We start from the raw sequence: 288,358 nt of genomic DNA on the forward strand, positions 1-288,358 counted from the left end.
ACAATTCATGAGAGGCTGTTTTCAGGATTAGATGTCATTTTCTGTCTGCGAAATAGCTTTGTAAACCCAAGTACTCTTCAGGTGTTAATTATGTATCTCTGTTAGTAAGCAGGAAATCTAGCTTAGGTCTTTGCAATGTCTAAGGAGGTACTAAATTGCTTTTATTGATCCGGGTTGGGTTCAGTGCCCTCGCCTAGCAGGATAACAGCCTTCCTGACAACGGTACACTTCTAGACTTTTCTTCCTAAGCTGCTGAATAATTTCTGAAGAAAATCACTTAACATGGCGGATTGCTTTCACTTTAACTTCATGATCCTAACCCTCAGATAAGTGTTCATCACGTCCCAGTAATTACTGAACTTTCTAGTAAGACCACTGGTACTTTCCTAGGTTACTTATTCTTATCTTCCCTCCAAGGTTAGTCTGGCTCTGATAGCAAAACAGGGTCTCCACTTCCTGCCACAAAACCCAGAATGCTGGAGGAAATCTATGAAACAGTTGCTTGCAGCCAACAGAAAGCAGATGACACACAATAATACCTGAGAGAATGGAAGTAGGTGAGTTAAACACTGTGGTTGCCCCACCTTAACCCCTGGAGGCAGTTTTGAGGTTCTTGCACAGGAAGGTAAACTCTATATCTGGAGACTGAAAAGCCGAAGCATTTTGGAAAGAATAAAGCTATGCAATAAAAAACTCACAAACAAATTAAAACAAACAACCAAAACACTCCATAAATCTGTTTCCAATAAGCATTTGATTATGCATTCTAGACTGAAAATCCACATAGCCAAGCAAAAAACAACCAACCTAGAGCTAACCAAGGGAGGGTGACATTCAATCTTTGATGAGAGTAGAGAAACGTCAGTTCTGCAAACAACAAAAATGGGGGCCCGATGTGATGGCTCAGTTGGCTAATCCTCTACCTATGAGTGCCAACATCCCATTTGGGCACTGGTGCATGTCCTGGCTGCTCCATTTTCAATCTAGCTCTTTGCTTATGATCTGGGAAAGCAGTAGGGAATGGTCCAAATCCTGGGATATTGCACTCACATGGGAAACTCAGAAAAAGCTCCTGGTTCCTGGCTTTGGACCGGCTCAGTTCCAGCTGTTGTGGCCATTTGAAGACTGAGCCAGTGGATGGAAGATCTTTCTGTCTCTCCTCTCTGTATATACACCTTTTCAATAAAAATACATAAATCTTTAAAAACAAAAACCAAGAAATTCAGTAAAAATTTATGAAGAGTCAATTAGCACTAGGGTCAAAGTTCACCTATGCTTCTTTTTAAATGTCACGTTTTTAAGTTAGAAACAGGAAAAATTAATTCTATAGTGATTGGAAATGAGTTAAATCACAGACATATGAATCTTTTTCATAGTTGATTTCTTATATCACATCAAAAGTTGCAGGGTCTCCCCAACACATTCCTTTAGTAACCCATTGCCGGAGGGGATGAGCCTGCTGCCCGCCACCCAGCCTCCTGGCCTGTGAGAGACAAACAGACGGAGGGGTTCTGTCTAAGCAGTTCCAATTTGTTGGGGAAATTCAGATTCTTATATAGGGTGAGAGATAGCCTCAGGCCGGGAATTTCAGGAATTCCAGGAGGGGAGAAACTAGAAGCCAATTACTAGGAGCATGACTGTTAGAAGCCACCTCCCACAGGCTGGGGCAGGTGAGTGAAATGGCCCTGGCCAATCAGTGTGTCTTTGAAATGACGTGACTCCTGCCCTGGTTCATGCCCAGGGCTCTGTCCTTGGCCACCATCTTGCCCGCCAATGACCTGGACTGTTGGTCGCCATCTTATTGACTTAGTGACCTCTTTGTCCCTGAGCCCCACAAAAAGTGAGAAAAGTAAAAAGATGATTCAAAATAAATTGATTTTGTCTGTTAATTGCTGCACTAAGTTTCTCATGAGGATTACCTCAATTTATTCCTCAACAATTCCATGATGTAGGTGCTTATACTTATCTCTGTTTGAGAAAGGAAAAATTCAGGTCATAAAAACGTTTATAGATGAACTATTATATCATATTTAAAAAGTAAGCCACCCTACACTTCAGTGGTTTGAAACAATACTCATTTGTTATTACACAGCCGCAGGTGGCTGGAGTTCACCTAGGCAGGGCCCATTTGAGCTTTCACTCATCTCACTGAAAAACTGATTCAGGTAACATGGTATTGATGCTGCCTGTTCTCCTCCTGGGACTAAAGTGCTGGTCAGGGCATGAGAAGAGGCCCCAGAAAGAAAGGACAAATGGGAGGTCTTCCAAGGCCTTGGTTCTGAGCTTGCCATGTGGTCACTTCTACCGCCTTCCTTGGCCAACACAAGTTACTTAGTTAACTGGGGACTAAAGGGGCGTGGAAGGATAGCCCTTCTGAGTCTGTGGCAAGGGTGCAGACGCAGAGAGGACTGAGGTATTAGGGAGAGTAATTCAATGCAGCATGAACAGTTAATTAACATTTCCAATGTCCCATTACTGTAGTAGATAGATATTGAGTTGGTTTAATAAAGAAAAAAACACAAATAGCAGTGGCTTTAAAATATCAGCCTCTATTTTCTCTGATGTTTCAGAAGTGTAGAAACTCTATAATATCAATTCAATCATATTAAACATTTTTGTTCCCCTTTTAAAAAAATTTACTTACGGAAACTGAACAACGTTGCTGTATTTGACAATACGGAGCTAGGAGCATGCTGATGCCGGCGCCCCACCCTCCCTCTCGCCTCACACAACTCCTCTGCTACTCCTTTCCTTTTTTCTCTTTTAATTTTTATAATGGCGACTTTTGTTTCACTTTGCAATTTCAGGCTTAACATTTCACAAGGTAAGAATATCAACATTATCAAGTAGAAAACTAAAAGAAAAAAAAATACTTTACGCTTCCTAAGGAATATGGACAAAGGTGTATACAATAATTAAATCCCATGGTGCCAAAATCACTCAGACAGAAAAACACAATATTTGTCTTTTGGGGACTGGCTTATCCCACTAAGAATAATGGTTTCCAATTGGATTCATTTAGTTGCAAATGATAAACGATCATCCTTTTTGTGGCTGACTAATATTCCACGGTTACATATAATCACATTGCCTTTAACCAGTCATCAACTAATGGACATCTGGGTTGATTCTATGCCTTAGCCATTGTGAATTGAGTTGCTATAAACGTGGGGTACAGATAACTCTCTCATACACTGATTTCATTTTGTTTGGATAAAATCCCAGGAGTGGGACAGCTGGGTCACACAGTAGGTCTATGTTCAGCTGTGTGAACAATCTCCATATCTCTTTTTCATAGTGGCTGTACTAGGTTATTTTCCCCCAAACAGTGGATTAGGGTACTTTTCTCCCACATCCTCATCAGCATTTATTCTTTTCTTTTTGTTTTTTAAAGATTTATTTATTTTTATTGCAAAGTCAGATATACAGAGAGAAAGAAAGAAAGAGAGGAAGATCTTCCGGCCAATGATTCACTCCCCAAGTGGCTGCAACAGCCGGTGCTGCTCCAATCTGAAGCCGGGAACCAGGAACTTCTTTCCAGGTCTCCCACACAGGTGTGCAGGGTCCCAATGCTCTGGGCTATCCTTGACTGCTTTCCCAGGCCACAAGCAGGGAGCTGGATGGGAAGTGGAGCTGCCAGGATTAAAACTGGTGCCCATATGGGATCCTGGTGTGTTCAAGACGAGGACTTTAACCGCTACGCTATTGCACCAGGCCCACATTTATTATTTTCTCATTTCTGTATGACAGCCATTCTAACTGGAGTGACAGGACACTTCCCTGTGATGTTTATTTGCATTTGCCTGCTGGTTAGTGAGCCTGAGTATTGAATTCCATCCTCTGAACAATGCCTGTTCTGTTCATGTCCCCTGCCTAGTGCTTCGTTTTGTTGTTGAGTGCCTTGAGCTCTTTAGGATCCTGGATATTAATCCTCTATTGGTGCACAGTTTGTGAATATTTTCTTTCATTCTGTTGGCTGCCTCTTCGCTTTATTGATGATTTCCACTGCAGTGTAGAAGCTGCTTAGCTGGCTCTAATCCCATTGGCTTATTTTTGCTTTAATTATCTGTGCTTTTGGGTGTTTTTTCCCCCAAGAAGTCTTTGCCTATGCCTGTGTCTTAATGTCCCTTCATTCTAAGATGTGCCCACCTCCCCCTGCCCCGCCTCCGCCATCATCATGTTCACGAAAAAAGGCCGCTGGAGCATTAGCTGGGACGTTCAAGTAGAAAGAAAGGAGGGGAGAACAGATACAACAGGGCTTTCCTCACATCCCATTAAATTATTATACATGCACACCTGTGGGTCCTGTGTCAGCTCACTCCTTGCTGAAAAGGGAGTTAAGGAGTCTTTGTTTTTCAAAACAGAAAACTGTCACTCCCAGTAGAGTTGATAAGGAGGAAGAAAATCAACATTAGGCAGGCAATTAGCAACATCAGACATGCCAAGGAAGTGTCTGTGTTTAAAACTATACTTAACTTGATGTTGTTTTTACCATGCTGTCAAACTGATATGCTTAACAAGTACTGCGTCACCCCTCCTAAGACTGTTCTGCACCTCAATTATTGACAAATGCCTTGTTAGAGTTATAAGCCAGTTTAGACTATCCTAAAATCTGCCAAGTTCAGCAAAATTATGCTTCAACACTATAAACTGCTAAATACTAAAATGAATATAGACACGTGACACCTGAGTAGTACCCTCTAGCCACTGTAAGGTGTATAGCAGCCGGTTCTGTGTATAAACTAAAAAATGAAATGTCAATGAAGTAGTCACAGGAGGTGGTTAAGAACTTACATGGTTTTAACATATTGATTATTCAATGCCACGTCAACTAATTCCATAATGTTGTAAATTGTTGTTGATGTTGTGCTGGGGCTTTCAATTGATCAGGATGATATTCTGCCAGCTCTACCTTCAGACCAGAGATGGTCTCCCCAAGAAACTGTTGAATTTATCTGGACAAGAAGATGCCGGATTCTATGCTTGGTATGTGTTTGCAAAGAAAGAATCTGGACTTAATTCGATTTGTAATACTACAACAAGGTGGAGGAATCCACCATGGGGGAGGGCACGGGGAAGGGATGGGGGAATCCCAGAGCCTATGAAACTGTGTCACATAATGCAACGTAATAAAAAAAAAAAAAGGAAATTGATGCAGGACTTTAATAAAATGCAATTTATTTATTTTTTTTTATTGTTGTTAACATTGTATTATGTGATACAGTTTTATAGGCACTGGGGATTCCCCCCACCCCTCCCATACCCCTACCCCCATGGTGGATTCCTCCACCTTGTTGCATAACCACTGTTCAAGTTCAGTTGAGATTCCTTCCTTGCAAACACATACCTAGCATAAAGTCCAGTGTCTTATTGTCCAGATGAGTTCAGTGGCCTCTTGGGGAGACCTTCTCTAGACTGAAGATAGGGCTAACAGAGTAAAGATCCGGTCAGTTAAAAGCCCCAACAAAACCTCAGTATCAATATACAACATTATGGAATTAATTGACATAGTATTGGGTAAACAATATGTTAAAAGTAATGCAAGTTCCATTCTTCGAAACATCTGGGTTGAGACAGTATCAATGACAGGTTCAAAAAATAACCAACAACCAAACAAAAATTACAAGTTAAATCAAGGCAAACATGTGGTATCTAACCTTTTGGGATTCGCTCATTTCCCTTAGCATTATAGTTTCCAGTTGGGCCCATTTAGCCACAAAGAACTGCATTTTGTTTTTTTTAATAGCTGAGTAGTATTCCATGGAGTAGATGAACCAAAGCTTTCTTATCCAATCTTCTGCTGATGGGCATTTCGGTTGCTTCCATGTTTTTGCAATTACTGATTGTGCTGCTATGAACATAGGGATGCATGTTGGTTTGTCGTGCAACAGGTGTTTTGGATATATTCCTAGGAGTGCTATTGCTGGGTCATATGGTATGCAGATTTTGAGTTGTTTGAGTGTTCTCCAGACTGATTTCCATAAAGGCTGTACCAATTTGCAGCTCCACCAGCAGTGGAGTAGGGTTCCCTTTTCCCCACATCCTCGCCAGCAAGCGTCGTTGGTGTTCTTGTTTATGTGGGCCAATCTTACTGGTGTTAGGTGGTACCTCATCGATGTTTTAATTTGGATTTCCCTTATTGCCAGGGAGCTGGAACATTTTTTCATATGTTTGTTTGCCATTTGGACTTGTTCCTTTGTGAAATGCACTTTAAATGAAAAACAAAAAAAAGTAGAGCGTTTGAGAACTTTAACCAGTGAGATGTCGTGAGCAGGACTTCAGTTTCGGACTTAAGTCTTTTTCTTCCCTTGACTTTAGTTACATCAGCTCATCCTTTGGGAAAAGGCTGTTCAGGTAGGGCCTCAGCAGGGCTCCCCGCCAATCCCAGCCACATCTCCACCCTTGGCTCCTCCCTTCCTGGGCGTTCGGTTTCCATGGTTACGCGACCGACGCTTTGCGGCCCAGCTACGGGGAGACCGACCGGGCACTTACTCTCTCCGGTCTCTGGGCTCTTACCCTGGACTCTGCCAGTGTCGGTCCCTGTGAGTCTCAGGTGTACACGCGCGGGGAGCCCGGGCCGTCAGAGGACGCGACCGCTGCTGGGAGGAAGCAAAGGTCAGTCAGTTCCGGCCGCAGGCGCCGGGTCGGCAGGTCAGGCTGGGTCACCCTCAGGGCGCCTGGGCCTTCGGGGTGTGCTGGGCGCTGCCAGGCGGCGGGACGAGGGAGACTAGCAACGGGAGCGTCTGTGAAGTGCTGAGGGGCGTCCTTCGCCACCCTGAAGCGCCAGCCGACTCTGCCAGACCCGCCGGCCAGCCTCCTCAGTCCCAGCTGACCTAAGGCAGCGCTGTGGTCGGTGGTGATGAACGCAGCACTACCCCTCTGAGATCCTGAAGGTAGCTGTAATTTTCAGATTAGAAAACTGCTTCTGCGAGGGGAACCACTCTCCAAAGTCCCTCAATTTAGGGGGCAGCTCGCGGTGGAATCGACGCTCCAGCTGTTCTGGACACTGCGCCCAAGGCTGCCCTACCCACCCACCTGAAGCGTTCTGCGTGTTCCATCTACCGTCTCCTTTGTTAGACTGGACAGATTTTCTCATCACTGAGGAAAATCAGGAAACTCGATAAAGTCTACTAGTTTTCCTGGTTTATAATAAATGGAATTAATAGTCAACCTCCCCCCGCCCCGAGAATACACAACTCTTATAGTGTGTTTTGTTTTGTTTGCTTTTATCCAGAGGTTGAAGTCCCATGTGTAGGACAGGGACTTTAAGTGAACCTAACAGGAATTGTTTCCCAAGAGTTTCTGACAGTTAGGGAAGGTCATTGAGTGAATGTGGTGGAATAGCATTTCTTCTTGCAAGCTGAGTTCTGCTGCCTGTGCAGATGGGGCCCCCGGGGTTCTCACTGCTTCTGTCTCCTCTTGTCCCGATTAGTCTTTGGTTTGATTAAAAATGCCCCAACGTATTCGTAAATGCACCTGTGGTGACCACCAATGCTTGAGTGGAGGGAAATGTCCTCTGAAGCCTCATTGTTGCCTCCTGACATGAGTAGAGCCCTTCATTCTAGAAAAAAAGAAATGAATAAAAAACTAGAGGGCTCCTATGCTGATAATTAAATGTTAATAAATGAATAGATAACTTATGACCTTACAAATATAATAGCGAAGAAATAAAGAGAAAACAGCATGGTAAGTGCAGTTTTTAAAGAAAACACATCATTGTTTCCTTTAGCCAGCATGCCTCCCACTCAAGCCGAAAGTGTCATCAAGAGCATCATCCGAGAAATAGGACAGGAATGTGCAGCTCATGGAGAGGTCGTTTCTGAAACTCTGGTGGCTTTTATGGTAAGCAGGAATATTTTTGTGACTTACTACTTTGCTAAAAGAAATATTTTTAATATGATACCAATTTGCACCACAAAATTCTGTGGAGCTTTTTAGATGTTTCCTGGCAATGAAACGCAGACACTCGGATGTGGGAGGTGTGGGGATCCTGACCCGAAGCTCACGGGGCTAGAGCAAACGTCTGCCCCTTAACAGGTGCTCCGCTGTTGTTTTCTGTCATTAAAATTGCTCATTGGCTGCTTCCTGTTCTTGCTTTTTATTAACTCTAGACAAAACAAAAAAAAAATATGTAGCCATGCCCTAAATTCCCAGTCTGAGATCCAGTCATGGTGTCCAGCTTTGTTCCCATACAGTTTTTCTTTTTGGCTTTTTCTTCTGTTCCCAAAGATTTATTTGTTATTTATCTGAAAAAGTGGCAGGAGGAGGAAGAGACCAGGATCGTTTTGCCTGTTTACTCCCCAAATGATTGCAGAATTTTGAGAGGCTGACATTGCAGGCTGCAGCTTGTCCCACTGGGCCCCACCATGCTGTCCCCTCCCCCCCAGTCCTGGATTACTGTTCCAACATCACATTCAAGTTCGATGTTTCTTGCTTTCTTCAACCTTTAAGCAAGGTAGTGAAGAGTTTCATAATAAAAAAGGTAGATAAACAACCTCCCTGAGAAAGGAAACACAGTGAATTTCATAATTGGAAGTAGAATTGCTTAAGTGAAATTTTTCCTCTTCTCAGGTGAAAGCTGTTGTCCTGGACCCAAGCAATGGCTTTAACATGGATAGAACTCTTACAAAAAGTGATGTGCAGAAACTTGTTAAGGTGATTAGACATCGGTTCTTAATTTGGGAATTGTCCTCAATTCTAAATGCGTGAAGCTATTCTTGCCTTCATCTGCAGGTATACAAAGAGTAGATTTCATTTTTCTCATCTAAGTTTGGAGTTACACAGGCTGTTCCTTCTGTTTCCTGGGCCATCATGGTTGGCATATGACTTTCATTCCATGGTCACATGATTGCTACCTATCATGATAAGCAAGAGACAATATATATATGTACATATGCAAGTTGGGAATGTGATTTTATGTCCGAAAAATAGTAGTTTTCCAAGACCCACTACCATCTCCTTCCATTTGTAGACTGGAATGATACTGTACACGGTCCTGGAACACTGAACACTCTCAATTTAGTTGCTTAATCTGGTTCTCCTAAGAATTCAGCATTTTTCTTCTGGGTTTAGTGAATTTAACCTCATCCTTCACATAAAGAACTTGAAGAAAGCTCTCCCAAACTTGTAGATGGATGTTCTGGGCTCAGGGAAAAGGCAGGAGATCATGTTGTTATCTCACAGCCTGCGGTTCCTGTAATGGGGACAGGTCCATCTGCAGCTGTTACAGAGGACTGAAAGAGATTCAGAAGTCTGAAGCTGGGAATATGTCATCAGGATGATTCTGCAGTGGCGAGTGTATGATCCCACAGGGCAGTCTGGAGCTGGGCATTTGTGTGTTGATTTCAGATGTGATTGCAAAGCCTGTTTTTTTAACAATGTGGACAATGACTGTGATGGTCATCTTATTGGGAAATTATGGAGAATACAGGAAGGGTGGAAAGTAAGTTTTTGTCCATTTCATGACCAATACTTTAATTCTCTCCCCCAACTCAACTAAATTGCAAGGAATCAAGCTCAGTATACTTTAAAAAATATTTTTTTTGAAAGGTAGAGTTACAAAGAGAGAGAAATCTTCTATATGCTGGTTCATTTTCCAGATGATTGCGACAGTCAGGGCTAAGCTGGATCCAAGTACGTAAACTGTCTGTATATGATCATATTCAGTAAAATGACATGATTAGCTGTGTACAGTGGCTGTGCCATATAGACTCTCTCATCATGGTGGGCTGTACTGCCCACTTAGTGTGAGTACACTCTGTTGTATCTGCACAGTGATGAAATCCACTAGCCATGGGTCTCTGAGAACATGGCCTCACCATTAAGTAACACATAACTGTATATGATGATTTAGATGACAAAATTGTTTCCTTTTTCTCTCAAAAATGCCAGGACAGGCATTGTGGTACAGTAGATGAAACTTGGGATTCCTGTTATACAGATAGAGTGCAGGCTCAAATCCTGCCTGTCCCACCTCTGATCTGGCTGCTAACATGATTGGGAAGGCAGTACGTGAATACTCTAGGTTTGGGTTCTTGCCACTCACGTGGGAGACTCAAATGAAATTCCTTGCTCTTGACTTTGGCCTGGCCCAGCCCTGGTTGTTGTGGCCATTTGAAGAATGAACTAGAAGATGAAAGATTCTCTCTTTCTCTTCCTCTCTTTCTCTGTTATTCTAGCTTACAAGTAGCAAAAATGTTGGTCATGTGTAAGAGCTACTCTGTTATTTGTGAAGTCTGCTTTTAGAAAAGCACTTCTGGGCTTGGATGGATCCAGGCATGTAGGCTTTGTACAGTGTCTAGTCCTAGTCTAGAATCCCCTGTCCTTCCTCCCAGGAAAAGAGGGCTGGTCCTGAAGGAGGTTGGTGCTGTGTCCCAGCCAGCTTCAGTATCTGAGACAAAAGGGGAGGAGGAAGACTAGAGGAAGTAGAGAGGAGGTAGGGCAAAAAAGATTCAGATTCATCATCCCCGATTGGAAGACATAAGGCAGGGAGAGTGAACAAGCCATCTTTGTAGGGTAAAATGGGAGGAAACAATCCAAAAAAGAAATATTGAAGCAAAATGGAAAACCAGCAAAGTTTTGTAAGGAAAAAAAGGGGAGCTGGAACAATTTTTTGCAACATCAATGTGGCCTCCCATATCAGCAAAAAAGAATGACAGGTTCATAAACTATCAATGTGTACTGTTCAGGCTCAAAAACAAACAATAGTTATGAACTCTAGGAGAATTCTAGTCTGAAGTGTGAACATGGTGGAGCATTAATGCACATTTAGGTGCTCAGATGAACCAAAACATCAGGTGTTCAAATAAACTGTTAGCTACTCAGGTACTAATTAGCTCCAGGGAAATTAAATGGTAACAACTCTTACTGGTTGGGTAAACTACCAACCCTAATGTCTTTAAGGAGAAAAACTATTGAAAGAGAGTATTGGTGAATAAATATCAGGGGCCATTGCTCTGATGATTTTCTTATTTTTGAGCGTGACTTTGGGGAAAAGATTTAAGTATTTTACTAAATGTAACCATAAGCATTAATGGGCTGTTCTTTGCTAGCTTTGTATGGCTCGGCTATTGGACACTAAGAATCCATCCCTGGACACCATTAAGATGCAAGTCTACTTTGATATAAACTATACAAGTCGAGGTAATCTGTGTTTACCTGATTTTATACTTAAAAATTTCATAATGTGTTTCAACTAAGAAAGGCTTCATTTGGTTGACAACCATTGAAGTTAACAGTATAATATTTTTGTTAAGCTCTTGAAATGTTTTCTACTCTGAAGAACAAAATTTCATGAAAATAGAATTAAAAATATTTATTCTGATTCAAAAACTTTTGAAATTTCTGCAGCCTTTCCATAAAATAAATTTTCGAAACTGAATTGTGTAAATAACATTGGACATGCTATGTCATGTTTATGAATCTCAAAAGTTAACTCAAATTATTATTCTCATAAGAATTATTTTTCAAAGTTTGTTCTGTTTTACTCTTTATAGAACTAATACATACCCATAATAAAATGAAAGCAATTAGTCCGCTGAAGTAGCAGGTCTGTAAGTTTTAGATTTTTTTGCTCTTGATTTATACCTTGTACTTACCTAAATGACATAACTACCTAAAAGTGAAATGAATGATGGCTATGTAAGTGTTGAATGTATTTCATTACATAACCTAACGCATATTACATCAAAGACAAGTTGGAAATGAGAGGAAGGGAAATAAATTGCTCTGCCCCTGCTGTAAATTCAGCCATTATTAACCATTTGGTGATGCTCTTTGTCTTTTCTCTATGTATTAGACTGTCAGGTAAGCTCAATATGAAAAAGTCATACATTTTGCCTTTTTGCTGAATAATAATGAGGTCTTAAAGCAATAATAGCCATTGTTTGCCCGAGTTACATTTTTTAATCTACACAATGTTTTAGTTGCACCTATGCTACCTGCATGTATGTGGCACATACATATGGGTATAAACTATGCATGATTAAAATATCAAATATTGTTTTGTAGGAGTGATAGAGGAGATCTTATTCATTACCTTGCTAGAATGGAACTCCTGGTAAAGATGATCTTCTGACGCTGATAAGCCTTTACCTTGGTATAGTGCTGAGGGGGGAGGAGAGGTACAGTTCTTAACATAATGTATTACCAATGTTACTCTGAGGAAATTTAGCTAGAATTGCAGAAATAGGATCTAAAGCAGTTTATTTTGGTACAAAAATGTTTGAAATCCATGCATGCCATGAAATTTTTGAAGAGTTTGTGTTTGTGTATGTGAATTATAGAGATAATCTGCATCTCTCCTTTAATGGGAAGGCCTTTAGCCTTTCTAATATTTACTGGTTTTTAAAAAACATTTATTTTATTTTTATTGGAAAGGCAGATTTACAGAGAGGAAAAGAAACAGAGAGGAAGATCTTTTTGTCCAGTGGTTCACTCCCCAGGTGTCCACAACAGCCAAAGCTGAGCCCATCCAAAGCCAGGAGCCCAGAGCCTCTTCTGGGTCTCCCATGCAGATGCAGGGTCCCAAGGTTTTGGGCCATCCTTGACTGCTTTCCCAGGGAGCTGGATGGGAAGCAGAGCCACCATGACATGAACAGGCACCCGTGTGGGATCCTGGCGCATGCAAGGCGAGGACTTTAGCCACTAGGCTGCCATGCCGGTCCCACATTTACTGTTTGGATTCTCTGGAATCTTATGTATGTTGAAGTCTCACTCTACTTGATCACAGAAATTAATCTTTCCCATTGAATTTTATCTTGAGGTTACTTGCTTCTCATTATTTTTATTTCATTAAGAAGAAAGTGCTTGTTCTCATATGGCAGAATTGTCATACCCAAGCCAGTTCTCTGCTTGTTATGTGAGAAAAATTCTAAAGATCAAATATGTAAAATGTTGTCACTTTTTATTTTAGAGGAATTTCTGCAAGAACATCACCGAGTCCTCGAGTCTAGATTAAGCTCTGTTTGCAGAGAAATTACAGACAACAGAGCATGTGTTAGGGAAGAATTGGAAAGCCTCTACCGGAAGATTGTCAGTTACGTGTTACTACGCTCTGGGCTCGGATCCCCCACAGACATCAAGATTGTCAGAGAGGTAACAGGTAAAACTTATAAATATTTCTCTGTAGGTGTAAGAGAATTCACACATGCAAATAAACCTGTATGGCAGAGACTATGTTCTTCCCATTCCATTCTGTTCTCTTGGATATACAACTTACATTTTCAAACTTGCCTTATTATGGGAGGGAACATGTAACTGAATTCTGCTTTCATTTACGAATTTTGGAAACTATCAAATATTCAGATCCTAATACAATACCTCTCCAAATGTTTAAACACTGCTATTTCATATGTTAAAATATATGAGTAATTGACTTTATAAAATCTGTTAGCTTAGAAGTGTTAAAGATGGAAGTTTGGAGCAGGTGTTTAGCTTTTTTCTTTCTTTTTTTTTTTTAAAGATTTATTGGAAAGTCAGATATACAGAGAGGAGAAGAGACAGAGAGGAAGGTCTTCCGTCCGATGTTTCACTCCCCAAGTGGCTGCAATGACCAATGCTGTGCCAATCTGAAACCAGGAGCCAGGAGCTTCCTCCAGGTCTCCCACAAAGGTTCAGTGTCCCAAGGCTTTGGGCCATCCTTGACTGCTTTCCCAGGCCACAAGCAGGGAGCTGGATGGGAAGCAGGGCTGTTGAAATTAGAACTGGTGCCCATATGGGATCCTGGTGCATTCAAGGCGAGGACTTCAACCACTACGCTATAGTGCCGGGTGGATTTTTTTTTCTTTTTTAAGTTTTACTTTTATTTGAAAGATAGATTTTTAGAATTTTAAAAGCAAGAATATCTTCTTTCCACTGGCTGACTCCGCAGTGACTATAATAGCCAGAGCTGAGCTGATCCTGAGCTGGGAGCCAAGAGCTTCTTCTGATCTCCCTTGTGAGTGCAGAGTTCCAAGGTTTTGAACCATCCTTCATTGCTTTCCCAGATCACAGGTAGGGAGCTAGATGGGTAGTGGAGCAGCCAGGACTTGAACCGAAAGAGTAGGTTTCTGGGCCACCACACCAGCGCTGTTTAGCATTTTTTAAAAGATTGGCTTATTTATTTTAAAGGCAAGGTTATGGAGAGAAAAGGAGGGGAGAGAAAGCGGAAAAAAAAAAAAAAAAACTTTTACATGTTGATTTTTTCTCACAATGGCCCCAAAGGCAAGGGCTGTGCCAAGCCAAAGTCAGACAACTGCAACTCCATCCAGTTCTCCATGAGGCTGGCAGGGGTCCAAACGTGCCATCCTCTGCTTCTCATCAAGGCTCAGTAACAGGGAACTGCATTGGAAGTGGGAGCAGCCAGGACTTGAACTGGTGCCCATATAGGTTGTTGGCATTACAGACATCAGCTTAAACTACTAAGCTATAATGCCAGCCTCTATGGTAACATTTAAGACACTCTTATCCCACATTGGAATTCTGGATTTGATTTCTGGCCACATGTAATTCTAACTTTGCGTTATTGCATGTCCTGGGAGACAGCTCCAAATTACCAGGTTCCTGCTGCTGTATGAAATACATAGGTTGAGTTTCCAGCATCTGGCTCTGGCCATGTGGCTCAAGTCCTGTAAGCATGTGGGGAGTGAAACAACAGATTGATGCCTGCTCTCTTTCTCTTTTGATCTTAAAAAAAATCAAAAATTAAAGTTTGAATTTCACCCAGATCCCTTTTACACTGTATATTAGTTCAAAACCCACCTGGCACCTAAAGAAAGTGAAATGTTATTGACATAGCTGTTAAATCTCCTTTAGAAACAAGCATAATATGGGCTGGTTGGTTAAATGGGACACCTAGAAAGGGATATTTCTGCTGATTAGAGGAATTGAGGCTGTCAACTAAACTGGTTCATGAAAGAGGTTCCTAATTTATACTCAGAGAACACTTGCCTGGTTTTATTCTTTTGGGGGGATAACCAAGATGTCTAGCCCTCCTTTGACTTGCTTCTATAATTAGTTTAATCTACTGATTTCCTACTTAGAAACTTGGAAAGTCTTTTAAAATGCCCATGGGTGAAAAGTTACTGACGGATACTTAGTTATTAAAAGCAGATGCTAAGACAATGGCATTATTTTCAATGTTCCAGATTTGACATATAACAAATTTTACTACATATTTATAAGTATCAGACATTTAAAGAACCTTATAAGTGACTATAGAGACACAAGTCCCTTAATTTTCTGGTGAGAGGAGGAAATTTGTCATGTAAGTTTGGGAATTTTTGTTAGATCATTTTCCCCCTTTTCTGTGTTTTCTTTTAGCTGCCTTACAAAGTGTTTTTCCTCAGACTGAACTTGGAACTTTTCTAACTCTTTCTAAGAAGGACAAAGAGCGTCAGCTTAAAGAGCTCACCATGATTGTTACTGGAATTCGATTATTTAACAGAGATTGTGGAAAAGGAGGAGAAGGCATTGATGATTGTAAGGATTTCATTAGGTTAATCCTAATTTGCTTTAATGAATTTAAATTTTAATTCTAATTAGAATTTAATGTACCAAGTGAGAACAATAACACGCAACACAGTACTGACATTTGAGATTTAAGATTTGCAATTTTAACTTTCCTAAGAACTGCCCATGGGGCTGGCATTCTGGAGCGATGCTTAAAGCTGCTGCCTATGATGTCCCTTTCATTTGTATGTGTAGGAAGGATGAAATAGGGGCTTGCATCGTGGTAGGGCAGGTTAAATGCTGCTGGCAGCAGTGGTATCATAGTAGGGTACCAGGTTGGAGCCCATCCTGTTCTACCTCTGATCAGAAAGCAGAAGCAGATGACCCTTAGCAGTCGTATGGAAGGCCAGGATGGAGTTTCCGGCTTCAGCCTAGCCCAACCCTGATTTTTGAGGCCTGTTTTTGTTTTGTTTTTAAAAGAAGAAAACATAGAGGCAGAGGGATCGTTGGCTTTTTAAAGAGCATGTGATCAGCAAGTCTACCTATTTGTAGTGGATGTGCTGCCTAAGTGAGAGCAAAGTCTACCTGCTTTTAAATATTTTCCTCAAGTTTAGCGGCATGGCTGATCTGCTGTAACTGCTGCTTATGATCCTGACAGTATCTTTTACTTGAGCATTTTTCATATTATTCATGTTGCAGTACCATGAGACACATGCCTCATTATTGCTTTTTCTAAGATTGATTTATTATTTATTTGAAAGGGAGAGTTACGAAGAGACAGTGCAGGGGTGGGGAAGATGAGGCAGCAGAGAGAGAGAAAGAAGGAGAGAGGGAATCAGTCTTGCATCCACTGGTTCATCTCCCAGTCTCCACAACAGCCAGAAAGGGGGCTGTCTGAAGCCAAGACCCAGGAGGCTCTTCCAGGTCTCCCCGGAAGGTACTGTGTATTTTTTTTTTTAAAGATTTATTTTTTATTATTTTTTATTGGAAAGGCGGATATACAGAGAGGAGATACAGAGAGGAAGATCTTCCGTCCCATGATTCACTCCCCAAGTGAGCCACAACGGCCGATACTATGCCGATCCGAAGCCAGGAGCCTCTTCCGGGTCTCCCACACGGGTGCAGGTTCCCAAAGCTTTGGGCTGTCCTCGACTGCTTTCCCAGGCCACAGGCAGGGAGCTGGATGGGAAGTGGGGCTGCCGGGATTAGAACTGGCACCCATATGGGATCCCAGGCGTGCAAGGCGAGGACTTAACCACTTACGCCACCACGCCGGGCCCGGTACTGTGTATTTTGAAGTAGAGAGGGCAAATCCCTTGGGCCATCCTCCACTCTTTTCCCACATTAGCAGGAAGCAGGCAGCAGCTTTACTTGCTATGCTGTACTGCCAGCCTCCTCATTCTTACTAGTTTGATAAAAAACTGAACTCAATCATATGTTGAAAGATGACTGGTTGTAGCATTTCCCCTCTTGATTCTTGTTAAACTCTGTAATCCCTGACTTCTTGTACCCTGAAAAACAGTGCCAGCTATTCTACATGAAGCAATCCCAGCTACCACTCATCATATTGATTCACAACTTCAGATCGCCCAGAACTGGGCACACCGCTACACAGCTATCCTTGAGAAGGCAACAGATAATCCCCTTGTGGCTATAGACCTTCAGCCATATAAGCTGAAAGAAGCACTATACAATGTGCGACAGTATGAGGTCTTTCTTCAGATCATTTTGGTGAGTTAATTGTATAATCTTCAGCCTTTTCTCTGTATTATAATAGTCTCGTTATTCATTACGAGGTGAAAGCAGGCAGAACCAGGTCAGTAATGACACTTATACTGCATTGCTAGGGCCTGGAATGAAATCAGAAATAGAAAAGTTAGATTTTAATTTTGATTAAAAATATATTGATAGGAATTGATTTTATGATTGTTAATCTTTGGGACTAGGCAATGTGATTGTTAGCATGCCATGGTAAAGCAGAGGCATGTATGCATACAGGGGTAAGGGTGTGTCTGTTTTAATTCGGAGCAAGCGTTTAATGCGTCTTTGATATGTGGTTGCAGTCTGTTTTTGCATAATTATTTGTTTTCCTTGTAAATACTGATAAACATATTTTTGTATCTGATCATTTTGGACCTAATGAGTAAGCAAACTGTATCTCAAAGCAGTTTGAAATATGAGAAAGTGGTGATTATAAATTTTATATAGCAGCAATGTGTTTTCTTTCAGATAGAAACCCTGTATTTTTATATAGGACAGCTATCTCAATGAAGGGATTTGGAGATCCTTTACTAAGGAATATTCCCCATGCCACCCTTGGGTTCTAGGGAAAGCAGTTTGTTAATTACTGTTTACCTGTAGATAGCCTCTAGTTGTCAATAATGGTGGGAATCAGGGTCAGTGGAATTGTCTGTTTCTTGAATGAAAAATGATTTTTTGAAGGAGACTTGATCTTACTTTTGGATGCACCTGGCCTGTCCTTTCTGTTTACCTAGTCATTAAGAATAGAGAGAGACACTTATGACATGATCTTCATTCTGCAAAGTAGGAGTGATCCTGAGGCAGTGGGCCTACTGTGAAACTGCCTTCAGAAGACTAAGTCAGCTATTCAAAAATAATCCCTGCAACATTGATTTGTGGCCATCAGTCTTATGTAGCTAATCAGGTGCTAGAAGAATATAATCTGTTGATCTTGAAGTGCACACAAGTCCATGGGAGCAGAACCTCTGTACCCCTGTTGTCCTCAGAGAGGATTTTACAGGAAAAAAAAGCAAAACAAGAAACAAAGGGAGGGAGGCAGAGTCCTGGAAGGGGAACTCCATGCTGGGACTGGTTCCTTCGCAGCCATTTTCTGTATAACCAGACAGCCGATTGGAGACGGGAGCCAACCAGGGCTGCACTGGGGGTAGGCACTGGGCAGAGACTAGGCACCTTTTGGGGAAGGTATTGGTGAGCAGCACTGGCACCGCAGCTGGCACTAACACTATTTCATGAGAATGGATGGGGACAATTCAACCACAGATGCTTCGCAGCTGGGCATTTCTGCAGACTACATTGGAGGGAGCCACTACTCATACAGCCCCATGATGATCCTGAGGACAGCATGAATGTTCATGAAGACAAAAATGGCTCAAAAGAAAGTTTCCGAGAACAAGATATCTATCTTCCAATTGCAAATGTGGCTAGGATAATGAAGAATGCCATACCTCAAATAGGAAAGGTTGCAAAAGATGCCAAAGAATGTGTTCAAGAGTGTGTGAGTTAATTAGCCTTATAATATCTGAAGCAAGTGAGAGGTGCCATCAGGAGAAATGGAAGACAATCAATGGGGAAGACATTTTCTTTGCCATGTCCACCCTGGGCTTTGACAGTTATGTGGAGCCTCTGAAGCTGTACCTGCAGAAATTCAGGCTATGAGAGGAGAGAAAGGAATTGGTTGAGCAGTCACAGCCACAGACGGACTGAGTGAGGAGCTCAGAGAAGAGGCATTCACTAACCAGTTACCAGCAGGCTTAATAACTGCAGATGATCAACAACAAAATGTCATGGTGTGTACAACATCTATCAACAGATTTCTGGCATTCAGCAAATTCAGTTTTCATGATTTTAGGAAGTGATGGGCTGGGAGCGAAGCGAAGCAAGAGTCTGATTCTGGAGCTGAGATATTGGAAGACAGTGACTGGTGGAAAAAGATGTCTCCTTGTACGTTAAAAAGCTGTAATGTAGCTTCCTGATGCTTGACTAATTGAGGCGTTAATTCTAACTTGAGGATCTTTTTCATGAATGATTTTAAAGGAAAATTTGGATTTTAAAGGTATTAAAATATTTTTGTTTTTATGAGTTTGTTGCGCTGTATGACTCCTGTATGCGTTGTTTATTGCGTTACTGTCAGAGATTTGTAGACAGTTTCTTATTTTCATATTGAATCATGTTACTTTTGTAATTCACGTAAGCAGCTGGGTTGGGTCATGATGTTTGCCCTTTTAATAAAATATAAGGGTAGAGTTCATTTTGAATGCAAGTTGCCTTCATTATAAATTTGAGTTTGTCTTGGCTATAGATATTATCTCGCATGGTAGCCTAGCTAGGTTTTTAGCATTTGCCATATCTATTAAGGTTAGTTTTTTGGGGGGTAAAACATTCAAAGCAGCACCATTTAAAAAATGTAACTGAATAATTTGTGAATTCTGAAGTTATTGTCTGCTCTATTAAACTCGGTGCCCAGCAATAGTTTTTACACTGTTCATTATGCCTGTTAACATAGTTTTACTTATTAGAGCTTTTGTTAAGACTAGATTTTGACTTATTTTGTAGCAAGTATTAGAATTCACTTAAGTTTGACATAGTTCTAGAACCCAACCCTTTCATTTGGTGTATGATTTTACCTTTTTGTTTTTAATTGAGATGTCGTTTCCTGTTGTGATATGGGAACCAGGAAACATTGGACATCATGTGTACAGACCTTTTGCACGGTGAATGAATGAGAATGAAAACAGAGTGAGTGCTAGGGACAGTGTGAAAGAGAAGCCTCGGCCTCGTGTGCTGTCCTGCTCTTGGCAATAAACTAAGAGAGTGTGACTGTGTATGATCTAGTGGTATGTGCTTGGGTTGTTTCTTTTTTAAGATAAGGATTTATATTTTCTCATCTTACTCTTTTGTTGGTTTTTTTTTTTCATTTTTAATATCACAAGTTGCTATTGCATACTTTGCCAAAAGGAGGTTTGAGTGAACGAGGCCGTTGAAGGACACTCAATTAACAAGGCAGAATCGGTCTCTCCCGACTGCCAGGAGCTTTCAGGGCACAATTTGGATGCTCTGGGTAGTAATTCCCTTCCCCTAGGCCCTTGTTTTAAATTAATCTGCATTATAGTAAATTCAGATAGGAATAAAAAATGGGTAGTTAAGTAGAATCAGTTATCATCCTACTGTGTTGAAAAAACCAATGTTGACATTTTGATAAATATCATTTGTCTTTTTACTTTGCAAAATATGTATATTTTTATAAAATGGGCTCATTGTGCATACCGCTTTGTAATCTGCTTTTTCCACTTAACAGTATATTGTGAATGTCTTTGCTGGTCACACGCATAATCTTCAGCATCATTTCTGTTGGTTCATAATTCTATTGTATGATTAAATCGTAATTTATTTACTGGGCATTTTGACTATTTGCATCTTCTCAGTTATAAAGAGCAGTTCACTGAAATAAAAACAAAACAACCCTGAGAAGCTGTTGCATATTCTGTTAGAATGCTAGCAAGGAATGCCATTTACTTTATAGTATCTTCTCATGGCTTTCAAGCATGAATCATGTTGAACCAAATAAAAGTTACAGATTCTCTATTCTGCCTTTGCTAGCCAGGACAGGGAGTGGAGTGCTGAAGTATAAAATGGGCGCTCTCCTCCAGACTTTGCTCCTTACTTGATGCATTTCTTTCTTTTTTAGCGTGGTGTGTAGTGACACTGTTTTCCATTTTTTTTTTCTTTCTTGTAAAGATTTATTTTTATTGCAAAGTCAGATTTATAGAGAGAAGGAGAGACAGAGAGGAAGATCTTCCATCTGCTGGTTCACTCCCCAAGTGGCTGCAATGACCAATGCTGTGCCAATCTGAAACCAGGAGCCAGGAGCTTCTTCTGGGTCTCCCACATGGGTGCAGGGTCCCAAGGCTTTGGTACCATCCTCTACTGCTTTCCCAGGGAACAAACAGGGAGCTGGGTGGGAAGTGGAGCAGCCAGGATACAAGCTGGCACCCACATGGGATCCCAGGGCATGTAAGGTGAGGGCTTTAGCTGCTAGGCTACTGTGTTGGGCCTTATTTGATGTGTTTCTAAGGAAGTTGTCTTACATCCCTGTTCTTTGGTTTCCACACCCATAAAATGAAATGATTAAGAATCATTATAAATAAGAGAGACCAGTGCCTGGCTGGTAGTGGGAGCTCAGCCAGTTGCCGATGATAGCGATGTTTATGATTTCCGTTGTCATTGTTGCTGGAGCTTTGCCAGCACAGCTCCAATTCCACTTTGATAGGAAAACAAGATGAACAGATTTTATTCTCCAGATGATAACTCGTTTTCAAGCTCCTAGCTTCTCATGCTTATGATAAGGTCAATATTCTTACCCTTCATAACTGTTTTGTGGTCAAGGAAGGATTCATTTTTTTAATGTTTTTCTCTTCAGTGAGTCTTTTGTTGTTGCATTTTTAGAAACTATCCTCATTAATCTTAGTAAGAGTTAAGGTTATTACATATCGGATATTGAATTAATCCACTTTATTTGTAGGTTATAATCTTATGTTGAAGTTTATGTATGCTCTTTTAAAAAGTCACATCATGGGGGCGGTACAGTTGGTTCTTCACCTTGCAGTGCCACCATCCCATATTGGCACTGGTTTTAGTCCCACTTGCTCCACTTCTGATCTGGTTCCTTGCTTGTGACCTGGGAAAGCAGTGGAGGATGACTTGAGTCCTTGGGCCCATGTACCTATGTGGGAGAGTCAGAGACAGCTTCTGGCTCCTGGATTCAGATTGTTCAGCTCTGGCCATTGTGGCCATTCTAGGGAGTAAACCAGTGGATAGAAGCCCCCTCGTTCCATCTCTCCTTCTCTCTATAAATTTGCCTTTCAAATTTAAAAAAATCTTTTTTTAAGTCACATCATTTGAACAGATAGTAATAATTTTTTTAAGTACTCATTTTGATTTTACAAAATGGTTTCTTGCCAAAGTTGAGTAAAATTAAAGCAGGCTGCATGTTGATGTTGAAATATAATGATCGTATTTGATGTTTCTTATGAAATAGTTATTTTGGCTATTTAAAAATAGCCTAGTAAAGCACCTTAAACTGTCACATGGCTGAGAACTCAAATGTACTTTTGTCTTTTTAAATGAGCATTATCCTTTTACACTGTACAGCTACTTGTTGGTCGTTCTTCAGGCAATACAAGATGATGGTTGCGAGCTGGGCTCTGAGCAAACAGCTTGGAGAACTGTAATTGTACCCCTTATTAGCTGTGCATATTTGTGCGATTTACTTTCCTTTTCATTTTTGGCTTTCTTGTTTGAGCTTATTCTCATTATAATTGCAACTATTTATTGTAATGCTGAGCACCTAGTAAGAAATTCTTGTAATAATTTAACATTTAGCATATAGGCACTTATAGGCTGCTGTTGTTGTACCAGAAATAGGCTGTTGCTTTCGTCTTTGATATTTTCTGCTTCCTTGAGTGTAATAGCATGAAATCTTGGAATCAATATAGTTCTTAGAGGAACATATCCTTACGTTTTTCATTGAAACATGGGAAAAGAGCTGCCATACTGAAGTTCACAATGGATTCCTACTTCTCAGGAATGAAATAAGATTTAACTTCTAAGCATACCTGTATACATTTGAGAAAATATGCATCTATTGTATCTCAGGACACTCACCCATTTCTCCTGTGTCTTGCCCAGGCCAGTACTGTTAGCTGTTGAGAGAGCATAGCAAATAACCCCTGATGTCACTGAGCTACCCCCCTTCTTGCACGAGGGAAGTGAGAAGCAAGCCTGAAAACAATGTAATTTTTATGGTTAAATGGTAAAGGAATATTAATGCAAATCATGTTATCCTCATAGTCAGATATAATAACTTCTGCTCAAGAAGTGGAAATAATGATAAAGCAGTTGGGAGCCCAGCTGGAACAGTTGAAAATGACTGTAAAATCAAAGGTTGCTGTCCCAACATCACAAGTCTTTGTAAGTATTTCTCATCCTCTTTGAGCTTGTTAGGGGTGAATTTCCTTTGGAATCCTGTAGAATTTGGATTATATTATAATTATATTGAATTACTAAGCATTTAAATAGATTTTATATGTACACTCCCTTTTTTGGGTTATATTGTAGTCACAGTACACTGTAAGCTGAATGAGAGGATTCCCCTTTATAAGGAATTGTTATTAAAGCAAATATGTATATATAGTATGAAAACCAGATTACAAATATTGACTGTGGCATCAGGAATAATCCACCGCAGAGTTTGGAAAGTGCATTTGTAGGAACTGGTTGGAAATTCCTGCAGCACAGAAATGATGTAGCATGCGATCTTTCTGTAAAGATAAGTAGCAATCAGTTTGTTGACTAAGCTTACACCTGTACTGACCTTCTGAGTGTCAGTACTATTTTATGGACATCTCATTCTTTGCATCAGGAGGTATAAAATTTACCTGCAGCCTTTGAAGAACATGAGAGACTCAACTTTCATCTTTCTCACTATTTCATTTAAAAACCTAAGAAACAAAAGGCTAAGTTGATTAACTTAGGATACTGTTTTTTTTTTTATTGTACAGTGATCTTTGATGTGAATTAAAGAGTTTGTATCTCATTGATGTAAAATCTTGAATTCTGATGCTCATATGGGATACTGGCATTGCAAGCCAGGATTTAACTCATTACATCACAATGCTAGCCCCATAAATCTTTTGTAGATCATCAGATGTGTTGGCGTGTTTTTGAATAAACTAAATTTGTAACAACTATACTAAAAAGAAAGTGAATGTAAGTTCATTGTTTCAAAGCATATGAGTTGAATTTGTATCTTGAGTCTGTTATTTCCTAAGACTTTCATTTGAGTTAAGGAAGAATTTCTTTACAAATGATAATTGTATGTATTTCAAAGAGCACTTTGAGTTACACTTCCATTACACAGTGACGTTTTGCCTGTTTTTTACCTTCCGCAGCCTATCTTTGTGGCCCTTGCCAGTCTGTGGAATAGCTTTCAGGATGAGACGGTTTTGATTAGTGTCCTCAGTAACTTAATCACTCATCTGGAACAATTTCTTGGTACTCATGAACTCTTTCCTAAGAAAATACTGCAAGACTTTCTGGATGAAGTAACTGTGAAAACTGATATATGCAGGATTAAAGAACATTTGGGTAATTATCCGTTGTTTACTCTTCTTTTAAAAGTTACCTTTTTTGTTGAATTTTCACGTCATATCATCTGATAAAACATTAAACACCTTTCTTGATTATAAATGGCTTATATCCATTACAGACTATGGGAACTGAAAATACATAAACTAACATCTTATCATCCACCAGTGTCATTATTAGTGTTTTGATGAGCAATGACTTTGTGCATTTCTGTTGCCATTTTAGTGATTTTATTACTGATTTGTAGAAGCAAAGGAAATTAATACTTGCTACGTTGGTTACAAATAAAGCTTCATTTCATTGAAATGTTATTTTCAGATTCAAGTTGAGGCTTTTTTTAACCAGTTCATTTTATTCCTGTAAAATTAACTGAGCTTACTTTAGGCTCAATTCTAATAGAAAAGCTGTCTTTGCTTCCCTGATTTTTTGTTTGCTTTGCTTTTCTTTAAAAAGGTAGAATTAGAGAGGGACAGAGAATGAAAGAACCATCTTGTGGTTCACTCCTATGATAGCCACAAAGGCCAGAGCTGTGCCGGTTCAATGCCAGGAGCCAGGAGATTCTTTGGGGTCTCTCCATGTGAAGGCAGGGCCCAAGGACTTGGGCCATACTTTGCTGCTTTTGAAAGTGCATCAGCATGTAGTTTTCTTGGAAGTAGAACAGCCAGGACTCCAGTCTGTGCCCATATAGAATGCTGGTGTTACAGGCAGGAACTTTACTTGATATGCCACAGTGCTGAAACCAGGACATTTTACCTATTTTACTTTTTGATCTCTTCTTATTTATTTAAAAACTTTAAAGTGTTTATTCATTTAAAGGTAGAATGACAGAGAAGTAGAGATAGCACTCTCCCATCTGTTGGTTCATTCCTGAAATTGCTACACTAGCCAGGGCTGGACAAACCTGAAGCCAGGATCCAAGAACTCCTTCCAGGTCTTCCACATGGATGGCAGGGCCCTAATAACTTGGTCCATCCTGCTCTGCCAAATACCTTAGCAGGAGTATGAATCAGAAGCAGAGCAGCCAGGACCGAACTAACTTTCTGATATGGATGCTGTCACAAATGATGGTCTCACAGTTATTATTGTCATAAATGGCAGCTTACTGCACTGCACCACACTTCTTCTACTTTATGTGAAGAAAATTTTTTTTTGCAGCATATGAAATTGCATCATTTAGTCTATCAGTTTATTTTTTAAAAAATATTTTTGAAGATGAAAATGAACATGTAGTAGTGATTTTTCTTTCTTAGGCTATTAGAATACATAAAGGGCCCAGCACAATAGCTCAGTTGACTAATCCTCCTTTGCAAGTGCCAGGATCCCATATGGATGTCAGTTTGCATTCCAGTTGCTCTTCCTTCCATCTAGCTCCATGCTTGCTGCCTGGGAAAGCACTGGAGGGTTGTCCAAATCCTTGGGATCCTGCTCCCACATGGAAGATCTGGAAGAAGGTTCTGGCACCTGTCTCTGGATTGACTGAGTTCCATCCATTGTGGCCATTTGGGGAGTGAGCCAGAGGATGGAAGATCTTTGTTTCTCCTTCTCTCTATAAAATTTGCCTTTCAAATATAAATAAATAAAGCTTTAAAAAACAGTACACAAAACCATATAAAATGTGAAATGAGGTTAAAAAGCTAAACATCTGTAATGAGTATTAGTAAGATAGTTTATTTGAAACCTCTTAGATTTAGAAGTGTTTCCCAACTTTCATTCATTATAACATTATTTTCCAAGTTACTGATCCAGTAATTTGAGAGCACAAAATTTTTAAAGGCTCTTAAACTTGCTACATCTTGTCATTGTTGGAGGCTGTAGGCATTTCAGGAAAAACAAAGCTTATTTTTTCTGAATATCCATTTACTTCTCAGAGTACCAGTGAGGTCAGTATAGGCTTAATACTTGACTCAAAAGTCTAAGTGGAGTTATAAAAGCAAAGAACCTCAGGGTTCAGCATTGCAAGCAAGAGGAATAAACACAAAGGAAAGCCAAGTGATATCATAACATTGGTGATTAAAAAAAGATCTGGGAGAAGGAAAATAAAGACGCATTAAGCAAAAATAAAAATAACAGCAGACTTTTCATCAGAAGCTTTGAAAATCAGACAAACCAATGGAACAAAATAAACCACCATGTGCAAATCTATATGTTTACCCCAAAACTCAACTTTTTTAAAGTAAAAGATCGTAGTTCAACAGAAAAACTGGCAAGGACTAGAAATAATAATAAAATGAAAAATATCCTGCTTCATGTATACAAACTGAAAAATATAAGATTTATTTGAATGAAGGAGGGGAGAAATAGAGGAGAGAGAGAGAAAATATCTTCCCACTGGGTCACTTCCCAAATGGTTACAATGGCCACTGTTGAGTCTGGCTGAAGCCAGGAGCTTTATCTGGGTCTCCCACATCGTAGAAGGGACGCAAACACTTGGTCCATCTTCCCCTGCTTTTCCAAGGCCCTTAGTAGAGAGCTGGATATTGGAAATGCAGCAACCTAAGCATGAACCGTGCCTGTATGGGATGCTGGCATCGCAGGCAACAGCTTTACCCGCTATTGCCTCAATGCCAGTCAGAAAATCATTAAAACTATGGTAATCTATAATTCCTATCAATTTATTTGACAAAGATTTAAAACAAAGTTTGATTTTAAAAAAAACAATATTTGCTGCAAAACGCACACACGTGTTTTTCTTTGATTTTCTTTTTTAAGGTTTAGCTCCTACATACAGTAGGGAGAACATGAAATATCTGCCTTTAGGTGCCTGGCTTAGTTCACTCAAAATATCCTGCAGTTCCAATTATTTTGCTGTAAGTGATAGAATTTCATTTTGTAATAGCTGAGTGATATTTCATTATACACGTGTATTTGTATACACACACAGTGCCTATTTTCTTTATCTGTTTACCTAATAATGGACACCTTGATTGATTTTGTATTGTAGCTAATGTGAGCAGTGCTGTGGAGCAGATGTCTCTGATATATGCCTAGTAGATACATGAACTGCCAGACTGTGGCAAGCCTGTTTGCAGTATTTAAGCCATTTGCCCAGTGGCTGCAGTAATTTACTTTCCAAACCAAGTGTGAAGGTTCCCCCTTCTCCATCTCTCTTGTATTGGTTTCTTTCTATCTTTTGGATAATTGCTCTTGGGGTTGTGATTTTCATTTCCTGATGGCTAGAGACATTGAATTTTTTCAATATATGTTTTTTTCATTTATATTTCTCCTTTAAGTTCCACCCTCTTGAGTGAAGCTGTTTCGTCTCTTTCAGAGCATTCAGTCTCTTCCTGTTGTTTTCTTGGGCTGTTTACTCTGCAGCAGCATGAAGCATCAGCTGGTCATAGCAGCAAAGCTTGCTTTTCCAAAATGTCCTCTCCCCCACGGACTTCATTCTGCAGCAGGGGTTCTATCTGCTTCAGAAAGTCATTGCACGCTCCTTGAGGCCAGGTGTACTTTTTTGGGGCGAATTTAGTTCTGCAAATATCAGGTTTTTGTCATCAGGGGAAGTATGAAACTGGCATATTTAGAAAATGTAATCCCACTGCATAAATCTTTTCTTGTTCTCTTTCATTTTAGAAGAAAGAGTATATCCAGAGGATTTCCAAAATGTGGAATGGTTTTTCCCAGAAACAACAGCAAATTTTGATAAATTATTAATTCAGTATCAGGGATTTTGTGGCTACACATTTGCTACAACAGACGGTCTTCTTCTTCCAGGTATATCCTTGTAACATCACTCTCCTTTCCCCAGCTTTCTCTTTGTATGGATGCAGTTCATTCACTTACCTTTATGAAATCAGATAATGAAATAGGGAAGGAGTTAAGGTGTGTTTTGGACGTGCTTACAGTCTCACCTGGCCGGTTGACATAAATAAGACATTTTAAGTCATAAGTAATGGAGTGTCTGTAGGTTGCAATTCAAAATCCTTAGGAACAAAAGTGGTTTTGAACTTGAGTTTTTAAAATTTTGGAATACTTGCATACAATGATAACCAAGTGTAAATTAACTAAAAGTAAAACTCATTTGTGTTTTATATATACTTTATAATATAGTCTGAAGGTGATTTTATGCAATATATTTTTTTCTATCTGTGTGTTAACTGTGACTCGTCACTTGAGGCCAGGCATGGAATTTTCTATATATGCGTGGGTTCAAAAAAGTTTCAGATATTGGATCATTTTTAAATTTTGCGTTTGCAGTGTTCAACCTGTCTAATGAAATATGGATGCAAGTATACCACTGAAATGGAGTGACTCAGATGTCCTGGGAAAGATTTCAGAAAAGTTAATGCAACATTACTAAAAATGTATAATCTTTCCAACTGAGAGCACAGAACTTATTAGTTGGATATGTTTATTTAAATATGTTATTTGTCAGTTTGTTACATTTCATTTGGATTCCATGGATAAGGATTTTCTGTGAGTTAGATAACTTATACAATGGCCGATATTTTATCAGGTAGATTTTCTATGTGATGTGTATATTTTAGAGCTTCTCTAAAACAGTAAGTCAGACATTGCAATGAGATAAATTATCCAGAAAGTTATTTGTGAATCGAGAATAGCAAGAAGCCTACTAGGGCTTAGAATTAAAACAGTCTTACAGGATTGTTTATTACCTTATACTACTAACTGTCTTCTTTTCCATCTCTCTTATTTTTTGTATATTATTATGTTTCACTGTTGGAGATTACTCTTTGTCCCCCTGTAAACATTATTGGAATCGTGTGTCCAGGCACCCTGATACTGGATGTGCCAGGCTGAAGTGAAAAAATGAGTGGTCTGCGGGTGTTTCTCCCTCCCCCGCTCCCTCTCCTTCGCTTCCTTCTGCTCTCCTTTTATCTTCAGGCAGATAAGGAGGGAACAGTTTCATGAGGGACAAACACAGAGAAACATGGGTTAAATTGCCTTTTTTCCCCATCTTTCAGCACTGACCACTCTCTGGCTGTGCTTGTTGTTTTTTTTTTTTTTTTTTTTTTGAGAATAGGAACTTTGGTTTCTTCTGTATCCTTAGTATCATGAAAAAAGCCAAGAAATATCTGTTAAATAAATGAAAGAATAAATGAATAAAATGGTATTAGTGTTTCCAGTATACTTTTCACGGATTATATGGATATAGAATAATCTATAGTCTGTGATTTATACTGGGAAATGTTTTATGACATACAACTTTGCATTTTGGAAATCATTTTTGTAGTCTCGGCAGAATTGTTTTTGAAAACAATCCTTTGGCAACTTGTTTACTTTTAATAAATTTAGAAGTTTGTCAAATGTTTAAGATGATTTTCATTTAAAAATTAAGTACCTGGGCCCGGCGGCATGGCCTAGTGGCTAAAGTCCTCGTCTTGAACGCACCAGGATTCCATATGGGCGCTGGTTCTAATCCCAGCAGCTCCACTTCCCATCCAGCTCCCTGCTTGTGGCCTGGGAAAGCAGTCGAGGACAGCCCAAAGCCTTGGGACCCCGCACCCGTGTGGGAGACCCAGAAGAGGTTCCTGGTTCCCGGCTTCAGATCGGCATAGCACTGGCCGTTGCACTCACTTGGGGAGTGAATCATCAGATGGAAGATCTTCCTCTCTGTCTCTTCTCCTGTATATCTGACTTTGTAATAAAATAAATAAATCTTTTAAAAAAAGAAACTATTAAAAATTAAGTACCTTTCATGTGGATAATGAATATTTTTATATTAAATGCATTGTAAGACTATATTTTTACATAAAATGCAATTCATGGAAACTTTAAGTTGTGTAATTTAACATTGCTAATTATATTTCAGCAAAATGAAAACATAAGTAATATACTGAAATTAGAATGAATACAGGGAATAAATTTATGAATGTGTATTATGAATACAGATTCACCTAATATTTAATTTCCAATACAGCTCTTTATCTTAATTTTCAGGAAATCCATCTATTGGAATTTTGAAATACAAAGAAAAATATTTCACATTCAATTGCAGAAATGCTGCGTATTCATTTGCAGAAAATCCAGAAACTTATATTGACATTGTTAAAGAAAAGGCTCAAAAAAATGCTGAGTTAATTCAGCTATTGCAACTTCATCGACATTTTGATACACTCATTCCATATTCACAGGTAAGTAGGGTCAATATTTTGAGATGTACGATGCTTAAACGTACCATTAATTAGGATGTTATATATTGTTGTAGAATAACTACTAAGTCCAGGCAGAAACAAAGTCAGATGAAAACCTTCACAGGTCCTCTGAAAGGAATTTGCATCTGATGATGGGAACTAGTACAATGTATACAGAATACTGAAAGCAACATATAGAATCAAATGATAAATTAACAGAGTGGGATAAATTTGAGATAGGAAGATTTCATTTAGTTCAATAATAGAAGCTACCATATTTCTGTTTGTACGGTTAGTGGAGCTCAAGCAAACAGCAAAGAGAGTTGTGAGACAATTTTAACAAAGATCAAATTTAGCATCTCAAAGGCCACAAAGTAGTATGTCTGAGTCTGTTCTTTCATTCATCCATCAAATACTTAGTAAATCACTTACTGTATGTCAGGATCCAATCATAGCACAAGGGATTTAGCAGTGAAAAAAAACAGAGAACAACCCCTTCCTGCATGGAACTCATGTTCTGATATTGAATGTTCTTGTTTTTCTTCCTATTTGTCTCACATTGTTAGTGTCCACTTTTTAAAATGATTTATTTATTTTATTGGAAAAACAGAACTACTTAGAGAAAGAGACAGAAAGATCTTCCATCTGCTGATTCACTCCCCAAATGGCTGCAACAGCTGGAACTGGGCTGATCTAAAGCCAAGAGCCAGGAACCTCCTCTTGGTCTCCCACATGGGTGTGGGGTCCCAAGGCTTTGGGCTCTCTTTTGCTGCTTTTCCAGGCCACAGCAGGCAACTGGGTGGAAAGTGGAGCAACTGGAACATGAATGAACCCCCATTTGGAATGCCGGTGCTTATAGACTGAGAATTATCCAGTTGAGGCGTTGTGGTATTTTTATCTTTGATTTAGCTCTCTTCTTTTAAACACTAAAAACACTTTTAAATACATGGCTTAAAATGTTTATTGTTTGGTACTTCTATCAGCATCTTAAGCAGTATTTGCTAAGTAGACTATTAGTCTGGTGAAAATGAAGCACAGAGGGCAGTCTGAACACGTGGGCAGATGGGTGAGAAACTGGCAGTGAGGAGGAACTTTGGCGGTCAGGACACTGGACAGCTCTGCAGGCGCAACTCTGAAATTGTGCCCCTAATGTGAAGTGGTTTGTATAGCATTCTTGTGGTGAGACTGATTGCCTATTCCAAGTGTTCTGTGTGTGAGCCAAGTAATAGACCTACAATTCTGGGTTCACCTGAGAGGTTACTCTCAAAACAGTTACACCGGTTTAATGGAAAAAAGCCAATACATATCCATTGTTTTCTGAATACTTTTGCTCTGTGGTTGACTGAATCCATAGTTGTAGAACCTACAGATACAGAGGGCTATCTATATTTTATAATCAGGGCTCCCTGTTTTTGCATTTATTTTTCCAAATTTCTGTGCACATTTTTTAAAGATTTATTTATTTATTGCAAAGTCAGATATACAGAGAGGAGGAGAGACAGAGAGGAAGATCTTCCATCCGATGATTCACTCCCCAAGTGAGCGCAATGGCCGGTGCTATGCCGATCTGAAGCCAGGATCCAGGAACCTCTTCTGGGTCTCTCACACGGGTGCGGGGTCCCAAGGCTTTGGGGCATCTTCGACTGCAGGGAGCTGGATGGGAAGTGGAGCTGCTGGGATTAGAACCGGCGCCCATATGGGATTCTGGTGCGTTCAAGACGAGGACTTTAGCCACTAGGCCACGCTGCTGGGCCCTTGTGTACATTTCTGAAAGAATTTTCAAGTTCCCCCAAAACTTCCAGAATTTATACCTTCATTTGCATGAAACTAATGAGGTAATTGGTTGAGGAGGGTGGTTGCACGTCTGTTTTATAGTTTGTCCCATTCATTTTGTACCATTCGCTTATTGTCTCTTTTTCCTATAGGCATTTGATTAATTATGCTTTAATATAATGTTAATAGATTTGATATTTTATTTTTCTAAAATGATTGAGATAGTCTTTTTAAAACAATTATATCGATTATTAGCAAGTAAAATTAAAAGGCTAAAAAGAAACAAAACTAGCTGTGGAAGAAAACATGTTCCATTCATTGAAAATAAACAACTTGTAAATATTAGTAACTTAGTTGTAAATATTAATACAAGCCAGACACACAAATCAAATCCAAATATATTAAAGATTCTTACATGGAAGTAAATCTGGCTTTAAGGAGACTATCACTGTATTAAAATAACCAAAGCAAGCTATCTGTGTATGCATCACCTCTAACGGGATGAGCACACATTTCAGTGCGCCCTGTGTGCCATTTTTCAGTTTCAGCCATTTTTTCCTCCAGTATTAATTTTATGAACTTCTGTATGATTTATTCTTTGCCTTTGTTGTTTATATCATTCTTGTATGCATTCCAATATAGCAGATTTCTGTGACGTGGCTGTCTTTGCTCCAATTTCCTATTGATTTTTTTCTTAGTAATTGAAAGATGATGTGTTTTCCTTTTTTTTTTTTTTTGATTCATTGATCTCTTGATTAATTTAAAAGACAGAATTATAGGGAGATGTGAAAAGGAAGAGATCTTCCACTTGCTGGTTCACTCTCCAAATAGCCACAGCAGTGATTGGGAGGCGAGGTGGAAGCTGGAGGCCGTGGACACCATCGGGTCTCCCACATATGTGGCAGGAGTCTAAGCCCTCGGGGCGTCTTCTGCTGCTTCCCTAAGCGCACCAGCAGGGAGTTTGGTTGGAAGTGGAGCACTGGGGCCTGGAACCAGTGCCCATATGGATGGATGATGGTGTTGCAGCACGGCTTAACCCACTGTGCCACAATGCCAATCTCTGTAACAGATGTTTTTCCCAAAGAATTTTGTGTTTAAACTCTTTGCTAAATGTGTGCTGTGGATATGTTTTCCTAGTTTGTAACTTATCATTCTATTGTAGTATCTTTTGCTGCAAATCCTTATTTTTTCTTTGTGTATTGAGCTTTTTATGCCTTAAGCAATCCATCTGTATCCCAACATCATAAAAATATTGTCTTATATCTTTAGAGATTTATTTATCTGAAAGGCCAAATCATAGGGAGAGAGGAAAGAGAGGGAAAAATGTGTGTGTGTGTGTGTGTGGGGGGGGTGGGACAAATAGAATGGAATGAAAGATTAGTGTGGGGGAGAGAGAGAGAAAGAGAAAATTGACTTTCGATTTGCTGGTTCACTCTCCAAGCCAAGATCTGGCTTCCAGGTTTCCCGCACGAGTGGCAGGAGCCCACGTATCTAGGCCAATATTTGCTGCCTCCCCGGTGCATTAGCTCAAAGCTAGATAGGAAGAGCTGCATAGGACAGAGGCTGAAACTTGAACTAAGTATTCTAATGTGGGATGTGCTGCAACACCCACCCCCTACTGAAACAGAAGTTTGTGGCAGTTAAGGTGTGCTTGGGATGCCTGTGTCTTGCATCAGAGTGCTGGAGTTCGAGTCCTGGCTTTGGTTCTGATTCCAGCTTCCTACTGATGTGCACCCACCCTGGTAGCCAGGAGACAATGGCTTGAATCCCTGCCACCTACGTAGGTGATTCAGGTTGGGTTCCTGTCCTCAGCCTGGTCAGCCCTGGTTGCTGTGGCATTTAGGAATGAACCAGCAGCTGGGAGGTTTCTGTGTGGCTGTCTCTGTCCATCTCTTGCTATGTCTTTCTGAGTCGCAAATAAGTGAAGATCTTAAAAATGTTAAAATATAGGGGTTGACATAGTGTAGTGCATTAAGCCATTGCTTGTGATGCCTGCATCCCATATGGTGCTTCTTCACGAGCGTGGATACTGCACTTACAATCAGACTTCCTGCTAATGTGCAGGGAAAGCATTGGAAAATGGCCCAACCCGTTGGAACCACATACCCAGGTGAGAGACCCAGAAGCAGCTCTGGGATCCTGGCTTTAACCTTGCCCAGTCCCAGCAGCTGCAGTCATTTTGGCAGTAGACAGCAGACGGAAGTTTCTGTCTCTCTTCCACCACCACTTTAATGTCTCCCTGTTTCTCTACTCAGTCTCTGATATAAACATAAATAAATAGTTAGACAAATAAACCATGCACTTTTCTTTCATATCACAAAGGATTTGATTTTGTGGTTACGAGCATATGGAGATCCAATTATTTCCTTTGTAGTAATATCTTCATTTATTCAATAGTCTTTTTTCACTGATTGGCCTTGTGTTATATTTATTTTTGAGCTCTTTATTCTGTTAAATTCCTTGAGAAGCAATCGTATTTTAGCATTTTACTCATATCTTGCTAACTGGTAGGGAAACTTTTCTACCTTTATTCTCTGTAAAAGGGTTTGGGTGTACTTGACTCTACTTTTGTATAAATTTGTGAAACAGATTGTTGAAGTTCATAAAACACCCAAAGGAATAATGATTGAAATTTCCACGCACATACAGATCACTAAGAGAAAAGCTGAGATTTTTACCACATTTGGTCTCCCTATCTAAAATTTCAATGGAGTTCCATAATTGTTTCTAGAAAGGACTTGTACATCATAGTCTTATTTGTATGGACCTTATATTTTTGGCTGCTACTTTTAAAGCTGTTAACATTTATAATTAATTTTAATTGATTATTACTTATTCTAAGGCAATGCAGTCTACTCCTTCATTTTGATATTTGTATTCGACAACATTAGTGAACTCCATGTTTATTCTAATAATTGATGTTTGTCTATTGATTTTTAGAATAGTTTTCCTTAATATGGGCATTCATAGCACTTGGCAGCGGTAACACTTATTTTCCCCAGACTTCATACTTGATTAAAAAAATGTTTTCTTAGCCATGTATTGCTTCATTTTATGAAGATTGAGGAATTGAGAACATATTATGAAAATAATATCCATTAGAGGTCTACAAACACAAGGAGTAATGTTAAAATAACAGTGTGAATAATTACAGTCTTTAACAAGGTTTCATTTGTGGAAGAAAAAAGAAATAATTGCTGTTGCAGAGAGCATCTGTATGAAATAGAAGTTAATTCCAATAACATTAGTGGAGAAAATGCTCTGGAAAATCGAGGGAGCTGGATGTGAAATCCTGGCCGCAATTTGATATCCCAGAGACCTAGGTGGTGGCCTGAGTGACTAATGCACAAAAAAGCTCTATGAGGAAGTTTGTATGACGCCAGGGAAATATTACACTATGCATATACTTAATGCACTGAGAAGTTGCAAATGGTAAAAGGTTTTTTCCTTACAAGTGCTTCAGTTACGTAGCAAAAAATGGCATAAAGTGTTTAAAATGGAAGAGAGCATTTGTGTATAATATCTAGATCCTTGATGTACTAATTCATACAATTAAAGATGATTACTCTATCAGTTTATCTAGAGCTTTTTGCAATCCTGGTTTGAGGTTTTAAACATGGCTGTGGACTATTTTGCATTTGTTCATTTTGTCTTAATAAATTCTGTTGTTCTTTTTATGAATGATAGAAAAGCAAAGTTATGAGGCCAATATGGTGGCATTACAGGCTAAGCCTCTGCCTGTGGTGCTGGCATCCTATATGGGTGCTGATTCTAGTCCGCTTCCAACCCAGTTCCCTTCTATGGCCTGGAAAAACAACGAGGGATGGCCCAAGTACTGAGGTCCACACACCCACATGGGAGACTTAGCAGAAGCTCCTGGTTCCTGGTTGCCGGCTTTGGACTGGCTCAACTCTGGCCATTGTAGCCATTTGGGGAGTGAAGCAGCAGATGGAAGATCATGTTCTCTCTCTCTATAACTCTGCCTTTCAAGCAAAAATAAATCAGAAAAGGAGGGGAAATGGAAAGAGGAGAGGAGCAAGGAAAGGAATGAGGGAAGGAAAGAAGGAAAAAAGGAAGGAAAGAAAGAAAGAAAAGGGGCCCAGCGTGGTAGCCCAGCGGTTAAACTCCTTGCCAGAATCCCATATGGGTGCTGGTTCTAATGCTGGCAGCCCCACTTCCCACCCAACTCCTTGCTTGTTGCCTGGGAAAGTAGTCAAGGACAGCCCAGAGCCTTAGGACCCTGCACCCATGTGGGAGATCCAGAAGAGGCTTCTGGCTCCTGGCTTCAGATTGGCTCAGCTCCTGCCATTGCGGCCACTTGGGCAATGAATTGAGAGTGAATTCACAGGGTAGTGAATCAGTGGAGGAAAGATCTTCTCTGTCTCTTCTCTCTATATATCTGACTTCAATAAAAATAAAACATCTTTAAAAAAGAAAAAAGAGGAAAAAAAGAAAGAAGGAAAGAAAATAAGAAAGAAAATGAGAAAGAAAAAGAAAATGGTTGTCACTGCACATAGCTCTGTGACAGATAATACATTTAACTCCTTCCACCTTCTGGGGGTGAAGAAATCTGGGCTACAAAGTCTGGATCTTGATTTACAAACAATGTAGTTATGTATTTTCCTGCCTGAAGACTTCTGCAGTTTCTCTGATCAGGTTATCATGGGAGGTTTGACTTAAGTTTGATTCCAAGCTAACAACAAAAGTCTGGCTTTGGTGCCATGGGAATGGACCAGTAAGTTTCATTGAATTTCAGTCCATTCATTGAATAACTATAATGATTGAACAGTGTAGCTTCAGTTGACAGAACCTGGTGTTAGCTTACTAATTCAGCTCTCAAGAATGATGTCTTTGCAACAACAGCATGTTATGTGTAGAGCTGGTTCATGACTCCTGCGTCAAGGTCACTCATCAGAACTTTAGCTAATGACCCAGCTACTGTGGAATTTACTTTTCACTATAATACTTGAGTTATATGTCACATACTTATAAGCATAATAATTATTTTCATCTTTGTCAGTTCTAAGTATTTTCTGATTTCTTCTACAGTTTTTTTCTTTAACATATAGATTATATTTGTGAATTTACTCATGAATGAAAATTTCTATTTGTGATATAAGATGATTTATTATTGACATCTATATTATGGAAGTGCACCTTTCATTTAGCTTACTTTTGAAATATACTTTTTTAAAAGATTTATTTATTTTTATTGCAAAGTCATATATACAGAGAGGAGAAGAGGCAGAGAGGAAGATCTTCTGCCCACTGGTTCTCTCTCTGAAGTGGCTGCAACTGCCAGAGCTAAGCTGATCTGAAGCCAGGAGCCTGGAGCTTCTTCCAGGTCTCCCACATGGGTACAGGATCCAAAGGCTTTGGGCCATTCTCAACTGCTCTCCCAGGCCACAAGCAGGGAGCTGGGAGGGAAGTAGAGCAGCTGGGACACTAACTGGTGCCCATATGGGATTGCAGGGCATGCAAGGCAAGGAGTTTATCAAGTAGGCTGTCACCCTGGGCCCTGAAATATATTTTTTGTTTTTAAACAAATATATGTATCTATTCCCTTGAAAAATAATATTTTCATGTGTATACATAAATTTTTAAAAAGTTATAGAGTCCTTGGAACTCTGGTTTTTTCTTTTTTTTTTTTTGATGAATGTTATTTTGGCTTTTAGATTTATTTTTTACTTACTTGAAAGGCAGAGTGACAGAGAGATGGGGAGAGAAGGGAGACAAAAGCTCTTTCATCCTCTGGTTCTTACTTGAAATGCTTGTTATCAGCCCACAATTCCATCTGGGTATCTTGCACAGATGGCAGGGGCACAAGAACTTGGCCCATCTGCTGCTACTGTCCCTGGTACATTGGCAGAGAACATATTGGAGGACATTCAGCTGGAACTTGAGCTGGTATTCCAGTAAAGGACGCCAGTGGTGGTTAACACACTGTGCCACAACCTCAGCTCTGCTATCGTAAGTTCAGTATACAACATTCTTTAAAAAAAAAAAAAATGCACTGGCCAACTACCTAAAAAAATTTTTGAGAGTACTATTTAAATAATTAATTGTTTTGCAAATTGGAAAAATCTCAATCAACTTTTTATTCTGAAGTCAAAATCCTCAGTGTTTATTGCTAAGATCCAAACCTTTTGGTCCAAAATTCAAAGTTTACATGTATTTTCAATGCTTCTTCTTCTAATTCCATCTATGATCTTTTACAATCAGATAACCAGTGAACTATTTTATCTTAAGCTTATTGGATCTACCATGATCCTCTGGTTGTTAAAAAGTGTTTTTCAGGGGGCCGGTGCTACATAGTAGGTTAAGCCACCTTTAGCACTGGCATCCCACTTGGGTGCTGTTTTGAGTCCCAGTTGCCCCACTGCCAATCTAGTCCTGGCCGTTTTGACCACTAGGGAGTGAAGCATTGGACAGAAGATCTTCCTTTCTGTCTCTCCTCCTCTGTATATCTGACTTTGCAATGAAAAAAAATGTTTTTTAAAAATGTGTGTATGTATATACACATATATTATGTATTCACTAACTATGAGTCTTTCTTTCTCTTCTGGTATTTGTAAGTGTGTGGAATTCAAGAATTCTCATTTTTCTAATCTCCCAATTTTAGAAAAATATTTTCAATTGTGTGTAAATAACTTTATTTTTACAAGTTCTAATTACAAATTTCATTTCTATAGATGAGAGATGTTAACAAACTTTATATAAAACCAATTACAAAGAATGAAAGCAGCACACAGACAGATACACATATCTTGCCGCCAACAATTGTGAGATCGTATGAATGGAATGAGTGGGAATTAAGAAGAAAGGCTATAAAAATGGTTTGTAACAGTGTTTTCTGAAATTTATTTATAGAGACTGTGAATGTTGTTACGAAGTTGAAAAATTATTTATATATAAAATAATGAGCTCTTCAGAGCTTTTAACTAATAAAAATAATTAAAATAGTGTATTATTTCCCAGCTTTAGGATGTAAGATTGTTTTTCCAATTTTAGATAAATATGTAAATATCAACAAAATGAAACTACTCTCAAATTGCATCAGCCAGTCATTGAACAGCGTTAGCTGTTGCATCGTGGCGAATGCCAGCTCTCTGAACGTTACTTCCCAACCTGTTGATAAGACAAAGCTGAAATCACTGCCTAAAAGCCATTTCAGGAAACAGAGCTTGGCAGCGTGTCAAAGGAGGAGTTAGGGAGTTTGAAATTTGATAGGGCTGCTAACCAACTTGCTGCTAGTATTTAAAGAAATTTCCATTTTCTTTGATTAAAGTATGCCCTTTTATTATAAAATTAAAGATGTTATTCCTCTTAATGTCACTGTATTCCTGACACTGGGATTTCTTATTCTTCTGATTCCCAACTGCCTTGAAACTCATCCCTACCTAACTTGATGGAATTTCCTCGATTATCTTTTTTAAAATATAATATCATGTCATTTTTTACATATATCTTATTGGTGTTAAGATAAAAGTCTAAATGTCTGTAGCCTTTTCTTGGCATATTTTAATTTATTTCTTTTACTGGAATCAGGCAATTAAAAATTCTGAGAGACAGAGAGAGGCAGCTTCCCTTTGATGCACTGTCCAAATGCCTGCGTGGGCAGTCAGATCTCTCGCTTCTCATGCAGGTACCCAGTTTCCTCAGCTATCATCACTGCCTCCCAGGGTCCACATTAGCAGGAAGCTAGAAAACAGGAGTGGAGTCAGACATTGAACTCAGGCACTGCTAGAGGCCATAGCAAGGAACTTAGCCTGTGGTCACTTGCATCTGGCCAACTCAAAGCAGGGAGAGGCATCAGGTGTTTTAAAGTGAGAAAGGGGGAACACTTCAGGTGTCCTCTGATGGGAAGTTGTTGACATGAGAAAACTATAGGCAAGCTAACAACAAGCCATCTGTGATTGACTTAGTGAATGTATTTGGCTTTCTTTTGTTGATTTTGAGTTAGGGAAGAGCTGGCCAAATCCTAACCATTCTGAGTTTACTGCTGCCGTTACAAGGGTTGTTATTTTTCTTTATCAGAGTACTAGAGGAGAACATCGGGCCCCTCTGCAAAAACATTGGCATAGGCAGACTTCATAGAAAAATATCCCAAAGTGGGCCTGGCGCGATGGTGTAGTGGTTAAGGTCCTCGCCTTGCACGCCCGGGATCCCATATGGGCGCCGGTTCTAATCCCGGCGGCCCCACTTCCCATCCAGCTCCCTGCCTGTGGCCTGGGAAAGCAGTCAAGGACGGCCCAAAGCTTTGGGACCCTGCACCCATGTGGGAGACCTAATGGAGGCTCCTGGCTTCGGATCGGCATAGCATCGGCCGTTGTGCTCACTTGGGGAGTGAATCATCGGACGGAAGATCTTCCTCTCTGTCTCTCCTCTCTGTATATCTACCTTTCCAATAAAAATAAAATAAATCTTTAAAAAAAAAAAAAAAAGAAAAATATCCCAAAAGCATGGGATTATATCAAGCTAAGAAGCTTCCATACTGCAAAGGGAAAAGTCAGTAAAGTGAAGAAATAGCCAACAAAATGGGAGAAAAAAGTTTGCAAACTACACAACAAAGGACTAATATCCAGGTTTTACAAAGAATTCCAGAAATTCAATGACAGCAGAGCAAACAATCCAATTAAGAAATGAGCAAAGGACACGGACAGCCATTTTTCAAAAGATGACATTCAAATTGATGTTAGACATATGAAAACATGCTCAAATTCTCTAGCAAAGAAATGCAAAAACAAAAATAAAAACCAAACCACTCACATGATGAGGTTCCACCTAACCCCAGGAAGAATGGCTATCATACAGAAATCTGGTATGGATATGGGGCAAAGAAAAGCCTCAATCCAACAATGGTTCGTGGAAGTGTAAACTAAACTGGTTCATGCAAAAGGTGTCAGTTCAATTTCGTACTGGCATGCCCTTTGTTTATACATTCAGTCTCTCACAGCTGTCCCAGTAACTACATAATTTTCTTTGCTCCTCTCGTTGGAGGCAGCTTTCCAGTCTCTTTAATTTCCTGGGATGAGGAAAGACGATGTTTCCGAAATACTGTCCAGATCACTGTTCCATTAGAATCCCTATTTGTTACTCTTCTGTAACTCATGCAACACTCATCTCCTGTGTTGTTTTCTGTTGTTCATTAACTTACAACTTCATAGACATTTATTGGATAACACACCATTATCTTGTTCGTCTGGGGTTAAGAGTCTAGCAAGAGATTCCGATACACTAAAAATATTGTGGTACCTCTTGGTAAATGGTACATTTGGTAAATGGCAAATTGCAGAAGTGAAATAAGAATTGGTCTCGAGATTAAAGAACTGGTGTTAACTGGATAGAGATGAGAGGCAGGGGTAGCAGACAATGGGCATTTAGATGGCTGAATTTCAGACTGACTTGAATCTTCTCTTTCCGTTCCTAAATCTCCACTTAATTCTGATTTCTACTGTTAACATCATTACTCCCTAAAATTGCATCGTGACAAATGCCAGCTTTCTGAGCATCACTTCCTAACCTGTTGATAAGACAAAGCTGAAACCTTCGCCTAAAAGCCACACCAGAAAACAGAGCTTGGCAGTGTGTCAAAGGAGGAGTCAGGAAGTTTAAAGTTCGATAGAGCAGATCTTTCAGTGCCTGAGGTAGACTGGTGCGTGGGTTGGGAGTTTGAATAGGGTTGAGTAAAGATACTAGTGGACATTAGCTATCACCTGATAATACTTTATGTGATTTGTTCCATAGAAAAATGTTAACTTATGTTTTCTCTTTCTACTCAGGCCAATTTGCGTAAGAAAATTACCCACTCAGTACAGACTGATCTTAGTCACATGAGAAGAGAAAATTGCTCACAGGTGTACCCTCCCAAGGACGTTGGCACACAGTCCATGAGAGAAGGCAGCAGCCGAGTGCCCAGGCCCCAGATCTACATAGCTGGTCTTCGTGGGGGGAAGAGTAAAGTCACCCATGGGGTCAAGGTGAACCTAACTAGATCTGTTAATGAAACCTAGTTGGAGACCTCGTGTTTCAAGCAAATGTTACCCAACTGTGAACTTGAACACTTTCTTATTGATGAAAATTAATTTTTCTGGAAGTGGCACATTTACTGTTTGTGTAAATTTTTGCTGGATCTCCTTATTCCATCAAAATACTACAAAAAACTAAAAGTTGTTTTCTGCAACACATTTTTCATCCTATTAAAACTGAAAAGCAAAACGCTTTCCAGTTATCTTTTATTTGCTATAAAATTTTGGCAGCATTATGATTGAAGTGATGTCATGTAAGATTATTATGAAATGATGCCATGTAAGATTATTATGATTGAACTAGGAGGTCATTTATTTCTCAAGTCATGTTGAGTGTTAAACATTAACATTTTAAAACCTAGTCGATATGTGTTAGCTTTAGTAGACGTAACACTTGGCTGCCCGCAGGTAACAGCTTTGTTTTGACAGGGCAAGCAGTTGTGGGACTCCACTGTCTCACCCAGTCACTGCTGCCTTCAAGGCCTCTTCTCTGCATGCCGTGGCTTATGTTTCCAAACTTTGCAAGCAGATGTATTTAGGGTTCGTATGAATCACAGACGGCTGCATTGTCGAGCTATTGTTTTATTATTGCTGCCTTACTTTTTTCTTGTACCAACTCATGGGCAAGAAGCCTGCTTTGATATCTAGCAGGTCATTTATATTTAGAATATTTTCCCTACCTAAAAATTATTTGCCACACACACATACAGATAGATCAACCTTCCATCAACTGGTTCACACTACACACAGTCACAGCGGTTGCGGCTGGGCCAGGCAAAGCCAGGAGCCAGAAGTTCATCTGGGTCTCCCCCATGAGTGGTAGGGACCCGTGCATTTTGGCGGTGTGCTGCTGTTTTCTCAGGCACATTAGCAGCGAGCTGGATCAGAAGCAGAGCAGCTGGGAAAGGAACCAGAGCTCTCATATGGGATGTTGGGGTCCTAAGTTGTTGCAACACAATACTGTCTACATGGTGGCTTGATTATTTATTTATTTATTTATTTATTTATTTTTTATTGGAAAGTCAGAATTATAAAGAGAAGGAGACACAAAGATCCTGAGTTCACTGGTTCACTCCCCAGGCCAAAACAAGTAGCTAAATAGGCAGTGGAGCAGCTAGAACATGAACCAGGTGCTTGCAAGGTGAGGATTTAACCACTGAGCAGTCGTGCTAGGCCCTCCATGATGGCTTTAATTTTTTTTTTAATGTATAATTTGTTTTTTCTATGCGGGCTAAATATTATTTATGAAGTCAATAAAAGTTGAGATTCATTTCCCACAGATATTATCAAAGAGACCTATTTCTAAATGAAGATTCTGCATACAGTTTAAAAGTGATAATAAAGATAAGCTGGTTAGCTTGCTGTTATGGGAAAGCCTGGGGGTACAGTGGGTTGGAATGATTTTAAGGTATCACTAAAGTTTATAAACTCAAGAGTTGATTTTATCTGTTCATTAACCCTCATCTGAGATTCCTAATCACAGAGAAGAATGGCTGTAAATCACAAATGTGGGTCACCAAAATTTGGACAAGAATTAGAATGGCTAAATGAATAAAAATTTGGAAAGCCAGATTTAATTTCAGAAAGTTGACTGGTAAGTATAAAAAAAGAACAAGGGGAACTAGGAGAGACGGTAGTTCGGGGCTTTGTCTTACTGCGCTCATGCCTGCTGCCTGACTAACAGGGGCATCTGAACATGCCCCCTGGGCTCCTCCCCAAAGCTTCACCTTCCCTGCGTGAAATCCCACAGGCTCTTCTCCATTACCTAAAAAAAAAATCCTCTCATATCTTATAGAAGTTTTCAAACTATGACCCCTGTTTGTCTTTCAGTTCCATTGTTTTTCCTCCTCTCTGCCCACACACATACACAACGGATATTAGCCAAATTGAACCCAAACTATTCCAATAGGTCAAGGTCTTTAATACCACCATTCCTGCACTTGCTTTTCACTCTGTCACCTGAAATGTACCCCGTAGGCACTCCCATGAAATTATCCTGGTCCTGAAACAACCTGATCCGTTTTTTCTTTTCTTCCCCTCCCTTCCCTTCCCTTCCCTTCCCCTCCATTCCTTCCTTTTCCCATCCCATCCCTTCCCTTCCTAATATTTATTTTATTGAAAGAGCAGAGTTAGAGGGAAAGGATGGGAAAGTCACAGAATTTCCATCTGTTGGTTCACTTACTAGATGCTGTAATGGCCAGGGCTGGGCCAAGGTGAGGCCAGGGGCCAGACACTTTATTCAGGGTTTTGCCAAGGAATAGCAGAGACCTACACACTCAGGCCACAATCCACTGCTTTTCCCAGGTCATTAGCAGGGATTTGGATAGGACGTGGAGCAACCAGGACTCAAACTGGTGTCTCAGGTGGCAGCTTTACTCAAAATGCCACAACATTGGCTCCCAGATTTTATGTCTTATGTAAGTAATTTTCCTATCAGATGTAATTAATTGATTCTTTTGTATTTTCATAAGATTTTTATGAGGCTTCTAATAGGAATTAAGTAGATACATAGCTAGGTATTTGTTATGGAGTGCAGCCAATGATTGCTCCTTCACCTCTCCTGTATACTCTTCCTTCCCCCCACGTCCTAATTCGGCCGGGATGTTGGACGCAGATGAATCCAGTTAGTCCTTTTAGCTACAATCCCAGTTCCTCTTCCTGCCCATCCCAATGAGTGCCAATTAACTCCTTAACTCACAACACTTAGGTATTCGCTCCTGCCCACCTGTGACTCACCTATCAACTGAGAGGGGATGGTATTGTATTGTTGTGTAACCACTCCCATCACAAGCCCCTTTAAAAGGCCCGTGAAGTGGGGGCTCGCTCTCTTTCTGGTCAGGTGTTCCCGTTACTCTGGCACTTTGACTCTTGGCTGATCCAGGACAGGTAATCCCCTGAGCATGGTCCCTGTGTACTGCTTTGATTGGACTTGTGATCTGTTATTTTAGTATATTCTGTTATCACCAAGCTTGGTTAATAAAGACTCCTTAATCAAACCTTAGACATGTCTGGTGTGATCTCGCTCGCACCCCGTAACAGTATTCATCTGTGTTCTCCCTGCTAAATAGTGAATTTCTTGAGATTTGAACTGTGATTTAGTCTTTTTTTTAAAAAAAGATTTATTTATTTTTATTGGAAAGGCAGATATACATAGGAGGAGGAGAGACAGAGTAGATCTGTCCGATGATTCACTCCCCTAGTGGCTGCAACGGCTGGAGCTGAGCCAATCCAAAGCTAGGAGCCAGGAGCTCTTCCGGGTCTCCCACACGGGTGCAGGGTCCCAAAGCTTTGGGCTGTCCTCGACTGCTTTCCCAGGCCACAAGCAGGGAGCTGGATGGGAAGCGGGGCTTCCGGGATTAGAACTGGCTATCATATGGGATCCTGGTGCGTGCAAGGCTGGAACTTTAACCACTACGCTATTGCACCAGGTCCAGATTGAGTCTTTTTTATATGTATGACACTACTAGTATCTTGTTGGATAAGTGAATTAATTTTTTTAAAAAGAAGGCTGGTATGGTGATTTAATGGGTTAAGCCTCCACTTGTGAGGCTGGATCCTTTGGGTGCTAGATCCTGTCCTGGCTGTTCCTTCCGATTCAGATCCCTTCCAATGATAATGGCTTAGGAAAATCAATGGAAATGACCCAGGAACTGCCACCCCTGTGTAAGACCTGAATGAGGCTCCTGGCTTCGGCCCAGCTCAGCCCTTCCCTCTGGTAAGTAAGTCAGTGAATTGAAGATTCTCATTCTTTCAAATAAATTGGTCATTTTTTAAAAGATTTATTTATTTTTATTGGAAATTGAGATTTACAGAGAGAAGCAGAGACAGAAAGGTCTTCCATCTGCTAGTTCTCTTCCCAAATGGTCACAGCTGCTGAAACTGAGCTAGTATGAAGCCAGTAGCCAGGAGTTTCTTCCCAATCTCCTACATGTGTACAGCGTTCCAAGACTTTGGTCCATCCTCCACTGCTTTCCCAGGCCATAAGCAGGGAGCAGGAGTGTAACAGCCAGAACATGAACAGGCACTGAAATGGGTTACTGGTGCTTGACAGTAGAGAATTAACCTGTTGAGCTATGGCGATAGCCCCAATGTTTTTTAATTTTTTTCTTCTTTCTTTTTTTTTATGGAATGAAGGGAAAGACAAGTTATAAACAGTGTTGTCCAAGTAATAATTTTAATAGACAACATGGGAACTGATAAGGTTTTTAGAGGAAAATAACTTAACAGAAAGAAGGAGCATAGGGAGAAAGGAAAATGGGAAGTTATCTTTGGGGAAGTGGTGGGAAGTAAAGTTACAGTTGCATAGTTGGTATACCTTTTGGAAGTCTAGGAGAGGCAATGACATATTCTGCCTTCTTATGGTGGGAAATTAGAAAATCATTGAAAGTTCTTGAACAAAGATGGATGGTAGCAGAGAGGTCCTGGAGTTGGGACATGGCTAGGAGGCTGTTGCAAGAATGGGGGTGTGTGGTGGATGATGGGAAGGGGCAGGTGTGAGACTGATGGAACATGACATCCCAGGAAAGGGCAGAAAAATCGAAGTATGATGTGACCTCAGGGTTTCTGCTCCAGGAGACCAAAGATAACTGGAAAGAGGGACTGGTAGTAAAAGAAAGAAAAAAAAAAAGAGAAATTGTTTGTCTTTGAGCCTAAAGAATGGTAAGAATCATGAATTAAGTCCTCCCTGTAGGAGTGGCAATGGAATGAAGAGGAGGAAGAGACAAAATTTAGGGTAGAATTGAGCAAAGTAGAAAAAGCTGTAAAGGAATTTTTATGGTCATGCAAGAAAAGTCTGGTCTCACCTCTTGGTTATTGTCACTTAATATTTCTGCTGCAGTTTCATCATCGTAGAATGGGGATAATAATTTTCAGCTGATTGTGTTGTCATGGAGATTGAAGGCCTTAAGCAGACACAAAGCACTTAGCTGGAAAGAGATTTACCTGCGTTGGCTGTGGGCGGAGCCGGATTTTTTTTTTTTTACTGTGCTCCCATTCCTGATTTTTCCATTTCTGTTTTCTGGCTCCCAATTGGTGCCTAGGATAATGCTTGGTACATTATGACTTGCAGCAAATGATGGATAAACAGAAGAGGGTGAGGAATTAGGAAAGATCAGTGGGGTAGCAAGTGCTGAGCTTCTAGTAGATTCAGCTCGAGCGGAAATAAGAGTGCAGCAAGTTGAGCAGCAAATGATGTAAGCAGGTGCAGATTCCCTAGGAGGAACTGACAGGAAAGTGAGATCATGAAACTAAAGAAGGCAGCAGAGGCAAGGCAGCGGCCCCCTCAAGCAAGACACGTGTGCAGACTGCGGGTTAGTGCCATGTTGCAATCTCCTTGTCCATTTGCTGAGTTTTGCAACAGCTCCTTTTATCATTTTATTTTCTTACTTATAAACTGAAAGGCCTCTTTTGACTTTTGTAAAATTAATATTGCACTACTGGAAAGAGTTGTTTGAGGATTAATTAGCCATCAAATTGGCTTGGGAAGTTTTTCTTATTGGCAGAATGTGGATAATAAGCTTAATTGTAATGGAAACAATTGTATTTATGAGTCTGCATTTGTCTCTGTGTTCTTTATGGTTATCTGTTTACCGTAATTACCATCGCTTGTAATCTTGTGTGTAGCTAGCATACTTGAACTTAACAATAACCATTTTAAACTTTAGGTATTTCCTTCTTACACAGTCTTTTTTGTTTGAGTTCATATTTTATTACTAACAGATACAGTGCCGTGCCTCCTTTTATACAATTGATGTAAACTAGAGGAGCTTTCATTACTGGGCAAAGATAGAAGCAATCAGGGGATCAAAGCGGGTACTACAGGTAACAATTGGGAATGACACTGCTGCTTGAAGCACTATAAAGCTACCTTGGCAGGCAATGTGACTTTATGCCCTATATGTTGAAAATTGCTACTTCCTCTGAGCTGGGTTGTGAACAAAGCTGGCACACATTAAAGGACAACATTAAACCAGTAATTTTACCCCCACTAAGATTCTGGGCAATTGACAAGAAAACAAGCTCAGACTAGGGCCCCGCGTGATAGCGTAGTGGTTAAAGTCATCGAACTTGCCATGATCTTCCTCTCTGTTTCTCCTCCTCTCTGTATATCTGCCTTTCCAATAAAAATAATAAACAAATCTTAAAAAAAAAAGAGAAAGAAAACAAGAAAACAAGTTCAGACTAAGTTCCTGATCTGCCAGCTTAGGATCCCGACTCCAACTTCCTGCAGATTGAGACCCTGGGAGGCAGTGGTGAGGACTCAAGTTGTTTGGATTCCTGGTGCCATTCAGGGGGCTTGGACTGAATTCTTCATTCTCAGCTCTGACCAGGGCGGGTGAGTATTTGTAGAGTGCATATCTCTCCATCTCTCAAATAAAAAAAAAACCTTTAAATAATTATTTATCTCAGGCATGGGATACAGGTGGGGCACTGGTGGTATGGTATATGGGGTTAAGCCGCCACCTGCAATGCCAACATTCCATATGCTGATTTGAGTCCCAGCTGCTCCACTTTCTAATCCAGCTCCTTGCAATGGCCTTGGAAAGCAGTGGAGGAGGGGCCTGGCACCCACTAGGAGACCTAGAAGGAGATCAGGGCTCCTGGCTGCAGACTTCTCCAGCCCCTAGAATTGTGGCCATTTGGGGAGTGAACCAGCAGATGGACAATTTTCCTCTCTCATGCTGCCATTCAAATAAATATATAAATCTTAAAAAAAAAGTTCATACTGAGTTTGAGCATCATAAAGAGAATAATTATAATCTAAGTAGATTGATACTATATTCTCAAATGTGAAGAGAAAGGAATTATGCAAAGCTGTAAATCTAAACACAAAAGAGGAATATGATAGATCATTTTAGATTTCTTTATTTTTTTATTAAAAAGTCAGATTTACTGAGAGAAGACTAGACAGAGGAAAATGTCCTCCATTCGCTGTTTCACTCTCCAAGCAGCCACAACAGCCGGAGCTGAGCTGATCTGAAGCCAGGAGCCAGGAGCTTCTCCCTGGTCTCCCATGTGGGTACAGGAGCCCAAGGACTTGGGCTGTCCTCGACTGCTTTCCCAGGCCACAAGCAGGGAGCTGGATGGGAAGTGGAGCAGCTGGGACATGAACCAGCACTCATATGGGATCCCAGGCACATGCAAGGCAAGGAATTAGCCATTGAGCCATTGCTCTGGGTCAATGATAGAATATTTAATTCAAAAATTTCAAGTAAATATACAAGTTTGTTGCTTAAATGTATTGTAAAAGAACATATGCTATAGCAAAATGCATAATTCTCCAGGAAGGAGCTTCAACAACAACAGAAGAGGGTGATCAGCACACACACCACCAGGCCGACAGACCTGGGCTCTAAGTGGGAGGGCTGAAATGTGTAATGTTACAAAGCCCACTCTGGCCTCCCGGCAGCCCCTCCCCACAGTCGCACAGGATGCAAGGCTTGGGGGTGGTGTGCACAGACTAGACACATCCTCACTAGCGCCTAGACTAGAGCACGCAACATTTGCCTGTCTGACTCCACTACAGAGGTGATCTACAGGAGGGGCAGGCTGCTGGGCTGTATTGTTCCTGGAAGGTACGCAGTACTTTTATATCCACATATCTTATTTCCAATATTGCCAATGTGAATCAACAGCCTCCAGGGAAACTGGAGATTCCAGTAGTCCTGTGGTGGTTGAGTTGCGTGTTTATACTTGTAGAATTTTCGAGGGCTTTTTTTCTGTCTGAAGATCATACGGTTAGAATGTCTGGCTAGATAAATGTAACTCCTGCTAACAGCAAGGTCACCGGCAGAAGACTTGTGAACAATATCTAACGCGAATTAAATTTACACAAGAAGTAGCAAGGAAACATGAGAGAGATGCATTGCAGAAAAGCAACTTCTCCGCTCTGCGAGGTTCTCCAACAACTTGAACAGGAATGAAGCACTCACAAAGTCTCACTCCAAGCTTTATTTGCCGCCTAATTCTCCTCTTTGAGGACTACAATTCCCAGAAGGCAATGCTCGGCTCCCTTGGTGTCCTTGGCCTGTCGGAGGATGCAGCTCATCAAACATCGCCTTGGGCCGAGTTTCGCGTATTGGTCACTAAGGATTCAGCAATAACGGCCTCGCTTCGTGCGGGTCTTCCTGTTTTCGGGAATAACTGGGATCCCTGCGCCTATCTTGGTGTCGGCCTTCGGAGGACGCGGATGGCGGCCGGCTCGGGGCGCTCTAGCCCGCAGGTTTCGTCTCTATGGTCAGGGGGCGGGCCCCTGTGGGTGGCGCGGAGGGGGCGTGCGTCAGTTCCGCATGGGGCCATCCGAGAGCCATGGCTGCCGCGAGAGGTGAGACCTGGGCCCCGGGGCGGGGGGTCTGGGGCGCTGTGCGGGCGGCGCCGCATCCCTGGGGCGGCAGGGCGCCAGGCCCGGCCGAGGCGTGCGGAGGCAGGAGTTTGTGGTAAGCCGTGCCCAGGCTGTGAAGGCAGCGCAGGCGGGCGCCCTCCCACTGCGGCTGCCCTGCCTATCTGCCCGGGCAGCCAGTGGTCCCAGAGCAGCACGCCTGCCTCCCGGAGCTGGTGGAGTTAGAACTGAGCTCTGACAGGTCGGGGCTGCAGCGCAGGTCCCAGGCTGGACCCGCTTGCCCAGCGGAGAGGCCGGACAGTTGTGAGTCCTGGCTGGGGTCGCCGGGCTGCCGTCCCCTCTGTGCCTCCTGCCCCCACGATGCTCAGACTTAAAGGGCATCCTGGGTGCAGAGCCCACGCAGCGGCTGGTTTGCGTGGAACGGCCACTAAGCCCACTTCTGCCTGGGGCATTGACACAGCATTGGAAAGAGTCCTTAACAGTCCAAGAGGAAGGAATACTGATGTTTTGGATGGAAGCTGAGATCCGTATTCCTTACCCCCAAGGGGTGGCATTTGGTGCCTAAACGCCGTTTGAGGCTGCAGTTTTGCTTTGCAGAGTGGCATGTATCAGTTGGGCCGGCGCTGAAGTTCTGGACTGTAGAGCAGTGGCTAGCAGAGGCTGAGTGACATTTCTGCGCTTGCTCTACTCCCTGTCCTGTTCGCCCATCCCCTGCCTGTGAACTTGGCTTCACTTCTAAACAATCTTTGAGCAAATATTTAAATACCCTTTTTTTTTTTTTTTTTTTTACATGGATACCAAGTTCTTTTCCTTGTTGAAGGCGTCTTCATTTATTGCCAGGCCCTGCCCATTTGTTATGCCATTTAAAATAAATCCAACCTTGGCAGTCTTTGTAGCAACACAAAAAGTACAGGGGAAAAAAAATATGATTTTGTCTTTAAAAAACGGTTTGTTTATTTTAAAGGGAGAGTTTTGGAAAGGGAGAAAGAGCCAGAAATCCTCCGACATCTGGTTCACGCCCCTGAAGGCCGCTGTGCCGGGTTCATCCTGGTTTCCTTCGGGAGAGCAGGGTCCCATGGATGTGGGCCACCATGTCCCAGGCGCTGGCTTTACCCACTGCACCGACAAGAATTGTTTTGATAACTAACATAGAATGGAGATAACCCAGACCAAGAGTGAATGAAAACTTGATTGCAAAAGGCAGACTGTTAGCTTTGGCTTTACTGCAGCTAATAGCTGTGCAGTTGATATCCGGTGTGCCCCTAGAACGGTATCAGGATAGCAGTTTCTTTAGATTCCTGATAGCCTAAGGCTTGCTGCCGTCACCAATGCTCAGGGACTACAAATAAAGCCCACCATAAAAGTATCTGAAAAGGCATTTCCAGACCGCACTTTTCTCTTACGGGGCATTTTCCACACTGAGGCAAATATTGTATGACACGTAATGAGAACTTTGCAAGAAGCAGAGGACAGGGTGGCTCCCCCTGCCTTGTGGGCAGGTTTATGGCCACTGACCTTGGGCACGGCTGGAATTCTCAACAGGGTTTAAACGATGGCATGTCATGGGATTTTGAATGTTAACCTGAAAAAATGAATCATAATAATTGAAATTTCATACTGGGGGATCGCTGAATGGAGCAAAGAAGAAATGTTTTAGTTAAATGCTAAACTAGATGTCAGAGAAAATTACACAGAAATTGACTATGCACTTTTAAAAAGTTGAATTCCATGTTTTAAAAATAAAAGTGGTGTTTCATACCATGCCCAATGTGTTTTGCTGTCTGAATTTGCTTCATTACTTTTCCTCACAGATCATTAGTTGCCTTTAAGAACATAAATCACATTCCCAAATGATCACTATACAGATTTTTTTTTTCAAAGCTGATGACAAAACTGCAGATCTGAATTTGTTCACTAATTCTGTGTTTGACAGTGCTGAGCTGCCACCACGCGTGGCGCGATGGAGCATCTGGGACATGGGTAGGCAAGCATTTTCTTTGAAGGGCTGGATGATGTTTGCTTTAACTGCTTAATGCTGGAGCTGCAGAGAACATGTAGCCAAGGTAATTTGGAAACAAATGAACATAGAATTGTTTCGGTAAAACAACTTGTAGACACTGACATTTGAATTTAACACATTTTCATGTGTCACAAAATTTTACTTAAAAATTGTCTTCGTTGAAATGTGAATCATTTCGAGCTGACAGACCTGATGAATGAGGAGTGTGGTTGGCTTGCACACCTGGTCTGCAAGCTGGGCACTGCTTTCTGGTAATGATTCATCAGTTACTGCTGTTCGGTTTGGAAGTCTTACTTAGGAAAGTTTAAACAAGGTTGTATTGTCATGATCACACTTACTTCCTTTTACATAAACGTTGCCTTTTGGTTCCTCAGATATTCTGGAAAGAAAATGTAGGCAGGCATAAGTTGTATTCTTCAATTCTTCCGTGCTACTTTGTATTTAAAATTCGATGTGGCTTAAACCTTGGCCTACAGTTAATGAAATACGCTTTAATTTATCCAGGGGAAGATTTTTTATAAAAAGGAATCTGTTTTCTTGTAAGTTCCTGGATTTACAGGTAATCTCTTTGAAATTCATATTTCTCTATCAAAGTCATGTTTGAGTTGCGGTTAGGTTTCTAAAGCAGTCAACAAAAGGATACTTAGTACGGGAGATAGTTTTAATAAGGGGTGGGTATTCAGTCCACGTCCTTCTGACGCCTGCCCAAGTATGGCCCACTAGCCAAATGACGTACTGCTGACTTTTATATGACCTGGTGACTAAGAATGACTTTTATAGATAAACATTGTAATTGGTTTGATAGAACACGAACACCAAAGCAAAATGTTAATCCCTGTGTTCCATTCTTCTCCTTAAGTGAATCTGTTAAGATGCAATGTACTCAGTTATAATTTGGATTTGTCAAAATATTTATCTTGTCTTGTTACACAAGTACTTTACTTGATTTTTAAAATTTTGCTTTGTGTCCCTGAAAGCCCTAAATAAAGTCAGCTCTTAGTATCCTCAGGACAGTGGTTTCAGGATCCTGAAACTTAATAGTATATGAATTTAACCTACCCACAGCTTCCCATATCCACTGAATCATCTCTAGATTGCTTGTGACATCTTATGCAGTATAATTGCTTTGTAAGTACTTGTTACATTCTATCGTTTGTACTTGTTTAGTACAGAGGCAGTCTTTCCCCTTGAATATTTTCAGATAACAGTTGGTTGAATCCAAGAGTATGGAGGGCTGAATCCAAGGATATGGAGGGTTGACTCCAAGAATATTTTAGGTCCTTTATGGAAAAAAGTGACAATCTCCACTTAACTTGAATGTGAAGATTGGAGGTTAAGGATGTCTAGGGCATGCGCAGTGGGAGGTAAGTAAAGGAGAGTTCGTTTGAGCTTGAGGGCTGCGTCTGAACGGGGTGAAGGAAGTAGGAGGCACCCTGGCATGCCAGTGCGGTGGGTTATGCCAGTGTTTGGTCTGAAGCTGGTGCTGGGTGATGGCTTCGGCTTGGGAACACTTGCTCTTTCTGAGTTGAGTGATGTGTTTTTCTGCTGCTTGAGTTTTATAGTTTTGTTCTTAATACACTTTTAAATTTATTTTTCTTTATAATGCAGTGAAATGGGAGACTAGATGTAATACTTCTGATTTTGATAGTTCTCTGTTTCCCTCAGTCAACAGGATTTATTTTAGGTGTTACTGTTTTCCTCACTTTGTCGAATACACTGAAAATCGGCAAAAGGAAAGAAATAAGTCGTTGCCTTAAACTTTAAGGAGAAACTGTAGTTCATGCCCATTTGTTAAGGGCAAATGTTGTGTGTGTTTAACAGAAGGATGACAGTTTATAAACAGAACGCTGCAATCAAAACCACTGTTTTAGGTGTAGAAGAATGTCCAGCCTGTGGGCTGTGTAAGGCCCACAAAATCATTATTGGTCTGACCTGCTAAGGTAACTGTAGGTGGGATTTGAATTTCAACAAGTGTGCAGCCAGCACTGTGGCATAGTAGCTTAATCTACCTGTGGCATTGGCATCCCATATGAATGCCAAGTTGTATCCTGGCTATTCTATTTCTTTTCTTTTTTTTTCTTTTTTTAAGATTTATTTATTTTTATTGGAAAGTCAGACACACAGAGAGGAGGAGAGATGGAGAGGAAGATCTCCTGTCCAATAATTCACTCCCCAAGTGGCCACAATGGTTGGAGCTGATCCTATCCAAAGCAGGAATCAGGAGCTTCTTCCAGGTCTCCCATGAGGGTGCAGGGACCCAAGGCCTTGGGCGGACTTCAACTGCTTTTACTCCTAATCTGTGTCCCTGCCTATGGCCTGGGAAAGCAACATAGGGTGGCTCAAGTCCTTGGGATCCTGCACCATGTGGGAGACACTGAATAGGTTCCTGGCTCTTGGCTTCCAGTAGGTTTAGCTCCGGCAGTTGCAGCCATTTGGAGAGTGAACAAGTAGATGAAAGAATGTCTCTCCCCCTCTCCCCCCCTTCCTCTTTGTAAATCTTTCAAATAAAAAGAGATGGGATGTATTATCTTAATATCTTCCTTCCAAGATAAGTTTAGAAAATTATTTATCTATTTGAAAAGTCAAGTTACAGAGACAGGGAGAGAGAGAGGCAAAGAGATGTGTCTACCAGTTCACGCCCCAAATGTTCGCAGTGGGTTGATGAGGCTAGGCTGAAGCCAGAAGCTGGGAACCCCATCCAGCTTTCTCGTGAGTGATGGGGCCCCGGGCTCTTAGGCCCTCTTCTGCTTCCGCAGGCTCCTTAGCAGGAGCTGAATCAGAAGTGGACCAGCCAAGACTCGTACTGGTGCTCCAATGGCATGATGGTACTACAGATTGCAGCTTAACTCATTGTGCCGCAAGAACGACCCCTGCCACGATATTTAACTGTTTTCAGCTGTTTTGTCATACATTTAAAGATTCCAGGAAAATGCAGAAGATGAAGCAGCAAGTCAAACCACGAGAAAACAAAGAATATGGACTACTTTGAATCTGCATGTCAACCTTATGCAGAGCCCATGCTCATCTTTCAGTCTGCTCCAGTCTTAGTGTATGCTCTGCCGAAGCAAATTCAGTGAAGTCCCATTAGGCTCACCTTCGTCCCTGTTTTTTTTTTCCTTTCTGCCATCCTTAAATATGCAATGTGTGAGGGCATTTCACAAAGCTCAAAGAAAATGAAATTCAAAGATAAATTAATTTGGTACAAAATTTGAAGTCCATGCATACAGTCTTCAAAAAGTTCATGGAAATACATGTTATGGAAAAAACTGTGTGGGCTTCAAAATTCTTTAGTAACAAAATAAACTGAATTTTAGAATTTCATTTTATTTGTGGAGAGCAGTAACAGAGCTCTCCTGTCTGCAGCTAGACGTCGCACATGCCTGCAGCAGGTGTGCTGGGTCATCCTGAAGCCAGGAGCCAGTGACTCAGTGTGGGTATCCCACACAAATAGCAAGGAGCCAAGTTGTGCAGCCATCACCTGCTGCCTTCTGGGGTGTACATTAGCAGGAAGTTAGGAGAACAAAGCCGTAACTTGAGCCCAGGCACTCCCTAAACTGATCTTTTAATTACATTTTTCCATGAACTTTTTGAGATACCCTTATGCATCATGGCAATTATGTTCTTTCATTTTTATGCTTTGTTTTCACAAGTTTGTAATCAAAGATATTTAAAATACATAATTTATAACTTCCTCAACTTGAATCAGTGTGCCACATAATCTTGTAATTGAGACACTCCCCAGGGGAAAAAATGTGTGCCTCACTTGTTAATATTTGAAGTCAGCTGTCATCATGTTTATATAATTGGAAATTACTGCTTCAAAATACATTTTTAAATGTCATGGGCTTTAAATTTTTTTGCTTGAAATTAGAAAGCATTCTGTCATATAACTAGTTGATTAACTTTTATAATACTATCTCCTAAGTGATGCATTTGTTGTATTTTCCAGAAAATGTCAGTTTACTATTCAAGTTATACTGCTTGACAGTGATGACTCTGGTGGCTGCAGCTTACACGATAGCTTTAAGGTATACGAGGACAACAAATACAGAACGCTACTTTTCAACCACAGCGGTGTGTATCACAGAAGTTGTAAAGTTACTGCTAAGTGTGGGACTTTTAGCTAAGTAAGTATATGTACTTCATTCAATCATTATCTTTTGATTTTGTGACGGCATTTTCTTTCTTAGAAACCTCAAACTATATCCTTACATGTTCGCTAACTTGGAGCAGTGTTTATTAAGTAGGGCCAGTTTTGCTCCATAGGAGACTCCCTGGTGTGGCAGCTTGCAGGGTGTCTCTGGTGTCCACTTGGTAGAGAACCAGGGGCTGCCAGACCTCTGCCACTAAGATGCATCTAGCCCCAAATGCCAGTAATGCTAAGGCTGAGGAGCAGGGGTTGGTAAATGATGACCAGGGGCCAAATATAGCTTGCTATCTAGTTTGGACAGCAGACTATATGGCTCACAGAGCCTAAGATATTTACCGTTTAACTCTTAGAGGAAACAAAAACAAAAAAACAACTGCTGCTGGTAAGCATTTCTTGAGTGCTTCCTGCGTTAAGTGCATTTCTTTCTGAGGTGTGTTGAGGTCAGTGCTTCACTTGCTCCTGTTTATCTGTGCAGCATCTGAGGTTCCTCCAGATTGTGCTGCTCTGATGTGGCCACACCAGGCTTGAATCAGCAACATTATCTAAGAAGTAGTTCAATATGCAACACAAGAAACTTTCAAAACAGTGACTTTGAGGTGAGATAGACCTGGTTATAGTCCTAGATCCTGGGATTGTAGCTTCTCACATATTTCTTAACCTCTTTATATTTTCCTTTCTTTTATCTTCTTGATGAGAAGATATAATAAAGGCTGATGGGAGTGAAATAAATTCTTGTAAGTAAATGTAAGTAAATCTTCAGGGGAAGATTTATCAGATGGTGACCTATCGGGTTGTTGGCCAGGTGAGAATTCATACGGGTTTCAAGAGAAACGTTGGTGAGAGTGGGGAAGCAGAAATAGCATGCATGCCGACTTTAGGTAGAAACAGATTACATTTTAACATTTATAAATTCTTCCAGTGTACTTATCCAGAGTAGTTTCTGTAGGACAGTTTCCAAGTGGATATTGTATGTACAGGTAAGCATGAAGTAGATAGGTTCTCCATCTTCTTGCAAGTTAGGTTTAGTTGAAGAAACAAAATACACCAGGGTTTGGTGTGGTGGATCAACCGCCTGGTCTTCTGCCTTGGGCATGGGCATCCCATATGGGCTCTGTGCCTTGGCTGCTCCACTTCTTATTTGGTGCCCTGCTTGTGGCCTGGGAAAGCAGTCAAGGATGGCCCAATGCCTTGGGACCCTGCACCTGCATGGGAGACCTGGAAGAAGCTCCTGGCTTTGGGATCAGCTTAGTTCCAGGTGTTGCAGCCAGTTAGATCTTTTTCTCTCTCCTTCTCTCTGTAAATTTGCCTTTCTAATAAAAATAAATGAGTCTTATTTTAAAAATAACTATAAACCAGTTAAGATCTCAAATGATTATATGAAAAAGCCTAGGAATGGTTTAGAGAACAAGATAGAAACAAAAATAATTTGAGGCTGAATAACAGAAAGCTTTAATATTTTGAGTATAAATTTTATTTTGTAAGCAATATAGTTTGGCATCCTAACTTGCTTGGTTCTAAGTGGAGTAAAATTTTAGACGTTTCTGTTTTTAACTTTAATAATTTTTTTTCCCCTGGAAATCCAACATTATTACCAAATTCTTCATGTTGGGAGAGCTCAGAGAAATGGAAGGTCCTCATCATAGGTTTAAAAGATAGTATTTCAAAGGCAAAAATCTTAAAAACTCCAGAGCAATTTTCATGTAATAATCTATGAGTTAATAAATTAATGGACTATTAAGACTTAGTTTCTTTTAAGAAAATGTAGGGTCCCCCAACATACGGAGAGACAGATTGTAACTTAGGAGTTATGTAGGACTATCAAAGCCTGATATTAGCTGTTTTGAACTGTATGATGGTTTAGTTTGTTTTGTAATTTAAGGATTTGTAAAAGTCAGTATATAAAGAAAAGCACTGAAGCCTTGGGTGAAGTTGGGCTAGCTTCCTGCCACCAAGCTACATAGCCTTTGGTTTAATGCTTTCCCAGCTTTGCCTTCCTGATGAACACCATTTTTTACTCTTCTTTAGCTGTGTATGGGTATGCTTACTCGTTTCCTGGAAATGCTACTGGAAATTATGTTTTAATAGAAACAATCGTGGTGAAGTAACAATGGTGTGGAGAGGCTAGGCTTAGTACTTTGTCATAATCATTGTCAGTAGCAGCAGCTCTGTTTGTCACCAGCATAACACAGAAGTGAAAATCAATTTTGTGAACACTGATTTTTAGATGAAGGCATACAAAAACCAGGGAGAATGAGAAAAAGTAAAGATTTGTGGTATTACAGGGTTGGTGCTCCGCACTGGATGAAATGTCACTAATTATAATGGTTATAGGGGACAGTTGTTCAAAACGTGAAGAATCTCCTGGTGGAAAAAAGTACTGGGGAAAAAAATCAGAAAACTGCTGGATTTTAGAGAAAATATTCATTTCTGTAGAGAAGTATGTCATGTGTGTATTTAAAATGCAACTGAATTCATGATATTTGTAAAAGAAAAACAAATTTTATTTCTTGGAACCAAAGTTTACTTTTAAGAGGATACATCCAGGAATGTTAGTTTTTTGGAATGGTAAAAAGCAGAAGATAAGGAACTATTTCAGTCTATGAGGTCACACATAGCAATCAATGAGGTGTTACGGGACGTTGTGATTGCTTCTTCCACTTTTTCAGTAATAGGTGACCCTACAATTGATAATGAAACTGAAGCACAATCAGTGTGGGAAAGACAGTAAGAATTCTGAAAACTGTGCTAGGTCTTCAGTTGGTAGGCACTTGGCCTAGCAGTCAGGATACCCGCATTGCCTGTCAGATGTGAATACCTGGGCGGAAGTCACAGCTCTGCTCTTGGTTGTGGCTTCCTGATGCACAGACTGGGAGGCAGCAGCTTGACTCCTGTGACTGAGCCCCTGCCGTCTCCTGGGGAGACCTGAACTGAGGTTTGGCTTCCGGCTTGGACCTGACCAAGCCCTGGTTGTTGTAGGTATTTGAGAAGTGAACCAGTGAATTTGAGATCCCTGTCTCTCTACCTTTCAAATAAAGATCTTTAATAAAATCTTAATAGGATAATTGGTTTATAACAATTCACCTGAAAGCATTTAGAGTATGAAAAAGCTGAATAATATGAAGGAACTCGAAAAAATTTGTGAAAGTTTTGTATTATGAAAAAAAGAACTTATGCACGGATTTCAAAAACATTGCACCAAAATAAATGCTTAATTTCATTTTTCAGAAACATTTTGGTGCACCCTAGGACATAGCCAGATTGTGATTGAGCCACTAAGAATAAGCACTTAAGAGTTGCAGCAAATTTAAGATCCTAGGGCTTTTAGATTTAGTGGTATGAAGCTTGCAAAGAAATGCATGATTTTACAGAGGCTGTCAGGGCTGCCTTTGTGCACATATTTAATTGTGCACATATTTAAATTGTGAATTAACAGAATTACATAGTAACCTCATTGATGTTGGCATCCGACCCTGGGTTCAATTCCCATTCCAGCCGACATCTGATAAATGACAGATCAAGTGTGCGGGTCCCTGCCAGCCATGAGGGAGATCTGCATTGCCTTACTGCTTCTGGATAGTCCAGTCCTGGCAGCTGTGAGCCCTAGCGGAGTGAAGCAGTGGGTGAGAGCTCTGTCTACTACTTTGCCTGTCAAATACATACATAATTTCAAAAAATAATTCTTGGTGCAGAACTAAAAAAAAAGAGAGAAAAAAGAAATTAGATCTTTTTCCAAAGTAGAAGCAATCTTTATCATCTAAAGGAAAGGATGACAATTTTAGGATATGTTGGGAAAGTGTGAAATTGGGAAAACCTAATGTAACTACTCTTTAGATGGAAAAACTTTTCAAATTAAAAATCAGGTTTTAAGGCAGATTTACAGAAATCTTTCATTCACTGGCTCACTGTCCAAATGATCATGAGGCCAGAGCTGGGCCTGTCTGAAGCCAGGAGCCTGGGACTTCTTCTGGGTCTCTGTGTGGTCGTAGGGGCCAGGGACTAGGGCAATCTTCCCCTGATTTCCCAGGCATGTTAGTAGGAACCTGGATTGGAAATGGAACAACTGGGATGTAAACCAACGCCCATATGAGATGCTGGCACTGCAGGTGGAAGCTTAATTTACTGTGCCACAATGCTGGCCCCAAAGCACTTTTAAATGAAGTAAATAATTTTTCCTTTGTAACCATTCTGTGCTTTTTGGTAAAGTACAATACTTTTATATAGTCAATACAAATGTTATCTTAGGACTTCTACTCTATCCAAGCCATATAAAGTTTAACCTCATTCTATACTGGAAAGTGCGTTTGTTTATTTAACATGGTCTTTACAGCTTGACTTGCAGATTGAGTTGATGTTATGTAAGAAAAGACAGGAGACAAAACTGTGTGTTTGAAATCCCTGATGCTGAAATGTCCTTTTTTTTTTTTTTTTAAAGATTTATTCATTTATTGGAAAGTCAGATATACAGAGAGGAGGAGAGACAGAGAGGAAGATCTTCCATCCGATGATTCACTCCCCAAGTGAGCGCAATGGCCATTGCTATGCTGATCTGAAGCCAGGAGCCAGGAGCTTCTTCTGGGTCTCCCACGTGGGTGCAGGATCCCAAAGCTTTGGGCCGTCCTCAACTGCTTTCCCGGGCCACAAGCAGGGAGCTGGGTGGGAAGTGGAGCTGCCGGGATTAGAACCAGCGCCCATATGGGATCCCGGCACATTCAAGGTGAGGATTTTAGCCACTAGGCCATGCCGCGGAGACCCGTCCTTGATTTTTAAACAGGAAGAATGTCTGCAGTGATGCGGGGGGGAGTGGTGCTGAGTGCAGCAGGAGAGGTCATCAGGCTGTCGGGGTAATCCCGGGGATGAACATCTTAAGTGTTTTAGGTTTCACGTCATGTGCATTCGGAAATATTCAGACAGCTTAAGGACCAACAGTGGCAACCCATTATGCTCTAAGAGTAATTTTGATTCTTTTGCAGAAAACGGATTAGAAGAGTTCAAAGTAGGGAAGTTTATTTGAGTCAAGGGATAATATCCTAAGTGACAGCATAGGTGAAAAAAAAGTTACTTGGATTTGAGTCATGCTGTGGAATGAAATGATAGGATTTGATAATGGGGTTGGATATGTACTTCTCATTATTTGAAGTAGCTTTGTTCTGTGAAGTCATCAACAGTGACTTAGTGAATTCTGAACCCCTAATCCTAGGGGAAATACATGGTTAGTGAGCCACTGGGCACAGCAGTACATAACCTTGTCTGTACTGTGTTTTAGTATAGTCACTCTAATATGCACTATTGACCAGTTAGCTTTGAACTCATGGCTGATAGCATTATATCTGATCCCTGAGTGAAGCTTGATTTTCACCATAAGAAGGTTCCACAGCATTCTTAAATTTAGAACACTAGACAATTCCCTGGGGCCCTTTAAACAACCATTACCGAAAATTTACAAAAAATGTGAAGAATGTGGGACAAATAGATGAGCACAGAAACAAGAATGTGGAGTGTTCTCTTGCTCAACTTTTACAGGGAATATATATGTTGTGTGATCTAAGTTTTCTTTGTAATTCTGTATCTGCCCTTATTTCCTACTCTGCAGGACCAGATAGGTAGAGGTATGCTTTTCTGAAATAGGAGCAGTTTAGTTCTGAGGCAGTATACTGTAAAAATTTCAATGCCTTGGGCCCGGTGCAGTGGCCTCGTGGTAAAGTCCTCGCCATAAAGTCCTCCCATATGGGCACTGGTTCTAATCCCAGCAGCTCCACTACCCATTCAGCTCCTTGCTTGTGGCCTGGGAAAGCAGTCGAGGACAGCCTTACTCCAGGCGCTAACAACTCCACATCCAGAGAGAAGTTCAGCGCCCAAGCCATTTTTAGCTACCATGGAAAACCACTGCTCTGGCAGCACATATGCCTGAAAGTGTATGTGATCCCTGGGGAACTGAGTGTGTTGATGAATGGCAACATTCAAAAGGGCCAGCACAGGTTTTCCAGTGCCAAAACTACACATGTGGCTCATTCACTTCACATAACATCAGCTTTTTGAGCAGATCTAGAAGGAAACCCAGTTTGGTCACTTCTCGTCCAGTGTCCATGGAGCCCAGGATGATGCAATCAAGCATTTTGAGCACCCACACAAAACAAGGATGCAGATCCTCACTCTAGGAGGATGTCATGTTAAGTGAAATAAACCGGACACAGAGTCAGATGCCACAGGGCTGGTATTTTGGCTTAGCTGGTCAAGCCACTGCCAATGACACTAGCGTCCCACATGAGCACTGATTCATGTCCTGGTTGCTCCACTTTCCATCCATCTCCATGTTAATGGCCTGGGAAAAGTGGCAGAAGAGGTCCATGATTGCGTCCTTGTCACCCATGTGGCAGACCCAGAAGAAGCTCTTGGCTTTGGCCTGTCCAGAGCTGGCCATCGAAGCCATCTAGAAAGTAAAGCAGTGGATGAAAAATACCCCCCTCTCTCTGTAGCTGTTTCAAATACATAAATCTTTATTGAAAAAAAAAAGGCAGTCACAATTTGTCCCCTATTACGGAAGCTAACAAAACCCAGTGTGAATTTCAAATCGTGATTTCAAAAGCTAGGGTAGGTTAGGGAATAGTGGAAGTTTGGATAACAGGGATTCAAGTTAGGGCTGGATCGAAGGAATAAGTTTCCAGTTTTACACAGAATAGTGAAACAGTTCAGTTCAAAATAACCTGTTAAATATTGTATGAGCAAATAGAAGAAAGGAACTCCAGGCCTCCAGTCACAGTAATGTCAAAAGGGGGGGAAATATTGATCATGCTGATTCGATAACTGTACATTATATACATGTACTGAAGTGTGACACTGTAGTTCATTACTATGTATAATTGTTAATAAAATTGTTTTAATGAACACTTTGCAAACAAAACTAAATAAATCTTGGGAGGGAAGAATGGGAAGTGGAGGGGAGAGTCAGGAGGCCTACAAAACCACATCATAAAAAACAAAATCTAAAAAAATAAAAACAATCTCTTTAAAAGAAAATGGAATTCTGGGCTCCTGGCTTCAGTTGCAGCCAGTTGAGTAGAGAGCCAGTGGATGGCCAATCTTATCTGTCTTTTAAAAAATTTTAAGAGGGTCCAATTTGAAGACTTTATGGGAGCTAAGTGGATACTGGTGGAGCAGAGAGTTAGGGAGGGCACGAAGCACCTGTCATTAGTTCCTTCAGGGTGCCACTCTGAAAATGCATCATTGTCTAAGTCAGGGTTTCAGAAGGGCACTAAAAGGAATAGTATAGGGAAAGCAATATCCCATACTTCATGGCATCTGTAAGATTTATACTGATGTTATCATGTAATAGTAATGATAATTGTGATACAGAAAATGTCCAATTGTGTCTTCTAACATATTGCCTTAAGATGATTGTTTTGGCCTGGACTCCTGTGATTCCTGTTTTTGCTTTAATTTTTAAGTTTTTTTGTCTTCAATTCTTAAAATTGGGGCAAAAATGTTCTTGAAACATTGTTTATACTATGTAATATGTCAGGAAATAGGGGGGCATTTTAGATTTAAGAAGCAATTAAAATGAAAGTAGAATTGTTTAAAGGGCCAATCTGCAGCCCAGAGCAAACTCCACTGTGAAGTGTTTCAGTAAAGTGATCCTTTAGTCTTTCCTCATAAGAGTGTAGCTCACCAACAGGCTGTGTGCATCACCTCTCAGTGTGTGGCCTGAGCACTGGAGCTGGGAGGGAGTTGAATTTGGCAACAGAAGGATGTCTCTTGTTTCTTGGCTAAATTTCTGTGTTACGCATTTATTTGGGGGTGGAATATTCAACAACAAATACATGGGCACTGTTAGTCAATTTGATGTAGAATTTTGCTCCCCCCAGAAAAACTTAGGTAACTATTTTTGCAATATTTATAAATATGAAAAATGCAAGTCAGAGTTGTTGATTCTGATTTGCTAACAATGACAACAACAAAGGCATGTAGTGTGAGTTTAACATGGAGCTGTCTCACCCCCTAAGGATTGCAGTCTCAAGAAGATGCTGAGATGTGCACTTAGGGTTATTTTCATAGAGCTTTTATTGTTTTTATTTATTTTTTTGAATACACTGAAGCTTGTTAAATTTTTAAAATTTTTGTTTACAAGACGTAAGCTAATTTATAATGATGAAATATGACAGACTATCCAGTTCTTCCTAAACAAAACTAAGAATATTTAAGAGCATGAATAATCAATATGCACTCAAGTAGGAAACTATATGCATTGCACATAAAGCTTGTTTCTGTAGGGATTAGTAAATTTTCCAGATTCCCTACAGAATTATGCAGATACAGTAAGTTTTATGAGAGTATGCTTATGTAAGTTAAACACATACTGCCTACTGTCTTTCATTAAGTACTGCATGTATTTATAAATAATATTGACCTAAATAACTAATTCCTAACCTAGGTAATTTCAACAACTACCAATGTGTAATTCTTTCTTTCTTTTTTAAAAAGATATATTTATTTTTACTGGAAAGGCAGATTTACAGAGATACAAATATCTTCCATCTGCTGGTTTACTACTCTGGTGGCTGCAATGGCCAGAGCTGAGCCAATCTGAAGTCAGGAGCCAGGAGCTTCTTCCGGGTCTCTCACATGGGCACAGGGTCCCAGGGCTTTGGGCCATTCTCCACAAGCCATGCCAGTCCATAGGGAGGGAGCTGGATGGGAACCAGAGGAGCCTGGACACAAACCAGCATCCATATGGGATCCTGGTGTGTGTAGGCAAGGATTTAGCCACTGAACCATTGCACTGGACCTCAACGCTTACTTCTTATGTAAGCAGTTAAAATGTAATTTTAAAAAGACTTTAAAAATATGGAATGGTTTCGATATTTATCTCACTTTAATACTGAATAAAGGCAAACTTGATGCATTATTGTTATTGTGGCAGGCAAATAACTTTTTATAGATAATATCAGCAATCTTTGCTTCTTGCTTATTACTGTATAGATTTAAAAATTCTTGAAGCTCTAATCATATATTTGTGGTAATAAACCTGGTTGTCATAGTTTTCAAAATTGTAATTATGATTTTTCATTTTGCAACACTATTCTGTTAAACAAATCTTAAATTAATTGGAAATTATTTTTTAAAAAGTGTTAAAAATCATTAATGACCTTAAAGCAATGTAGTTCTCTTGTGAGTTTAGGAATCATATTAAAAAGATGTTTTATTTTCTTCCTTACCATTCTTTCCTCTACCTCTTTTATCTTCTAAGAGAAACTGGTAGTCTGGGTAGATTCAAGACATCTTTATGTGAAAATGTTTTTGGGAGTCCCAAGGAACTGATGAAGTTAAGTGTGCCGTCACTAGTGTATGCTGTTCAGAACAACATGGCTTTCCTAGCCCTTAGCAATCTGGATGCAGCAGTGTACCAGGTGAGTGCATTTAATGAGAATGCAAAGTACAGAATCTTATATACACACATATATATACATATATATAACTATTATATATATATATGCTGGTGGAAAGATTCTTAACTAACACATAATCAAATATTTTTTTCTTGATCTATTATTAAAAATATTTATATTGGAGACTAATTGCAGGAGTCTCAAAAAGCTCACTGAAATGCATTTTGTGAAAAAATCAGACATAATGTTTGTATTTTTTGCATCAAAATCTACATCTTGGGTCAAGCATTGTGGGAGAGTGGGTCCTGGTTTCTGTCCCCTGCTGCTCCATTTGCAATCCAGCTCTCTGCTCATGTGCCTGGGAAAGCAAAGGAGGATGGGCCGAGTGCTTGGGTCTCTCTGCACTTGGAAGAAGCTCGTGGTTCCCACATGTTGGCTCACCTCTGCCAGTGCAGCCATTTGGGGAGTGAATCAGCACATGGAAGATATGTCCTTGTTTTTCGCCCTCTCTGAAACTCTCAAAAAAATAAAATCTTTTAAAAAAATCCCATGTTTTTGGATTCTATTTTCCATGAATTTTTTGAAGTACCCTTGTACTAAGTGTATTTATTAATTCATTGTTTGTTTCTAGGTGACCTACCAAATGAAGATTCCCTGTACTGCGTTATGTACTGTTTTAATGTTAAATAGGACACTCAGTAAATTACAGTGGATTTCAGTTTTTATGCTGTGTGGTGGAGTCACACTTGTACAGTGGAAACCAGCCCAAGCTACAAAAGTTGTGGTAAGAAACTAAAATAGAAAGTCTCCTATTTTATATATTTCAAATAGAGAGCTTGTGAAAATTGAAATTCTGTGTTTTCAGTAGTTATTCTCTGGCTTGGTGGAGAAGCTTTGCTTTGTTTTCAGAAAATGGGTTTTCATTTAATATTCCCAGTTCACTTCCTTGCTGACATTGCACATCATTTACCAGATATGCACAGCACCATATAACTCAGTTGTAGACTTTCAAGTAATTTGGGAAGTAAGGCAGACAATTAAAAGTTAAATATGTCATGTGGCATTTGGCACAGTGCCTAGGACACTGCTACAGGTATCAGCATCCCAAAACAGAGTGCTTGATTTGAATCCCAGTTTCTTTTCTTCCAAGTCAGGTTCCTGCCAGTGAACACCGTGGGAGGCAGCAGGTGATGGCTCAAAGCACTTGCGTCTCTCACCCACATGGGAAACCCAGATCGTGTCTTGCCAGATTAAATAGCAAATCCCTCTTCTATTTAAACAACCCTTTTTCTGTAATGCAGTTGTGAACAGCATTCTGGATAATGCCACCTGCCCAACACATTGCTCTGTAGTTTTCTTGTAGCTGATTCATCTGTCATTTTTTCTTATCCTCAACTTGCATCCTCTCACCAGATCCTGCCCTGACAGTGTGAGGTAGTTTGAGAATTGCTGCCTTTACCCTGAATCTTAAAGATTAATTCTTATACAACTATAATAGCATTTTGGGGTAAGTGGAGATATCCATTTTATAATTGGTTACACATAACCCATATAGCAGTTTCCTGTAAATGCAGTTTATCTCAGAAATGTCCTTTGTGATGGGCTTATTTGAAAACACAGGATGTGACTCTTCATTCAGCACATCCAGTTAGCTTTGGGTCATTGCTCAGCTCCTTTGAATTATTTCCTGTGGCTTTCCTTTGCATGTTATGCTTTCTAGATTTGAAAATATTTTTGAATCTTCACTGAAAATTTTACAACAGGATTAGAGTTTTGTGACTAGGTGTTTAGACCTCTTTCTAGGTTGATTTTCTGTTGTTTTTTCTTTAAAGATTTTTTTTTAATTGGAAAGGCAGATACACAGAGAGGAGGAGATCCAGAGAGAAAGACCTTCCATCTGCTAGTTCAATCCCCAAGTAGTTGCCAGGGCTGGAGCTGAGCCAATCTGGACCCGGGAGCTTCTTTCAGATCTCCCACATAGGTGCAGGGTCCCAAGGTCTTTCTTGCTTTCCCAGGCCACAAGCAGGGAGCTGGAATGGAAGTAGAGCAGCTGGAATAAGAATCAGCTTATATGGGATCCTGGTGGATGCACTGGGCCCTGATTTTCTTTTTTCCCAAACTTTTGTTCTCTTTCCTAGCTTTTATTAATCAGGAATCTGAGGCTGCTTTGGCCAGGGATTACAATCAACTGAAGGAATGATGGGCTGGGGGATTTGTGTCTAAGGTGGCTCATTCACATGGCTGGCAAGGTGGTACTGGCTGTTGCTCTAGCCCGATTTTCTTCTGTTCGCATTTTTCTATGCAAGTGTTTATTATACTGTTATCTTCACTGCATTAGATTTGCTCACAGATAATTGTACAATTCTATTAAGTTGCTTCCTAAACTTGGTCTCAATGGAATTCTCCTCACTTAACTCTAGGAATCCTTTCCATAAAGAAATTTGGTATATCTCAGTCCTAAGGAAGCAACAATATTTTCCATTATTGACTATTAATTTTTTAAGTGGTTTTAGTCATCTGTTAAGTATGTTATAATGTAGTAATCAATAGAACAGTAACAGCTGGGGCTGGGGGCATGCCTGGCCAGGCTAGGCCACAGTACCCACTCTGAGTGTCAGAGCAGGAGGTGAGCCATGTCAGGCTGGGCCACGGCACTCCTAAGAACAAGAGAACCAGACCTGGGGGTCAGGGGCAGATTCTGTATGAGACTTACGGGCTCACTTCCGTGGGGCAGCAACACTCACTGGTTTGTATAGAGAGCTGGGGGTGGCAATAGGTTGAGCCAGACTGGACCACAGAACTCTCCTGACATTTGCAGGAACCTGGGTTGGGAAGGGGCAGATTGGGTAGGCTGAAGCACCAGCTGGCACATACAAAGATCAGGACTGAGAGCAGACCATGCTAAGCAGGGCTACAGTACCTATGGGCATGCAGGAGATCGAGGGCTGAGAGTAGTCATGACGGAGGAAGTTGGGGAACTCCCCTCTCAGGCCACAGCTCCTGCTGGCAAGCACAGTATCCAGGACTTGGGTCGGGTCAGCCTGGCAAGGCTGGAGCATTTGTGTGGGTCAGATCTGGGGGGTCAGGCCAAGCTAGACCAGGCCTTAGCACCTGCTGACATGTGTGAGAGCTAGATTAGGGTGTGGGTTGTGCCTGCCTAGCTGGGCTAGGCTGCAACACCGACCAGTGAGAGCTGAGACTGTGGGTGGGCGATGCCAGGCTGGCTTGAAGCACCTGCCAGCATGTACAAGATCCAGGGTTGGGAATGAGCCTGATGGGGAACTCTGGGAACTCCTATGCTAGGCTGCAGCTCCCACCTGCAAGAACCTGGGCTGGAGGCAGACTGGGCAGGGAAAGTCTGCAGCACCAACTGTCAGCATGTGTGGGCTGGATGTGCGGGTGGGCCAGAATGGCTTATGTTCCAGCAACTGCTAGTGCTCCCAGGAGCCAGAATAGGTGTGGGACAGGATGCAGTAGGCTTTAACACTTGCCAGTTCATGAGTGCAGGGTTCTGGGGAGCTGGGTCAGGCAGGGCTAGGCTGTAGCACCCAATAGCAAAAGCCATAATGGGTGTGGACCAGTTGGGCTAGGCTTTAGTACCTGCTGGTAAGTCCCTGGACTGAGGGTTGGCCATGTTAGGCAGGACCGCAACACCCACTGGCACATGCAAGATCTGGGGCTGAGAGTGGATCTGGTGGGGTTATCTAGACTAGGTCTTGGCACCAGCTGCTGTGTAGAGACGGGGCCTGTGGCAGGTAGGGCTGGGCTAAGCTGCCGCACCCATCAGTTTGTGTGAAAGATGGGGCTGAGGGCAGAACTGACCAGGCAGCTTGCATCCATCAGTATGTGCATTCACCAGTATGTAGGGGGCAGACTGAACCTGACACTGCACTGGTAGGTGCACACAAGAGTCAGCTGGATTCAAACTCCAGCCACAGGAAAAATCACAATGTATGTTCCAATCTTGGAGTGTGCATATTGGGGCCAGGCCTCCCCAGTTGCTGATGCCTGTGCAGTGAACAGCATGACCAGATGCACATGAGGGATGTAACAGCCAGCTCACCTAGGCCAGCAGAGCATGCTGAGTGCCTTGTCAGAGGATGGAAAGCAGAACTAGTTGGTCAAACTTTGCAACATATTCCTGGGTCTGTGGATTCATTAAGGTGGACTTGGTCAGCCAACAGACCTTAATGCTGACTGAGAACTATCAAAACCACTCAAGTAACAACCTAAGAATACTTCCCCATGTCACAGACTCTAAGGCATTATCAAAAAATTGAAACCTGCCCTACCCACTTTTCACCATACCTCAACTCTTCCCACCTTAATCAGGGACCCACATGGGCATGCATCCCTCTCAAGTATGTAAACACGAAAAATACAATAGATTGGGATCCCATACACAATGTCGCCACTCATCTCACAGCATTATTAGTTGTATCTTTCAACTTCTGTCATATGTGTAACTTTAAAAACCAGAATTATGAATCCTCTTCCTTCAGTGTATGAATATAACACAGCATTTCTGGCACACAGAATCAAAAGCCATCTATTCATCCTTGGTGTGGTAAGGGGTAAAATAAGCTATTTTATCATTTCAGATTTAATGTGATAAGGCCCTAAACCAGGGTTGTGGCAGAACCAAAAGCAAACAGGCTGATGCTGCAAAACTATGCTAAAGTATCATCTTAGGAAATAGGTGTACTTGCTATATTAAATATATAATATGGTTATTACTGAGGGACACCCTTGACATCAAGTGCTGTGATCAATTTCTGGAGTGCTGATGTTCTGTTTGGCTTCATCGTATTTTATAGAATATAGCACACAGCTTTAGTAGTATTTGTATGTATCTATGCCCTTGGATGAATTCTAATTATTACTCAATACAGTAAATATTAATGTTTCAGGTGGAGCAGAATCCATTATTAGGGTTTGGTGCCATAGCTATTGCTGTTTTGTGCTCAGGATTTGCAGGTAAATCATAAAATCACTATTTTATTCTGTTGTTATATTTTTTAAAAAATCAAGCTGGTATATCTTGCTTTATCATAATTATATCCCATGGCTATATTAATTTTGGGCAAGTTGTTCATCTAGTACATGTCTACCTCAGTTCAGACCTCAGTTGTTATTCATACTTGACCTAAAAGTATACTTCTGGTCATCCTCAGCCATCTGAGTCCAGCCAAGAACATAAAAGTAAAATTAAAATGACCTCTGGAAAAGGAAATTTGAAGTGCCTCTTTCTCTATTTCTTTTGAACCAACACTATTTTCAAGCTAATTTCTGCTGGATTAGGTTGTTAATGTTAGCCAGCTCCTGGTCTGTTAGCCTGTAACACTAAGTTCTTCTCTGCTTCAGCAAGTGCAATGGCGTATGAAGAAGTGGTCGGAGTGTACTGTAACAAAAGGAATTCATAAAAGTCACAGCCAAAAAGCGGGGGAAATAGAATCACTAGCATCAAACACTCAGGTCTGGAGTCAGATGTATATGGACAAATTTTACAGAAAAGGATGAATGCAAAAAGTATGAATATTTTGTGTAATCTAACAATTGAGATGTCTTAGAATAGGTCCAAACAAAAATTTAAAGTCTTTTGTAAATAGCATACCAGTTATTACTATATATTTTTGTTACTTATCTTAAATTGTGTCTATTTCAAGAGATAGGTCACTTTACTTTTGACTAGGAAAGTAGGTTAATTATAGAAGTAAAATATTGCATATATAAGATGCTCATAAGGAGAAAATATAAATTTAGGAATATACTTCATTAATTAGTGAGTATAATATTAAGATTTTATTCTTAGGAACCAACAAATTAGGCACAAAATTTGAATCGCCATAGAAATAATATATACTGTTCTTAAACAGCAGACACTGACATCTAACATTGTACAGATTTTAGTTTCTCAATAAACAATTGAGGGAATTGAAGGTGGTTTAAAGCCATTTATTCATTTACAATTTACTTACGTATTTGAAAATCAGCTTGAGAGAGAGAGAGAGAGAGAGAGAGAAAGAGAGAGAGAGAGAGAGAAACAGATATCTTCATTCACTAGTTCACTGTCTTAAAGACTAGCAGGGGCCAGGCCGAAGCCAGAAGGCAGGAGTTTTCGCTTGAGTCTCCTGTGTGGGTGTAAGCATCCAAGCGCTTGGACCACCTTCGGTTGTTTTCTCAGGCACATTGTTGGGGAGCTGGATCAGAAGTGGAGCTAGCTGTACCCAAACTGATGCCAACATGGAATGTCAGCTCTGCAGTTGTTAGCTTCACCTGCTCTACCACAATGCTGGCCCAGATAGCCATTTATTCTTGGATTAACTAAGCACTGGGAACATAAATCATTTTCTCAGATGTGCAATGAAAGGTGGAACAAGAGTGGTTTTGTTCCTATTCTTTAGCTCTTTTTAGTATATATTCACTAAAACTTACTTTTGCTAGCAACTTTCTTTTTAGGATTCATTTATCTCTATTGGAACGGCAGATTTAGACAGAGAGAGGAAGAGACAGAAAGATCTTGCATCTGCTGGTTCACCCCTTAAATGGCTGCAGTGGCTGGAGCTGAGCTGATCTGAAGCCAGGAGCCATGAGATTCTTTTGGTTTCCCATGCGGGTGCAGGATCCCAAGGCTTTGGGCCACTGCCTGCTGCCTTCCCAGGCCACAGATAGAAGCTGGAAGGGCAGTAGAGCAGCTGGGTTATGAGCCAGTGTTCATACGGGATGCCTGTGCTTGAAGTTGAAAAATTAGCCAGTTAAAGTTCCAGTTTTTGGTTGAGAATTATTGTAGTGGCAGTTTCTAAGTCTCACAGGGTATTTGTAATTAAAATATTTAATGTTGCTGTTAAATTTACACTTATTACGTATAAAATTTTACAAGAGTGATATATGATTGTATCTGAAAAAATATGCATCTTTATCCCCAGAGAAAGGGACACACAAAATTATCTGATTAGGCAGTTCCTGGTCATTCTAGTTTGTGTATGATCTTGACTTTTAGAATCTTTCTTTTAAAGGAAAATGGCTTCACTTATCAAGGTCTATTTAAATTTTATTTTATGTTACTCTGAAAAAATCCCAGAAGGTGATTGTGTTGGCATTTGGAACACTGAGGAGTACCACTTCGTAGCAGAGACTATAGTGGCGTGATAAGATGCTTCACTCAGCATGCTTTTACAACCCAAAGCAATCTCGTTTTGTTGTTAAATCATACAAAGAGTTTTTGTGGACTTACTATTATAATAAAGGCATAAAATATTTTAAGTAATTTAACCGATCCCTGTTAAGTGTAGCTTATAAGATTCCCTTAATTACTAATCCATATGCTCTGTAAAAATGCAGTTAGGCAATGTTAAATGTCATGTTTTATAACCTAAACAATAAATATACATGCAGATAACAAAATGTTAGTCAAATCGTAAGCTTTATGTATCTGGCTGGTTTGTTCTAAGACGGTATAAATGAATTTATAATAGCTGTAATATGTTGATATCTAATTTTGTTTCAGGAGTGTATTTTGAAAAAGTTTTAAAGAGTTCAGACACTTCCCTTTGGGTGAGAAACATTCAAATGTATCTGTCAGGGATTGCTGTGACATTAGTTGGTGTCTACTTGTCAGATGGAGCTGAAATTAAAGAAAAAGGATTTTTCTATGGTTACACACATTATGTCTGGTTTGTTATCTGTAAGTATCTGTGAATTAAAGGTTCTGTATGGATCCTTTTTTTTTCAAGTTAGATGTCTGTGTTAAGACTTTTATAGCATTTAGAAATTATCCCTTTGATACCATGAATACTAGTTTCAAAAATGTAATTTTGGTTTTATTGACTTACTTTTGTGGCATAGCTATCCCAAAGCAATTTTGACTCCACAATAAAGTGTCTAATGTGTTAGCAATAAATGTGTACAATATAGTAGAAAACAAAGCTCCTGGGACTTCTAGAAACAATGTTATGTAGAAACTACTATGCTCTCAGATGATTGCTTCTAAGAAAAATAGAGTATTATCCTGCTCTTAGGTATATTAGTTTAGCATCATTGGGGATGAAAGCCACTTCACTGTGTTGATTTTCTTTCTTTTTTCAAGTTCTGGCAAGTGTTGGAGGCCTTTACACCTCGGTGGTGGTCAAGTACACCGACAACATCATGAAAGGCTTTTCTGCTGCAGCTGCCATTGTGCTTTCCACCATTGCTTCAGTGGTACTGTTTGGATTACAGATAAGTACGCCGTCCTTTTTGTATTAAGTTGTTAACGTAGGTGAGCATCTCACTGCCACAATTTATTTCTCCATTTAAAAATGGCAGGTAGCCACTGTGTTTCTAAAACATTTTGGTTTTGTTGTAATAACTTATCCTGTTCAGTACTTCACAATTGTGTGGAAGTGGGTACCAGATACTATAACTGATCCCAGAGCTGAAGGTTCTAGGTGTTGATTCTGTGTGAAACTGAAGGGCTGCTGTTATAAAAGAGCATTTGTGCAGTCAAGACCTTCCTGCTTCTGGAAATGGAGGCAAGTACTTCAAGTAATGACAACCTCAGACAGTGGAGCTGAGTTAAGTTGATTTTGAGGAAAGCAAAAAGTATACTTTAGTTTTCCCTCCTCCACCTATCTTGTACTATCCTGTTTAGTACTTGGAATGATTCGTTTGCAAATCAAGATTTTATTTTCTCTTTTATAAAAAGAAATATATTTCATTTAGTATGTAATTAATATGAAATTAATTATTATAGCACCAAACTGTGCTAGTCTTTATAATTTTTCTCTAGTTCTTATACCTCACATCAAGTTGAATTATTAATTATTTAAGCAGTAATGTTCATCTATTAATGTTTTAGGATGCTTTTATGCTGTGAAATAATCATTTTTATTAATCTGTTACAAACTGATGAGAAAAATTTCTAAATATCTACATTAAATAAAAGAGATATGGTCTACATTTACATTGGATTTTAAAATTGACGTGTTACATGTGCAAACAGCAACTTAAGTGTTGCAGAAATTGTAGAAAAACATAATATGGTTCAAACCTTGCTTGTACTGTTCATTAACTGTGTGATCTTGGGAGAAACATGTAATTTGTGTCAGTTTTTTAATCGGTACAATGGGTATACTAATTTCACCTTCTTCCATAGGAGGTTTTAGATGTTTTCACTTACAATAATAGTGCCTGGCACATTGTAAGTAACCTGTGCAAGGCCAGCTAACTGCCATTTTGACGTCAAGTATTTCTGTGCCTTCACTTGGATGTTTACATGTTTTTAAAGTTAAAAAAATGTTAGCATGCAATATGTGCACAAATTTTATGGGTTACAGTGCAATATTTCAATACTTGTATCCACAGATCTTCCCTTCCTCTCCTTTTTCTAAAACATCATTGCCGTATTGATTTTTTGAAAATGTTCTGTATTTTTTTTCTAGTTGTTTCAGGTCTGATCATTTAGGTCTTTGATCCATTTTGACTTTGGTTTTTGTATAGTGACATGTTTGCACCTGCATGTGTGCATGCAGTTTCGTGTGGGAGAGTCAAGACTTAGTTCTCAGCATAGGAACATGCAACTGTTCCAGCAGCCTGTCGAAGCAGGTGTTCACTCCCTAGTATGCTTTTGGCACATTTATAGAGAATAAATTGGCTGCAAATGCATAAAACCATTTCTCCATCTCCACTGTACATTGTTGTGTATGAGCCTATTTCTGTGATGCTAATATTTTTGGTTACTGTAGCTCTGCAGTCAGATACTGTGATGTCAGTAAGAGTTCTTGTTTTTTTTTTTTTTTTTAAGATTTAGTTATTTTTGTTGGGAAGGTAGATTTTATAGAGAGAAAAAGAAAGATCTTCAGTCCACTGGGTCACTGTCCAAGGGGCCACAAATGGCCACAACTGAGCCAGTCCTAAGCCATGAGCCAGGATCTTCTTCTGGGTCTCCCATGGGGTAGCAGGGTCACAAGGCTTTGGGCCATCCTCTTCTGCTTTCCCAGGCCACAATCATGGAGCTGGATGGGCAGTGAAATAGCCAGGACAGAAACTGATGCCCATATGAGATTCTGGGGTGTAGGTGGATGATTAGCCAATTTAGACATTGTGCTGGCCTGAGGTTTGTTCTTAACGTTAAAAGTTGCTTTCGATATTTTAGTTTCCAATTGAATTTTAGGATTGGTGAGTTCTGTGATGACTATATTGGCATTTTGATGTAAATTGTTTTGAACATATATATTTCTTTGTGTACTGTGGAAATTTAAATATTGTTCCAACCCATGAACATGTTGTGCTGCCTGGTGTCAAGGTAGGAAGCCATCTTCAGTCCGCAACACTGTAATGGCAGGCCAAAGTGAAAGCCCATAGTCAGCCAAGACCCACATTGCTTTGGGAGCTGGCTGCCCAGGTATAGCCAGCTATAGGTGGTGTCAGGATTTACACTCACTGTGGGGCTACAGTGACGCAAGTATGTCAGACAGGCCCAGAATCTCTTTTCATAGACACTAGCCCGGGGACAGTGACTGTTAGGATTTGCCCAGTGATGGATTTCAGCAGTTGTATGGAGTTCTTTGGTGTAGTCCTTTGCCCATGTCGGTGACCTGTTTCCCTATGGCTAGAGTCCTGCTCCTTGCAAGATGTCCAGGGTTGACAGAAAGAGTGGTATAGATAGACCTTTGGTTGGTCAGGTTGACATTAAATTACCTTGTACCTGAATCTTACGTCCTCTGTCTCTGTGGTGTCTTGTAGATGGTTTCTAGCCTGTGCAAAGTTGGGGATAATCTTGGCTGAAGCATGAGTCTGAGCTACCAGGCCATAGTTTTTAATCTGATGGTGGTACAGGTTTCAAGGCTCCAACTGTGATACTGGCCTGACAGTAGGACTGGCACTGAGCTGCAACCCAAAGACATGATCTCCTTCCCGCCATGCTCCTCTGTGCGTGATGTCTCTAGCCTTGTCAGCCCAGGGTTAGGTAAAGTTTGGTGAAGGCAATGCCAGGTTTCCTAGGCTGAGATGAAGTTGGGTTTGTCCACACAAGGGTCACTGTCACACAGGCCAACAGTTGTCCATTCGAGTGGGGCACAAGTCTTCTACTTGATGTCTAAATAGACAGGAGGCTCTGCAATCAGTAGTTGGAGGATAGTGGTCTCTAAAACCCTAACTGATGCTGCTAAGGCTTATCACAGCAAGACTGGCCTGGAGCTTCATACCAACCAGAGTCCTGAGCATACATTCCTGCTCTACCCCCAGAAGTTGGAATTTTGCTCAACTGTCAGCTGGATGGTGGAGGCAGTTCCTTGCTTGCCTGGTTGAGTGGGGTCTGAAGGCCCAGTCAGCCTGGTTATAGGTTTCAGATTAGTTTCTGGACTTCAGACCCTTTCCTTCTCCAAAGCAGGAGACATGTAGTCCTTATTGGCTACTGACCTCCAGGGGAAGGGAAGTGCTTCTCCTCTTCACTGTGACTTGTCTCTTTACACTAAAACTGGGTACTGTGGTCCTTCATCTTCTTGTAAGGTTGTGTTAAGGTGGCTTGGTCTTCATGAAAAGATAATCAGCTACCATCTTCCCCCACTTCCTAGATGCTTCTCTTACTTAAATTGTAATTCTTATTCTCCTTATGTTCAGTCTGCCCTTTGTTTATGAGAAGTATTTGGTAAGTTCATATAAAACGTTTATTGGGCCTGGTGCAGTAGCCTACCGGCTAAAGTCCTTGCCTTACACCTCCCATATGGATGCCAGTTCGTATCCCAACGGCTCTATTACCCATCCAGTTCTCTGCTTGTGGCCTGGGAGAACAGTTGAGGACCCTGCACCCATGTGGTGCACAGGAAGCTCTGGGCTGCTGGCTTCGGATTAGTGCAGCTTCGGCTGTTGCGGCTGCTTGGGGAGTGAATCAGCGGATGGAAGATCTTTCTCTCTTCCTCTCTGTATATATCTGACTTTCCAATAAAAATAAATCCTAAAAGAAATGTTTTATAAAATGTTCTGTTTTACTGATGGTTAATTAGAATGCCTTAGTAACCTTTCAATTATTTACACATAAGATAACCCCCTCCTGTTTTTGAAGGTAAAGCAAGCCTTCTACCTCTGACTCAGCTCCCTGCTCAGAGTCTGGGAAAGCAGCAGAGGAAGGCCCAAGTCCGTGGGCCCCTCACCGTGCATGTGGGAGACATGGAAGAAACTCCTGGCTCCCAGCCTTGGAATGGCCCAGCTATGGCCTCTGTGGCCATTTGGGGGACTGAACCAGAAGCTGGAAGATCTCTTTGTCTCTCCTCTCTGTAACTCTGTCAAGCAAAATGAATACATCTCTGTCAGATTTGTACAAGACAGGCAAACTGTTGTTCTTGAAGTGTGTACTCACCAATTAGTGATCAACAGTGCTTTTATCTTTTTTTTTTTTTTGGCTAGAGTTGGTGAGCATTCCAGACCTTATTCATTTCCTTTATGATGTGACGATAATACCTCAGAACTAAAATGTCAGTTTTAAATTGATGTTGTTAAAGGCACAAATATAATTAACCCATTTTCTCGCTTTCTTTTCAGCACTTACCTTCTCTTTGGGTGCCCTTCTTGTATGTGTTTCCATCTATATCTATGGACTACCCAGACAAGACACTACATCCATCCAACAAGGAGAAACAGCTTCGAAAGAAAAAATCATTGGTGTGTGATTGGAGCCTGAAAAGAAATGACTGTACCATTTGCATTATACTAGAGCCTTAAGTCAATCCTAGAAGGTAGCTTAAAGATACAAACAGCAACAACAAATCAACCACACAAGAATCAAGAAAGAAGCTATCTCAGTGAATTGCTAATGGAGAGATTTAATCTGGGCCTGTTTGCATCAAATTTTTAAAATGAAGGAGTTTTATTATTGTATATATATATATATAATGTACATAAAAAGTATAGAGATGACATGGTATTAAAAAAAAAATCATGTGAGGCTACATTCAAATCTCTGGGTTTGGGATGGAGTTTAAGGGTTAAAGTGCCAAAGCCATTTCTGTACTGTTCGGTTTTTCGGGTACTTGGGGAGCAGGACACTTGAGTTCTCCAAAATTCACACACAGTATTTTGTTCCTGCAGCAGTATAATCTTAACTCCCTTCTTGGAATAGAGAGGCAGAGGCAAGACAGGCTGATTCAGAAACAAACAACGTGTGCTCCTCCAGGAGAATCTATTTCCTGGCCCAGACAATGATCTCCAATGGTGAGCGAGTACTCCTGTAGTCCTGTATTTGTGCCATGCATTGTCTGGTTCCTATTTCTTTGCTGTTAGAAGATACACTTTTTTTCAAAAGAATTTTTAATGTCACTTTTGTATTTTTTTTTAATAAAGTATAGTTAACTGTTGGGCTCTCAGATAATTTGTCTAATTTCAGTGTTTTTAAAAATATTTCTATGATGTCAATGGGAAATTCAGCAATAAAATTAATTTATTTGTATGAAGTCTGTTTTGTTACTTTGTATGGGATTAAATGAATCCAATCATGCAGACCCAGAAGAAAACAGTTAATGTAAATTTTGCCAAGCTGGAAACAAAAGATGAAATTTATAAATAGGACCAGAATTGAGGAACCAATTCATGCACTGTCTCCAAGAACTGCCTTTCTAAACTGGCTCTGCTTACTAGTGTCTCCATGTTAGTTTAATTATACTCAGGATGCTACCATTGATTCCAGAGGGAACAGTTTCTCAGAGAAGTAGAGATATTAGACATGTAAAACACATCCCCACTGTACATTCATTCCATGGCTGGTTTGTGCTATGGAAATTTTTAGAAAGTAAATAAAAATAGAAATAATAAAGTAGAAAGTAAATCTAGAAGCTAATTTTCTTAAAATTTAGACTGCACGGACATATCTTTTGTGGCAATATAAAACAAATCTCATTCTAACCGGAGAAGCTTTGGTTCATGCTTCTGTATTTGTAAAAATAGTACTATCTAGAACAAATTACAGCAGACCAAAATGGAGAGTGTGTTAGATCTAAATGTTGGCAGAGGATGTCTTACTGATTAAACACATCACATGTGGAAATGCTACACCTAAGCCAAGCTCCTGCTACCTGGGCAGGTCACACAAATGCACTTTGCCAATGTGCAGTCACAGGAAGGAAGCTATGCAAGAAACTGTACTTCAAATTATGGCATAACTAATGAACTATAGTTTACAAAAAGGGAGTCTTTTAAAAATTTTATAGAAAATGCATATTTTGAAAAAAATTGCATGGATTTAAACTTATAAAATTGAAATTATTTTAATGTCATTCTTCATAAATTTTTCCAGTACCCACATACAGTGCCTCCCTCTATAACTAACTCCTCTTCAAAAGTATTCAGTTCTTGGGTTCTTTGTATATACTGTCATGTTTATGCTACTGAAAGAGCACAGTGTGTTCTGTCTTGGAGGAGTTGTCAGCTTACTTCTCTCTCAACAGACAGATGGTAAAGCAAGGCTGGGCCAGGGAGAAAACAGGAGCTGGTGATTCACTCGAGGTCTCCCACATGGATGGTGACAGCCTATTTACTTCAGCCTTCAATCACTCTGCCTCTCAGGTTCTGCACTGAAACACACCACTGCTTACTCTGGTGGGAACATAAACCCAGGGATTCCAACTTGGGATGTGGTGTCTTAACTTCTAGGTCAAATGCTACAGATGCTTTCTCCTTTAATCTAGAGCTAGCCACAATTAAAATCGAGATTTTTTTCCCATCACCAATTATTTTATTTGATGAAAACATTAAATCATATTAATTTAAGAGTATTCTGGAAAGATGACTTCCTTCTAGAAACTAGCCAGAGTTTAATCCTTAACCCTATTAAATACCTCCCTCCCCATTAGACCACTGTCTTAAAATGTTTTGCAAATGTTCACTTAAGTACATATTGACCATGAGGGAACTCACAAGAAGTTTTCTAGAGGATAAACATTGAGTATTCAAGCTGATAAGTCACATATAATAAAATAAATATTCTGACAAAAATAATACTTTAAATTCGATTTTGAACAGCAAAGGCGTCTAAGAATGAATAAGTAGAAATGACAGCATTAAGAGCCATTTTAGGGAGAAATTACATCCTACATACAGGTGTGATTCCCAGAAGCTGCATTCCACTGGCTAAAACAGAACGCACAGCTTTGAAAAGCTGAAGTCTGGCCTGCAAAAGAAACAGTGATTCAATGTTCAATTTAATGACAGGCTGACTTAAGTTAAAAAAATGATTTTTAAAGTAATTCTGATTTTCTTCTAGTTTTATGAAGGACAACATATTTTTAAAGTGCCCTAGTATTTACTGCAAGGAAAGATACGTTCTAGCATCAGTAGGTTACATACTGTGGATGGTATCATTATAGAATATATGAATATGTCTTCATAAAAGCATTTCTGCATTATAACATTTAATATTGCAAAATAAAAGTCTAGCCTAGGAAAATTATATTAACTTTGATTGTCAGTCTAACTCTATTATTGGGGTCAGCAAATACATTAGTGTGCTTCAAAACACAATTATTTTAGAAAAATGTGCAAGACTGACTTAGTAATACTAGTTTTAAGATGATTAGGTTTTAGGATATATCCAACAGAACGTACCGCTGCCACGTCAGGAGGGTTATCTTTTATGTGCAGTGTTTTGTGGGCCACAGCTGCAAGATGACTGTAACAGGAAGAGACGATGATGATGAGCATGGCTCGGCAGTGGATTCCTATCATATTACAGAAATGTAAAGCAGTCTTTACAAATATAAAACAGTATGACTTCGCCGTATCTGTGCAGTGAGGAGGCCGCACCCCCCTGCACATGCATCCATTCTCTTTGAAGCACCTTCTCTGTTTAGGGACAGCAGCCAGGTAACAGGGAAGCCCTCCCTGACTGCTCAAGACTGGACTCATAGTTCTAGCACCATCTCTTACATTTACTATTACAGTACATATATACACTTTCAGTGAATGTTGTTACCAGTTTCTGTTATAATATAAGCTGCATATCTGACATAACTCAATATTATGAGTGAAGAAATAAACACTAATTACAAATCTATTAAAATGACAAAATGATTCCTCTAGCTTAAAACCTTAATTTTCAGACTAAAGATTTGTTTGCAGGAAACTTTTACATGAGAAAAATTCTACGTTTGGTCTACAGGTCTCAAATGTCTTGTAACACTCAAAAATAGAAAGATTATTAAGTACCTTAGCGTCAGAAGATAACTGACAATGTGTTTGGGTTGAAGGTCCTGAGATGATCTATATAACACCTCGTCAAACCTACAAGAAAGATGACAGGACCAGAGGAAGACTGCATATGTCACACTAAACCAAGAAGTTACTCGTAAAAATATCCTAATGTAAGACTGACTTGACATTAAAAGCCTGTGAAAATAACTTGTATATATTTAAAGGAAAAGGCACATTTCTGTCTTCTTACAAATTCCTTAATAACAGGAAATTTGCAAATAATCTTGATATCCCTTAGGCCTAGTCCAGAGCAAACACTTAAATCCTCACTGTTGAACTAACTGTGAGGGGCCAGTAGTGTGGTGCAGCACAGGAGGCATTGCGTAACAGCAGGGCTTCAAGTTCCAGCTGTTCCACCTCCAATCCAGCTTCCTGCTAACGCACTGGGAAAGCAGTAAAGCATGGCGCAGTGTGTGGGAGACGGGTACAGCCACATGAGAGACCCATATGGAGTGGTTTCAGCCTGGCCTAGCCCTTGCTTTTGCAGCCATCTGAGGAGTGAATAAATGGATGGAAAGTCTCTTTCCATTTCTTCTCCTCTCTTTCAAATAAAATAAATAAGTAAATATAATGAATAAAAAAAAGTCTCCAGTTAGGTTTAGGAATATACAAACTAGTAGCGTCTACCCTCAAGGGTAACAAAATTTCTCCTCACAGATAAGTGACAGATAGATAAGCTTTTTGATTGTGCAGTGTGTGGCAATCAGAGAAGAGAGAATCTTTCAAAATGACCTCCATCCCTCTAAAGACTCCAGTGCCATGTCTGGCTTTACCAACATCACTCCTGAGAGGTAAAAGGTGTGGTCTCTTGCCTGGTGTGGGAATTGGACAGATTTAGGGAATGAAAATGAGCTGAACCCAAGAGGTAAATGAAGGATGTATGCTCTCTGGGAAGCCACCCAAAGGTGGGCATTTTCCTTGACTTTTCATAGTGGGGTGACAGGATACTGCTTTTCAGAAACAAAAATTTATGCTAGCAGGTGTAGCATGCTTAGACTATGAGCTAGACGAGGCTAAGTACAACACTGACCTTACGCAATAGTTTCACACATGCCCTCCACTCACACGTAACTGCTGGGGGCACACCTTCTCTTAAGATCCGCAGGTAGGAAGTAGCAGGCGCCCACTGGCATGCTGACACTAACAGTCAGCACAAACATCAGCAGTCAATTCAGTGAGCAAAGCTGGACTTGGAAACACCAGAAACCCTTCCTACCTGAGAAGATGCTGGAGAACTGAGATGGACTGGGGCTCTTGCAAACAAGCAGTGTTGAACTCACTCAGATAACCACATCCAAAGGTCTCTTCCAAACTGTTAGCAGAGGTTTAGTTAAAAACATCACTCAAGGGCACACAGCTGGGTGAACACTATCTTATAAAAACAATGTGTAACACTGTTGGATCTAGTACCTTAACTTTCCCTAAATTTGGTACTTTTCCTGTAAAACAGAGGTAACAGTATATACCCTTTGGTAGGGTTATCTTGAATACTAAAGAACACATTATACATAAAGGCATTTGTTACACAGGCACTTAATAAATAGTATTTATTAAGAACTAACAACAGGGGGTCTACTGTATTTTATGCAGTTTTGAATCACAGAACACTTGGGCTGTGATCCTAAGTCCCCACTCTTGGCCTGGGGAAGGACAGGGTGCCAGACGTTTCCCCGAGGCCTCTCACCTGTGCAGGCGCGCATGCGTGTACTGCAGGAAGACTCCAGTGTCTCCACGACTCTGGAAAACACGATCCCAGCTGAACTGGTAGTCAGATAACAGCAAACCTCTGAAATCCTAAAATGACAGAGCAATTCTTTAGCCTCAGGATTTGTCCTACTACCAGACAAAAAAGCCTCCCATGACGGAGAATGAACAAACCTGAATAATGAGAGCTGCTAGCCCCACCTTCTCTGCAGTCTCCTGTGGGTTCTCGAGTTCTCTGGTTGCTGAAATACACAGAGGCAGCTATCTTTACCCGGGGGCTAGAATTATGGACCCAAGAAGAGACAAAATGGCAGGTTTCCAGAGGGTGCTTGATCTTTGTAACTTAGGTTAGCTTGCCCCTGGTTAATGACATTCCCCTTGCTGATAAAGGGAAGAACCGATGGTCTATTTTTGTTATGAGAACAAATATCACTTGTAAGACAGAAGTTACAGCAGAAAAGCTCATGAAGATTTAGGACTGGTATATAATTATAACGCCGTAATTTCATAGAAGGACTTAGGCAATGGAATGATCATGTTCAAGCTGGCCTTGAAAAGAGGTCCAAGCTTGTGCCATTCAGATTGCTGAAATGAACAACTAGAGCACCAAGTCTCAAAAATTTGTAATTCCTCAAAGTAGGGAAAGGCTATTTCTTACAGGATTAGAGAAAGATCACAATAGAGGGGAAAGTCATAAGAAAGGAAATGGGCAAAAGTCCGGCAAAACATAAACAAGGCATAAAAGTTATGATTTTAACAAAGTGAATTCACTCTTAACAGAAGCCATGTTCTGTAGCATCCGTAAGCGAATCTCATTTAAGACATCTTCTAGAAAAGTGACATCTCCTCTTCGAGTCTTCATTCCCTGCACAACTCCAAAGGGCACATGCCGGCACCTGAAAGAGTGGACATGCAGGGGGTTAAGCCACCACTCAGACACAAGCATCCCACGCTGGAGCGCTGGCTCAAGTCACGGCTGCTCTGCTTCTGATCCAGCTACCTACTGATGCAGAAGACGGCTCAGTGCTGGACACCCCAACAAACATGAAGATCAGGACGGAATTCCTGCCCCCTGCCTCTGGCCTGGCCCAGAGTCGGCTGTTAAGGATATTGGGGAGTACACTGGTTTATGCAAGACTGGCAGCGATTCATAACTGTTGAAATATCAAAACCACTTGAGCAAGATCCTCAGAGCATGCCCTACATCCGGGACTTGGGGTGGGTGGGGAATTGGGTGGGTCTTCTCCCTTAATACCCCCCTTTAAACATGAAGGAAACAATATGGAAAAAATACTAGTCTTATCCACTTTCCTGTAGCCCTTGAACCTTTTTACCCTAATTAACTATGTCAAGATTGTCAAAATAAAAATAAATAAATAAATAAATAAAAGGATATTGGGGCGTAAACCTGAAAGGAGCTTAAGGGCACAAGTTTGTGCCTTTTGCCTCAGGACAGTAAACAGAGAATCCCCTAACAGAAAGCTCTCACACTGCTGTCACCACAGTCTCTGTATTTCCTTGCTCCCCCGCTGAAGGACATGGCCCCTCACATCTAGAGGGGCAGTCTGCCACCCTCTGTCAATTTATTTTTTTCTTTGATAATAAGTTTAATTTGGCTGTGAATTCCTACCCCACCTCTTTCTCGGTTTTTTGTTTCCTCTCCGTTGCTCTTCCAAATAAGTAAACAAATTTTAAAAAGTTGAAAGGAAAAAAGAACCTATGTTAAAATGCCTTAAAGAGAGTAGCTTGAACCTCAACCCTCATAGTGGAGTTTTTAAAAATTAACAAAATGAAACAGGATGTGATGAGTTGTATAGAAGATGTTAAATACACAATGTCATTTTACAGAGATAATCATCAGCATGTGATCAAATTAGCAACCTTAATGAGAACAGAGGAGATGGGGATTGAGAATTTTGCCAGGACACGGACAGCTAATGTCTAATAAGAATACATTCATTAAGTGCTTATGAGCAAGAAATTAATATAACCAGGACACAAATTAATGCAAAAATGAATCTTGCTTTTCCATATTGGCATCTAAAAAGCAATGAACTGAAATCTGAATGAAAATTCTTCTGCTGACCTTTTTGAGCTTGCCTGACCCAACCAAGCTTTAGTGACCATGGAGCTGGCAATTAAGAACCATGCGGACATTACCTTTCTGCCCAGTCAAATCCCATGATCTTCAGCATTTGAAACAGTTGCTGAAAATGTTTTCTTTGTCCTTTATCTGTCTTAGAAAAGAAAACATATTTCAAATATTTTATTTGAAATAAAAGAGTTCAAAATAAATTGGATCTGGGTCAAATTAACAAAGCTTTGGGCAGACTAAAATCACTGTCGTTCAGCATGACTTCAATCAACGCACAAAGATGCTACTAGAAAATCATCCCAGCCGTGTGCTCTGCCAGACAGGAAGTAAGGGCCTCAGCCCTCTAACAACCTAAGGAATATGAACTTAAACATCCTGAGCACTCTATTAAAATTCCTTCCTCCTCTCAGTTATTTATGACCAAAAAACCTAAAGCCAAACCCAAAAACAATATTCAATGAAAACTTTTTTCTTAATGGAAAGGGAAGCTAAACATGAAAAGACAAGGGAGAACAGATTAGAGCACCTCGAAACAATAAAGGAATAAACACGACACACACACATACTACCTTGCTGGGTCCCAAAAGTATTCACAAGCTGTGTAAACAAGTCATTTCCAAAAGCTTACACACTATGTGATTACATTAGTAACAGTCAGTGTGAGGCAGAGTAGAGCAGTGGTTGCCAAGAATCAGGGCTGCGCACAAGGTCTAATTACTATGGGGTAGGAAATGGGGGAGTTAATTTTGTGACATTACAGTTCTGTGCTCTGAATGTGAAGGTAGTCCCACAAATCCATACCTGAGATAAAATTTCATGGAACCATAATCTCTCAAGCACTCACATTCATACAAGAGTACATGTAAAAACTAGTGAAGTTTCAACAAGGTCCCTACCAATGTTAATTTCTTGATATTCACAAAGTATAGTGGATGCTTAAGACACACTGGAGGAAGTTGTGTGAAGGCTACATAAAATCTGTATTAGGTACCACTTTGACATTCACTATGAACAAAACTGCATGCACATTCCAAAATGAGAAAAAGTGTTGGGGGCATAGAGGCGGACAATGACATCGTGGCACATTGGTTAAGCCACTGCTTGTGATATCAGATCCAATATCAGAATGTCAGTTCAAATTCTAGTTGCTCTGTTGCTGATCTAGTTCCCTGCTAATGTGCCTGGGAAAGCAGTGAAGGACAGTCCCTGTACTCAGGCTCCAACAACCCAGGCGGGTGACCCGGACAGAGCTTTGGACTCCTGGCTTTGGGCTGGTTCAGTCACAGCTGCTGTGGTCATTTGGGCAGTGAAATAAAGCACATGAGCTCTTTTTCTGTTTCTTCCTTCATACCTGTCATTCTGACTTTTAAATAAACAAAATAAATCTTAAAAAGAAATAGGAATTAAAGGATGTTTATTTTGGTGTGCAATCTTAAAAATATGGACTGAAACTGGTGCGATGGCCTAGCAGAAAAAGTACTTGCCTTGAAAGCGCCAGGAGCCTATATGGGCGCTGGTTCTAATCCTGGCTGTTCCATTTCCCATCCAGCTTTCTACTTGTGGCCTGGGAAAGCAGTCAAGGACGGCCCAAAACCTTGGGACCCTGCACCCATGTGGGATACCTGGAGGAAGTTCCTGGCTCCTGGCTTCGGATTAGTTCAGCAACGACCGCTGCGGTCACTTGGGGGGGATGAATCATTGGATGGAAGATCTTCCTCTCTGTCTCTCCTCCTCTTTGTATATCTGACTTTGTAATAAAAAAATACCTATGGATTTTTTTCATAATATGCATTTTCCATGAACTTATTGAAGACCCGCTTCCTAGGTATGTATGTCAAAAATTTTTGCACAAAAATAAACACCTTGTTTCAATTCTCTATGAATTTTTTGAATTCTCTATATTATAAAAAACATTAATTAAAAACAACCACATTATGGCAAATGACACATATTAATTTCACATGACCATTTCTCTATCTTGAGTAATATTTTTCCCTCTGAATAGGAGCTTATGTATTTGCCATCTTTAATAAGCTTAATGTTGAATTTTCCCTATAATTTGATATAATCATCTTCCCATAATTTCCAATAGGCACCAAAATGCAACCTCTGTATTTTCCATGAAATAAGGGTATTAACCTTATTCTCTATTGTAATTACTTACCACATAAATCATTGTATCAAAACTATACTTGTCCATTCTATCAATAGCAGCTGCCAGATCTCTAAAAAAACATGGGTATAAATCAAGAATTATTAAGTAGATCTGGGCAGCTATTTGTTTTGTGTTAAGTAGCAATGAGGTTTTTATAATTAACAACTCCCATCACCCCACAGCCTGGGGTATCTCATCCATTCTTACATAACAAGAGTATCACACTTTGATACAAAAGAGTAACAACATAGGTTTGTGAAAACTACAGTAAAAGCGCAGAGGGAAAGGAAATTAAATCTAAGTATAAATAATAAAAGTTTTACGACAAATAGTGATAATAAGCAAACAGCTCTGGGCAAAGTGTTACATGGGCAAATGTTTTAAGATTAATGAAGTCTCTACTGCAAACAATTACCTAAGTTTTGCTTTTCTGTAATATATTCTCTGCAGGGACAGGTTTTACTGATCTTTTATCTTCAGTTAAATACAAAATACCCCGTGTGTGTAAGATATAAAATAATGAAAAATAAACACTGTACGATGAAGTATCAAGCTAAGAACTATAAAAATGCTCAAATTTACAATTTTGGGTAACAGTATATAATGATAGAAGGAATAAAATGCCTAGATCAATTAAAACATTCGGGATCATCACCTTATATTCATTTGTCTCATGGTCCTGGCATTGCATGCATCATGCTTTCTGAATGGAGGCAGAAGCTCCAGAGCAAAAGACAAAAAGTTTTATTCTCTATGTGTTAAGTACAGCTATGCAAACAATACTTGTAGATATATATAACAACACATGTGATGTTAAAATTTCACGAATGCTAACAAATAGAAACAATACAGCTTTAAATGCTCCTAGGAGGGGTTCTAAAGAAAAGGTCCAAGGGCTGGCACATGGCTAAATTGGCGCACTAGTTCATTTTCTGGATGTTCTACTTCCAATGCAGTTCCCTACTCATGGCCTGTAAGAACAGTAGAAGATGAAGATTTCTGACTTCAGATTGGTCCAGCTCCAACTGGTGTGGCCATTTTGAGGAGGGAACCAGTGAACAGAAGTTCTTTCTGTCTCTCCTCTCTGTAAATCTGGTTCTCCAATAAAAATAAATACATCTTTAAACATAAAAAAGGTTCTAGGCCTGGTGTGACTGCCTGGTGGCTAAAGCCCTAGTCTTGTGTGTGCTAGGATCCCATATGGGAACTGGTTCATGTCCTAGCTGCTCTACTTCCCATCCAATTCCCTGCACTTGGCCTGAGAAAAGCATTAGAGGATGGCCAAAGCCTTTGGTTCCTGCACCCACACAGGAGACACAGAAGCAGCTCCTGGCTTCTGGTTTCAGATTGGTTCAGCTCTTGCCCACAGCAGCCACTTGGGGAGTCAATCAGCAGAAAGACCATTTTGTCTCTTTCTCTCCATAGATCTGGCTTTCCAACAAAATAACGTAAAATAAATCTTAATCAATCAATCAATAGGTTCTTTCTGTGTAAGACTATCTTTTCGGCATGATGAATCTCTGAGTGAATATAATCTTGTTTTAATTCAGATTCCTGCCAATGTAAAGTTATAAAACAGATGCAGCTATGCTGTTTTACAGTTTGTAGAACAATGTACACTTTTGGAAATCTTATGATACTAAACTAAGTGTAAACAGTCTCTTGGGGTCACTTTTCTGATGATACAAGTTTGTGGAAAATACGTATTATGGAAAAACCACAGAGTTCAAAAAATATTTTTAAATATGTAAGTTAAATTACATTTTAATTCTTTTTGAAAAGAATTTAAAAAGATCTATCTATTTATTTATTTCAAAGAGTTACAGAGGTAGAGAAAGAGAGCTCTTCCATTTGCTGGTTGATTCCTCAGATGGTCATAATGGTCTGCACTGGGCCAGGCCAAAAGGAGTAACCAAGAGCTTCATCCAGATCAGCCATGCAGGTAGCAGGGACCCAATACTTGGGCCACTTTCTGATGCTTTTCTCAGGCCATTAGCAGGGAGATGAATCGGATGTGGAATAGCCAGGACACAAGTTGGTGCCCATATGGGAGACTAGTTTGCAGGCAGCCACTTTACACACGATGTCACAACACCAGCCCCTCAAAATGTTTTAAAGTAACTTCACATTAAATGTTTCATGAGCTATAATAAAAGGCAATGAGCAGAAACCCAAGAAACTTTTTTTCTGGATGTGAAAACAACTTTTAAAACCTATAACTAGGATTTCATACTTCATTCTCATAGTTCTGAGGATAAAATGATCACTTTGACATTAACTGCAGGACAGAGAACATGAAGACATATGCACATCCTAGCAAAAGCATCCACATACCTGGTTGCATACAGAGACGTCCCATCACTTCGCATGACAGTGCAAAGTGAGGAGGGGTCACCGTTCCTGCTGAGATCCACTACAGCAGTTCCTTTTCTAGAAATACAGACGGACAACTTTGAAGTATCACAGGAAACTAGGACTAAACGTATAACATTCGTAACATCATGCTTGGCAAACCAGAGCTATTTACATTACCCAAGTAGCAGTAAACTGTCTATTCAAGCTATAAACAATGGGAAAAAACAAGAAAGACTATGACTGAGAGTTTATTAAGAAGTGGGACTGATGTGATTAATATTTGGTTATCCCATCTTTCCAGTCTTTAGCCCTGGATAGCATTTAGATAAAATCTTTAATATACCCAGCTGAAAAATGAGATTGCAACTGCAGCTTAACTAAGAAATATCAAATTCCTCTTCTAACTCAAGTTATTATAACAGTCAATATTGGGCTAATTTTAACATGCCACAAAGTACTCCTGGGTATTAAAAGCATAGAATTTTGCTATTATCTTTCCAGCCTGAAGAAAAACTGGAATTTGTGACAGTCTACAACTTTTCCAATAAAGTTTGCCTCAGAGGATATAATTAATCACATTCTCCATGTCCTCTGGATAACAATGACAGGAGAAACTTAGTTTTGGTGTTACAGAAAGTGACATCTCTGTCCTAAGTAGCTGGTTTGCTTCTATATTATTGGGACCTGAATGTCTATGACTGGGATTATTCTTCTGGCAAGTTGACAGCTAAAATAGAAAGCAATTAGGCAACCAAAAAAAGAAATCAGAGTCTTTTAAATTGGAAAGGAAGAGGTGAATTTGCCATTCTGCATGCAACAAAATCTTACCTCCAGAAAAAACCCTAATCACTACACTGAAAAACTGTTAGAATAAGTTAACTTAATGAAGTTGTAGGCTACAAATTTAATATATAAGAAGTAGTAGCATTTCTCCTCACAAATAGTAAACCACCGAACAAAGAAATGAAGAAAAACAACAATCACATTTACACATAAAAAAATTAAAATATTTAGGATTGAAGGAGGAGAAAGAGCTATGCACTGTAAAATATAAATGAAAAAAATGAAACAGAAATGCACACATAAAGATATCTTGTATTTACGTATAGGAAGAATGCCATAAAAATGTCCATGCTTCCCAAAATGATCTACAGATTCAATATAATCCCTGCCAAAGTTCTAACCATGTATTGTGTTTATTTATTTATCTGGAAAGCATGTTGAGAGAGAAGGAGCAAGAAATTTGCCATCTTCCGGTTCATCCCCCAAATGCCAGGAACAGCCAGATTTGGCTGGACCAGGCCTAAGCCAAGAGTAAGGAGCCACTCCTGTCTCCCATGCAGGTGGCAGGAACCCACGGACAGGAGCCATCATCTGCTACTGGGACCTCGAGGGCACATTAGCAGGAAGCTGGACTGGAAGGGGGAGAGGGACTTGATTTTAGGCACTCCAACATGTGGGTGTTAGCAGCTTAATCCACTGTATAACAATGCCCATACACAACAATAGTTTTCACAGAAACAAAAAGTCCTAAAATTCATAAGGAATCAGAGGATCAGAGACAGTTAAAACAATTTTAATAGGTTCCTAAAACTATATATATGCATATTAAAGATCTATTATTTTTATTGGAAAGTCAGATATACAGAGAGGAGAAAGAGAGAGGAAGATCTTCTGTCTGATGATTCACTCCCCAAGTGACTGTAATGGCAGCCGGTGCTGTGCCGATTCAGAGCCAGGAGCCAGGAACCTACTCCAGGTCTCCCACGCATATTCAGGGTCCCAAGGTTTTGGACCGTCCTTAACTGCTTTCCCAGGCCACAATCATGGAGCTGGATGGGAAGTGGAGCAGCTGAGATTAGAATCAGCGCCCAAATGGAATCCTGGCGCATTCAAGGCAAGGACTTTAGCCGCTAGGCCACCACGCCGGCCTCCAAAACTATATTTGACAGGCAGAAGTGAGGGAAATCCCTGCATCTTAGGGTTCACTTCCCCAGATGCCTGCAAAAACTATCAGCAAGAGCCAAAGCTAGAAGGTTGGCACTAAATCCAGGTCCCTGACCCGGATGCCTGGGGCATAGTTACTTGAGTCATCACCTACTGCTTCTTTGGATCTATAACAGGCGTCAGGAGTAGAAAGGGGTTTAAACACACAAACTAAAATATGAAATGAGGAATTTTAATCAGACTAGTATCATTAACAGCTGGGTTATAGGCCTTCCCCAGCAAGAGTAATCTGGAGTAAAAAGAACAAAGATGGATGCACCATACTGCTAAACCACAAAATCTGCTACAGCTTAGTGAATCAGAAAGCAATAAAAATACTATGACAAAAACAGACATATAGAACAATGAAACAGATAAAGAGCCCAGATAATAGAACCACATTACAGAAAACACAACTGAGGGTCCTTAAATAATTTAAAAAAAAATTTAGTATGATCCAGCAATCTCATTTTTGAATACATAAACAAAGGAAATGAAATGAGTATGTTAAGATACCTGCACTGCTGCTCTCATTGCAGTATTATTCACAATAGTCAAGATGCAATATCAGCTCAAGTGTTCATAAAAGAATAATGGATAAAATAATGTGGTATATACAGATATATACACACAATTGGATTCTTCAGTCCTAACGAACAGAAAGGAAATCCAATTATTTGTGACAACATGAATGAACCCGCAGGCCATTATGCTTGGTAAATTAAGCCAGACACACAAATATAAACACTGTTTCTCTCTGTCTCCCCTTCTCTTTATAAATCTGACTTTTCAATGAAAATAAATAATATTTGAAAAAATATAAGCACTACACAATTTCATTTTTATATAGACTCTAAACAAAAACAAAACAAAACAGCCTTTAGGAATGGCATTTTAGTGCAGTGGATTTTACTGTTGATCCATACAAGAACGCTTGGGTAGAGTCCCAGTTACCTTGATTCTGGTCTAACTTCCTGTTAATGCACTTGGCAAGACAGGAGAAGATGGTCCAAGTGTTTGGGCCTCTGCCACTTAGGCAAAGGACCACAAAAGAATTCTTGGCTCCTGGTGTTGGGCTGGCTTAGACTTGTGTGTTGGAAACTTTTGGGTAGTGAACCAGCAGGTTCCTCTTTCTGTGACTTCAGTTTTCAAATGAATACATAACATTACAATTTCAAATGAATACTTTTTTTCTTAAATTTACAAATTGTCCTCAGAGAAAGAGAGTAGACTATGGATACCAAAAATGCAGGAATGGGGAGGGAGACAGTAAAGAGTGCAAAGCTTCAGTAAGACTGGAGGAATAACTTCTAGAAATCTGCTGTACGTCTTGACTAACTAATTATGATGTATAGAACACATAAGTATATGAAGTATATAAGTATACTTCTAAGTATATAAGAAGCATAGGAAGTGATACATGTTAGCCTGATTTTAATATATTTACACAATATATATCCAAAATTTACATTGCATACCAGACATATGTACAATTTGTCATTCCTCCTTTAAAAACAATCCAAAAGAAATGTACCACAAGGACGTGCCTTTGCCGTAGCTATCACCCCTAACTTCATTTCTCCTGCCCTTACTTCCTGCTTTCTTCATCATTCTCTAAATAGCTTTTATCCTATCTTCATTAGCTATCTTGAATTGTCTGAGAACGACAACAACAAAATTTTTTCTCCAAAAGGTATGGCTGAGGGGCTGGCACTGTAGTATAGCCAGTTAAGATACTCTGCAATGCTTACATCCCAAATGAGTGCTGTTTTGAGTCCCAGCTGCTCCGCTTTGGGTCCAGATCCCTGCCTGGAAAACCAGTGAAAGATGATGTGGGTCCTTTGACCTGATACCTACATGAGAGATCCAGAACAAACTCCTGGTCCCTGGCTTTGGCCTGCTGCAATGCCAGTGGTTGTGTCTGCTTGGGGAGTGAACCAATGCATGGAAGGTCTCTGTAACTCTGTTTTCAAATAAGTAAGTTTTTAAAAGAGAATGGTTGAGATAAAAGCAAATTTTGTTTCCTACATTCAATAATACCTTTATCAGGTTTGTGATTCTAGGCAAACCACTTTAGTACAGGTAACATCCTTTCTCCTAATCTTACCAACCTGTTGCTAAATATCCAAAAACCAGCATGTCAAAAGGTACTCTGAACAGCAAAAAACAATACGAAAATCAGAAAGGCTGCCCACTGTATCTGTTTTAAGAACAAATAACTAAACCAACAAACAATAACCTGACCATACTCTGTTTTCTGTAGCAGTCCTTTACTGTCCAGCAACTTTAAGACTTCCCGAGACTTTTCACGATAAAATGATTCTCCTGAATATTCATCGAAGTAGACACCTAGACGCTGAAAGAATTCAGAAAGAAATGTTTAAAAATGTTAGTTTAATCTCATATTACTTTACCCTAAACCAAAATTAAGGATGATTCACCATCTGCCACAGACAGAGAAAATAAAAACTAGATCCAATTACTCCTTTACTCCTACTTAATGCCCCTTACCACACAGGTCAATGGGACTATGCTGTACAGATCTGTTAGTGAAATGAATACGACTAGCAAAGGCACAGGAAGTTCTTTAATTAACTGCAAATTTAGTTTTCTCAGTCACATTGCTCAGACGTCAACAGCTCATGTAGCTGGCAACTGCCATTCAAGATAGCATGGATATACAACATTTCCCTTACAGCAGAAAGCTGTCCTGGTCAGCTCCAGAGGACGGCTAACGTTGAGCCCAATCCTGCAATCACCTCAATTTGCTTTTCTGCACCTCATCTGGCTTACTTTCTCTAGCCACATGGGCTTGCTTATCTGAACACTCTTCAATCTATTCATAGTGCACACCTGACATCTAAGCCTCCAGCATCACACAGTAGACAACACATACTTCGTGTTCAATTGTCTTTGGTTGGCCTCCAAGCTAGAATATAAAGTCCATGACAGCGGGAAGTTTTCCCGCTTTTATTCATGGTTAAACCCTCCCTCCAAAGTGTTTATGTTAGTGAAAGAAAAGAAAGCAAGGAAAACTGAAGGAGTGAGAGAAGACAGAAAAGTCAGACTGAAATAAAATATTCAGCAGAGAGCTACTCGAAGCTTTCTGCTAGAACAGCAATAGTTGAGTTCCAACCTTCAATTCAACCAGAAATCTATTCCTAAAACATAAGCTGAAGCAGTAGCTGCCCCATGCGATAGAGGAGAGCAGAAGGGAGAGTGCACGGATACCTTGTAAATTCGAATGTACTCTTCAATGCTCAAGTCTCGGAATCTCTGCCACAGCGAAAGTGCTTGCGTGTCACCCAGCTCCAACCTCTGGAAGAATTCCTGTGCTGATTTTGCTACACTTTGATCATCTGCTGCTTCCTTATTAACTTGTACATAAACCTAAAACAACAACAGTAATTAAATGCAGTACATTTACAGACAATGTTCTCTTCAATTGGGAAAAGAAGAAAACAGAGCACAGTCCCAGGCATTTCTATTTAAGTTTCCTAAGTGAGCACTTTAGTGTTTGCTTTCACCCCTTCCACCATAGGGAAGCCTGTACTCTGTCCCTACCTGCTGCCAAATGCCTACAATTAAACACACAGGATTACAAAACAAGTTACCTTTTAATAATCCCAGTAAATGAAAAACCAAACATTTTTAAAGAGAATAAAGTGTAATTTTTTTCTTCTCATCTAACTTCATAGATGCCTATGATAAGAATGCTTGTTTTGGACTAAGGTGGCATTATTTTCTGTTTTGTTTTATTTTTTCAAAATGCCAAATTACTGTTCTTCCAACTTCTGTGAGAAGTGCTGAAGAGAGAAGGATGGCTCATTCTGGCAAACACATGATTTAGGAGTTGGTTTAACGAAAGATATTGCAGTGCCATTTAAATCTTGGACAGAACAGTGAGGTACCTGATTTTGGTAGAAAGCAAGACCATTTGGGACTGACAAGGACTCTGGGAACTATGCAGAGCAAAATACAGTTAGATAAGAGGAATAAGAGCTAAGGGTTTGAAGGTTCCAAATGTTAAAAAAAAAAAAAAAAGGAGAGAGAGAAATAAATGTCATCTGCTCTACTTTGATATTCATAGTGTATATATGTATTGGCATTTCAGGCAGTACTACAATTTACACAACTATTACATGTCAGTTACACGGTAGGAGGACAACTGTGTGGACACCCACTTTCAGCAGGCTTTTAGCACATCTATCTGCCTTGGCTGGTTTAGTCCTGTACCCACCCAGTGACTGGAGCAGAATCAAGGGCTTCTTAAGGGCCAATACCTCCAGCTCTAGGATTCTTTGTTTCCAATGAAGTTTTAATCATTTTCTAGTCTTAAAATTACAATGGCAATAAATGGTAATAAAGTATTAATATTATATAGTTCAAGCATTGATGTTATGTATATGGACTACACAGACTTTACTTGTAAATTGTAACTCCACGACTAGAAATTTTAGTGCTATTTCTAGAAAAATACTAATTAGAAGAAAAGCAACAGAAATTGGTAAACTACAAAAAAGAAATGAGGCTTCTGAACTCTCAGAGAAATACCAAAGTATTATGGTAGCAGCATCTTGGTGAATAATGCTTTTATTGCTGGAGGATACATTTCCGATACAACAGTGCATTCATTATCTCAAGGTAAAATGCCTCAATAGGTGGCTTAATCATTGGAATGGCAGATTTGAATGAACGTTTTCAAGAAAAGGTTAAATTTACATAATTGTTTTTCCTCTTGAAATTGCAGTGTACAGAAAAATTATTATAACAAGATTGAGACTGCTATCTCTAAAATGTTTTGCTGGTAAGGTTGGCTAGCAGGTGGCATGTGGAAATTTGCACCTTAGTAATATTTTATTAAATTAATGGATAAAAGTGGCTTAGTACATCTAACCTGTCTCACCAGCACCTGCTTTCCTTCAAGGAGTTTAGAATGTAGTTTGTGCTAGGCTGAGGAGGTGCTCACAGGCGGAGTATGATGTGCAAGGTCCTATGAGTCCTCCCAAAGAATCACTGTACTAGGTGTGATCTGAAACATGTAATGAAAATTGTTTTCATGGAGGTACTCTTATTAAGTACAGAATAATGCATTGCCAGCCAGAGGCTTTAGTAAAATAAGGGAAAACAGAGAGGTGTCCCTGTAAAACACTGCAAACTTGCTGACTTTTCAACGACCTACCTTTGACAACTACATAACAGTTCATCTGAAAAGAGTAAAGACACATATGTATATATCCACAAAGCATACAAATGCACACATAGACACACACACACAAACACACACACACAAACACGGTGTATAACAACAAACATGCACAAAATGTCCTTATTTTCAGAAGAGGTAAAAGTTCAGGCTTTTGATTTCTTTATAACTTAGGATTTTAGTCTATCTTATTTAGATTTATTTATTATTTTTATTGAAAAGGCATATCAGATTTTACAGAGAGAAGGCGAGACAAACAGAAAGACCTTCCATCTGCTGGTTCACTCCCCAAATGGCCACAACACCTGGCATCGAGCTGATATAAAGCCAGTAGCCAGGAGCTGCTTCTAGTCTTCCATGCCAGTACAGGGTCCCAAGGCTTTGGGCCATCTTCAACTGCACTGACAGGCTATAATCATGGAGCTGGATAGGATGTGGAGCAGCTGGGACACGAACCAGCACTCATATCAGATCCTTGCACATGCAAAGTAAGGACTTTAGCCACTAGGCTACCACACTGGGTACACTATTAAAAATCAAGTGAATTGATTCACTCCGAGGAATGGTCCAATGGCTAAATCTTCACCTTGCATATGAGCGCCAGTTCATGTCCCGGCTGCTCCACTTCTCATCCAGGTCCCTGCTTGTGGCCTGGGAAAGCAGTCGAGGATGGCCTAAAGCCTTGGGACCCTGCATCCATGTGGAAGATCTGGAGGAAGATCTAGGCTTCTGGCTTCACACTGGCTCAGCTCCAACTGTTGCTGCCACTTGGGGGAGTCAACAGTGGATGGGACATCTTTCTGTCAGTAAATATGTCTTTTCAATAAACACAAATAGATAAATATTTTACCCTCAGTTTGCAAAGCAAGATTAATTCAAGAAGGAGAAGGAAAGTGACTCGTGCCCAGTGGTAGAGGGGGCTCCAAGGAAGAAAGACCCCCGGTCTCTTGCCATAGTGCCAGGACGGGGAGCCAAGGAAGGAAAGAGAAAAAATCCTGTAGACAAGGGGAGTTGGGATCTTTTATACCACATTTCAAGGGAGTCACCCAAAGAACAAAAGGAGAAAGAAAAAAAAATTTCACTCACAACAGCAAATTAAATAAATCTTAAAAAAAAATATCAACTGATAATATCACACAGAACCTTTAAAAAGCATTCAAGGATCTGCCTGTGGATGCATAGTATAACTCTGTTATAATTAACAGGCAAAATCACTGATTTTTCCTTAAATAAATTTAGTATTGTGCACTTATAAAATTACAGACAGCTTTTATGGTTACTATGACTATTTTACCCTTCTAAGCATACACTTTTAAAGACAGTTTCTTTTCAGGCTAGGTCTAAAAACAAAGGAATAAAAAGGAAATCTTAAATTTGGGTTTCATAAGATACCAATATGGCTTAAAAAGTTTTCTGAGGATGGAGACACAATTTTTCTACACTAAGATGCAAAAACATTTGTATTTTTATAATAGAATAAACTAAATGTCCTCCACTTCTTTGAAAGGAACTTTCACCTTCCCTTTTACTATTTCTTGGGACTGACAATAAGAATATGACAGTTTATTCAGAATATATTTAGTTAAGATAATACAGTTGGTTCTTGGAATAAATGCAAAACAACTTTGGTGCCTCCAACCCTTTAGAATTTCTGATGTAACACTACTAGTCACATGAACTCAGTTTAACCCCTCAAGGCTGTGCTTGAAGACATCTTTGGTCAGTCTTGTTTTAGTTTAAGAATAACTGCTAGACAGGACCGTTTGCTGTACATACTGGCAAGCACAGGAACCAGGGCAGGAGGTAGACCTGGTGGGGGTTATTGGGGGCCACTCCAACTAGGCTACAGCTCCCACTGGTTTGCATGGGGACTGACTGACTGTAAAGTGGGCAGGATCGGGCTGGACTGCAATACCTATTAGTTTGCGTAGAAGACAGGTCTGGAAACAACTGACCCAGCAATTGCAAATAATAGTAGGCTGATTTGGGCAACGGACTGTGCCAGACCGCTGTATTGGCACACTCACACAAGAATCAGGTCTGGGATCACCTCAGATGAAGCTTTTTGGGAATATTCCCAATTGAACCTCTGGACTCAAAACTCCAATCATGGAGGAAATTGCAGGGTCCATGGACTGACCGTGGAATGCATGTGTCAGAGCTGGGCCTCCTCAGTGGCTCAGACAGAGCAATGGACAGCATATCCAGATGCAAATGGAGGATTTAGCAGTACACTGGAGCCTGCAGTGGACACCTGGTACTATAACAAAGGACAGAGGGCAGGGCAAATCGATCAACTAACCCAGCCAAGCATTGCAGTGAATACTTGGGCAGAGACTCTAAGGTGCACTATGTCAGCCAGTGGATTCTGGAGAGAGTTCATCATGATCAGAGTGGCAAGACTGGCAGCAATTCAGAACTATTGGACTATCAAAACCACCTGAGTGGGACCCTCGGAGAATGCTCCACATCGGGACCCTGGGATGGTTGGGAGGCTGGGTGTGGCTTCTCCCCTAATCTCTCCCCTCCCCCCAGATACAGGAAGCAAAAAAATTTCAATACAATGGCCACACCCACCTTCCTTTAGCCCTTGATCTTTTGCACCCTAATCAAATATGGAAAAAGTATCAAAAGTAAAATTAATACAACTAAAAAAATAAAAGAATAACTGCTAAGAATGTTTACCATAACTTGAATACCATAGATCATGTTATCTAAATCTTTCTGTGCTCTCTATCTTAAGATGTATTTAGGTTTTTACTTTATTTTTCAGAAAATAGCCTGTAAAAAAATTCATGGTTATCATTTAAACAAGTAGGTTTAATGTTTAATGCTGTTGCATGCCTCGATTAGAAACTTACTAAAGATTTCTACTAAAATACATTCCTAATGTTAAATGACATATTGGCAAAGTTTAAATAAACATCCAAATGAAATCTAATATAATATCTCTTTGGTTAAAGAAGTCAAAACCTGGGCCTGGCATGGTGGCTTAGCAGTTAAAGTCCTCGCCTTGAACATGCCAGGATCCCATATGGGCGCTGGTTCTAATCCCGGCAGCCCTGCTTCCCATCCAGCTCCCTGCTTGTGGCCTGGGAAAGCAGTAGGACGGACAAAAGACTTGGGACTCTGCACCTGCATGTGAGACCAGGAAGAAGTTCCTGGATCCTGGCCTTGGATCGGCGCAGCACCGGCAATTGTGGTCACTTGGGGAGTGATTCATCGGACAGAGGATCTTCCTCTCTGTCTTTCCTCCTCTCTGTATATTTAACTTTGCAATAAAAAATAAAATAAATCTTAAAAAAAAGAAAGAAGTCAAAACCTGATAGACTTATTGGAAAAAAAAACAAACTTATTGGAAGTAAATAATTCATTAATGGTCAAATTTCTCCTTAATATGTCATTAACAGAATATGACCAGTATTTTACCCTGTTTATCTTCTTTAAATATTCAGAATCTCCTATTTCTATTCTCTTATATTCATAATTCCATCTTTGACACGCCAAATCTCCATTTAATGGTGATGAGATTAACTCCTTTGCAGATTGCCACGTACGAATGAATAGTAGACTTATTTTTTTTTTTAAACAAAAAAAGACTGTATTTCAAAGAGTTACACAGACAAGTGTCAGAGGTCTTCCATCTGCTTGTTCGCTTCCCGAATGGCTGCAATGACAGAGACTGGACCAGAAGCTTCCTCTGGGTCTCTCACATGGTTGCAGGCATCCAAGCACTTGGCCCTGCTCTGCTGCTTTGCCAGGTGCAATTGCAGGGACATCGATAAGAATGCAGTAGCCAGGACCAGAACCAGCATCCATGTGGAATGCTGGCAATGCGGGCAGTGGCTCAAAGTGCTACACCACAGGGCTGACCCTTATTTCACACACTGGAAAAATATATTTTCAATATTTCAGTGGGATGAGATATCTATTCAGTTATTTACACATACTTTGTTTTTGTTAACTATATCCACTGACAAGCAGCTTTGGGGAGATTAATACTCAAGAGAACAAACTTCTAGCATAGAGGAAAAGAGAATTGCTTAAGATGAAAAAGAATGAGGAAATGTGCACAGACATGGCAGAAGCTGATGGCCCTGTGGGTGGTGGCAGGTCCTCCAAGTGAAGTGGTTCATTGCGTGGCTACAGAGCAATGCTGGTCTCTGGCCTGCAGAATAAGACTAGAGGTAGGCCCTCCCAGGCCCAGGCAGCTGTGTGCCACTAAGGCAGCCTGTGGGCAGATACACTAAGCATATCAGAGATGAATATGAACTGAAGACAACAGGAGCCCTCTATGATCATCCTAGGGTGCACAGGAAAGCTGGGAATTTGGTGTAGTTCAGTACTGAGACCACCCTAGCTTGCTGAAACCTTGGCTGCATCTTTAAGTGGTTGGCACAAGAATTGCCCATCCATTTCCTAACTGGTTAACAGATCACCAATGGGGAAGAACCTTTTACTTGTAGATGCCAGTCCAGCAAGGAGAGGTCAGGGAAGGCTTAAAATGCCAAGAGTCTTCCTCAAACCTTTGGTATCTCCCCCTCTCTTCTTTCAAGAGGCGCCCCATCTCCTGGTCCTCACCTGGGAGCTGCTTTCTCCCTCCCTCTTCCTTCCACATTCATCTGGTCTTTTCTCAAATAAAATTTCTCTGTCTGCAACCGATTCCCAGCTTTTTGTTTTTATATTAAGCTGAGGAAAGAACCCACCAAGCTTTTCTGGTAACAAGAAGGGGAATCCCTAACAACGGTTTAAGACAACTTTCATCACTCTCAAAAGTGACTCCCAGGTACACTTACCATGAACCTTTTCCCCTCAAGAAGTATATGCTTAATGAGTCTTGTAACATAACCTTCCATATAAATGCTATTAAGGAACACAATTTATGCCAACCATAACAACAATCAGTGAAAAAGAATTTAAAAAGAAAAGAAAAATGGAAATGTGAATTAATCAGTGAAGAACTCTTGAGTACAATCTTTTATAAAAATTTCAAACTGCACGAATTATCCTACATCTGACTACTACTGATTTTGTTTTACATTATTTTTGTTCTAAACCTAAGTTTGAGAATTAATTTGATAATCTAGTTAAGAAAAACAAGTGGTCCTTGAAAAATAGACGCTACTTTTCATGTTTTTAAAAATGAGAGCAAGTAAGCAGTACCACTCATCAAACTGATGCTTGGCCTTGACCAACTTTTTTTAAATATAATTTTAAAAACTGTGATCTCAAGGTCACATTTGCTTTATAATATTGCCCAATGTTACATTATTTCCCAGTGTCCTATTTCTCCTTTATTAAATGCCCACCACTGTGATTGCTTTAAGTGCTTTTAGAAAAGCAGAGTAGACATAAAGAAAAAATGAACATAACCTGGGTCAGCTTGATCCTAAGAAAAAATTTACAACACGTGTATTAAAATATTACTCTGCTAGGATATATGGTTAAAGTAATACTTTACTGGCACAATATGTAACTCTTCTGTTTACATATATTTCAAGGTACTTGTTATATACTTATTAAGGTCTGTTCAAGTAGGTTAAGCCTAGGGGGAAGTCTGAGTATTTAAAAAAATTATTTAAAAAGGAGGCAGGCATTTGGCCTAGTGGTTAAAGACACTGGCCAGGATGTCCCTGTCCCATGTCAGAAAGCCCGGGTTCAGTCCCAGGCACTTCTGGATCCCAGCTTTCTGCTAACGTGGACCCTGGGAGGCAGCAGTGATGTCACAAGGCGTGGGTTCCTGCCACTCACAAGGGAAACCTGCACTGAATTCCTCACTCACTCACAGCTTCTGACTTCATACAGCATCTTTGTCGGCATCTGGGGAGTAAGCTTAAGAATAGGAGTTGTCTTTATATTTCAATCTCAATGGCAAATAAAAAAAATGTATTAAAACAGATAAAATGAATGACATTTCCCCAAACTCATACTTGTTACTTTTAGAAACTACTTTTTAGGGAGAGCACTGTTTTGTACCTGAAGCTGCAGGCTGAGGTATCAGCAATCCATACTGCAGTGCTCACTCAAGTACCAACTCCTCTGCCCCAGTTTCCTGCTAAGGCACTTGTATTGCAGCAGATGACAGCCCAAGAACATGGTCCTTGCCATCCATGCAGAACATCTGAATGAAATTGCTGGCTTTGACTTTGGCCTGGCCCAGCCTGGCTGTTCATGGCATCTGGGCAAGGGAAGATCTCTCTCCTTATTTCTCCTTCTATCCCTCTGTCACTCTTACCTTTCAAATGAGTGAATAAATGTTTCTTCAAAAATTGATACAATTGGAACAACCTTTTGAAAAGTATTCCAGAGTAATAAAAGTATGTTACTTATTCATCAGTCAAGTGAGAGAGCAGGAAGAATCTACTACAAAATGGTTTCCCTAGTAGAAACAAATAAACAAATTAAAACAGTTAAAGAAAAAAATTCAAATACTGATTACTATAAACATAAGACCTAACTTCCTGTACAACACAGCTTGCTACAATAAAAGAAGGGTTATAGGTTCAGAGAAAAGCCAGTAGCAAAGCATCTATACCAACATGAAAATGCAGCAGAAAGATGACTGGGTGTTACATATTTACATCAGAGAAGATAATTGTAACTACCACACAATATCATTTCTAACCCAGCTGGGGAACACACTGGGGATATTAACCATGATATAACTTAGAAGGAGCCAGACCACAAAGTCTGCTACGAGATGGCCCAGGCCAAATTAAAGCCAGAATATTCAAACTGCCAAAACCAAACTACTGCATTGCTGATACTACACTATGGGAAGAGGTGACACAAGAAAGGAAAACACTGTGCAGAATTACAACCAACGGACATTCATGGCTCAAGAAACATTTGTAATGTCAACGATAGGTTCAGCTCAGTGCACACAGCATTCAGGAGCCAGACAACCTATGTCTGAATCTGGAGTCTGGCCCTTAGGTTCATCCTAGTTAATCTTACAAATGGTAATTAGCACTTCTGATACTAGTTAGTACTTCTGTGGGCTGACAACAGTTTTTACATTCCACAGTTTAATAAAGATGGAGAATAGAACAAAAGGAGCTGTAAGATCAAACTCATTCAAACATTGATTGCAAGGTTCTGTGTTTACAACTGGAGATGGAAGATGGTAAAGACACGGTGGATCCTCTCAAGAAGCTTATAACCTGACAGAGAAAACACGGGTTTCATCAAAGCTTTGAGAAATATATTTTCACAAAAAATAAAAGGTACATATAAATTGCTCTAGAATTTTACTTCTCATCCGTTAATGCTAACATTATTTAATACTACACTGGGAGCAATCAGGCTTAGAATCAACATCCCTCATTTTCTCTATGCCTACTGTGGTTATCTGAAATGATATTGAGAGTACTTCTCATCATCAACTAGCCTGTCTCAGACACCGCAGGACATCAAGGAGGTCACTCAGCTGGCTAGCATCTCACGTCAGCTCCTTACGAGCCTTTCAGACTTGTTCTTAGAAATGAAATAGTTTGCTTTGCTAACATTTGCTCTTGAGATACACACACAAAGAGGAACATATTTCTCATTTACAGTAAAAGTGGTAAACCATTTTGGATCTGCAAAAATTAGTATAAAGACACAATAACATGCCCTACAAGTCAGGAAAGGAGGAAGACAGCAAATAAATGCCCTTATGATTTTTCTGTCTCCTAAAAACAAGCAGCACGGTGGGTATCTTACTTGCCTCCTACTATCTATAAATGCTACTTACCATGTGAGTCATAAGGCAAGCGAGCACTAAAGAAAAGAAGAAAAAAGACAAGACAAGAAGAAAAGAAAACACTGTAGTTCCTACAACAGCCTTTGCCTGTATTCCTTTTCCATGTGTATTCATCGGTCAACACCTACTAAAATGGGAGAGTTCTACTATTTTTAAGAATCTCAAACAGCAAATGTAAGCTTAGGTTTCTGTGGCATTTGAAGATGGATTTTAACATTAGAGGAAATACACATCGACTATCTCAAGGATTAAATAAATACTTATGAGGCAGGGTAAGAGAAAGCTAAATCATGTATTGAGATACACTCTAAATCATGTCACAAGTTCTCCAAGCAGGTGTTTGTGTTTTCTGTGCTATGATTGTCTCTGTGAGGCCTGGATCTGATTTAAAAAAAAAAAAGTTTTGCTACGTCTGTGGCAAAATAAAAGTGTAAAACCGTAGTAAGAAAAATCCCAGGCCCCATGATAGCATTTTTATTTATAGACAACCACAAAGCTATTGATGTTTAAATCTTTGCCTATCAATAAAATTCTAAATGGAAAGAGAGAGGAAATCTTTTGGTTAACATAAATCAAACTACAGGCACTTATAATGCAGTGCAGCCATGGACTCATAAGGTAGTGAAAAGCTTTGAAAGGTCTTTAAGAACTACAACGTGGTCTTGTTCAATTCTATTGCAAAGCCAGCTCTGGAGAATCATGTAATTACAAGCAACACTAAGACATGGTCTCTGTGGCTTTGGGTGCAGAAATAAAGCATCAAGTTCTTCTTCCCATACATGGGCAGAACCGCTTGACTCTGAGCCTTGGTATATCACCAACATGGTTGACACTGTTCCTGCTTCCTTTTAATGTGCCAAAATCTGCAGAGATGACAACTGGGACAATTAAAAAAGAACACATGCCTTGAAATTACTTGGACAGAAAGAGCTTCATTAATGAACTCTGGAAAGGATGGAAGACAGAAAAACATGGTATTCATGAGACTATATAAAGAATAGCAAGGAGCTCACATTTGGCAAGACGCAGAAAAAATAGCTGAAAAACAGAAATGAACCCTACACTAAAATAAATAAATAAAAGTAAAAAACAGTTTATACTCATTTTTTCAAGTCTAAATGAATTACAGGTATCATCAAATAGAGCTGCAATACTTACCATCTCACAGGAAATTAAGAAGCTTCTTTTTCTGGTAAATCTGTTACTAAGGTTTATTCAAAGGTTCTATACCTGAAGAAATACTGCCCAAATCTTCCAGAACAGTAGGAAAAGAAACACACACATTTGGAAATGAAAAGAACTCATGAGCAAAAGGAAGGCAACATTTTCAATTCAGTTGCTTTCTCATTTTAGGGAACATATCTTTCAAGTCTCTGAGATTAACAATGTGTTACCAAGCTACATATATATTACTCTGCAAAACCTCTGAGGAATTTTCTAATACTATTACTACAAACTTACTTCAAACAGGTGCTGTAAAGGATTGGACTGGAGTTTTTCTTCATAGCCAAACAGTTGGAATCCAGTTCCCAGAAGACCTATCATGATAATCCAAAAGTGAAATAATAAAATGGAAAGCATAATAGTCATGGGAAAGAATAGGTATAGTTCTTTAAAAATAAAATCAGTCTATCATATAAGTATGGATCCTAGGAAAGCAAAACACATGCTTTCCTCTGCTACTTGGTGGCCGACACAAGTCAAACTCAATATATTTAAGCACAAACTCAAAACAGCATATTGACTATATCATTAAAATTAAGTTCACAGAAAACAAAAGACTGTCAGCTCATCTAAGGCAGGGTTTTGGACTAACTCACCTTTGCACCAACATCTTACTAGCAGACATTAATAAACATCTACTGAGCAACTACTCTTTGGAAGGACAACATGATGCTGGGTATTAGATACTCAAAATGTGTGAAAAGAAACTGATGTAAAGTGATTTAAAGCTTTTGTTTTAGATATATTTTTAAAAAGGTTTACTTACAAAATGCAGGGAAGTAGACACACACACACACACACACAAATTTCTCATCTGGTGATTCATTCCCAAACAGTCCCAAACAAGAACAGGAGACAGAATTTCAATCAGGTTTTCTACCCAAGTGACAGGAACTCAACTGCCAGAGCCACCACTTACTGCCTACCAGAGGCACATAAGCAGGAAACTGGAACTAGAAACACAGCCTAGACTAGAATTTAGAGCATTTACGTGGGTAAAATTCTTATTCCTAAACTTTATAACACTGTAGGTATTAACATAAAACAAAGGTAGAGACGGGCTTGGTGTTGTATTAGCTACTAAACTAGTAACTGAAATAAAACAAAAAAGATAAGCCTTGAAATGTTCCTGATTACAGGTCATATACAAGGTAATCAAGCAACAAAATTATTCAGCAACTGCTTTTTTTCCCCAGACTTTGATGATAAACTCAGCATTTAGGGACAGGTTACTTAGAAGCTTTAAACAAAATGCAGACTGAGGAGCCTGCGTTACGATACACATTATGCTGCCACCTACATCAGCATCCCACACGGGCATAGGTTGCACTCCTGGCCGGTCCACTTCTAATAGTGACGTGCCTGGTAAAGCAGCGCCAGAGGGACCACGTGCTCGGGCTCTGTCCCCTGGATGGGATTCCAGGTTCTTGGGTTGGCCTGGCCCAGTCTAGGATATTGCAGCCCCCTGGGGACTAATTCAGCAGTAGATACAAAATCTCTGTGTCACTCCTTCTCCAATTCTGCCTTTGAATGAACATATATATGTATAAAAAAACCACTAATCAAGGTTTGTAAACCAGGATATTTATATTCCAGAGATACATTTACCCAAAGATTATCTTTTTTTTTTTAAAGATTTACTTTTATTATTTTTATTGGAAAGGCAGATATACAGAGAGGAGAAACAGAGAGGAAGATCTTCCATCCGATGATTCACTCCCCAAGTGACCACAATGGCAGATGCAATGCCGATCTAAAGCCAGGAGCCTCTTCCGGGTCTCCCACGACTGCTTTCCCAGGTCACAAGCAGGGAGCTGGGTGGGAAATGGAGCTGCAGGGATTAGAACCGGTGCCCATATGGGATCCCGGGCGTGCAAGGCGAGGACCTTTAACCACTGCGCCACCACGCCGGGCCCTCAAAGATTATCTTAACCTCAGTTTCAAAGGATATATGCAGCCTGGCTGGGTAAAAGGCAAAATATTTTATTACTATAAAAACTAATCTGTTTTTACAACTATATAAAAGACCAGGCTTGAGACCTAACAGACTTCCTGAAGTATATTCTCTATATGAAGCACAGCAGAAAGTAGAATCCTACTGAATGTAAAGATTCTGAGGTTTAGAGAAGAATGAGATGGCTGCCTGAAGCTTCAGCTGCCCTCCTGGAAGAGCAAGTGTGATTATGATTCAGTGTCTTGAGAAAGTGTGGAAAGATGTTCAACATATTCTTAAAAAAAAAAAGGAAGAAAATTTAAAAGAAAGAAATGACAAATATAAAAATTCTTCCACTTAGCATCAATTTAATACATTTTCAAAATTGCATTCTGTGCTTAGGAACTGCCTGCCAAGTTTCAAATGGGACAGTTGACACAGTAATATTGTAATTCTTCAACAATGAGTTACAATAGAAATGTTGACAGATCATTAACCAGAGTAGTTCTTTAGAGAAAACCCACTATAATAAATCTTGCAGCTAAAATTTAATGAATACCATAATCACATATTCACTAATGTCTGTGAAATGTCTGAGTCAGTCAAACTAATATAAAGTAGATGCCATCAATTAAGTCAGACTGTTGCCTCAAGCTTAACTTTCTCACTACCAGCTGTTATGAGCTGCAGGTGGGTTTTCAAAACGCAGGGCGTTTTGAAAGCTCATGATTCCTCAACAGGGAACAGTAACTGACCGCTAACATGGCTCGAGTTCTGTCCTTTCTAGAGTCTGGAAAATATATTTTTATTAACTAAAGAATATTAGTCATAAAGGTTGTAATAAATTTCCTACGGGTAGAAAATTCCTTCAAATGAATCAGCTTTACATTGAAAACTGCAATTTCATTTCATTGGATATGGAACCTTAATGCATTTGATAGAAGCTTCAAAATATTATTCAGCCTTTCTTTTGGATTAGTACTCTGAAACTGAATGTCTGTGGCCTGCCAAGCATCGTGAATTAAATAATTAATACACAGGAAATGCTTTACAGGACTGACTCTGGGGCCGACTCTGAAAATACATAGTATTCTGAGAGACCTTTAGTAGTTTGAATACACAAGCTTACACAGCAGCACTTCTTGACCACAGCAACTTCACTGATCTTGTCCTCTCATACTATGGTCATCAATTTATAAGATCAAGGAATGGTTTTGAGGAATGCATGACATTAAAGACAATTCGTGGCATTCAAACGTTAGGGCCTAACTCTTCTCTTACTTTTGACTCTCCCTCTCATCCCTGGCTCTTACTATATAGTTAAAGGGGGAACTGAAGTATTGTACAGTTTTCGTTGGCCCATGGTAGGCTAACAGACCCTGCCTCATGCAGAAGGACTTGGATAAACTGGACTTCACTGGATTTAAGAAAGCAGGGCTGGGGCCAGTGTTGTGACATAGCAGGTTAAGGTGCTACCTACAACGCCAGCATCCCATATGGGTGCCAGTTTCAATCCATCCAGCTCTTGTTTTTCAATTCAGCTCCCTGCTAGTTTGCCTGTGAACACACAGGAGATGGCCCAGTACCTGCATCCTTGTCATCCACATGGGGGATCCAACTGGAAATACTGGCTCCTGGCTTCAGGCTAGCCCTACCAGGCCATTTGAAGAGTGAACCATATTATAAGGAAAAGTATAGACAGGGGCTAGTACAGTGGCTCAACAAGCTACTTTTCTACCTGTTAATCACCAGCATCCCATATGGGTGCCAATTCATGTACCAGCTGCTCTACTTTCCACTCAACTCCCTGCTTGTGGTCTGGGAAAACAGCAAAAAATGGCTGAAGTCCTTGGTACCCTGCACTCATGTAGGAGACTTGAAAGAAGCTCCTGGCTCCTGACTTTGGATCAGCTCAGTTCTGGCCATTGCGGCTACTTGGGGAGTGAACTAGCCAATGAAGATCTTTCTCTCTCTTGCCTTTTCTCTATAAATCTGTCGTTCCAATAAAAATAAATCAATATTTTTAAAAAATAGTATAGATAGGGCCCAGTGGCATGGCCTAGTGGCTAAAGTCCTCGCCTTGAGTACCCCGAGATCCCATATGGGTGCCAGTTCTAATCCCGCAGCCCCGCTTCCCATCCAGCTCCCTGCTTGTGACCTGGGAAAGCAGTCGAGGATGGCCCAAAGCCTTGGGACCCTGCACCCGCGTGGGATACCCGGAAGAAGTTCCTGGCTCCTGGCTTCGGATCGGCATTGCATCTGCCATTGTGGTCACTTGGGGAGTGAATCATCGGATGGAAGATCTTCCTGTCTGTCTCTCCTCTCTGTATATCCGCCTTTCCAATGAATAAATAAATTTTTAAAAAAAAATAGTATAGATATCTAGACCTTCTTCTTCCCTGAATACTCACTTCTATACCTCATACATGTAAGTTAATTTTATTAACAACAGAAAATTACCTGATTCAATCAGGTCTTACTCTGAATGTGTGGTATTTCCTTCCCTGAAACTTACTTATCTGGTAATTACCTCCAATGAATTAAAAGATGATGTAAAAAGAGTCACTAGGAAAAAACAGGCAGGATGCAGTATTTCAATAAGAGTCTCTCATCTCGATAATCAAGTGGCAAGATACTTAAACATGGCGAACATTAGAATGAAATGAAACAAAAATCTCCAAATGTACTCACCAAACTGCATGCCCCAATCTCCAAGGTAATTTATCCTGGTTACTTGATGTCCTAAAGCTTCTTTGATATTTGCTATAAAATTACCTAATAATCAACAAAATACAATTTCTTACTCCTCTTGTCCACTTTGGCTTAAGAATCATAAATTTCTCAACTACAAATGAATCATATAAAAAATTCTTCCTGCAAAATTGATCAATTCAATGTTTTGTTTAACCAAACACTTTCACTTATATTCTAGAGGGAATGAGACTACTTTTGAGCAATAATCCCAAAGAAACTCATATTTTTCACAATAGAATTTTCTATCAACATTATTAATGGAAGTTGGGAACAGAATAATTATTATTCCTAGTCAACTCCAAGGACAGAATTTAACAGATTTTTAGTAATTAACTGTATGTATATAATTTATATTTCTAATTTGGCTATACCCCAAGAAGCCATTGCAATGTTTTATTCATTTACTTTTGCTTTGATGACTAGTTCACTCTACAGCAATTGCAAAGACCAGTTTCCACATGCTTCTCCTAACAGCACCCACTGGTTGGAGTGCTTTACTTTCCAGTAGTGCTGACACTGGTTTGCTATTCAACAATTATACCACATTCCAATTAGTGTACTTTCAGAAACTGAAGAGGTTGGGAATCCAAAAATTGTAATTCCCACGGACTCTGTGGTCAGGGCTCCAGAAGTCACCTAGGTTTGGGCAGTCAGGCATACTTTGTGTGTAAGAGTTGCGGAAGGGGAGCTATTTCTGTTCTGACAGGCACAGTATGGATGCTTTATTTGAGGGCAGGGGATACAACAGAAGCCCTAATGGCCTTCGCTTGGGAATTCAAAGACCTGTACGAAACCTCCTCTTTGACTTACACGGGGTTCTAGAGCATGAGGAGGGATTGCAGACGTACTGGAGCTCCCTAGGCCCCCACCCCAAGTTCTACAGTGCAGTTTGGAAATCACTTTTGCCAATTTAATACAAAGCTTCTTCAGTCCTCTCAACAACTTTGCAAACTATTCAACACCCTGTAATAAATCCCTTCTTGCCTCAATTATGAGTGAATTCAGTTTTGTGCAAAGAAAGCTTCACCAATACAAACAAGTGACTGACAGCTTCCTGAGGTCACACTTACCAGAACTACACAGTCTCAGTGACAGCAAGCACCTCTGGCAACTGGGACTCAGACTGTACTCAGCTCTTCTGAGCATGTTATTTCACAATTGCACCCAGGTTTTGGAATTAAGACTGTTGCTGTAATACTTATTCAGTAATACTACTGAAATACTTAACTCAGTCTTTGGAAAGTTAATATTAAGAACTGAATTTCATCCATAAACCAGAATAATGTTTATCAAACATATCTGTTATGTAACTAAATTGGATAGCACAGGAAAACAAATATATCTTCCTGGTCTAAATACTTTCCATCAAAACAACTTTAATCTTGCTATACTCATGTACTGATAACAATTCTACTGATTTTGCCTGGTGGCATGGCCTAGCAGCTAAAGTCCTCACCTTGAACGCCCCGGGATCCCATATGGGTGCCAGTTCTAATCCCGGCAGCTCCACTTCCCATCCAGCTCCCTGCCTGTGGCCTGGGAAAGCAGTCGAGGATGGCCCAAAGCCTGCACCCATGTGGGAGACCTAGAAGAAGTTCCTGGCTCCTGGCTTCAGAGTGACATAGCACCGGCCGTTGCAGTCACTTGGGGAGTGAACCATCGGATGGAAGATCTTCCTGTCTGTCTCTCCTCCTCTCTGTATATCTGACTTTCCAATGAATAAATAAATCTTAGAAAAACAATTCTACTGATTTATTCAGGCAGGTTTTCGTTTTTTTTTTTTTTAAACAAAGGCTTACTTATTTATTTGAAAGGCAGAGTTAGAGAGATGAGACAATTCATCATGCTAAGGGAAATGAGTCAATCCCAAAAGGTCAGATACCACATATTTGCCTTAATTTAAGTTGAAATGCTGTCAATTTGTAAAAGGATACCTGTGAAATGTAGTATTACACTGTTAATTAACCCCATAATGTTGGAAACGGTTGTTGATGTTATGTTATGGCATTTAATTGGTCGGAACGACAATCTGCCAGCTATGTCTCCAGACCAGAGTTAGTCTCCTCAAGAAACTGTTGAATTCAGCTGGCCAACAAGATACTGGACACTATGCAAGGCACATGCTTGCATTGAAAGAAATAAGACTAGATTTATCTGTAATACTGCAATAAGGTGGAGCAATCCACCACGGGGGGAGGGGAAGGGGAGGGGAAGGGGGAACATCAGAGCCTCTGAAACGCTGTTATAAAATTAAATGCAATTAAAAAAAAAAAAAAAGAGAGAGAGATGAGACAATAGATCTTCCCTCCACTGGTTCACTCCCCAAATGGCTTCCACAGCCAGGGCTAGGCTACCAAAGCTAGGAACAGAAGCTGCTTCTGTGTTTCCTATGTGGGTGCAGGGTTCCAAGCACTGGACCATCTTCCTCTGGTATCTCAGGCACATTAGCAGAGAACTAGATCAGAAGTGGAGCAGCTGGGACATGAACTGGTCCCAACATGGGATGCCAGCATATTGGGCAGCAGCTTTATTCACTATGCAGCAATGCCAATAAGTACTTTTAATATAGTATATTTCTCATACTGTTCCTTTTTATTTCATCAAGGAAAATCTGTTGTCATTTTTTTCTTAAAATGTTGCTCAGTTACTTTATAATAATGAAAGTTGATCCATTTTAATAATAAATTATGCTATTAGTACTAATTTCTCCTACTGAAAAAATTTAAGTAAAATGTTACAAAGGAGATTCAAAATGTTTGGTTAAAATAGAATTTCAAATAAGTCCAGGGGTTGCTGTTGGGTATATCCTTGAGTACCAGCTCCTGATCCAGCTCCTGACTCCAGCTTTCTGCTGGGAGGCAGCTGTGACGGCTGACATGACTGAGTTACTGCCACACCTGTGGGGAACCTGCACTGACTTCATTCTGGGCTCCTAGCTTGGCCTCAGCCCAGCCTTGCCTGTTGGGAGCACTTGTGGACTTAACCAACTGATGGATGCTATCTTTCTCTATCTTTTCCTCATTACTTCCAAATATATAAGTAATACTGACTTTTCAAAAATCACATAAATTTATAACAAAAAATTTTCTAACTCATGTATACAAAGAATCATCAAAAAGTTAATGAAGGGGAGGAGTCTGATACAGCTGTACAGATGCTGGCTGTGGTGCCTCCATCCTGAGTTGGAAGGCCTAGATTCGAATCTCAGTTTTACTCCTGATTTGAGCTCATTGCTAATGCGCAGCTGGGAGTCAGCAGGTAGTTGGGTCTCTGTTATCCACAATGGAGATCTGGAGTAAGCTTTGAGTTCTAAGAATTCACAGGTTGAGCCAGAAAACAGGAATTGTCTGCCTGTGTCTCTCTAACTCTCTGCCTTGCAAATAAAATTTAAAAATGTAAATGCTATTAAAGGTTGATAGAAAATGTGTATTATGAGAAACTACTCATGGATTTCCATTTTTCTCACTCAAAGTAAACTTACCTTTTACTGTCAATTTCTACAAGCTTTTTTGAGCAACATAATAAGAAATATTCAAGTACAAGTTAAATGACTTTTTCTTAAGCATACCACATAGGTTTCAACACGGCAAGGAAGATTAGATGAGATAAACTCCAAATCCCTTCCAATTCTAATTTCGGGTTTTAAATTGGGCTGCTCCATAATGTCATATTTTAAAGAAATGAAAAAAAAAAAAAAACAAACAAGAATTTTTTACCACACTGCAGCCATGAAGTACTACAATAATCTCACTTTATTGGAAGACTCATGTTTTCCTGTCCTGAACGTTTCAGTTATGCTCAGATGACACAGACTGAATTTCTTTTCTAAAATATAATTCACTATTTAAAAAAGTTTAGAGGGTTACTATTATCCTCATGTAACTATATGCATATATATATTTTAAAAGTTAAAACTGGGTCCAGCGCAGTAGCCTAGAGGCTAAAGTCCGTGCCTTGCATGTGTGCAGGATAACATATGTGTACTGGCTCAAGTCTTTCTTTTTTTTTTAAAAAAGATTTATTTATTTTTATTACAAAGTCAGATACACAGAGAGGAGGAGAGATAGAGAGGAAGATCTTCCGTTTGATGATTCACTCCCCAAGTGAGCGCAACGGCTGATGCTATGCCGATCCAAAGCCAGGAGCCAGGAACTTCTTCTGGGTCTCCCACACGGGTGCAGGGTCCCAAGGCTTTGGGCCATCCTCGACTGCTTTCCCAGGCCACAAGCAGGGAGCTGGATGGCAAGTGGAGCTGCCGGGATTAGAACCAGAACCCATACGGGATCCCCGACGTGTTCAAGGCAAGGACTTTAGGTGCTAGGTCATGCCACTGGGCCTTGCTCCATTTTCCTTTCAGCTCCCTGCTTGTGGCCTGGAGAAGCAGTAGAGGGCAGTCCAAACCCTTGGGACCCTGCACCCATGTGGGAGACTTGGAAGAAGCTCTTGGTTCGTGGCTTTGGATCAGCTCAGCTCTAGCTATTGCAGCCACTTGGGGAGTGAATCAGCAGATGGAAGATCTTTCTGTCTCTCCTTCTTTCTGTAAATCTGACTTTCCAATAAAAATAAATAAATCTTTTAAAGTTAAAATCATCACATACATACATTTAAAATTGGGTTATGAATTACTTTCATGTTTGAGGTTAATTTCATTTTTCAGTTTCTAAAAATTTTTCCATTCATGTAACATTTAATTATCATTAATCCCATAGCAACATAAACATTTTTATTTTTCTATCCTTGTTATCTAAGCATAAGACATTAACTTACATTATCAAATACTTCCCCAAAGACCTGTTCAGCATTTTTTGACAAAACTAAACACTTACCTATAATAGTGGAACGCAAATGTCCAACGTGAAACTTTTTGGCAACATTGGGTGAACTGTAAAAATTTACAAAAGTTAGCCTTTATTCTTAGGATAAGAGAAGAATAAACTAGGTCATGCCTCCATAGTTTGAAATAATTGAGGATAGGCCTTTTGGTATTTAGGGTAAGCTTTTGTTTAAAATGAGAAAGCCAGAGCAAAAATAAATCAGATTCTGAAAGAATCATCTTAATGAAAATGATCTTGTGATTCAGAAAGGGGAACACTTATGAAGCAGACACATTTAACAAAAAAACAATGTTGAAATTCAGAGATTTTTTTTTTGACAAAACAACACAGATTATTGGCAATTTTTAGTACAACAGCTGTCAAAACCTTTAACCCCTTAAAAATTATTGAAGACGCCAAGGAAATTGTTTATTTGGGTAAGCTCTGCAAATATTTATCAAAAATAAAAATGCAAAAATGTTATACACAAAACATTCCAGAATAATCAGAAATGTTTCCCTACTCCAGATTCTCAATCACTACATTTATGACTCCTGTCTGTAAGAAGTTACATTCATTTAACTATAACACTTACTACCCAATAATGTCACACTCTTTATATGCATTACTTCATTTAGTACTCATTACTGTTCTGCTTTAAGTATGTTTGAGAATATAAGTTTTTCAGCATTAAAAATAGTTTTTTGAATTTTGGTCTGTTACCAAAGTCTTTTATGTACTTCTTAAACAGATTATTATCATTTGGGGCTGGTGCTGTGGTGCAGTGTGTTAAGCAGCCACTGCAATCCTGGCATTCTATATGATCACTGCATCAAATTCTGTTTGCTCCACTTCTGATCTGGCTTCCTGCAAAGGTGCCTGTCTGGGAAAGGCAGTGGAAGATGATCCAAGTGCTAGGGTTCATTCCCACTCGTATCAAAGACCAGGATGGATCCCCAGGTTCCTGCTTTTGGCCTCGCCTGATCCTACCCATCTATTGGGAAAGTGAACCTATGAATATATGTGCACATTATGAAATTACAAAACTGAGAAGAGGTTCATTTAATTATTATGTAGAAAGACAAAAACAAGGTTTAAAAAAAAACCTTCAATTTCCAAACAAAAGGAAATAATAACGATTGGATTCGCCTTTATGCTTTACATACACACACACACACACCCAGAAACAGAAGAAATGCTGGTTTTCTGAAGTTACACAACAGACAGGAAAGGTCTGTAATTGTGACAGAATGAGAACAAATAGGTAAGCCCTTGTATTGTATCACTTTACTGCCTCCCCAGTAAATTTATGGGATGAAGCTAAAGCAGAAAAATCTATAGCATGAAACATTTATATCAAAAAAGAGGGGCCAACATTGCAGTGTACCAGTTTAAACATCCACCTGAGACACCTGTATCCTACATGAGCATCAAGTTTGAGCTCTGGATGCTTGAGGCCCAGTTGCTCCACTTTCAACCGAGATCCCTGCTAACATACCCAGGAAGGCAACACAAGATGGCCCAAGCACTTGGGTCCCTGATATTCACATGGGATATTCAAATGATGTTCCTGACTCCTGGCTTTGGCCTGGTCCAGCCATGGCTTCACTTAGGGACTAAACAAGTAGATGGAAGAGTTCTGTTCTCTGTAAATATGCCTTTCAAAATAATAAGCAAACAAAACATTTTAAAAAAAGAAGAAATTTTCCAAATCAATAAGCTTCTCATTTAGGATACTAGAAAAGGTGAAACAAACTAAATTCAAAGTAAACAGAATAAAAGGGGGCAGTGCAATGGTTCAATGGCTAAATAACTTGCCTTGCACACACCAGGATCCCATTAGGGCACCAGTTCGTATACCAGCTGTTCCAGTTCCCTGGGAACGTAGTACAGGAGGGTTTGTAGCCTGGGAAGGTAGCAGAAGATGGCCCAAAGCCTTGGGACCCTGCATACATTTGGGAAAACCCGAGGAGGCTCCTGGCTCCTGATTGACTCAGCTCTACCTGTGTGGCCACATTGGTGAGTGAACCAGTAGATGGAAGATCTTTCTCTGTTTCTATTTCTCTATATAAATGTCACTTTCCAATAAAAATAAATAAATCTTAAAAAAAAAAAAAAAAGGAAAGGAAAAAGGCAAAAAACAAAAAAAAATTGGACCTGACACGACAGCATTGTGACTACTTACCTTGCATCTGCCAGGATCCTATATGGATGTCAGTATCCCGGCAGCCCTGCTTCCCAACCAGCTCCCTACTTGTGGCCTGGGAAAGCAGTGGAAGATGACCCAAAGCCTTGGGACTCTGCACCCACGTGAGAGATGCAGAAGCAGCTTTTGTCTCCTGGCTTTGGGTTTGCTCACTTCAAGCCGTTGTAGCCACTTGGAGAGTGAACCAGCACATGGAAGATCTTCCTCTCTGTATCCCCTTCTTTCCAATTAAAAAAAAAAAAATCTGCTGTTTCCCTCACCCTGCAAAGGCTTGCCCACATCTGTTCTTTTGAGAACACCTTACTTGCGAACAGCAGTGGAGAAGGAAGAACCTTCTGGAAGATGAGGAAAGGCCACTGCTGCAGACTGTTCTACAGATTCCATTTATACAAAACAGGAAAGGCTAACTTTGCAGAGAAAAGCAACAGCGGTTAGCTTCACCTACTAGATGGGGTCCAAGTCCAAGATGAACAATCACCTGCCCTTGTCTTTCATTACACTGTCTGTAGAGAGAATTCGTGTAAACTTGCAGGAAAAAGTTTACAAACCTCAAACCCAGAGCTCCATGATCCCAATCAACCTAACCTGTTTCTACCATCTTAATTAACCTATCATCATCATCATCCTCATCATTGAGGGAGAACAGCCTCTTGAGCATAGTGATGATATCTCATGCTTTTCTATGGAAAAGTTGCTTGCTTTGTTCAAGATAGCAGATATTTTAAAAATCCTCTTCTCATATCTCTCATTTTCAGAAGAAACTAAAGAACAATGTTTTCCATCAGTTTTGATTCTGCCTCCAGCCTCTCCGTTTGTCTGTGTTTTGAAACCATTAAGGTTGAGCTTTGCAGCATGTGGAAAACTTGCAAGGGAACAAGCAACAAGCATCTCCTAACAGTGCCAGGTGGAAACTCTCTGAGAGCAAAGGCGGCTACCTGCATCAGCGTTCAAAGGCTCATTAAAAGTCCAGCCTTCCTTAGCTGCTTTAGAAGAAAGGGGCAAAACCAGAAACAAATCAAATGCCACACAAAAGCTTACAGAAGGCAACTCAAACAGAGCTAGACATTCTTGTAAGCATGAACAAAAACAAGCCGTATATGGGAAACAAAACTTAGAGAAAGGACCAAAGAGTCAACAAGTATTAAAGACTCAGTTTCTGATATTTTGAGAGAAAGGATGATGCAGAAGTAAAAATGTAAAAGTTGACAAAAACGAGATTTGGAAGAAATTTTCAAGTTTCAAAAAACTCAATGTTATAATGTCAAGGAAGAATGCACAATAACAGATATTACACTGCCTTCTGACTGGCTTTCCTTTCCTGGCTGGAAGTAATAGAAAAGAATCTAAATAATGGTACCAAAGGGACTGCAAGGAGAAGAAAGCGATGTGTCCTTTATCAATTTAAGAATGCAAATAATTAAAAGAGGGCCATTCTTGTCATTAATACCTGGCAAGAGAATGGAAGAGGAATGCCACCCTAGACTTCTCCCCTCCATACGGTCTTCGGATGACTATAGTTTCATAATTGATCTCAAGTGGGTAGAAGATTGATGGAGCTAATCTCTGTAATCTTGATTTCCTAACTATGGAGTCATGGCTGACGGTTCTTGCTTTAAGACGCAATTAGGAGCTAGAGAATGTTTTATGGGAAAACAACAACAATAAAATAATTTAGAATATATTCTAAGTAGCTTCTGGGCTATTCAGTCTCTATTTCAAACACTCAATTCAACTCACTCTACTCTGCTCAACCCAATTTTAATACCATGACTGCACGGATCATTTAATATCATCTTAGTGTAAGATCTATTCATATATTTCTGCTTTCCACTGGAGCTGCAGATTATTGAGTAGTCAGTCCTCATCCCAAAGTAATGTGGCAATGGGGGCCAGTTCTTATCTCAGCTGCTCTGCTTCCCATCCAGTTCCCTGCTTGTGGCCTACGATGGCAGCAAAGTATGGCCCAAAGCTTTGGGACCCTCCACCAGCTTGGGCGATCCAGAAGCTCCTGGCTCCTGGCTTGGGACCAGCTCAGCTGCAGTCAATATGGCCACTGGGGGAAGAGAACGAGTGGACAGATCTTCCTCTCTGTCCTTCTTTGTATACATGCCTTTCCATTAAAATGAAATAAATCTTTTAATAAAAATAAAACAAAAAACAAACAAAAAACCCAAAGTGATGTGCCTGAGTCTCAGCAATTCTGCCTTTTCTTTTTTCCAAAGATTATTTGTTTTTATTGGAAAGGCAAAGTTACAAAGAAGAGACAAAAAGATCTGCCATCCACTGGTTTAATTCCCAAATGGCCACAGCTGAGCCAAACTGAAGCCAAGAGCCAGCAGTCTCTTTGGGTCTCCCACATGGGAAGAGGATTTGATGTCTTTGAGTTGTCCTCCACTGATTTCCCAGGCAATAAGCAGGGAGCTGGATCAGAAAAGAAGCGGATGGGACAAGAATGGTGCCCATATGGAATGATGGTGCTTGTATGTAGAAGATTAGCTAGTTGAACCATTATACTAACTCCACCACTATGCATTTTCTAAAAAAACAATACAGTGGCACAGACAACATTAAAACTGAAATTTGAAACACTCATTCTTGTGAATTACTGAAGTGCTAATCATAAACAAAATTTAAAACTGCTGGTGCGTTCCTTCCACTGGTGAGCATGAGAGGTGGCAATGGGGGTGTGGGCCAGACTGCACTAGGCTGCTACACCTGCTGGCATGAGATAGAACCAGAATGCATGTGGGCCATCCAGCCCTGCTGGTGCAGCCTATGCAGCATCAGCAGGCAAATGCTGTGACTGGGTGCGAGTCATGTCAGGCTGGACCATGAAACCCCTGCAGGGTGCAAGATCAGGTACTAGGAACATGCCTGGCAGGGGAAATTTGGCTAATGCCCTGCAAGGCTGTACCTGTCACTGGTGAGCATGAGAACCAGGGCTGGGAGGTGGTCAGGCTAGAAAAGGAGGCAACACCTGTTGGCATATGTGAGGGCTGGATCTGGAGGCAGGTCAGGCCTAGTTATGCCACAGCACTTCCGGGTGTGCATTTGAGTTGGATGGGATGCAGAATGGACTGGGCTAGGTCACATCAGAGAATGGCACATACAAAAATGAGGGCAGCCAGCAGGCCTAGTTGGGGTGGCACTGAATAGGCTCCTTATGCTGGTATAAATAAGGACTGGGTCTGTGGTGGGCTGGCTGGGCTGGGCGGCAGCTTCCATCAGGTCATGTGAGATGTAGGACTCATGTGGAACTGACCAGGCAACTGCATCTATCAGTATACTGCATTTGATGCAGTATGCATTCTGTGGTGCAGGTGACAGACCATACCTGACCCTGCACTGGCTGGCACACACAAGAGTCAGGTCTGAGGTCATCCCAGGTGAAGTTTCTTGGGGGACTCCCCAGCTAATTAAAATGGCTTGGCTCAAAAAATCACCAAATATAGTCTGACTTTGGAGTGCATGTGTTGGGAGTAGGCCTCTTCAATTGTGTTGCCTGTGCAGTTGACGGAATACATGGGGAATATGATGTCCAGCTTGTGTAGGCCAGCAGTGCATGTCGAATGCCTCATCAGAGGATGGACAGCAGAATAGGCTGGATGATTCTCCTGGCCAAGCTCTGCAACATGTGGGTCTATGGTCGCACTAAGGTGCACCTTGTCAACCAACAGACCTTGGAATGATTTTCACATCCCCAGAGCAACAAAACCCACAACTTTTCAGAACTATCAAAAACCACACAAATGACACCCTTGAAACACTCTTTCTCTAAGGCGTCATCCAATGACATTGCTTTATCCCTGGATACTAGTTTGATAACAAGGAGTGGCTCCGTCTCCTTCTTCCCCCGAGGACACAGGAATAAAAAAGAAAGCAGAAACATATATCCTACCCACCTTCACCATGCTTGACCCTACCCACCCTTATTGGAGTCCCACCTGGGCATGCATCCCTCCTCACTGTATAGGCAATAAAAAATAAATAAAAGTTGCTTCTCAAAAAAAAAAAAGTAAAATAAAATTAGTATAGGGGCCGGCAACTTGTACCATAATGGATTAACCCTCAGCTGTGATGCCAACATCCATATGGGCACATTGTGAGTCTCTACTAAACTTCTGATTAAGCTCCCTGTTAATAGCTGAGAAAAGCAGTGGAAGATGGCCCAAGTGTTTGGGTCCCTGTAACCATTTAGGAGACCCAGATGAAGCTCCTGGCTCCTGTGTCTGACCTGGCCCAGCCCCAGTTGTTGCAATAAACTGAGAAGTAAAATAGTGAATGGAAAACCTCTTTGCCTTCCAAGTAAATGAAATAAATGCTTAATTATGGGAGGAGTGAGGCAGTCTTAAGGCCCTAGTGAATAAAAAATAAACTAAAAACTAAAATATAAAAGTTTAATTAAAATATTACCATAAGTTAAAATGAAAATCTGGTAAATATAAATATTATCAACATTAATTTTCAAAAAAAACTCTACAGAAATAAATACCCAAAAAGAAAGAATGCCCCAGCAAGCTGTATCTTTTTAACTGGAAAATAGTTCATCAGGACTCATCTTCAGCTCCAGGGAGGACAAACACAGCTTCTGACAATTTTCTTTAGCTATTAACCTATTAGTATACTCTGGAAGCGTTTATACAGCTCTCATATTTCTGTTCTCTCAAAGCAGCCCCAAGTTGGTTACAATGACAGCATATTACAAATTTATATAACCTCTTTAGTATTGTTTTAAAACTTCAAGCTAGTCTTTCTAGTAATTTTAGAAGAAAAACAATAAAAACAGTACAAGGGTTTGTTCTCTTGTAATTGCATCTCTTTAAAATTTTTAATATGGTAGTACCCATTACCTGTGCCTTATGAGTCTTACTATAATAAAAAACACTATTCAAAATTATTATATACTTAATTTTTACAAAGTCATAATAATTACTAGACTAATCTTTGGATTAGGGTACCAAAAAAACTCATATTTATTCATGGTTTAACAATATGCTAACTAAAAGCAATCCTTTTTTTTTTCTTTCTTAAATGATTTATTTATCAGGCCTGGCATAATGGCTCAATGGCTCAGTCCTCACCTAGAGAACACTGAGATCCCATATGGGTGCCAGTCTGAGTTCCAGGAGCCTCTTCCGGGGGTTCCACGAGAGTCCACTGGCCCATAGACATAGGCTATCCTCCACTGCTTTCCCAGGTCATAAGCAGGGAGCCAGATTAGAACTGGAACAGCTGGGACACAAACTTGCATTCATATGGGTTTTCTGGCACCTAGAGGTGGAGGATTAACCTGTTACGATACCACACTGGTCCCTCATACAATCTTTTTTTCTTTTTTTAAGATTTATTTATTTTTATTGCAAAGTCAGATATACAGAGAGGAAGATCTTCTGTCCGATGATTCACTCCCCAAGTGAGCGCAATGGCCAGTGCTGTGCCAATCCAAAGTCAGGAGACAGGAACTTTCTTCTGGGTTTCCCACAGGGGTGCAGGGTCCCAATGCTTTGGGCCATCCTCGACTTCTTTCCCAGGCCACAAGCAGGGAGCTGGATGGGAAGTCGAGCAGCCGGGATTAGAACCAGCGCCCATATGGGATCCCAGCACGTTCAAGGCGAGGACCTTAACCATCACACTATTGCGCCAGGCCCACCTCACATGATCTTAAGAAAAAAAAAAAATACAAGCTCAGTGTTACCAGTGTGGCACAGAAATAAGTTGCTCCTTAAAACATCTACATAACACACTGGAGGGCTGGTTTGAGTTCCAAGTGCTACACTTCTAATTCAGTTCCTTGCTAATAGGAATGGAACAGCAGTGGAAGATGGCCATTTGGGGAGAGAACCAGTTGATGGAAGATCTCTCTTCATTTCTATTTGTCTCAGCCTCTCAAATAAAAATAAAATTTTAATGAAAGGAAAATATAATACCAATGACTTAATTTTCTAAAATATAACTTAACGGGCCCAGCGGCGTGGCCTAGCAGCTAAAGTCTTCACCTTGAACATGCCAGGATCCCATATGGGCGCTGGTTCTAATCCCGGCAGCTCCACTTCCCATCCAGCTCCCTGCTTGTGGCCTGGGAAAGCAGTTGAGGATGGCCCAAAGCCTTGGGACCCTGCACCCGTGTGGGAGACCTGGAAGAGGTTCCTGGTTCTTGGCTTCGGAATGGCACAGCATCAGCCGTTGCACTCACTTGGGGAGTGAAATCATTGGACGGAAGATCTTCCTCTCTGTCTCTTCTCCTTCTCTCTGTATATCTGACTTTCCAATAAATAAATCTTAAAAAAAAAAAATATAACTTAACAAGACTGCTAATGAAGATGGTGGAATATGCTCTGCTCACTTAGCTTGATTAGTCGACGCATAAGACAAGCAGGTGAGCACTCACCTGAATTCAACCACGACCTTCTTCTGGGGAAGACCAGAGAAAAGTTCACTTTTCAGTCCATATTTGGAACCATCTTTAATTACTTGTCGTAGTACTGTCTGAAAAGTAAAGTGTGATTTAATGAGACGAGCAAGCCTGCAATGTTCCTAACCACTGTTTGCAGCATCACCTGTAACACTTGCTCTCTGATGCTAACCACAGGGCAGTAACGCGTGAGAACAGGGATGGAAACCTGATGCCACCGAAAGAACAAGACAGCAACAACTCTGTCTACTTGGGGTGTGTGAAGTGGGGAGAACGTCAGGTAGAGAGAGAGAAGGAGCGGGGAAAGGAGAGTGGGAGGAAAGGAGACACAGAACATCTTCTATTTATGGATTCACTCCTTAAAAGACAACAGCCAAGGCTGGGCCAGAAAAAAGTAGACTACACAAAAGTTAACATCAGCAAGTTAAGCTCTTTAATCTAAGTGATCCTCTATTCACTTACTGCCTTACACAGAAACAAAAGGACGAGCACAACCCTGGGTAACAGGAGCTGGCAGGCCGGCGCCGGAAGAACGCCTGGGGAATGCGTAGAGATGGAGAAGCAGGAGGCAGAGGAGAAGCGGAGCAATGCACAGACACCCCGGCAGCGATCGGAGCTCCACAAGTGGACAAGCAGTAAGCGGAGGCCGAAGCAAAGCAGTGAAGACACTGTGGATGAGTGTGGGAGTGTGGTGAAATTCAAAAACCAACCTCCCAAAAGCTTTCTAAATGCCGCATCAGGCACCATTTTGGGTATTACGGCAAAGCCTCGGGTGTGGGGAGGAGGGAATAATAACAGCAACCCTCACTCTGGCCCTAGCCCTAACCCCAATCCTAACTTTAGCATCTTTAAAATGGCCATATTACTGAAAGTAATGCACAAATTCAATGAGAGAAGGGCGCGAATGGTAACCTACTTCACCGCTAGTGGGAGTGTGGGCTAGTGCAGACCCCGTGGAAGTCATTCTGCAGACTGCTCAGGTAACTGAAAACCGATCTACTGTATGATCCAGCTATCCCTCTCCTGGCAGTGTATCTAAAGGAAGAGAAAACTGCATATCCAAAAGTGACCTGGAACCCTAGATTTATAGCAGCACAATATATAATAGTGAAGACATGGAAACAATGCAGATGCCCATCAAAAGAGGAATGGATAAAGAAGCCTTGGTACAAGTATTCCAAGGAATACTAGTAAGCCATTAAAAATGAATCGCTATCATCTGCAACAAAATGATCCCAACAAGAGACCATTATGCTCAGTGAAAGAAGCTAATCTCCCCAAAGACAAATACCATATATTCTCTGATTTAAGGCAACATTTGTGTCAAATACTAAACAAATAGGTACATAGGTGAATATATATATATTTCTAAATAGAGAAATATATTAACTGCATAGTGAAGATTTGAAAACAGGGACATGAAGATATGCAGCAGTATGCATCGCTACTCCTTAATAAAAGCAGGACTGCCAGTAAAACAGTTAAATGTGGGCCTAGGCACTGTGGCCTAGCTGCTGAAGTCCTTGCCTTGAAAGCGCTGGGATCCCATATGGACACTTGTTCTAATCCCAGCTGCTGGACTTCCCATTCAACTCCCTGCTTGTGGCCTGGGAAAGCAGTTGTGGATGGCCCAAAGCCTTGGGAGCCTGCACCCGTGTGGGAGACCTGGAGGAAGTTCCTGGCTCCTGGCTTCGGATTGGGTCAGCTCAGCTATTGTGGTCACTTGGGGAGTGAATCATCCTATGGAGGATCTTCCTCTCTGTCTCCCCTCCTCTCTATATATCTGACTTTGTAATAAAAATAAATAAATCTTAAAAAAAAACAGTTAAATGTATCTTGATAATGATGATAGGTCATTTATCTCTGTCTATACCTACAATTCCATGATATACTTAAATAGCACAATGTTAAATTTATAACTGTTACTAAAGCACCATATTACTCTAATAGTGGGAGGAAAAAAAGGGAAGGGAGAAAAGGGAAGGCAAGAGTGAGATCTCTATATCTACAAAAATGGATCATTGAAAAATAACAAAAGTCAATTTAAAAATAAAAAAAATTATTAAGATCACTATAATATCCACAAAAATGACAAGTTGGAAGTATAATTAAAATAACATTTACTGCCTATGGTATGCAAATAAGAAAAACAACAGCAGGTAAACAAAACTGAATATAGGCTTGTCACACTATATCTATACCTTTCCCATGCCATTTCATGTGCAAACCACACTCAACTATCTGCTAATTTTCAGATAACGTCATCTTCTTGACTGTGCAAGCTAGCCTTTGTGCCTGGAAGGCCTGTCCATCCTCTCAGGAACATTCTCCACCTTTATTCTAATTCAAGCCCATGTGTCCTCTCCACAAGAGACCTGGATGTTCATTAAACATATATGCCTTCATTGTCATATTCACCACATATCATACTCATTACATATTAAGATTTTAAAAATGATTTTCTTTTAAAATATAAGCTCATTGAATTCAATTCCCAAGCCATTTTGTTTATACATTATTTCAATAATCTACTCTTTGGCAAACAATGAGCAGGAAGTTGGTTAGAGAGCACACAGATGATCATTTTTAACGACAGAGTTATTAAAGTTCTCTGAGAGCTCATTAACCTAGAGGTAATGTTTAAATATTTAAATGTAAATTTTGGGCCCAGGGCAGTACCCTAGTGGCTAAGGTCCTCGCTTCCCATTCAGCTCCTTGTTTGTGGCCTGGGAAAGCAGTCAAGGACGGCCCAATTTTGGGACCCTGCACCTGCGTGGGAGACCTAGAGGAGCTTCCTGGCTTCGGATCTTTTCAGCTCTAGCTGTTGAAGTCACTTGGGGAGCAAATCAGCAGATGGAAGATCTTCTTCGCTACCTCTTCTCCTCTCTGTATATCTGACAATAAAATGAAATGAAATGATCTTTTTAAAAATATGAGTTTTAATATAAATATTGGTGCATAAAGAGTTTTAAATCAGAAATGAAGTCATTCAGGGGCTTCACTTTGGGGAATGCTTCAACAAATTAATGAATAGTTCAACTGGTTGGCATTTTGTTTGTCTATAACTGTTAACTTTTTCTGTGGAAATTTTTTGACTTTATCAAAGTATTAGCATATTTTTTTGGTTTAACTATTAAAAATGCTTAACACAATTATTTCTTTCCATGCATTCATGGAAACGATGCATAACTTCAATGTACCACTGCCTATTAGTAAAATAACCAGCAGAAATGGAGTCATTTAGATTACTATCATTTTTTTTCCTTTGGTAGAACATGGAAAATTGAATTCAGTCAATAAAGAAATAAATGAAATGAAATTATGCTAGCCATTTTATATTTCCAAAGCACTGAAAATGGCATTTTGATTGTATTTTTCCTATTTAGTTAAAATCATATTTTTTTTCCTTAAACTCGATTTAGTTATTCTTGAAAGTCATCTGTAAGTTACTCACAAACATAAATTTCTTAAGCATTACTTAATCTGTAAGCTACTGACAAGCAGAAACTTCTTAACAAGGTCACAGTACATCATACTGCTATTATGATCACATGACAAGCAGAAACTCATTGAGTCACTGTTAAATCTTTTTCGTGATATGAAAAACTTTTTGACATGTAAATGACCATTGCCTAGTGCCTGAAAGTAATGAAGTCAAATGTAGAAAGATCAGGCTTCTAGAAAACTAGGACTGTCATTAAAATCATGTTAATACAGGCATTTTCAACAGGCCTTTTTCAAACTCTGGGTCCTCACATAAACATTATGTTGACACTGACCAGGACTTCTGTGAATTACCTGCTTAGTCTTTAATGAAAATCACTAAGATGGCTGAAAGGCAGAGGACATTTCCATATGTCAAAAAGCAGCTGGGGGCCTGGCACAATAGCCTCATGCCTAAATCTTTGCATTGCATGTACCAGGATTCCATATGGCTGCCAGCTCATGTCCAAGCTGCTCCACTTCCCATCCAGCTCTCTGCCTGTGGTCTGGGATAGCAGCTGAGGATGGCCCAAAGCCTTGGAACCCTGCAGCCATGCAGGAGACCCGGAAGAAGCTTCTGGCTCTTAGGTTAGCTCCTGCTGTTGTAGCTACGTGGGGAATGAGCCAGCAGATGGAAGATCTTTCTGTCTCTTTCCTCTCTGAAAATCTGACTTTCCAATAAAATTAAAATAAATGTTAAAAAAAAAAAAGCAGTTGGACTTCAGAGCCCTGACACCCTAGCCTATCACTTTCAACTGAGAAGGATGTGAGGATAATTTCAGTATGTGACCTACTTGGCATCCTTACACCTGAAAAAAAAAATTCTATAATTTGCTAAATTGAAATAAAACATGGCACAAACAAAAACCAAAACTTGGTAGTAGTAGAAAAGAAACACACACACACAAAGAGGAAAAGGAGAAGAAAAAAACAGAAATTCAACAGTCAGTGAAATTTTAAATTGCTAAGTAAGCAATACCTTACCTCTCAGCTAAATTAGCTGTAAGAGCAAAGCTCCACCCACCACGGCACAGGCCAAAAAGGAAAAGAAAAGAAATCCCACCACCTAGCAAGCAGAGGGCACACTGGTGAGCGGCCTATCTTTCATAAAAGCCGAAAAAACTAGAATCACTAGTTTGCTAAGTAGATCTGAAATTTTTCAAGAGCCCAACACGCTGCGGATATTTTTTAGCAAGCTCAAGATAAATGTTACTGCTGATGGGACTGACTTGGATGAACTAATTTAGCTTGAAGAATGAAAAAAAATGTCAAAGATCTAGAGACCAGCACAAAACATTAACTCTTTTTCTGAAAAAAATAAAGAGCTGATGAGCAAGCACTTGTGAACCGTAGAGCACAATGGGAGACTAATTCATCAGACATTTTGATGTCGAGTCATTTTCAACTCAAGACTGGCACATTCACTTAGCCTGGCCAAATCAATATTGAAATGCATTTTTCTAAAAAATGAATTGCCATTATGATAGAAAAATTTTAAACTTCAGCTGAGAAGGAACGATCAATGCCAGTCTCATATCCCTACCTACCTACCCCAGCTGTCCTCTGAGGTCTCACCAGAAGGAGACCCAATTGTTCAACGAGGTTTTTCCAACTCTAGGGTCATCCTGACTTTCCCACCTCTGAATTACATGCATATTGTATCAACCACCTTTTAAATTGTTTTAATATCTACTGTTTTATTAAAAGAAGGAGCTGTCTCATAGCATCTTTTGCTTTATGCTTTTTGCTTTATGCTTCTAGGTTATCAGAACTAGAAAATAGCAATACCTAACTTGGTTCAATACAAAGTCCATGTACTCATCCCACAAAGTTATCAAATACCTACTGTATTCCAGGCGATGTCTAGGAACGAGACATAACATGGTGGAATTGCAGACCTAGTGGCTTATAGACCACACAATCCCCAGCAGAAACTAGAGTGTAAAGGGCAAGAGGAATGTAAACGAGTAACTTTGAAAAGTTCTACACAGAGATAATAGTGCTGAGAGTTTAAAGCAAGGGATCAGAAAGATACTGAAGAAATACCAAGATGTGAAATACATGTACGTGCTACTGTGGGCAGAACTCTGGACAGAGGGAACGGAAAGAGCAGAGCTTCATAGCCAAGAGGCGGTACACACTACGAGTTTGCCAGTGTGGCTAAGGCAGACACTGTGAAAGCACAAGGGATGGGTGATAATCCATTCTTACCTTTGTTAACAGCTCTCTATTGATTTTAAAATGTATAGTCCCCGGACCAGTGCTGATTTCACTCACCACTGTGTCACACTTCAGCTGAAAAGACAAAATGTGTCAGACGTGTATCTCATGCAACAGGCCTAAAGAGATGCCTATAAAACTGACTTACAATGAAAACCAGTCTTTTTTTTTTTCAGGGTCATTATGTCTGGACCTAGGCCTTACCCCATCTCTTCAATCCCAGCATGGTATTTATTTTCTGTTTACTGACTGGAACGATACTCTGGATTCAGAGTCTTAATCTTCTTCTTTCATTTCCCTTCCCTAAAATTCCTTCATCTTGTTAGACAGGAGAGGCAGAGCTTCGTTCCAACCCCCACTCTACCTGTTCTGACACTTTTTATATTATCCATTTCTCACAACATGAACATGACATTCTGGCTGGGTCCATGCCATGGCACTTGCACCACAAGTAATGTCAGTGGTTTGTCTTACATATCCAAAGTCCCAGAGAAACTTGAGGGGACATCGTTGTCTCTGATGAGCCAAAACATAAGGGGACTAGAAGATAAGGCAGCTGGACCAACCTACTCCTGATAAATCTGAGGTGATTCTGTTAGCAAATAAATACATACTAACCTTACCAGAGCTCTTTTATCATATCATTGCTTAATTACACACCTTTTTCTGTGAGAGTGACTTTCACTGATTCAATTGCTCAGTTCCCAGATACCTCCTCTGTGTTCATGAAATCAATACCTTGTGCAACATTTGTCTTTCCTGAGGATCTTACATTCATAATTTAAATTTGATCTTTCCAACAATCCTTTCAGTTTCTCTCTTAGATAACTACACCCTACAAACAACAGTGGTTTATTAAATTATCTAACTGCCTCTTCTCTGTAGTCATGATTTTATTTAATTTCTAATCATCTTCATATTTGAATGTCTATCTTCTCAGAAACTCATTTTAAAAATTGCAACTCATCAAGGTTGCTTTCCTAAATTCAAAAAATTCATCCAGCTTCAATCTGTAAATTTGCTTAACACTTTAGACTTGTAGTTATGTAAAATTTTGAACAATGTCAGTCAGTGCAATAAGAATTACACCTAATTTTTAAAAATCACTGCAAGAGGGCGCGGCGCGGTGGCGCAAGTGGTTAAAGGTCCTCGCCTTGCATGCCCGGGATCCCATATGGGCGCCGGTTCTAATCCCGGCAGCCCTGCTTCCCTTCCAGCTCCCTGCCTGTGGCCCGGGAAAGCAGTTTGGGACCCTGCACCCGCGTGGGAGACCTGGAAGAGGCTCCTGGTTTCAGATCGGCATAGCATCCGCCGTTGCGCTCACTTGGGGAGTGAATCATCGGACGGAAGATCTTCCTCTCTGTCTCTCCTCTCTGTATATCTGCCTTTCCAATAAAAAAATAATAAAAATAAATCTGTAAAAAAAAAAAATCACTGGCCCCGGCGCGGTGGCACAAGTGGTTAAGGTCCTCGCCTTGCACTCCCGGGATCCCATATGGGCGCCGGTTCTAATCCCGGCTGCTCAACTTCCCATCCAGCTCCCTGCTTGTGGCCTGGGAAAGCAGTCGAGGACGGCCCAGAGCTTTGGGACCCTGCACCCGCATGGGAGACCTGGAAGAGGCTCCTGGCTTCGGATTGGCACAGCACTGGCCATTGCGCTCACTTGGGGAGTGAATCATTGGACGGAAGATCTTCCTCTCTGTCTCTCTTCTCTGTATATCTGCCTTTCCAATAAAAAAATAAATCTTTAAAAAAAAATCACTGCAAGATAATTTTAAGTGGATAAAGTGCATTTAATTATTTTTCAAGACATTAAAAGACCCACTATTAAGTTCATGAATGTGGCCAAAATATTCTTTTTTAAATTTCTTTATTATTATTATTATTATTTTGAATTACATTGTATTATGTGACACTGTTTCATAGGCTCAAAATATTCTAATTTTTTTCTTTACTGCAATGTCAAAAAGAGATAATAGTTCCAACATACCTTTTCTGCCAGTCTCTTGGCCTGAACTTGAATATCTGATCGTGAGTGGTTATTAGTGTTTTCCAACAAAGAATCTACAGAAAGTTGAAAGTCAGCTACTTCTCTAAAGAGAGACAATGAAATGGGAATGAGCTATTGCTACCTAAACACATTACTACTGTAACAGAGACTAACCACATTGTATTCTCTATATGCATAGTTTTATTAGAAGTTGTTACATTTCCAAAATTAAAGGCAATTAGAAATTAGTGCATTTAGCACTCATTTTTTATCACTTTATATGATTATTCACTGCCAAACTGTCATGTCATGACAGCATAACATTAACTCACATCCATAAAACTACCTGTACTGACATCTTCAGAGGTTTAGCAAGAGATTAAAAAATGAGATTCTGGGCCCGGTGCGATAGCCTCGCACTAAAGTCCTCGCCTTGCAGGTGCCGAGATCCAGTATGAGTGCCACTTCATGTCCTGGGGTGGCTCCATTTCCCATCCAGCTCCCTGCTTGTGGCCTGGGAAAGCAGTAGAGGATGGCTCAAAGCCTTGGGACCCTGTACCTGCGTAGGAGACCTGGAAGAGGCTAATGGCTCCTAGCTTCGGATGGGATTAGCACCAGCTGTTACGCTCACTTGGGGAGTGGAATCAGGGATAGAAGATCTTCCTCTCTGTCTCTTCTCCTCTCTGTATATCTTTCTAAAAAAAAAAAAAGCCTTAAGAGAAAAATAAAAAAAGAAAATGCGATTCCATGGGTAGTGTAAGGGGGTTGAACCACCGTCCGCCTTATCTGTCACTAGCATAAAATAATGTATTTTGGAAAGTATACAAATGACTTCCTTCATATAACTGACAAAATTCGCAGAAATGTCTAAGAACTTCTGAGATTCTGCTTAGCATCACATTTAAAGACCTACCATACAATGACTACCAAGAATCCCCCAAAGCCTGATTCCTTTATACAGGAGTCTAGTTTTCATTATACCAAATGTCAAACTCATCTACTAGAATTTGAGGGATATCTACAGACTCAAGTGAGCCTACCAAGCAATAACTGTGTGACCTGAGGTATGCTGCTCAAGCTCTCTGCATTTAGTAAAATCATGAAAAAAATTGTACTTATTTCACAGTAGTGTTGAAAAGTTAAAAGTAATATTAACCTAGGAGCCTGTGTTGTGCCATAATAAGTAATGCTGCCATCTGCTGCTTATGTTGGCATTCTATACATACATATATACATGTATGTATACTACATGTATGTATTATATATATATAGTGGCCCAACTGCTGGGGCCCCTGCACCCCAAGGGAGACTCAGAAGAAGCTCCTGGCTCCTGGCTTCCAATCCGTTCAGCTTCAGCCACCAGGACCATTTGGGGAGTGAATCAGTGGATGAAAGATCTCATTATCTCTCTCTCTCTTTCTCTTGGTAAACTCTGCCATCCAAATAAATAAATAAATAAATGTCTTAAAAAAATTAGTAATATCAGCTCGAGTTTTGATATTAAATAAAAATTTAAACAGTAACAGGACTGACTCCTATCAAATTATTCATTCTGTATTTTATATATTAACAAAGCTGGCAAACTGCTTCTTTTTAGGAACTATTATTTAACAAGTATATGATAATTCCATTTCTTAAAACTTGGTTTTAATTGTGAAAGGTCATAGGAGCTTTGAATCTATCGTACTTATCTTCACCAAATGATTTTGATAATTTAGTCAAATAAATATTTAGTAAAAAAATTTTAGTCAAAAAAATGATGCGAAACTGGAGAAATTCACTTAATAAAAAGGTAGCAACACACAAAGCATCAAAATAATGAGCACCAAAAATTTTAAAAATCAAATAAAGTAAACGAAAATTAAGCTATCAAGAATCCTAATAGCAATTGGAGGACACAGCACTGAAGCCTAGTGGCTAAAGTGCATGCACCATGAGCCCTTGTACGCACTGGTTCATGTCTCGGCTGCTCTGCTTCCCATTCAGCTCCTGCCTGTGGCCTGGGAAAGCAGAGGATGGCCCAGGACCCTGCACCCGTGTGGGAGACCCGGAAGAAGCTCCTTCCTGGCTTTGGATCAGCTCAGCTCTGGCCACTGTGGCCACCTGGGGAGTGAATCAATGGACAGAATATTTTTCTCTATCTCTCCTTCTCTGTGTAAATCTGCTTTTCCAATAAAAATAAAATAAATCTTTACAAAAAATAGTAATTGGAACAATACACATTTGATTTTATCAAACATTAAATTACAGCTTTTCAAGGTACAACTAGCATACTTTGTAAGATGTTTATTAAAAAATGATGACAAGGTGGCACTTATGATTTTCTTCTAGACATAAACAACATATTAATATATTTCAAATTAAAGTTTTCCAAGTAGCTCCATGACAGGACAAAAAAAAGCCAATCTTTCACTTTATTAACAAGGATAAACATCAACTTATAAAATTAAGAATAATTAAAATATGAATTCTGAATCTGTGTATTTGCCAGGAAAAAAAGGTTCAATGGAGAAAGAAATGATTTATGGAGATGATGGAGTTCAATAAGACTTATCAACTTCCCACTTTTCCTCTTTTGGGATCATCTAACTGTACATCTAAAAGGAATTCTTGGGGGTGGTTCAAAAATTAACAAGCTAAGCTCCACCCTGTAGTTCTGGCATCACATACAGCCACCTGTTTGTGTCCCAGCTGCTCTGCTTCTGATTCAGTTCTCCGCTTATGCCTGGGAATGCAGCACATGGCCCAGGCCCTTGGGACCCTGCATGCACATTGAAGACCTAGAAAAATCTCTTGGCTTTGGATCAACTTAGTTCTGGATGTTGCAGCCATTTGGTGACTGAACAGGAAACGGAAGACTCTCTTTCCTTCTCTCTCCCTCTGAAAAATATGATTTTCAAACAAAAATAAGTCTTAAAAAAAAATAATTTTTGCCTTTTCTATCTAGAAGGAATTTTTGGTGCCAACTTGCAAAAGATGCCAGCATCCCATATCCAAGCACCAGGAGCTGCAGCCCATATGGGATGCCAGCATTTGCAGGCATAGGATTAAACTACTGAGCAATAGTGCCAGATCCTCCACTTTCATATATTTTATAATTAAAATATAATAAGTTTAAAACGTGCTAACTATTTTCTCACTGCTTCTGAGGATTTGTGCTATGTTGGTTAGCATGAAACCCACATACATCAGTGTAACTACAATTGTTGATTCTATAGCATAATATAGGAATTTTACTACAGTTGAGAATAAACTGTGAATTTACCTGTGAATACTGATTCAGTCTATATCCAATAAACACATCAATAAAAACATTTCTTAATTACCCAGCCACTTAATAATTTTCTAAAATAAAGTTAGAAATATCAAACAAGGGCCTGGCATGGTAGCCTAGTGGCTAAAGTCTCGCCTTACATGCACCAGGATCCCAAATGAGCACCAGTTGGTGTCCCAGCTGCTCCACTTCCCTTCCAGCTCCCTGTTTGTGGCCTGGAAAAGCAGTTGAGGATGGCTCAAGGCCTGGGGACCCTGTATCCATGTGGGAGACCTGATGGATGCTCCTGGCTCCTGGCTTTGGACTGGCTCAGCTTCGGCCATTGTGGCCAATCAGGGTGTAAACCAGCAGACAGAAGATCCTTTTCTGTTTTTTTTTCTCTGTGAATCTGATTTTCCAATTTAAAAAAATCTTAAAAAATCAAAAAGAAAAAAAAAAAACCAATTACACTCAATCTTAAAGAATCAAGAATACCTGGGATTATCATGGAAATGTAGTACAGGTTCTCTCTAAGTAAACTTAAAATACGCAGAATTTTACACTCATAGTCAGAAAAATGTACAAGTTCTCCCTAAGATTTGTTTTCTAAAAATCAGTCTCAGTCCTTCTGATTGTCACAGTGCAGACAGGTAAAAGGAAATTCTCTTCAAAACATGAGCCCGGACAGTTTACCTTACTAAAGACTCAGGAAACATAAAAAGTGTAACATTTCCCTTTTGATGCAAACTAGAATTTACAGATTTTATGGAATAGGTAACTGGTTTGGAAAGCTACATCAATTTCCAATAATAATGGAAACTTTGACAGTGGTGCCTCTGTTCTTGGAAATTGATATACAGGAAGCTGTACAAGGCCACTACACCAATGCTCTTTTTTCTCATCAGATCAAATGCAGCCTTTCTCTTCCTTTATCATTTGCTTCTTGGTCCTATTCCAGGAACAAGAATATTTATCCCATTCTGAAGTTCCTGACACAAATAATGAAATAAAATACAAAGTCATAATGGTACTGAAATTTTATCTACATCTCTTTAAAAGTTAGGATATATATGGCATTCTACTACTACTTGAAATGGTGTTTTATGCAATTTCTAATCAAATATGCAACAAGTATCAATGAGGAAGACCTAATGAGATAGATAGCACCCTGCTCCCAAGGAGGCAGGTGCCAGGGGTGTGTGGGTTGTAACCAACAATTTCCTATGACTGGGCATCCTCAAGTACAAAACAACATAGAAAACCAGAGATGAAGAGTGTATCACAGTAACCAAATCTCAGATGGCTATAATCTTTAACATTCCTTCAAAACTCTGTAATTTCAACTATTTCAGTTCTTTCCGTTGTTGTTACAAGATTAAATTTGCACTTAATTCTCAAAGACTTCGCAATAATTATATTTATTGGTGTGAGAAATGCAAAATAAACACAACAATATAATCTGCCACATGTGTATCTAAAAATAATTCTGGCTTTATTACTGAAGTCAGAGGCAATAAAATGAATCATACGTTATGGTTAATTTCAAGGACTGTTTTGTAAACTGAAGAGTAATAATTTTGTAAAAGCAACAAAGTAACAGTCAGTAACCTATATTGCAACAACTTTATTGCACTTAACTCTTTTCTGGAGACTGGAACTGCAGAAATTGACTTGATCAGGTTTTCTGGTGGAAGATCCAACACTCTGGAAAGCTAAACAACAAAAAAGAATAAAAAAGGGCAAGACTTGTTGCCTTATCTGTTCCAGATTCAATAGAATACCTTAGCAATACAAAGAATAAATTATTCTGAACACCAATGAATTTCAAATGCATTACGTTAAGTGAAAGAAGTCAGATTTAAAACGCTTTAGAAAATCCACAACTGTCAGGACAGAGAGAACAGTGCTTGCCAGGGCTCGGGGGTTGAAGATGACGGAAAGGCTGACCGTACAGGAGCAGACAGAAACAATTACCACGAAGACTAAGTTTATCTTCGTAATATTAGAAGTAACTTCTAAATTGTTTTTCCTACAGAAACTAAGATGAGTCATCAAAGACCCAAAGACAAATTTTTCTCATTAAAAACTCTTTACTGTGGGGCTATTCTGAGAGGCATTGCTTCAGGTACAAGGGAGACAACAGTGAACAAAGCAGGCAAGAAACCTCACAGCATTAAAAACAAACATACCTATCAAATGTTTTATAAGCACTTGCCTATTTATTTATTTGGTAAACAAATGCCTATCAAAGATTTATTCTTCATCAGGGAGGAGAGCGGTGCTGGTGAGTACCCCTGTATTTCTCAGAAGCTCCATGTGTGCTTGCCCGGCAGAGGTCAAGTTAGAACTACTGCACTAACCAGACACTCCCTTTCTTGAAAGAGACATTAAAATGCACTGAATCATCCTCATGAGGTATGTGTGTCCTAAGGGCCTTAATACTTCCTTGCAAGCTTTCATCTCATGAATGATGAAATGGAAGCAGGAAGAATTTGCCTAAAAGATCATTCCTCTCTCTCTTTCTCTGTGTCACTCTGCCTTTCAAATAAATATTTTAAAATCTTCAGGAAAAAAAAAAATCCAAACCCTACAGTCAACTCCTGTGCCGTTTTCTTTATTAATTAATCCCTATGCCTTATATCCTTTGAATGAGAAATTCATAAAAACATAGTAAAACAGTAGGGCAGCCATTAGGAATTTAAAACTATCATCTTTCTTCCCACCTCCTTGGTCCTGATTATGCTCAACATGGGATCAGCCATGGCTGTGGAATTAGGAGGGGGCAAGGGACTGTCCGGGAAAACAAGAAAATTAAACAGTGTTAGAGCATAAGAAAAAAGAGTTCTCTAAATGTTTAGTTTAGAAGGAACAAAACTAAAATCAAAGCCACTGTCTTCTGTTGAGTAATGCTATTTACTCTTGTCAACAAAAATTCATGCCTATTGAAACATTTGAAGACCTAGAACCATCATTTATCTCCACAGTATTTGGTATGTTTTTAAATTTAAATCTCAGAGCGTAGTCTTTATTTTAAACTTCTGAACTTTAGGAAGTGACTCATTATATCCCCTACCAAAAGGTTATTTACGTAGGATATATTCTCAGGAAGAGACAATTGCTCTGAATTATTCAGAAAATGCAGGCAAAACAGTTCAAGTTTATACTGTGAAACTTTCTAGCCAATAAGATACAATAAGTGATAAAGGTCCTATTTTAACGTTCTATCAAAAAGAAAAATCCACTCTTACTGTGAGATGAGACTTTGAAAAAGTCATTTTACACGAAAGAGCTTCAGTTTTCAGATGAAATATAGAGATAGTAAGGCTACTGCACAATAAATCAGAGTTTTTGTAACAATTCAGAAAAATGTCATAAAATTTATTTCTCCTTTTAGAACATGTGTTATTGATAACAGAATAACTTCCAAAGATTACCCATGAGATTTTCTGCCTGTGTTAGCTATAATTTAACTCTACTGCAAAAACAAAACAAAACAAATCCTTAGTAATGTAGGTCAACCGCAGCAATAATATGCTTACTTCAGGAGCAGGGGTTTGGCCTAGCAGTTAAGACATATCAGAGCAATGAGATTTCCAGCCTACAGACATCTGGGGCAATGAACCAGCAGATGAGAGGGCTCCTTCTGCTGCTCTGCTTGTCCCCGTCAAAAAATATATAATACATATATATATTTTAAAGATTTTTTTTAATTGGAAAGGCAGATTTAGAGAGGAGAGACAGAAAGATCTTCCATCCACTAGTTCACTCCCCACTTGGCCATGAGAGTCGGAGCTGATCAGAACAGAAGCCAGGAGCTCTTCCAGGTCTCCCACACGGGTGCAGGGTCCCAAGGCTTTGGGCCGTCCTCCAGCACTTTTCCCAGGCCACAAGCAGGGAGCTGGATGGGAAGTGGGGCAGCTTGGGCACAAACCGGTGCAGTTATAGGATCCTGGCACATGCAAAGTAAGGATTTAGCCACTGAGCCATCCTTACACCAGGCCCTCTAAAAAAAAATTTTTTTTGAAAAATTAAGTTGCAACACTTTTGCAAAAGGTACCTTGGGATGAGAAAGAAAGGAATAAATCTTTTAGAGTTCAATTTTGCAAAATGAGAAGAGTTCTCGGCCCAGTGCCTTGGCCTAGTGGCTAAAGTCCTCACCTTGAACATGCCAGGATCCCGTATCGGCGCCGGTTCTAATCCCGGCAGCCACACTTCCCATCCAGCTCCCTGCCTATGGCCTGGGAAAGCAGTCGACGACAGCTGAAAGCTTTGGGACCCTGCACCCGTGTGGGAGACCTGGAAGAGGTTCCTGGTTCTTGGCTTCGGATCGGCGCAGTACCGGCCCTTGTGGTCACTTGGGGAGTGATTCATTGGATGGAAGATCTTTCTCTCTCTCTTTCCTCCTTTCTGTATATCTGACCTTGTAATAAAAAATAAATATTTTTTTTTTAAAAAATGACAAGAGTTCTGTATAAGCATGGTGGTAATGGTTGTACAACATAATGCACTTCCTGCTACTGATCTGCACATGTACAAATGACTAGGATGGTAAATTTTATAAAAACCCAAAAGAACAAGACTTCTGAGATTAAAAGGTAGAATGGAAACTTCTTCAATTTCCCACTTCTAAACTGCCACCCAATATCAAATTGAAAAAGAGCAGAGAAAGAGTAAATAGGTGGGTTGTTTGCAAGTAGCAGATAGCACAGGGCGGGCACAGCCCTGTCATAAACTTTAAAGTGATAGTCAAGGAGAGACATACAAGATGGTGAGGCAGGATGGAGCAGTCCTGTTAGGCCAGGCTTGTTTCTAGCTCGGTTCTCATGTCTGAAGCGTCAAAGAAAACAGTTCCTTCTCAATAATTCCTCCAAATATGAAAAGAAGTGAATTGAGAATACATTTTCCTCTGAGACTGGGAGATAGTACAGAGCTGTGAAAGAATGAGTAAAACAGAAGCAAATTCCGGTAATTTTCAAAAGAAAAATTATACAGTAGCATACTGAGCAATTTCCCAATGGGAATGCAACACATTCTCCAATCATTGGGAGCAAATTTCATCTGTGCACGCTAAGAATCAAAACAGAAACATTTACAGCAAAATGCAAAATTCCAGGGCTAGTTAGCAACATTTAAATATATTCATGCTACTATTTAGGAATAATATATTAAGGTCACAACTGCCAAATGAACAGAGACCAAAGAGTGAAAAACTGCAGAGGTTACAAATTGTTGAAACCAAAAAGTGAGGCAAACCAGAAAAAAAATGAGACAAGGAATAAAGAAGTAAAATCCACAACAACAATGACAGATCCAGAGAAGAGCTTTCAAGCTTAAACAAGGGAAAAAGAAGAGGCATCACAAATCACAGATTAGTGAAGAAAACACCAGAGGCAGGAGAGAAAGCCAGAGAGAAGGGGAAGAGGGGACAGCCTCAAACAGCTAATACAGGGCCTGGTGCAATGGCTAAACCCCCGCCCTGCAAGCACTGCAGTCTCAGATGGGTGCCAGCTAGTGCCCCAGCTGCTCCACTTTCCATCCAGCTCCTGCCTGTGGCCCGGGAAAGCAGTAGAGGATGGCTCAAGTCCTTGGGACCTGCACCCACAGGGGAGACCTAGAAGAAGCTCCTGGCTTTGTATCTGCTTAGCTCCACTGGTTGTGGTTTTTTGGGAAGTGAACCAGCAGTTAGAAGATCTTTCTCACTCCTTTTTACAAATCTGATCTGCCTTTCCAAGAAATATAAACTTAAAAAATTAACAGAACCTAATGGAAAGGATGTGGCATACCAAAGCTCAAAAGCAGCCGTAACTGAAAACAAAAGTATTACAGTGGCAGACATTTGGCACAGCAAGATGAACATGCCCCTGAGATGTTAGCATCCCATATTGGAATGCCTGGATTCAGCTACTAACATACACCGCAGGATGCACAATGATGCAGTGATGACTCAAGCACGTGGGTTTCTGCCACCAACGTGGGTGTCTCAGATTGTCTTGAGCTCCTGGGTTGGCCTGGCCTAACCCAGCCTGGTTGTGGCACACACTAGGGAATAAGTCAGGGAACAGAACATGTGGAACAACTCACCCATGTATGTATCTCTCAAACCTACAAAAACAAACAGCTTTTTCTTTTAAGGATTTATTTTTGGGGCTGGTGCTGTGGTAAAGTGGGTAAGCCCACTGTCTATGATGCTGGAATCCCATATGTGTGCCAGTTGGTGCCCCAGGAGCTCCACTTCTGCTCCAGCTCTTTACTGATGGCCTGGGAAAAGCAGCAGAAGATGGCCCAAGTGCTTGAGGCCCTACCGCTCAAATGGAAGATCAGAATGAAGCTCCAGGCTTTTGCCTGGCTTAGTGCTTTAAAGATTTATTCATGTATTTTGAAAGTCAGAGTTACAGAGAAGACAGAGGATAAACAGAGGTGTTATTTGATTTCTCAGACTTGGTCTCATATTTTATAGATTCAATTTCTCTTCTTCTATGAAGATTACTAAGAACAGAACAACAGAACAATATAATTGTTAATTCTTAGTAAGGGACTGAGAGAATTAGACAACACACTTCCCAAGCTATATCTTGCAACTTCGAAATATATTGAGCAAGTCTCGACTGCCAGCCAGAAGTTGAATACAGCAACTTCTGTATTCAACGAAGTACAGAACAGACAAAAATGCACCTAAGAGAAGCATTATTTTGTGAAATTTCATCTTGTATAAAGTGTCACGGTGTAAAGTTTATTTTTAAGGCACAAAGATAATTACACAATGAAAATGTAATAGGAATGGAAGGACCTTGCTTCATTAGCAAAGCAGAAGATAACACTGTGGCTAGACAGGATGCAGTGGCAGAATGGGGACAGAGAAATATGTCCAGGTCCTGGTAGAACAGCAAGTGTTATGGTGTGATTAAGATGCTCGAAGTCATATTTCTTAATACATGTAGAATGGACTGGAGGTAAAGCAAGGATGGAAAGAGAGCCATTGGAAGACTATCACAAGCAAAGCAATACTGGTGTGGTGACTTAGTCTGGGATGGGGCAACAAGTGGTAACAAGGGGCAGCAGAGGTGAAAATGAATAGATACGCAAGGCTCACTGAAGTGAGGCACACTCAACATTTCAGCCATACCCAAATACTATGGTTTCACGAACTCATACTGTTTGCCCTATGTCTGTGTCCACACACATGCTTTTCTTAAAATGCCCTAACCCTTTCCATGCTCTCCTTCTATCCAGTCAACACATTCCTCCTCATCCCGCCTTCAAGACACAGGCCCTATTCCATTTTGTCCATAAAGTCTTCCTTGACATTTAGGAGCTTTCTCTTCCAAGTTTCCTTGGTTCATGCTTCTAAAGATACAGTAATTGCAGACTGCACTGCAGTTACTTGTTTTTCTCTTTCCAGGTAAGCTTGGAGTCATTCTAGAACACAGTCCTACTCCAGTCACTTTCAACCTCAGAACTGAGGACATGCCGACATAGTCTAGAGACGCATTCATCAGAGTTTTCTGAATGTATATTTCATTGCACATAATACTTTCCTTCATTCCTAAACCAGGAAAGGAATCCTCAATGATAAATACAATCAAATATTGTATTATTTTTAAATTTATTCTCAAATTTCTGGTCATGCCCCAAAATACATACATACTTAATGCTGGCACCGCAGAAAGACATAAAGTCTTTACAGATCACATTGTGCCTCCTGCCTTCATACTAAACACCATGGTGTATCGAAAATGCTGGCTTTACAGTTAATTTTGTTCATAAACCCTTTTAATTTATTGACTGACTGGAGCCCTCAGTAGGTGATTTAATCTCTCTGGACCTTAAACTGCTCATCTGTATAACACAGTTATATAAACAGGATAATATTTTTATACCATGGGCTTTAAGGTGAACACAGACTATCACAGACATACTTAATAAATATTCGTTTCTAAGTCACCTTTCCTTTTCTTTTTAAGATTTATTTTTATTGCAAAGTTAGATATACAGAGAGGAAGATCTTCCTTTCGTTGATTCACTCCCAAGTGACCACAACGGCTGGAGCTGAGTCGATCTGAAGCCAAGAGCCAGGAATCTCCTCCAGGTCTCCTACATTGGTGCAGGGTTCCAAGACCTTGGGCCATCCTCGACTGTTTTCCCAGGTCACATACAGGAAGCTGGATGGAAAGTGTGGCTGTCAGGATTAGAATCAGCAACCATATGGGATCCTGGCGTGTGCCAGACAAGGACTTTAGCTGCTAGGCTATCATGCCGGGCTTTAAGTCACCTTTCTTTACAAGAAAAAACATACAGCATTAGCACACAGGAGCCCAGTGCTGTGGCTCAGTGGTTCACCTTGCAAGTGCTAGAATCCCATATAAGGCACTGGTTTGAGTCCCAGCTTCTCTACTTCTCATCCAGTTCCCCTGCTTATGGCCTGGGAAAACAGCAGAAGATGGCACATTCCCTTGGAACCCTGCATCTCCCCACCTGACACACACACACACTTCCCACGTGGGAGCCCCAGAAGAAGCTGAGGGCTCCGGGCTTTGGATTGGCTCAGTTCCAGCCACTGTGACCACTTGCAGAGTGAACCAGTGGATCTGGCGAAGAAGATCTTTCTCTCTCATTCTCTCTGTATTTCTGCCTTCCCAATAAAAAGTTTAAAAATCCTTACAGAAAGAGAGACAGGATCAACTTAATGCTTTAATGCTCCTTGCCTTTTCTGTTGCAATCTTATTAAGATAGGTATGCATTCCTACTCAAGCCAAAGTCAGTGACTCCTTCAAACTCTGTCAGTGGAAGACCAGCTTTAAACCTCAAGTTAATTTTTCAACAAATTCTCACCCCGCCTTTCAGGGAGTGATAAAGCTCTAGGAGGTGGTGTCTCCCCGACACCATGCGAAGCTCAGGGAGTTGATATTGGACAGGGCAGTACCTCTCCAAGCATAAACAAAGGCACAAGGATTTCCCCCAAAATGCCTGAGCACATTGTAAAAATGAGCCACAGTAAATTATAGACTAGGCAATTATAGACTAGGTAGGTCCGTTAATACAAGGGAAAAGGACTTGTCAGGAGCACAACAGAATGTCTCCTTGCAACGTGTCACAGGTAGTCAATGAGTTTTACATAATTTTCTGGGTAAATTTCAGGTTATTCCTTTGTTATGAATCCGTTTCAAATAGAATTCTGAATCAAGAAAAGAAGTCCTGTGTATCTCAGAAACCATCCTGGAGGAGCTGCCAAAGCGATGGCCAACAACCTGCTTCTCAGATACTTGCGAACGTAGACATAGTTCCATCTTCCTTCACTCAGTATAAGCAACACTTATTTTTTCGGGTCCCATCGCGGCGTATAGAGTTCCTACCCAGACAGCTGGGGCGGGAAGGAGTCAGGGAAGCAACAGGTGCTTCTCCCGTTGACATTTCACGCCAAGTGATCACAGCCTCGTCCCAGACTCCCGGTGCGGTCTGCCTCTGCAGCTCCGGAGAACGGAACACAGACACGCAGCACTCCTTCGAACCCGCCCACCCGAACGACCGAACACGGACCGCAGAGGTGGAAGGGTCCCGGGGCCGCCGCTCCGCCACGGGCCCGCTCAGCCGGCTCCGGAACCCGTACCTGACCCGCGATGGACCTACGGAAGCCGCACGCCATGTCGGGCCCAGGATAAGGCTTCTTGAACGGCTGCTGCCAGGGTTCGCCACGCCTCCTCGGCGCGCCGGAAGCCCGCCTCAGGACGCCATGCTGACCAATCAGGAAGCCCCGTAGCACACCAGTCACCTCTGCCCTGCTGCCGCGAGGGCGCGCGGGAAATCCCGAGTGGACCTGGAGTCGGCTGCGCCGTTACGACTATGGCCACCTCCTCGGTGTCCAAGGTACGTGAGGGCGGGCGCTCCCCGGGGCTCCGCCGCCTCCTCCTTCCTTCTTGACGAAGGCAAGAAGCAGAGGTTGTATGGGGCCTGGCTCCCTGGCTAGGGGAGGAGGCGGCAGACAGAACTGAGTTATCTTAGCCCCGCATCCAGTTGAGGTCAGCTTTGCTTGCGATGCAAAGCCAGTACCTGCCTTTTGGTACTCCTAGGAGGACTTTTTTTTTCAGTTCTTTGTGCAGGTTGCAGTGTTCCCTTTCCCTGTTAGGCTTACTGTGCACTAGCCACTCCTTTAGACACGGAGATCCGGTTGTAAACAAAGTACAGCCTTTTCTGCCCTGAAGTAAGACGCTAAACGTAGTTGTTTGAGTATCACGAACTGTGTTAACTGCTAGCAAGGAAAAAAGTTTGAATGAGAGAAGGGGGAAGAACCCAGTGATATAGGTTGCAGGATCAGCAGTGGCTTGCAGGTGCTTATAATCTACTTTAAAGGCAGACTCATAAGTAACTACACACAAGATTTACAGTTTGTTTCTTAAAATTTATTTATGTTACTTGAAAAAGCTACTTAGAGATCTTCTATCTGCTTTGTTTGCTTGTTCATCCCCCAGATGACTACAGTGGCCGGAGCTGAGCAAAGCTGATCTGAAGCTAGGGGTCAGGCGCCTCTTGCTGGTCTCTCACATGTGTACAGGGGCCCATCCTCCATTTCTTTTCTAGGCCACAAGCTGGAATCTGGATCAAGAATGTAGCTTCCCAACTTCCACCTGCATATATGAGAACAGGGCTAGTGGTGGACCAGGCCAGGCTAGGTTAGACAGAAGTACCTGTTGGCCCATAAGAGGGCTGATACTGGGCAGCAGTATGCAGCAGCACCTGCCAGCAAACATGAGAGTTGAGTTGGAGGTTGGACAAATAGAGGTTTTCAGGGGTCTTCCCAGCTAGGCCCTAGCACCCGCCAGTACACATGAGAACTGGGCGTAGGGGGCAAGTTGTACTGGGCCACAGCACTCACTGGTGCTCGAAGAGTCAGGTCTAGGGGTGGGCTGGGCTAGGCTAGGCTGCAGTGTCCATCAGCAAATATGAGAGCTAGGTCTGGGAGCTAGCTGGAAGGAGGCATCATTGGTTTCCTCAGGCAGCAGCACCAATCAGAACAAGAAAGTGCTGGATCTGGGTAAGGGCTGGGCCAGACCACAGCACCTGGCAGTATACCGAGAGCCAGGTCTGGGGTTTTGTTGGGTCAGGCCACAGCACCCACCACCTCTACACACAAGAGCTGGGCTGGGCTGGGTTAGGCTATGCTAGACTATACCACACATGAAAGCTGGGTCTGGAGATAGACCTGGAACAGATCCTCAGGAGTCTCCCCAACTGTGCCATATCAACTGATAGTAAAGAAAGAGCCAGGACTAGGGTTGGGTCAGAGTAAACCACAGCTTACTCTGTCCTGGGAACTCAGTGTATGTCTCCCATGTAGGTACAAAAACCCAGCTTTGTGAGCTGTTCTATCAGGGTGTGCATTACCAGGAAGCTAGAATCACAAGTAACACCAGAATTCCAACCCAGATAACCTGATAGGAGCTGTGGGTGTCCCATGTAGTGTCTTCACAGCTTTACCAAACACCCGTGCTTGGTTTGCTTTACATATGTGGTATTAATATTCTTTATCCCTGGGCCCGGTGTGATAGCATACCGGTTAAGGTCCTCGCCTTGAACGCATCAGGATCCCATATGGGCACTGGTTCTAATCCTAGCAGCTCCACTTCTCATCCAGCTCCCTGCTTGTGGTCTGGGAAAGCAGTCGAGGATGGCCCAAAGCTTTGGGACCCTACACCTGTGTGGGAGACCCGGAAGAGCTCCTGGCTTTGGATTGGCTCAGCTTGGGGAGTGAATCATCCTACAGAGGATCTTCCTCATGTCTCTCCTCTTCTCTGTATATCTGCCTTTCCAATAAAAATAATAAATAAATCTTTAAAAAAATATTCTTTGTTCTCTAAGTTGCATAAACATGGAACCTTTCAGAGTTTAAGCTTATTTTTTGTCTTCCATTAGATTAGGTCTCAAAGAACTAATAAAATCTGGGCCTCCTATGGGAGAGAAAGGAAATAAGTAGATAGTCCCCTTAATTTCCCTTCTGGGCCAGGCATTTAGTAAAGTGGTGAAGACACCACGTGGTTTTTGAGTTCTGGGCTCCTGGCCTAGTCCTTGCCAGTACTAGTTGTTACAGGCATTTGGAAAGTAAACCCGCAAATAGACAATGTAGGTCTCTACCTTTCAAGTAAATAACTTCTTGTTGTTGTTGTTAAAGACATTTATTTTTTATTGGAAAGTCAGATGTACAGAGAGGAAGATCATCCATCCACTGATTCACTCCCCAAGTGGCCGAAATGGCTGGAGCTGAGCCAATCCAAAACCAGGAAGGAGCCGCTTCCTGGTGCAGAGCCACATGGGTGCAGAGTTCCAAGGCTTTGGGCCAACCTCAACTGCTTTCCCAGGCCACAGGCAGGGAGCTGGATGGGAAGTGGGGCTGCTGGAATTAGAATCGGTGCCTCTATTGGATCTTGGTGCACATGCAAAGTGAGGATTAGTTGCGAGGCTACCATGCCGGGCCCTCAGGTAAGTAATTTGTATAAGAAGAAATTTGTTTCTAGAATTCAGAAAGAAGTGATATGATTTCTTATATGAAAAATTATTCCTCCCTTCCATTTTGAAAAAATCACTTCTCCATAAAATAGTTTGTTAATTGTGTATCTCTGCTGGTAAGTTACTTTTACTTTATGCTTTTTCCCTCCTTTTTTGTAGGGCTGCTTTGTGTTTAAGCCAAACTACAAGAAGAGAAAGATCTCTGTTCCAATAGGTGAGTGTCTCAATACCAGATTAGTTGGATTTTTACCTCCCATGTCTCTTCAAAAAGCAGGCTGGAAAGTACGTTTTCTTCTAAGTGTCCTAGCCATTCTTAATGATACTGTCTTCTCTGTGATCTCTTTGACATTGTTTCTTTCTCTGCAGCTTTAGAAGTGAAAATGAAAATCATTTCTATGAGAATGTCATTTCAATCCTTCATTAAGTAATCAGAACATTTATAGATTAATTGGCTACCCAGATCATGACACAATGGGAGAAAGGTTATAAAGAAAATGAAATATTGGTAATGCATGAAAGAATTGAAACTCTAAATGTATATGTATTGTGCAAAAGTTATTCTTGAGCTAAACATACAAGTCTGACAGATTTGACCACAGTTAGAATGTTTGATGTTGTATTTTGTCTTATGAATGAACTTGCCAAGGGAAACGAAGGGCAGAAAAGTCATCTGTATGGAGTCGTTAGGCTTGGTGGTTACATGTGTACAAAAGAAAATATTTCATGTTCTATCATTTTGAGAAAAAGACCAAAGTCCTTTATTTTCTATACAGATTCTACCTGCTGGATCACAGCTTTAATGAATGACTTGGACTAAACCTAAAGAAACTCAGAGTCAGGTCCAGAGCCTGACTGACCTTACAGCATCGGCTCTGCTCGTGTGCCTTTTCCTAGCTCTTCGGAAAATGAAGGGTTAGACATGCTTATTGAGATAATTTTTCTATTCCTTTCCATACTTGTAAGCTAATATATTGGACTCTGTGAGACACCTGTCCATACCACCTGAAGACATTGTGAATGTCAGCACCTTAGCCTTGTATAGGCTCTAATGGGAAGGGAAAGCTGGGCATCCGAGCAAGGACACTCCGCTAGCAGATCTTCTGTGTACATTCACTTGGCTCAGATCTGCTCCTGTAATCTTCCTCTTAAGTCCACTTAAAGCCAACTTGCAGTAGTGGAGTAGTTTTTTTAATCACTTACATATGCACATGCTCATTAATGAGATAGATAGTAATCATTCAGATACACATGTCAGTAAGAGGGGAAAGACGTTAATATGTTTAAAAGGAAAAAAAGCCATAATTATCATAAAAAGCCCTAGTGATTTCCTGTAATTCTTAGGGAATTGCCTATAAAAATGGTAAGAGGGAATTTTTTGGAGTGATAGGAATGTTCTCTATTTTGTGTTTTGATTGAGAGAATGGTTTATGTGTTTTATATACATATATATATACTAAATTGCCAAAACGGCTGGATTTTATTACTTTTAAAAGGTGACTGCTGTCTTTTTGTCATCTATCTTCAGATAAATGAGATAGAGTTCAGTGCGCTTCCTTGATTTATCCCCAGTGGTAACATCGTGCAGTATCATAATCAAGAAACTGTCATTGCTCAATTATATTGCTCACATTGCTTTTCTGAAAAAGAGATTTATTTATATTTATCGGTTTGAAAGAGTTAGAGAGGAAGGGAAAGACAGAGGGTGAGTGGTTCATTTCCCAAATGGCTACAGCTGCCGGTAGGGGCCAGGCTGAAGCCAGGAACGAGGCGCTTCCTCCAGGCTCCCACATGGATTCAGGGGTCCTGCTTGCTGCCATCTCAGGCCAGTTACAGGGAGCTGGGTCGGAAGTGAAGCCATAAGGATTCAAACTGGTGCCCGTGTGGATAGGAACGCCGCAGGCAGCAGCTGCACTCACTGTGTCACAGCACTAGCTCTTACTCAGCTTTTCAGCTTGGGGAACTGTGAAAGATGCTATGGCTCAGATTCTGCTCACCTGAATTGTTCTTATGTGATTGATTTATGAACACTTTTTTAAAAAGATTTATTTATTTCTATTAGAAAGTCAGATTTACAGAGAAAGGAGAGACAGAATAATCTTCTGTTTGCTGGTTCACTCCCCAAGCGGTCGCAATGGGCCAGAATAGCCAGAGCTGAACCGAACCAATTCCAGGAGCCCAGCGCTTCTTCCCGTTTCCCACACAGATGCAGGGTCTCAAGGTTTTGAGCCATCCTCTACTGCTTTTCCAGGCTGCAAGCAGGAAGCTGGAAGGGAAGTGGAGCAGCCGGGATACAAACTGGCACCATATAGGATCCTGACGCTTGCAAAGCCAGAACTCTAGCCACTAGGCTATTGCATCAGGCCTACAATTTATTTTTAAAACTGAAGATTGCTAAAAACCTATTGGAAATACCTCAGAGAAGAACTAAAACTTGTTTTCCTATCATCTGTGAAGGAGACGTAGCATGCAATGATATATCATGGTCAATGGCATTATAACTAATACAATTGCTAGTTTTCTTTTGAATATTTACTGCATGGTAGACTATGCTAAATGTTTATTAATTTATTTAATCCCTATAAACTGTTAGGGGTGGATGATGATATCTACTTAAATGTATGATAATACAAGGACCCAGAGGTAATTTTCTCAGTGTTTCAGTGTGGTGAATGGCAGAGCTGCGACTTGGCCCCAGCCTGATTTCAGAGCCCATGGCCTGACTGGCTGTTTCTTAATACCGCCTCTCCAAATAGCAGATAGACATTTTTGCTGAGGTTTTTTGAGATTTATTTTATTTATCTTTTTAGATTTGTTTTATGAGTGCTTGTCTTCCTGGGCTGCAGTTTTTGAAGCAGATTGCCTAGAGGAGTAGGAAGATGCTCTGCATTTTGCCCACCATCTGTTCCATGACTTAGTCACTTAGGGTGCACGGCTGGGATAAGACTGGCGGCTCTTCCTCTTCTCAGTTCTGTGATGACTGCTCATCCAAAAATAAAAGCCAAACAATTTACTTAATTTGTTTGTTTTATCTATTTAAATAAATTAGATTTATTTTAATATTTTAGATTTATTTTCAGAAACAGTTGCAGAGGAGGAGAGACAGAGGCATATTCTGGCTGCTGGTTTACTCTCCAACGGCTCTGACAGTTAGGCTCCGCCAGTGCCAGGAGCCAGGAACTCCATCCAGGTTCTCCAAGTGGTTAGCAGGGGTCTAAATACGTGGCCTTTCTTGCTGCTTTCTCAGGGAGCTGAATTGGAAGTTGAGCAGCCAGGACTTGAACCAGAGTTCTTTTTATTTATTTATTTAGTTTATTTTTTTTAATTATTATTATATTTTGACAATCTTTACATTGTTAATTAGGATAAAAAGGTTCAAGGGCTATGGGGAAGTGGATAAGACTATTATTTCCATATTGTTTCCTTCATGTTTAAAGGTGGGTATTAAGGGAGAAGGCCCACCCAATTTCCCACCCTCCCCAGGTCCCAGATGTAGGGTATGCTCCGAGGTTCTTGCTCAGGAGGTTTTGATAGTTCACCAGTTATGAATTGCTGCCAATCTAGCCACTCCAAACACTATGAGGTTGTTGAAGAATCCACTGATTGATATAGTCCATCATAGAGTCTCCGTTTGCCCTGTGTTTCGCTGCCAAAATATAGCTGAGATGGTTGATTGACCTGTTTTGTCTTCTCTCTTTTCTTGGTTAGGGTTCTGAGACCAGCATTTTGATTGGGGAGATCTCCGAAGAAACTTTGTCTGAGGTGTTCTCAGACCAGATTCTTGCATGTGCTAGCAAGTACAGGGCCTGGCTCAGGCAATGGCCCTGATCAGCTGGTGGTTGCCACTGCTGGGTTGATTCTGCTTTCACTTTCGACTCCCACTGGAACCAATGGGTGTTGCAGTCCAGCCTGGTTCTGCCCAGCACATACTCAGCCCTTGCATAAATCAGTGGGAGCTGCAGCCTAGTTGGAGTGACCCACAATAACCACCAGACCCACCCCTACCCTGGTGTGCTAGTATGTGTAGCAGACTAGTTCAGTCTGTCCCACATCCCATTTGGCTCTCATACATGTCAGTGGGTATTAAAGATTTGTTCCCTCTAACCAGCTCCACTATGCAGCCCACACAGATGCTGTTGGGTGTCCGTCTGGCTACCCCAGCCACTGTCCTAGTTTTATGCCCTCCTGTGGAAGTGGCAACCCAAGAGGGAGGAGCCCACTATTTCCCTCCCAGGCTTCTCCTACTCCAGGATTATGCACTCTCCAGATAGTTCTGTGGTTTGACTTGACAGAATTAGACCCCAGTGCCAACTTCTGCCAGCTAATGCTGTGGCTAAGCCCAAACAACCCTCACCCACTCTAATTTATGCTTGCACCAGTAAGAATAATCAGCCCAGCCTGGCTTTTCTCTGATCTAGTCCACCTGAGGCACACAGGTGTTGTAGCCCTGCCTAGTCTGGTCTGCCCCCATCCCAGCTCATGCTCTCCAGTGGGAGTAGCTATCCAGCAAGGGAACCCCCGATATTTCCGCTACTGGCTCTGCCCACTCCCTTCCTGTTTTTCACGCGTGCTGGTTGGGCGCTGTGGTCACATCCAGTATAGGCAACCTCACCTTGGCATTCTGTATTGTGCACTAGTTTTTGTTGCAAACGAACCTGGCTCAACCCACACTGTTCTGGTGCTTGGATTTGCCAGTGGGTGACATGAACTGATTCAGCCTGGTCTTGCCCCCAACCCATGCCAAATACATGCCACTGGGTAACTTTCCGTGGCCTGTTCTGGGCTGTTTTCTATCATGTTTCTTGCGCTTACCTGCAGGGTCTGTGTCCTGCTAGAGGAAATGCCCAGGCTTCTCCATCAGAACCTCTCCCAATTCCAGGTTTCACGCTTACCAGTGGGTCCATGAGCCAGCCCTACTCAGTTCACCTCCTGTTCTAGCAGGAACAGTGGCTTTTCCTGACTGGCCTTCAACCCAAACGGGTCCTTGCTGTTGGATGTCTCAGCCCAGCCATGGCTTGTCCATACCCACATATGACTCACACATGGCTCAGAGGGGTTGAGACCTAGCCTAGTCCATCCCACATCTACCCTGGTCCTCCAGGACACCAGATGGTGTTGAGTACTGGCCCGGTTTGGTGCGTCCAATCCCAGTCCACACTTGTGCCAAGGGAGACTACAACCATGTCCCGTTCAGAACGCAGCCCCAATTCCAGCCGACATGCTCCTTGGTGGGAACCTCAACCCAGCTAGGGTTGTCCCCTTAGCTCCCCATCTGGGCCTGTTCCCAGCTGTATATCATGCCCATGCCAGTGGTTACTCTGACTCAGCTTGGCTCAGCCCCTCACCTGTCCCGACCTCTGCCTTAGGCACTGTGGCTTAGCGTTCCTGGCTCACGCAGACTGGTAGGTTCATGAGCCTAGCTGGCATGACCTATGCTCCATCCTGGTCTCTAGTTTCGATTATGGGCTAAGGTTTGCTCAGTCCTGCCCGGTCCACCCTGTTCCATTATCAATTGACACATTAGCCAATTGTTCCATTACCAATCGACACATTTGGTGGTCAACATTGTAAGAGCTACTTTTCCCAGTTTGTCCAACCCCCAGTTCTGGACCACATGTTTACCAGCAGGAGCTATCACTCGCCAAGGGAGTTTCCCAAGTTCCTCCACTTAATGCACTCCCAGACCCAGTTCTCATACATGCCATTGGTTTAGGCCAGGTACCGGTGAAATCTGGCCTTCCATTTGGCCTTGTGTGACCTGGTGAAAGTTGCAGCCCAGCCCTCCCCACACCCTATTCAGGATGCACATTTGGATGCTGCTGCCTTCACCAGTCCAGACTATTGGGGGTTCCTTTACCTGTGATTGATGGCAGGCTCCTTGGTCACACCTAGCTTAGTCAATCACCACCCCAACTTTTGAGCTAACCAGTGGGGCTAGAATTTCCACACATCCCCCACAGAATCTACCCCCAGATATGGTTCTCGAGTGCTAGTTAATGTAATGGCCCTGCTTAATGAGACCCTTCTCCTGATTCATCATCATCTCAGGTAACAGGATATGATTCTGATGGACAAGCCCCGAGCCATGCATGACTTTTGCATGGACTGGTATTTGGTGGTCAACATTGTTCAGAGATTACAGGCTCTACAAAGGAAGAGTTACTGTCTTTAGGATTAATTCACGTATAGAAGCATAGTAAGGTCAACCTGGATCTACCTAAGCAGCGATTCAAAGAACCAAAATCCCTGAGGTCCAGGCCGGGCCGCCCGGGAACAGCTCCCCATGTGCACGTGGTGGCTGTCGTCTGGGATCCAGGCATGAGACACCCCGTCCTGAGACACCCCCCCCCCCCGATCCAGAGTTCTTAAGAATGCCCACATTGCAGCGGGCAGCTTCACCTAGGCCACAAAGCCTTTCCTGCTGAAAACTCTCTGTGCTAAATTTCAGCTGTAATTTATTTAGATTTGTCTACGCTTTTTGGTATTAATACTCTCAATTGTATAATTGGAACCCTAGAAATTAATTTTGTTTTTTATTTTGCTTGTTTAAGACCAATAGATACTGTTATTATCAATGAAAATATTAGAGGAATTGGCCTTGGATGGGATAGGAATGAGTAGGACACATCCATACTTTAGTGCTTGTCTTCCTGGGCTGCAGTTTTTGAAGCAGATTGCCTAAAGGAGTAGGAAGATGCTCTGCATTTTGCCCACCATCTGTTCCATGACTTAGTCACTTAGGGTGTACGACTGGAATAAGACTGGAAACTCCTTCTCTTCTCAGTTCTGTGATGACTGCTCATCCAAAAAAAAAGTGCCTGAGCACGAACTGGGGACTCAGCCTCAACACTGTGGGAAGATCACGCTGAAGCAAGCACTGGGAGTGGGAAGCACAGCAGGGGAAATCCTGACAGCAGGCGGAGCTCACGTGCCTCAGCTCCTCTCAGTGCTGATTTTAGTTTTACCTGCTTTGTCTATGAAGGAGAGTAGTCATGGAAAGAGATCAAGGGGTCCTGCTGCTGTTCCCTAATTCCTAAGTGAATTTTTCATGTTGTATTTTGATGCAACATTGTTCACACATAAAAATTTGTGCTGACCTGCCATTTTTAATATTCTAAACCTTTTCAGTATAAAATGACTTTGTTCTCTTGAAACTACCTGATTATTCTCTTTTGCTTCTTAGTAATACAATATTTTCTTGCTTTTTTTGTTTGTATTCTGTCAATGTAACTTTGCCGTTTTACCATTTGATGACCTCAGTGTATTCTAATTTTTTCAACTAAAAAATCAATGCTTGCTAGAACTTCAGGAGTCAAACTATGCTTAAAAAGCAAGTAACATAAGAGAATTTCTGTTTGAAACTATAATTTAACAGCAGTGCTTGAGGTAAAATACTATGAGTAGAAATTTAGTGCCAGGAAAGATCTAGCTGTGATGATAAAATATCTAGCATTTAAAAATAGAGAGAGTGTAGTGGCTGGCATTGTGATGTAGCAGATTCAGTCACTACCTGAGATACCAGCATTCCATATGTGGGTGCTAGAATGAGTCCCCCCCTCTTCTGTTTCCAGCCCAACTTCAGGCTGATGTTCCTAGGAAGCAGCAGAAGATGGTCCGAGTACTTGGGTTCTGCCATCTGGATGGAGTTCTGGGCTCCTACTTTGGCCTGGTGTAGCCCTGGCTTTTGAGGCCATTTGCAGAGTGAACCAATTGTTGGAAAATTTCTCTCTCTCTCTCTCTCTCTACGTCCCTCTCTCTCTTCTTGTCTCTCCTTCTGTTCGTAACTCTGCCTTTCAAGTAAACAAAGAAAATAGCTTTTTCATTTATTTTTAAATTTTTAATGTTGTTTTCATAGTTGAGAAGGATGCCTGCCTGTGTGGGCTTCTGATTAGGATGGAGAGGGTCAGGAGGCATGGAGGAATATGGGTGGGATGCGTGTTTCAGCCTTTTTTTTCTCTCTCTCTCCCAGGTCCTCAGGGGAGGAGGGGGAAGAGACTACTCTTTGCTGTCAAACTACATCAGCACTGGAGAGGGAAAACAGTCCTTTGATGATGCATTAGAGACCCTTATTTGGTTCTAAGGGTGTTACTTGAGTGGTTTCCATAGCCCTGAGACATTGTTGGTTTCATTACTTCAGAGTTGGGAAAATCTTTCTAACGTCTGTTGGTTTAGAGTCCACCTTAGTGCATCCACAGGCCCCAGACACTTGCTGCTAGCTTGACCAGGAGAATTGTCCAACTGGTTCTGTTTCTGTCCTCTAACAAGACAGTTGAAGTTCCGTGCTAAACTGGATAAGTTAGCTGTCAGATCCATCCAATCTCCCTTTACACCTGGGCAAACTGGCCAGTGCACAGCAGCTGAATTTTATGGTCAGATTACATATCCTGTAATTTTTCCCTGTGGTCAGGTCTGACTATAGCAGTCCAGTTGTGGAATCCACCAGGAAATCTCTTCTGGGGTGACCTTAGACTCTTGTGTGTGCCAGCCAATCCAGGGTCAGGTTTGGTCTGTCACCTGTACTAGCCAACACATATGCTAGTGGATGAGCTTGGTCAGTTCTGCCTTGGCCCTATATTTCACATGAACTGATGGGTACTGCAGCCAACTGATGGGTACCCAGCCCAGCCTACCATAGTCTTAGTCCTTACACATATCACCAGGTGCTGTGGCCTAGGGGAAATGGTCCCTATATCCCCACCAGGCATGCCCCCAGCTCTGATTTTTCCACATTCCAGCATCTGCTAAGGCAGGCCCAGCCCACATCTGATCCAGCTCTCATAAACACACCCTGAGGGCTGCAATTTAGCTCAACCTGACCTGCTTCCAGATCTCACCCTCACATATGCTGACAAGTGCTGCCGCCTTGCCCAGAATGGCTGGTCCCTCGTCCTGGTTCTTGTGCTTACCAGCAATAGTACAGTATAGCAGAGGAGTGCCCACTGTTCCCCTTCCAAGCATGTTCCCAGCCCTGGATCTTGCACCTTCCAGTGGGTATTTGCTGTCTAGCCTGACATGACTCATAACCCAATCCTGGCACTCACCCATTTTGTCTCTTGCACACCAACAGGTGCAACATCTTGCCCAGCCTGGTCTGCTCTGAGACCAGCTCACCCCTAGTTCCAGCTGTCATGCTTATCAGTGGAAGCAGCCACCCAGCAAGGGATTCCCCAAATTTCCCTTCCAGGCCTGCTCCCAGCTCCTGGTCTTGTGTGTGTCAGATGGTGCTGTAGCGTAGTTTGAGATGGCCTGCCCCTTTGGTGTTCACCAGTAGGTGCTATAGCCTGGCTTAACTCAGCCTGTCCGCAGTCCCAGCTCTCACTGGCAGGTACAGCCGCCTAGCCAAGTCTGGCCCACCCCCAACTGTCATATGAATTAACTGATGATGCAGTCCAATCCTGGCCTGTGCCCTGTCCTGGCTTTCAGTCGTGCCAGTATGTGCTGTAGACTGACCCTGCTCGGCCTTGACCTCAGACCTAGCTCACACATGAGCCAGCAGGTGCTGTAGCCCAGCCTGGCCTGGCACACTCCAGCCCCAACTGTCGCACTCACCAGCGGGAGATGTACTTAGCAGGGGAGTTACCCAAGTTCCCCTACCATGCTTGCTACCAGTCCCGGATTGTACACATGCCATTGGGTGCTGCTGCCCAAACTATCGTGGATGACCCCTAGTCCTGGCACTCAACAGTGGGTACTGTGGCCTAATCTGACTGGTCCTTACCCATTCTGGCTCTCACTAATGGATTCTACAGTCTGACCCACCCCAAGACCCAGTTCTTGTATGATCCGGTGGGTACTGAGCCCTAACCCAGCCTAGGCTTGCTCCACATCCCCAGCTTTATCAGTGGGTAGTGGGCAATGTTATTTAGCCCAACCCAGGTTTCCCATGTGGACAAGTGCTTTGGCCTGACCCAGATATGGCCTCTAGTTTCCCCTCTCTAAAACACTGCATATCAGCTCACTTGCCTACCTGTGAGTGCACTGGCCTAGTCCAAGGAAACCCCCAGAAATCATTCCTTCCCTGTCAAATATGCCCTCAGCAACTCCCACTACAAATACATTCCCAGGCCCCTTTTGCTGGTAACCTGCAGTGCCCCCACATGGGAAGTGGGATGGCATGTCCAAGCCTGGACTTCCCTGACTTTCCCATTTATCTTAAAAATAATAATAGTGGTAATAAGAAGAAGAAGAGGAAGTAGAGGAAGAAACTGCTGGCATACTCATACAGTTAACAAGTTTGGCATTAACCAGGCCTAGAATGCCCACCAGCTACTGGGTGCTTTTCTCCCAGCACTGTACTGCCTAGATACAAGGCAGCCTAGGCAGTTACCTACAACTGGGGCCAACAAAATATTTTTGAGCAAATACTATATTGCCTTAGTCTACAGATTTGATTTTACCTAGATAAAAACAGCATTCTAATGCTTTTTTTTTAAAAAAGATTTATTTTTATTATTTTTTTATTGGAAAGGCAGATATACAGAGAGGAGAGACAGAGAGGAAGATCTTCTATCTGATGACTCACTCCCCAAGTGAGCACAACGGCCGATACTATGCCGATCCGAAGCCAGGAGCCTCTTCTGGGTCTCCCACGCGGGTGCAGAGTCCCAAAGCTTTGGGCCGTCCTCGACTGCTTTCCCGGGCCACAGGTAGGGAGCTGGAAGGGAAGCGGGACTGCCGGGATAGAACTGGCGCCCATATGGGATCCCGGGCGTGCAAGGCGAGGACTTTAACCACTTGCGCCACAGCGCTGGGCCCTCTAATGCTTTTTGAAAAGAGAATTGCTGCGAAATTAAAGAATGGCCTAATTTTTTTTTCAAAAAAGAATATCTATATTTGGAGACAGTAGGAAGAAGAACCAGATATACTTAATGCTAAAATGTACTGTATAAAAAGCTATCACAGTTAAAGCAGTGCAGAAAGTGGTGTGGGTTGGGACCTACTTTATGACATGGTAGGTAAACTTGGTGCCTTTGACACTGGAATCTCATCTGGGTGCTGGCTGGGGACCTGGCTGGACTACCTCCAATTCAGCTCCCTGCTGATGTGTCTGGGAAAGCAGTGGAGGAGTATAGCACAAGTGCTTAGGTACCTGCCATGTGTGAGACCAACAAAAAGCTGTTCTTCACCCTGGTGCAGCCCTGTTCACTGTGGCCATTTGAGGAGTGAACCAGGAGATGAAGGATGTCTCTCTTTCCCTCCCTGTCTTTCTGTAATTGCTTTTCAAATAAATAAGTCTTTAAAAAAAATGTACAGAAATACAGTCGGGTTCAGCACAAAGAAAATCCGTCAAAGTATACAAGTATTTAGATTAAAACCCATCTAATTGCTGGGAGAAAGTATAACTATTAAATTTCAAAAAAATTCTAAAGATTTTTAAATTTATTTATCTAAAGGGCAAGAATTACAGTGAAAAAAAAAAAGAGTAAATTATGGAGAGAGAAATCTTTCATCACTTAGTTCACTCCCAAAATAGCCACAGTGATCGGAGGTGAGCCAGTCTAAATCTGCCTTTCAAATAAAAATAAATAACAATAATTATAATAAATACATATACTCTTTAAGAAAGAAAAAGCAAATATATGCAACGAAGTATACTGGGTCTTAGAATAGGAGCAAATAATGAAACACACTAATAGTAAATATATGTATCTTGAACCAGAAACATTAAACTGTTATAAATTAAAAAGTAAATGATGAAAACAGTCTTAAAGATTAAAGGCGTTTTCAGGAGCCCCGGGTGGTCCTCAGAAACAGAAGAACAGTAAACTTCCTTCAGTTCTTGGGAGAGAAACTTTATCTGGTCCTTACTTAGTTCCAACTTTGGATCCCCACCCTCTCTTGCAATGACCATCAGGGTTGCTCCGGAGCCACCAAAAAATTAGATCACATAGACAGAGACCGATAAGGAAAGCTTAGAACAGACAGGAAACGGTCAGCTTGGACTCCCATATACCTTCCTGGGCAGGACACAAAGATCAGTTACTCCTCACTAGGGTATTGAAGATTTCTCTGCACACCCCTCCTAAAACTGTTCTGCTCCTCAGTTGTTAACATATGGCTTGTTAGAGTTATAAGCCTGTTTGGACTATCCTAAATTTCCAAAGTTCAGTAGAAATCACGCTTGAATACTTTAAGCTGCTAAATATATAAATAAAAATAGACACAAGATAGCTGAATAGTACCATATAACTATTTTAAGGTGTATAACAGCTGGTTGCATATAAACTATAATTGAGATGTCAGTGAAGTAGTTACAGGATGTGGTTTAGAACTTGCATTTTCTAACATAGTGGTCACTCAATACCATGTCCATTAACTTTATGATGTTGTAAATTGTTGAAATTGTGTAGGGGCTTTTCGTTGGAGGGGATATTATTCTGCCAGCTCTGGTTTCAGACCAGCGATGGTTACCCAATGGAGCTGTTGAATTTATCTGGACAATAAGATGCCAGACTCTCTGCATGGTTCATGCCTGCAATGAAGGAATCATGACTGGTTATGATCTGTATTACTGTAACAATGTGGAGGAATTAAATGTTTTGGGAGGGGTTGGGGGAATCCCAGACCCTATGAAACTGTGTCATAAAATGAAATAAATGTAGTTTAAAAAAAAGATTAAAGGAATTTTTAATCTTAACAATACAATTAATACGGTAGAATAAAATAAGTCACATTAAACATGTTGAATATAGCTTATTTTTAAAAAATCATAAGTATGTAACTATATATTTGGTGCCTATAAAAATTCGATCCCCATCACTTACTTTGTACCTTATGCAATTTTTAAGTTTAACTATATAAAAAGACAAAGTGGTTTCCTTCTGTGTTTTAGAGGACTATTTTGATACAAAGAAAAATGCATCCGAAGACAGTAAACTTCGGTTTGAAACTTACCAATTGATGTGGCAACAGATGAAATCTGAGACTGAGGTGAGTGGTTTTTTTTTTTTGTTAACTCTCTTTAATATCGTAATCACATATTTGTTTCTTTCCTTTTTCTACTAGTTTATGAGAAAACTGATTAATGTAGGAAATATTGGTCCAGAAGAGTCTTTCTGTCCTGTAAACACAGTTTAAAGACTAAGCATTGCTACCGGGACATATGTTTAAGATAGCTGCTAAGGCAAGGAGCTTTCAAATGCTACATTCTTAAATTATTCATGCAGTTACATATGTCAAAATGAAGCCCTTTTGGCACTATTGGCTTAGTTCTCCTGTATTCTTTCCTCATTGCTGGTTATCATGTTCTTTATTTTCCAACATTGAAAAATGTGTCTGGTACAGAGAAGGGGGAACACTGGTGCCAGCAGCTTGAGTCTGCAGCTTGTTTACTTTGATCATCGCAGTGTCACATGTTTTGGTTTGGAAGCTTTAGGGACAGTATTTGTTCGGCACTGCATTTCTACTTCCCACAGTCTTTATTATTTTATACCTAGTGGCTTTGTACTGTTGGCAGAAATAAACATCCTCTGCAAAAAGGATGCTAAAAGGCTATTCAAGGCCCAGAGTGTGAGTGACGTAGCCCCTTAATAACTCTTGGAAGTGTTTCAGGGTGGTCAGATTCTAGTCAGAATTTCTTTATTTCACAACAGTAATTTTTCCTTTATCATTACACAGCAAAAATTGATTTGGCCTGAACAGGTAAGTGGAGGAGTGGGCAGAGTTCCTGACAAGTTGGAAATCACTGTGTTTAGGTCAAGATTGGTTAAAAGCATCTTCAGTGACAGGGTATGATGAAAAGAATTCTTTTTAATAAGGATATTTCTGGGAATAGGTAAAAAAAGAGTATAAAGAATAAAGGGTTGCAAAGGTTCTTGCACGTGGCTGAGTGAAAACTCACCATATCCCCTGTGAGATTGACCTGTCGGTTGAGGTAGACAAACTGAATACTTTTCAGACAAGCCCTCAGTAGGTCTCCCTCTTGAATACCTTGCATGCTTGTTCAGGGCATTTTGTGCTCAGCTCGCCCATGTATCCATGTATCATGTGTCCGTAGTTTCCAGTTTAGGCCCTCTTCATATCTTACGCTGGGTTGTCAAAATATCCCCCACCTGGTGTCTCTGACTGATGTCAGATTCTTGCTGTGCCATTAACTCTTAAGGCACCGTTTGAAAAACCGTTTGAAAATTTGAAAAACCTCTTCTGGGCAAATACAGCCCTGTCCTAGGCTCCAGGGGTTTTCTGCTCTGCCTGCTTGCCATGACAGATGACTCCCTTACCACCTGTGACCTGATTTTCATCAGACTGCTAGGTTATCCCTTCTTAACCTTGAATTGGCTATGTTTCTCCTTCACATTTCTCCAGTAGACTTCCTATAGGATAAAATCCAAACCTTTTAACACCATGTTTATTTTCTCTTAGTCTGATCTCATTTCTTACACGCTTAGCTGTGTTTGTGGTTCTCCAGACACTGGGTGTTGACTTCTTACCTGCCTTCCTGGCTCCTCATTCTAACATTCCTTTACCTCCTGTCACCTCAACCCATCACCTGCAACCTATGAGATCCTACTTTTGGCCTAGTTTCTTTCCTTTTGGAGAGCAGAATCTGTCATTCATAGGTGGTAAGTAAATGTTGAATGAATAAGTGAGAGGCATTGTTTTAAATGGAGAATCCAAAGTCCGTAGCACTAGTTATTGGCGGTGTATGAAAAAGTCATTTTTTATTCCATCTATCTTTTAATCATGTAACATGTAAACTTTGGAATTGGATCTACGACAATGTTTTTTTCAAACCTAGTGAGGGAGATCAAAATAGGCAGCCCCCAGAATATACTTCTCTGCTGCCGTTCTGCGGCGACACTAAAATGACGAGGAGCTCTCGAGGGCCTGGAAAAACAGGAACCGCCACTACAACCGACACACACCGAAGGAAACACACACACACACACACACACAGACACACACAAACGAACGAGCGAATGAAAAGAAAGACATGGATGAAAAGCAGGCAAACGAAAAGGGCCGAACGAAAAGGTTTATTGCCGAAAGCAGCCTGCTTATATACAGTTCTCCACCAATCACATCTCCCCGTGGGTCCACTGGGTACTACCTGATAGGCTGGTAGTAATGACATAATCGCAGTGGGGGCATTAGTCTATCCCTGTGACTTCCTGTTTACCTGCTGGTGAGACCAACTCTGCCTCCTGGCCCTGGGCCAGCCACGGTCTTGCAGGCCCCTCATACACGTGGGGTTGGCCACTCCCCACACTTCCCCAGCATACTTCCAGATGGCTGCTCAGAAGGACTGCAGACATAATAATGGAAAAGCTATCCTTCTGTAAAATGACAATTACCTATACCTCCAAAACTTAATGTGAAATACAGGCAGAGACTTTTCTGCAATCCCTCAGACATTGTAATGCAGAAGGAAGGCATTGAGGATCAGACTGCTAGATGTGACAGTCATTATGGCTGGTAGCCTTCTGATGACTGTTAGCAGGAGAGTTTGTTTGCATAATAAAGCAGCCTGTATGTTGGTGCATTTTGCTCCCTTAACCCTTCATAGCTTGCTGAACCATTCCTTCCTTTATTGCTAAGCCTGAAGCCCCTGTTTTTCTGTATAGCTCAAAGTGGTCTTTAAATTTAATTCATGTGGCTCTTTCTCATACTTTGTATATAGTTTACATGTTTCTTCATATTAATAAATTATATGCTTTTTTCACCTGTTCACAAATACTAATGCATGCATGATATATTGCTAGTTTCTCATAGACAGAAATTGCTGAGCAGTCAGAGAAAAAAGTTTAAACTTTCTACACTGGGAAAGTTGCATCCAATTACTACCAATAATTTTAATTCATAAAGTTTCGCGTTTCATTTGTAGCGGCTACAAGAAGAATTAAATAAAAACCTGTTTGATAGTCTAATTGAGTTTCTGCAAAAATCTCATTGCGGATTACAGAAGAGTTCAAGGGACTGGGGTTTTCAGATAAAACTCAGAGAAATTCCAACTGCTGCTGTTGTGCTTGGTATGTTTCTGTGTTTGTTCATAAATACATATGTATTTACTTTTTAGTTTTGATTATGTTATTGAGAATATTGATAAGTAACTTTCTTGAGCAACCTGTTTTGTCTCTTATTTACAAAATTAATGAAGTATAATTTGTATGTTTTCAAACCTAATAAAACTTTTGTACTGATCGTTTATATATAAACTAACAAAAATTGGTTCAGCTAGTTCTTTATTCAGCTTTTTGCAGAAAACAAATGGTTTTACTCTTTCTTAAATATATTGTGAAAATATATGAATTTGTTAGTAAAGACACCTCTATTATGTTAGTAGATTTGATTTTTATGCTTTTCAAAAGTATTATCTAATGGAGTTACTCTGTCACGTTCATTTTTCTTTCTCTGTTTTGTTTTTAATTATGGATTGTTTCCTTACTTTATATTAATTGCCTAGAAAAAATGATTTAGTTAAATTGTATGTAAGCTGCTTTCTGATTGCAGGTTATAAATTTCTTGGGTACTAATATTATTACAATTTTAACAAACATTTGGATTCTAGGATAATGGGAAAAATTGATTGGAAATATCAGCAAATTTGCATCTTTGGTTCTTCATACAGAGTTTAATTTATTGGGATTCTAGACATGCTCTTCTTTTACTTCCAATTATTTATTAAGCTTTGTTACTCTCGTGGACTCTGAGGTAGCAAATTCTTCTGTTTAATATTGCTTCTAATTGTGTGGCATTACCCAAATCTTATTCAGATATTCTGGATAATACTTCTCAAACTTTCATATACCTACAAGTAAGCTTTAGGGGTTCTTACTAAAATGCAGATTTTAATTTATAAGTGTGGGTAGGCCTGAAATCTTACATTTAAAAATTTCATTTGTTTGAGGACCCGGCTTGGTGTCTTAGTGGCTTAAGTCCTCACCTTGCATGTGCCTGGAATTCCATATGGGTGCCAGTTCATATCCCAGCTGCTCCACTTCCATTCCAGCTGCCTGCTTGTGGCTTCAGAGTGCAGTGTAGGATAGCCCAAAGCCTTGGGCCCGTACACCCATGTGGAAGACCCAGAAGAAGCTCCTGGCACTTGGGGAGTGAAACAACAGGTGGAAGATCTTTCTCTGTTTCTCCTCTGCTCTGTAAATCTGACTTTTCAATCAAAATAAAAAGTATTTGAAAGACAGTGTGACAGAATGAGAAGGAGACAAAGATGGACAGAGATCACTCTCCAGGTAGTCACAGTGGCCAGGGATGGAACAGGATATGGCCAGGAGCCAGGAACTTTGTCTGGGTCTCCCTCATGATGTCAGAGGCCCAAGCAATAGGGACATCTTCCATTGTTTTCTCAGGTATACCAGCAGGGAGCTGGATCAGAAATAGAGCAGCTGAGTCTCAAACCAGCATTAATGTGGGATGCTGGCATTGTAGGCAGTGGCTAACACCTCTGCTCTACAACACCAGACTCTAGAAACATAATCATAGCCTATATACATGCTAGGAGTACTATGATGTTATTTAAAAAAAAAAAAGTCTGTACTGAAAGAATGCTTACGCAGAGCTACACATTTTTTTCTTTTTTCCAAAAATTATATAAATGCATTTAAAAGTTGGCATTTAGAACTCTTCTGAAAAACAACAAAGGATGTTTAATGCTGGCACAGAGAATTCTGGAACTTTTTTCCTTCTAAGTAATAGAAACTTTATAGTAGCGGTTTTCAGCAATTGAGGGTATCTGCTGCTGATGTCTGTCTAAGCGCTAAGGACTTTCTAGAAATCATACTGTTGTTAGGAAAGGTGTGGTGTCAGTTAACAGAATTCTATGCAAAGTGGTGGAAAAATTTGTACTTATTTCTGATAATTGTATACAGAGCTCTGAAACTGATTTATGAACACAAAAATGGTTTGGTAAATTCCAAAAGAACCTATATTTTTTATTTCTTTTTAAATTTTTCCCTCACAAGTCAGCTAAGTATATCATTCTATTGTATATAATAATATTTTTGTTGATATCATGATTGGCTTCTCCTCAGCTGTTAAGTCAGTGCCACAGTTTGGAATTTATAGTATGTTGTTTCTGAATGATCATTTTTTTTAATCGTTTAGATTTAGTTGCTTATTTCAAAAGCAGAAAGACATGCAGAAATAGAGAACTTTCATCTGTTTCCTCAGTCTTTAACAAGCACAACACTCATATCTGGTCTAAGCAAAGAGCTCAGAAGCCACAAGTCTAGAGTTTCATCCGAGTCTTCCACAGGTGGCACGAACAAAATACTTAGGCTTTCTTGTCTACTCAGTACATTATCACAAAGCTGGATGAGAAGCTGAGCAGCCTGGACTCAAACAGGGATGCCAATACTTTAGGTGCTACTTATTTCACTGTATTACAGAACCGGCCCCTTTAATAAAGGGCTCTATTTAAATTTAACAGTGTAATTACTTTTGTCCTAAAGATGTTTTCAAGGGTCAGCAATATATCCTCAGTGAATTTTTTTAAAGAGACATGGTGGCAAGCAGTTTTTATGATAAATCAGCTGTATACACCTTCATGTAATTCTTGGTTAGTATCCTTACACAGGGTATTTTCTTGGTTTCTACTACTAATTGTGTTTTAAATATTATTACTTGGTAGTCTTTTGATAATATTAAGTAGTCTTTTGATTTTAAATTATTACTGAAATGGTGATGATTAATAAAAATGTTGCTAACTGATTGATTATCCCATAGGTGTGAATGTCACAGATCATGATTCAATATTCCGAAGTCTAACAGAGGTCCTTCAGAATACTGTCACACCATATGTAGTCTCACTGCAAGCTAAAGATTGTCCAGGTAAAATATGAAGTATAAACACACAATTAGTTCAATAAGATGTTACACATCTCCCTTTTCCTATCCCTTCCCATGTAGACAAAGGGCATTGTTAGCAGGTGAAATTGATTGGCTCCCTGAGTAATCTCCACTGTTGTCATACGCTGCCATTTTTTGCTTCCTTTTTAGCAGCCGTGTTGCCACCATATCAACATCACATCTGTACTTGTCCAATAAGTTTGTTAGATTGTTTCTGAACTCAGTGAATAAATAGAGCAAGATTTAGGGCAGAGAGCTGAGAACTGGGAAATTGAAACTCTTTTTAACCCAACAGAGAATAGATTACATAGATTCATATTTACAGCAGTACATTGAAATGCTACCATGATAAAAATAATCCCTTGACAGCCAGTCTTGGGTGTCTTCAACCATCTTCACCCATAAAGAGGATGTGATACACTAAAATTTATTTGGATTTGCATTGATATAAATATTTCACATACTTTTATTTCATAGTCATACTAACTGGAAATGAATAAAAGTCCTAAATATATGTTTAAAAATCACTATAATGGAAGGTTTATAAGCAGGAAAATGATTCATGTAAATACCACTTTAGTTTTCCTGTGGAACTTAAAAACTCTGTTGTCTAGTGTAATTTAAATTCCTACTTCTTCTAAATAAGTTATAGTTGTCATGTTTATACTTTGTTTTGCTTTTGTTATACATAATACATGTAAATTTTAGTCTTGTCCTTAATTATGAAAATTATGTAGGAAGTAGAGGATACTAAAGAGCAGTAATAGTTAATGTGTTAAATGTTTTGTTAGTTACACTGATGGTAAATATACAAAGTCGTGTTTTATTCAGATCGCTTCCTTTACCAATCAGGAAGTTTTGGGGCTTTAATTTTAACAGGAAAAAAGCTATCTTATTTTTCATGTTCTACAGATATGAAACATTTTTTGCAAAAATTGGTCTCACAGTTGATGAATTGCTGTGAGGATGTAAAATCCAATGAGGAAGGAAGTGTTCATGTCACCCAGAAAAGGACACATTATTCAATGGATTTGCTTTTTGATTGGTACAAGACTGTCACACAGGTAAATATAAACAGGTGTTTTTCTCTCAGAAAATTGGCTTGTAACCTATGGGACTTGGAATTATATTGGACATAATACTGTATTTCTCTTTTACTATACGCTTTCACAGAAATAAGTTTTCACAGTGACTTTTTTTAAGGATACTAGAATTAAAAATAGTTCTTTTTATTTTTGTGCAACCCAATCTTCAATAAGTGGTTAAGTTCTTAAAATGACATTTTATTTGTGGAAAATGCCATCCCATGACAATAACAGAGCATCAGGAATTGATCTATTGCAAATTCTGCCTCTGGGTACAACAGCTGTAACTTTAATATACTACCTCCTAGGTTCATTCTGTCTCTGTGACAATGGCTATAACTTTAATGTATTATCTCTTTGGTACCTCAATATTTGTTTTAATGCAATAGACAATCCTGCTAGTATGTATTGTACATTTAATCCTATGAGGAATAATCATGTATTATTTAAAGGAAATCTGATTTGTTCCATGTTTAGAGTTCTTGAAGTTGATGTTCTGTAAGTATATTTAAAGTCAAAATAAAGAGAAATTCCATTCTACTGTGACAGCCTTGGTGAAAATGAATACTCTTGGTGATGCCAGATAACTGCAGTATAAAGCTACAGGTTTACTTGGTGATGCTGTATAACTGGAACAAGATGGAAAAACCATACTATGACAACATTTTCTACCTAATCTTTTTGCTATAGTCATATTAAATGGTTTCATTTTACTTTCTATAGGAATTAAATGAAGTTTAATACTTAACTTGACTGTAATTTAAAATTTTCTGGGAATCTAACACTACTTAAAATGGATAATTAGGTACCTTTAGAAGATTATATTTGGACCAGATGATCTTTACCACTCCCCCCCATCTTTTTAGTTGTTTCTTTAATTTATTTCTTTGAGAGATGCAGAGAGATAGAGACACAGATAGCAAGAGCTGCCAACCTCTGGTCTTCACAAATCTCTGCAGGACCCAAAGCCAGGTCCTGGGACACGCTCTCCAGGTCTCGCCTGTACCTCAGCTCCGACTGCTGTCCTCCGTAGTCTGCAGGACAGAAAGCTGGAGGACTGTGAAATTTCACAATAGCAGCAAGTACTGCTGTGCTTTTAATCAAAAATACAAAGACCTCTTTAGGCAAAATACAAGTTTCTGTCAGTAGAAAATAAACTTTTTAAAAAGATTTGTTTATTATTCTATTGGAAAGGCACACTTAAAGAATGAGAGACAGACAGAAAGATCTTCATTCTGCTGTTTCATTCCCCAAATGGCTGCAATGGCGGAGCTGGGTCAATCAGAATCCAGGACCCAGGAGTTCGTTCAGGTCTCCCATGTGGGTGCAGGGTGCTAAGGTTTTGAGCCATCCTCTACTGCTTTCCTGGGCCATAAACAGCAAGCTGGAAGGGAACTGGAGCAGCTAGGACATGAACTGGCACCCATAATGGGATCCTGGAGCTTAGAGGGGGAAGGATTAGTCAATTGAATTATCATGCTGGGCCCAGAAAAATCAATTTTGTAGGAAATTTTCTTCCTACTGTTCGTGTCATTTATCTCAGCAAAAATTATAAATATTTGGGGCTTAGTGTGATAGCATAAGTGGTTAGATCCTCATCTTGAATGCACCAGAATCCCATTTGGGTGCTGGTTCGTATCCTGGCTGCTCCACTTCCCATCCAGATCCCTGTTTGTGGCCTAGGAAAGAAGCAGAGGATGGCTCAAAACCTTAGGACCCTGCACCCATGTGAAAGACCCAGAAGAAGCTCCTGGCTCCCGGTTTCAGATCGGTTGAAGCTCCTACCATTGTGGCCACTTGGGAAGTGAACCAGTAGATGGAAGATCTTTCTCTCTGTGTATCTATCTTTCCAATAAAAATGAAATAAGTCTTTAAATAGTTTATAAATATTGTGTATGTGATTTTCCTGAACCTTTTTCTTCATGGTATTATTCCCAGGTCAGACAGACAGATTCTGGTAGTATCTGTGGAAATTTGTTTCTTTTATGTAGAAGAAATAAAAGAAACAATGTTACGGTGAAATGTGAAGGAAAATATATTAATGTGTGACGCTGCGACTTTGGGTGGTGTGGTTTACTATATTAACTCCTTCTTTCCATAATGGCTTAAAAAGAAGGCCGAGCCAAAACTTCCAAGCAAAAAGAGGACTTCTTCTCACCAATGGCAGTGTTCCCCTGTTGTGCTCGTCTTAAAGGACATGGAAAGCTTCACCACTAAAGTGCTCCAGGACTTCATCACAGTCAGCAGGTAGATGGCGTGTCACCTGGGATTTTGCTAAATTATTTTTATTCAGAAAACATATTCTTTTTACCTTATAAAACGCAGTCTTCATTTTAAGAATGACTGGACAAAATTCAAAGTGATGCCAAATTTTTTATTGTTGAGTTTTCAAAGGCAACTCAGTTTTTTCATTTGCTTCTTGACTCAAGATGATGAATTACAAATTCAACCTGTTTTTAATGAACTTGGTAAGGCAATAGCAAGTGTAATTTATTCACCAAGATCTCCTGTGCATTCAATGGGAAAAACTCCTCCAGGTTGAGATGGTTTATCAAATCTTTATTTGCTAAAGATTAGCTATGCAGTCTTTGGGGCCCTGATTTGCAACTAGCTTTACTGAGCAAGAATATTTTCTAAATAACATCAGCTTATAATTATATTTTCCTAGTGAAAAACTAATATATTTTGACTTTTTCTTTAAGTCAATTTAATGGTTAATTCCATTTGCCTAAAACCACACTGTGTTATACTTTTAAAATTATTATTATTTTACTTCAAAATTTCTAGATGCTAGGACTTTCCTTAAAACTGACACTGGACTGCTTACCATTCTGAATAAACTGCACAGAAAAGTTGTACTCCTTTGACACTTAGGCTTGTGGTCTATCCGCTGAAAGTAAAGGGAAACTTAATGCTCGGAGAGTCGGATACTTTACTCCTGTGAAGGTGGTAATCTATATAGCTGGGATAGTGGGAAGCACTGGCTAACAGGAAGGAGCAGGCAGTCATTAGTCATGATCCCCGGAGAGTCCTGTCTCGTCGTAGCCCTCAAAGATAGTGCTGCTCTACTCTGCAGAAGGTATTTGTGTTCATCCTGATAATGTTAAGAGTTTCAGAAAGTGAGAAGTGATGGAGCATTTTTGAGTGATGTTCATGAAGACCAAGTTTTGTTTTTTAAGATTTATGTATTTGAAAGGCAGATTTACAGAGAAAGAAGCAGTGGAGACAGGTGTCTTCTCTTTGCAGTTTCATTCCTCAAATGACTGCAGCAGTGGAGCCATTTCATCTCTCATCTGGGTGACGGGAGGCCCCGGAGTTGCACCACCCTACACTGCTTTCCCAGGCAAATGGGGAGGGTGCTGGTTCAGAAGTGGAGCCACCAGGTCTCAAATGATGCTCATTTGGGATACCCGTGTTACAGGTGGCAGGTGAACTCATTTTATGACAATGCCAGGCCCTCAAGAAAGCTTTCTGTTGTTGGCTATTATGGCTGGATCATGTATTATGTACTAGAAATGTCTATAAATAGAATAGGTTACCTTGCATACTAATGAGCTCCCTGTCTCTGAATTACTGAAACATAAGTTAGATGGCCTGTAAGGAAGATTACAGGTAAAGTTCAAACTCTGAGGGAAACGTCAGATTGAGTGTAATCTAGTAATCTAATACCTCTTCTAATATGAGATTGTACAGTGGTTGGGCCAGGCAGTTATTCTCTTTGACCTCTGTTTTATTCATAAACTGATAGGAATCATTAATACATTAATGGATTGAATTCAAAGCTGGAATATCTTGAAAATAACTACTTCTGTGTTACTTCAACAGAAAATGAATGCTCGAAAATTTTAGGATTTAGTATGATTTCTTGGCAGTACCTTAGAAAGTGGGTGATAAAGCTTGTTTTATCTTGAAATACAACATATTGAAATGTGTTTACTAAAAATATTTCATTTTTGTGTCTTTCTTTGCAAACTAGTCAACATCTTCACGAATTTCCACTCATACTCATTTTTGGTATTGCCACATCTCCTGTAATCATTCACCGGTTGCTTCCTCATGCAATATCATCTCTTTTATGTATAGAACTGTTCCAGACATTATCTTGCAAGGAGCACCTGTCTTCAGTACTTGATAAGGTAAAAATGAGAAGTTTTACCAATGTAATAGGATGAAAGGAAAACTGCTGAGCGTGGATTATAAATAGAAATGTCAATGATAAACCATTACATCTCTGAGTGCGAATATTGAACATAGCCCTTTGCTTATCTTACTAGCTTCATGTAATTACTTTACATTTCCTAAGTAATTTTGTATAAACTTTCTTGTAGATGAGCGTAAGCTTTATGTATGACACCCGTATATGTCTATGTATCTATAAAGCCTGTAAAGTACAGGTTTTAAAAATAACTTTTTATAGAATTTATAGGTGGAAATGTATTTTAACTCACATTTTACAGAAAGTGATTTGAAGCTTTTAATAGATTCTTTTCTGAGTATCATGCTCATCTGAACAACAAATAAATATTAAAATTTTCCCAGGCCTCAGCTACTGTAAAACCTCTACTAAATAGAAATAAGATATTTTCCTGTTGAGCTTTTACAAATTTTTGCTAGACTCAGCTCCTTTGAAATGTGCTTTTTTGTTGCTTTTGTAAGGTAGACTGATGACAACCTTATTTACTAATCATTTTTCATCCCTTTCATTATAACAGTAGTATTTGTATGATTTATTGGCATTTTTAAATTGAGTTACTTTCACTTTATCTGCAAGAAGCAGCCAGGGAGAGAGAAATCTCTCATCTGCTTGTTTGCTTATTGCAGTACCAGGCCAAGTTGAAACCAGAAGCCTGCAGCTGTGTTCGTTTCCCATGTGTATGTTGGGGACCCCAGCACTTAGGACATCGTCTGCTGCTCCTGGAATGTGCATTAGTAGGAAGTGGAATGGAGGCAGAATATGTAGTTTCTTGAACCAGGGTCATGTGTGGGGTTCCCAAGTGGCACCTTAGTTGCCTCTTACCCAGGAAAATTTTTCTACTGCAGTATTTTAAAATAGTTTGGTGTACTAAAATTCTGCTGCTCTACTACAGCTAAGCCTAGTATGACATTTTTCTCCCTTTCTTCCTCCCTCTTTCTTTTCCTTCCTTTTCTTCCTTTTCTTTTCTTTTTGAGAGAAAACTAATTCACTCCCTACATACCTGGAGCTGGAGAGTTCACCTAATGGGGGTCTACCAAGTCGCTAGCAAGAACTCAGTTCCTTAACCCGTTCCTGCTGTCTCCCAGTGTTCGCCTACATTGGGAGCTGCAGCCAGATAGCCAGCTCAGACACTCTGATGTGGAAGAGTAGCTAACTGCTAGGCTAAATCTGCCCTGACTTACGTTTTCAGGTGTGAGACCTCACTGAAGGCCGTTGAAAAGTACCGATACAGTACGAGTACAGCTACTTTGCATTTAGAAATATCCATCAGTTAATGTTGTGTTTGTCATTCAGTAGTAGTACACACTGTGTTGTTCTTCATTACTTCAAATCAGTAACAGTGAGAAAAAAATCTCATGACAGGAATTGCCAACTGCAGCTTCTTTGGTGTCTTCTGATAGGGAAAATGTCTAAATAGTAAAAGGCGGAATTTAAGAAATTGTATATTAGAGGGAAGATAGTTCTGAAGATGTAATACGTTGTTGGGTGATTCAACCTAAAATTTCAGCTAGTGTTTGATCTAAAAATGACTTACTGTTGCAGCTCTCATATTTATTGTGTCATATTAAAATTCTTTTCATTATGTATACTTGATATTTGTAAGGAATGAATATTAATAAGGAGTGCACCTCCACCTTCCCCTTGGATATTCTCTTTCAGGTACTTCTTACAACTCAATTTCCCTTTAAAATAAGTGAAAAAGTGTTGCAAGTTCTGACCAATATCTTTTTGTATCATGATTTCTCAATTCAAAACTTCATCAAAGGCCTTCAGGTAAGAAAGTACCTATGAGTTTAAAAATTCACAAGCTTATTCCGAATATTTTGTATGTTATTTCAGATTGTGTATTGTAGTAATTAAGAGACTTTAAATGGCATAGTGTAGAATGAGAAATTCAACCTTCTCTATTTTGGGTTGTATTGTTCCTTTGTACCTTCTAGCAAAACAGGAGAATAATTAGGGTATCAATAATGGAAAAGACCCCTTCCATTCCAATGATTCTTGACTGTTACAAAATGCATAACTACAGGATCAACAAACTTCTCTAAAGGGCCAAACAGTACATCTTTTCAACCTTGCTTGCTGCCTGTGGTCACTGCTGCTGCTAATTGCTTTCCTATCCCTTTTAAGATGTAAAAAAGCATTTTTAGTTTCTGGACCATACAAGAGTGGATTGTAGGCTGTAATTCTACATGCCCTAAAAGTAAGTGTGTGTGTGTGTGTGTGTGTGTGTGTGTGTGTGTGTGTGTGTGTGTGTGTGTGTGTGAGTGATGTGTATTCATTTGTAATTAATCCTCTATTTAACTCAGTAGAGTTTAATGAATTGCCAGAAGCTAATTCTTGAATTAGCTTGGTAACATCTGCTCTATCATTAATAAAGACCCATTCTTTGGTTATTTAATAAGTTAAAAAGTGTTGCCTTCTCTTTACTACTACCTAAAAGATCTTAGCAAAATAAAATCCTTCTGAATGTATACCATTTGCTAGGGTTATCAGGTTTATTCAGGTGTTAGTAATCTTCAGTGCCAGAATGCAAGATTCTAGTATGTCATCTTTTTGTAGTGCTTTGGAAATTTTCTTTTTGTTCTTCCTCTACATAACAAAAGCTGTAATAATAGTTCTTATGGGTAATTGATGCCTTTTTTTTCAGCATTAATTTTTTTTGTATAACATGTGAATACGTCTTACTTATTTTGTATGAATTTGACTTGGATGTTTTGTGTTAATATATTTATTACATATATGTAAGCATATATATATTTATATATATATTTTAGGGGTGTTACTTGTGGGATGAGCCCAACACAATGCTGACCCTTGGAGACGTAGGATAATGAAATATTTGTCTTCAAAGTACACATTGTTCTTGGAAGAAATAAAAAAAACTAACTACAGTTTGGAGCACTAAGTATTTAAAATGAGGCATACTTTAGGGTACAATAGACTATTCCAAGGAAAGACAAAAATAGAAGAAAGGAAATTTGTCAAAAGATTCTTCCTTAGAATAATCTGGACAAGATGTTACAAAGAACTAAACTAATGTCATGGTAGTAGAACTGAGAGGAGAATAGGAATTTGAAGATGAGATAGAGTTAACACGCTGGTTGCTAAGGAAATAAGATATGCAAGAAAGGAACAAATTGACAGGCATGCTACGTGTAGCATGGCAGATGGATGGGACATTGGTGCCATTGTTGCTTCACCAGAACAGTTGCAATCTAATTTGTACTTAATTTCTCGTTTTCAAAAAAAATATTGTATTTTCAATTGAAAGGTAACACAAAGGAAAAAGTCCTCAATCCAGTGGTTCAATTCCAAAATGTCCACAGTGACCAGAGTTGAGCCAATCTGAAGCCAGGAGGTTTGACGAGGTCTTCCATGTGGGTGCAGGGGCCCAGGGACTTTAGTCATCCTTCACTGTTTTCCCAGGGAATCACCATGGAGCTGGATCAGGCTACAGGGAGTAGCCAAGACACAAACCTGCGCCCACATGGGATATTGGCACCACAGGCTTAACTTGGTTGCCACCACACTTGCCCCTGTTCTTATTTCTAAGTTATGCTGGCTTCTTTGCTTTACAACCTTTACAGATGAATTGTTTGAAAGATTTTATCTTGCCATGGCTGTCATATGCTCAGTTGTATCAGCTCATCAATTCATTAGCCGTTCACTTAAAACAGAAAAAGCTCAAAATGGCTGATTTGTGCTATCAGATAACTTTTTCCTACTACATCCCTTAAGATTGGGGGAGTGTGTGTGTATATATATGTATATATAAAAGAGAGGCCTTCCTCTACTACTTTCCCAGGCCATAAGCAGGGAGCTGGATGGAGAGTGGAACAGCCAGGACATGAACTGGCACACATATGAGATCTCGTTGCATGTTAAGTTAGGATTTAGCCATTGAACCATTATGCCGGGCCCTTTAGAAAAGGTTGAATTTTCACTATTCTTTGTTAACAGTAGCCACAGCTTTTATCATTGTAGCATTTTTTTACTTATTGCAGCTGATTATTGTACACTGACTGTATTCTTTTTAAGGATTTATTGATTTGAAAGGTAGAGAGTGTGAGAACACTTCTATCACTAGTTCACTCTGCAAATGTCTTCAGTGGCAAGTTGGTCCTAGTCAAAGCCAGGACTCTAGAGTTCCATCTGTGTCTCCCACAAGGGTGGTAGGGTCCAAGTATCCAAGTATTTGGCCCGTCTGCTAGTGCTTTCCCACTCTCATGAGCAGGATGCTAGATATGAAGTACAGCAGCTGGGACTCAAACCAGTATTCTGGTATGGCATACTGGTGTTGCAGAAAGCAGCTTAGTTCTGTGTGCTACAACAGTGGCCCCTTTCACACTGATTTTAAGTTGCTACTTTCTTGCAAGTATTGGAGTGTCTCTTAGATGCTGTGGTCTCATCCCAATCCCCTCCATACCACACTTACAACCATTTTGAGTTGCTTGCACTGATGGTAATATAACCATTTATGTTTGTTTTGTTTGTATTTCAGAGATGATCATTTTTCAAACTTGCCCACAAAAAAGATACCTAAAATACTGGGGCTGTATGACCCATTTGTGTGTTGTTTGCAGTGTTATTGTGACATTATTAAATATATTAATCACTGTAAATACTTTTGCTGTTTCGAAAGTGAACTTAAATTGAACAGACTTACGGCAAAAATTAACTGCCAAAATATAATAACTATATTTCATCTTCACATTTCTTTCAGCTTTCTCTATTAGAGCATTTTTATTCTCAGCCCTTGAGTGTTCTTTGCTGTGATCTCCCAGAAGCCAAAAAAAGAATAAATTTTTTATCAGCTAATCAGTGTGAAAACATTCTACGTCTCCCTTCATTTCAGAGGTAAAAAGAGAAGCATATAATGAACATGTTTTGTATAAAATTTAAGACCAATTAAGAAACAATATCCAGTTACTATTGAGGTTGAAAAGGGAACAGTAACCTTTTAGTTTTATTTGGAGCAATAGTAAATTGTGCCAATCCTTACTTGTGGGATTTTCTTGTTGGATTTAAATATTTAGCATAAAGAAAGATATTTTAAAGATGGACATAATTTGGAAGTTCTCCAGACTTATTTTTAGAAGTAACATTTCCTATTTCTGGAGTCTGTGGTGTTGGTAATTAGACCCAAGGACTGAAGCACAGCTGATTGAAGCAGTTAAAAATTACCCTCAAACCATGACTGTTACCTAGGATGTATCCTTGGAAACGTGTTATCATCTTTCTAGCAGTTATCTTTTCTATTTTGCTATTCAGTTATGTAGAATTTTTAATTTCTCTTTTTGTGTGTGGGATGATAAAAATTTGTAGGCATGTGGAAAAGCAAACACCAGAAAAGCAAGTTGCACTCTTGACCAATGAGAGATCTTTGAAGGTATGTCTTTTTTTTCAGTTTCATTCTTCTATTTTTCCTTTCATGAAAAAGAATATCCCTATCCCTATAATATGTATTTGAATCAATTTTATAAAACACACATATACACATTCTAATATTTATACAGTACAGTACTGGGTCTTTTTTTTTTAAAGATTAATTTTTATTTGGAAAGTCAGATATACAGAGAGGAGAACAGACAGAGAAGAAGATGTTCTGTCCAATGATTTACTCTCCAAGTGACTGCAACAGCCAGTGTTGTGCCCATCTTCCATCTGATGGTTCACTCCCCAAGTTACAAACAGTAGAAGCTGAGCCGATCTGAAGCCAGGAACCAGGAGCTTCCTCTGGGTCTCCCATGTGGGCGCAGGGTCCCAAGGCTTTGGGTCATCTTTGACTGCTTTCCCAGGCCACAAGCAGGGAGCTGGATGGGAAGCAGGGCCACCAGAATTAGAATCGGCGCTCATTAGGATCCCTGTGTATTCAAGGCAAGAACTTTAGCCGTTAGGCTACCACACCGAGCCTACCCAGAGGGTTTTTAAAACCAAATAATGAGCTTCACCCCATCTTTGATTTCATAGCTCTAGGTGAGGTCTCAGGATTCTGGTACCCCTGTGCTGGAGACCACTCTGAGCACCATTCATTTCAAACTGTCTCCCTGGAAGAAGACATTCATCTTGCTCCTTTCTCAAGATACACTGTAAACAAATGACTGTCTCAGTTATATTCTTATTGAATTCAAGGTGTTACAAAAAAAATGTCAAAACCCTCAAAATTGTGGATTTATTAATTTTATAGATACTTCTTCAAAACAGTATGCTAGGTTTGTAACTAATAACCTTCACGTATGGGGTTTTAAAAGTATACTGATACTAAAAAATATGTAGCAGGCCGAACCCATGTACATTTGTATTCACTAGGGATTTCAAACCAAGGCTTAATGTCACTGATGAAATGCTGAAGATTTTTTTTTTGAAGATTTGTTTTATTTTTATTGCAAACTCAGATATATAGCGAGAGGAAGAGCTTCCATCCAGTGATTCACTCCCCAAGTGACCGCAACAGCCAGAGCTGCACTAATCTGACATCAGGAGCCAGGATCTCTTCATAATCTCGCACATTGGGTGCAGGGTCCCAAGGCTTTGGGCTGTCCTCAGCTGCTTTCCCAGGCCACAGGCAGGCAGCTGGATGGGAAGGGGAGCTGCCGGGATTAGAACCAGCACCCATATGGGATCCTTGCATGTTCAAGGCAAGGACTTTAACCACTAGACAACCACACCAGGCCCGAAATGCTGAGGATTTTAATACGGTTTCTCATTTCTTAGTAACATGTCCCCAGTTATATACACCAAAATGTCTGCTTTGGTAAGTCAGTTAAATTCTTCTAAATTTAAGATTGTATAAGCGCCCATTAGTCAAGTTTCTCATAACTTCAGGGCTTCCAAACCTGTCACTGAAATTTAACCAAATCTTTGTTTTCTGATTTTTATGCTTATTTAATAGATAGAGATAGAAACCACCCGTCTGTTAGTTCACTCTTTAGGAGCCTACAATAGTCAGTGCTAGGTTAGACTTAAGCCAGGATCCAGGAACCCAATCCAAGGAGTTTTCAGGGGCCCGACTAGTTAAGCCATCACATCCTGCTTTCCAAAGTTCCCATTAGTGGCCATTTAGAATTGGGAAGAAACCACAATTCAAACCCAGATATTCCCGTATGAGAGCTGAGTGTTAATCTTTGTGTTTCCTTGTGGCTATGGGATGCTGTCACTTTATTTAGCTGTTTTAGCTTTTTCTAACAGTAAATTAGGTTCCTTTTTAAAATTTCATTTTATTGTAAATTAGATTTGGCACCATATTAGGCTTAATTGGAAATAGATAACCTAGCTTGTTAAACAAGCATGGATTTTTAACTTTAAAGATTTCTTTATTTGCAAGTCAGAGTTAGGGAGAAAGAAAGCTTCTATCTGCTGGTTCACTCTCCAAAGTGCTGCACCAGCCAGATCTGGACTGGTCCAAAATCATGCGTTTCTCATTATTTTTAAATTATGACTTTATTTTTAATTAGAAATTTTAAATTAATAATAATTGTCTACATATTTATGAGCTACAGTGCAATAATGCATTACATGTATGTGCTGATCAAATCTGGTTAATCTGCATTCCCTTGTTGACATTGCTTTATGATTGGTGGTACAACTAGATTTCAGATGTAATAGAAAAGGGGCTGGTTTGGCCGTGGGGTTTGGGTGATGCTCAAGACTCGCTTACCGAGCGGCAGCTGCAGGGGGTACCTGAGCCAGGTCAGACCCAATGCGTGGGACTCAGGCTATGGCCACTGCTGCCAAATGGTGAGAAAGTCCTGGGCTCTAGGCAGCCAGTGTGGCCACTGGGTGCCAGACTCCGCCTGCAGGCCACCTGGCAATGGGCTCTAGGGTGTTTAGGGTATGTAATTGCTACCTTGTGACATCCATGGATAAGACCAGTGTGAGAGTAGGTGAGGGATAAATCCTGTGTGATCCGCAGTGACAGGGTCACGGAACTTTCTGGCAAACATGGGGACTGAGGCTTAGTGGTTTGGAGGGGAGAGTCCATAAGATCTGTTTGGGTCAGAATAATTTACCAGCCCACATGGAAGTCTTGAGATGGGGTTTAGTGTAGAGTTCCACTGACTGCCAAATGCCATTCCACATGAAAGCTATAGATGGGGGTCTGTCTGACAAGGGTAGATATCAGTACCTGACTGTCAGAATAGGGTAAGGGTCACACTTGGCAGGGTCATGACACTAACCAGCACTCAAGAGAACCAGTTCCTGGGGGTAGATTTCTGCGGGGAATGTGTGGGCCCAACCCTGTGGAAATGCAAGTCCCGCTGGTTAGCTCAAGAGTTGGGGTGGTAATGGGCTGAGCTACTTGTGACAGTGGAACCTGCCACCACTTATGGGTAAAGAGACCGAGAACAGCCTGGGCAGGTCAAGGCAGCAGCACCCGCATGTGCATGCTAAAACAGAGTGTAGGGTGGGCCAAGCTGCAATGTTCACCAGCTCATACAAGGCCAAGATGGAAGAGCAGACTGTACCGGTCACTGGCCTAACAACCACTAGCATCTGTGATGTCTGGGTCTGGGAGGGGATCAATTGGGGGAACTTGGGAAACTACCCTAGTGGGTTGCAACTCTCACTGATGATCGTATGGTCCAGGCCTGGAAGTCAGGCAAGCTGGGCAAAGCAGATCCCAATGGCTGGCTGATGTGTGGGTTGGTTATGGAAAGGGGTGGATCAGGCAGGGCTGAGCAAACCTTAACTCACAAGGAAAAACAGAAATCAGGATGGAGCTCAGGTCATGCCGAGGTAGGCTCTTACACCTTCTGGTCTGCATGAGCCAGGAATGCTAGGCCACAGCATCGAAAGCAAAGGCCAAGACAGGTGAGGGGCTATGCCAAGTTGGGTCAGAGCAACCATTGGCACTCTTGTGATCACTGGCTGCGAACAGGCCTGGTTGGGGGAGCTAAGAGGACACCCTAACTGGGTTGGGGTTCCCACTGGTGAGTGTGGGGGCCGGAGTGGGAGCTGCGTTCTGGTCTGGATATGGCTGCAGTGTCCCTCAGCACAAGTGTGGACTGAGGCTGGGCGTACCAATCAGGGCTAAACTCCAGCACCATCTAGTGTTCTGGAGGACCAGGGCAGGTGTAGGACAAACTAGGCTGGGTCTCTTCCCCTACTGAGCCATGTTTGAGCTGTTTCTGGGTATGGATGAGCATTGGCTGGGCTGAAACATCCTACAGTAAGAACCAAAATAGGCTGAAGGCCAATCAGGAAAGGCCACTGTTACTGTTAAGATAGGAGGCGGACGAAGTAGGGCTGGCCCATGGACCAACCAGTATGTGCAAGAATCTGGAATAAAGAGAGATTCTCATGGAGGAGATTGGGAAACTCCTTTGTCTGGACACAGACCCTGTAGGTGAGTGCAAGAACCACAATAGGGAGCAGCCCAGACCAGGCCAGGGAAAGGTGCCCACTGGCATACATTTGGCATAGGTTGGGGGCAGACCAGGCTCAAGCAGTTCACATCAACCTCTGGTGAATCTGAGCACCAGAAGAGAGTGTGGGTTGAGCTGGGTTCGGTTACAACACCTACCAGTGCACATTATGGTTGTGACTGGGTGTCTGCCGGTATGTGCTAAGCTGTAACCCCCACCAGCGTCTGCTGGAGTTGAGGGTAGGCCAACCTAGGCCAGGCTACAGCACCTACTGGCAAATGCCAAAGTGAGGGGGACCATGCCAGACTCGGCCACAGCACCCAACCAGCACATGTGAGAACCAGGGAGGAGGCAAAGCTGATAGGGGAAATGTGGAAGGCCCCCCTACTGGACTGTTATCTCCACTGGAAAGCGTGAGTTCAGATGGGGGCAGACCAGACCAAGCAGGGCTACAAGACTTGTGGAGCTCATGTGAGGCTAGATCAGGTCAGGGAAAAGCCAAGCTGGGCTGACTGCTCCTACTGGAGCAAACAAAATCATAGTGTGTGAGGGTTGGTTGGGTTTTGCCATAGCATCAGCTGGAAGAGGATGGCTCTGGGGGCCAATTCTGTTAAGTTTAACTGCAGAACTACCTGGAAAGTGCATGTTCCGGGAGTGGGAGTGGCCCCGTTGGAAAATAGTGGGCGCCTATCTCTTGGGTTGCCGCTTCCACTGGAAAGCATGAAAACCAGGACTGGGGCAGCAGTGGCTAGACTGAGCAGTCCCCCCCCCCCCCCCCACCAAGTAGTGCTGGTTGGATTGAACTAGGCTTCAATGCCCATTGACATGTACGAGAGCTAAATGAGATGTGGGACAGACTGGACAAGTCTGCTGTATGTAGTGCCAAGCATGGGAACAAGGGCAGGGGCGGGCCTTGTGGGGGTTATTGCGGGTCGCTCCGACTAGGCTGCAGCTCCCACTGGTTTGTGTGAAGGCTGAATATGTGCTGGGCAGAATCAGTCTTGACTGCAACACCCATTGGTTCATGTGGAAGACAAGGCTAGAAACAGAACTGACCTAGCAATTGCTACCACTGGCATATCCATAAGCTGACTGGGGCAGTCGACTGTGCCAGACCCTGTATGGACATGCACACACAAAAGAATCAGGTCTGGAATCACTTCAGATGAAGTTTGTTTGGGTATCCCTCCAACTGAACTGCTGATCTCAAAACCCCAACCATGGAGAGAAGTATAGGTTCCATGATCTGACCATGAAGTGCAAGTGTCAAAACTGAACCTCCTCAGAGGCTCAAACAGAGCAGTGGATAACATATCAGGTGCACATGGAAGATATTTCAGTCCATTGGAACCTGCAGAGGACACCTGGTACCATAGAGGACAGAACAAATGAATCAACTACCCCAGCCAAGTGTTGGCAGTGAAAATATCGGGAAGGGGAGACTCTAAGGAAGACTATGTCAGCCAGAATTCTGGAGAGATTTCATCATGCTTGGAAAGATGAGGTTGGCAGCAGTTGAGAACTGTTGAACTATCAAAACCATTTGTGCAGTGCCCTCAGAGCATGACCCACATGGGGGAACTGGGACAGTTGGGAGGCTGGGTGGGGCTTCTCTCTTAATCTCCTTCCATTCCCCAGATACAGAAAAAAAGATTTGGGAGACAATGTTCTTACCCACTTCCCCATAGCCTTTAACCGTTTGTGCCCTAATCAACTATGTAAAGATAATCAAAATAAAATAAAAGTTAAGAAAAAAAGAAAGGGGGCCAGCTTGATGCCTCACTGGCTAATCCTCTGCCTGTAGGCACTAGCATCCATTTGGATGCCAGTGTGTCCTGGCTTTTCTACTTCCCATCCAGCTCCCTGCTTATGGACTGGGAAAGCAGTAGAGGATGATCCATACTCTTGGGAATACCAGAATGGGAAATGGCTTCGGATCAGCTCACACTTGGCTATTGCAGTCAGTTGAGGAGTAAATCAGGAGATAGAAGACCTTTTTCACTGTTTATCTCCTTCTTTCTATAAATCTGCCTTTTCAATAAAAATAAATAAATTTTCAATTAGAAAGCTTAAAAAAAATAGAAGTAGTAGACTCATACGCTGGATATATATATGTATGTGTGTATATATATATGTATTTTTTTAAATGTTTTGATCCATTGTATTGTCTTGGTGATCAAGTTTACTTTTATTCTTACTTTTAAAACAGATTATTTGTAGAAATATATTTTATCAAAAATTGAGCTGTCAAAAGGACCTGATATAGAGCTTTCAAATTTACTGTAGTTACAAAGATGCAGTATTTATTGTGTTTGAAATTTTGTTTAAATTTGATTGTACAGAGAGATTTGAAAATCCTAGCATCACAGCCTATTTGCATAATTTTCATCATTTTCTGATATTTAAAAAACATTTGGCTTTGAAATGCTGGGAAGTTTCTTAAATCCTTAGAAACTGTGACAAGTGCAAATGTTTGTGCAAATATGGGGAGAGTTGGGGAAATATTAATAGTTCTTCCTAATTAGTGTTTTTTTATGCAGTGGCTCATTGTGCAACATAACAACCACCTAGACAGATGCTTTTATCCCTTTGTGTGAGTGAGTAGAGACACAAATGGTAAAGTAGCTTACCTATCTAACATGTCACAGTTACTCAATGGAAAACCTGGCATTTAACGCCCAGGCCTCATGCCAAATGCACTTTGTAAAATACCACTAAGAATTAATATTCGCTGACATGAAAGTGCCTAGCATTTTAAATTAGTGTTTGAGAAGTCAGAAATGAAGTTTTCAAGTATTGTGGCAATAGAGCAGGCTTAGGAGACTACTTCTGTGTGTTATTTAAGAATCACTCATGTATTTGCATTGAAATCTTCCTTAAAGCTCTTTGCCATGGTTTTCAAGCCTGAAAGAGTTAAACTCCATACTGTAATTCATACTAAACTAAAAACATTAAGTCAGGGCAGTGCTGTGGTATAGTACACTAATCCTCTACCTTTAAGCGTAGGCATCCCATATGGGTGTCAGTTTGTGTTATGCTGTTCCACTTCTCATCCAGCTATCTGCTTGTGGTCTGGGAAAGCAGTAGAGGATGGCCCAAGTCCTTGGAACCTTGTACCTGCATGGGAGCCCAAGAAAAACTCCCTGGCTCCTGGCTTTGGATTGGTTTAGACAGCAAACCAGTCAATGGAAGGTCTCTCTCTTCTTGTCTCTCCTCTCTGTAACTGTCTTTCAAATAGAAATAAAATAAATTGCTGAAAAAAGTCATCACCTATGTGTGACTGTTGGACTTTCATGACATATTAATGTTTCACATCTCTATTTGTTTAATTAGATTTTAGATCCATTGAGAATGGGAAATCCTGACCTTAGGAATGTAGCGGACTGCTGTCTATTAGAAGGATTACCTGATTCAGTGTCCTCAACTTACAGGTGAAGCCCTGCTTCCCAGGGAAAGGACAGTGATTAGAAAGTTAGTGGCAGGGCAAAGACTTCTTTTCACCACTGGGTAGACTTATCTTGGTGATTCAAGAAGAAAATGTCCAAAATCGGTTCACAGGTTTGATGGAGACTTTGTTCTCACCTCTGCCCTGTTTCTTTTGATAGATGTAAAGGGCAGAAGGAGGGGGAAATCTATTTAAAACATGATAAATGGAGAAGAGAAGGGGGAACAAAAAGAGACAGCTACAATCTATCAAACACTCAGATGAACTAGGACTAGCCTGGTGTGTCACGATCTAGCAACTTAAATCCCAACCTTTCATCAAGTGCTTTTCCTGATCTAAACTGCCTCAGTAGGAATTAGAAAACCCAAAGTACAGACAGATGAAAAGACTGGCACATAGTTCACATCAGAGCTGGGATAAAGCTATGGTTTGGCATTCTTTTACAATGCTAAGTTGAAGCTGGAAAACATTGCCAGCTGAAATTTCTCACTAATCAGTAAAATAAGGCTTCGTTGTAGCAAGATAATAAAGGAGAAGCTGAATTCTCAGACAGCTGGTGGCACTTAATCCTGAAATTCAGTATAATCTTTTTTTTAATCAGTTTTTAAAAAACAGTGGATTGGTTGAAGAGATAAAATTACAGAATAGTACAGTTTTTGCATGATTTCATTAAATCTTCTTAGATGTCACTGTTTACCCCTTTACAGACAGTTATTAACAAAGAAGTGTTAAAATATAGAACTTAGAAACAAATGCAAAAGCAATGCATTATGGCAAATGTAATTAATCATTTTTCCATACCATATGTATTTAAATTATATATATATATATATATTCATTTCTTTTCTAATGAAATCAACTATAACTGCTTGGACATGTATAAACAAGCAACATAAAAGTGATTTTATTTAAAAGAATAGTGAACAAGGTAAGACTGGAGATGACTTGTTTAAGACAGTATATTTATTACACATAAGTGGCATCTGGTAATCTATAAGCTTTTTTTTTTAATAAATCATACCATTTCTTAGAGGCAATGTTTATAAATTTAGAAATTTTAGTTACCAATTCAGACTTCTGTCTTTTGAAAACTTAAGAAATCTAGGCCACATCAAATGAGACAAGTTTTTTATCTAAAAGAACCATTAGCCTTCATCTATCAATGTATTTTCTTTCTTAAAAAGATGTATTTATTTTTATTGGAAAGGCAAATTTACAGCGAGAAGGAGAGACAGATGTGCCGTCTGCTCTCTCACTCTTCAAACGGCTGCAGTGGCTGGGGCTGAGCCAATCTGAAGCCAGGGCTTCTTCCAGGTCTCCCATGTGGGTACAGGGGCCCAAAGACCTAGGCCATCCTCTCCTGCCCAGTCCATAGCAGGAAGCTGGTTCAGAAGTGGAGCAGTCAGGACACCAATCAGTGCCCAAATGGTATGCCAGCACTTGTAGAGAGAGGATTAGTCATTGAGCTACCACAGCAGCCTCTAATATATTTCTTCTCTGAGAAATATCTTGGGAATATTATGTGCCAGGTGTTGGTTGATCCTGAGAATGCAGAAATGGTCACAGCACAGAAAGTCTTTGCTGTCCTTGAGCTTTCAATCTATCCTGGCCACAAGAGAAAGTAAATATCTGTGCTAATGATAGTGTTAAAAAGAAAACAGTGAAGCAGAGAAAGGAGTATAAAGCTCAGTGCACATGGGGAATGACATTGAGATTTTAGCTAAGGGCTTACTATGAGAAGGTGAAGTTTGATTGAAGACCTAAACCAAGTTATAGAGCTTTTCATGCAAGAATCTGGAGGGAGAACTCTAAGACAGCAAGTGGGAAAGAAACAAAGTTGGAGTGCATCTGCCATTTTCTTATAGCTGTTCCTGCATGAGTGTCAACATGAGTAAAGGTTCAGAAGTCTTGTGATTCAAGGATGGAGAAAACTGTTTCTGGGAAGTGATGAATATTCCTAGCCAAAGGGTCTGCTTGAAAAGAATCTTCCTAAACACTGTTATGAAATAAAATGATGACTGCCATGACTGGTGTGCAGACAGGATGCCTAGGAAAAAGTTAATGAATGTAAAGTAGGACTAATGCTTCGCTAAGCTTTGTTTTTGCATGTGTGATTCTGCTTTCATGTATTACCTGGGAAATTTCCCCCAGCAACAAAACCTTCTTATCCATAAAGTGGAATAGAAATTGTTCTGGTTAGGTGAAGGCATTCCAGGTATGTGAGAGCAGTGAGAGGACAGGTTTTGCAGAGAAGTTAACCATTTGTGATGTGTACTGTTGCACCTGATAAGAACACATATATGGAGGAGGCAAGGAATTGTGTGTGCAGATATTTTCTACAGCGAGACCACAAGGCAAAGATTTCAGATAGTTGGAATTAATCTTTACAAATGCCTTACTAAGATTGGGCAGACCTTCTCTCACTAAGTGCAGCATAGCATGGTTTGTTCTCCAGTGATGGAAGCAAACCCCAGGTTCCTAAGTTAGGTGTCAGATGAAATAGTCTGCCATATACTATGGGAACAACTCTGACTACTATCACCCAAACACATTTTTAAGCACTGGAAATCTATTCAGTATGGGATGCACTGTTCTGTAAGAAACATGAAGGCTCTGACAACCTGGGAGAAAAATGGTCAGTTTGTCTACTCACTTACACCAGGACATATAATTCTTTGAGTGTACAACATTGCCCCATACTATGTAAAGTGTTTCTCTGTCCCTCTCTCATGTAGCTAAAATTCAGTGAGAATATTCAATTCTTCTGCAAAAAATAGGTAGTACATTCTTGAAGTATCATTTTATTCCGTGGTAGATTCTTTCTTCCCCCAAAATGTTTTTCATGCTTAAAAGTGATTAAAGCATATGTCAGGGCAAATCAGTGAATAGCTTTATGCAGTCTCTGCATAGGTTACATTAAAAATGGAATTGAAGTTTACTCTCCCAGCAGTGGTTAATGTACCCTCTGCTTGTGACCACTGTTGTTTCGGTAAGAGACCTGGTTTTCAAAGGTCAGCTCAAATGATAGGGGGAAAAATGTGTTGATACTAAAAGCTTTTCTTTCATTTGCCCTGTGCTTTCAGATAACGACCATATTTTGTTCAACAAGCAATTGATTTCTTAAGTGACTTAGTTTAAAAAAAATAAATCATATCTTTTAGCTTTGTATAAGATAAATTTGCTTCAATTTATTGATACCTGGGTGTAATTTTCTGCATGGCTTACACCAAAACTTATTGTATCCGTAAGATAATGTTGAATTCAAGACAGAACCCAGTAATGTCCTTTATTTGACTTCTTAGAGAGAAAAAAATCTGAAGAACAAACTACAGGTCATAATTTTAAGAAAAGTGCTACTGAAGTAACCAATTACAATAGGAATTGGAGGCTTGAAAGTGTTTTATACACTGTGACACTTTAAAATAATTCCTTAGCTATTTCAAGAGGCTCTAGAAATCTTAGCATTCCTCACTTTACCTCCCCTGGGTGGAGGGATAGCTTTTGAAACTAAATTGCGAAAGTAGCCATCTAGAGGGTTTTTTTGAACACTAATGTATCAATAATTGATGAGTTCTGAACTATAAAACTTATTGGCTTCAGACATCTCTTTTTCATTTTTCTCTTAATTGGAAAAGTAAACAAAAGCATTATTGAAGATTCTGAGCAAAAGGCAGGGAGTTATAAGGTTCCCCTGTTGTGTTTTCTTTTGTAGTCTCTCCTTTCTTGGCCAACAGTTATTTAGCAGGAAGATTTATGAGTGCATGTATTCAGCATTGATTACTCTAAAACCGCTCTCTGGTGGTCTCTGGCTTTGGATGCTGGTCAAGTGGGGGCTGATGGACCCCGCTCGGGTGATTGCATAGGCAGGCTTCGGCCAGGGGGCTGTGTTGCATGCTTGGTGATTCTAGAGGCCAAAATATGGTGGCAGCTCTAGAGATAGCAGGGGACTAAGTTACAGTATCAGACTTGGTGCTTAGGAATAGGCGCCTGCCTTGGTCATAGAATTTTATGTGGTCTCTCCAATTTTCATAAATTAACAAATCAGTTTGTACTTTTGAATCTTACCTGTGTTTCGGAGATTGCATATCCGTGAAACTAATTTTATTATGTCCTGTTCAGTGTCTTACATAACTCTATACTGTGTGATTTTTTTAGGAGGAAGCACAATCATTACTAGAAAACCTGCATACTTACCATGTAAATTACTTCCTGGCTTTGAAATGTCTTCATAACTTTACCTCTTCTCTTCCTAAGTACCCACTGGGGCGACAGGTAACCAAGTCTTCCTCATTTGGAATCTATACAGTGGGAATACTGCTAAGCACTCAAGCATCAGAACTGGAAATGAATCCACTTAAAATGGCAGCACAGTCTGAGTGCATTCCAGCTGTACACATTGCTGGTGATCGAAATACTGGGTTTTTGTTTGTTTTGTTTTGATAGATTCCAGTGGTAGTGTTAACCCTATAATGTATTTGTACTATGTTATTTAAAATTTCCTCTTTAATACTTCTTTTTCCCCTGTTTTGAGAGAACTGGTTCCCTGCTCTCTTAGTAAGCTGGGAAAAGGAATCTATTTGAGAATGTTCAGTGGTTAACCTTGCTTTGTACCAAGAATGCCAACATAAGGAGTGCTTCTGCTCTGCTTAGTTTTGGCCTTTGCGTCCAGCCTTCATCCTTCTGAACACCTGTAGAGTTGATGCAAATGGAACAGATCCATATTTCTTTTTTTTTTTTTTTTATTGTTGCTTACATTGTATTATGTAGTACAGTTTTATAGGCGCTGGGGATTCCCCCCACCCCTCCCATACCCCTCCCCCCATGGTGGATTCCTCCACCTTGTTGCATAACCATAGTTCAAGTTCAGTTGAGATTCATTCCTTGCAAACACATGCCTAGCATAAAGTTCAGCGTCTTATTGTCCAGATAAGTTCAGTGGCCTCTTGGGGAGACCTTCTGTGGTCTGAAGATAGGTCTAACAGAGTAAAGATCCAGTCAGTTAAAAGCCCCAACAAGGCCTCAGTATCAATATACAACATTATGGAATTAATTGACATAGTATTGGGTAAACAATATGTTAAAAATAATGCAAGTTCCATTCTTCGAAACATCTGGGTTGAGACAGTATCAATGACAGGTTCAAAAAATAACAAACAACCAAACAAAAAATTACAGGTTAAATCAAGGCAAACATGTGGTATCTAATCTTTTGGGATTCGCTCATTTCCCTTAGCATTATAGTTTCCAGTTGTGTCCATTTAGCCACAAAGAACTGCATTTTGTTTTTTTTAATAGCTGAGTAGTATTCCGTGGAGTAGATGAACCAAAGCTTTCTTATCCAATCTTCTGCTGATGGGCATTTTGGTTGCTTCCATGTTTTTGCAATTACTGATTGTGCTGCAATGAACATGAGGTACCACCTAACACCAGCAAGATTGGCCCACATAAACAAGAACACCAACGACGCTTGCTGGCAAGGATGCAGGGAAAAGGGAACCCTACTCCACTGCTGGTGGAGCTGCAAATTGGTACAGCCTTTATGGAAATCAGTCTGGAGAACACTCAAATAACTCAAAATCTGCATACCATATGACCCAGCAATAGCACTCCTAGGAATATATCCAAAACACCTGTTTTACGACAAACCAACATGCATCCCTATGTTCATTGCAGATCCATATTTCTAAATGCTCACATCCAGAGCAGAGGCCGCCCTGTGGGAGTGGCTGACTCGGGAAGTGGTTTCTGCCAAGGAGCATCTTTGCATCACTTCTGTTATTTTCCTCTTGTAGAGTAATCAGTGAAGCAAGCCAGTCCCCAAATAGTTTCATCTGAAATTTACGAAAGTTGTGTTCTTACAAAATTTTATTTATGTGTTATGGCAAATATGTTGTCATCTAAGTAAAAGGGTTGTTTTTAATGAAATTAATTTTTTGTGTATTTTAACAATGTACAAGGTTTTACCAGATGAATGTTATATAATCTGAGTATAGCTCTTTGGGTTCCTCACAAGTATGCTGTTCATTTACAGATCAGAGAGTTGTACTGTGCGTGTTTAGAAAGGAACATACGGCATTCAAAGGAGTATGCATCGGCCTTACAGCTACTGAGGTAGGTTTGGTTTCTTTATTTTTTTAATCTGCCCTAAGCTTGCCAGTAACACCTTCCTTCAGAACTTCCTGCCAAAGTTTGTTAAGTGGCCTTGTTGTGTCTGAGAACATTTATTTGTATGTTGAACTTATGCTTGTACCGTATAGTATTCTAGTGTAGCAACCACCCCTATCTTTGCTAACTTTACCTTGCTTTGAAGGAAAGCCAGGGACAGTTTAGTCAGAAATTGAGACTACGTGAGGGGAGCCCTGATGGGGATGACGTGGATCTGTCAGCTTGGAATCAGGGCAAGGAGCGTGATCATTGCAAGATGAGAACACGACAGCCCTGCCTGGCATGGGAGGGGCAGGACCACTGAGTGATGCGCTCCTTGTGAAAGAGAGAACTGCTGACTTTGATTAGAAATATAAAGGAGTACACAGAGCCCCTTGACGCCTTCTCTGCTGTGATGCTGTCTACGTTAAAGTTGGATAATTCACAAATTACTTATCTATTATATGAATAAATATTTTAGTACTATTGTCAGTTACCATCTCTCAAAAACAAATCTTTTATTTGTGTTTTTAGAAATGTATTTGTTAAAGGGCCCAGTGCAGCAGCCTAGCAGCTAAAGTTCTCACGTTGCATGTGTCAGGATTTATGGGCACCGGTTCTAATTCCAGTGGCTCCATTCCCATCCAGCTCCCTGCTTGTGCCCTGGGAAAGCAGTCAAGGACGGCCCAAAGCCTTGGCACCCTGCACCCACGTGGGAGACCCAGAAGAGCTCCTGGCTCCTGGCTTTAGATTGGCTTTAGCTCCGGCCGTTGTGGGCACTGGGGAAGTGAATCAGTGGACGAAAGATCTTCCTCTCTGTCTTTCCTCCTCTCTGTGTATCTGACTTTGCAATAAAAATAAATAAATAAATCTTTTTTTAAAAACCAGAAATTTATTTATTTTTTAAAAAGGAAATTATTTTTATTTGAAAGAAGTACAGAGAAGACGAAAGATATTCTACATCCACGGATCTTGAAATAGTCGAAATAGCGTGAGCTGAGTTGATGGGAAGCCAGGAGTTTCTTCTGCATGTGCCATGTGGGTGCAGGGGCCCAAGGAATTGTGCCATCCTCTGCTGCTTTCCCAAAACGGGGAGCTGGATCAAAAGAACAACAGCTGGACCTCAAACCAGTACCCCTGTGGGATGCTGGCACCACAGAGGCTTAGGGTACTGTGCCATGCACTGGCCACAAATATGACTTTTGAAAGTAGATATCAGGTCTTGGCGTAATGGCTCAGTGGCTAAATCTTCATCTTGTAAGCACCAGGATCCTATGTGGGTGACAATTCTTGTCCCAGCTGCTCCACTTCCCATCCAGCTCCCTGCTTGTAGTCGGGAAAGCAGTCGAGGACAGCCCAAAGCCTTGGAACTCTGCACCAGTGTGGGAGATCTAGAAGAAACTCCTGGCTCCTGGCTTCAGATAAGCTCAGCTCCGGCTGTTGTGGGCACTGGGGAAATGAATCAACAGATGGAAGGTCTTTTTCTGTGAATCTGCCATTCTAGTAAAAATAAATAAATGTTAAAATTAAGAAGTAGAAATCTACATTTTTTGGCTTCACTTCTATGTACAATGTCCCTTTTGTCTTCAATAAAAAATAATGAGCATTTGGATAGTGAGAAAAGGAAATTAGTTTTGAGATAAGTGTCTGCATACAGTTTTACAATTTTTCTCCATGGATATAATCGCTTATATGAAAATATTATTTAAAAAGCTCAAAAACTCAATATTTATTAAGTTCTGGTTTCCTCTGGGCCCTCCAAACAGATGGGCACAGTAGGAGGAAAATTGACACTGAAAAGCACTTTAAATCCAGACTTAATGACACAAATATTAGTGAACTAACAGGTGCAGTGAAAGATAAGAAACTAATTTCATGCTATTTGGGAAAAATTACTCCCCATGGAAACTCAGTTTTCACTGAAAGGCTATCTTTTTATTCTCAAATTCCAATAACATTTCTTTGTACTTATACAATTCCTTCAATTAGGATATTCCTGGGACTTCTCTTGCTTTTTCTTTAACAAACATTCCTTCCTATCAAATACCCAGCTGCCTTGCTGAGCACTGACTGCAGTATGGGATGCAGACATCTCACACAATATCTTTTATTGCAATGTCAGATATATAGAGAGAGGAAGAGAGACAGAGAGGAAGATATTCTGTCCATTGATTCACTTCCCAAAAGACCACAACAGCTGGAGCTGCACCAATCTCAAGGCAGAAGCCAGGAGCCTCTTCCAGGTCTCCCACGCAGGTGCAGGGTCCCAAGGCTTTGGGCCATCCTTGACTGCTTTCCCAGGCTACAAGCAGGGAGCAGGATGGGAAACAGGACTGCCCAGGTGTATTAACAGGGAGTTGGATCAAAATTGGAACAATCGGGACTTGAACCAACCTGCATATGGAATGCTCGTTTCTATTTCCCTTGAAAGGCAGGTAAAGTAAGGGTCAGACATGTGTAGCAAACTTGTTCAGTGTTATAAACATGGCAAATGCCAGAGCCAAGCTATAAACCCAGGTCTTTTTAAATGGTTTGAGTTAAGCTTTGAGAATTGAGAATTGAGTTAAGCTTTACCATGAGAATTGTTCAAGAATACTTCTGAATGTCACATACAGTAAGGAGAATATCACCCCAGGGGTTGGTGTCTGTTAATGAAGAATGTATCTCATCTCCCAAGCAGAAACATTGAGTATATAGAAAACGTTTTTAAGTGTGTTAGTTCTATTGTATTATATCTCCTGTCTTATTCTGTTCTAGGATGTTGGCAAAAGATGAACTGATGACCATGCTTCAGAAATGTTCCAGTGTTTTTAAGTCCTCTTCTGAAAATCAGCTTGACAACACAGCAAAGAAAATCGAGGAGTTCCTGGCCCAGTTTGAGAGCCTTGATGGTGAGACTATAATATCCTGCCCCTCTGCTGGCTTTGACATTGACTGAACTAAACTGACATGGTAAATACCAGGTTCTGATGTGGTAAGAGACAGAGATCTGAGCCCATCCAAAGGCAGCAGCTTCTTCCGGGTCTCCCACACAGGTGCAGGGTCCCAAGTCTGTGGGCTGTCCTCAACTGCTTTCCCAGGCCACAATCAGGGATCTGGATAGGAAGCCGGGTTGCCGGGATTAGAACCAGCATTCATATGGGATCCCGGGAATGCCAGGTGAGGACTTTAGCCTCTACACTACCGTGCCAGGCCTTAGATGCTTTTTTTTAAATATATCATCAAATCTTTGTAGATTGCAAAAGCATTGCATAAACCAATTGTAAGCCTGAAAAGTTAATATCTACGAACTGTTTCCATAGCAGTGAGGTTCAGTGTTATGCTGATAACCAAAATATGTAGAAAGCTTTAATCTGATTTGCAAAAAGTTGAATCTTTCAGTCCTGTGTGAGTTAAGGCAGCCTGGCATTCCTCAGTAGTAGAGGGTTTGCATGATCTCCACATGTATTTGCTGAAGTGCTGGAGGAGCCTCATCACATATAGGCTTCTCAGCTCATCACAGCTTCTCCTCCGAGGTCTCTTCGAACTGGTGGGCTGTCAATTTCACTGCTTTCCTCTACTTAGGGAAAGTTTTTTTCTTTTAAATTTTTTTTTTTTTGGAAAGTCAAAGTTGAGAATAGGCAGAGAGAGATAGCAAGGTAGAGATCTTGTATGTGCTGGTTCACTCTCCAGATAGCCATAGTGGCCTGAGCTATGCCAAGCCAGATTCAGAAGCCAGAAACAACTTCTGCGTCTTACATACGGCTAGCACAAACCCAAGAGCGTGGGCCATATTCTGCTGAAAGATGCTTAGGCCATTAGCAGAAAGTTATATTCACTGAGCAGCTGGGACTTCAAGCAGCACCTGTGTGGAATACTTGCATTACACATGGCAGCTATGCCACACACTGGGCCTGATTTAGGGAAATTTGTAATGGATATTGCAAAAAGAAGCAGCTTGGTTTATAAGGACATAGACTTGGACATGACATGGTGAAAATATCTCACTTGTAATTATCATTTTAGTTTGTTCTGTTTGTCAAGTGTCCCTTTCTCTTAAAACTCCTCTGCTTTCGGCCTGTTCAGTAGCCTGGCAGCTAAAGTCCTTGCCTTGCATGTGCCAGAATTCCATATGGGCACTGGTTCGAATCCCAGCAGCCCTGCTTCCCATCCTTCTCCCTGCTTGTGGCTTGGGAGAGCGGTCGAGGATTACCCAAAGCTTTGGGACCCTTCGCCCCCATGGGAGACCCAGACGAAGCTCTGGGCTCCTAGTTTCAGATGGGCTCAGATCTGGCCATTGCGGCCACTTGTACTGGTTCTTTCCCCCCAAGGTTTGTAATGGCTAGCACTGTGCCATGTTGAAGCAAGGAGACAGGAGCTTCATATGGTCTCCCATGTGGATGGTGGGTGCCTAAGCAATTGGTCCATCCTCTGCTGCTTTTTCCAGGCCTTTAGCAGTAAGCTGAGACAGGAACCAGTGCAGATAATGAGATGTCAACATTGTGGGAGGCAAAATTTGCCCACTACTCTACAGTGCTGGCCCGAGGAAACTGCTTCTATACAAATCACTCCATATTCCTCCATAGCCACTGAGTGCTCACACGTAGAAGAGGAAGAAAACATTGCTTAACTGGAATGCCAGGTGCAGTCACAATGAGGAAGTTCTCACATTTACCACATGGTTCCCTTTCAGGTTATTTGTGGGCATTCCTCTTTTGCCACTGCAGTACAATCTGGGCCACTTTTCAGAATATGAAACTTGTAAAGGGCCACGGGTTAGTGGCATGAAGTCCAGCTACAGCCAGAAGATTCAGAGAGACAAAGTGACTTGTTTGAGATCACACAGCTAGTTAGGATAGAACCAATTCATTGTTTCTTTTTTAATCATGCATAACTTAAATGTCTTCTAACCATGATCACTGGACATAAGTAGTAGAATTGATTTAATAAGGATAAACTTCAATCTTTCACAGCATTGAATTCATAGGGATTTTTTAACAAAGAAAGTGAAGATTTGTTTTAATTAGAATGCATGTAACATGGAACAAGTACACTGACAGTCAAAGAGTGCAGCTTTTCAGAATGGGAGGTAAGAGATTAAGATGATTTACACGCTGAAGAATGAAAAATTCTACAAAATAAAACTACTGTGTTTAAAAAAAATGTCTGAGATTATTTATTAATAAATGACCTTAAAATGCCTCATGTTGCGTACGTAAAAATATTTGACTACATGCTATCTTTTGTTGCTTGGCATTTAATTTACACTGTTTGGGGTTTAGTATGACAACTGGGGAAGTTTAAGTAGGGCAGAGTGATATATCAGATTTATTTTTAAGGCTGTGCTATGTTGATGAGATTAGACAATGAATTAAATAGCTATTTCAATCTTAATGTCTTTCTAGAGCTAGAAATTATCCTTAGCTTAAAAGAAAGTTCTTTTTGGGAACAGTGCATATTTTCCAGCTGTACCTAAGACAGGAGGTCTTAGATTTAGGCCAGATGGTCCAGTTCACATCCTTGCTTTATGGGTGTCCTGAAGCAGCTCAGTTACACATTTGCCTGGTTAGCTACCCGCCTCCCCCTTGTTGAAAGAACCATGATACACTTTGTTTTCTTAGATGAGTTGAACACTGTCTCATGGTTGAGTCATTATGCTCAAATACATTGTTTCAGATACAGTAAAACTGAAGTCAGCTAGGATGTAGGATGTGTCAGTTACAGTCTTGGCATGATCAAAGGAAAACAATTTAAGTTTGTATGATTTTTTTTAAAGCTGTTTATAACAGCACAAATATTTGAGGCTTTTGGCTATTACCCTGAGTGGTTTTCCTTTGGTTATATTGTTTTCACTTTGGTAACAGTTCTGAAATTTAGTAGCTGGCTTTGTGAAAGCCTCAGGACAGCCTAAATTCTGTACTATTTATTGATATTTAGTTTCTGGACAAAATCATTTATTTGAGAAAAGCTTTTACTTCCTTTGGATTAGTACAAATGTGTGTTCTCTTGACTTGGATTTACTGTAATTGATATATATTGGTTTTGTATTAAAAGCAGATGTCAAGGAGGAAGAAGACAGTTCTGGGTCACAGGCAAAGGGACTTCAGAAGACAGACCTCTATCATCTTCAGAAGGTCAGGCCACTCTCTTCCTTCCAGCTACATCCTGTGAGACTCCCTTTTTTCATTTGTGCCCCGGATTAGCTCTGCCTTAATATCTTTGTTTTCATTTTTAAACCACAATTAGGAATAAAGATGTCTGTTAATTCACTTATAAATTAAATATCCTGTTTACCCCACGGTCATCCTCACTATCCATGTGCTGCTCAGTCTAGAGTTTACCAGCCAACATAGGTGGAAGCTGGTCCTGCAAGCTCAGGAAAAAACAGAAGTAATTCTATGGGAAAGTGGAACGTGGTGCAGAAAAAAAAAGTCAGGTTATCTGATGTGTTTTGCTGTGTGAGCGAGTTGAGTTTCAGAAGAGCCATAATCACCTAATCACACTAGATTTGAGCCACAATATTTCTGCTAATATTGCTTCTCTGATAATTCTGTTTTTGGAATCTTGATTGTCAAGGAACTTTGTTTTATCCTGATACCAAATTATAATGTAGAAAAGATTTTATATCCAAGTGAAACACAACACATGGAATTTGTTTTGCTAGTTATCAGAAGGCAAGGTTCTTCTCAAATCTTTTCTTTAAGAACTAAGAATATGCGCAGTGAATACTCTGCCACGTAACTTCATCACTGCTTTTTTTCTTTCTCCGAAAGTTTCTTTGTATATGCTTAAAAACCAGACTTCAACACTAAAAGTAAACAATACCCATCTTGATCTGGTTCCGTTTCATCTTATGGAATGGGCACCATTTGCTTCCAGCTGGCTCGGAGTCACCTGAAAAGTATGTTCTTTCATCCATAGTCCCTCCTGGAAATGAAGGAGTTAAGAAGAACAAATAAGAAGCAAACCAGGTTTGAAGCACTCAGAGAAAAGGTTGTGGACTTCATTGACTGTCTGGTGAGGTAAGTTAAGAGTCATAAGTTGTGCTGTTTTTCCAAACAAGACTGATATAGTAATGCGACCCAGAATATTTTCTCCTAGATTAGACTTTATCCTTTTCCATTTGCTTCATTCAGCTTCAGCTGGTAATTTTTCTCTTCTGTTCTTACCAAGGTGTCAGATCAAAGGATCAGGTTCATGAATTCCCTGTCAGTTCCAGGAAGCAAGTTTAAATATGATCTAGTTCACTAGACCAGCTGGAGAGAAATCTCAGGATTAGAAAATGTTTTTCCCTCTTCTAATATCAAAATGTTCACATTATACTTTATCTTTGTTATGTCTTTACAAGGAGTTTGCCTGTTTCCTGGATCTGGGCCAATTCCAGGAAACAAACAACTCACCATATTGCTCTATTTTGCCCTGAATAAAGAACTTACAAAAAGAGTAGTGTAACTTGGATTTGGGCAATAAATTCATATGGAGACATGCTCAGTAAGTACAGAAGTCTACCTGTGCAGTCTGGATCGTAAGAGGATTCCTTGTTGGGAAACCCACATCATCTTGATTCAAGAATTTCCCAAAGCTGCTTTAGTATCTAAGTTACTGTTCATGAAGTTAGATATGCTATACTTAAAACCGAGAAATGTGCAGAAGAAATTAAATGTTTTCATAGAAAGTGGGAAAAATGAAAACCCTCTGTTCTGTTTTTGTAACACTAATTCAAACCCAGCAATAGACTAGGCACTGAATGTAGTACTGAAAAAACAGATGCTCAGTTTCTGAAGGTGGAGTGCTTGCCTGGTAAATGCCATGTCCTTCCTGGAAGGAAGAAAGTTCCATTTTCTAGGACATGGCAGGGGTAGAGTCATTGTTTCTCATCATTAGGGAGAAGTTGCTACTGCTACACAGGAAGTCTAAAGTGGTTGACTAAGTATTAACAGAAAGGTGCAGGAGAAGTATGTATCTCTTCAGCAATGAAGCTCTGCAACAATAAGCAGACCTTCGTAGTGAAAACTTATGATCTAAAACTAAGAGTTAACCTCGCCTGCCAGGTCTTGCTGTTTGCTCATGTAGTGTCTAGCCCGAGCTCCTCATTCTTCTCTTTTACTGCATTGTGACCATTACAGTCACTAACAGTAGCTTTGCAGTGTGATCTGGCAGAAGCAATGTGGTTTCTAGAAGCCAAAGTCCACTTGCTCACATCCCAGATCGTAGGCCCTGAAACTCCACAGCAGTCATTCTCCTTTCATGATCTTTGACCTAATATACCTTTCTGCCCTTCTCAGCAATTACTGAAATAATATTGAGCGTGGTTTAAATATAATGTTTTAGGTAATCAAAAAATCTTCCACAATAGGATTTACTGTCTTTACCAAGATGGGCTGGCTGCAGGGAAGAGATGAGGACTGTAGTGTGGAGCCTCTATGACCTGTGCAAAGCCCCAGTCACGGTGTCCCGATGTGCGTCTCCATTTTCCCTCACCGCCGAGGGCCACCGCGCAGGTTTTAGAGGAGCTCTGGTGAGCAGATTACAAGTACAGTTAAGCAGTTGCCTTCAGGTGGCAAGGTTCGCAGGACAGCGTGCATAGCTCTTGGCAAAAAGTGACTGGTGAGAGAGTAAACTGCCACATTTTAGAGCCTAGACTGGGGTGCCACTTTGTAAGTTAATGCAGCCATGATTTTGTAGCCCTTGTTGATTCTAATCTTAATAGTTGGGACAGAAACATCTCTTTGGAGTAGTACCTCTCATCTGCTTGTAAATTCTCATCTGAATCTGAAATAAACATTATGCAGTTCCCTAAATGCCAGACTCATGTATTTCTTATTCTCATTGCAAGTTGTAGAAGTATATTTTTACACCAGCCTCCGTCCAAGTCTGCAATTGGACAAAAAGTCTATTATTTTGTTATTATCATTTATCTTATGTAGCCCAGTAGAAACAAAATAAAGGCAGGTAGTTTCATTATACCTCTGATGGAGGTTCTCTAAAGGCATCTACAAAGGTTTCTCACCTTGAGAATTGCCCAAGCCTAAAGCCATTTAAAAAGGAGAGGAGTGCAAGTGTGACACAATAGCTGGAGTCTCCGAAATTAAGTCTACCTGGTTACCTTATTAGATTTCCAATCATTATTACCTAGTAGAGACTTCAGGAAGGTTTTCGAATGGCAGCCATGTGTGTAATAATTGAGAGCGTGCTATATTAGGCTGGTGTAGCAACTTTATGGTAAGAAGTTACAAACTGGTAGTCAGCCAGCATTAGAGACAGGGAACATCACAGATAACATTTCCTGAGAAGTTTTGGGGTTTAGAATGCACATCTTTCGTGAGAGTCAAGTCTGTTAATTTTTAGACTAGTGGAACACAAATGGTTAACTCTGCACCTGGTAAAACTGGGCACAAGCAGAATGACCTTGAAGATGGCACACTGGCATTTCATTGCCTGATTCTGCTGACTTGACTCTTTCACAGTTCCTTGCCAGGGACATATTAGGATAAGACCAGTGTGTATTGTTGAGTCCAGTAAGCACACATTAAGGGGCTTTTTGCTCAGCCAGTCCGACATTACCACAGGTGGACGCAGGTTTCTGCAAAAATACATGGCCCTTTTCCACACACACGGCATAAAAAGACAAGTGCCCAAAACCTGAGGGGCCTTGTGTCCGACCACCCCACTTGCTGCCCAGGTGAACCAAAATCCTGCTTTACTATGCATTCTTCTACAAGGAAAGCCTTTTCTAGCTTGACCTATTGTCTCCAAACCTACATCTCAAACTTATCAGTCAGAATTAAACACTTTTGGTAAACAGGGCTTGTTCAGTTGACTCTGGAAGAAGGAAAAGAATCTAGAAGTGGAATGAGTATAGTAATGCAAGAACAGATAGAAGAGGAGGGGTGAAGAGCAGTGTGTATGTTGACTGTTCCTTCACTCAAGCCACTGCCCACAAAAGAGTAAAGCAGGTGTAGGGGCAATCTCTACAACTGGTACCGATTTCAGGGACAAAGACAAGACACCTGGAAGGACATGCCTGTGGTGACTGCCCTAACAGATGGTTTTGTTCTGCCTGGGCTGGTAGGAAAATGAACACAGTCTGTAATGTCTTTCATATAGCCCACAGTGGAAAAAGAAAATCTCAAGTCACGTGTAAGGTTTTTTTTTTTAATATTTATTTTTATTAGAAAGGCGTGTTTACAGGGAGGAGAGATCTTCCTTCCGTGGGTTCACCCCCAAATGACCAACCACAACAGCTGGAGCTGAGCTGATATAAAGCCAAGAGCCTATTCTTGGTCTCAAAGCTTTCAGTCATCTTCTACTGCTTTCCCCGGCCATAAGCAGGGAGCTGAATGGGAAATGGAGCGGCTGGAACATGAACTGGGGCCCATATGGGACTCTGGCACTTGGAAAGTGAGAATTTAGACATTGAGCCATTACAGCTAGCCCACGTGTAAGTTTAAAAGTAGTTGTTTAAAAGAGAAATAGGGAGACGAAAAGAGAGAGACAGAGAATTTTCTGTTTACTGGTACAATGCCCCATGTCCACTGCTTCCAGGGTTAAACCACACCAAAGTGAGGAACTGGAAACTCAGTCCAGGCCTCCCATGTTGGTAGCAGTGACATTACTTGAGCAATCACCCGCTGCATTCCAGACTGCGTAGTAGTCAGGAGGCGGAAAGGAGAACAGACCCAGGCACCCCAGCAGGCCACTCATCTCCAGTTTCCTTAAATTCATCCAGGCTGGAGGCCAGCATTTAATGCTTTCAAGAACTAAATGCTTGCTCTAATAGAGGATGTAGATACCCATTTTTCTAAAAAGTTAACTATGAAATGTTCAAGCAATGTATATGTTTATGACATTCCTTTTTGTAGTAGTTTCTTTTAGTGTAAAGTTTGGAAGAAGTTTTGAAAAACAAGTACTTCTTGGGCCCAACACAATGGCTCAATTGGCTAATTTTCCACGTTGCAAGCGCCAGGATTCCAGATGGGTACCTATTTGTGTCCCAGCTGCTGAGCTTCCTGGCCAGCTCACTGCTTATGGCCTGGGAAAGCAGTAGAGAATGGCCTACAGCTTTGGAATCCTGCACCAGCATGGGAAACCTGGAAGAAGCTCCTGGCTTTCGATAAACTCAGTTCCAGCCATTGTGGTCATTAGTGGTCTCTACATAAATATGCCTTTCCAAAAAAAAAAAAAAAATCCTTTAAAAACTTTTTAAAGAGCTATTTAATTTTTTTTTAAAGATTTATTTTTATTATTTTATTTATTGGAAAGGCGGATATACAGAGAGGAGAGACAGAGAGGAAGATCTTCCACCCAATGATTCACTCCCCAAGTGAGCACAACGGTCGATGCTATGCCGATCTGAAGCCAGGAGCCTCTTCCGGGTCTCCCACACGGGTGCAGGGTCCCAAAGCTTTGGGCCATCCTCGACTGCTTTCCCGGGCCACAGGCAGGGAGCTGGAAGGGAAGCAGGGCTGCCAGGATTAGAACCGGCGCCCATATGGGATCCCGGGCGTGCAAGGTGAGGACCTTAACCACTTGTGCCACCGCGCTGGGCCCGAGCTATTTAATTTTTTAAAAGAGTTACAGAGAGGAGAGCCTGAGATGGTCATCTTGTTCACTTCCCAAGTGGTAGTATGGCCAAGACCAGGCAAGGCCAAACCTGAGTCTGACAAGTGGATGCAGGGCTGAAAGCACTTGGGCTGTCTTTTGCTTTTGGATTGGAAGTGGAGCAACTGATACCTAAACTAATGCTCATATGGGATGCCGGCACATCAGTCCTAAGAAGTACAATTTGAAGTAAAACTGTGCATTGGGCCTAATACTTGGATTTTTCTCTCATTTCATTTTGCTCAGAGTCTGTGGCAAGACGTCCTCCATTGAGCAGACAAAAATGAAAACAAACCCTTGCTTATCTAGAATCTAATACTAGACTTTGGCCTTTTTCAGAGATTATCTTTTGCCTCCAGAGACACAGCCTTTGCATGAGGTGGTTTATTTCAGTGCTGCCAACACCCTTCGTGAACACTTAAATGCTGCTCCACGAATAGCCCTCCATACTGCACTCAACAATCCTTACTATTATCTCAAGGTAAGAAACAGATTCAGTTATGAGGTTAGCTAAAGCCTGGGAGTTCCCTGTTACAAAATGGTATGAATTTTTAGCTCTAGTTTAATGAAAGTTGGCAGCTTAGGACCTAGATTGCACTAATTCTGTCTTGGAAGTTTTCTTACTCAGTGAAGGCAGCAATCTGTAGTCAACTAATGGTGACAATTTTTGACCATTTGTCAACTGTCTGCCCTTTGTGTTATAAACCCAGCCAGGTAGGTACTAAGATTCAGGAGCGTGATGCTACTTCTCCCCTGAAAATAAAGGAAATGTTTCTTACAGATCTAACCAAATAATAGATGAAACAGAACAGCCTGGTGAAATTAAATACCCAAATGGCTGCATTTAATGGATAAGGAAAGTCAGTTTGAATTTGCATCAGAATCTAAAGGAAACAAAGGTCTGAGTAACTTTAGGAAGCTTATACAGAGTTTGGCAACTAACCCATCAAACAGACTCCTAAGCAATACACTGCGTTAAATCTAGACAGTTATTATTCCTAAAATACTATAAGGACAGCTTACCCATTTAGAGTTTTTTTTTAAAAAAAGATTTATTTTTATTATTTTTTCATTGGAAAGGCGGATATACAGAGGAGAGACAGAGAGGAAGATCCTCCATCCGATGATTCACTCCCCAAGTGAGCACAACGGCCGGTGCTATGCCGGTCCAAAGCCAGGAGCCTCTTCCGGGTCTCCCACACGGGTGCAGGGTCCCAAAGCTTTGGGCCGTCCTCGACTGCCTTCCCGGGCCACAGGCAGGGAGCTGGAAGGGAAGCGGGGCTGCCGGGATAGAACCGGCGCCCATATGGGATCCCGGGCGTGCAAGGCGAGGACCTTAACCACTGCACCACCATGCTGGGCCCTCCATTTAGAGTTTTTAAAACTAGCTTTCTTATAGCCAGGTAAGATGATCACATTAAGGAGAGAGGAAAAAGGGAGAGACACAGAATATTTTGGGAAGAGTTGTTGTCAGATGTTACTTAGATATCGACTCTATGACAGCATGAAGCTCTTGGTTATCAGTTTCTTGTTGCAAAATGGCACACAAACACGCCAAGTGATGCCAGGGAATAGAAACAGTATAAATGAACCAACCTGTGGTTCTCAAAGATAATAGAATTTTAATAATTATTATGTTTACATAACAAATCAGCTATTGTTAACAAAAAGTCACACATTAAAAACTCTTAATCCTGGCCTAGATACACATGTTAAGATTTTGTGGCTCTTGATAACTATCATGAAATTCAAACAGTTGAAAAACCACTGAAGGCTTCTAAAAGGGCTTAAGATCTATCTCCAGTGCTGACAATTTACATTCCCGGTCATGGTAGGCTTTATAGATTTATTTTTCTTGGAAAGGCAGATTAGACTTATGGAGAGGAGAGACTGGGAGTCTTCCATTTGCTGGTTCACTCCCCAAATGGCCATGATGGCCATAGCCGAGAAGGCAGGAGCTTTTTTTCGCATCTCCCATGCAGGCCAGGTTCCCACAGCTTAGGACCATCCCCACTGCATTTCCAGGCTACAGGTAGGGACCTGGATGGGAAATGGAATATCTGGGACATGAACCAGCACTCTTGGGATGCTGACGCTTGCAGGCAGAGGATCAGCAAATTGTGCCACTGCACGGGCCCTGGGTTGTACCATTTTATGAAATAATCCCAAAGAATTCTGTAAACTTTTTATGACAATCAGAAATGCACTATAATCTCAGAAATTAACAATTATTAACCTGAGAAGTGTACTTGAATTCTAAGAATGTTCTTGTGTCTAGGAGCCAGAGGGACTTTGACCAAGGCCTAAATCTAAACAAGAACTGAATAACTACAGAAGAGTAGTAGACTAAAAGGACACCAGAGATACTTCTGTTATACATCTAGGTTAGCGGTTGCATTAATGTCTGATTTGTATTCCTCATCATCTGAAAATAGTAGTTACCTTACTTCACTGTATTTTTTTAGAATGAAGCCCTGAAAAGTGAAGAAGGCTGCATTCCCAATATTGCCCCAGACATCTGCATAGCATATAAGTTGCACCTGGAATGCAGCAGGCTAATCAACCTTGTGGACTGGTCAGAGGTAGGTTAAAGAGACAAGAGCAGACTGTCTTGTTCTAGCCTGCTCTATGAGAGCTTTACTAGAACACTTTCTTTTATTACCTTGTAACTTATTTTTCAATACCTGTCTTTTGTTTGGAAAGGTAAACTGCCTGGTACTTCCAAAGAAACACCACAACTCCAAAACTGCTGTTTTCTGATCTCATACTCTTCAACCCAGCCAGTTCTGTGTTGATGCCAGATCAAAACAAATATGAAACATAACTGGATACTTGGCATTAAGCAGAAGCTAAACAATTTAGGTTATGTTATTCCACAAAATGAGGCATATTATTATCTAGAATTTCCCTTTTTACGTTACATTTTTTAAAAAATGGAATGACTACAAAACAGATTTTGCAACCAGGAAGTACAAGGAACACTTGGTAGAGGATGAACTGTTGAAAACCCTGGGTTTACAGTTGTCTTACACTATTTGAAAGTATCCGTAATTGGCTGCTTAGAAGAAAAACAGGCAATTCCCTAGGTGAGGAAGATTGATAGAGAAAATGAGGCTTGTTTACCTTTGGATAAGTTGCTTCTTAATTTTCTCTACATCTTTGAAACAAATTATAAAGTTGCATTTTAACGTGTAATTGAATGCTCCTTGGGTCTTTTCAGAATGCGAAATGTGATATACTTTTAAAACAAATGTGCCAGCTATTAGAAGCAGCAGTGTTGGATTTGGCTTAATTACTAAACCATCGGAAGTACAATAAAAGATGTTTGGCAACTGTGGAAATTTTTATTTTCCTCTGTCTTATGTATTCAAAAGGCTTTTGCAACAGTTGTCACAGCTGCTGAAAATATAGATGCAAAGTCTACACCTTCTGAAGAAATGAGTGAAATTATCCAGTATCCTTTTACCAGCTCTACATTGGTCCAGACACACATATAATGTAAGTTTATAGATCTATGAATCTTCACGTGTATTACAGACCTTATTATGGTATTAGCCATAACATACCCAAGTAATTGTTAACTTTTAGATACTCAAATTTTTTTTCTTGCTTATATTCCAAAACTTGCCAAAATGAAAACTGTCATTGAATCTTGTATTTTGCTAATATACTCTCAGGAATAGTCATGGGATGAGGAAAGGGATGTGATTTTTATTCTATATGAAAAATTAATTTAGGCGTTGCATCCTTTTGTTTGTGGATTCTAATTTCATTTCATACTTCCGAGTAAATGAATATAGCTTAATTTAGAAATGAATATTTAAAATGTCTATTTGTTTGTCAACTAGTATTTTATCACTGAGATCTTAACCTTTGTCAAAAATACAACACAGCCAATTTCCTTAGCCTTATTCTCCAGTGCTCGGTTTATCAGAGCCGTTTCTGAACTGGAACTTTTAGGATTTATAAAACCAACCAAACAGAAGACTGATCATGTTGCACGACTAACATGGGGAGGCTGCTAGAAAGAAAATTATTGGATTACACTGCACTAGAAAAGACACGGCTAACCCAAACAGGTGTAAGTCATTTTCAGAGTAGTTTAGAATCCAACAATGATTACATTTTAACTAAGATTTCCTACAGGTTATATTAATTACTATACTAAGTCATTACTACGTTATAAATAAGCCATTCTTAAACATAGTATATAAATGTACTAAATTCCTTTATCCAGGAATAAATTATTTGCAATTGGCTCAGCAATACTCATTCCTCTCTTTAGTATGTATACAGTAACAAAAAAGCTTTCTCCTGGCTATTACCTAACATCCTAAATTACCCATCTCCTGTGTAATGGCCGTATATGTTCTACTTCTGGATAACCCATCATGGAGTCTTAAGAGTCTACAAGGCCTGGGCCCGGCACAGTGGCCTAGCAGCTGAAGTCTTCACCTTGAACATGCCAGGATCCCCATATGGGCGCCGGTTCTAATCCCGGCAGCTCCACTTCCCATCCAGCTCCCTGCTTGTGGCCTGGGAAAGCAGTCGTGGACAGCTCAAAGTCTTGGGACCTTGCACCCGTGTGGGAGACCCGAAAGAAGTTTCTGGATCCTTCTGGATCCTGGCTTTGGAGTGGTGCAGCACCCACCGTTGCACTCACTTGGGTACTGAATCATCGGACAGAAGATCTTCCTCTGTGTCTCTCCTCCTCTCTGTATATCTGACTTTCCAATAAATAAACCTTTAAAAAAAAAAAGTCTACAAGGCCTTTAAACTTTAAACTACAATCCAGACTTTAAAAACAGATTCAGATGAAAAGGCTCTTACACCATCTTATCATCAACACTGAAAGAAACAAAGATACCTAAAAGCTCTTTATGGCTTGTTCTTCCCAAGAGAATTCCAATCACCTTGCCAAACAGCACTGTGGAAGGAGGGGGTGGGGGTGGGGAAGAGACTGCCTCTAGGGAAAACTGATAAAATGCTTTCAGAAAGACAATGGTAAAGTAGCCTTTTATTCAGGAGAATCAGGACTGTCACTGTTAAGAAATTTGTGATAGGTATCAGAGTATATTGGCTGAAATCCCAGCTCTATGCCCAATTTTAGCTTCCCACCAATTGTAGATTCTAGAGGCAACAGATGACGGCTCAAGCAGTGAGTCCATACTACTGACAATGGCGAACCTGATTTCAAGTTCTGGCTCCTGTCTTCTGCCTGGCCCTGTTGTAATGTTATTGCCATTTGAAGAGTGAACCAGCAGAAGTATCAGTCGTCCTTGGGGATGGGGCGTGGTTATCCCTAAATGGGGGCATGAATCTGGGCCTTTGCCAAATGGACATGACCAAATAAATTTCTTCTGTGTAAAGTCTATGAGTCCGTGAGTTACCTTTTATATCAACTGCCCCTAGTTAATTGTGCGGTGACCCATGAGTTTTCATTTGTTTGAACAATGGTTAATAAAGGCATTGTCTTTTTTAGGTAAGAAAAGCAACAATGAAGAAGGTTTCCCAATACTTCATGTCATTTTAATAACACCATTTCTGTGTACAGGGTGGCTTCCTCCAACTTTTCAACGATCCAGATAACCACCAGAAAAACTTTAGAAACCATTTCCTTAAAGAAGACCCCTACACTCTGTAAAAGTTTAGAGTGGAATCAGATTCTCTTCTCAGCATGGGTTGTCTGAATGGTTCTGCTTTGCTTCCAATTTTGTTAAGTATTTAACTTCATGTGACTTTAAAATGTAGTTTTTAAAGATTAGATTAAGCAAGACCAGCAAGACAAACTGTCCTATTTTCAGAAAATATCCAAAGAATTATAAAATTAAAACACACAGCCCTCATTTGTATTAAATATTGGAGCACTCTGAAGCCAGCCTATGTATTGTTAGTTAATTCTGTGCGTATTCCCTAATCCAAGACAAACCTAGTCAAAAGATTTTATGGGATATTCCAATTCACTGTCTTAATGTTAAAAATATATTTACCTGATATAGTCATTTAAAACCCTTCTCTAGGCACTGTGACCAAAGATCCTTGCCTTTACTGCATTCTAGCAGAGGAGTAGAGCAAGTACGTTACTGCAGAGTAGGAAGCGGAGTGTCAGGCAGCCATCTTAAAAATTGGTCAGAGTAGGCCTCACTTAGATGAGCAAAAAAACTCAAAAGACAGAGAATTACCCCGTGAAGTCTTAATAGCAGAAGCACTCGAGGTGCAGAACAGCAGTAACAGGTCCTAATGCAAAAGTGGCAAAGGTGGCCATTGTGGGTAAGGTAGAATGAGCAACAAACAGAATGGTAACGCGGGTGTGGTACAAAAAGACCACTGTAAGCTCTGACTTGGTCCTTTAAAGGTTTCAGCTGTTGTGAGAAGACAATGGGATGAATGAATGAAGAGATCCAACTGGGGCAAAGTAAAATCCAATTAAGAGACCACTGAAATAACCTAGGCAAGCTAAGACCTCCCATGTTGACATTTTGGCAGCAACTTTACCTGGAAACCAAGAACCCATAAGGAAGTTCAAAACTACTTTTGGCTGAAAACCTAGAACAGAGCTTTCATTAATTCATCAGAAACATATGGATGGAAATTTTCTAAGAGACAAAAATAATAATTTAGGTTTGGGACACAATTTTGAAATGTCTATTACATACCCACGTGGAGATGTGGAACAAGAAGTTGAACATAACCTGCCTATTATGGCTAGGTAAGGATACCAACATAGAGATTGAAAATGGCTTTAGTAAACCACTCTGTATTTCTTAAATGCTAATGGACACATGAATTACCCAGGGAGGGTCTGTCTTGTAAAAGTCCTCTACCATGTTCAGTTAGGTCAATTATGTATGCATATGCCCCAGTACACTTAGATTGGCTTAAAATTAAAGAAGTAACTGAAATTAGGTTTCAAAAACTCATGAAGCATTTTCTTTTTTTTACTCATCTCATTGTAAGAAAGGGATCTTTAGAACAAATGCATTAAGTGTTAAATTTGTTGACTCAGGCATATTATTAATCTTTGTTTTTAGAAAGCCTAGTTTCTCCAGGTAATCTTTAAGGTACAAAATCCTACAGCTGGTAAAACTAATCTATTATACCTACATTCTACCATTTAGCAAATTATAAAAGTTTAGAATCACAAGTTAGTTTTTGGAAGCACCACACAAATCATAAACCTTAACCGGAAAATTAATTTCATTGATTACTGGAAAATACTTAAATTTAAAACACTGGGTTTATTCGAATACTACCCATCTGTACATTTAAAAAACAAGCAGAATAGAAGTAAATGTTTTATTCTTTCAACTAAATTCCAGTACTACAAGGGCAGTAAAACAATGATTGGGGGGGAGGGGGGAAGGGGGTGAGAAGAATGCAGCAATAAACATTTGTTAAAAAGACCGATAGAATAAATAAAACTACCCCAAAAAAATCATATAAATCCATTCTGAAACCCCAAGAAGTCCTGGAACACAGAAATGCCCCCTTCCTCCACTAATTGAAAGGAAGCACTATAGGCTATTTGCTTAATATTGTCCTGGGATTACACTCTAATTTATTAATAACTGGTTACAGCTTGGTTGCAGTGCACAATTAAAATCACACTAACTTCATCTGAAGTGTCATTCTACAGTTTTATTTACACAACCAGCAAAGGGCATGTTCTAGAATACCAGCTTTAATCCTTTTCAAACACATAAGAAGCCAAATTGTAATGATACAGCAAAATGAGGCCACTGGTAGTAATACAGGTAGCAAAGGTCCACATCCAGGTGGTACTGACATCAGGGAAATTTCAAAACCAACTGCTGCTGCCTAAGAGTGGTTGCCACCGACAAAAGTTTGAAATAACCTGTATTCACAGGGGATGTTGGCATTGCTGCATGTGTTATTTGGGACCTCCTGCAACAACTCGACAAGAAGGCAGCCCACAAATGCAGAAAATGTTCATTCATGAAACATCTAAAGGGGGAAGAAAAGGAAAATTGAGTCAAAATTAGAATACCTTCAAAGCAAAATCCAAACATTCCAGACTGTCGCTCCTAATATTGCTGCTAAATAATTTAATCAAATAAGCCTTGCAAAATTATGCTGTCTATTCCCCATATACGTGAACGATTAAAATTACTTTCAATATGAAAAAAATGTCTTCTTAAAAGCAGGTTGTGTTTTTGGTTTATAACTTCAAGATTGAAATACTTACAACTAGCAGGCTGTTCTCCATATCGTCGCATTATCTGATCATGCGTAAACTTCACAAATGCATCATATTGTTCTATAAATAAAGAGAAATGTCATTCATACAACCTGGAAAATACTCTAATTTATAGTACCAGATAAATACTCAAAACTTAATATAAAGTGAAACAACTGTATTCGTTTAAAAGATGCTTATTTGGGGATCAACATAATGGTTCAACTAGCTAATCCCTCCACCATGAAGCACTAGCATCCCAAATGAGCACAGTTTTGTGAGCTGGCTTCTCCACTTTGATCCATCTCCCAATTTATGGCCTGGGAAAGTGACAAATGGCAGCTCAAGTTCTTGGGACCCTGTTCCTACATGCAGACAAAGAAAGAAGCCCCTGGATCCTGGCTTGAGATAGGATGGACTTCAAGCCATTACAGCCATTTGGGGACTGAACTGCCTTTCCAAAATAAATAAATTTTTATTTTAAGAAGGAAAACTGTTTTTTTTGAAAATGCAGTATTAGAGAAGGGGGAGAATCAAACCAGAGTAAGAGATATCTTCAATTCACTGGCACATTCCCCGAATGGCTATACTGGTCAAGGCTGAACCAGACCGAAGTAAGAAGTTGTCCAGGTCTCCCACATGAGTGCAGGGGTCCCAGCACTTGTAAAATCTGCTGCATTCCCAGGCACATAAGCAGGGAACTGGGATCAGAAGTAGAGCAGTCTGGACCAGTGTCCATATGGGAAGCTGAGTGGCATAGGTGGCTTCACCCATGGTATCAACTGTGTATCAAACAGAGTGCAGATTTCAGTCAGAAAACCCAGGCTTAGCTAAAGTTATATATGATTCAATCTTATTTCACAGTGAATAAAAGTAAAGGGCTTGGAGGATGTATTTGGTACAGTGGGTAAGCTGCCGTTCAGAATGTACACATGCTGCACTGGAATGCGCGTGTTCCAGGCCCATCTCTGTTCTCCATCAGGCTTCCTGCCAGTGTAGACTAGGGAGGCTCAAGCAGCTGGATGCCTGAGACCCGTGTGGCAGGCCTAGACAGAGTCCTGGCTCTGGCCCTGAGCCTGGTTCAGCCTCAGCTGTTACAGGACTTAGGATGGATGGGAGGTCTCTCTCACTTTGAAGTAAATAAAATAAAGGCCCGGCAGCATGGTCTAGCGGTAAAGTCCTCGCCTATGAACGCGCCAGGATCCCATATGGGCGCCAGTTTACAGAGAATATTAACCTCATTTCATACCTGCAAGTTTTGTGTTCAATATTTCTTCATACTCTTCTCGCACTTTCTCTTCACGTTCTTTCAACAAACGTTCACAGATCATTCCAACCTGCCGTAGGGTAAATAAGGGCTGTTCTTTTTTTAATGGTGAGGATGTTGCGGATGATGTCCCTATAAGTAACAAACAAAAAGTTCAGGCACAAGGACATCTTATAACTCAAGAGGTTTCACTTAGACCTCTTTTCAATATTGATTATTATAAAAGCATTTATCAGTTTTAAGTACCAGATTAGAGTCTTAAAATATGTTAAAATAATTCTATCCATTTGTGATTCTGGAAATATAGCAATGAAAAATAAAGGAAAGAAACATCTATTTTAAGAAAAAATACTTTAAGAACTAAAATTAAGAACTGCCTTTGATAGCTTTTTTGGCAAGAAACTTCAGCTTTCCCTCCATTTAAAACAGCCTGTTTTTTCTACCTTTAAGAAAATCAACTTGCAAACTTTACCTCCGACAAGATGTAGCTAAGACACACTATCCAAAAAACCCCAACATCAGTAATTATGGGAAATTCATTTTAAAAATCAGGTCATAGTAATCCGACAAGTGTTTCTTTGGTCACTAGAAATCTAGATGTACCATATTTTTAAGATAACACTTCTTATGAATTTTTATTGAGAAAAATAGGAATGCCATTTGACTATGCTTTTCCTGTAAAAGCACCTTATCATTTCCCATAGATTACCCTTACCTGGTGAAGCTGGTCCACTGAGGAGAAACGCATGTGACTGTGCATCAGAACTACAACACGGATCTGTCTGTTGGAAGTTTGTTTCTAAATGTCTTCTCTTTTGCATGCGTTTATACTCTTGTTTTATGTTGTACAAGATTTGTTCTAAAAGAAAAAAGTTTGACAAGAAAAAAACCTTCAAGTTAAGAAAGAAACCGATTTTCCAGAAGTTATTTTGTAGAGCCATTTTCCCTTAAATTCTCTTCAAGCAACATTCAGAAAACCAATATTCTAGAAAGATTCTTAGTACAAACAGGAGCACCATTCAACCAGAACAGCATATATACACCATCTGAATTCAGCTATTCAGCTTCATTTTTGCTCAGCACTAATTAGTAAAAACTAATTTTAAAGTTCTTCACTCAAGGGCAAGAAATACAGATTAAAAGGACAAAAAAGTTGGTAGGTTAAAAAAATAAAAGCACATTATGTACTAAGTGGCCACAACCATTAATATTAAGTTCGATAGAACCCACGAATATCACAACACTAATAGCAAGGCACTCTGAATCCTTGCTTTTGGGGAAGCCCTCATTTAAACTGGCACAGAGCAGGTCCTCTCAAAACCTAACCATTAAGAAAAAGTAGCAACTAAGTATAGTCACATGCTGACTAAAGGCCATACTGTGATATGATGTGCCATTTGCTGACTTTGTTGTGCAACCATCAGAGTGTGCTGACACACACCAAGATGGCTCAGATGTCCCAAAGCACTGTGATCTTACCAGTCTACTGTTGTATTTGCCCCTCACTGATCAAAACATAATGTAGTACATGACTGTACAGCTCTTTCAACAGGGTTGCAGCAAGCTAAACATCTGCCAGCAGCACCAGCATCCCATTGTAGGTGCCAATTAAAGACTTGTGGCAGTTCCACTACTGCTCCAATCCAGTTCCCTGCTATTGGCTGGGAGAAAGCAGTGAAGGGTGGCCCAGTGCCTTGGACCCCTGCACCCATGTAGAAGACCCAGAAGAAGCTCCTGGCTCCTAGCTCTGGCATATGGGGAATGAACCAGAGAATGGAAAGAATCACTCTCCCTCTAAATCTTTCAAGTTAAATAAGTATTTAAAATAATAATATAAAAAAACTGAAAATGCAACTGCAGGCTGAAAGCTGCAAAGACTGTAAAATTAAAACAGGTTTTCTTGTGTATGTGTGCAATTTTCAGTCTTTTTACTAAATGTCCATAGGACAAAAACTTAAGGACTTCTAAAGAGTCCCAAAAGAACATAAAACCATCTCTTAAACATTTTAGATACTGCCAACTTCATTATTTTAACTGAAAAATCTGCAAAATAGTATCCAGTCAAGACACCATTTAAATTTCATTGTGTAAAAAAAAACTTTTACGTACATGAACACTTGCTTTAAGTACAAAATTTCAAACTAGAATGACTTTCAGTATAGTTGTGTTTAAGGGGTGCTATAATGTCAGCTTTGTTCAGAATGTTAACATGTTTAATGGGGGTAGATATTTTGAAACCTTTTTCATTTATTTGAATAGCTGCAATTTAAAAATAGGTTACTGGTGTGAGAAATGGCTGTCTACTGAAAGGTTAAGCATACATATCAAGTATTTTTATCATAAAAGCTTGATATAAATAAATGGACTTTCTAATATTTATCAGGAGTCCAATAAAACTAAAATGTCCTGTATCAACCAGGACAATCACAGTATCTTTATTTTTGAATAATGAAGCTCTTTTCAGTTAACAATATTCTTAATGACGTAAAGGCTCTTTCAATCACTGGTATTATCTACCAGGATTAACAGTCACTAAAGCTTCTTTTAAAATTTAGTTTTATAAACTTCTATCATACAAAATATAATGTGTAAGTGACAAAATCAAATATGCAATGCAGTTAATTATGACAAATGCAGGCATAGTCTCAGAACCATCACAATCATGTTAAAGAAATTTTCTATGTACTGTATGTAATCTGGACTTTTCTAGAATTTCAGATAAATTTATGGACTTTTATGTTTGAAATTCTTTATGTCAGCAAAAAACATTCTTTAGATTCACACTATGTTCCATGAATCAATCATCTCTCCTTTTTCTCTACTCCCCACCCCCACCCCAACATTTCATTTATCCATTCTCTCAGTAGTGGAAATTTGGACTGTTTCTAATTTGGGATATTACTAATATTCAAACACAAGCCTTTGGTAATTTCATATCCCTTAGATAAATACTAGGGAGTGGGACGAGACTGCCTAATCCACGTCAAGTAAGAAACTGCCAAATTTTTCAGAGTGATATCATCATTCTATATTCTCACCAACAATATACTATATAAAGAATTCCAGCTGCCCCACATGTTAGCACTTGACACTGTCAGTTAAACAACTGAAGAATTCTGAATGCACCTGCCTGAACTGCTTTTCACATCTGATATGATGCAACTATGCCATCTAAGCTGTACTATGAACTCAAGATGTTCTAATACTGGTAACATGTGATCAACAATGGTATGCAGTGAATGGCCAAATTTAACTTGGCCAAGATTTCAACAGCACAAGTAGCAAACAGCAAGCCTCAAGCTCAACTGATTTCAGGACAAGGGTTATAAACAACTCTGAGGCTGGTAACTAAAAAAATTTCCCCAAATTCAATATTCTCACATTGCTAAAAATCTAGATATGTGGCAATTTATGTTACTACTGTACCATCTGGATAAAAGCATTTGATACATAACAGGCTTAATAAACCTTAAGTCTACTTGATCTTAAGGTACTTAGCTGGATATCATACTAGTATGATATGCTAGCAACTACCACTTTTTTCCAAATGCATATAACATCCAACACTGTGTGGCCAACACCAATGTATAGTCCATTTAAAAAGATCAAAGCTGTACTTGTGTTACTATTTACAAATTCTAATCTTAATTATACAGCCTTTCTATCTGGCTCACAAAGCAGTGATTAAATTTGCAGTGATCACCAATAAGATATGCACAGACAACCTATCTGCATATTCCCTTTTAAAATCTCAAAAACTGCATTAGTCTTCCACAAAATGGTAAATGAAAATCATTATTAGAAAATTCTGTGACTCATGCATGTTCATTCCCAAATTCAGTAGATATCACTAAAACCGCTACTAAAATATTTCTTAGCAGGTAGGAGAAATGAAGGAGCCATTACATATTCTGTGAAGTTATATCTAAAAACAAGTTAGGAAAATGTGAAAAGGAAAAGCTTTGTTGTTGCAGTTACTGAAAAAAAACATGGGCAAAATGAGTGAAAACAATATAAACAAAAAAATTAACATTGGCACAAGAAACAAACAAAAAACCCAGGGGCCAGCACGTGGTGTAGCAAGCTAATCTCAACATCCCTTACAGGTGCTGACTGGAGTCCCTACGGCATCACTTCATGTCCACCTCCCTGCTGGCAGCCTGCGATGGCAGCAAGACAGCCCAGGCCGCTGCACTGATACAGGACAGAGGAGCCTCCTGGCGCCTGATTAACCCAGCTAGAAGATCTTTCCCTCTCCTCTCTGTAACTCAGCCTCCCCAAACAAAACAAATCCAAAAAAAAAGGAAAAGGACAAAAAAAACTTGCATTGATGACAATAAAGAACATTGAATGGGTGTTACAGCAAGACAAAACATGAAATTATCACTAAAACATGTGTTTAAGGAAAAATACAAAGTTGATGAAGGGGCAAAAAATAAAAATAGCATTTTTAGGCTCCAAAGATAAACTGTTAACTGTGAAACTATTCCAAATATCACAAGTCTTGACTTGTGAACCATATAGTAGCCGCTGTAAACTGAAAAGTGCACGCTAGCTGTACACAATTACATGTACTTCCGAGTGTGAGATATTCTTCTATCTTTCTTCAGGAGAACCAAAAATTACAATCACTACAGATGGTCAAATTCTATTATTTCACTGGAACTGTATGTATGACTCAATGATCAATTATTCAAAATAAATTATTGTTTAAAACCCTGCATTAAATATAACATTTTACAAATTAACTATACAGTATTTCTCACTGATGTAAAATGCAAAAAGCCACAAATCTGGGGTATGTTTACCCTGTTGCTTTTGTTCTGTTGCTCTTCACAAATTGTAATTATCTTCTCAAATAGCTTACAAGCTGGAAAAACAGAGTAACAAAAAAGCAGTAAATAGAGAAGAGGAAGGGGAAATTAAACTGTCCAAAGCTAAAACCTCACATGAGCTTGCTAAAGAGAACATTTGGTTCCAGTGCAAGAGGTCCAACTCCTGTAAGTTAACCAGCCATGCAAGCAAAGTAATCTTTACCTACCTCCAGATTTTACTAGACCAAGACACTATCTTTGTTAGCTATCTTTGCTAACACAGAACCAATGAAATGACAGAAGCTAGCCCTGAAGTAGTTACAGTTTTCCCTTTATTATGATATAAATTTAAAACTTACACTAGTTTGCAAAAACCAAGGGCTGATTCCTTGAGGACTATAGCACAGCACAATCAGACTGAAACACAGTATGCCTCCTATGATAACTTATGAGGGCACCAAAACAACAAAAAAGCACACAAAACCTGTGCTTTAGCATACATGGAAACTGAATTTCCAACATGACTGCAAGGACATGTTTTGCCTGAATATGTTTTTGTTAGTATGGACTTGCTGCCAGTATTTAAAACATAGGTGACTTAAACCATCCAATTTCTGATTACACTGATACAAGTGAAACAGCGCATTGCACTGCACTGCAAAAATTCAGATGAAGAGTGGCTGACACCTGTTGGTCAAATTCAAGAGCTCCTATATTTTAAAAAAAAAAATTTTTTTAATATTGGAAAGTCAGATTTAGAGAAAGAGACAGAGAAAGATCTTCCATCCGCTGCCACTCCCCAAGTGGCCACAAGGGCCAGAGCTGAGCTGATTTGAAGCCAGAAGCCTGGGTCTCCTATGTGGGTTCAGCGGGTTCTAAAGCTTTGCACTATCCTTGACTGACTTCCCAGGCTACAAGCAAAGAGATGGAATGAAGTGGAGCAGCTGGGATAAAAACCGATGCCCATGAAATCTAGGTGCATGCAAGGTGAGGACTTTAGCCACTAGGCTACCATGCTGGGCCCAACAGCTTCTACACTTTCAATGAACATATAAGTCACCTAGGAATATTTAAAAATTTAGATTTGGGTGGGAAGGGGTTGAAATTACTTTTCTGTTCCTTTCGTGAAGGGATACTGCTGGTCAGTAACATGGATAGAGTATTTAAGCTTCCACTTAGTTGTCTCCACTCCTTGCTGGAAAATTATTCTGGAATTTTACTTAATTGGTCCGGTCCTACTCATGTGATTCACTTAAACCTATGAACACAGATTCTTTCATGTCTCCTGTTCATCATCATGTGATAGTAAGCAAATGCATTTGCTTTTCTAGTATGACTCCTTTAGAATTAAGACCACTGCTCACATCAAAAGGCAATTAATTACAAGCCTACAAACAGCTTTTGTTTGGCCTATGTATCTTGTAAAATACATTTGCCATGTCAGCAGATTTCACAAAAGTTTTGACTTCTAGTGGTGAGAGGGCCTACTGGAAAGATCTGACAATAAACAGCCCACATTCCAATTTAGAGTCTTAAATTAACTGAAAGTTCAGATTCACTGAACTAAAACTAGGAATTAGAAAGTCACTGGAGTGGAAACTGAGGAGCACTGTACCGACTGCCTGGGCAACGAATACTTCCAACAGGTGAGGAGCTAAACCTAAAGCTAAGCAATCCCAAAAGTTTAACAGTCACATGAAGGCAGAGAAGTGATCACAGAGTAGTATTTTAAAAAGCACTTGTGTCAGCAGGGCAAATGCTGTGAGAAAGTCATGGAAAAGGAGAATGCCATGAAATCACTTGTGATTTGACAAGATCTGTCTGAGGCACAAATACATTAGGAGTTAGGAGTGGAATCTGATTTACATGCTGGCATCTAGAAAACAACCTGAGGAAATGAGAGTTTTATTTTCCTCTGAATGGAGACCTGAAAATATTTAAAGCCATGAGGAAAGATCTAGTTGAGAGAGACAAAAAGAAATAATCAAGATCCCACTTCTTTAAAGTCAAAGCCTTCCCGCATTGTGTAAGGCGCTTTAATCATTGCATTCAAACTTCAATGATAACCAAAGGAAAGCAGAACAAGCATAAATACTGGTGACGTTGATTCTGGGAAAATGAAGAAACTGCCATTTGATGGATTCTGTTCTTGCTACAAAAGCCAGTTATTTGAAAGGCAAATTACTGGACATATTAAAAAAAAAACCCATTTGAGATTGCCCTATCATGTGTTTCCAGCACTCAGAATGTATTCTTACATCCCTCCTGACAACCCAAGAGGCAGTTAATACTACAGTCACTGTGCATCCTGTAGGGAAATGAAGCTCTGTTTCAGTGTCTTCTGCAAAGCCGCACCCAGAACACCAGTCTGACTTTGCAGTGCAGGCTCTTAATCCACAGGACACTCCCAAAAAGCTCATGGAGTAGAATGAAGGATTGAGTTTATTGTGATGCAAAAAAAAAACTTTTATAAAGATTTATTTTCTTACCTTACTTATTGATATACTGATTTACTTCCTTATTTGAAAGGCATACAGTTACAGAGGAGGGAGAGAGATGTCTCCTCCGCTGGTTCACTCCCCTGAAGCCATATGGAACAAGTTCAATGGAATCGAGAACCTGGAACTCCATCCCACTTCCCCCTTGTGGGTGCATAGGGCCAAGTATAAGGGGCATTTTTTGCTGCTTTCCAGCCTTGGGACCCTGCACCCAAGTGAGACTCGGAAGAGGCTCCTAGCTTCAGATGAGCTCAGCTCTGGCCCTTGTGGCCACTTGGCAAGTAAAGCAGTAGTTAGAGGATCTTTCTCTCCTCCTCTCTGAAAATCTGCCTCTCAATTAAAAAAAAAAAAAAAAAAAAAGAAAAAGTGAAACAACTAGTACATACAAGATACTGATATTGCAGGCAGTGGCTTACTGGCTGCCAGTGCTGCTTCCCACCCCAATCCCTTAATTTTAAAGATTTAAAAGGCTTTGGGCCATTCTCTACTGCTTTCCATGCCACAAGCAACAAGCTAGATCAGGGAGATCACCCTAGGCCACTGCCCTACTGCCTGGAGAGCATGGCTTAAGCCTAACCTTCCCCATGGCCTGAGGAAGATCTAGGGAAACAGATGGTCATACAGCCAACTGCAGCATCTTTGGTGGACGTAGGGTGTGGCAGAAGGCTCCCTCCTGCCCTCCCCCCTTCCTGACCCTTTAAAAACCTGTAACCTGTGCATAATCAAGTGGATATTCTTCACACCACCTTGTCTCCAGAACTACCGGCTGGTCTCACCCTCAGTGACCTTGGGGCCAGCAGGCAGGCCTAATCCCAGAGACTAGGGAATCTGTACCCATGTGGGAGACCAGAGGAAGGTCCTGGCTCCTGGCTTCGGATCAGCTCAGCTCTGTCCATTGTAGCTGTTTGGGGAGTGGACCAGCGGATGGGAGATCTTTTTGTCTCTCCTCTAACTCTAGTTTTCAAATAAAATAAATAAATCTTTTTTTCTTTAATAAAAAAAGTGAGGAATTATTCTAAACTGGTAAGGCAGCACTACCATTCACGTTACAAGTAAATGTAATGGCAGCCTGATAATGCTATAATTCACCTTAGGTCATAGAAAGTGGGGTTATTACAGCATCAGGTTCCCATTCTGTTACAGCAACTAAAATCTCCTACACTTTTAAACCAGTCATATCACTTAAGGCAAATTTCAAGAACAGTAATGTTTAAAAATTGACTCCTGCCATTCCTCACCCAGCTGATTTGTGGAAGTTTTCTAAGAATTAGCATTAATGGAAAAGAAAATAAAATCTAAAGGAAAAAGGATACAAATATGGAGGCAATTTCAGGATAAAATGTTTCAATGGCTATAGAAAAGGGTGACTAAACAGTAAACCAAATGCAACAGGCCATCAAAAACAGAAATAACGTTAATTTGGAAAACGTGTATGAAGACTTAAAATTATGTTTCAAGTATTTTAGTGTAATGTGGATAGCTAATAAAGTATCAACTGTGTCGTTCTGCAGCCCTTCAAAACACTCTATGCTGAACCAAGCATGGGAACTGGAATTCAAATTGAATTCATAAGAGCTTATAAGAGTAAAGGAATTTCAAATTTTTATTAATGCTAAGAAAACCTAAATCCACTAACAGACCTAGAAGTCGAAATTTAAGTCAAATCCATGGATCCCTGCGTAGTGTCCTAGTACTAAATCATTGCCCTGCAAGCAATGGAATCACATATGGGCACCACTGGCAGCTCCACTTCCCATCCAGCTCCCTGCTTGTGGCCTGCGAAAGCAGTCAAGGACAGCCCAGAGCCTTGGGCCTCTGCATTCCTATGGAAAAACCCACAAGAAGCTCCTGGTGTTGGATTTGCTCAACTCTGGCCACTGTGGTCGCCTGGGGAGAGAACCAGGGAACAGATCTTTGCCTCTCCTTCTCTCTATAAATCCATCTGCCTTTCCAATCAAAGATAAATAAAAATCTTTAAAAGAGAAATTTAAGTCCCAAATCATTTCAATGTAAGAATTATAACTTTCTGAAGCACTAAGATATCTCAAAATGACATGCCTGAGATATATATGTAGCAAGCTAAAACTAACTGAATATTTTAAAAGAAAAGGAGCTTGGGCCCGGCGCCATGGCCTAGCAGCTAAAGTCCTTGCCTTGAAAGCACCAGGATCCCATATGGGCACCAGTTCTAATCCCAGCAACTCTGCTTCCCATCCAGCTCCCTGCTTGTGGCCTGGGAAAGCAGTTGAGGACGGCCCAAAAGCCTTGGGACCTTATACTGGCGTGGGAGACCCAGAAGAGCTCCTGGCTCCTAGCTTTGGACTGGCTCAGCTCCAGCCGTTGTGCTTGCTTGGGGAGCCAATCAACAGATGGAAGATCTTCCTCTCTGTCTCTCCTCCTCTCTCTGTATATCTTACTTTGCAATAAAAATAAATAAATATTTATAAATAAATGAATAAATAAATAGAAAAGGAGCTAAGTCCCAAGACTTCTGGTACTGTAAGGTTAAATATCAAACAACAAAAGCCCATTACCACAACAAAGATAATAAAATCTGTTATAATATAAAATTCTGACCAACTAGCTAAAAATAAATAGCAAAACTGGAAAACTGACACATAGTCTAATATTTGCCAAGAATCTGTTGCTCAATATAACTGCAATATCATTTCACCACGTGAGAATCATCAAATTACCCAGTTCCTTTAGAAATAAAAGATCAGATTTTCATTTCAAGATATTTTTCCTAAAAATCCAGCAAAATCTGTAAAAAAAAAAATGTATTTCTTCAAAGAGCAAATCTAATAATGTAAATTAGTCAGTATTGAGAGTGCTAAGACAACTGAAGACTGATCTGCCATATGACCCAGTTATCCCACTCCTGAGAATATATTCAAAGGATGTGAAATCTACATATAAGAAAGCAACATGCAACCCAATATTATTTTAGCAGCACAATCCACAATACCAAAGTAATGGAAATGACTTACATACCCACTGAAAAAGGAATGGTTTAATAAACTGTGGGACTGGGCCCGGCGGTGTGGCCTAGCAGCTAAAGTCCTCGCCTTGAATGTGCCAGGATCCCACATAGGCACCGGTTCTAATCCCGGCAGCTCCACTTCCCATCCAGCTCCCTGCTTGTGTCCTGGGAAAGCACTCGAGGATGGCCCAAAGCTTTGGGACCCTGCATCCATGTGGGATACCCAGAAGAAGTTCCTGGCTCCTAGCTTGAGATCGGCATAGCATCGGCCATTGCGGCTCACTTGGGGAGTGAATCATCAGATGGAAGATGTTCCTCTCTGTCTCTCCTCCTCTCTGTATATCTGACTTTGTAATAAAAATAAATTAATTTTAAAAAAAAGGAACTGTGGTACATCCACTCATGGAATACTACTCAGCCATTAAAAAAAATGCAATTTTAATATTTGCAACAAAATAATCCCAACTGGTACCATTATACTCAGTGAAATAAACTGATCGCAAAAGGACCAATATCATGTGTTCTCTCCAAGGCAACATCTTGCAAAATAAAAAATATATAGGTAAATATATCTATACATAATTTCTCATAGATCAACTGTATAATGGATACTAGCATACCCGGAAGTGAAGATCTGTTACAGTATGCATCTCTACTCCCAATAAAACTGCTAAATAGACCTTGACAATATAATAGACTCGCTACTATAGCCTATACCTACAATGCTGTGATATACTTAAATAGAATGTCAGCACTTGTGACTGTTGAACAGTAAACTGTAATATTGTAATAACTCATGGGAAAATAGTGGTGGGAGAGAATAGGGAGAAGAGGAAGGTGGAGGGGGTAATCCCAATACCTACAAAACTGAATCAGGGAAAATAATTAAAAAGCACAATTACAAAAAAAAAAAAAAACCTGTAAATAAGCCTATCTAGATGTAGTGCAATCTACATTTACAGAAGACTTCAAGTGCCCCCCTCAAAAATCATCATTTGATGTCTTCATTGTAGTTTTTATTACAACTTGTTTTAGTCCGATACCTTTCCCATGAAATGTCACCTATTTTGACTATACTGCTACAAAACAGCATTAAAAGAACTGATACAGAATCACATTTTTTTTCAACTTCAGTACATTTAAGAATTATAGGAAATGCCAAAAGTTAATTCTACAATTCCGCATTTGAAAACCTCATGATAAAGACATTTAAAAATACGGTAAAAAATGTTGCGCTAATTTTAAAACTGTATGAGGGTACTTCAAAGAGTTTGTCCAAAAATCCAACTAAAAAATTTTTTGGTTGCATAATTTTTTTTTTGGCAAACCATGCATATTAGTACAAGTCAATCCAGTTAACAATTATTGTTACACCAAGACTGCCACTAATGAATCATCTCTCTCAGATGTGTTTAGAAAGTTGAGAAACACCTGAAGTAAGCAGAGTTCTAGAATCCCAACATTAAGCAAAAGATAAGTAAATTCTTTCATGAAGACGTTTACCATCTGTAGATGGCAGCCTGGGTCATATTTAAGGAATTCATTCTCCTTCTTCTCTTTTAGAAGTAGGTAGTTTTCTCAAAGATAAGAAATTCACTTTCTTGTGAATTCTTAATGCACAACAGTAACAGAATGTTAACACAAAGGGACCATAAACTTCTAGTTATCTGAGTTACAAGTACTTGAAAATGCCCACGTTTAGTAACATTACCTAGTTTCATGAACCAACTGAGGTCTAAACTCAATTCATACTATCATTTCGTATTAGTCAAGGTTCTTTTTTTTTCCAAATAGAAAACTTTCAAAACTAGATACTTTCAAACTAAATTCTTCTCAAATTTATAAAAGATAGTCAAAAACTAAAGAAACCTACTATTCTTTATATTTCATATTATGCTTCCACAGCAACCATATGGCTACCAGCATCCACACTTAGAGTTGTTTTGTTTCTGTGCTCATTACCCCTTTTCTATTGCCAAAAACAAATAAAAACTCAGTAATTAATACAGCTGCACTGTTTTTAATGGCTATGAGCTTGCAAAATTCTTAAATGCACAATTCATGGCACTATGAAATCACTACAACCACATACATAGTCCTAAATATCAGGTTAAAATCCAGAGTACAAAGACCATTAAAAACATTTATCTGCCAAATTCAGTGAAGAACGTAGAATCAGCTTAACAGCTGTCTAAATAACCACAAAATAGTTAAAAAAAAAATGCTTCTGACTTAATATAAATGCCATTTGAAATGAGATGCTGCTTCCTCCAACAGACATCTCATTTGTTTTCCTAGAACCATTTATATTTCATTTAAGCCAGCTGGTGTCTGTGTCTACAGGCATGCAGCAATGTGTAATGAACAATCTATATTCCTTTAAACCCTCTCCAGTCACAAGCAGTAGTTTCTATTTGTAATGGCAAGTTTCCAACAAATACAGTGATTTCTTACAAAAGAATTCAACTTTTCATCCAACTTAATTCCTAAGGCTGTCTAGAACAATGGTCCCAAGCCATAAACACTATATTAAACTGCCTAACAAATTCACAAATAGGTTGACATCAACAGGAGGATATGTTCAACACACTATTATGAAAACAATGTGTTGCATTTGACTGACAGTCGATCACAATGTGGCATAATATTTTGGTTTCATTAAAATAACTTCTTGGGAATGTCCTGACAATCTTTTGGCTAAATGGTAATACAATGAGATGTTTCAAAAACCACACAGCAAGAACAGAATACTTTGAAATTCACTTTCCATGTTAGTTGACCACAGTGAGTGCCTTTTCTTAACCATTACAATATTGCCCCCTTAATTCTGATCATCTACTCTTGTGACCCACTGTTTCTTCCCATATCCAAAGGTGCTGTGGGCCTCACTGCTGACACCCTAACTGGATGGGTGAGGTTTTGGTTTTTTTTGCAAAGGGTAAGACTGAAACATTGAGTTTTGGGGCAAGACAGTCTGTCACAACCACAAAATTCTGTCCTTGTAGCCTACAATGGACAATGTTTCCTTTTAAAAGCTCCGTTCCAATAAGTTGATTCATGTACAATGCAATTTTAACTTCACAAAGTTTTCACCTGTTGTGAATTTTCCTTTTCCAGCCATCAGAAACGTAGAACACATTCTTGGCTCCAGGCTGCAGCAGGGGATAGCCACAGTGGTCGGCTGACCCTCTCCTAACCCTACACAACATCCGAATTAGTACCTCAGGTGTCCCAAAAACCAGGCTGGTGTACACTATGACAAAGGGTATCCTAAAATGTCACAATGCTAATTAGCATAATAAAGGCTTTAAGTTTTGAGGTTAAGCAAGCAAGCTTTAACTTCCTTCAGCTTTACCAGTCCCCTTCCCCCAGTATTAAGTTCCAAGTTTGAAAAATATGAAGTTAAATAATAGTTGCCAAGTCAAACTAAAATAGCTAAGGTTTAAAACAGATGTCCAAGTTTCTGAAACTAAATAAAGCCACAACATGACTTCAGCTACTCTATCAGAAGGAACTAGTATATTAAATTTTCCAGAGAATATTCAAGATAAATTGCATACACATTCTGATGAAAAAAATTAACTTTAGTTCTCTAGTGCTAAATTATTTATAGATTGTATCTGAACTCTAAGATATGAAAGGAAAAAGTTCTCCAAATCTCAATTTGGACAATCAATCCTAACTACTTGCTTCAGCTGAAGAGAATTCACTCTTGTGAAGCTTAAGACTCACCCCTGTCAAAATGGGAATCTAAAAATTAGGGGGGAAAATAATATCCAAGTTTGGTAGCCAGAGTATTGGGAAGCTCCTCAATACCTTACACATCACGGGAGCTCCCGCTGTGACAATAACATCACCCAAAAAAATCACACAGGAACAGACCCCAAAGTGCCCTCCATAAACCCAAAGCCAAATAGACTACATGTAGACTGCCTTCCAAAATTACAGTCATAATATACATTTGAACAAGGCAAACCTTCAATAATCTTAACTAGTTTTCTCAAGTAGAATTTTTAATATGAATTAGTTGGAACAGCTAATTAGCTTTCAACAAGCTTCATTTTAAAAAAATCAACTAGGATATGAATTGATTTCAGCATGTAACCAAACTACAAAGTCAAAAAGCATGTCGATCAGAGGAAATATTTCAGAAAATGTGAATTTGAGATCTAGTAGGAGAAGATGATGTAAGTAAAATCTGAGCTGTGGAGACAACTGCATTGACCCAGACATCAATGAAATGACAGGCTTGCCTATGATCACAATTCTTTCAGAAGAATCCTTTTTAAAATGAGGAGACATGTTACAGCCACCCTTCCCCATTTTACATACTGCCAAGAATGCTAACATTCACATGTACATTAACCCCCCCAACTTCACACTACGAATCCACTTCCCTCTGAATGAAACATACTGGTTACAAGATACTTTGAAAAAGGCCTTAACAAGCCATTAAGAACTAATCTCATGACACCATTTCAATTTCCATACTATTTCACTAAACAGGCACTAAAATTGCAAATCACCAGGTGCTCCTTCCAGATACTAGTCTCGTGTTTTCAGTAGGTGAAGCCTACCAATCAATCACAGAAACAGGCATAGGTAAAGTCATTCATTTTACTGGGAGATCTCAGTGAAAACGGGCTACAATTTTAAGCAGTTTACTCTCAAGTTAACTACTGGGAAAAATGGTAGATGGGTATTTAAGTCTCACGAAATTGGGAAAGATGGTTTGGAATGCGACATTTAAAAAAAAAAGTCAATTCCAAATGGAAGTTGCCAAAAATAGAAGTACATATTTCTTACTTTTTTTTTAAGCTAATGAGACATTTAAATTAAGCTATGAAAAGGCTTTGTCTAATGCGATACCACCAAAGCTCTCACAAAAAAACCTTTGCAAGCTACACACAAAGGAGCCCGATTTACACATCAAGTCCACAAAAGCCTATCCCAGGACTGCGCCAGGGGCACACAGGGTTTTCAAAGTCCAGAAAATAAGGGGGATGGGGAAGGCGTACACACGCTGGTACAAAGCAACCAAAAGGCATTCCCCATAGTCACTTTCAGGAAACGTTTCAAGATAGAAAGAGTAAAAAATAAAAGTCTGTTAAGTCCCTTGGAATCTTGGGGTGATTTCTTAATTAATTCTGAAGTCTACGTGGTTTTCTCCCAACGTTACTTCGTTGGGGGCAGAAAAAGCATTCTAAATAAAAGAAACCACTCGGCCCCAATTTCCAGTACAATCTGCTTTTCGTCAAAACTTGAAGATTCCCAAGGACTGGACATGTGGTGCGATCACCTTACACTGCTCGGGGAAGTCTATTTTCTTTGTTGTTGACCGTGCTAGGGAAACAGGTCTTGACTCAGCCCAAGTGGCGTTCTTGTGGGTGATTAATGACAGGCCTAGATCTCGCCCCAGTGACATCCATCCCCACCCCCCACCCCCTCGACACTAAAATCAGCCATGTCTGAACCGGAGGAGGGGCTGTCGCCTCGCCTCAAGTCCAACCACCTAATCCTACGGAGTTAATGGCTGCAACCCAATCCATTCAAGCAGACAGCGGTGAGATCGGGGCGAAATGTGACCCTACTCGCTGCCATTTCTGAAGAACATCGCCCCGGCTGATCATTTCCGCCGCGGTCCTATCGATCACGGAAACGCTCCTATTCCAGTCATGCCACCCCAAACCCAGGGATCTTCCTCTTCCTCACAATGCCGAGCCGGCCCGGCCCTGTCGCACCACACCTCCCGCGGCCACCTCGGGCCGTCTCCCATTGTGTCCCCGTGATCCAGCGGGGTGGCAGCCCCGAGCACTTGACCCCGCGCGCTCTGGCCCACCACCTCCCCGAGCCCGCGGCGCCGGGTCCCACCTGTGGTGAGGCGGGAGGAGACGTCGCCGAAGGGGGACGGCTCCATGCGGAGATACTTCTGCGGCGAGGCGGCCGCGGCCGAGAAGGAGGCGGCGGTGGCCGCGGCCGCGGACGACGGGGAGGCGGCGGCCGAGGTGGGCGCCGATAATGGCGCACATCGCCTCCTCTTCGGGGACGCCGGGCTGAGCAGCGGGTCGAAATCCAGAGTCCTTTTCAGAGTGGCTCCGCACGCCATGGCCGGAGGCAGCCGAGGCGCCGGGCTCGGGTGGGGTCGGAGAGGGGTGAGGGCCGGGGAAGGGCGAGGGGAGAGCGGGGACCCGAGGGCCGCCCGGGCACAGCCGGCCGAGCTCGCACAGCCGCCGCTGCCTCCGCGGCAGGGGCACCGGCCAGGGCAGACCCGAGCGAGGCCGGGAGGGGCGGGCGGCAGCGCACGCCGGCCGCGTCAGCGGGGGGCTCTTCCGCCTCCTCAGGCGCGGCTCCCCCGGGACAGGCTCCGGCCGCCCCCGCCGTCTAGTCAAGCTCTGCGCCGCGCCGGAGTTCGCTCCTGCGCCGAGACCTGCTTGCTCCCTTCGAAGTGACGGCTCGGAGGCTGAGACGCAGATCTTAACAGGCCGGATCCCAGCCGGCCGCTCGCGAGCAGCGGTCGCTGGCCTACGGATGGCGAGGTGGCTGCGGCAAGCAGAGCTCCAGAGAACACATCCAACTGCTTCCCCCTCTCCCGGACGACTCTTCCACCCGCCGCCGGCCCCAATATGGCGTCAATAACAACGCCGCCGATTCAAATCCTGCGGCCTCGGAGCGCGTGCGCAAAGGGGCGGATCCGCCTCAAGTCGCATTCCGGGAGTTGTAGTTTTTAGGTGATGGGAGGAATCGGCGCGAGAGGTAGTTAGGGACAAGTCCTGGAAACTACAACTCCCGTCGTGCCAAGCGTGTGATTCCGAGTTCCGGGTTGGAATTTAAATCCCCCTGTTATTGCTTGAGTGTAAAAGGAACTTAGCATAAGAAGGGAAAGAAAAGGTTCTTCCAGAGTAGATGAGAAGGAAGAAAACCTCTGTGGAAAGCAAGGGAAAGGACGGAAGGACCCCGTAAGACTCAGGATTTAACAACCAGAAAGTAAAAACGAAGCCAACCAAATACAGGACAGATTAATTTGGACATCTAGAGTGAAAAAAAAAAAAAAAGATGGGCTAGGAAATAACAAGAATATGAAACCTATTTAGGACTGCGAGAGAAAACAGCATTAATCGTATCGAAAGTATAGAGCCTTGGTTGTATTCATACACAGTTACTAATTTGGGCTAAGCCAGCATTGCTTCTGCAACATGAGAGCTTCAATATAGAATGAAACTGTTCTGCCTCTGCCCTGGGTGAAAAGTGACTTAAGAAATTGTAATATCTCTACTGACTACTGGTGTATGAAGTATCTTGTGAAATATCAGAAAAATGAAAAGACATAAGGAATTATTTAGGTAACTAGATAGCAGGACTATTTTGTAAGCAAAGGAAAAAGGGTCTAAAAGTGGTCATTTTAATCAGATGCCTAAAGTTAGAATTCAGTATAACATTAATAACTAGTTATATAGAAATAACCACCAGCCCTCTCTCCAGTCGACTAGAAGTTGTCACTAGTATAGTACAGAATTACAGGGATACCATATTATCAAATAATTGTCAATTACCATATCAAATTATCCAGGAACATATTTTGTAGCCAGCTTGTGTATTACTCATCATGCCATATTTGGGTAATATTTTATAAAATTGTCCCAACACCTCAATATTATTCCTTGTACTGTGTTTACAACTAAGCCATGCTCATCTTCATTTAGAATATTACACTGCTTGGAAAATATCTTATGAGAATTCTCAGCATTTAATGAAACAGCAGAATAAGACACTGATTAGATAAATTTACCAAATTCTAAGCACTCCATGATACTGAGAAACTATGTAAATAAATACAAAAAGGTTACCATATGGAAAATAAGCAAGTAGAATTTATTTTCTTGGTATATTCCATAATTAAAAGTTGGCCTTAAGCTAGATTTTTCCTCCTTAAAATTCCTATGCTGAAGTTCTTAGTCTTAGTACCTCATAATCTGACTTTATTTGATAACAGGATTGTTTTAAAGATAATTAGTTAAGACTGTTGATACTGGGAGTAGCTCACAGGCTAATCCTCCATAGGCATCCCCTATGGGTGCCACTTCATATCCCGGCCACTCCACTTCCCATCCAGCTTTCTTGCTTTTGGTCTGGGAAATAAGCTGAGCATGGCCTAAGGCTTTGGGACTCTGCACCCACAAGGGAGACCCAGAAGAAGCTCCTAGCACCTGGCTTCGGATCCACTCAGCTCCGTCCATTGCAGCCATTTGGAATGTGAGCTAAGGATGGAGATTTCTGTCTCCTCTCTGTAAATCTTTCAAATTAAAAAAAAATTCTTAAAAAATTTAAAATTGATACTGGAGTTGGGAAGAGGGTCGTGTCCTAGTCTAGTAAGACTTGTAATGAAAGGGCAGTTTGGGGGACCAGCATTGTGGTAAGTAGGTAAAACGGTGACCTGTGATGACAGTAACTGATTAGGGTGCCAGCATTTGAGTCCCTGATGCACCACTTTCAATCCAGCTTCCTGATAATGACCAGAGGAAAGCAATGAAAAATGCCCAAGTACTTGGACTCTTGTTACCCACGTGAGAAACCCAGATGAAGCCCCTGCCCCTAGCTTCTGCCTGGCTCCAACACAGCCACAAGGTCATCTGGGGAGTGAATCAGAGTGGAGGAGCTGTCTGTTTCTCCCTTGGTAACTCTGACTTTCAAGCAAATAAGTAAATCCTTCAGAAGAGGAAGAGGGAAATTGGATGACAGGCAGAACTTCATATGAACTTGAAAGAGACCTGGAAGTAGATGCTTCCTCATAGTCCTCAGAAGGAACGAACCCTAAAGAAATCTTGATATCAGAGTTCTATTCTCCAGAACCATGTGACAATATTGGTCTGTCCTTTAAGCCATCAGTTTGTGAAACTTTGGTAACACTATCACAGAAAACTCATCCAGGAGGTATTGAGATTACCATTTTAGATAGTGTGGATTGTTTGGGAAGTGGGGAAAGCATTGTATCTAAACCTGTAGGAGCTATGTGGTAAACTTGGCAGCTTACAGTCATAATAGCTGCTCATGAGGTCACCACCACATAGGTCACCACTACTTAGCATATCAAGACTAGACATGGGGTCCTGGCATGATAGCTTGGCTGTTAAAGGTCCTCGCCTTGAACGTGCCTGGATCCCATATGGGCACTGGTTCTAATCCCAGCAGCTCCACTTCCCATCCAGCTCCCTGCTTGTGGCCTGAGAAAGTGGTCAAGGACAGCCCAAAGCTTTGGGACCCTGCACCCGTGTGGGAGACCTGGAAGAGGCTCCTGGCTTCAGATTGGCTCAGCTCCAGCCATTGCAGCCACTTGGGGAGTGAACCATCGCTGGGAAGTTCTTCCTCTCTGTCTCTTCTCCACTCTGTATATCTGACTTTGCAATAAAAATAAATAAATCTTTAAAAACAAACAAAAAATGTTAGACATGACAGGGCTGCAGTACCTTCCTTCTTCCGGTGACTAAGGAGGCTATTGCAGAAAGGCCAGGAAGACCTTTCCCTGTTCGTGTCTTTGTCTCTTTACCTCTTGTTTCCTTGTCCCTCTGCCCTCTTTGCCTGACTACTTACCCTGTAAGACTCAACCCAACCATTAACTCCTCCAGGAAGCCTTCTCAACATTGACTTCATTTTATTGAGTTATAGAGAAGCCGCACCTACCTGCATATCTTCATCATTTTGTTGTTATAGGGATTCCCCCTTTGCCCTCCCCTTTCTCCTTCACCATTCCCCTCCTCCACCCCTCCCATATTATTATGTAGTATAGTCAGTCCTTCAGTAATAGTTAAAAGTTAAACATTCTGCTTTTAAAAAAAAGGATTTTTTTTTTTCTTTTTAAAGATTTATTTTTATTACAAAGTCAGATATACAGAGAGAAGGAGAAACAGAGAGGAAGAGCTTCCATCCATTGATTCACTCCCCAAGTGAGTGCAAGTGAGCACAACGGTCGGTACTGTACCTATCCAGAGCCAGGATCCAGAAACTTCCTCCAAGTTTCCCACACGGGTGCAGGGTCCCAAGGCTTTGGGCCGTCCTCAACTGCTTTTCCGGGCCACAAGCAGGGAGCTGGATTGAAAGTGGAGCTGCCAGGATTAGAACCAGCACCCATATGGGATCCCGGTGTGTTCAAGGCGAGGACTTTAGCTGCTAGGCCATGCAGCTGGGCCTTTTATTGGAAAGGAAGAGATACAGAGAGAAGGAGAGAGAGATCTGTAGACTACTAGTTTACTCCCCAAATGGCTATAAATAGCCAGAGCTGAGCTGCTCTGAAGCCAGGAGCCAGGAGCTTCCACATGGATTCAGGGTCCCGAGGCTTTGGGCCAACCTCTAACACTTTCCCAGGCCATAAGCTGAGGGCCAGATGGGAAGTAGAACAGCCAGGACATGAACTGGTGCCTATATAAGATCCTGGTGCTTGTAAGACAAGGATTAAGCCACTGAGCCATCATGCTGGGCCCACATTCTGTTGTTTAAGTACATCATGGAATTGTGGGTATAGACAAAGATAGAAAACCTAGTATTATATTGTCAAGTTACATTTAAAATGTCATTATCCTCACCACATTCTCCCACCAGTATGTTAGCTCTTTACCAATAATATGGTACTTGGAACTGTTATTCAACAGTCATCAAATGCTTCTTAAACATTATTTAACCACTTCATCATCCTAGTTGTCCATATTATTTCTGTCCTGAAACTGCTGAACTTGACCAGACAGTGAGATGCTGGACTCTATGCGTGGTGTATGATTGCAATGAAGGAATCTCAACTAAACTTGAACTGCGGTTACGCAACAGGGGGGAGGAGCCCACCATGGGGGGAGGGTTGGGAGAGAGGTGGGGGGAATCCCAAAAACTAAAACTAAAATAAATAAATAAATAAATAAAATAATAATTGAAATTGAAGATAAGATATCAGGATCAAGTTGTGGCATACTAACTTATCTCTGCCTGTGGCATCAGCATCTGCTATAGGTGCTGGCTTGTGTACAGGCTGCTCCACTTCCCATCCAGTTCCCTGCATACAGCTTGGGAAAGCAGTGGAAGATGGCTCAAGTCTGTATCCACACAGAAGGCCCAAAGAAGCTCCTGGCTCTTGGCGTCAGATCAGATCAGCTCACTTCCAACTGTTGCACACATTTGGGGAGTGAACCAGCAGATGGAAGATAGTTTTCTTTGTGTCTTTCCTTCTTTCAGTGCTACTGCCTTTCAAATAAAAATAAAATAAATTTAAAAAGAAGATAATTGGGCCCAGTGTGATGGTTTAGTGGCTAAATATTTGCCTTGCAAGCACCGGGATCCCATAGGGGTGGTAGTTCCTGTCCCAGCTGCTCCACTTCCCATTCAACCCCTTGCTTGTGGCCTGGGAAAGCTGTGGAGCATAACTAAAAGCCTTGGGACCCTGTACCCATTTGGGAACCCCAACAAAAGCCTACTGACTCTTGGGTTCAAATTTGGTTGCTTTCCAGCTGTGGTGAGCTTTTGGTAAGTGAAGCACTGGAAGGAAGATCTTTTTTTCTGTTACTTCTTTTCTACATAAATGTACTTTTTAATAAAAATAGATTAAAGCAATAAATAAAATTACTGGAAAAATTTTTAAAAGATATTTAATAGAACAATGCTTCTAGAGTCAAGACATGTAATTGTGATAAAATGAACCTCCAAAATATTTCTTTGTTTAACATTGAAGGTAAAAATATACTGGAAAAACAGGAGTCTACATAGCTTATTTTTGTATTTTAAAGAGTTACTTTTATTTGTGAGGCAAAAGGAGAGAGAAAGCAAGAAAGGGAGATTTTCCATCTGCTAGCTCACTTTCCAAATGCTGCAAATGGTGAGAACTGGGTTAGGAAGGCATCCAAAATTCAAATTGAGTTTCTGATAAAGGTAGTAGAGATTCAGCTCCCTGAGCCATCATTGCTACTTCCCAGCGTCCACATTGTCAAAAAGCTGGGATTGGATGTGGACTGGGAATTAAATCCAGGCACTCCATGCAGGATAGTGCCTAAGCTAAGAGTGGCTTAACCAGTGTGTCAAGTGCCTGCCCCTTAACAGAGTTTAGAAGCGATTTTCTGAATCAAGAGGAAGAAGGAAACTATATTTACCACATTCATAAATTGAATCAGGACACTGGATTCTAAATATATAGTTTAGCTAATGGCTCCAGTGACATACACAGACCAGAGTCGCTCTTGTTGTGACCGAAAAAGCCTGTAAGCTCTAAAGACCTGAGATATTTAGAATACTTTTGCCACAATCTTGTATTTTTAATCTTATGTAACCATAGAAGATAAAGAAATCAAACTTTTAGCAAGATGCTGGCCTTTGCTCAATATCAGATTTTTCTGACATCTCCAAACAGGCGAGAGGATCTGATTCTGATGAGTCACTCATTGACCAAAGCCAGTGAAAGTTGACATGACTAAATCCCCAGGATGTCCTTGTCTTGAGATTGAAGGTCCTTTTTGTACCAAAAAAGCATTTTGAAACAACTTTTCTTTTTCTGACATCAAATGAAGATAAATGTAAACCTAGACGTGCGGAGAAGTGCTTGGTGACTTTTTGTTCTGAGTTTGAATAATCATAGGCTCGTCATTAGGAATAGCCACTTTAGTCATGCCGAACTAGGCTCTTTCACCTACTGGTCTGCATGAGCCAGGGACGCTAAGACACAGTGTCTAAGGCAGAGGTCGGGACAGGTGAGGGGCTGAGCCAAGCTGAGTCGGAGCATCCACTGGCAGGCAAATGATCCATAGCTGGGAACAGGCCCAGCTGGGCAGCTAAGGGGACAACTCTAGCTGGGTTGAGGTTTCTGCCAAGGGGTGTGTGACCTGGAATGGGGGCTGCATTCTGATCAGGAAACGGTTGTAGTCTCCCTTGGCACAAGTGTGGACTGGGATTGGATGCACCGAACCGGGCTAGACCCCAATACCCCCTGATGTCCTGGAGGACCGGGATAGATGTGCGATGGACTAGGCTAGGTCTCAAACCCCTACTGAGCCATGTGTGAGCCATATGTGGGTATGGACAAACCATGGCTGGGCTGAAACATCCAACAGCAAGAACCAGATTGGGTTGAAGCCAGTTAGGAAAAGCCACTGTTCCTGCTATGACAGGAGGTGAACTGAGTAGGGCTGGCTCATGGACCACCTGGTAAGTGTGAAACCTGGCATTGGGAGAGGTTCTGATGGAGGAGCCTGGGCAGTTCCTCTGGCAGGACACAGATCCGGCAGGGAAGCGCAAAACACATGATAGGAAACAGCCCAGAACAGGCCACGGAAAGTTACCCACTGGCAGACAATTGGCAGGGGTTGGGTGAAGACCAGGCTGAATCTGTCCACGTCATCCACTGGCAAATCCAAGCACCAGTGTGGGTCAAGCCAGGTTAAGTCGCAACAAAGACTAGTGCACAATATGGAATGCCAAGTAGAGGTTGCCTGTACCAGAAGGGACCGCAGTGCCCAAACAGCAAGCATGAGAACAAGGAAGGGAGGGGCCAGAGCCGTCAAGGGAATAAGGGAGGCTTCCTTTGCTGGACAGCTACTCCCACTGGAGAGCATAGGCTGGGATGGGGGCAGACCAGACTAGGCAGAGCTACCACACCTGTGTGCCTCATGTGGACTAGATCAGGGAAAAGCCGGGCTGGGCTGATTATTCCTACTGGTGCAAACAAAATTAGAGTGGGCGAGGGTTGTTTGGGCTTAGCCACAGCATCAGCTGGCAGAAGCTGGCACTGGGGGGCTAGTTTTGTCAAGTCAAACCACAGAACTACCTGGAGAGTGCACAATTTGGGAGTGGGAGAGGCCTGAGAGGGAAATAGTGGGCTCCTCTCTCTTGGGTTACCACTTCCATGGGAGGACATAAAACTAAGATAGTGGTTGGGGTGGAATGGGGTGTGGGACAGACTGGATTACTGCTACACATACTGGCAAACCAGGGTAGGGGGCAGGCCTGGTGGGGGTTATTGTGGGTCGCTCCAACTAGGCTGCAGCTCCCACTGGTTTAGGTGAGGGCCAAGTATGTGCTGGGCAGAACCAGGCTGGACTGCAACACCCATTGGTTCCAGTGGAAGTCAGGAGTGAAAACAGAACCAGCCCAGGAATTACAACCATCAGCTGATCAGGGCGATGGACTGTGCTGGGCCCTGTACTTGCTAGCACATATAAGAATCTGGTTTGAGAACACCTCAGACAAAGTTTCTTTGGAGATCTGCCTAATCTAAATGCTGGACTCAGAACCCTAACCAAGAAAAGAGAGAAGACAGAACAGGTCAACCAACCATCTCAGCTATGATGGACTATGTCAACCAGTGGATTCTTCAAAGACCTCATAGTGCTTGGAGTGGCAAGAATGGCAGCGATTCATAACTGTTGCAATATCAAAACCACTTGAGCAAGAACCTCAGAGCACACCATATATCCAGGACCTGGGGAGGGTGGGAAATTGGGTGGGCCTTCTCCCTTAATACCCCCCTTTAAACATGAAGGAAACAATATGGAAAAAATACTAGTATTATCCACTTTCCTGTAGCCCTTGAACCTTTTTACCCTAATTAACTATGTAAAGATTGTCAAAAAAAAAAAAAAAAAAAAGGAATAGCCACTCCAAACCAGAAGCTGCTTCAAATCTGTATTCAGAACAAGCATTGCCTAGAGTAGAAAAAAGTGTTTAATCCTCGCAAAAATAATTGAGCAAAATTAGGGAAGAGTAGACAGCAGAATCTCTGCGGCATTAGATGTTGCAGGCTGACCTGAACCTCTTCTGAACACTGTATTTGGAATGCACACTATTTTCCAATTGCAAACATGTGGCTGATCTGCTGTTCTTTGTGTCCATCATTTTGAACGTGGTCATAATTTTGGGTTGATTGCATATATCATAGGGTAATCAAAACCATGAATCCTAGATATGCTTCTACTTATAATGGGTTCACATTATGACAGACTCCTCAGAAGTTGATAAGCTCATCATAAATTGAAACTATCATAAGTTGAGCCCGGCGTGGTGGCGCAAGTGGTTAAGGTCCTCACCTTGCACGCCCAGGATCCCATATGGGCGCTGGTTCTATCCCGGGCAGCCCCGCTTCCCTTCCAGCTCCCTGCCAGTGGCCCCGGGAAAGCAGTCGAGGATGGCCCAAAGCTTTGGGACCCTGCACCCGCGTGGGAGACCCAGAAAAGTCTCCTGGCTTCGGATCGGCATAGCACCGGCCTTTGTGGTCACTTGGGGAGTGAATCATCGGATGGAAGATCTTCCTCTCTGTCTCTCCTTTCTGTATATCCGCCTTTCCAATAAAAAATAAATAAATAAATAAATAAAAAAGAAAATATCATAAGTTGTAAGTCTATATTTAATATATTCACCCTACTAAACAATCTTAGGTGTAGCAACTCAATATAATGAGGGATCTTCGTTATTTATGTTTGTGCTGCGCATCAGGGTATTGTGTAACATGGCAAAATTGAAATTCAAAGCATACTTTTTTACGGACACACATCATTTTGTTTCATTGCAAAGCTGAAAAATCCTAAGTGAAACCATAGTCATCATCACATCCGCCAGGGGTCTCTCCCCTATTGCACCTCCCGCATGAAGGCAAAATTACCTGTGAGTTGTTCAAGTCAGATCAGGATCTAGTTCTTCCTAAATACTGTCAGGAGCAACACAGATCCAAGTATGAAAACACACTAGGTTGCTAGGTTAGTTTTACATCCACTGTTAGTTTCTTTTCCACCAAAGGCTTATATCTCGATGTCTACTGCCCTATAAAAATCAATGCAACTCCAGGGGGTGCTTCGCCCTATTATAGCATCTGGGTGATCAAAACGGCATTTTATGGACTCCTTATTTTTATATGTACATACTTGTCTCAAGTACTTCTCAATGTATCTCTCAAGGACATTCACGCACTAGTGCCCTTGCTCAGAAGTGACTCTTATTTCACAGAGAAATCAGTCACATGTGGGGATCTTCGTTCCCAGCTCAAACCAATTGGAAGAAGCAAGTAGAAGGAGAAGGAAAGGGGAACTGAAAATGTATATAATGGTAACAACAAGAAATACAATTATTGGGTAACAAGGAAAGAGGTTTATGTTGAAAAAAAAAAAACCTACAGAATTCAGATAGTATAACCATCTTGGGATTTGTACTTGTCAGAACAATTAGTCTTTAGCTACACTACAATTGAGATACTCCTAGATTAAGATGTCACCATATAATTTAACAGAAGAAATATAAGATGACCAGTAACATTTCACCTTAGACAAGGAATCATCTCTTAATGCAAATATAGCACAAATATTGCATGAATTGAGCTGAAATTTTTGCTAGGTGTCTTGTATATATTATCTGGCAACTCTAAATGAGCATGCAAGCTAGTGGTCTGCAGTCGCCAAGCAAAGCACGAGCTAGGTTTAGTACACAGTTCAGAAGGTGTGAAACAAAATGATATTAGAAAGTGCCCCAGGGCGGCCATTTCCCTCACATGCTCACCCTGCCATGTGGACGTGGTGCTGGGCTGTCTCCCACCAGGGAGTAGTCCATCAGACTCTCTCCCCTGATTACTAAAATCCTTTATTTAAAAAAAGATTTTAAAAAAAAAGTACCTCACTGATAATATTTAAGATTAAGAAAATCAAATGTTTCACTTACTTGAAATTAATTTGCATGAAATGCTTTGGGCCATGCATGTTCTATTCACTGTAAGGTACCGGGCATAAAATAAACAGTAAATATTTGGTGAATAATGAAAAGCCTAACATACCCTTTGTTTTTTGCTTTTTAAATTTTATTGTTAACTTTGTTTACATACTTGAGAGGGATGTACACCCATGTGGGTCTCCAAGTAGGGTGGGGAATTTGAGGTATGGAGGAAGGTGGGTAGAACAAATGTATCCCATTTATTCCTCCTGTGTCCTTATGGAGAAAAGGCTAAGAGGCCGTGGCCTGCGTATGCCAGGGAATACTGTGGTCCACTGTGACATGACACACACCCAGTCCAGCACTTTCCAGCTGCTGTTGTGGCCTGGTCCAGCTGGTCCCCACCCATTCTGGCTCTCCTGCATGTGGCCTACCCTAGCCTGGCCCACTCCAAGATTGGCCCACCCTCAGTCTCGGCTCTCACATCCATCAGTGGAAACAGCAGCCCAGCAAGGGAGTCCCCAAAGCTCCCACACCAGGCCCACTCCTGGGTCTTGGCATGCAGGTGGGAACGTAGTCTTTTTCAGTTGGTGGGACATCTCAACCCCCTGAAGGTTGTCCTGACCCCACTCAGAGTTTTAGAATGTCCTCATACCTCCTACCGCAAATGTCGGCTCCGTTTCCGTGGTCCTGCCCGAATCCGAGACCGATTCAGCATCATTGTCACCGTCTACACTGTCTGTGTCAGGCTCCAATTTCCTCTTGCGCCTTTTGCCATGGGCTTCCATTATAGCACCATGAACTGTGCCCAATGAGGCTGTTTGAGAGGAGACGATTCCCACACCTACCCAATTGGTTGGGCTCTGTGGCAAGCCCTTGGATAGGGCGTGAGCCAGGTACGTACCATAAAGATAATGAAGGAGGAGGTACAGCCTTTCCCTATGAAAGAGGGAAGTTTCTACCGCCCCACTGATAACAAGCATCATTCAGGGATTGATTAGTGGTCCCTGGCAACCCTTGGAAGCCATGTTAAAGCCAGGGCTTCATGCGCACCCAAAAAACTGCTAGATTTCATCTGGAAATTGTGTCCCGCAACTAGTTATTCTTGGTGGCCAGTTTAATCAAACCAAACCAAACACAGCAAAAAACAAAAGTCTCCATTTGAAACTTGAAAGGAGCAGTACACACCTGTGACAGGGCTTGCCTCTGAGCTGTGGGCCATAGAGTGGGTCTGTGGGAGCAAGACATGATTTATGCCTTGAAAGGACATTGCTGTATACCTTACTCATTTGTCAGAATTCTTTTCCAAAAGTTAATTTGCCATAATAATTGCCAAAAATAAATACACTTTTTTTTTCTTGGGAGGAAAAAAAAAAAGAACTGAAAACGTTTAAAAAATCATTACATCTCGGGCCCAGTGTGGTAGCCTAGAGGCTAAAGTCCTCACCGTGCCCGCACCAGGATCCTGTATGGGTGCCGGTTCTAATCCCGATGGCCCTGCTTCCCATCTAGTTCTAGTTCCCTGCTTGTGGCCTGGGAAAGCAGTTGTGGACGGCCCAAAGCCTTGGGACCCTGCACCCACATAGGAGACCTGGAAGAAGCTCCTAGCTCTTGGCTTCAGATGGGCTCAGCTGCAGCCGTTGTGGTCACTTGGGGAGTGAATCAACGGACAGAAGATCTTCCTCTTTGTCTCTCTTCCTCTCTGTATATCTGACTTTCCAATAAAAATAAAATAAATCTTAAAAAAAAAAAGTCAGTTCATTTCACAACAGTGCCTAGTGCAGGGAAAGCCCTTAGTCAGCAAAGGCTGCTATTGTCATGGTAAGACAGCCTCCAAGAGCTGCTGAAATTTAAGGTAATGCAAGAATCCCAAGAGTACTTTCTTGTCCATTAGACTGCCCTGAGGTCAATTTATAGCCACTGAGGTCCAATTTCTGAGGCATTCACACCTCTCCACATACATACTGTGGTTGCCTGCCTGCCAGCGAGGCTGCTGCTCCGGCCAGCACTCAGGCGTATCCGAGTCCTGGGGAAGGCCCTTCACTCTCAGTTCGGAGCACATTCCTGAGGGGGCTCCCCAGGAACTTCTGTGATGTCTTCCTGAGGAAGAGCACTTTGTTCAGACTCAAGCCCTCAAACTGGTGTTCGCAAGCATTCTCCAGTTGTCACTCCCCCTCCAATTCCACTTACAGCTTCATTTTTCATTTTGGTCATTCACAATTGTCAACCCCAAACCTACAACACCGTTGAAACAAAGACCATGGTTTTTCCTTGGAATGAGAATCAACAGCCCAGTTTGAATACTCTTTGAGAAGCAGTCAAAAGGCCAGGGCTGGCAGGAGCACGGCCTGATTTCTACCTTCTGAAGTTCACTCTGTCTTTTAGGTTACAAGAGGAGATGAGATCAGGTTAACGAAACTGATACACTAGCAGCTTATTTTGGAATACAAAAAAATGACATGAAAGATATATTGGGTACATACAAAAATTATTTTAAACTCTTAGAGGCTCCCCTTGTTCAAACAAGCGTGAACTGAAAGCCTATTATGACTCAGACACTGTGTTGGCAAGATGGAAAAGACAGTTTTCTCTTCAAAGAGTTTTACAGGCTGGTGAGGCAGATAATGTTTACAAAGAACACTAGAGAGAATGCTCCAGAAGAAACTCAGGACAGTTGGGTTCCAGGTTAGTGAAGTTGGCTATTTCTCTTTAATCCCAAGTTGATACTTCAGTTACAACCATATTAACAATGTTTAAGGGATGGGCTCCCATCATGCATCAGTGTACACTGAAACTATCATATTAAAAATCTTAATCATAGTGGTATTAATTCCATTTTACTGTTGACTTTGCAGGACATTTTATGGTCACACTGTCTAACATGGATCCGAGTTGGGATTGTTAACTCAAGTTCATAAGATTCCACTGGTGTGTTCCATGCTGTTGACTTGAGTTGCAAAGAAACCCAGAGGGAAACAGATGGATTAAGTTGAAATTTGCAATGCAACATAATGGAAATAAGGAGTAAATGATGGATTGAAAACTAGTTTTTAGGGCGAGTTTCAACAGAAGATCCACAAGATACACAAGAATGTCTCCCATGACTGCTTTGCTGTGTTTTCTTGTTCTTGGTACCAAGCTTTAAATGATGGTGGTTGCCATATTGTTCCTTTACTCCAGGCAATTGTGAGTTCCCAGAAAGTATTAATGGGATAACATGTAGCCCGTATGACATTTTTCTTTCTTATACATTGTCTTCTATCATATCCCCCAAATACTAGTATTTACAAATCACTAAAAATCATACTGAAATTATATTAATTGCATATTTTACTTCATTAGTTAACAGCTGAAGAGGCAGAATTCAGGTTCCTTTTATTCTCCTTGCTTCCTTGATGCTCAAAATGTGTTCAATGAGCCACAAGCCCTGGCATCACCTGAGAGTCTACCTCAAGCTACTGAATCAAAATCTGCTCTTCCACAGATCCCTCAGGTGATTCATATCACCCCGGCTAACCTAGCTTCTCCCTGGAAGATGTGCTAGTGACACGGTACAGGGATTCTCAGGTATGTACCAAGCCCACCGGGCGGCCACAGGGATACACGGGTAACTGAAACATGGCTCCTGTGGTAGAGAGCAGAATGAAAGAAAGGATTGTAGGTAATCTGAAAGTCCTCACCTGGATCAGTGAGTATTTCTGTATCTAAATTTCCTTCTGCTGTGTGGGAGAATGGAGTTTCAGAATGGTCTTTGATGAGAAAAATGCACTTGATGCTGTGCTTGTTTTTAAGAAATCCTAACTCAAGGAAGAAGCAAGAAGAAAGCTGTATGTATCTCCCGGGCTGCTCTCCCTCATTCCTTAGTAACTATTTCTCAACAGCAAGAAAACTAACTTCTAGAACCCACTCACTTAACACTTATTGAGTATTAGCTATAGGCCCATGATCGTGCTGGTATTGTAGTTCCAGGTAAATACTACCTGGGCCTGGGTCCTGCAAAACTAACCAGGTGTAAGTTTGCGGGTAGGACAGAAGGCTGTGGCTTGCAGATGACAAGGAAACAATTAAGTCTGCTTTTTTTCTTTCCCCCCTCTGTGAACTTTTATCATTGCCTTTGCTGCAAGGGTGTTCCTCTCAACCATTTCTTGCCATTCAAGATGCACATGTATGAATCGGAGGTAACTGCTTCAACCAGGCATGAAAGCTGTCTTGAGTATAAGTTGAAGCATTGTCTCTTATTCAACAATTACTTCTGCTAAGTTGGTGCAACTCATCATTCCGGCGCTGAGCTCTCTGTCATTGGTAGCAAGTATGGTCTGCGGATGAGTTCCCAGACACAAAGCGATAAATCAACAATGACAGTCCCACACTTTGAGAGCAAGCTGACATAGTCACAACATGCAAGGGCACTACTAGAGGACGGGTCTTGTCAAACAGGTATAGTTTGGGTGTTGAACTGATGAGTGAATCACATGTGACACGAATTGTATGAAAGCACTGGAAGAAAATAATATCTTAAGGTTAATTTGCTAACTATAACCTGAAATATACAAAATCCAGGATTCTTGCTCATTTGTTTATCAAGGATAATTCAAATTCAATCATAACTTTAAAGGCTCAATTTTGGAACTGGTTATGGATGAAAGATTGAAAAATGAGTGTAGGATGTATGATGTCCCATGCTTCACGTAAGAGTTAAAAATGAAAAAAAGTAAAAATGTGTATGTAGAGCTTACAGAACCTGCTTTAAATTCCCTTGTTCCTTTCTCATCAACCTACCTCTGTGAGACTCATTTCCTTACTATGAATCTTATTAAAATAATCACCAAGTGTGGCCATTTATGATGCCTTATTAGTAACATTGTCATATATCTCATCTAGATGAGAGAGGGTAAGAAGCAAAACAACAAGTTCACTTTTCACAGAAAGACATTCAATATTAATTAAAAAAAAGGTGCTTGTTTCAAGCACAACCATCAACACTTAGCATGTAAAATTGCTTTTGTATCCATAACTTGTTTCAGAACAATGTATATATTTTGCTATTTAATTACGTTGAAATCTATTATTTAATCGAATCATTTGAAAGCACGATGTAGAGGCCTGCGTTTGGCACAGTGATTAAGACACTACTTCAAATGGCAGCAACCTACAGTGAGTTCCACCTCTAGCTCTAACCTCGCTTCTGGCTGATGCGCACCCAGGGAGGTAGCGGGTGATGGCTCAGGTCCTACAGTCCTTGCTGCCAGTGTGGGACAAGGGGAAGTTTCTGATTCCGGACTGTGGCCTGAGCAGCCCTGGATGTTGTAGACATTTAGAGAGTGAACCAGTAGGCAGAAGATCTACCTTCTCTTTTTCCAACCCTATCTGCACCCTTTTTGTCTCTACCTTGACTATAAAGTGAAAATCATGAAATCAAAAGGAGAAAAACTTGATGTGACCAAACATGTGAAGTATTCTTTTCTTTTGAAAATGTTTTGAAGTAATTCATTTTCTTCTATTTACAAAAGTGGTAGTCAATATGAACTGGAGGAATATTTTTGGCATCAAATAGTTTGCAAACTTTTTCTACAGTAACCTACCTGTTAATGACTACAACTGATGAACCCACTACGTTGAAACAAGAGAGAATGCTATTAGCCAATATATGTAGTGTTGGACTATGTGCCAACTACTGTTGCAGTAGTCACCACAAGCTCACGAATTACGTGCTATCATCTCACCAGAAATGTTGAGTTCCTTGTTTAAGTCACACAGCTCCAAAGTGACAGAGTCCCGTTCCCAAGCACGCAGTGCTCTTACTCATAGGGGACATAAGGTAAACGTTGTATCCATAGCCCTCCACCAAATGACTCTGGGCTTAGGTGAGTCATTGAACCCCGGTGGGAAAAGGAAAAGATGAATTAGAAAACAAAACAGAAACTGCCTTGCAGAGTTCTAATCGTGCACCAGGCATTGAGCTAAACATTTCATACACGTGACCTCACTGCCTCCTAATAATGAGGTGACAAGGAAAATAGTTCAAGTTGTATGGAAGATGCTTAGTGGTGCATGGACCAGGCAGAAACCAAACTGCACCTCATAGTATGAGAAAGCCATTCCTTCTCCAGGTCTCTGACTCCAGGTCACACCTACCAGGGAGTTTCCTTTCGGTTCAGGTCTGTCTTATTTCCTGTTTTTACAAAAGGGTATCAAACTTAACACTTTCTTAGGCAACAGGTTCTGTTTTACTTTTGTGATATCCTCAATGTAGGAAAAATATTTTTCTGTTTATAATAAATATATAAACTCTTTTTTGAAACAGTCAAGTTTAGAAAGTGAGTCATGGAGGGTCCAGTGCAGAAGCCTAGTGGCTTAAGTGCTCGGTCCTGCTTGCTGCTTGTGCTAGGATCCCATATGGGCGCCAGTTCGTGTTCCAACTGCTGCACTTCCAATCCATCTTCCTGACTGTGGCCTGGGAAAGCAGTCGAGGGTGATCCAGAGCCTTGGGTCCCTGCACCCACATGTGAAACCCTGAGGAAGCTTCTGGCTTCTGGTTTTGGATCAGTTCAGCTGTTGCAGCTACTTGGGGAGTAAGCCAGCACACGGAAGATCTTTCTGTTAGTATCTCTCTCTCTCTGTAAATCTGCCTCTCCAATAAAAATAAAGACTCTTAGAAAAAAAAAAAAAAAAGCAAGTGAGTCATGGAAAAATATGAAGAAGATAATAATACAAGTTGGACATGGACTTGGAGAAAGCTTTAACTGGTGAACTTCAGAAAATGCCTCACTATGGGGCCAGCCCTGTGAATCCTCTACCTTCAAGCACTGGCATCTCACTTGAGCACCGGGCCCTGTCCTGGTTGCTCCACGTCCTATCCAGCTCCCTGCGTATGGCCTGGGAAAGCAGCAGACGATGGCCCAATGTTTTTTGGATGCTACATCCTCTGGGAAACCCAGAAGAAGCTTTGAAATTAACTCAGCTTCAGCCATTGTGATCATTTGGGGAGTGAACCAGCAGACAGAAGATCTCTCTGTCTCTCCTTCTTCTATAAATTTGCCATTCCTATAAAAATAAACAAATCTTAAAAAGAGTGCAGATAACTAGACTTACTTCTTCCCTGATTACTCGCATATACAGAAATTAGCAAGTTTATACTTCTTAGGTATAAACCACTTCCTTTTATTAAAACCACAGAATTACCTGATTTGCTCAGTGCTCGCACTGAATGCGCGACAGCTCAGTCAGGTAGGAAATATTTTCCTACAGATCACATCTTAGGTTTAAAAAACTTCAGTAAACTTTCTGAGGCACTTCATGGAAAGTTGAGGAGGATTCAAATCTAGAATTGTTGGCTTCCAAAATCGGTAGCCCTGAATTCTGCACACAATGAGTCCCTTGGCTGGTAATCATGTGTGTTTTCTCCCTGGATCAGCACTTTAGACTTTATTGATTGTGCATCAAGATCTAAAACAGCAGTTCTGGAAGTGTGGTTCTTTCAGGAAATCCTCAAGGTCAAAGCGCTTTCCTCAGTCCTACGACACTGTGTGTTTCTTTTATTCCTGTTGATCAATGAGTGTACATGGGAGTTTCCACCGGCTTCATGACGTGTGATGTCACAAGACTTTGACTAGAGAAACGGATCTGAAAATCTGTCTTCTCTTATGCAAGACATTAAGAGGATTCCCAGAAGCCTAGTGTCATTTTCACTGAAATCTTTCTTGTTTAGAAAACAATTTCCTTCTAAAACAATGTGATTTTATGAACATGCAAGGAGCTTATACTTTTTGAGTTAGCAAATAGTTTAATCATTTATGCATTTAATTTTTAAAATGGTCAGCATCAATACACACAATGCATGAAAACCAGGGTCTTGTGTAAAGGGGAGTGTGAGTGCTTGGGCTGGCAGAGGACTCCGTCATTAAGACCCTTGGATTCTGTATCAGAGTACCTGGATTTGATGTCTCTGGGGCTGCTGACTATAGCTTCCTCTTCAGGAAGGCCCTGGGAGGCAGCGGTAGCTCAATGGATCTCTGATACCCTCTTGGGAGACCTGCACTGAGTTCCCAGTTCGCAGCTTCCAAAGGTAGCCTTCCCCTCCACCTCCACCCCCGCATTGTGGGTGTCTGGGAAAGGAAGGAGCCAGTGAGAATTCTTTATCTTTCTTCCTGCCTTACTTTTTTTTTTTCTCTCTCTCTCAAATAAATAAATAAGTGCTTTAAGAGGATATAAAAGGGTTTTGGGTGTAAAGTTGTAGTAAGATAGGAAAAATAAATGGCAAATTTTTCTAAAGAAATGTTTTGTTTTCATTTGAAAGGCAAAGTTGCAGAAAGAGGAAGAGAGGCCTTGCAACCTCCCAATAGCCACAGTACGAGAACCGGGAAGATCTGAAGCCGGGAGCCAGATCTTCGTTCCATAGTGTGTGTGTGTGTGTGTGTGTGTGTATAAGACATTACTATGTAACTCACTTATCAAAAAGATAATAAAAGCTGTTTTATACTTCAAGGAAAAGAAAGAGAAGGAGTGTGAAGTAGTTTTAAGACAGAAAATATGTGGAAAGATGATAGTTTTTAATGTGAATGGTAACTACTCTCTTGTAGTATTTTTGCCCTTCCTTTCGTCTGAGCAAGTAATTCCTGTGATTCTGTGCTTTGTTGCGGGCTGCAAGCAAACAAGTCTAGGATGTATTAATAAGTCTTTATTAACCAAGCTTGATGATAACAGGGCCCACTGGAAATGAGCAAATGACAAGTCCAGTGGCAACCCAGTCTGAAGCAAAACCTCGAGAGGAACAAATAGTCATTACCATGAAATCTGTCCATTAAACTGAAGATCTATGTCCCAGCTTCCCCAGCAGTATAAACTATCCTAACAGGCATGCAGTGAACAACCTGGACATACATGGAAAACTCAAACATTCACTTTTTCCTGGCTTCTCTGTCCACATTCTATTACTGTTAGGCCTCACCTCTCCTGGTACTCTTGAAAGTGCACAAACTAGAAATACAAAGCATCTTAGCATTAACATCTTTACTGTTCTACCCAAGCAATGAACAGAGGGTGAGGAATACAGACACAGAGGGGCCATGCTCAGGGGCTCCCTGTCCTTGGAGTCTCTCTGTGAGAAGCCAGAGAGCAAGCATGTGGGGTACAAGAGTTGAGTGCAAGAGCAACAGAAGCATGGGACCAAGAGAGGGAGCCCTTCCCTGCCATGCCTCCAAGGGGACTTGTGAGGTCAGTGGTTATGCAACACAATGCCACCTCCTGTCAGGTTCCAGATGACAACAGGTGACCACAGGTGGGCAGAAAGGACCACGAAGGTGTGTTTTTTTAGCTCGTGATCCTGACCTAGCTGCCTAAAACCACAAATGCTTCAAGAGTAGCCAGACTGTGACACAGACAGCAGAAATGGTATCTAGGTTTTGTATCTCCAGGAAGCTTAAATCCATTAAGGAAATTGTATTGGGTGCCCTGAAGCAGCACTAACAAAATGGAGTAAGTGCCACTGAGGAAAAATAATGATAGTACCATAAAGGAGAGCTTTACTGCTATTAGAAAAACATTTCTAATCTCCTGAGGGTGAATGTGGAGAAACAGAAAGACAGAAAACAGACTAAGGGATCAGAAAGCAGAGGCCTGGGCTGAAACTGTCAGGAAGCCCCAAACTAGGTGCTGCTTAGCCAAGTGGGGCATCTTGTAGAGTCTGGGAGCCCGTGGGAGATAGGGTCTCCACTGCCTGGATTCATTGGCTTTCAGAGATGACTCTACGCTCTTCAATGCCTTGGCTGTCTGCAGGAGTGACACCATTTTGTCGGCAATGCCCGCGTCACCGTGTACCCCAAGCCGAGAGGAGGGACTGGGGTTACAAAAAAGACAACACTCAGTGTGGGTCATTCTTGTAAAGAGAATGCCATTTATTTGAACTTGATCTGCCTTTTTGTAGTCTGCCTAGTTCCTCCCAGTATTTTTCCAGTGCTCAAGCAGCTCCTAAGACCCCCCCGGGGGGGGGGGCATCTTGATAACCAGGAAGCAGGGAAGCAGGAACTTGTGGTCAAGCCAGGGGCTAAATCTATCAGGCCAAGATTGTGCATCCTGTTACCCCTTGAGAAACAAGCTCAGCTGTGGAGTTACCCCTTGGGAGACCCGGCCGTGCACCATTTGTTCATCTAACCTGAACAAATGCTCCTGCAGTTTCCATCTCCATTTTTGACTGATTGGAGCACAGGTTATACCTGTGGGGTCTGCAGCCTACAAGGAACTGAGTTTTGTCTAGCAGAAATTTGCAAACTGATTACATTATAAACAAGTGAGTTTTCTTGGGCCATTGGATGTTTTTATCAGAATGCTTTTGGGAACTAAAGGCGTTCTCCAGGTTGGTTGTTCACTCCCTGACTTGCTGAGTGGGAGGGGGTGGGGTGGAACTGATTTTTCCAACTCAGTTTTGTGACGTGACCTACAGTAGAGGACCTCCTTTGCGTATGATCCTGAAAGTATACCCAAGCCTGAGTATGTGTACTTTTCTGGGAAATGAGTCTTAGCTTTCATTAACAGCTCAAAGAAAATTTTGGGTTGGACTCCTAGTTATTGTTCACTGTCTGTGTGACTTTGAGCATGTTGCCTAATTTGTCTATGCCTCCATTTCTTTATCCTTAAAATGAGGGATTGGGGGAAGGTGTTCATGTTATCTAATTCTAAGGGCTGGTATAAGGAGAAAAAAGGTTATAATCTGTAACACTTTGGAGAACTCCTCTTATTTGCTATCCTTATTATATAAGGATTCCTCAAAAAGTTCATGAAACACTATGCATGGGTTTCAAAAAGTTTTTCATACCAGAATAAACTTATCTTTTAATTCTATTTCTCTGAATATTCAGAGGAGGTAGATGCCAGAGGGGGGTGTGTCTGGCAGGGCCAGTCTGGTGCAGAGAAGTGATTGAGGGCATCTTCGGTGACTCCCCTTCCCCCTGCCAGCCCAACTTCAGGATACAGGGTCTTACCAAAAATCCTGTGGGTAGAAAACTTCTCAGGTGACCAATAAGTCTATCAGCTATGGAGCTGGTTCGTATGTTGCAGAGAGGGATCTGAAGGAGGCAGGCAGAGGATGCGGTCATGATCCTGCAGACCACAGCTCTGTCTAGAAGGCGCAGTAGCCTCCGTTCTGAGGTCTAGCCACCCAGCTGGGCCAGCTCAGGGAGCAGGAAGAATGGCAGAGGCAGAAGGAGGAAGCAGGAATCCTGCTCCACCGCTATCTGAGTTTTCTTGGGCAAGTCACTAAACCCCCTTGACTCATCATTTCCTCTTCTGTCAAATTGAGCTATGGTGCTGCTACTTTGGCTGCTGTTATAAAACTAATTTATTGTGTGCAAAGTACTTGGCAAGTATGTAGCTAGGACTCAGTGAATGGAGCCACTACTATGGTAAAGCATGCAGTGGAGATAAGGGTTGGTCTGGAACCAAGTGGCAGCAGGAGTCTGGGTGTCTGAGTGGAAGGGGCATCCTAGAACAAAACAAAGGACCAGCACAGTGAAGACTTGTGTAGTCTTGTTCTAGCTGCATTCCAAACTTGAGGATCAGAGCCTTTCTCCTCTTCCTTCCTTCCTTCCTTCCTTCCTTCCTTCCTTCCTTCCTTCCTTCCTTCCTTCCTTCCTTCCTTCCTTCCTTCCTTCTTTCTTTCTTTCTTTCTTTCTTTCTTTCTTTCTTTCTTTCTTTCTTTCTTTCTTTCTTTCTTTCTTTCTTTCTCTTTCTTTCTTTCTTTCTTTCTTTCTTTCTTTCTTTCTTTCTTTCTTTCTTTCTTTCTTTCTTTCTTTCTTTCTTTCTTTCTTTCTTCTTCCCCTTCCCTTCCCTTCCCTTCCCTTCTCTTTATTTTTATTTATATCTATTTTCACAGAAGGAAGGAGAGACACAAAAAAAGTTTTATCTCCATTGGCTTACTTCTGAAATGGCTGCAATGGCTGGAGTTGAGCGAATCAGAAACTACGTTACTCGTGTGGGTATAGTAGCATCCCGAGGACTTGGGCCATCCTCCACTGCTTTTCAAGGCCATAAGCAAGACACTGGATTGAAAGTGGAGCAGCTGGGATAGGAACCAGTGCACCTATGGGATGCTGGTGCTTGTACATGGCCTGTAGAGCCATCGGGACAGCCCCTGAGAGTCAAAGGTTTCTTAGGGCTTCTCTAGGTTTCTTAGGAGTCAGAAGAGAGGAAAAAGCAAGGTCAGATTTTTTTTTTTAATGGAAAATTCAGATATACAGAGAGGGGGAGAGACAGAGAAGAAGTCTTTCTGTCTGCTAGTTCACTCTTCAATTGCCCTCAATGGTCAGAGCTGAGCTGATCCGAAGCCAGGATCCAGGAGCTAGGAGCTTCTTCTGGGTCTGCCATGTGGGAACAGGGTCCCAAGGCTTTGTGCCACCTTCTAATGCTTTCCCAGGCCACGAAACAGGGAACTGGATGAGAAGCAGGGCCACCGGGAAATGAACTGGCGTCCATATGGGATTCTGGTGCATGCAAGGCAAGGACTTTAGCTGCTAGGCTATAGCACTGGGTCCCAGAATTTCTTTCAAACTCATCCCCTCTCCTCCCAATAATCCCTTGAATAAGAGTTCTATTAAGAATAATTTTAACAGAAATCTAAACTAGTTTTCTTGCTGGCCTGGGAAGAGAGGAAGTGATCAAGCCACAGTCTCTGTCCTTTTCTTTCCTCCCAGCAGCCCTAATTTCTCTTCCTTGTGGTACACGGGATCCAAGGGATGACACAGTACAGCTTTACATGATATTCCAGTTTAATCACAGCTGACTGGAAGAGTCCTTTACTCAAATCCCGATTCCCAGGAGAGGGAGTGTGTTACCCCGGCTCTTCTGTTGTATCTGTTTCTGATACTCTCAACCAAAGGTCTGTGTATTTAAAAGCTTGTTTGGAGGTTCTAGCAGGGGAACGCAGCTACTGAAAACCCCTTGATTGGAGACCAGTGGTCCTCTTCGACTGAGTGTGCAGCTTCAGAAGGGACAAGCGACAAGTGGTGAGGAAGGATGCAGACACCCACCTAGCCAGCCTGAACAGCCGAATCAACCGATGGAGTGACAGATGTTACAGCCAGATCGCCCTCACATCCAGATGTGTGTGTTTGAGACTGAGTGGAGACGGCATGGAACAGAGTGGACTGGAGTAGATATACAGGTTCATACAGTTCATAGTAGAAAACCAAATGGTTAATGAATGCCTGGGAAAAAAGATTTCACTAATGTTTAAAGAAATTCAAATTAGCCTAACAATGTGATCTGGAGTTATCTTTTAATATCTTATGTGCATAGCTTCAACCAGTAATTCTGCATGTTAGAGTTTATTCTCAGGAAAAGAGGTCATGTACACACACACACACACACACACACACACACACACACACACACACACAGAGGGATGGGCACTGAAGTATTTTTAGTGCTTAAGAAAAACTTTATGGATTAGAAATGCCCTTCCATAAAGGATAGAGAGTAAGGAACGCTGTAAGCTTGGTGCAGGATGAGACTTGCCCCTCTGCCAGATGGACAGAAAAACTGTCAAGTAAAAAAGAAAAGCAGCAGGCCTCAGGAGAGCTGGCAGTGTGATTTCATTGTTGTTAGATACAAGGACAATAAGCTATGTACTATTTAAGCTCAGTGTAGTTGATGTATTTATGCATACACATCTATTTTGTATTTATCTCTCGGTACAGGTAATACATATCTAGGAGAATAGATATAAAACTAAATAGTGTAAACTCTGGGAATACAATTCTAAAAAAAACTCACTTCTCACTTAATGCATTTGTGCAATTGAACTTCCAAAAAATATGGCTTATGATCAGAAAAAGGTGAAATGATATTCCATTTTTGGGAGGAAGAATGCACATTTTCTATACAAAAAGAAATATCCGATATTTTTAAAATTAAAAAGTACTACAGAGGTATGTATTTGGTGCAGCAGTTACTGCTTCTCTGGGCCGTGTCCCTTCCATATTGGAAACCATAGGTTGCATGTCCTGCTCTGCTTCTGATCCAGTTTTATGCTTTCATGTGCATCCCCAGAGGCAGCAGTAAATGGGGCCCTGCCACCCATGTGGGAAACCTAGATGGAGTTCTGGGTTCCTGGATTCATCCTGGCCCAGACCTAGCTTTTTCCCATTGAAAGAACTTAGTCTACCTAAAGTAAATATTTGGGACACTGGTGAAGATACAGCTTAGGATACTTGATCCCTCACTGGAGTTCTGGGTTCCATTGCTGGATCCACTCTCAATCTAGCCTCCTAAAAACACATGTGCTGTGAACCAACAGATGATGATCCAAGGATTTGGGTTCCTGCCTCATGTACGGGAGACTTGGACTGAGATTCTGGCTTCAGCCTGGCTCAATCCTGGTTTGGACATCTGTAGAGTGAACCAGCAGATGGGAAATTCTCTCTCTTTCTCTCACTGTCTTTGCGTATCATTGTCTTTCAAATAAATAATTACATTTACAAAATGTATGCTCATACTTTTAAAAATATTTATTTATTTTTGTTGGAATGGCAGATTTACAAAGAGACTGGGAGACAGAAAGTAACATCTTTGGTTTGCTGGTTCACGGAGCTGAGCTGATCCTGAAGACCCAGGAATCAGGAGCTCATCTGGATCTCTCATGTGGGTGCAGGGGCCCAAGCACTTGGACAACCTTTTATTTCCTCCAGGTCTCCCAAGTCAGTGCAGGGTCCTAAGGCTTTGGGCCATCCTCTGCTGCTTTCCCAGGCCACATGTAGGGAGCTGGATGGCAAGTAGAGGAGCCAGGACATGAACTGGAGCCCATATGGGATCCTGGAGCTTGCAAGGTAAGGATTTAGCTATTGAACTGTCATGCCGGGCCCTAAATAAATAATTTTTAAAGAAATGTGGCTTACTCACAAACCAAAGGTTCTTCCCTTCTACTATAAATGAATTCAAGTTAAACTCTTCAAGACCAATCCAGAAATAATATATTTTTGTACTTACATTGAAGAGGCAGGTATGTGAATGTTGGGATGTTTTGTTGTGTAGTTGTGTAAGGAGGGGTTGAATATGGAAGGAGTTAGATGTCATGTTGGGAAAAGTGAAAGTGGTCTTGCTTTACCAAACACATATTTACTTGCTTTCAATCATGAGTTTGAGTGAGTGCTTGGCAGGTTTTTTTTTTTTCCAAGAAGTTTGACTAAGTGAGTCATTGAAATTCTCCCCAGAATTGCTATAATTTCTTAAACATTCAGATTTTTCTTTTCCTGATTAGTCCATGCTAAATATTCAATACAGTGCATTGTGGATGGAGAGGAAACACTCTTAATCTTGCTGTGTAAGCAACTTTATGCAAATACCTGAGATTCACCGACAGTGGGAAAGCTACATTAATTTGGCCTCGATGGAAGGCAATTTCAGGGAACATAATCTTTGGTCTGTAATTTCAGGAGGTAGTTCACTAGTAGTGCATTTTGGAGTCTTGTTCGCTACCAGCAGCATCAGATTTTAGTGAATTTTTTGTTCAAACCTAAGCATCTTGACCTTGAACTCTTTTGAAACAAATTCTGTTTTCTTCTTCAAGAATCCTTCCACAAGCAAGAAACATTTGCTGAATGCCTCCTTTAGGTCTACATGTTGCTAGCTCATGCAACAGCCTTTCAAACTGTTCACAGTAATGGTGGTAACAGTGGGAATAATATACCACTGCACTGGCCACATTGATATTAGGGTTGGTCATTCCTTACATTGTGAGATTCTTAAAATGTAAGTAGTACTCCTTTTTTTTTTTTTAAGATTTATTTGTTTTTTATTAGAAAGGCAGATATACAGAGAGGAGGAGAGACAGAGAAAGTCTTCAGTCCACTGATTCACTCTCCAAGTGGCTGCAACTGCTGGATCTGAGCTGGTCCCAAGCCAAGAGCCATGGGCTTCTTCTGGGTCTCTTGCACAAGTACATAGTCCCAAGGCTTTGAACCATCCTGGACCGCTTTCCCAGGCCACAAACAGGAACCTGGATGGGAAGTGGTGCTGCCGGGATACCGGCATCCATATAGGATCCTGGTGCATTCAAGCCAAGGACTTAAGCCATTAGGCTACTGCACCAGGCCTGAAAGTAGTAATTCTAGAGTTGGGAGTGTTCTCTTGTTCGGATCCCTCTGGGTATATACAAGAAAATGAGTGAGAGATTAGGAATGTTGTCTACAATTTCATGACTAAGAAATGGCAATGGCAAGAGCCTTTTTTTTTCTCTCTAAACCTTGGTTGTTTTTTTTGTTTTGTTTTGTTTTGTTTTTTTTGTATCACAGCCAAACATACCCATTTTCCTACTCACATTCCACCTTAGAGACTTCACAGCCCTCTCCTAACCCTCACAGGGTCAGTACTTAGTCTCATGTGACTGTACCCCACTGGTCTTAGTGACTGTCCAGTGGCAGACATATGACCTAAGTTGGGTTGATCGAATTCTCTCCCAGGAATTTGGAATAGGGACAAGGAAGCTGAGTCACTTAGCTTGTGGAGCCAAGATGCAAGGTCATGCCCAGCTGGCCTTCCATAACAGGCTACAGCCTCACACTAGCCACAGTGGAGGGAAGCTGCGAAACCATGAGTCAACAGAAAACACCAGTCTGCAAACACAGGCAAAGATGGAACACACACAGACAGACCATATACCTAGAAAGGCAGAGACTAGAAAAAAAATCTACATAATCCCCCTCTTGGCCCTGTAATATCTAGCAACTATATCTGCTGCACTGGCTGATTATAACACCATAATCACCTCTGCTTTTCATGCAACCCTCTTTATATTCAAGCTAAGAAAAAATCTGTTCTTTGCTTTCAAATTCTTCTTAAGATGCTTTATAATTCATACTGAATATATATTCAGGATTATGGAAATCGAGGTCTTATCTCAAAGCCCACAACAGGAAGAGCAGCTTTTTGCTTTTCCCTCACTAATTACCCAGATGGGAGAGACTGAGTTTTCAAGGTGAGTGGTGCTCAGAACTTAAGCTGTGAATTAGCCCCACTCTGGATGGTTTCCCCAAGCATATTCTAGAGATATTCAGTCCTGTAATATATTTTTTTATATGTAGTTGCCACCTTGGAAACATGTTAAAATTTTTAAGGTCTTTCCATTTAAAGTTTCTAAGAAAAAACTGGTCCTATTTTCTCATAAAGTTATACTTTTTATGGTACTTGTTGAATCTCTTTAGCCTAAGGTTGGCCTATTGGGATCATGGCAAAATCCTTGGAAGCCCCAGGCACTATTCCTATGCTAATTTCTAGAAAGAACCTTTTGAAATATTTCAAAACCTTCTAAAACTCTTAGAGCCAATCCAGTACAAAATAATGAAGAAAAGATTGAGTAAATTGGGATTCCTCAGTTGACCGGGTACTACTCAGATATGAAAAAAAGATAACCACCCAAATTAGGTAACACAGAAAGGCATTTAAGAATTAAGATTGTGGGAAGGAGGGGTATGGCTGTTAAGTTGGATACAACTTCCTGCTTAAGTAGGACATGAGCACTACTCCCTGTCCTGTAATGACCTGGATGGTGATATTTACTTTGCTTTGATACATTAATACAATATGTTTAAAAATGTTGTTTATTTATTTGAGAGAGACCTCCTATCCATTCAGATTCACTTGGATTCACTCACCCAATGCCTGCCAAGGCTGGGCTGCCAGTGCTAGGCAGGACCAAAGTTGGGAATCAGGAGTCCAGTCCTGGTCTCCTATGTGGATGGCAGAAACACAATCACTTGGGCCATGGCTGCTGCTGAGGGGCTGCATTAGCAGAAAGTTGGAGTCAAGAGGTAGAGCCAGGAGTAGAACCCAGGCCATCCAATATGGGACATGGATGGCCTAACCAAGGTCTGGACTGATAAACAAAATGTTCGCCCCTCCCCACCCTCCCTATTTTACTTTTAAACAAGTAAGAATGCATTCTGTGTCTGCCATCAAGAACCTTGAATTATGTATCTAATTTCAAGATCTTATACTAGGCTACAGGACTTGGGAGTGATTTATTATGCTTCATTTTTCTTGTTCATTATGCTTTACCCTTGTAGCTGTAAATGGGGTCACCTTAGTGACAAATCCTAAATTTTACTGGCTGTTGCTCCTACCAGCATAATGCAAAAGTTCCCCCCGGAATTCCTGGTGTCATCTCATGTGTGCTCCCAAACAGTGCTTAAATTCTGCTTTGCCTCTTAAGACTGTTGTCTGTGGCCTAAGGGGCCATCTGCAGGTGTTGGCTCAGTACCTATGCCAAAAACAAAGAGACTCATGCTCATGGCAATTGTGCACTGCTTCCTAATGCTTTCGCTTGGTGTTATTCCTGGGCCCAAGTACCCCAGGCTAGGCCCATTTTTTCTAACATGTATCCCTTACAAAAATGCTTCCTTTAGCAATTGCATAAAATCCTTTTCTCTCTGGGACTCAGTTGGGTAGACCCTTAACTGAACTAATGGATCAAATTGCTCCCAGTTTTTTGTACTTTCTTATTCTTTCTCCAACACATAGGTTCTCTCTTTTCACCAAAACAACTCATGCAGATGGGCATTATTGGCAATGCCAGTTCATCATTCAAGCCTTGCCCTTTCTGTGCCTCAGAGTGAGAGCAATAGAAGACCAAGCTGGTGGATTTCTGAAGCATGGTTTCTATTTTTCCACATTGCACTGTTGTATCAACACTGTTTTTCAATAAGCAGAGAAGTATGTCCTAAATAGTGAGTTTGTCCTGTGAATTTTATGCTGACCCATGCTACCTTTGCCAAAACACTTTCTTCTAGATGTCTTCTACCCCTGCACCCCATGGTATTTGCCTATTAGCAAAATACACACAATTTCTTTGGCAAGTAGAGTCAGAATGTCAGCACAAGCATTGAGTCTTTGGAAAATGTAATAATTAGGGGATTTCTCAGTCACATCGCTGCCAGTTTCCTCTGGGCACTTGTACCAGTGTTTATTTCAATGACTTCAACCAGGATATTTTACCCATCCTAACTCAGAAGCTAAAGAGTTTAGAGATCAACAGAGGATTCAATGTATTACAGTCTTTCTTTGCAGAAATTATTGGGTGGGGTTTTTCTGCGGGTAAATGGAGCAATAAAAATCCCTTTTTACCACTGCTTTCCACTCCAGCTTTGCCATTTGGCACTTGTCCATTTGTAGTTATTTTAACAATTCCAGCTTATGGTTCATAAAAGATAATAAAGCAATATCATGCCCACAGATTGAATTCTGTAAATAGCATTAAAGATCTCTTTTTCTAGAAATTATTCCAAGAAATACCTCTGAATTCTATAGGTATAAGACTGCTACCGCCTTCTCCATGTGTGTCATGAATCCTCCAGGTAACAGATCACCTTTTCAATAGTGAACTCCTATAATTTTCAAGATTCATTGAGACAAAAGAAGCCAAACTGGCGAATGTGACAGAGACATCTGGCAATGTTCTGAGAGACAAATTTGACAAGCTGCAGAGTTGGCCCAAAGTGATTCATGGGAACAAGGTATTCTAAGGAGGTCATGGGCCTTTCGGTTTGATTTCAAGCTGAAGTTGGACTTTGAAGAGATCTAGTGGCTGAAAACCTCTAGGGATCTCTGTTAACTCCTGTCTCTAATTGAAGCAAGGAGGAGAAAGAGGCAGTGGGAGAATGTGTTTGGAAGGCAAGCTCTATGTGGGGCAGCAGGAGATGGCGGGCACACACATGATTTGCGTGTAGTGGCAGGGAAGCTTGACTTTGACAAAGAGGATGCCTCTCTCCTTAATGCGTGTGGCACCACTGGTACCCCTCTTCTATTGTTCACAATCATTTTTGTAAAATATCCAGAAAAATGCCTAAAAATGTTAAGTTTAAAGTACCTAACCACGCATGAACTAAGTGATAGCTTTCTAGGTTTTAAAATATGGAGGACTTTAGAAACCTTGTGGGAAATGTACATTATGAGAAAGCTCTATGGAATTCAGGTTTTTTTTTTTTGCATAAACATGAACTTACCCTTTAATTTTATTGCCAATAAAAATTTTAAAGTACCCTCATAGGATTGTTGTAGGAACAGTTATATTGAGTGTGGAAAGAGAAGAAGAGATAATAAGATGCGGAATTAATGTAATTAGCTTTACAGAATATGAACAGTCTCATGCATTGAATGTCTGAGACGGTGGGCTTGTGACCTACCCAGGTCAGATCACTGGGCCTTGTATCCATGTTTGAAATGCCATTCTGTATCTTATACACATGTGCAATTATTATATGTCATTTAAATTATATTTTGTAAAAAAAAATCAAGATACGATTATGAGCAATCTGAAACTTCAGGCATTCAGTAAATATAAAGCTCAAGTAATTCTAAGAAACGAAATGAATTTTTTTTTTTTTATTGGAAAGGCGGATATACAGAGAGGAGAGACAGAGAGGAAGATCTTCCCAGCGATGGTTCACTCCCCAAGTGAGCGCAACGGCCGATGCTATGCCGAAGCCAGGAGCCTCTTCTGGGTCTCCCACGCGGGTGCAGGGTCCCAAAGCCTTGGGCCGTCCTTGACTGCTTTCCCAGGCCACAGGCAGGGAGCTGGAAGAGAAGCAGGGCTGCTGGGATTAGAACCAGCGTCCATATGGGATCCCGGGCGTGCAAGGCGAGGACCTTAACCACTTGCGCCATCGCGCTGGGCCCAGGAAATGAATTTGATTGGTGAATGTAAAACAAAATTTGAATCTGGGCACATGAGAGTATTTCTTCAGATTTTTACTTTTCTTTCATTTTTTTCCTTCAATTATTTTATCAGGAGACTATAAGGATAGAACACAAAATGTAATGATAGACTGAAATTTTCTTGGGTCCTTCTGACTATATAAAGTTGAGTGAATCATTTGCTCAGACACCAGCCCAGTCATTTTATCTCCTGTGTCCTTGAATGAGAAATCTGGGCTAGGCCCCCCTCCAGTTGGTAAGAGGATCTCTAAGTCGCATGATAGAAAGGGGAGGGCTGCACCTGTTGGTCCTCCCTCCCTCCTCTCTTCAGCTTCTGACAAGCTTTCTGCAGAGACCATTCTCTTCTGTACACATTTCCAGTACCAGTTCTCGTCGGTCTGGCTCTTTCCTCTTTGGATCAGAGCCTTGAATGTCTTTAGGGAAGTTCACAAGACAGACAGGTCTAGCTCAGTGTCTTATAACAAATGGATCAGGACCTAGGCCCAGTGAAATAGCTTACCAGCCAAATGCTTGCTTTGTTTGCGCTTGATACAATTGTATTTGTGCCAAATGTGACAGACCTGCTTCAGAATGGAGGATTCCATTTGGGCGCTGGTTTGTGGCCTGACTGCTATACTTCCCATCCAGCTCCCTGATTCTGGCCTGGGAAAGTATTAGAGAACAGCGCAAACAAAGCCTTAGGACCTTGCATCTGTGTGGGAGACCCTGAAGAAGCTCGTAGCTTCTTCTGGCTTCAGATCAGATTGACTCAGTTCCAGCGGTTGTGACCACTTGGGGAGTGAAACAGTGGACAGAAGATCTTTCTGTCTTTCTTTCTTTATGTAAATCTGCCTTTACAATAAAAATTATATGTATATACGTGTGTGTGTGTGCATATATCTTATGAAAAGGAACAGGACCTTTATGCTTACTGAGAATGGTTCATGTAGTTGGCTGGGTTCTGAGGTCAAGGTCATCTGTGAGATGCTAAGTGATCACCCCTTGCCTGAGCAGGGACCTCAAACCATATAGCAGGGAAATATATTGTGGTTCTTGAGAAGGACTAGAAAAATGAGGAAGGTTGTGGCCATGCATACATAAACCTCTGCTAGGGATCCATGTGAATGTGCTGTCCTAGCACGGGGCTGGACTGGGCCACCTGAACAAAAGTAGCTCAGCAATATGGGTAGTAGAAATCAGACTGCAGCCCTGAAGGGCAGCCCGGGTTCCTCACCAGAAGTAGCACAAGCTCAACTTACTTCCTCCCATAAAGTGAGAACAGAGGGCTTTCTACCTTCTTTAGACTTCCATGGAGATAATTACAAAATCAGAAAACAACTCCAGTTTTGATAACAGAGCGGCGAGCAGCCTGTGTCAGAGGGGAAGTCCTTCTCGTATCAATTTCTGCCTCCCCCCTCCCCCCGGCTCCCCCCTCCATCCCTCCAATCAGCTTCCGACAGACAGCAAGCCCTGAAGAAATGTGGCAGGGGAGGAAGTGAGCCAACTGCATTGGCTCATTGCCTGGGGAACACCCTATTTCAAGGATAAAATTGCACCTCTTATGTCAACAGTTCAGCAAGGGAACATAGACAAATAATGCTTGGAATTTAATAGAAGAACAAGCCAAAGGAAATCAAGGTATTCTTTTTAATGCACTTTAAGATTGCTCTTTTGATTGGCTTGTTTGCTTGCTTTAGCTCAGGTGATGAGATGAGGCCATGAACAAACCACTTATGTGTCCTAAGTGGCATCTGTTTAGATGACACACAGGACTATCACCCAGGTAAAGAGGGTGTGGAAGCCAGTTACCTCATACTTCCCTCCTGGGTAAATGAAAAGCCAAGGGCTACTATAAGAAGTAACTTATGCCCAGCTCTTGGGGCAAAGAAGCATTTTCATACTGAGAATGTCACAATCCCAATTTTAACCTGCGCTGCTTCCTCTTCTTGCTCATAAAATGATTCACATGGTTTTAGTAGCTTTAGCTTCCTCAGAATGGAGGAATAAGCAAGCTGGTGATCACTTGATGGGATTACATGACATGGTTTATTTATTTCCTCATCTTGTAATCATAAAAGTTACCTAGGTTAGAAATGATCTTTAATCACTGTTTCTACCTCTCCAATCCTCATGCTTAAAATTGTCTTTTCATTTGAGAATCCTTCCTTCTGTCCCCACTCTCTTGTGTGTTTGTGCATGATTTCCTCACTAAATCCTGATGCACCTCCAGCTCTTGCTTGGAATGACTTACTGCTCATCTGCCTCCTTCCGCCAGCTCTTTCAGGGTCTTCCTTCACTCTTTGTTCCCAGGCCGCGCAAGATCCCAGGGCAACTTGCATCAGGTGAGGGACAGGCAAGACCACATGGCTCAATAATGGATCTAGATACCAGAAGGTATTGAGGCGGTCTCATAATCCCATCAGTAGCCAGAGAACTAAGAAGATACATGGAGGCTTTGGCATGGTGATCCAGCAGGCTAATTCTCCACCTGCAGTGCCTGCATCCTATATAGGTGCCAGTTCATGTCCTGGATGCTCCATTTCCAATTTAGCGCTCAGGTTATGGCCTGGGAAAACAATGGAGGATGGTTGAAGTTCCTGGGCACCTGCACCCATGTGGGAGATCCCGAGGGGGGCTCCTGGCTCTGGGCTATAGGTTGGCTCAGCTCTGGTTATTGTGACCACTTAGGAGTGAATAAACCAGAGGATGGAAAATCTCCTTCTGTTTCTCTCTGTAAAATTTGCCTTTCAAGGGCCCCGGGGGGTGGGGGTGGGGGAGAGGATAGCGTAGTGATTAAAGTCCTCACCTTGAATGCTCCAGGATCCCATATGGGTGCCGTGTTCAACAAAGCAAGCTGTGAGTTTGGCAGGTGTGTATTACCAGGGGTACTGCAACCACATTCAGGTAATACTGAGCATCAAAGGAGGCTAAAGCTCACACTTTTTAAAGAGGCCCCTGCACACTTTCCAGGCTTTATACAGCCCAGAAGGTATATTCTCAATAAGAATGAAAGTAGAGCATGGTTATTAAATGTGCCAGAGAGTGAAGTACGTGCTTGGAGAAGAAGGTTCTATTCATATTGTTATCTTACACAGGAGAAACCTGAGGCTTAGAGCATTTTGCTTTCTAAGGAGAAATCTCAGGACCCAGACACTGTGCTGCTAGACTCTTGAGTTGGAAGCTCTGCAGAAAAAGTGCCACAGCTTAGTTTCATAATATGGAGATAATTTGTTTTGGGGGTTGGATTTCAAAACGGGCTCAGGGTCAGTCAGTGAAGGTGTAAAAAGAGCCATGTAATATGTCAGCAGGCTACAATCCGAGTTTTCAAAAACAGCAAGAAGAGTCCCAAAGAGAGACTTTCAATACCCATTTCCAAGTGGTTTATATTGCAGTGAAGGAAACCACTTCATTTTCTCCACTTTCTCAGGCCTTCAGTGAGATCTGGTACTTCAGCATGGCTTGCTTCGGTGTATGTTTAAAACTCAGAGGAGCTGCCTGAGCAGAGGAGCGGAATTAGCATAGATGAAACATCAGAATAAGAGAAGCCATGTGACAGCCCAACCCCATTCACTCACTCCCACCTGCCTCAGCCTAGAGAAATTTGTAGAAGTAATTAAGGCGTTATTGGATTTTTCAGAAGCCTAGAAAGAGCTCTGAGCCAAGTTTATCTACATCTTTAGGGAAAAGCAGATTCCAAAGAGCAGCTGAGAACCACATGCAAGATAACAAGATAAATAAAAAATGAAAAATGGTAGGTAATTATAGGAGAGGAAAGTGGAAAAGGTGCAATTTAATCTTTTTATGCTTTTCCGGGTTTTTATGCTTTCTTTTTTCATTTTTTAAATTTTCTTTTATTTTTTAAAAATTTTCGATGATGTTTACAAACTTGATTAGGATGCAAAGGGTCAAGGGCTTGGGGAATGTGGGTAAGAACGTTGTTTCCACATTCTCTTTTTAACTTCCTGTATCTGGGGGAAGGGAGGAGATAAAGGGAGAAGCCGCACCCAGCCTCCCAACCATCCCAGGGTCCTGAATGTGGGGCATGCTCGGAGGGCACTGCCCAAGTGGTTTTGATAGTCTAACAGTTCTCAGTTGCTGCTGATCTTGCCACTCCAGGCATGATGAACTCTCTCCAGAATCCACTGGCTGACACAGTCCTTGGAGTCTCCTTTTGCCCAGATATTCACTGCCAACACTTGGCTGGGGTAGTTGGTCAATTTGTTCTGCCCTCTGTCCTTTGTTGTGGTACCAACTGTCCTCTGCAGGCTCCAATGTACTTTTGTATCCTCCTTCTGCAACTGGCTGTGCTGTCTACTGTTTTGTCTAAGGCATATAGGAGGCCCAGCTCTGACACAAGCATTCCATGGTTGGACCATGGACCCTGCAATTTTCTCCATGGTTGGAGTTCTGAGTCCAGCAGTTCAGCTGAGGGATCCCTAAAGAAAGCTCATCTGAGGTGATCCCAGACCTGATTCTTGTGTGTCCTTGCAAATATAGGGTCCAGCACAGTCTGTCACTCCAATCAGCTTGTGTGCCCACTCGTGGTTGTAATTGCTGGGTCAATTCTGTCTCCAGCTCTGTCCTCTATGCAAAGCAATGGGTGTTGCAGTCCATCCCAGTCCTACCCACCACACACTTGACCACATAAATCAGTGGGAGTTGTAGCCAAGTTGGAGTGACCTGCAATAGCCTCCACCAAGCCTATCCATGCCCTTCCCATGCTTGCTAATAGGTACAACAGACTGATTCTATCTGTCCCACATCCCATTCAACTTTTATACGTGTCAATGGGCATTGAAGCCTAGTTCAACCCATCCAACACCACTACCCAGTCACTTAGGTGCCAGTAGGTGCCACTCTCTATCTAACCATGTCTGCCCCAGTCCTGGTTTTCCTGCTCAACAGCTGGAGTGGCAACCCAAAAGTGACAGGCCCACTCTTTCCCTACTGGGCCCACTTGTGGATGTTGCACTCTCCAGATGGTTCTGCAGTTTGACTTGACAGATTTTGCCAGCATCTGCCAGTTGATGCTGCAGCAAAGCCTAACCAACCCACACCCACTCTGGCTTATGCATGTACCAGTAGGAACAGTCAACCCAGCCTAGTTTTCCCCTGAACCAGCTCACACAAGGCCAACAGGTGTTATAGCCTGCTTGGCCTGGTCTGCCCCCAATCCCAGCTCTCACACTCATCAGTGGGAGTAGTGGTCCAGCAGGGAGCTTCATGCAGTCCTAGTACTATGTTCGCTCCCTCCTCCCGGGTTTTACATGTGCTGACCTAACACTACGGCCCAGTCTAGCATGGCCTGCCTCACCCCGACATTTGCCAGTGTTTTAGCCTGGGCTGGCACTGCCCCCAGTTCCAGCTCACAGTGGTGGAGGCAGCAGCCTAGCCCAGCCCTGGCCTGGCAGCCACTAGTCCAGTCCCTAATGTAAACTTGCTGGTATTGTGGCCCAAACTGACCTGATACACACACCATTCTGGCTCTCAGATTTGCCATCAGGTGATATGAAGTGGCTTAGCATTGTTCACCCCAGACCTGAGCCAAATGTATGCCAATGGGTACTGTTACCTGGCCTGGTCTGGGATGTTCCCCTTCTTGGTTCTTGCACTCACTTGCAGGGATTGTGTCCCAACAGAGGAGTTGCCAAGCTCCTTAAAGATTTATTTATTTATTGGAAAGTCAGATATACAGAGAGGAGGAGAAACAGAGAGGAAGATCTTCCATCGATGATTCACTCCCCAAGTGACCGCAACGGCTGACACTATGCCGGTCCAAATCCAGGAGCCAGGAACTTCCTCTGGGTCTCCCACGAGGGTGCAGGGTCCCAAAGCCTTGGGCCATCCTCAACTGCTTTCCCAGGCCACAAGCAGGGAGCTGGATGGAAAGTGGAGCTGTTGGGATTAGAACCAGCACCCACATGGGACCCGGGCTCGTTCAAGGTGAGGACTTTAGCCACTAGGCCACGCCACTGGGCCCAGCCAAGCTCCTCCATCAGAACCTCTCCCAATGCCAGATCTTGTTGTGCACACTGGTGGGTCCATGGGCAAGCCCTACTTAGTCTACTTTCTGTCCTAGCAGGAACCTTGGCCTTTCCTGATCAGCCCTTCCCCTTTCCAGTTCTTATTGTTGGGTGCTACAGCCCAGTCAAGTCTGGTCCACACCCAGACACAGCTCATGCATGGCTCAGCAGGGACAGAGACATAGCCCAGCCCATCATACACCCATCCTGGTTCTTATGAGCTCCAGTGGCTGCCAAGTCTTGCACAACCCTGACCCAGTCCACAGCCATGCTGAGGGAGACCAGACTGCAGCCCCAACTCCATCCCTTGTGCTCACCACTGGGAATCACAACCAAGGCACCCCTTTTGCTCCCCAACCAGGAGTGTTCCAAGCCAGTGTATGCCAGTGGTTGCTCTGACCCAACTTGGCATAGCCCCTGCACCTATCTTGGCCATTGCGTTTGGATGCTACAGCTTGACCTGGTCTGGCCAGCCTGTAGTTTCAACCCTCTCTGGTGGTTGCCGCAATCTGGACCTGCTCAGTCTGCTCTCATCCCTGGCTCTTGTAAACCGGCAGGTGTGGTAGCCTAGCCCAGAATGATTTGCACTCCAACTTGGTTTCTACACTTGTCAGGAGGCTAAGGTCTGCTTGGCCCTGCCTGGCCTGCCCCTTTCCAAAACAAGCCCATAATTTGCTGATGGATAGAGCTACCTTATCCAGCCTGCCCAACTCCCAGACCTGGACCATAGGCCCATCAGTGGGTGTTATTACCCAGTGGGGGAGTTGTCCAGGTTCCCCCACTTGGTTCACTCCAAGACCCAGATCTCACCCATGCCAATGGGTTCAGGCCCCCACCTGGCAAAGCCTGCCTCCTCCATCCCAGTCTTTGTATGAGCTGGTGAATGATAAGACCCAGTCCACCCCACACACTGTTTTAAGGTGCACATGTGGGTGCTGCAGTCTGTACCTGCCCACCTGTTCCCAGACCCAGCACCTGTGAGTGTCCGCAGATTCCATGGTCTCGCCTATCTCAACTCCTGACCACCCCAACTTTCAAGCTAACCAGCGGAACTTGTATTTCTACAGGGTTAGGCTCATATATCCCCTACAGAATATACCCCCGGAGCTAATTCTATTGAGTGCTGGTTGGTGTCATGGCTCAATGTAATGTGAGTGAGTGTTAGAACACTCACTGGGATCTAGCTCTGCCAGACAGGCCTCCAGCCCTCGCTTTCATGTGGGCTGGTGTGTGGTCAGCCATGTTTCATGCTAACAAGCATAGCTCAGAACTCCCATGTGGGCTGGAGCATCGATCTGACCTATGCAGGTTTCCTGGTCTCTCCCCTTCAAACCACCAGGTCCCAGTCCTCTTGCTTACCTGCAAGTAAAGTGGACTTGTCATTGGAGTCCTTTGGCAGTCATTCCTTGCCTACATTTACAGTGATTTTTCCAGGGATGTTCCTCAATAGTAATTCTTCATCTGGGCCTGAATCCACAGGTCATCATTCTCCCTCACCTGTGCAATCCCCCAATCTCCCTGCAAATCCTTCACCCCAAGTTCCTGGAATGTGCTGCCGGATGGTCAGAGGGTGGCCCCAGTGCTGTTGGCATCCGGGCTGTCCTATACAGAGCCACCCCTGCCACCATGCCAGCTGGGCGGGGGCAAAAGGACCCCTTAGCAGGGTCCATGAGGCTGCCCATGGCTCCTGCCAAGCATGCAGGAGCCAGGTGGCCCCAGGTAGGGCCAGCATAGAACCACTCCTACCTCCATGCCAGCTGGACAAGGGGAAAAAGGACCCCTTAGAAGGGCCTGTGAGACTGCCTGTGGCTCCTGCTTTTTCTGGGTTTTCAAGCTTCCTTTTTTCTTTTCTTTCTTTCTTTCTTTTTTTTAAGATTTATTTATTTTTATTGGAAAGACAGATATACAGAGAGGAGGAGAGACAGAGAGGAAGATCTTCCGTCCAATGATTCACTCCATAAGTGACCGCAACAGCCGGCGCTGTGCCGATTCAAAACTAGGATCCAGGAACTTCTTCCGGGTCACCCACGCAGGGGTGCAGGGTCCCAAAACTTTGGGCTGTCCTCGACTGCTTTCCCAGGCCACAAGCAGGGAGCTGGATGGGAAGTGGGGCTGCTGGGATTAGAACCGGCGCCCATATGGGATCCAGGTGCGTTCAAGGTGAGGACTTCAGCTGCTAGGCCATGCTGCCGGGCCCTCTTTTCTTTCATTTTTTTAAAGAGAGTTATATTGTTATGTTTTTATGGGAGGAGTTGGATGGGAAGCGAGGTTGCCAGGATTGGAACCGACAACCATATGGGATCCTGGCACGTGCAAGGTGAGAACTTGAACCACTACGCTATCGCGCTGGGCCCTGTAACTCTGCTTTTGAAATAAACAAAGTATATCTTAAAACAATTGCTAAACAGTTTAACTATATCTATTCATAAGTTGAACTCCAACAGAAACACCTGTCTGGCAAAGAGAAGCAGAGCAACTCCTGAGCGATAAAAACCAGTTCCGCAGCAGGAAGAGCCAAGCTAGAGGACTAGGCTCAGGTTGAGACACTGCCGATGGGAGAAATCATCAGCTGGCCTTGGCAATCCGGGGGTTATGGAGCTGAAGCCTTACAGCATCTTTTTTCCCCTTAACAACATTTCAAATTGCCCTAGCTTTAGGCAGCTGCCTGGATTGTCTTGTCCCTGTCCACATACACAGGCAGGTGCTGCAATACAAAAGAGGCCACCAAATCTGGTTCTCTCACATTCAGCTGGGTGCTGGGGCCCAGCCTAATGTGGTCCACCCTCTGCTCCAACAATCACAGGTGGGTACTATGGCCTAGTCCAATCAGGCATGCCTGCAGCCCCAGCTTTTGCACATGCCAAAAGTGGGCAACAGGTGGTGCTCTTCAGCCCAGCCCAGCTCTCCTTGATCTGACCTTCATCTGGCCTGTTTTTAACCTTAAAAAATGAAAGAAAAAACAAATGCACAACTATGCGGTCCTATTATTACAGTTAACGTGAATTTGGCATTAACCAGGTCCAGAATGCCCACTGGCTACTTTCCTCCCAGCAATGTAACACTTGTTTAGGTACAAGGCAAGCCTGGTGGGGTCACTGTGGCTAAGCTGTAGCAGCCTCTGCTACGTGTGAGGACCGGGTCTGTGGTGGGCTGGCTGACCTTCGCTCTAGCATCTATTGGTTCACGTGAGGCATGAGAGAAACTGAAAGGAACTGACCGGGCAGCTGCATCTACCAGTGTCTTGGCTGATGTAGGTGACAAACTGAACCTCACCCTGAACTGGATGGCACAGTAAGAGTCAAGTCTGAGGTCACCCCAGGCAAGATTTCCTTGGGGGACTCTACAACTAGGCCACTGGGCTCAGATCCTGGCCGCATGGAGTATCACAGGATGTGGGGTTATGACCTTGGAATGCATGTATTAGGACCAGGCCTCCTCAGGTGCCTGTGTAGTGGACAGCATGCATAAATAAACAGGGGGCAATATGATGAATAGCTTGTCTAGGCCAGTAGGGGACATCAACTGCCTCCACAGAGGTTGGAAAGCAAAAGAGGCTGGACAATTCTCTTGGCCAGGGTAGCAGCAAGTGTCTGGGTCTGTGGATGCACAAAGATGGTTTTCGTCAACCTCAACCCTGTAGCAACAAAACCTGTAATGTCCTGGACCTACGGAGACCACCCAGGTAACACTCTCGGAACACTCTTCCCCACATCACTGTCATCAAACGACCATCCTGCATCCCAGGGTGCTGATGTAGTTTAACAGCAAGGAGCAGCCCCTTCCCCCTTCCTCCACTTCAGACAGGTGAGGAAACAAAAGCCGAAACATTTGTTCCACCCACCTTGCTACATACCTGATGCATACCTAGTCAGAGGCCCACAAAGGTCTCTTAACTTACATCCCTCTTAACTATGTAAACAATATTAAAAATAAGACGAAATTTTAAAAATTTGATTGTTCATACTGTAAGGAGTTATTCGAATATCCCACCCTGGACACGGGCGCCATTTCCTCTTCCTCACAGCTCATGAAATTTACGCCAGTCCAGCCATCCACCAATCAGATGCAACCTGGCAATCCACCTGAGAATCCCACCCCCAATCTTTCAGCCCCTTCTCCAACCCTTCCCATTCACCAATCATCCCTAGGCATTCACCTGCAGGCACCAATCCCCTGGGGGCCTGCCCTCAATCCCTCCCAACCCCGCCCCCACACCTTGCAGACAAAAAGGGCCTCCAGATGCGGCTCTTTCTCTCCTCTCTCGTCTTCCAGGCTCTCTTCCCCTTCCCCCTTTTCTCTCCACCACCTTCCCTTTGCTGCCCCGCTGGAATAAACCTCCTAAGATACCTCATTGCCTCTGGTGTTTTCAGCTCATGGTAAAGAACCAGGTTGCGGGAGTTAGCTGTGCGTAATCGTATCGTAATATCAAATGAACCAGAACTGAACCTTTTTAAATAACTAACATACCTTCAACCAAGATCTGTTCATATATCTAAAGTCACGCAGAATGCTCGTTTTCCAGCCAGCCTCTGGCCAGTGGTAGAAATTAGCAAGTCAAAATTGATAGCTCTACGGCATGCATTTTCACTCCCATGCACCCCCTGATAATTGCATCACTTGAAAATAGCCAACTGTGGTTATTGGGCGTCGGTATGTCCTGGCTGTACCACTTCCCATCCTGCTCCCTGTTTGTAGCCTGGGAAAGCAGTCAAGGACAGCCCAAAGCTTTGGGACCCTACAAACATTTGGGAGACTCAGAAGAAACTCCCGGTTTCAGATTGGCTCAGCTCTGCTTGTTGCAGCTACTTGGGGAGTGAACCAGTGGATGGGAGATCTTTCTGTATCTCCTTCTCTCTGCAGATCTGGCTAAAGAATTAAAAAAATCTTAAAAACAAGATATTTTGAGGATGATTGGGAGAAAATTCGAACATGGACTGAATATTCAGTGATATTAAAGAGCCAATGTTAATTTTGCTCAGTGATGTTCTGACTTTTTAGTGATGTCCGCTGAGGCATTTATAGGTAATGGTACTCTGTCTTTAATTTGCTTTAATTTCAAGATAAAAAGCAAAGCTGGTTAAAAAAACAAACTCTTCCAATCTATCCTATTTTTAAATTCACATTTTTTTGTGATTTTTCTTTTCATAGTTTCTTATTTTACATTTTTTTCTTTTAATTTTTTTTAATTTTGACAATCTTTACATAGTTAATTAGGGTAAGAAGGTTCAAGGGCTATAGGAAAGTGGATAATACTAGTATGGTTTCCATATTGTTTCCTTCATGTTTAAAGGGGGGTATTAAGGGAGAAGGCCCAACCCATTTTCCACCCCCCACAGGTCCCGGATGTAGGGCATGCTCTGAGGTTCTTGCTCAAGTGGATTTGATATTGCAACAGTTATGAATCGCTGCCAATCTTGCCACTCCAAGCACTATGAGGTCTTTGAAAAATCCACTGATTGACATAGTCCATCATAGCTGAGATGGTTGGTTGACCTGTTTCGTCTTTCTTTTCTTCGTTAGGGTTCTGAGTCCAGCATTTAGATTAGAAAGATCTCTAAAGAAACTTCTTGTATGTGCTAGCAAGTACAGGGCCTGGCACCGTCCATCGCTCCAATCAGCTGGTGGTTGCAATTGCTGGGTTGGTTCTGTTTTCACTCCTGACTTCCACTGGAACCAATGGGTGTTGCAGTCCAGCCTGGTTCTGCCCAGCGCATACTTGGCCCTTGCATAAACCAGTGGGAGCTGCAGCCTAGTTGGAGAGACCCACAATAACCCCCACCAGGCCCACCCCCTACCCTGGTTTGCCAGTATGTGTAGCAGTAATCCAGTCTGTCCCACACCCCATTCCACCCCAACCACTATCTTAGTCTTATGTTCTCCCATGGAAGTGGTAACCCAAGAGGGATGAGCCCACTATTTCCCTCCCAGGCCTCTCCCACTCCCAGATTCCAGCTGATGCTGTGGCTAAGCCCAAACAACCCTCACCCACTTTAATTTTGTTTGCACCAGTAGGAATAATCAGCCCAGCCCGGCTTTTCCCTGATCTAGTCCACATGAGGCACACAGGTTGTAGCCCTGCCTAGTCTGGTCTGCCCCTATCCCAGCCTATGCTCTCCAGTGGGAGTAGCTGTCCAGCAAAGGAACCCTCCCTTATTCCCCTGCCGGCTCTGGCCCCTTCCTTCCTTGTTTTCATGCTTGCTGGTTGGGCACTGCGGTCCCTTCCGGTACAGGCAACCTCTCCTTGGCATTCCGTATTGTGCACTAGTCTTTGTTGCGACTGAACCTGGCTTGACCCACACTGGTGCTTGGATTTGCCAGTGGATGACGTGGACAGATTCAGCCTGGTCCTGCCCCAACGTCTGCCAATTGTCTGCCAGTGGGTAGCTTTCCATGGCCTGTTCTGGGCTGTTTCCTATCATGTTTCTTGCACTTCTCTGTTGGATCTGTGTCCTGCCAGAGGAACTGCCCAGGCTCCTCCATCAGAACCTCTCCCAATGCCAGGTTTCACGCTTACCAGTGGGTCCATGAGCCAGCCCTACTCAGTCTACCTCCTGTCATAGCAGGAACAGTGGCTTTTCCTGACTGGCCTTCAACCCAATCTTGTTCTTGCTGTTGGATGTTCCAGCCCAGCCATGGTTTGTCCTGCCCACATATGGCTCACACATGGCTCAGTAGGGGTTTGAGACCTAGCCTAGTCCATCGCACATCTGCCATGGTCCTCCAGGACATCAGGGGGTGTTGGGGTCTAGCTCGGTTCCAATCCCAGTCCACATTTGTGCCAAGGGAGACTACAACCGTTTCCTGATCAGAATGCAGCCCCCATTCCAGGTCACACACCCCTTGGCAGAAACCTCAGCCCAGCTAGAGTTGTCCCCTTAGCTCCCCAGCTGGGCCTGTCCCCAGTCATAGATCCCTTGCCTGACAGTGGATGCTCTGACTCAGCTTGGCACAGTCCCTCACCTGTCCCGACCTCTGCCTTAGACACTGTGTCTTAGCGTCCCTGGCTCCCGCAGACCAGTAGGTGAAAGAGCCTAGTTCGGCATGATCTCTGCTCCCTCCTGGTTTCTAGTTTTGCTTGTCGGCTAAGGTTTGCTCAGTTGTGCCTGATCTACTCTGTTCTATTACCAATTGACACATTAGCCAGGTGTTGGAGCTACTTTTGCAGGACAAGCCCCAAGCCATAGCTTCTGCATGGACTGGTGTTTGGTGTTCAGCATTGTTAGTGATTACAAATTTTACAAAGGAAGAGTTACTGCCTGTTTAAGGTCCAAGAAGCACAATGGGTTCAACCTGGAGCTCACTAAGTAGCAACTCAAAGAACCAAAACCCCAGAGCTCACCGGCTGGGCGGCCAGCAGGCGGAGCCTGGCACCAAATGGCACACTGGCCGCCTGGGAACAGCTCACCACGTGCACATGGCGGCCGTGGTCTGGGATCCAGGCATGAGACGCCCCAACCTGAGACGCACCAGCAGCCAGGAGGCTGCTGGAAGCTTAAATTCCCAGGCCCAAGGTCGCGCCCCTTCCAAATCCCATTCACCACCCAATGAAGGCGGTGGGTGGGTCCTGGACCTGCCCAGTCCCGGAGACCTCCCACCTCGGTATACTCACACCAAAGTGAGCAGACCCCGGAGCCCAGCAGGCCTGGGAACAGCTCACCACATGCACATGGCGGCCGTGGTCTGGGATCCAGGCATGAGACGCCCCATCCTGAGCCCCACCTTATTTTAAATTTTTCTTATGTGTTCTTGCTCTTTTATTTAGTTATACTTTCATTATTTTGGTTACTAAAGCAAGTTAATCATACTACCCAAAATTGAAAAACTCACAATCCTACTTCCTCATCATAAATATCATTAACAGATGTACTTCTTTTCAATTTCTTTCCAACTTTGCTCATAGCATCTGTACAATTTGGTCTCTTGTTTATTTACCCTTGGCATTGGCACTTGAGTCTTGCATCCTCTTAAAGCTTCTAATGCGCTTCCTTCCAGTGCTACTAAGGGCAGGTTACTTTTGATTTCTTTGGATCCTATGCCTTCCCTGCTAGGGAGGCCACTGTTGACCACTGCATGCACTTGTGCCCTGGCTGAGCACTGCCTCAGGGCAGTGCAGCACAAATGGAGGGACAAAGAAGCATTGGCTCTGCCCCTTGCTTCACCTAGCAGCACAGACACAGCCTTAAGGTCACTTCCACAGAACTCAGGGGCTGGGAAGAAGTTGGCCATGTATATACACGGAGCTGAAAGAGTATCCCTCACGTGACTTGCTATTCACTAGGAGAAAAACAGATGTTTACACTGGTGAAATCTGGGATTCACCACCTAGGTCCAATGACTAATTTTGTCATCCCCAATAGTAAGATATTATAGTATTTATTTCTTGGTAGGAAATAATATAAAGTACAGTTCTTCATCTTTGAAGTGTTGCTGCCAAACTGTTTAATGTACATTTATTTAAGCTTTTTATATTGACATTTCAACTTACAGGAAATGTGCAAGATTAAGGAACATGTTAATTGATACCAGTCAGAAAAAAGGCATACAAATCTGGAAGTTGGGGTTTCTACGAGGCAACTGACTCAGACTTCTCAATAATGCAAAGTTATGAGAAAAAGTCATGATGGGTGGTCATTTCGCACAGCTGTTCAGGTGCCTCTTGGGACACTTACATCCCATGATGAAGTTTATGGGTTCAAGTCCCCTTTCTGCTTTTTTTTTTTTTTTAAGATTTATTTTGTTTTTATTGGAAAGGCAGATATACAGAGAGGAGAGACAGAGAGGAAGATCTTCCGTCCAATGATTCACTCCCCAATTGAGCGCAATGGCTGATGCCATGCCGATCTGAAGCCAGGAGCCTCTTCCGGGTCTCCCACATGGCTGCAGGGTCCCATAGCCTTGGGCCATCCGCGACTGCCCTCCCGGGCCACAGGCAGGGAGCTGGAAGGGAAGCGGGACTGCCGGGATAGAACCGGCGCCCACATGGGATCCCAGGCGTGCAAGGCGAGGACCTTAACCACTGCGCCACCGTGGTGGGCCCCCCTTTCTGCTTTCAATCCAGCTTTCTGATAATGCATATTGTGGAGGCAACATATGATTTTTCAGTTACTTGGGTCACTGTCAGCTCTGTAGGAAACCCAGAGTGGATTCTGGGCTTCTGACTTTGGCCCGGACCAGCCCTGACTATTGGGAGTGAATCACTCCTCCCCAACCCTGTATATCTGTCTCTCTGCCTTTCAAATAAACAGGTAAATAATTTCAGAAAAGAAAGAATGAGTGAGCAAGAGAGCCATTTTAAGATACAAAATTCCTCATGTTTATAATAATAAAACACAATATATGTTATTGTTCCTGTTCTGAACAAACCAAATATAAAAGACACTTGAGATAAGTTTGGATGTTAAAATAGAAATGATCAAAATTTGGTAGGTGTGATAATGATGTATTGTGTTACAGGGATGAAGGAGCTTCTTTGTTGGAGGCAGGTGTTTGTTCTACAGTTCTCTAACTTCCAATATTCTCAAAGTACTGTATCATTAAAATTTTTTCTGGGGATGGAATGGAAACCAGGAAGTAAGATGATTTATAGGAGCAGATGGGATATTTCTAGTGCTTGCTACTGTCATAATTAATTATTGTTCAAGACCTCAATGATGAAATCATAAAATAATATGAAATGTGAAACTACATTTTCCAAGTTGGTTGTAGAATTTGATTTTATTTTCTTCTGTCTGAGATGAGGATAACATAGGCAAATCTTCTTACAGTGGGAATATCTAACATAACGTGTTTACTACATGGAAGGAAAGGGAGGACCTAACAATAAATTTCTATTGAGCAGTTATTCCTTGCAGAAACCATATCAAAAGTTGGGGACACTACAACAAGTAGATCCTATGTGGACCATGCCACAGCAGGATGTATTGTATTCAAGTCAGGAAAAGTAGCCGAAAAATGACTTTGGAGAATAATAACATCCTGCTTTTTCAAACAAGGCTATGGAAAAGAGCTGTAATGATCAGGAAAGAAGTCTCCCTGGATACGCAACTGAGTCCTGCAAGAGAAGGAGGGCTCAACTGGAGGAAAAGCGAAGAGACGAACTTCTAGGTTAGGGGAAATGGTGTGCATGAAAGAGAGGGCAAAACTGAAGAAAACTGGAGTGATTCCTAAGTAGCAAGGAGGTGGACTGTGATGTAGGTGTGCAAGAGAAGCAGGTTTTAGACTGAGGTGAGGAGCTGAGGGTTTTTTCTTAAAAAGCCTGGAAGCCAATTTCAATGATAATCATTTATTTTAGAGGATCCCAGTTTTAAGAATATTTATGGAAATTGCTAATCCAGTAAAAGCTTATGGACTACAACCAATGTCTTACATTCCAGCCCCAGTCAGTAACCTGCTACAATCTTTTAGTTTTTTTTTTTTTAACTGTATACCTCTCCAACTGCTAATAGGCAAAAGGGCACTTAGTGAATTAGAAAATCTATTGGTGCATAGCAAATTATCACACAATGAAATGATTTCAAATAACAGTGAAGGTTTTTGGCCTGGCAGTTTTTGGAGGTCATGAACTCTGAAAAGTGCTTCAATGTATGTAGCTGAAGGTTCCCTGCAAAGTGGTTGTCTAGATATTAGTCAATGCTGCAGACATTGAAAAACAACCTGGAGGAGCCATTTCCAAGATGGCTTGTGCTCGTGGCTGTTGGCAGGAGGACTCGGTTCCTTGCTGGCTACTGGGAGCACCCCTTGCTTTCTTCACATGCAGCCCCCTTCACAGAGCTGTTTGTGTGTCATCATGATACGGTAGCTGGCTTTCCTTAGAATGAAAACTGCAAGGAAGCCAGCAGGGAGGAAACCACAGTGCTGCTAGTTTTGAAAGGAACACACTGCCTTTTCTGCCTTATTCTAATAGTGTCCCTGGGAAATGAGTTACCAAGTTCAGTTCACATTCAAGGATTGAGGTGGGTGGGGGACTAAATCCCACTTCTTGAAAATAGTAGCATAAAAAAGTTGTTCATAAATTTTAGATAACCTGGCCCAAATGTCATGTTTTACCTAAAGTCTTCATGCATTCTGAGAGCTCGTCATACTCTTCTCTCATCTCAAATAGCTCTATACTGAGTTGATTTCTCTCTCTCTAACTAGACACGAAGCTCCTTTAGGTCAGGGGAATGTACTTCGTTAATCATTTGAATTCTCAATCTGTTCAGTAATGACATTCTTGGAACACCACAGGAGACTACCATCCACCAATCCAGAGATAATATTTCTAAAAGACTCCTTTATACTGAAGCACTTTTATTTGTACCTATTTTTTTGTTTTAAAAATGTTTTATTATTGTTATTATTGCAATATAACTTATCCAGGTCTCTTATATGGCTGGGTTGTAGTGAAGAACCTAGATGTTTTCTGCCTTTTGTAATTCCTGCCTTAATGACTTGGCTGGGGGCTGTGTGAATTCCAGGCCTGATAGTCTACATGACACCCGGCAGGACACCTGGCAGGACACCTGGCAGATCACGAAGGCAGACCACTCCTCAGGAAGGAGGTACCTGGTGTTTGATAAGATTCACCACCCTATAGCTCATCAATTGGTACTTTTTGAAAGTTGCTTGCTTCCAACCCACCAATAGAAGCCTGCTAAATCATGACTGTATAATTATTAGCCTGAAATGTATAAGAACGCTGGGCTGTTAAACGGAGGTCTCTCTCACACTCGCTCTTCCTTCTCTTTTTGCCTTCCCTGCAGATTCTGCAGCAGCCTCTGCTGCGGCTGCCCTCCCCTGCCCAGCCATGTTGGGCTAGGGGAGGTGGCTGTGAGACTTAGGCTAACCTGAATAAACCCGCTTTATGCCTTAGCACTGACTTCAGACTTGGTGATTCTCTGGGGAGCTCAAAAATTCGGCAGAACAGCTGAAGAAATGGAAAAAAAAAAAATCAAGAATCTTCCTGGGCCCAGTGGTGTGACCTAGAGGCTAAAGTCCTCACCCTGAATGCACCAGGATCCCATATGGGCGCTGGTTCTAATCCCGGCAGCTCCACTTTCCATCCAACTCCCTGCTTGTGTCCTGGGAAAGCAGTCGAGGACGGCCCAAAGCTTTGGGACCCTGCATCGTGTGGGATACCCAGAAGAAGTTCCTGGCTCCTAGCTTCGGATCGCCATAGCATCGGCCATTGCAGCTCACTTGGAGAGTGAATCATCGGATGGAAGATCTTCCTCTCTGTTTCTCCTCCTCCTCTCTGTATATCTAACTTTGTAATAAAAATAAATAAATCTTCAAAAAAAAAGGGGGAAAAAAAGAACCTTCTTGAAGAAAATGATGCTACTGTATGATTTATGAATCATTTGAAGAATTTAATGAGAAAGGGTTTTGAAGAGAGTAAGCTAAAAAAAATCCATGAGATACAGTTTCCTCTGATTCTTCTTGTTGTAGGCATCAAATACATGGGTTTTGGGTTTTTCTTAATCCAGTTTACTAATCCATGATATTTTATTGATGAGTTTAAGCCATTTACATTCAGGGTTTATCTTAGTCATATTTTTAAAAGGTCCATATTTTTTTAAAAGATTTATTTTTATTATGTTTTTATTGGAAAGGCGGATATACAGAGGAGAGACAGAGAGAAAGATCCTCCGTCCGATGATTCACTCCCCAAGTGAGCCCAACGGCAGATGCTATGCCGATCTGAAGCCAGGAGCCTCGTGGGTGCAGGGTCCCAAAGCTTTGGGCCGTCCTCGACTGCTTTCCCGGGCCACAGGCAGGGAGCTGGATGGGAAGCGGGGCCGCTGGGATAGAACTGGTGCCCATATGGGATCCCAGGCGTGCAAGGCGAGAACTTAACCACTTGTGCCACCGTGCCGGGCCCAAGGTTCATATTTTTAATAGATTACTACCCTGTGGTGTGGTAATACATACTTATTAAAATGATTAAAATGAGAGAGGACCCTTCAGAGTTCCAAAATCTTTCTAGTATCTTAGGTTTTGCAACATCAACTGACTATCCTAGTTTTGTGTGAATGTAATGAAGAAAAATAGCCTCAGTTTGTAATGTATAAGGCATTCACATTGAGAAAAGCTGCTGAAGCACAGTTACCTTTTACTTCGTCTTGTTTCTTACCTGTAGAAGGACATTGTGGCCTTAGAAGGTCAGCAAGCACAGGATTACAACTGATTGGATAATATTTGTATGAGAACAACTGGATAGATGCCATTTGTGTGACTGATTTGATATCCTTTGTATCAGAACAACTGAATGGAGACATTTTGTATAACTGATTAGATATCATTTGTATGACAACAGCTGAGTGGACAGCATGTGAATGAGATCACTTGGTGGAATATACAAAACAAAAGAAGTTCCAAACAAAAGTATAGAATCTGTTGATAGGTTTTGTTGAGAAGCTCAATACCTCTTCCCTTACCCCATATGACCCTCGGTGCATAAAGTCTGATGCCACTAATAAACATCGGCTTTTCGACCATCAGTCAGCGCCCACGCGTGCTATTATCGGCTCCGTGCACCAAGTCCATCGCTGCAGGTCAGCTACACTTACCCTCGAGGAGAAAACTGTGCTAACAATGGAAGTTCTTTAGCTGTCAGTGGAAAGATCTTGAAAATTTATTTTAAAATGTTCTCTCTAAAAATGAGAAACTGAATTTTCTCCCATAAAAATGAAGTATCATTCCATTGTTTTTAGTTTCTGGAATGTTCTTATTTCAGATGATTTTATTCAGGAGGCCTGGATGCTTTTGGTTCTGATGAATGGAAGTCTAGTGACATTCTGAGAAGTCTTGGACATTCTGAGAAGTGGCTTGTCCCTTCCTGACCCCGTTAGTGGGCTCATCATAGAGCCGGGAGAGTTGAGCAAAGGCTGCCCCCCATTCACTTTGATGAGAAAGCTCTTTCACGTAACCACTCGGGAACCATGGCACAGCCCCCAGCAAAACAACCTGTGAAGAACATGCATGATGGGATCATTTTCTTTCCAGAAGAAGAAGTAAATGTATACTAGATCCTCTCTTTCCTCTCTAACCTGTAAAGAAAGATTACTTTGGACAAAAATGCCTGATTCTACTATTTCTAAGACGGCGATTTGTGGTAACTTGGCAAATTTACAGTGAGGTATCCATCTGGCAGGCTGTAAGCTCTTAAACAAAGGTGGTTAGTCTGATGGTTGTAACACTCAGGCTGGTTGAGTTCTCTGAAACTGTGACAATGAAGCTGTGATAAAATCCTGGCACACATTTCCAGCAGAAGAGCAAATCATTTCTGAAAGAAGAGCCAGAGACTCTGGATTTCGCAAGGTGGCATTTATTTGGCTTGGATGTATTCACATTTCACTCGTCTCAATTAAATAGCCCACCAACTTGAAAGGAAGAACTAGGCTTTTGAAGATGTTTCGAAGAGGTGCATTCTGGGAAACCTCTCCTCTCTGGAGAGCCTGACAGGAGGCTGGGAAGGGAGGAATTCGCTTCCACCCTCAAAAGAGAGGATAGAAGACAGGAGGGTGTTTGTTTCACAGAGAAACTGACGGCATAAATTACCGTTTTCTTTGTTAAGCAGGTTGCTGAAACATGTTAGTACCCTGATTGCTGCCTGAAAGAATGGAAGACAGAGAACAAAGCTGCAAATTGCTGGTTACTTATCCAGTGTTTGAGTTGTGACAAATCTGGAATTCAGGCATGTGCTATGTTTAATTTCAAATGCAATGTTGAATCTGAAAAATCTAAAATCTTGTGACAATGAATTAAATGAGAAACGATAATCTACTCTCTCTTCTGTGATCCTTTATTAACCCAAACTGAAGAATCTTCAGTCACGTGGCTTCATGTAAGGTCTGCACCCATGCAGAACGCACACAGTGGGATTTTTGTCAAGTGAACAAGAGTGCGTATTAGCTTGATGGTGAGAAAATTGATTGTAGCATATTTCCAGCAAACGCTGTTATTCACAGAGATTATTATTGGTGTGTTAACTTAGCCTGAGCACATTAAACATAATTGCCAGGGTGGAACAAGCACTCTGAGATTAATTTGCTAAGAAACACTTGTGTAATTTCACTAACTGCCCCAATCTGTAGATAACGTGTGATAAGCATTGTGAGGTTTACCAGATCTGTACTAGCAGCATTAAGAATGGGCAGGCATTACACCACGGGAGAGGGTGCTCTGGCCAGGCAACTGGGCCCTGGGTGACAGCCAGACTTGCAGGAATCACATGACGTTGTTCACTCTACTGAACCTCCAATGTTTTCTCCACACCTTGAATAAGTTGATCAGATGGTATGTAACCTGTGGCTCATGTTTGAGTTTCAGTTCTGTATGTGGTGTGGCATGATGGTGCCCTGAAGGGCATAGGTTTGAAGCTAGGTTGTCTTGGCTCATGTAGACTTCTCAGTGAATGAGCTCATTGTCCCAATCTTCGGCCTCCACATCTATAAATTAGGCATGATTATAGACTCCATGTGATTGGGTTGGTGTGAGGTCTAAATCTGAATAAAGTAGAACCTGGCATCAATGTTAACTGACATTTGGTTTTAAAAAAAAAAATGCTTCCTTTTCCAGATGGAGTTTTCTGAGTTTAGCGCTTTGCCTGGTCACCACCCCCAGCTGTCTGGACTATCCATATGTGCCCTGTGAATATCTTGTGACTTTTATTATCCTTTGAAAGTGTGTGGTGGGTAGTCTGCTTGGCTGGTAGAGTTCTACTTTTCAAGCTGTGAATAAAAGAAATTGTTAGGAAAAATACCCTATGCTTTGATTACCCCAACTGTTCTTTGGTTAGGATCTCCAGTGCAGTGGCGTCTATTCAATGCCCGTCTGTGGCATTAAGTATCCAGGTCTGAAGGTGAGAGATTATCAGAAACATTGATGACTCCCTCTGTTTTGCATGTCTGACAACTTGTCTACAACTCACTCCAAACGCATTTATCATTCACTCGTTCATTTTTTTTTTCACTCACAAGTTTTTATTGAGAACTTGCTATGCTTTAGTCACCATATGAGATAAATAATAGGGACAGATGTTGTAACACAATAGTAGGTTAAGCTGCTGCATCCCGTATCAGAATGCCTGATTTGAGCCCTTAGCAGTGTGCATTTCAGATTCGGCTTCATACTAATACACTTGGGGGGGGCACAGATGATGACCCATGCACTTACAGTCCTGCCTCCCACATGAGAGACCTGTATGTAACTCCTGGCTTCTGACTTCAGCCTGGCCCATTCTCAGCTGTCTCAAGCACTTGGACAGGTAGGAAGATACTTCTGTCTCTCTCCCTCTCTCTGTGTCTGCCTGTTTCCCTTGCCCTTTTCCTCTGCCTCTCAGATAAATGGATACATCTGTTCCGAGAAGACAAATAATACATGATTTCTCCTATTGGAGAACTCAGAGCCTATGGAAAGAATATGTGAAAAAATGTATAAATTGCCACAGTGGTAATTGCCATTACAAGGACTTGAATGAACTGCTATGGGAATCCAGAAAACCAAGCAGTTACTTGTGCCTGGAGGTGTCAGGAAGTGGCAACTGATGTAGCATTGAATGGCAAGTAGGATCTTTGTGTGTGATTGTGTGTTTTTCTGGGTACCACAGGCAGACCTTGTAAAAGGAGTTGAAGCTTCTTGGAAGGCAAAATCTACACACTTGGGAATAAGAAGCATTTGCTAGGTGGTCGGTGAGAGGTGAAGAACAGCCCTAGTCTGTTTATTATCCTCCAGGATGTGAGAATTAATGTTGCATGTATTGGTGGCACAGGGACTACTATCCTTAAAGTATACTTAAATGTAAATTTATCCCTAATGTTCACAGGTAGGATGCCATCTAGTATTCCACAAAAGTCCTTTTTAAGGCAGCTTTCTGGGCACGGCAGCGTGGCCTCGCCTTGAACGTGCCAGTATCCCATATGGGCACCAGTTCTAATCCCGGCAGCTCCATTTTCCATCCAACTCTCTGCTTGTGGCCTGGGAAAGCAGTCGAGGACCGCCCAAAGCCTTGGGACCTTGCACCCGTGTGGGAAACCTGGAGAAAGTTCCTGGATCCTGGTTTCGGATCGGCATAGCATCGGCTGTTGCGCTCACTTGGGGAGTGAATCATCAGATGGAAGATCTTCCTCTCTGTCTCTCCTCCTCTCTGTATATCTGACTTTCCAATAAATAAATAAATCTTAAAAAAAAAAAGAGGCAGCTTTCTGAGATCAGGAGAACAGCTATTGGAATACAAATCATAAATCAGCCCACAGATTTTAGAAGCCCACAAAACCAGCGCAGCTTCAGCACCCATTGACATTGTTTCACATTGTCATGTTTGATTTATATAGATGTATTTCTATGTATGTGTATTTTTCTAACTTTAAAAAACTATAGGAATTACAATATTTCATACCCAAACACTTCTGTAAAAATTAAAAACTATCCAAATTGAAGACCTTTTCCTGTATTATCAAATGCTAGTATAATATTTGATACAACAAATAATCCCTTCATTTATGATACTGAGTCCTATCACTTTTTCTGGCTAAGATCAAGTGTATAATACTGAGTCCATATTTAAATTATCTTAATTGTCCCCTAATTATCTTGTTAGAGCTTTTTTTTTTCTATAAAACAATTACATATTTTAAATAGGTGGGTGGTATTTTTGAACTGCCTGGGCATGAACAAGTCTAATTCCTGCTTCAAACTGTACTTTGTAATTGCCAGATAGTTTTGAGGCCTGAAGTAGTACTTAGGCTTGCTTATGTACACATAAATGCACAAGCGAAACTGGATTAATCTGCTGAGAATAGCTCAAGAAAAGCAAAGCTGGGAGTTAGAAAACAGTGACAGTCTAAGAACCTCATATCTCCAGGCCAAATCTTTCAAAAAGCTTGATCGGCTTTTCTGTAACAGAATCCTGGAGAGATAAAATTGATTGTGAAACAAAAATGCTAACAGATTACATTCAGCTTTTCTTCTTGACACTTCACAGTGGACTTGGAGATTTTAATCAAATGTTACAATTTTTTTTTTTTTTAAATGTGAAGGCAGAACATTCTGACTGCTTCTCTAAATCGTTTCTCACAGCTCGCCTCGCATCCCACACCTCCTGGGATTCAATCAGCGCTGTGATGACACCTGCCAGACTACATCCGGGCTCAGGACATTGTTTAATTAGGACACCTGGTCGAAGATGCTCTGAGTCCTGCAAAGACGAGAAATAGCCATTCCTACCAGAAGAAGCCAAGTAACTGTTGAAGGGAGAAGATTTACTTACGAGAAGAAGATTTGGGACCAAATGATATGTTTTAAAATCTTTTGAAATAGACTCCAGTTGACAGAAAAGTTGTAGGCACAGCAAGAAGTTTTCCACAAACATGAGGATAATATGCCTGCCGAATGTCCCACAATCTGCTAATAGTTTATTCTGCAATCTAACCACAGTGCAGCCACAAAATAAGGAAATTAGCATTGATAACATTATTATCAACTGACATTCAAATCCTGTTTAACTTTTACCTGCTTCCTTTATAGCAAAAATATTTCATTCAGAATCACTTGTGGTCTTTAGTTGATTGTCAATGTGATGGGTTCCATAATCATTATTGGTTAAATTCTTTGGAGGACACAGATTAGTTTCTTTTAAAGAATGCCCCGCCAGGATGGTTTTGTCCACAATTTTCTCATGATTAGATCCATGTTAGTTGTGCTCCTTTGACGGGAATGTCACAGATATGACACTATGTACTCGTTGTAGCTGATCAGATGATGTCATTATTTTGATTTGTGCTGCTCCTGAAAATATTTACTCTTATCAGTTGATTAAGGTGCTGTCTGCCAATTTCTTTTGCACTAAAGCTAGTTTTTTCCTCTTTTAATTAATACATTAGCATTTTGTGATGAGGCATTTTGAAATGTAAATATCACATTCTTTAAATTTTTATTTTTCATTGGTATCTAAAATTGCACATGTCTACAGTGTCCCATGTGATAGTTCAATACATTTGTATTTCATATAACGTCCAAATCAGGATAAATATGTCTGTTTCCTCATTTATTAATTTTACGGTGAAAATATTCATTCCTTCTTTCTAGATTTAACAAAAAAATCGCACAGCAGTCACCTGTAGTTCTACGTGCAACAAAACCCCAGAATTTCTTACTGCTGTCTACGTATAATTTAGTACCTGTGGTTAACAAATAATGTTGGACCATTCTTCCTTTCAGCTGTATTCGCCATCTTCTGATCATCTGTCTAGTCTGCACTTCCGTGAGATCCACCTTTCAGATTCCACATAGGCATGAGGTCTTGCCCTCCCGTGCCTCATTAGCTTCAGTTAGCATAATGACCTTCATCTCCATTCGTGATGCTACAAATCACACTTTTTTTGTTTGGTGGAACAGTATTCCATTGTGCATATATAAGTTATTCTCTTTATCCATTAAAAATGTTTCTTAAAATGTTTCTTTTCTTATTTAAATAACCATGGGAATGCAAATGTTTCTCCTACAGGTCAATTTCTTATCACTTGCAAGTGAAAATCCAGTAATAAGATTGCTGGGTCATATGGCAGTTTTAATTATGATTTTCTGATTAGCGGCCATTTAGTTTTCCATAATGGTTTTAATAATTTACATTCCCAATAAACAGTGTGTAAGTGTTTGCTTTTCCCCACCTTCTTACGCTTATCTTTTTGCTCAGTTCCAACTGCAGTGAGATAACCTGCCACTGTGGCTTTCATTTGCATTTCCCTCATGACAAGTGAGTGAAACTGAACATTTTTTTCATGTATGTATTGGTTATTTATGTCTTCCTTGGAACAGAATTAGAGGCAAACTTATTTTGGTGCAAAAATTTTTTGGAATACATACAATTTTTTTATGTCTCTTTTCTCCCTCCCACTCCCCATGCAACTTTTTCTTTTTTTCCCATCACATATATTCCCAAGAACTTTGTGAAATCTGTTCTATGTTTGTTAGTTTACTGTGGCTGTGGTGACATGCAACCACACAGCGGCTGGCTTAAACAATACAAATTTGTTATGGTTTGGGGGGTCTGAGGACCTGAAGTCAAAGTCTTAGCAAGGCTATTTTTCTTCTGAAGATTCCAGAAGGAAGTCCCTTTCCTTACCTTTTCTAGCTTCTGATGTTACCTGCCTTCCTTGGCTTGTACTCCCTCTATTTTCAGAGCCAGCAGAACAGCATCTTCTAAGCTCTCTCCCTCTCTTTCTTGCCTTCCCCTCTCTGTCTCTGACTCTCCTGCACTTCTTTTATGACTCTTGTTTAACAGAACAGTCTAGGACAACTTCCCCATCTCAGAGTCTTTAATCTTTTCGAAGTCTCTTTTTGCCATGTTAAGGTGACAAATCCACAAATTTTGGGGATTAGGATGTGGGTATCAGTAGGGTTCTATTATTCTACTTTCCACCGTGTGTATGTATTTCTGTATGCATATATTTGTTTGTACATCTCTGAACATATGTTGAAAATCACTAGTTCATTTGGGAACCTCTTATTCCAATCGAACAACTACACATTTCTTTCCAGATTTTTCAGTTTTAATAACTGTAACTGACTTTTCCGGCAGTAAGAAGTCTGGTTCTCATTATCCTTAACAGTTACTTGTTTGATTTATCTTCTCTGTGTAACCAGTCTCTTCTTCCACTTCTGGCCTCTTCCCTAAGGGGTATTGTCCTTCTCTCAGCCTGGATCTGGTACTTTACACTTGGTCGCTCTTCCACGGAGATGCTTTCCTCAACCGTCGGACTCTGCTACCCCAAGCCAGACAGCTGCTGTAACAGCGCTGTGTGAGCCTGTTCACCTGCTCAGCATCTTTTTCACTCTCTGGGGATTTGGCACCCAACTCCAGCCCACCATAGTTCCACTTGGTAGGCACAGATGTCACCTTGCTCTTTTTCCTCCTTATGGTTTTACCTGAGAGAGGAAAGAAAAGAGGAAGAAAAGCTCAAACGCCATTTTTAGAAAGGAGAAAGGGCACTGAGACCTTGAGCACTGAAGAGTGGGAACTACAGAATGCTAAGCAGGGAGGCGCGGGGATGGATGCAGAGTGGACCACGAGGGTAGAAGAAGCACAGCTTGTTGGGATTGGCCCCTCTTCCTGCGCCTGTTTGTGTGTTTGAAGAACCGCCTCGTATTTTTCTGGGCTGAGAACACTGCCACCAGCCTGGAGCCTCATCAAACCGCTTTTTATTAAAAAACCACCCTTTGGCTCCTGACGTCTTTTATGCTGATTAAGAACACTGACTTGGCTAAAGGAACAGGGAGCTGATTGTTGCTCTGCCTCTTGAAGCAGGAGAGGCTTTTGATCAAGTTGAGTGGGAGTTTATATTTGAGGTATTTTAAAAAATGAATTGTGGAGATAAGCTTATGAACTGAATTTGAACTTTATTCCAAGCTCATTGAACAGAATTGTTTCAGATCCTTTCAATCTAGAAAAAGCCCATCATAATTGCCCTTTTAATCTTTTATTTATTTATTTTAAGATAAATCTCAAATTGCTGATCATTTATCTATCTACTAAGAAGGACACTTCCAAGATCAACTGAAGTTAAAAGACGTTTGATTTTTTTTTTCTTTCTGGGGGGGAAGGGAAACTTAATTTGAGTGCTTTCTCCCTTCATCAGGGCTCCCTGGGCCAGGATGTTACTCAGCAGTGACGGGGTGAGCTCATTTCGACCTGTGGGGCCATGAGTCGGTTGCACAAAAAGCAGAAGCTCATGGGTTCTCATATCAGTTCCTTCATTGGCTTCTGTGTGACATTAGGCGAGTCATTTAATTTCTACCTTTGTTCTTTACCTGCTACTGGGAGTTAATGATACTCTTCATTCACTTACCTCATACGGGTGTTGCAAGGGTTGATTAATGGACAGGGTTTTCAAACATTGCCCGTGTGTGATGAGCTAAGAAAATGAGACAATGAACTCAGAGAACTCTTCAAATTAGAGGTGATCTTTTCCTTCAGGAATGAGTTATACTTAGGGTACTTTTTTTTTTTTTGCCATTTCCGTTTATTAATCCAGCTCATGCTCTTGTTAATTGTATATATAATAATATGCTTGGTTCAACACAGATCAAATCATCTTCTTCAATACTTTTTGGTGTGTACTTCCCATGTGCCTGGTAATCTCTGTATTAGAAAAACTGAAAATGTGAAAAAAAACATAATAATAGTGGGAAGGGCAGAAAATGTGAACTATATGTGAGCACATATTCATGCTTATAGTTCTATTGCTAATTCTGATTTTTTTTTTGTTTGTTTTGGAAGGACACTTCCATTTTATTGC

At 41.2% G+C, this 288,358-nt stretch overlaps 5 protein-coding genes and 1 pseudogene across 10 annotated transcripts; 4 read left to right on the forward strand and 2 right to left on the reverse strand.

The window, feature by feature from the left end:
* The first annotated feature begins 7,734 nt into the window (after positions 1-7,734).
* CFAP206 (cilia and flagella associated protein 206) lies at positions 7,735-42,413 on the forward strand. Its single transcript, XM_040983067.1, has 12 exons — positions 7,735-7,842; positions 8,572-8,655; positions 11,052-11,142; positions 12,914-13,102; positions 15,301-15,459; positions 16,952-17,160; positions 23,038-23,157; positions 24,138-24,333; positions 27,907-28,047; positions 30,235-30,428; positions 38,894-39,037; positions 41,984-42,413. Exons 1-12 carry the CDS (start codon positions 7,735-7,737, stop codon positions 42,212-42,214), a joined length of 1,866 nt encoding a protein of 621 aa, XP_040839001.1. The 3' UTR covers positions 42,215-42,413.
* On the forward strand, positions 18,387-19,033 carry LOC121158372 (annotated as a pseudogene).
* Positions 42,414-50,506: 8,093 nt separating the features above from the next.
* On the forward strand, positions 50,507-79,537 carry SLC35A1 (solute carrier family 35 member A1). 3 transcript variants are annotated; one of them, XM_040983752.1, is made up of 8 exons: positions 50,507-50,552; positions 56,537-56,714; positions 65,979-66,138; positions 66,749-66,901; positions 71,028-71,094; positions 73,625-73,801; positions 74,204-74,338; positions 78,634-79,537. In XM_040983752.1, exons 1-8 carry the CDS (start codon positions 50,537-50,539, stop codon positions 78,759-78,761), a joined length of 1,014 nt encoding a protein of 337 aa, XP_040839686.1. In that variant the 5' UTR covers positions 50,507-50,536; the 3' UTR covers positions 78,762-79,537. The 3 variants fall into 3 exon arrangements, with proteins under 3 accessions (XP_040839686.1, XP_040839687.1, XP_040839685.1); XM_040983751.1 differs by lacking the exon at positions 50,507-50,552 and adding an exon at positions 51,575-52,630; XM_040983753.1 differs by lacking the exon at positions 73,625-73,801.
* A 788-nt stretch (positions 79,538-80,325) lies between these two features.
* RARS2 (arginyl-tRNA synthetase 2, mitochondrial) lies at positions 80,326-145,556 on the reverse strand. Of its 3 annotated transcripts, XM_040983748.1 has the most exons (20): positions 145,471-145,556; positions 137,505-137,578; positions 132,614-132,716; positions 130,615-130,698; positions 124,897-124,994; positions 116,315-116,370; positions 111,426-111,509; positions 107,039-107,115; positions 95,859-96,017; positions 94,877-94,983; positions 90,621-90,716; positions 88,296-88,356; positions 86,197-86,273; positions 84,808-84,932; positions 84,211-84,278; positions 84,017-84,126; positions 83,549-83,644; positions 82,288-82,362; positions 81,688-81,751; positions 80,326-81,253 (listed from the first exon to the last, which is right to left on the reverse strand). In XM_040983748.1, exons 1-20 carry the CDS (start codon positions 145,504-145,506, stop codon positions 81,167-81,169), a joined length of 1,737 nt encoding a protein of 578 aa, XP_040839682.1. In that variant the 5' UTR covers positions 145,507-145,556; the 3' UTR covers positions 80,326-81,166. The 3 variants fall into 3 exon arrangements, with proteins under 3 accessions (XP_040839682.1, XP_040839683.1, XP_040839684.1); XM_040983749.1 differs by lacking the exon at positions 82,288-82,362 and having other exon boundaries at positions 145,471-145,528; XM_040983750.1 differs by lacking the exons at positions 130,615-130,698; positions 132,614-132,716; positions 137,505-137,578; positions 145,471-145,556 and adding an exon at positions 125,837-125,983.
* Positions 145,557-145,662: 106 nt separating this feature from the next.
* Positions 145,663-207,440, forward strand: ORC3 (origin recognition complex subunit 3). 2 transcript variants are annotated; one of them, XM_040983745.1, is made up of 20 exons: positions 145,663-145,727; positions 148,521-148,575; positions 161,191-161,288; positions 164,182-164,326; positions 167,037-167,141; positions 168,072-168,223; positions 170,358-170,491; positions 172,221-172,380; positions 174,099-174,212; positions 177,166-177,299; positions 177,768-177,831; positions 189,408-189,524; positions 191,284-191,363; positions 194,154-194,287; positions 197,430-197,509; positions 198,297-198,397; positions 203,316-203,457; positions 205,442-205,558; positions 206,351-206,430; positions 206,896-207,440. In XM_040983745.1, exons 1-20 carry the CDS (start codon positions 145,704-145,706, stop codon positions 206,999-207,001), a joined length of 2,142 nt encoding a protein of 713 aa, XP_040839679.1. In that variant the 5' UTR covers positions 145,663-145,703; the 3' UTR covers positions 207,002-207,440. The 2 variants fall into 2 exon arrangements, with proteins under 2 accessions (XP_040839679.1, XP_040839681.1); XM_040983747.1 differs by having other exon boundaries at positions 197,433-197,509.
* A 2,818-nt stretch (positions 207,441-210,258) lies between these two features.
* Positions 210,259-229,046, reverse strand: AKIRIN2 (akirin 2). The gene is made up of 5 exons (XM_040983754.1): positions 228,607-229,046; positions 213,156-213,299; positions 212,423-212,572; positions 211,183-211,254; positions 210,259-210,941 (listed from the first exon to the last, which is right to left on the reverse strand). Exons 1-5 carry the CDS (start codon positions 228,839-228,841, stop codon positions 210,931-210,933), a joined length of 612 nt encoding a protein of 203 aa, XP_040839688.1. The 5' UTR covers positions 228,842-229,046; the 3' UTR covers positions 210,259-210,930.
* Between the last annotated feature and the right edge of the window lie 59,312 nt (positions 229,047-288,358).

The sequence above is a fragment of the Ochotona curzoniae genome, unplaced genomic scaffold (assembly GCF_017591425.1).
Source record: "Ochotona curzoniae isolate NIBS_2020 unplaced genomic scaffold, NIBS_Ocur_1.0 contig_3819, whole genome shotgun sequence".
NCBI classification, from domain to species: Eukaryota; Metazoa; Chordata; class Mammalia; order Lagomorpha; family Ochotonidae; genus Ochotona; species Ochotona curzoniae.

What these genes read in the sequence shown, in the direction of transcription:
- CFAP206 (XM_040983067.1), top strand. Translation starts at nt 7,735, where the DNA reads ATGCCTCCCACTCAAGCCGAAAGTGTCATCAAGAGCATCATCCGAGAA. An exon ending in ATGTGCAGAAACTTGTTAAG is followed by an intron (nt 8,656 to 11,051) that starts GTGATTAGACAT and finishes GTTCTTTGCTAG; the next exon opens with CTTTGTATGGCTCGGCTATT. An exon ending in TATAAACTATACAAGTCGAG is followed by an intron (nt 11,143 to 12,913) that starts GTAATCTGTGTT and finishes TTTTTATTTTAG; the next exon opens with AGGAATTTCTGCAAGAACAT.
- AKIRIN2 (XM_040983754.1), bottom strand. Translation starts at nt 228,841, where the DNA reads ATGGCGTGCGGAGCCACTCTGAAAAGGACTCTGGATTTCGACCCGCTG. An exon ending in CTCCTCCCGCCTCACCACAG is followed by an intron (nt 213,300 to 228,606) that starts GTGGGACCCGGC and finishes TTTTTCTTTTAG; the next exon opens with AACAAATCTTGTACAACATA. An exon ending in CAGTGGACCAGCTTCACCAG is followed by an intron (nt 212,573 to 213,155) that starts GTAAGGGTAATC and finishes TGTTACTTATAG; the next exon opens with GGACATCATCCGCAACATCC.
- ORC3 (XM_040983745.1), top strand. Translation starts at nt 145,704, where the DNA reads ATGGCCACCTCCTCGGTGTCCAAG. An exon ending in GCAAGCTAAAGATTGTCCAG is followed by an intron (nt 167,142 to 168,071) that starts GTAAAATATGAA and finishes CATGTTCTACAG; the next exon opens with ATATGAAACATTTTTTGCAA. An exon ending in GACTTCATCACAGTCAGCAG is followed by an intron (nt 170,492 to 172,220) that starts GTAGATGGCGTG and finishes TTTGCAAACTAG; the next exon opens with TCAACATCTTCACGAATTTC.
- SLC35A1 (XM_040983751.1), top strand. Translation starts at nt 52,600, where the DNA reads ATGCTGGAGCTGCAGAGAACATGTAGCCAAG. An exon ending in CCCAAGCTACAAAAGTTGTG is followed by an intron (nt 66,902 to 71,027) that starts GTAAGAAACTAA and finishes TTAATGTTTCAG; the next exon opens with GTGGAGCAGAATCCATTATT. An exon ending in ACTGTTTGGATTACAGATAA is followed by an intron (nt 74,339 to 78,633) that starts GTACGCCGTCCT and finishes CTTTCTTTTCAG; the next exon opens with CACTTACCTTCTCTTTGGGT.
- RARS2 (XM_040983748.1), bottom strand. Translation starts at nt 145,506, where the DNA reads ATGGCGTGCGGCTTCCGTAGGTCCATCGCGGGTCAG. An exon ending in TTTGCGTTCCACTATTATAG is followed by an intron (nt 111,510 to 116,314) that starts GTAAGTGTTTAG and finishes GTTGATTATTAG; the next exon opens with GTAATTTTATAGCAAATATC. An exon ending in ACCCTCCTGACGTGGCAGCG is followed by an intron (nt 81,254 to 81,687) that starts GTACGTTCTGTT and finishes TTTCTTTTGCAG; the next exon opens with GCCAGACTTCAGCTTTTCAA.